Source organism: Cynocephalus volans, chromosome 6 (assembly GCF_027409185.1).
Source record: "Cynocephalus volans isolate mCynVol1 chromosome 6, mCynVol1.pri, whole genome shotgun sequence".
Classification (NCBI taxonomy): domain Eukaryota; kingdom Metazoa; phylum Chordata; class Mammalia; order Dermoptera; family Cynocephalidae; genus Cynocephalus; species Cynocephalus volans.
In genome coordinates this window covers 98,994,889-99,283,246 of record NC_084465.1, presented here as the reverse complement: position 1 = coordinate 99,283,246, position 288,358 = coordinate 98,994,889, and the positions used below count along the sequence as shown (strand labels likewise).

Here is a 288,358-nt window from a genome sequence, read left to right as displayed (position 1 = left end):
TCCTGTGTGCTCAGGGTAAGGACTCTTGGATGGAAGATGGTATCTCCTATTAGACTGTAAGTTCCCTAAGGATTAGGACACAGGGACATTGTCTACTTTGCCACTCTCCCTGCAGGGTCCTGCACAGGGCCTGGCATATAGTAAATGCTTCCTAAATATTGCTGATTAATATATTTTGGGGCTGAACTTTGTTCTCTAATCCTTCACCAATAAACGTCTCCTAGGTTCCCATTCACTCAACAGATACTTATTAAGGTCCTATTATATGTTCATTCAGTATGTTATTATTGAAGGCCTACTGTGTGCATTAAGATACTATTATGTGTTCATTCAACACATTATTATTGAAGGCCTACTGTGTGCACTGAGTTAGGCAACCCCACTCATGCCTTGGAGGAGATCTCTCCATCTAGTGGGGACCCCTCACCTGTCAGAACCCAGAGAAGACTGCAAGGAGGGTGTCCTGCACAATGTAGGAACTCAGTAAATGGCTCTTCAATTAATGCACAATGCTAGGTCCAGCAGGAAATCAGTGGTGTGGGTACAGTCCCTGTCATTTTAGAGCCTGACCTGAGAGTGAATAATACCCAACAACATAAAGAAGTCAGCCCTAAGACCCACCTTGCAGATGTAGGAGAGATGATAAGAACCAGGATGGATAGATGGTGGCATGTCCTGAACTCCAGCCCTTGACCTCTTGGTCAAGCCCTCCAACCTCTCTGAGCCTCGGTTTCCCTCTCTGTGAGATGGCAATCCTCAAGGTTCCTATCACCACAGGGCTGTGTGAGACTCAGGGGAGAGCACCCAGAAAGGCTTCCACAGGCGCCTGGTGGGGAGAAAGAGTTCAACAAATGGAAGCTATTATTGTTATTAATGAAGCCTGCAACCCAGTGTGAGCAGGGCCCTGGCACAAGCAAGGAGTGATGGAGGGAGTGAGATCAGGATGACTTATTAACCTTGAATTGGCGGCCTGGTGAGTGTCTCTCCCCATTGGCGCTGGCTTGCTGAGCCTGCAAGACTGGGGCTGTCTATGGGTGGGGTGTTTATTCTGGGAAGCAGCCCTGGCTGCTCCTCATCGCCTGCTCCAGGAAGAAAGGAGGGCTTCAAGTCACAGCCTGGCATGTGCAACGCAGTGCCACTTGCCTTCAAGGTCCAATGCTAAAAATGCCCAGGAGGCACAGCCCCAGGGTGCCAGCTGGGTCGTGCAGGTTTGGGACACACTCTCCCTGAAGGACTCATCTGAACCCCAAGAAACCTGTCCTGGAGAGCCTGAGATGCTCAGATTTGGAGGTCTGGAAACTGGGCCCTGGGTGTCAGAGCAGAGATGAGGCTCCTGGGCAAAGGGTGAGGGTGGGGAGTGACATCGGAGGTGGGGATATCCACACTGGGTGCGCTGACCCCAGAAGATTCCCTGGGCTCCATCAGGGCTGGCTCCATGGGCACGTGAACTGCGCGGTCGCACAGGGCTGGCTCTTAGAAGAACCCGCGCTTGGTTGAATGTTCTACTGTTACTGTCTTGAAATTCTTATTCATTTTTGAACACGGGGCCCCGCATTTTCATTTCGCATTTTGCAGCCTGTCCTGCCTTCATGCTTTGGTTTCCTCCGGTATGTAGTTTCTTCCTCACATCGGGGCGTTCAGACCCAGACCCAACCCTCAGCCAAGTCCAGCAAGGCAGGAGTGCCTTAGGTAAGCCCCATTTCCTGAAAGGCAGTGAGGGACAAGCACCTGCCCCTCCCACCCCCCACCACCCATCTAAAGGGACAAATCTTCCCCGGAAGAGCCGGTGGCCGGCGGTGCGATCCTGGGCAAGTCACTCCACTGTTCTGAGCTTCTAGGTATAACATTGTACTTCCCTCAGTTGAACTGTTGGGAAGTATAGAAGAGGTGGTTCATATAAAGGACACAGTGCCTGACACAGAATAAGCAGTCATAAAACTAGAGCTATTACTATATTTTTAAAATGAGGATTATTACAGGCGCTAACTTTGAAGGGAGGGGAGGGTCTACCCCGGATCCCTACGGACCCGCCCCAGGAAGGAGAAGCCGCCCCTCCCCTAACCTCTCCCCTCCTGTCTTCAGAGGGAGGAGACCCCCCCGGGGCAGGGACGAGGGGGCGGAGGAGCGGGAGCGACACATTTTTGAGTCGTGACCAAGTGGAAACTCCCTCCCCGAGGCGGAAGCCGGGGGCGCCCCACTGGGGCCCGATCCTCCGCCGGGGCGGGATCCCAGGCCCGGGGGTGGGGCGCCACGGGTGACCTAGGCCCCACCCCTCACCCGCCTCATGAATATTAATGACCGGCTGGGGAACGTGAGGGTGAGCCGGCCCCAGTCTGGTTGGCTCCGCCCCCGCTAAGGGCCCGAGGCCGGAGGGGCGTGGCCCGCCCCGGACGCCCCGCCCCGTGCGGGGCCTACTTCCGGCCTGCGCACCCCGGGTGTGACCTCGCGGGGGCGCGCCGCAGCCGGCCCGCGGGGAGCGCCTGCGGGCCCCGCGCAGGTGGCGCCGTCCTTTGTACCCCTTCCCGGCGGTTCCAGTCCCCGGCAGGCAGGCTTGCAGGCGCGCCTGGAGTCGTTTATTCATTCGGGCGCTGGGGACACAGCGATGAAAAGTAGCACAGGCCTGTCCTCGTGGGGCTTACGTCTAACCTATCAGATGAGTGCGGGGTGACCCGCTGAGAAGGTAACTTGAGGCAAGATCTGAAGCAAGTGAAAGAACAAGCCATGTGGGGAAACTAACGAAAGAACGATCGAGAAAGAAAGCGCATTCCAGGAGAAGGGGACAGGAGGAACAGGTCATTGAGGCTGGTGTGGCTGGAGTGGGGGAGGGGAGGCGATAAAGAAGATGAAATAATGTTAATAATGGCTCCTGTTTTTGAGCAGATGCCAGGCAACATGCTAAGTGCTTTATGCATATTATTTCCTTTCATTCTCAGGACGACCTAGAGGTGGACGCTACCCTTATCCTAGGAATGCAGGCTCAGGGAGGTTAATAATTTGCCCAAGGCCACACAACGTAGAAGTGGCCAGACCACCACTGGAACCCAAGGAGACTGATGACATGGCCTGAAACACACCCGGGAGACCCAGGGTGGGATGACCTTGACCAGAACAGGTCCTCACGCTGTGCCTCGGTTTCCTACCAAAGTGCTAGGAGAGAGGGTGGTGACTGATTTCCTGAAGTGAAGGATGGGCAGGCAGGAGGGTCCTTTTTGCTGCCGGTCAGCCTAAGAGCCGGCCTGCCGTAATGGACAGCAGGAAATAGGGGCCCTGAAACCCAAACTGAAATCAGTGTGTAGAACAAGGGGGTTGCAGAGCCTTCAGGGATGTATGTTCTCCCGGGAGATGCTTTTGTTGTCTGGGAAACACTTGTCACCTCTCCAAGCTCTGGAGCAGGTACAAGTGGCTCCAGGGAGGGAGGGCAGAAGGGTGGGAGCTGGGAAGAGGCCGCTTCTGGTGGCAAGGGAGAGGGAGTGGGTGGGGGGAGGCCGGTATAGCTGAGTGCCCAGGGGCAGTAACAAAGGCAATGTCAGCCAGGCAGACTGCATCTGCCCGCCAGCAACTGCAGAACAAGCAGAATCACCCAGACATCCCTCGGAGCCAGGAGAGATTAAAACACACACACAAAACCCACCCAATGCTGCACCTGCTGCCCAGGTGAGGTTGCCAGGTGAGATTGGCCTCAGGATTGGGCTCTGCTGGCTGTGCTGATAGCTTCTCTGCAGTGAGGAGTGGGGAAAGGTGCTTTCTTGCTCATGTGAAAAGGGGTCTGTTCCTCTGGTCTCAAGGCACCAAAGGTCTGGGGATCTCTAATGGGAACAGGGATGGCGAGTCTTCTAGAATTTGCCCCTTCTCCAGTCTGGCGCAGCTTCCGGTTGTGACCTTCAGGCTTTGATGTGAAATGCGGTTGGGTTAGAAGTGGGACCCAGCCCTCTGTGTCAAAGGAGCTGGGCTGTTACATGAGCCCATGCTTCAGGTCGCCAGTGAATCTGAAGTCCTGGTGGAACAGGACCAAAGTGAAACTTATTGTCAGGCCCATTTTAAGATGGAGGCTCAGCAAAGTTAAGTGGTTCACCTAAGAGCACACAGCTATAATGGAGCAGAGATGGGATTCAAGTCCACCTTGTTTGACTCCAGAGCCCAAGCACTGTCCCTCAGGGGGCTGATTCATCCCAACAGAGAGGAAATACTTTGGCCTCATGCTTGCCAAAGTGGTTCCTTGCTCAGAGACCCACAAACACACACACTCTGATGGTGCATAGGGACAGTGGAGAGGATAATGACCAAAGGGGACAGAAACACTTTCAGCTTTTTTTTCTTCTCAGCCACACAGTCCCTGTACCTTGTCCCCAGGCCTTTGCATCTGGGATGAATCAGTCTCTTCTCAGGTGGGTTTGATACAGATGGTGCCAGAGGCATTTTAGGGGGTGCTGGCAGTATCATCCAGCGAGGGACTTCCTTCTGTGTGGAGTGTGGGACTTTGGTCTTGGATCGGGGCACATTGGGTTTATGTCCCACCCGGGCACCTGGGGACCCCTCTGCACACCCTGGCCTTGAACTGAAGGAGCAGCTGGAGCTATAGCCACTGGGCAGGTGGGCTGTAAGTGCAGGGTGCTGGGGTGGAGGGTGGTTGGTGGGGGCAGGGACTACATGGGTGGCCACAGTGAGGCCTCAGGCCACACAAATGAGTCATGGTGCTCCTATGTAGAGGGAGGGCCAAATGCGATGCAGAGCCTGTGGGAAACAGTCACCCTGTGCATTGTTGCAGACTGAGCTGGGCCCTAGTTCGCTCCAGAGTACACACCTCCCAGGGCTATCAAACTGGACATGCTGGAAGTCCAGGGCAGCATTTTTAACAAGCTCCTCAAGAGATTGCGATGCTTTAACTAAACCTTGAAAACCAGTGTCCTGGACCTCTCAGCTGGGCAGCCACAAGAAACTCCTTCTAGAGCCTTCCAAAGATTGGAGACTGGTCTGCGTAATTGTTTTCCATGACTGGATTTAAACACATTCCAATCTCTGCCAGAGCACTGTCATCTGCTGAGCTTGTCCCCTGTTTAAAATAAATGTAGTCTCAAGCTGTGGCCCTGTCTCCAAACCTCCCCTGCCAAGTTTCTCAAAAGAGTAGGCCACCCCGGGTCACCCCCTCACTCTTGGTCCACACGGGCTTTCTTCCTTGCTCTGTCCTCAACTGTCCCAACAGTGGTAGTTCACACCGAGACCTTTCAGCTGAGACTCCAACAGCGATTGGCTTTTCTTTCATGGTTCTGCCCACCTCCTAAATCCCTCTAAGGTTTGCACCGCCCTCCCCTCTGCCTGTGGCACCCGAAAACTGACTAATCCCTAAGGTTATCTCCTTGGAACTCCTTTTTTTTTTTTTGGCGGCTGGTAGATACAGGGATTGAACCCTGGACTTTGATGTTACCAGCACCACCGTTCTAACCACTGAGCAAACCTGCCAGGCTTCCTTGGACCTCCTTTGCTTGACACCATTCCTCAGTGGAAGACACAAAATGAGTGGAACCCCCATCTCTACTGAAAAGAGTTCCTGCCATTTATTTATTTATTTATTTTTAGGATCCGAACCCGTGGCCTTGGTGTTATGAGCACCACACTCTCCTGAGTGAGACACAGGCCGGCCCAAGTTCCTGCCATTTAAATTTGACCTCTGGGACACAATGGGCCTACATTTTTACGGACTTGCTTGCTATCTCCCCTTGGCTAACCCACTGCAGCTCTTCCAAATAGACTGATTTCAGGAGAATCTGGCTACACCTGTCACCTTGGGGTGGTCCAGCCCATCTGGGTTGTGCATGGGTCCTTCCTGATGCTGCATGCCCTGGCACAGGAAAGAGTGCCATTTTTAAGGGACCCATCTGAGTAGCCAGGCCACCCTGATGGAAGCTTCTGACTTATTTTTGCTTTCCCGGATAAAACCAATAGGGCTGGCTCATTTTCCTGAGCACCCCCTGAGCCCCCAGTGTTCTAGTGTCCTCAAGGGCTCTTTGCACCATTCCCTGTCCCTCCCCCCTCCCCAGGCTGGTTCTGCTTCTGCGTCTGTGGCATCTCTCATGCCTGTCCCTCTTTATGGGTCTCTGAAACTCCACAGTGGCCTGCCCACTCTTCTGGGAGCCCCCACAGTGAGCTGGGCCAAACACTGTGCTCAGGGACATCAGCTGAAAGGGCAGGATGCCTTCTGGACCATCCGTGGGTCACCCACTTAGAGACCTGCTTGGCTTTCCTCCAACTGTGTGAGTGTCCATGCAGTGCTGGGCCAAAGCCCCTGTCCAGAGTCAGGTGTCTTGTTTTGGTTCCTAGTTTTGCCCCCACCAGCCTTATGACCTGACAGATTCCTTGAGCCCTCTGTGTTTTGGTTTCCTGGTCTATAACATCAAGGCTGCTAATAAAAGTCCTATTTCACAAGGCTCTTGTGAGGATTGACATTACATGACCTTGCCTTGAAAAGTCCTTGGCACACTGTGTGTGTGTGTGTGTGTGTGTGTTATTTATTTATTTATTTACTTTTGGGTGGCTAGTCAGTATGGGATCTGAACCCTTGACCTTGGTGTTGTAACACTACACTCTGAATGAGCTAACCAGCCAGCCCCACGTTGGCACACAATATTGCTTGACTGAATTATTGCATTTAATCCTCAAAATCACCGTATCAAGGTAGATCATCACCATCATGCCCATATTGCAGATGACACGAGGGAGGCTCAGAGATGCCAAGAGCCAAGTGGTTTGCCCAAGAGCACACAGCTGTAAAGCAGCAGAGGCGGGATTCAGGTCTGGACTGTCGGTGCACAGCCATGGCTTCTAACCATTCTTCTATCCCAGTCCTGCCATCCTCTCTTGGTTCTCTTGCTTCCTCATCTTCTCATTCATTCATTCAACATATATTTATTGTGTGCCTTCCTGCTCCCAGAGGATGTAGCGGCGAAGGAACAGATGAAGCTCTGTCTTCATACAGCTGACATCTTAGTGGGGACAGATGGGAAGAGATGTACAGGAATATGTCCAAGACCTGTCTTCCTCTCTGTCTGCCACAGACCAAGACTCCCCCACCTGGCTTTCCCACTGCTCCTTGTACACAAAGGCTTTCGGGCAGTAGGCATTGGCCAAATTGGTCTAAATTTGAGTTTGACCCTTGTGAAGTAGGAACTGATTCACAGCGGGACCTAATGTAGGGTTTGAAGGCACTGGGATCCCCAGGGAGCGGGGGCAGATTGGGCATGGAGGGACCGGGGCTGCAGTTGGGCACACGGGCCAGGCCGGCAGCAAGCGGGTCACCTGGAGGAAGCCATTCAATGCTGTCCTCTGCCTGGGTCATCTCTGAGTTCATGCCAGGCTCCCTAGCAGCACCCTCTGATTTACCAAGGTCCACTTTGTGACCCATGATTCTCCCTACCAAGAGGTGTGCCTGGTCCCATTTGGGCTTAGGATGAAAAACACCTCAGAAGAGGATCTGAACAGTGGTTGTTGGGGTCAAAAGATCAAGAGTTTTTTCCATTGACCTCAGCACACCTGGTCTCAGCACTATGTTTACTGAGGCAAATGCTGCATTAAAATTAGCCAGCTTTATCGGTGAGATACCACAGTGAGATGCTCCTGTACACCCCTAGGGTGGCTAGAATAATAATGGAAAACAAGTTTTGCTGAGGAAGCAGAGGAATTGGAACCCTCATGCACTGCTGGTGGGACTGTAAAATGGTGCAGCCACTTTAAAACAGCTTGGCAGTTCCTCAAAGAGTTAAACATAGAGATACTATTTGACCCAGCAATACCACTCCTAGGTATATACTCAAGAGATGTGAAAACATGCCCACAGAAAAACTTGTCCAGGAATGTTCCGCAGCATTATTCTTAATAGCCAAAATATGGAAACAACCCAAATATCCATCAATGGATGGAAGGATAAACAAACTGGGGTCTATCCATATAACGGAATATTATTCAGTCATAAAAAGGAATAAAGCACTGATCCATGCTACAACCCACATGAACTTGGAAAACATTATGCTAAATGAAAGAAATCAGACACAAAAGACTGCATGTGCGCATTGTATGGTTCTGTTTATATGAAATGTCCAGAATAGGTGAATCCATAGAGACAGATAGTAGATTAGCGGTTGCCTGGGGCTGGAGGTGGTGGTGCTGAGACTAGGGAGTGACTGCCAAGCAGGGATTGTTTTTGGGGTGATGAAAATGTTCCAACATTGATTGTGGTGATGGATGCACAATCTTGCCAACATACTGAAAACCACTGAATTGTGTACTATGGTGTAATTTTAAAGTGGTGAATTGTATGGTATGTGAATTATATCTCAATAAAGCTTTTACCAAAAAGCATTAGCCAGACTTCCCTGCTTTAATGCTGGCAGAAGGCACAAGACGAGGACACAAGAACTTGCTGGGTGCTTGGGGTTATACTGCTGTAGTTCTCGTGAAATGGTCACCAAGAAGTGACCAGACGGAGGAGACTTCCGTTCCACCTGAGGCCTCAGCTTACGTGTGACCACCTGAGAGAGGCCTTCCCACCCCAGGACCTTCCCTTTGTCCCTTTGCCATCTGTCTCAGCCCTTGTTTCTTCCTTTTTTTTTTTTTTTTTTTGGTGGCTGGCCAGTATGGGGATCTGAACCCTTGGCCTTGGTGTTAACACTGCGCTGTAACCAACTGAACTAACCAGCCAGCCCCGGTTCTTTTCTAGCTCTCTCCACGCTTGGAATTCTTTCTTTCCTGTCTTTGGACTGATTTTGTCTGGCTCTTGCTTGACAGAGTTCCATGAGTTCCATGAGGTCTGTATCTTGTTCACCACATAGTAGGTGCTCAATAAGTCCCCGCTGAATGAATGAACCCATATCTATTGATAACAGCTGTGAGCATGCTGGGGTTGGTCCAGGCTGGCATCAGTGCTAGGGGCAGGGAGGGAGTGAGCAGGGGGTGTCTCCAGCCCCAGTGGCTTTCTCTCTCTCTCTTTCTCTCTGTTCCAGTTCCAGGAGAATGTCTCTGGAAAGGAAGCCCAAAGCCTGGTCTGGCTGGGGAGAGGCACAGGCAAGAGGGGCGGGCATGTGGCCGGCTGGGGCCCCGGGGAGGAAGTCTGCAGCCCCAGGCTGCCGAGGGCGTGGCGTCTGTTTGCACCTTTGGAATGTGGCTGATTCACTCAGGGGGGGAGCCATGTGCCGCCGCTGCGCCGCCACCACTGCCTTGGATCTGACATCTGGAGGCTGAATTCCAGGAGGAGAGAGATGGATTCCTGTAAGCAGATGCCAACTTTGAAGGTCAAATAGAGAGATGGAACTGCTTCAGGAGGGGGCTGGGAGAGGGTCCAACACCCCCTCCAATGTATGGCAGAGAGGCACCATCCCAGCCTTACCCCGCCCCTGAGCTACCAGAGCCTCAGTGCAGACAGCCTGGAGCAGGGGAAAGAGCTGGACCTCTGCAGTCAGACCTGAGTTCAAAGACCAGCTAGTATAACTGCAAAGGACAAGGGCTGAGCTGGGTTCAGTGCTCAGTGATGTCGCTGGAACTCTGGCTTGCATCTCATGGCCAAGTCGCCTCCGTGTTTGCTTCACTGTCAGGCCTGCGCTGCCCAAAGGGAGACCCTGACATCGCAGGCCTGCAGACTCCCATGGGCTCCAGCAAGACCCTAGGCTTGTCTCTCATTGGCCAGATTTGGGTCCCAACTCATCCCTAAAGGGATCACCATGTCACTGATTGGAAGGATCTGGGCCAGGAGCCCGCCCCAGCACAGGGCTGAAGTCTCCTAGAGCCACATGGAGAAAGTGGAAGTGGATGGTTCCCCAAAGGAGCTCTGCTAAGCTGCCTCCACAGCACTGGCGACCCGGCATTGTGCCAGGGACTGTGCTTGGCTTTACGGGCTTTTACCTACCAGGGCGAACCTTTGGTTAATTTTCTCTTAAGCCCTCAGAAGCTCATTTTCTTCATCGTGAAATCTCTTAGGATTCCTTTAAGGCTTGGATGAGACAGTGCACACAAATCCCCTGGCACATGCCTGGCCAGAGGAGGCGCGGTGATAACTAACGTCTCATTCCCCTTCTCTTCCTACATCTAGGTTCTGTACGATCTGCCTGGGGCTGGAAGGAGGCTGTGTGTGCTCATGTGTGTGCACAGGCATGTGTGTTCATGTGTGTGTGTGTGTGCACAGGCGTGTGTGTGTGTGCATGCATGCAGCAGCAGACCCTTTCTGTTCCCTGAGGAGTCTGTATGGTTTGATTTCTCCCCCAGAGGGTTACACAGGAGACAGTGGAGGCAGGAGGGGTAGGAAAGGGTCAAAGGGAGGAGGACATGCCCAGTGAGTGGGTCTCAGCTGCGGGGCTGCAGGTTCAGGCCTACCCCTGGGAGGCACCTCCCTGTACCCTCAGCTCCACCTGGGGCTGGAGGAGGGTCCCAGGTGTCCTCCCCTCCAAGGAGCTGCTGCCTCTGTCCCTCCCAGACACTCAGGAGTGTGTCTGGTCATCTGACATTGGAGGGTCCCCTAATAAGCCTTGCCGATCACCTGTGTTCTCTCTCCTGGAACCCTGCAACTGGGGGGGTGGGCAGAAGGGGAAGGGGTTTCTCAGAAGAGGAGACCCAGTGCCCACAGTCAGGGCCTCGGGAGAATTCTGGAGCTTCTAGGAGGGTGGAGAGCAAGCTGGCTCGAGGCTTTCTCTTGCTCTACACCAAAGTAAAGCACCTCCTAGAATTTGCATGGGGTAGTGGGGTGTCAGAAAGGTGCACTGCCCCCCTGGGTTCAGCGACCTCCACTCCCGCCACTCCCACCAGCCCTGCTTGGGGTCACACCCCTGAGCCACCACAGGTTTGTGGGGGCAGCCCATTCCCACCTCACCACCCAAGTCCTCCCAACTCAGCTCAATCCCCCCCTCTTCCAAGTCTTTCTGGACTGACTACTGGATCCATGGTTATTCTGGTCTTGATGTCCATGGTTTCAGTGGAGCTTAATGGGGACACTCCATGAGCCAGTGGGGCAATCAGTGGTTCCTGTTTGACCCTATAGCCATTGGTCGCTTGCCTACATCCTGCATGCACCGACAATCACTCTCCTCCATTGTCCTCCCAGGCTCTGCTGGGACCACACTGCTCCGTCTCTTCTGGTGTCAAGCATTTTTTTCAATGCATTTATCTGATCTCTTCCATTATACGACAGACTCCCTGAAGATGAAGGATGTACTAATGAGAGCTACATTTTCTGAGTTGTAAGTGCTTTTTAAAAATTGAGATACAATTCACATACCATCAAGTTCACCCTTTTAAAGTGTACAATCAGTGGTTTTGAGTGTCTTTGCAGAGTAGTGCAACCATCACCACCACCATCTAATTCCAGAACACTTTCATCACCCTAAAAAGAAACCCTGTTTCCATTAAGCAGCTGCTCTCCTTTCTTCCCTCCTCCCAGCCCCTGGCAACCACCAATCCACTTTCTGTCTCTGTGGATTTGCCTATTCTGGACATTTCAAATAAATACGTGGTCTTTTGTAACTGTGTTCTTCCACTTAATGTATGTTATTGAGGTGCATCCATATCTAGTATGGATCAGTACCCGGTTCCCTTTTAAGGCTGACTAATATTCCACTGTATGGATATATCACACTTGGCGGCCACTGATGGCCATTTGGGCTGTTTCCACCTTTTGGCTGTTAGAAATGACACGGCTATGAGCATTTCTATGTGAGTTTCAGTGTGGATGTAGGTTTTCAATCTTAAAAGGCTTTTTGACAAACACCTGGTTTAAATCCTCACAACTGTGTACTGCAGGTACTGGTGTTAGCTCTCTCCTGCATATGAGGAAACCAAGGCACAGAGAGGTGAGTCCAGGTCACACGGCCCGAGGCTCAGGAGCTGTGATTGTGTGGTTTGTAGCCACCAGGCTTCCTGCAATGCCACAGTCAGTGTTACTTACTGACTCTTCAAACGGGGCCACACCAACCTCAAACTTCAGAAACCTCTGCCATCTGTCAAGGTGAGTGCTGGCCACCTGCTCAGTGGTGATTCTGCAGCCCCAAGGAAGGTCCCTCCTGTGGAATCATCGTGCCAGATCTAGGGCCCAGGTTTTCCCCGGCTTTCTGTGGATGCTGTTCTCAGCCTGCCCCACCTCAAGGGGCAGCAAGTCCCAAACATCACTGGCCCTTTTGTTGGTCTGTGACCGCTTCCTTCCTGTTCCAGGGCTGCCTTTCATTTCTTGCCTCTTGCGTTGGGAACACAGACCGGTGCTCACCTGGTAATGAACTTTACTTCTGAGGCCTTTCTGCATGGCGTGGTGGCTGTGAGCCCAGCTGTCGTACAAGCCTGGGTTCAAATCAGCTTTGCCAGTCTCTGGCTGTGTGGCCTTCAGGCAAGTTTCTGAACCTCTCTGAGCCTCTCTTTGCTCATCTGTAAACTAGGGAGGGTCACAATAACAGTTCCTACGCGTGTGGTGGCTGTAGGACTAGGACTGAGCACATGAGGTGCTCACACTGTCTGGGTAGTCCTTACCGCATCCCCGTGGTCCTTTTGCCAAGGTGGGCTGGCACCCAGGCCTGGGAGGGGGCAGGAGCCTTGCCTCTTTCCCTGCCCCCAAGCAGCGGGAGGCTCGTTTGCCTGGGAGGCTTCCCATGACTGAGTCTTGCCCCGGGTGCGGGAAGTCAAGGCTAAGCCTCTGAGGTTGGGACCCGAGGGACCTCTCTGTCCCCCACCCTAGTTCCGCAGGCTTCTCTCTGCTCTGCCTCATCTCCCCACCCAGTGCTTCCTGCAAAGCTGGGCGGGGCCCATTCTCTGCCGGCCACCTGGGCACAGTCCTCTGTCCCTTCCCAGATCTGCAGCACATACCTGCTGCCTGGTGGCCGAAGGGCTTGGACGCTGGCCATGACCATGGACTACCCTGAGTGGGTGCCACAGCCCCTGGCCTGAGACAGGAGGGGCGGCCTTATGGGGACGTGGGCCAAGGAAGGGAGGACCAAGCACTTCTGCGGCTCCTGCCAGGGAAACCCTCTCTGCTCACTGTTCAGCCTTTCCCAGCCCTGCCCTTCTTGTCCTGCTTCTCACATTTCAGCTTCTGAGTTACTGGCACTGCTGGTTGCTGCTACTGCTGCTGAGGCTGCAGCACCAGACATTAACTCCTGATGTGCTGGAGGCAGCAGTGGCGCAAGGCCTGGAGGTCTTGCAGGAGGAGAGAGCCATCCTGCTGAAGCCAGTCTCTCTGTCCCCGCCTGGCTCCCCATGCGACCATGCTTATCTCGCCTCCTTCCTCCCTGTCTGCTGGAACTTGAAGCCAAAGACTTCCCCGACCCCTAGGAATTTTTCCTTCCTCTGGCTTCTGGCTGTCTGGTACTCAGTATGGATTCTGTATCAGTCACCTTTTACTTGACCTTGTCATTTTCTGCATGGCTACGTTTTCTCCCTCCATGTCCCTTACTGCACCCAGCTGGGCTCTCCTGTTGCACCTGGCCTTACCTGCCAGGGCTGGGCCACCAGTACCAGAACTCTTGCATTCTGAGGCCAGTTGGGACGCTGTTCTTCAGGGCAGCCACACAAGTGTCTGGAAGGAGCCTGAAAGGAGTCCAGGCCCTGACACTGACAAACTGATGATCCTGGGCAAGTCTGTTGGACATGATAATGGGACTTGGGTGCTGCAGTGAGGTTGAAACAGGGATTGCAAGTAAGGCCACAGGAGCAGGATCTGGGGCACAGCAGGTGCCTGACTGGTAGTGCCCACATAGACATGTGCTACTTGGACTCACGCTGGGGCTCTGAGCCCTGCCCCTCCCCAGGGATCGTTGATCCCGGTTTTTCATCTGGCAGCCCACCCAGGTCTCATTTCTCATTAGAGCAGGGCTTTGTCACTCCTCTGGCCTGGCCAGTCCCAGCCCTCCCTTTCCAGTCTCATATGAGACTTGACGTCCTCAATCTCTTTCCACTTCATGGGAGGAGAGCCAGCAGCCCAGGGGGACACTGAGACAGAACTTCCTACCTGTCCTCTTTCCCTATTCCTCTGCTCCCTACCTTTCTCCTGAACACCCCCCCAAAACAAACAAACAAACAAAAAACCACTCCTTTTTGTGGGCACCCTCTGACCCTCCCCACTCTCCAGCCACATGCCCTTGGACCCTTGGCTGACTTATTCTCCTTTTATACTAACCAGAGGCCCCGAGGCACCGTCCTCTCCTTCCTTCTCCCTTCTCTCCTGGCAAGAGGGGCCCAGGCTGAGTGGCAGGTGTTTCAGTTCTGGTCCTTTCTTTACTGCTAATTCTTTGAGGGTCTTCAGATGGGACCTCAATGTCAACATACTGCAGGTTCCTGGTCCACCTGGTAGAATTATTACAACTTCCCTGACTGCCGGACAGAGAATCAATTGAGGAAGTGGTTAGACGATGATTTCTGTCTAAAACAGAAATAGTCCAGCCAGGGTGGCTATAAATTGAGTGTTTATAAGGGGAACACACCCAATTGAAGCAGAGGAGGTCCTTGGTTCCTCCTTGCTGACGTGTTGAGAAGGAGAGAAACACTTTCTTAGGGAAAAAGTCCCTCATGGGAGCTGAAATCCACATGGAGTCGAGGAGGAGGAGCAGGAGCTGAGTGCTGGAAGGAAGGTGGGGGCAGGTGTGCTGATGGAGGGGAGAGGAGGTGGCCAGGGCAGGAGCCCACCATGGCAGAGATTGGACCAGGAGAGGGGACAGGGAACCAGACCAAAGTGAATCAGGTCCGGCTGGTTGAAGGAGGTGAGCATCTGGGTCAGGACCCTTGGTGTCCCCTACACAAGCCAGCACCACCCGGATCTGCAGGGCATTGCGGGTGTGGGTGCAGCGGTCAGCCTTGGGTTCCCTGACTGTCCAAGCTAGGCTTGCCCACAAAGTAGTGTGTGTGCCGGGCGCCCCCTAGTGATCGGGGAAACCCCAGCCTTGTGGGCCCAGAGATCTCCCTGTAACTAGAGGGGACCAGAGTTTTGGGTGTACTGAGCTTGGTTCCAAACCTCAACATGGGCATCTGGCCCTGCTTCTGCCTTCATGGGAACATTCTCGGTCCTTTCCAGGGAGGGACTTTTGCTTCTATGGGTCTAGTCCGGGCTCTAAGTGCTGGTATCCATGCCCTACCCCCAACCCCAATTGAGCGCCAGTCCCTTATGCACTGAGGCCAACTGGCCCATCCCTTGCTCCCAGCATATTTGTGTAGAGGGAAAAATATCAAATTAAGGTTGGGGACATAGAGTTTTGAGTAGGTTCCATCTCCAGTCTGTCCTTAGGAAAGTCCCTTGACTTGCCCTATACCGACTCCATGTCCCCCCATGTACGGCCGCAGAACTCTCAAATGACCCCCAATACCCCCCTCACCACTGTGTAATGCCCTCCCGCTGAGTGTGGGTGGAACCTGTGAATAGGTTATATCACCTGGCCCAGGTGATCTTAAGATAGATTATCTGGTGGACCTGACCCAATCACAGGAGCCCTTTAAAAGCAGAGGTTTCTCCAGCTGCTTGTGGAAGGGGAGAGTTGTCCATTGCTCATATGAAGGGGGCCATCGGGTGAAGACCTGAGAACAGGCACTGAGAGTGGTCCCCAGACCACAGTCAGTAAGACAATGGGGACCTCAGCCCTACAGCCAAAGCAGCAGTTCTGCTGACAGTCTGTGAGCTTGGAAGATGACCATGAGCACCAGACGGGACAGCAGCCTTGGCTGACACCTTGGTTTCAGTTGGCAGGACCTTGAGCAGAGGACCCTGCCACACTGCGCCTGGACTTCTAACCTCCTGAACCGTGAGATGATACATGGGTGTCGTTTTAAGCCACTAAATTTGTGGAAATTTGTTATGCGGCAATAGGAAACTAACACATCATCTATTTAAAAAGCAGTATTCTGGACACTTGTCCTGAGAAGGGTCAAGCAGCCGGGAACCCTGGGGCCAGTGAGGAAGGTCGCAATTTGGCTAAGGAAAGGAGCCCACAACCCACTGGTGTAGGGGATCCCTGTGCATTCTGGGGCCCCCTGGACTTCTGGTTATCTTTAGGGTCAACAAAGCCATTTGCTAATAACAGCATTCTTAGATATAATTCACATGCCATATAATTCACCCATTTAAAGTGTACAATTCAGTGACTTTTGAGTATATTCATAGAGTTGTGCAGCCATCACCAAAATTGATTGTAGAACATTTTCATCACCCCAAAAAGAAGTCTGTACCCATTAGCAGTCACTCCCCATTTCCCTCCAGTCCCCCAGCCCCTGGCAACCACTAATCTACTTTCTGTCTCTATAGATTTGCCTACTCTGGATGTTTCATATAAATGGAATGGTACAATATGTGACCTTTTGTGTCTGGCATCATGTTTTTGAGGTTCATCCATGTTGTAGCATGGTCCAGTGCTTCATTCCTTTCTTTTTTCTAAAAAATGTATCTACTTTTTAATTTTTGATTATACATATTTATGGGGTACAGTTAACTGTCAGTATTTGTGTACAGTATGTGATGGTCAGATCGATATTATTAGAATATTCATCATTACAAATCATAATTATTCTTTGTGTCCCTTACCCAATTACTCCCTAACCCCCCCCACCTCTAGGAAATGTAGGTCTGTTCTCTCTGTCTGAAAGTTCAATGTTTTATTGTAGTCTTTCTTTCTTTCTTAGCTCCTACTTACGAGTGAGGACATGTAGTATTTCTCTTTGCTTCATTCCTTTTTATGGCTGTATAATATTCCACTGTATGGACAGACCACAGTTTGTTTATCCATTCATCTGTTGATGGACATTTGGGTTGTTTCCACCTTTTGGCCATTGTGAATAATGCTGCTCTGAACGTGGGTATACAATGACCTGTTTGAGTCCCTGCTTTCATTCTTTTGGATATTTTCCTGGGTGTGGAATTGCTGGGGCATATGAAAACTACTGCCCATTTTTGCATGACCCACAAACGAAGCATGGTGTGAAAGATGGAATAATGGCCCCCCAAGATGTTCGTACCCTAATCCCCAGAACCTGTGAATCAATCACCTTACACAGCAAAAGGGGCTTTGAAGATGTGACTAAATCAAGGCTTTTGAGATGGGGAGATTATTCGGGATTATCTGGGGTGGTCGAAGGTCATTGTAAGAGGGAGTGAGCAGGTGAAGAGTCAGAGGAAATGTAGTGACAGAAGCAGGGGATAGAGTGATGAACATTGAGGAGGGAGGGAGGGGACACCAATCGAGGAACGAGTGGCCTCTAGAAGGTGCAGGAGGCAGGAAGCAGATTCTTCTCTAGAGCTTTTAGGAGGAATGTGGCCCTGCCAACACCTCGACTTTAGCCAAATATAACCCATTTGCACTTCTGACCTCCAGAGAATAAATCTGTGTTATTTCAAGCTATTATGTTTGTGGTAACCGCAACAGTAGCTGTAAGACTATGTTTATTTATTTATTTTTTAAAAGATGACCGGTAAGGGGATCTCAACCCTTGGCTTGGTGTTGTCAGCACCACACTCAGCCAGTGAGCCAACTGGCCATCCCTATATAGGATCTGAACCCGTGGCCTTGGTGTTATCAGCACCGCACTCTCCCAAGTGAGCCATGGGCCAGCCCAGACTTTTATGTTTTTTTTTTTTTTTTTTTTTTAAAGATGACCGGTAAGGGGATCTCAGCCCTTGGCTTGGTGTTGTCAGCACCACGCTCTCCCAAGTGAGCCAACCAACCATCTCTATATAGGATCCAAACTCGTGGCCTTGGTGTTATCAGCACTGCACTCTCGCGAGTGAGCCACAAGCTGGCCCTTTATGTTTTTATGTAGTTGAAAAAAAAATCAAATGAATGATATTTTGTGACACGTAAAAATGGTACAAAGTTCCATTTGTGCCCATAAAGTATTATGGGTACAGAGATGCTCATTCGTTGATGAATCTTCTCTGGCTGCTTTGGCACTATAGTGGCAGGGCTGAGTACTTGTGACAAAGACCATATGTCCCCCAACGCCCAGAATATTTACTATCTGGCCTTTCCTAGAAAAAATTTGCCAACCCCCCAATTTAGAGCAAGAAGGGGAAGGGAAGGGAATAGTTGGAGAAGGGATTGAAGATCTATCGGATTTTGCTGAACACCCTCTGAGGGCTCCAGAGTGCAGCATGGAAGGACTTTAGGAGTTGAGAAGGGATCGGACAACAAGATGTACAGAGCCACATAGGAATGGAGTCTGGGGACTTCTCGCGTTCCTGTCAGAAAAAGGTTTAAGTGATGGGACAGTGCTGGGGTGGGGGAGTGGGGGGTAGTGATGGTATTTCAGGCCTTGGGCAGGAGTGGGCTGAGCGAGATGAGGGGGTCTGGGTTTTTGCATGTGAGACATCGGGGACGCTGGGCTGGCACAGCGATGAGAAAAAGGACCTTTGACAGAAATGGCAAGGCCAGTCTGAGTGACAGCATGCTCACTGGAAGCCAGGCTCAGACAAGGCAGTTCTGTAGGAGAAGAAAAAGCAAGGGGCAGACCTGCTTCTCCTAGCTGTCATTCATTCATTCATTCATTCAGGCACTGAAGAAGTTGCTCAGTGTATAGTTACGTGGCCCTGTATCATACGCTGTCTCCTAAATGTCATCATTTCCTGAGTGTACTCCCTGTCACCACAGTGAAGCTGTGAGCTACGTGAAGGCAGTGTCTGTGCTTTGACCATCTGTATCGCCAACTCAGGACATGTCATCTGTTAAGACAGGGAGAAGCAGCAAAGGGCCATTTGACAAGGGGATACCTTCTGTGGCTGGGGAAGTGTTCCTGATTCCCTCTCCAGGGTTGTGCGAATGATGCCCACGTTACCCCGGGACCCAGAGGGGACCTCCTGCTCTGGGCTACAGAGAGCTACCCTGCAGATGGGGGAATGAGATGCCCTCAGCATTGCAGGGCAGAACTAGGGTGAGACAAGTGAGGCACTGGCCTGGGGGACAAAACTTAAGGGGGGGGGCACCAAAAAACTCAGTAATCAAGATAAACAATTTTTAATGCAATGCTTGAAAAAATCAAAATAATGCAAAACGGGGCCGGCCCGTGGCTCACTCGGGAGAGTGTGGTGCTGATAACACAAAGGCCATGAGTTCGGATCCTGTATAGGGATGGCCGGTTAGCTTACCGGGTGAGCGTGGTGCTGACAACACTAAGTCAAGGGTTAAGATCCCCTTACTGGTCATCTTTAAAAAAAAAAAAAAAAATGCAAAAAACTTACGATGAACAAGGTATCAGAATTTTATCTTATTTTTTAAATTTATTTTTTTTAAAGATGACCGGTAAGGGGATCTTAACCCTTGATTTGGTGTTGTCAGCACCACGCTCACCCAATGAGCTAACCGGCCATCCCTATATGGGATCCGAACCCTCGGCCTTGGTGTTATCAGCACCACACTCTCCCGAGTGAGCCACGGGCTGGCCCCAGAATTTTATTTTTTTATTTATTAAATTTTCACTAGCCAGTCTTTATATTTGGCAGGAAAACATCAGAATTTTTTTTTTTTTTTTTTTTAAAAGATGACCGGTAAGGGGATCTTAACCCTTGACTTGGTGTTGTCAGCACCACGCTCAACCAGTGAGCGAACCGGCCATCCGTATATGGGATCCGAACCCGGGGCCTTGGTGTTATCAACACCGCACTCTACCGAGTGAGCCACGGGCCGGCCCAAAACATCAGAATTTTAAAGACAGGATCAGTAACAGTACTGTGCCAAGCTGCATTGAAACCGAAGGGAAAAGGAAAAAATCAGTAATACTGAGCCTATCATTAAATGTGGATATTATGTTCATCATGGATTTTTGGCAGTGAATTTTATTTATTTTTTATTTTTATTTTTTGGTAGCTGGCCAATACAGGGATCCAAATCCTTGACCTTGGTGTTATAACGCCACACTCTAACCAACTGAGCTAACCGCCAGCCCTGTAATTTTGATTTTTTAAAACGTTAAATTAAGACATAATTTATCTTGAGTGTTGAGTTTTTTGTTGCTCCCTTTAATTTTAAGACCTCAACTCCCTTGTCGCAGAAACCAGGGTCTGCTTGGGCCTGCCTGGAAAGGACTTTCAAGAGAAATGAAAAAGCTGCCCTGGGAAACCCCCTGAGCAGGATCTAAATCAGGATCTAAATGCCACTTCTCTGGGGAGGCTTCCTTGATTGATCAGCAGGGGGTGTTGCTGCCCAGTACCCAGGCAGTGTGGGGGCAGCTCCCAGGGCTCCCCAGTCCTCACTTGTGCTGAGGACCCCCTTTCGTCCTTCCGGTGGAGGCTGTCCCCAGGGACATCAGCTCTGTCAGTGTCACATCCCTTCCTGCAGTGCAGATGTGGGCCCGCTCTGTGCCCACCCCTATGAAAAGATAGAGACGCAAAAGCAGAGTCTCTGTTTTCTGACGAGGGAGACATCTAGAGAGAGAGAGAGAGAGAGAGAGAGAGAGAGAGAGAGAGAGAGAGAGTGTGTGTGTTGTGTGTGTCTGCATAAGAGCGTGTGTGTGTGTGTGTGTGTGTGTGTGTGTGTGTGTGTGTGTGTGTGTGTGTGTGTGTCTGGCTGCATAAGAGCAAAAGTAGAAAGTCACCGAGAGGCTCAGCACTCCCGTGAGCATCCTCATCTGCAGCTTCCCACCTGGGCTCTATGCAAGGTACTTTACCTCCATGAGCCTCAATCCTCTCATCTGTAAAATGGGTTGATAAAGAGATAGCCATGCATCATAATCGCCTGCCCATTAAGGGCAGTTAAAGATGAGCTTCCCAAGCCGCAGCCAAATAATCCTTCCAGGGACTTTGATGTGAAGTGGTCTGGGCTCAGTACTTAGAGAAACTGCCTAAATAGGTCGCTTGGACTGGAAAACGTGTATGCAGAACTGCTCGGCAAACAATAATATTTCCTAATAATAACAGTACCAGTTGTTATTAGTAGGAGTATTTCAACGAGGAAGCGCGATTTGGCGGAACCTGGAAGGCGGATAGGACTGGGAAAAAGTCCTATCTTGGTGGAAAGGAGCAGGAGCGAGGACATTCCAAGGCAGGCGTGGGGCTTCCTGAGCCAGGGGAGGGCCCAGGACCGGAAGGTGGAGGCGTGCAGGAGGAGGGCGGAAGCTCCCCGCCCCAGTGTCCCCCCTCCCCGTCGCAGGCCATCACCCCCTCGTGAAGAGCGCACCCTGGCGGAGGAGCAAGTCTCCGGCTTCCCACACGGGCTTCGCCATGAACGAGAAGCTGCAGCCTTCAGCCCGCGGAGGGGGAAAGTGGGGGGACAGGAAAGCACCTGGCAGCGGCCACCAGACCTCCCGGGGGCCCCCGGGGGCCGCTGCTTTTTTGGCCCGCCTCCACCCTTCCCTCCCCACCGGGGTCCTCCCCGTTTCCTAGGACAGCCTCAGCATCCGAGGCGCCCCGCGCGCCCTCCTTTGCCGTCCCCTCCCCGGCTCTGGGATTCCCAGGCTCCGGAGCCCGGGCCTGGCGGCCAGTGGCGGGCAGCTAGGCAGGGAGAGAGGGAGGAGGCTGGCCGGCCTCCGAAGTCAGCCCCACGTTTCATGTGGGAAGCGGTGGCTGTGACGCAAGTTTCCAGGGGGCCCTGGGCTCGGGTCGGAGGGAACGCGCCAGAGCGCCTCAGCGCCGCGCAGTTGCAAGCGCGAAAAAGCGAAAACCTCAGGCGCTTGCCCCAGGCGCACACCCCAGCCCCAGGCCGCCCGCCCCGCGCGCGCCACCCCTCCCCGGGGCCGCCGTGCGCGCAGACCCCGCACCCGGCAGTCCCCGCCGGACGCCGGGCCGCACAGCCTGGGCTGCCTCGCGGTGGCTGGCCTTTTTTTTTTTTTTTTTTTTGCAACGCTTGCCAACCTGTCAGCTGATGGACCTCATCACCCATAGTGGCGCATGTAGCTCGGCCGCAGCTCACTCCATTCACGCCGCGCCCCCCCCCCCCCGGCCGTTCTGCTGCCCCCAGGCCCCGGCGCCTGCGGGGAGGCCTGCAGACCCCGGCTGCAGCCCGTCCCCGGGGGCCCGCGCCCCTCTGGCCCCGGCCTCGCGCCGCCTGGGGGGCGCTGCAAATAGTCCTTTGTTTACATGCAATTCCTTACTCCGCGGAAGGAGGCCGGGGGAGTGCTGAGTTTTCACCAGCTGTTTCCCGCCTTGAAACAGACATCTGATCAGCTGCAAACACACACACACATACACACGCCCGGGGAGGCAGGCCGGAGAGACCTCCCTCCCGCCCCTCCCGCCCGCCTCCCTCCCCTCGCCGCCGCCGCCGCCGCCGCCGCCGCCAGCATCTGGGACCGGCCGATTCTGCACCTCCGTCCGGCGCTGCCCTTTGATTCGGATTTCCCTCTTGCATTCTCCAGCGGACGGCGGGACCCGGCTCGTGCAGAGGAGTGGGGCCGATCGCTATGGAGTATTTCATGGTGCCCACTCAGAAGGTGCCCTCTTTGCAACATTTCAGGAAAACAGAGAAAGAAGTGATAGGAGGGCTCTGTAGGTGTGTACTCCTCCTCCCCCTCATCCCCTTCCTACCACTGCAGCCTCCGGCCAGCCCGCCCGGCGGGCGCGCGTGTACGCACGCATGGCCCGCGCCGCTGACCCCGCTCCCCTTTCTTAGCTGCCGGGGCGGCTGCAGCCCCGCGCGCCGTGCTCGGGCTGCCCGGGGACCCTCCTCCCTCGGAACGTGGGGGCCCCAAGCGGCCCCGGCCACTTTTGTCCGCTGCAGGCGGGCAAGTAGCGACGTTTGTAAATTGCAAACAGACCCACGTGGTTCTGCAGCAGTCCCGGCCATGCTTGGTGCTGGTGGCCTTCCCCCCCCGCGCTTCCTCCTCCCCCCTCCCGCTGTGGCTTCCTTCCTCTCCTTCCTTCCTCGCGCGCTCTGGGAACCCCCCTCCAAGGGAGTCTGGGCGACCCAGGGCGCGCGTGGGGCCGCGGCGAGGGTGAATACAATGCAGCCATGCCGCGGCTCCGGGCGCGGGGGGGCGGGGAGCCGGGTGGTGTGCGTGTTTGCAGAGAACCGGGCTGCAACGGGGCTGGGGGGCGTGCTCGCGAGGGGGTGCGGGGGTGGGCGGGCCCTGGGGGGCTGGCGCGGCCGGCCGTGGCGCTTCGGCCCGGGGCACGTTGGTTGCGGCTCGCTCGCTCGCTCGCTCGCTCGCCCGCCCGCGCCCGGGCGCTGTTTACTAGCGAGGCCTGGACGTGACTCTGCAGCCCTTTTGGAGTAGGCGGACCTCCGCGCGCGCGGCCTCGCGGGAGCTGTAGTTCTCCGTGCCCGGCGGGTGTGGCATTGTGGGAGTTGTAGGCGCTCCCGGGCCACGCTTTCCCCGCACAAAGCTTGGCCCCCGCGGGCAGGAAGTGGGCAAGGCAGGCCAGGTGGGGAGGCCTTTTGGGGAGGGGGCACCTGAGGCCGTCCCTAGCCTCGTGAGGCCGCTTCCCGCCGCGCGTGGGTCTCCTCTGCAAACTTTCCCATCCCACGCCCCTTTCGCCGGCCATAAACGGAAAGCGTCGGGTCCCCCAGCCGGGTGGTCCGCAGCCCTCGCCAGAAGCCACTTTGCAAGCTTGGCCCTGGGTTGCTCCAGATCCACCCTTTACCAAAGGATGATGGGTTCGCGGACCACCCGCAGCCGAAATCACCCTGGACACTTGTTAAAATGAACGTGCCCGGAACTCCCATCACTAGGGCCGTTCACTGCTTACTGAACACGACCTGTAGGGCGGGGATGTTGGGGGGCGGTGAGGGAGGGCAATCCTCCAGCGTGCACAGGTTTGAGACCTGCGGCCCCTTTCCTGCTCCAGGAGAGAAATGGCTCCCCAGGGTTGGGGCCACGTGCTCCGCCGCTCAAGGCAGGCGGGGCGGGGACTGAGGGAAGAGGAGCCCTTCAGGTGTGGCCCAGGCTGGTGGACACCTGGAGCTGCAGAAACCTCCCTGGGGCTAAGGTTGCTACACGCATACGCACACCCCCCTGCCCCAGGGCTCCCACCTTAAAGCTACTCTCAAGTTCAGAGTCAATACCTAGGGATGGACTGACCAGATAATGGGTTGGGCGGCCCTCCCACAAGGCCCACCTGGAGTGCTCAGGGCAATAAGTAAAAATAAATTCTTGAGCTTTTTATAGGTTCTGGGGACTCACTTTTCTAGACTTTTCTCATTGAATTGTTATAGTCTTCCTAGGGGTCCAATTGCCTTATGATTCCCGTATAAAGACAATGACACAGAGGCTGGGGAAGGGACCACAGCTAAGCAGGTGGTGGGGTTGGGACATGAAACTGCTCTTACCCCTAGCTGCTTGCTGGACGCTCAGAGTGAGGAGGTGGGGTCGAGCTGCTCCACATGCTGCTGAGGATGTTCTGGGCCCCTGATCTTGGGCACACTTGGGGCAGTGGGGCCTTCTGGCTGCCATGCCTGGGCCTTGGTTGAGTCTCTCAGGGCCCTTAGGACTCTGGCTTCACTCTCTTCCTTCCCAAGCACCCCTTTGGAGGAGGCCAAGTGCTTGAGGTGGTCGGATCTCCCTCCAGCGTTGGGTATGGGGACGTCCTCAGCCTGTCCCGCTTCGAGACAGTTGCCAGCTGAACACTGGGGGTGGAGTTGAGGCCTCAGGGGTTATTCATTTTCAGCAGGGGCTGCAGATGGGAGGTCTGTCCAGTTTCGAGTGTGTGGGTTGGGCAGGACCTTCTGGCTGGATGGACTTGCTTCTCTGGGTTGTCTCGGGCTGGCAGACTTTGCTCCGTCCCTCAGTGACTAGCAGGGCTATGCCTGCCTCTCTCTTCTGTCTCCCAACTTACCACAGGGGGTCGGGGGCCGTAGGGCATAGTGCCACCCACACAAGCTGTGAGGTTTTGGACCTATCGCCTAATGGCTTTTGGCATCTGTAAAACTGAGCACCTGTGAAGATTAGTTACAAGTATGGAAAGTGCTTGATAGCTGTTAAAATGATATCCAGAAAATTAAAAGCAAATACATGGTGGTCTTTATCTTTGTCAACTCTTAAAAAAAGCTCCCGTAAGGAGTTAGAGAAAATTGGGTATTTGCAAAGCTCCAGCTTTATGCCAGGACCGAGGCTACAGCAATGAACAAAATCCAGCTCCTGGCCTCAGTAGCTCACAGTCTCCTGGTGTTAAAGGGTCTTGTTAAGACCATGAAATCCATGGTTCACCTGGACACCTCTCCATTTTCCTTGATCTCTTTTAAACTTCACCACAAACCTGTGAAGTGAGGCAGTATATCCTCATTTTACAGATGGGGGAAACTGAGGCTTTGAGAGATGAAGGGGCTAGGCTTGGGGTTCCACGGCTAGTAAGAGGCAAGGCTGGAGTCTGCACTTGAACCCAGTGCAGGGCTGACTCCCTGTGATGGGCTGGAGGAGCTGTGGGGAGAGGGAGGGATGTTTCTGATGGGAACAGCCTGTGCATGAGATGTGGGGGAGAGGTGGCAGGCTGGTGATGACAGTAGGAGTGGAAAGTGTAGCTGTACAGAAGCAGCAGGGATGGACGAGGGCCTCAGACTGACCTGGTGAGAGAGCGCCTTGGGCACCCCTGGTGGGAGGGTCTCCCTTTTTGAGTGTGGGAGAAACCCCATGTGGACTTTCCCACCTTTGTAGATGTGAAGTGACTAGGGGGTGTGAGTGACTTCAGGGCAGTGTGAAATGAGATTTCCCAGTGGCCAGTTTGAGGCTGGAGCTGGGCAAGAGGGTGTCAGGGGATGGTGGAAACTTGGCTTTGGGCTGGGCAGGAGGGACAGGTATGGGTCAGGGATCTAGATTTGAAGAGCGTGCTCTCTGCCCTCGAGCATCTGGTTGGGATGCCAGTGTTATTCCCAGATTTCTGGGGGTACTGTGGTAATAGGGGTGGTAGTTCTGGTCTTGGAACCCAGGGAGGGAGAGAAACAATACCCGGGCTACCCTCACTGCTTACCTGGGGGAGTCTGAAGTTGCTGGGGAGGGGGGAAATGGGATTTTTACCATGTGGTTACTTACCCTAGTGAATTTACTTCTGCAAAACCCAGGAAGAGCTATAAGGAACTTTCAGGCATTTGCAGAAAAATCCACTTTATCTAGTGCAATGTCACTTGGAAATTCCAGAAGCCATCCTTCATCCATAAGAAGCACTGGTTCAGTAATCAGAACCCATGGTTGGTCAGCATTCCACCAATCAGAACTTTGGTTAGCCATGATTCCACCAATCAGAGCCCCTGGTTAGCCTGCATTCCACTAATAAGAATTTCTGGTTAGCTCTCACTCCACCAGTCAGAACCCCTGCTTAGCATGCATTCTATTAAACAGCTCTGTCAGTTGGTACTTCCAGGGCTATTTAGGTAAGTTGTTGTTATTAAAAAAATTTCTTTGGTGGCTGGTACAGGGATCCAAATCTGTGACCTTGGTATTATAAGGCTGCACTCTAACCACCTGGGCTAACTGGCCAACCCATTCTTATGTAAGTTATAACTGAGGATTTTGGCACACCCAAGTTCCCATGAGGAACTGTAGTTTTGGAGGGAAGTCTGTTTTCTTGGATTTAAGTCTAGGTTAAGCACTAGGTTAACCAGCAGCTGGTTCCCGAGGCAGGAGGCTGGGCTGATGGGTTTGGAGGGGCTGGGGTCATGATGGAACATTTGGAGAAGCCAGGCTGGTGGCTTCTGATGCAGAGGAGGAGCTAACAGAGGCCCCTGCTCCCTGCCTGGGCCCGAGGGCCTCTTCCTTTTGGGCACTTTGGGGCTGGGGCTTTCAAGTCTGGGGTCCTGTGGTCTCCTTTGGTCTCCCTAGTTAGTGGGCATCCTGGGAGGAAGGGAGAGGCTGAGGTTCAGCTCTCCAGGGCTGAGGTTTCTTGGGCAGATGAGTTGGTGGCACTTGGCTGCAATGTGCGGGAGGATGCCTTCTCCCCATCTGTGAGGTGTGACCTTGGGCAGGTCACTTCACTTGTGGGCCTGGTCCTTCTCGTGTGTTCAGAGGTGCCAGGCTGCTGCTGCTGTTAGGCAGCGGGCTGTGTGTGAGCCGTTGACAGAGGGTGCCATCAGCAGGTGGGATGGGGAGCTTTGGCATCCATAGGTGCATGCTGTGCCCTGGTCAGGCTGCCTGATCTTGGGCACGTCACTTCCCCTCCCAGGATCCGATGTTCCTCATTGCAAGAGGAGGGTACTGTAGCCACCCACTGGGTTTTCGTGAGAATCAGACAGGAAAAAGTATAAAAGAGGTCTGTGAAAAAGAGTGACACGATGACAGTGCTTACCGAGTGCTTGGTCCTCGCCCATAGGATAACTACAGGGGCGACTGGCTTTGTGGGATGGTGCAGAGCCCATTCTGCCCTGTGTCCTGAGACCTGCCCAGGGGTCAGGGTTTAAGTCCCAGCTCCACTGCTTGCTGTAGATGGTCCTTTTCCTAGCCTCTGTGTCTTTTTCTTTACATGGGAATCATCAGTCCACCTGACTCATAAGATTGTGACAATTAAATGAGAAAATTCTAGCAACACAAATCTTTAGCAAATTATGAGGAATTCAGGTCTTTTGGGGGGGCCAGCTTTCAGGGTGGCACAAGGGTGGATGCGGACTCCTTTTTGACCCCCAGCTCCTGGTCAGCTCTGGCCTTTGGGCATCACCAGGAGGGACCCAGCGACTGGGTGAACGGGCAGCTCTCCCCCCATCTTTGCTAGGGGACGGAGATGTTCCCACACAGACCGCAGTTGCCTGATGGCTTGGTTCCCTGTGGACATCTCTCCTCATCTCTTCCTGTCCCCAAAGACCCCCAGCTTTGACCCATCCACTGCAGAGCAGTCCGTGTTCTCGGCCTGCTGGCTTCTCAGAAGTGTGGTCTGAGGATAGTGCCAAGCCTGGGAGCCTGGACTCCCCTCCAAGGGCAGACCGGCAGCTGTGCATCAGGCCTCTTCCAGCACCGTCTTCTTTCCTCCTTCCAGATGCCCCCGTCACTCCCACTGCAGGGGCAGGGAAACTGGGAGAAGTCAGGTACCCGGCCCCGACACGGGGTGGGGGGTCTGGACATCCAGCTGTCTGACCCTCAAACCATGTCCTTCCCCACCCTGAGCTCTAATGGGTCCTGATGGAGGAGGGGGCTGATGTGGAGCCTACGCTCAGCCCACTCCTAGCTGGCTACCCTCTCTGTTGGCCTAGGAAGGAGCAGGGATGTGTCCAGGGGGAGCTGAGGTGGGACAGATGGGGCAGGCCGGGTGGGGCCAGGAAAGGCCTTGGCTGTCTCCAGCTGTTGGAGATGTGTTACCCTCCTCGGTTTCCATGCAAATTCCTTTCCGCCTGGGGATAGGCACAGAGGTCAGGTCGCATCAAGAGAGTTAGACTGGGCACAATGGAAAAAGAGCTACCTAGAGCAGGGGCGTGAGCTCTCTTGGCCCAGGCCTGGAGCAGGTCACCCCAGGAGGGCCCCTCAGGAAGAAGCTGGGGCTGTGGCTTTGGGTGGGGCCAGCGGCCTCTGCTGGGAAGCATCTGGAAGCCATCAGGCCAGGGTGGGGGGAGTTGCAGGGGAGGGCTGGGAAGGGAGGCATGCCTCCTCCAGGCCACACACAGGCCCACCCCTTGGGAGCAGTGGCGCTGGGCCCACAGACTCCGCTGCCGTCTTTGCCTCCTGCCAACGCCTCTTGGCCCACAGCCTCACCCCCTTTCCCTGGCTGCTTTCTCCCCCAACCCCACTGGCCACTACTGCAACATGCATTGATGGTGTCATGGCATGCTGGGAGCCTGTGGCACAGGTGCGGGTCTGCCTCTTGGAGTGAGTGGGCTTGGGGGAGAACTGTCCCCAGGGGTTGTTGACCTGGTGTCCCTTTTGTGGAGTGAGTGGCACCTGTTTTGTCTTCTGTGAAGTCTTAGCCTAGGGGTGCTGGGGCTGGGAAGGAGAGAGGAACGTCTTCCTCAGTCCTGGGATGGCAAAGCCTGAGACTCTCAAGGAGGTGGCTCAGGTGCACTCCATTGTCATCTGGGATCCACCTGCATCAGAATCACAGGGAATAGCCATGCAGGTTTCTGGGCCCCACCCAGACCTGCTAGCCAGATGCTGGGGCGGCACCCGGCGTCAGCACCGGCGTCAGCATGGCTTTTAAGCTTCTAGGTGTTTCTGATATCCACACATGGCTGGGAACCTCTGTTCTGAAGGAGAGACCTGTCCCCACAAAGGAAGCCAGCGAGGTGCTGGGCTCTGAGCAGGCTGCCCTTGCCCCCAGCCAGTTGGTTCAGTCTACCTGGGAGTCCTAGAGAGCACCCCTCCAACACCATCCAGGGGTGATCTGCCAGTGTAGGCATCTTCTGCAGCGGGGGAGGGATGCAAGTTACACTGGAGGTTCTCTGGAGATGAATTATAAAGACAGGGGCCCAGTGGGAGTGGTGTACAGAGGGCGCCAAGCCTGAGCCTGTCTCTGTCCTTCCTGGCAGCCTTGCCAACATTCCACTGACCCCTGAGACTCAGCGGGACCAGGAGCGGCGAATTCGGAGGGAAATCGCCAACAGCAACGAGCGCAGGCGCATGCAAAGCATCAATGCGGGCTTCCAGTCCCTCAAGACCCTCATCCCCCACACAGATGGAGAGAAGCTCAGCAAGGTGGGTGAGGGCGGGGAGGACTTCCTGCAGGAGGTGGCAGGCTGGGGCAGGAAGAAGGAAGGGAGCTTCCCTAAACCGGGCCAGCCTGACTCTCAGTCCCTCTCGCCCTCAGGCAGCCATTCTCCAGCAGACAGCGGAATACATCTTCTCCCTGGAGCAGGAGAAGACCAGGCTCCTGCAGCAGAACACACAGCTCAAGCGCTTCATCCAGGTACCCCTGGCGGAGGTCTTCCTCACCTGGAGCCCTGCCCTCCTCCTGGCTCCCTCTCTCCCGCATGGAAACGGCCGGGAACCAACCTCTGACCTGGAACTCACATGTGGCTGCAGGTCCCATCTTGCCCACTGACCCGCCTACTTCAGGCACTTGCCTTCCTGCCTGGGCCTCAGTTTCCCAATCCGTCAAGTGTAGTGGAGCGGGCTCCGGAAGGAACCAGGCGACTTCTGGAAAGCAAGTCCATTCTGCTTCCCTTTCTGGCATTTGGTCGGTTTATTGGATTTGCAGAATGGGCTCCCTAGTGCGGGTCCACCCTTGCTGGACAGCTTTGGTGGCTGTGTTTGTTGGAGCGCCCCCGACCTCCGTGGTGGTAGTGGTGGTGGCGGTACGCGGGTGTCAGGCACACTCATCGGCTCCTTGGGGTCTCCAGGAGCTGAGTGGCTCGTCCCCTAAGCGGCGGCGGGCAGAAGACAAGGATGAGGGCATCGGCTCCCCGGACATCTGGGAGGACGAGAAGGCGGAGGACCTGCGGCGGGAGATGATCGAGCTGCGGCAGCAGCTGGACAAGGAGCGCTCGGTGCGCATGATGCTGGAGGAGCAGGTGAGGGGCCCCCTGCCGGCTGGGTGCGCGCTGTGCAGCGGCGCGGAGGGTGGGATGCGGGGGGGTTCCCATCTGCCTTCTGTGTAGCAGGTAGGAGGTGTCTTCATAAAGCTCATGGAAAGATGCATATTATGTTTTAATTTTACCTTTCCGTGAACTTTTTGAAACACAGTCGTATTTACAGGAGCCTCTGCTCTGTGCGAGGCCGAGGAGTGGGGAGCAAGCCAGATGTCCCTGTCCTGCGGGTTACGGTCTGCATGGGGGTGGGGGAGATCAGTCAAGGGATCTCATGGTGTAAAAATGCGACCGTGATTTAAAAAGAAAGCTGTAGGGCCGGCCCGTGGCTCACTTGGGAGAGCGTGGTGGTGCTGACAACACCAAGTCAAGGGTCCCCTTACAGGTCATCGTTTTTTAAAATAAATAAATAAAAAGAAAGCTGTGGCTTCAGGAGGGAATTTGACCCTGTTCTCTAGGGGGCACCCCACGGCTTCTTCGTGGAAGTGGGAGGTCAAGTGTCATAGTTAACAAGGCAAAGAGGGGAGAGGGGTGCTCCAGGCCAAGCATAGACAAAGGCCTGTGGGCGGCTGCTGGGAACATGGCATGTGGGGGGCTCTGGCCGGCTGTGTAAAGACTTTACTGTCTACCCTGAGGGGGACACTCCCTGTGCTAGGGTTTTTAGCTGGAGGGAATGGCCACCTTTGTGACTGATAGAGCGGGGTGTGGTCCTGCCCTGCCCCTGAGCACAACGCTGCTGTGCCTCTAGGTGCGCTCACTGGAGGCCCACATGTACCCGGAAAAGCTCAAGGTGATCGCGCAGCAGGTGCAGTTGCAGCAGCAGCAGGAACAGGTGCGGCTGCTGCACCAAGAGAAGCTGGAGCGGGAACAGCAGCACCTGCGGACTCAGGTGAGCAGGGTGCCAGGGAGTGGCTACCCGAGCTGCCACTGGGGCTCTTCAGGCTCAACATCGTGCCTCTGAATGTCCAGCAGGGGTGACTCAGGGCCTAATTCTGAATGACCCAGGCGTTCCCTGAGCAGTTTCTGGTTTCCACCTTTCCGGCTATCTCGTGCACATTATTGCACTGAGTTCTTGTATCAGCTCTTTGAGTCTTGAGCTGTTACTGCTCCTATTTTACTGATGAGGAAATGAAGGCACAGAAAGGTTAAATAACATGTCCAAGATCCCAGGTGATTTGGGTCAGGGATCTGAATCCTGGCTATCTAAATCTAGAGTCTGTTCTCTTGACGAACTACATTAGATGTTGAACTGCATGCTTGGCACTAGAAATTGAAGGGGCCACGGGATCTTGGGTGGCTGGAAGCCTCTTCCCTGCTGCTTTGTCTTCATTTCTTAATATAAGAGGGGGTGGGGGCATTATAAACTGGCCAGCCCCCATGAGCAGGGGAGGTGGACGGGCCAGGGGAACCCTTGGGTGAAAGACTGAGGGCTTCTGTCTTTCAGCTCCTGCCCACTCCAGCCCCCACCCACCACCCCACGGTGATCGTGCCGGCACCGCCTCCCCCTCCCTCCCACCACATCAACGTTGTCACTATGGGCCCTTCCTCGGTCATAAACTCTGTTTCCACATCCCGGCAAAATCTGGACACCATCGTGCAGGTAGGTACCTGGGCTTGGTGAAGGGGCAGTTTGTGGGGGTCCTCTGGGAACAGGCTCTTTAGAGGAGATTAGAAAACAAGGGACGGAAGGGGAGCAAGCTGCGGTTTGAGTTGGAGAGGGTAGAGGTTTGGAAGTCCGGGTGGGTGGAGAACATGAGGGGACAGAGCTGGGAAGGGCCCACCAGGCCAGTGGGAGGGGATGGCCTGGAAGACCATGATCCTTCCCTGACATGGGGTTTGTGAGGGGCTCTTTTGCTACCTACCCAAGCTCTCTGGTTCCAGAGTTCCTGCATCTAGCTCTTGGGTTGGTCCAGAACTTTCATCTCCATCCTCCAGGACCTGGGATGGGGGCAGAGGTGGCAGTGGCTGGGTGGGTGATAGTGATAGTTATTACTCCCGTGGCCAAGGAAGAAACTAGGTTATCAGTTCTGTGGGTCACGCCTGAAGGTACAGCTATGCCCAGTCTTGGACAAGACCCCTTGGGGGAACCCAACAACATCAAAAATAAATAAATGAATGAATGAATGAATGAATGAATAAACAAACCAAAAAAGCCAAAACAGAAAAAACCCAGCAACCTCCCAGAACTTTAGTTGCACATAAACCCACATGTTTAGTTGCACATAAACACATATTCAAGAAACTGAGTAATACAATTAATAACAAAGGCCTTTAATAAGTGAATAGGCAGATTTTTAAAATGTATGAATATACAAAAGATGCTTATAATTGCTTTTTTGGGGGCAGCTGGGTGGTATGGGAATCTGAACCCTTGACCTTGGTGTTACAAGGCTGTGCTCTAACCAACTGAGCTAGCTGGCCAGTCCTTTTTTTTTTTTTTTCTTGGCAGCTGGCCAGTTCGGGGATCCGAACGCTTGACCTTGGTGTGGATGCTTGTAATTTCTAAGTGGCACTGGGACTGTTGTTTTTCAATTCAGCAGAGGGGTTTTCTGAAATTTGTTTCCTCTGGACTCGGCAGGCCCTTCCTGCTGCCTTGCCATGGCATTTCTGGGGTATACGTTTTGTGGGGAGATAGTGGCTGGCTGGCCTTGTGTCCCTGGCCGAGCCTCCTTAGCGGCCTGTCCTGTCCAGGCAATCCAGCACATTGAGGGCACCCAGGCAAAGCAGGAGCTGGAGGAGGAGCAGCGACGAGCGGTCATCGTGAAGCCTGTCCGCAGCTGCCCTGAGGCCCACACCTCCGACACCGCCTCCGACTCAGAGGCCTCCGACAGCGACGCCATGGACCAGAGCCGGGAGGAGCTGGCGGGGGACGGGGAGCTTCCCTGACCACCCCCCAGCCCTCCTGTCCCTTCTGGGGGCTGGAGGGGGCCGGGGCAGCCACAGGGAGAAACGTGGGTGAATGAGAAATTTTTACAAAATTACGATGTCATTTGGGTCTCTTTTATGACCTCTTTTCAATACTGTAAATCGACCTTTGAACGAAGCCACCCAACCCTAGTTCCCGGGGCTGGGATGGCACAGAGCAGTGTGGGAGCATGGGGACCCCAGGGCTGGGCCTCGGCCTGGGGGGCTGGGGAAGCTGACACTGAGGTGCCTGGCCTCTCTCTGCCAAACAAGCATTTTTTCATTTAAACATGTTTTTAAGAACAGGGAAAATCAAACAACCCCAAGGTATTTCTTTCCTCCCCAGAGCCAGCCCTGCGACTCTAAGTCTTTAATCCCCCTTCCCTGCTCTGTTTGGTTTTCTTCTTTCTCCTTTAAGCACTTACATGGGTTGGGGGTCAGGCTGGGTCGGGGCTTTCTGGGGTCCGGGGGTCTAGTTGCTTCTGGGTTGGGGTTTGCTGCTGCCCTTCTCCCCTCCCCCTCTTCTCAGCACCAGGATCGCCACTCTCCACCAACACCCGGCCCCCACCTCTCCCTCCGGGTTTCCTCGTCTCCAAGCCCCAAAATGTCTTTGTCTCTTTGTTTTGTTTGTTGTTGGTTTTTTTGGTTTTGGTTTTAGTTTTGGTTTCTGTTTTTGTTTTGTTTTTCTTTTCTTTTTTTTTTTTTTTTTTTTACAATTTTGAGGTCTTTGTGTTCAAGGAGAAGCTATTATATTTTGTTAAGAAAGTGGGGGGGAAAAAACCAAGAGGCCACTGTGCCTTTGTAAAGAAACAAAATAAAGTTTGTACTTTGTTTTTTAGATTCTGTGTCTCCTGGGTGTGTGCTCTCCTGAGGACCTGGGCAAGGATACCTGGGCTAGAGTAGGGGGTGCTGGGTATACTGCAAAGATGGGAGATGGTGTTGGGGTGGGGTGGGGAGTGGATCCCAGCTCCTCTTTGGTGTGCAAGGAGAGAATGAACAGCCAAGCTGCAAGTTCCTAACTCCTGGAGAAAGGATACAGGTGTTCATGGGTCCTGGTTGATCCTTGGCTTGTGTAACCCTCTTGAACCTCAGTCCCTTTATCTATTCAAGGGAAGGGGGGGACCCTGTCATGGTGTGGCATTTAAGCGCTCAGGTCCTGGAGTTGGCCAGTTAGTGGTCAGTTCCACCTTAGGCAAGCGACTTCCTCTGAGCCTCAGTTTCCTCTTGTGAAAATTGAAGAGAATCATGACACAAGGGCATTGCATCTTACTGGGGATGGGACTTGTCCTTTTAAGTCCCCTAGTCTTCCACGGCCAGGGATCACTTTACACCGTGGCCCATTCAGCCTGCTTTTCCTCATGAGCCCACTGGCAGGTATATGGGGATGAGGCCAGAGCGAAGAAGAGTCGATTTACATCTTGCCGCACAATACCTCTGGACGTGAACTTGTTGAACAGAAGGACAAGCAGAAGCCTGCGATTTGCTTTAATTTTTTTGAAATGTTTATACTTTTTTTTCCAGGTGAGATTCACATAAAATCTGCCATTTTACAGTGAACAGTTCAATGCTGCTTGGTACATTCACAACGTTGTGCAGCCTACTTAGTTCCAAAACATCTCTATCACTCCAAAATGAGTATCTTAACCATTAGGCAGTCACTCCCTATTCCCCCTTCTCCCAGTTCTTGATAACCAACAATCTGCTTTCTGGTTTTAGTATTTTTAAAAAATTGAAGTGTAATTGTATTTAATAAAATTCACACTTCGTGGTTTTTGGTTGAGTTTTTTTTTTTTTTTTTTTTTGCAGCGGGCTGGTATGGGGGATCTGAACCCTTAGCCCTTGGTGTTATCAGTACCATGCTCTTCCCAGTGAATTAACTGGCCAGCTCTAGTTCTTTGAGTTATGACAAATGCATAATTGCACGACCACCACCACAATCAAAATGTGAACTAGGAGCTGGCGGGTTAACTCAGTTGGTTACAACGAAACCTTATAACACCAAGAGTTTGGATCCCCATGCCGGCCAGCCGCCAAAAAAAATAAAGTGAATTAGTTCATCCCCACGGTTCCCTCATGCCCCTCTGGTCAACCCAGACCTGCGGCCATCACTGATCTGTTCTCTGTTGCTGTAGTTTTGCCTTTCCCAAAATGTCATAAATGGAATCATATAGTATGTATGTAGCCTTTTGAGACTTACTTCTTTCACTTGGCATTACAATTATTTTCTCTTTTTTTTGAGTATACCCAGCTCAATTTACATATAAGTTAAATGCACCTCTGAGGGAAGGGGCTTAGCTAGGATCCGGTCGGGGATGCCCATTCCCAAGGCCCGCAGAGCGACTCCTTTCGTCCAGGTGCGAGGCGGCAGGCCCGACAGCCTCCATACAGCTCCTACTAAGAGGATCAACAGAGGGCGCTGTGGGCCCAGAACTCCGGGTCCCGGCGAGGTCAGAGGCCCCGCCTTTTTCCGGTCCCTGCGGGCTGCTCAGTTCCCATTGGCCAGAGGCGAGGCTCGGGGCGGGGCCAGGGAAATCCCCCTCCTACAACTGCCACCACGCGCCCTGCGATGGTCTCACTCGCAGGCGGCGCGGCTCCTCCCCTTCCCGAACCCGCCCCACCCCGCCGCGCATGCTCTTTGGCGTCCCGGGCCGGCTTGCGCGCGCCCCCGCCAGCGAGCTCGTCTGGCCCCGTCCCCGCTCAAGGACGCTCTTGCGCCGTTACGCACGCCCCGCACGCAAACGTCGCGCTCCCGTGGCCGCCCTGCCTCCGACAGGTGATCTTGGCCTCCGGGCTTGGGGTCCGCTCTGGCAGGCTTGCGACTTAAAATATTCTGGAAGGAGAGAGAGCAGAGCTGTGGTTATTAGAGGCGGCTAACGGGGATAGTGAGAGGTTGGTTAATGGACAGGAAATTACTGCTAGATAGGAAAAATGAGTACAGTGGAGCCAGGCATCTATAATTAACAATAGCTTACCGCATGTTATCACATGGCCAGAAGCGATTACGTTTTGCAGTAATGAATATGCTAATTACTCTGATTTGATCATGACACGTTGTATATGTGTATTGAACTATAACTCTGTACCCCATAAGTATGTATAATCAATACGTCTCAGTAAAAAACAATCTTCAAAAAAAGTTAAATAAAATGTTCTGGAAGTTGCCATAAAAAAGTCAAGAAACAAGTGACACCAATTTTTATAATTCGTTTAATTTTTACCCCAAATATCTGAAACATTGTCACTTAAGCATATATGATGAATATAAGAAATTATGCCTTGTATTAGTATTTTGCTTATAGCAAAATACCTGGAACTTGGTCATTTGTAAGAAAACGAAATTTATTGCTTACAGTTTCTGAGGTTGGGAAGTCCAAAGTCCAGGGAACACATCTTGGTGAAGGTCTTCTTTGGTGGTGGCTTTACAGCGACATAGGATATTATAGTGCCAGATGGTGGAAGGAGAGAGATTCTCACAGGCTCTTCTTTTAAAACCCTCAGAAACATGCCCATGACCACTGTTATTAATCCATGCACTAGGGCATGGTTCTCAGAATCTAATCACCTCTTCAAGGCCCCATCCTTCAATTATCATAATAGGATTTCCCACCCAGTCACAGTGGGGATCAAACTTCTAATACATAAAACTTGGGGGACACATTCAATCTATATCATGCCTGAAATAGTTCCTTTTTTCTTACTAAGTCCTGGAAACCTGGCGTGTATCTCATCCTTACCCCATGCCTCCTCAGGGACTTGGGAGCTGGCTGCTGTGTCCTGTGGGCTATGTGGACGCTGCCCTGGAGCAGAAAAAGGTGGAAACGCTGTGGGTTTCCAAGTTGTGTTGGGAAGTTTGGAGGTGGAGTAATAGTGACATGATCAATGCAACATTTAACAAAAGCTGTTTTTAAAGCGTTTTTTTAATTGCAAAACTGTATAGCATGCACGCAGAAGAGGGTGCATAGCTTAAGCATTTAGCTCTGTGAATTTGCACAAATTGAATGTACACCCTTGTAGCCAGCACCTCCCCAAGCCCCAGAAGCCCCCTCATGCTTTTTTCCTGCCATTATCCCTCAAGTGCTTTTAAGCTTCTTGCATTTTGACATAATTATGGAAATATACAGAAAGATTCTGTGCACCCTTCACCCCAGCCTCCCCCAATGTTAGCATCTCGCATAACAACAGTATAACAAAGAAACCAGGTAACCCATATTACTGCCATCCAGGAAGCTTATTCAAATTTTACATGCTCTCATTGATGTGTGGTGTGTGTGGTTCTGTATCATTTTGCACCAGCAGTTATGAGAGTTCCAGTTGCCCTGCATCCTTGTCAGCCCTTAGTATTGTCAGATTATTATTATTATTTTAGGAATTCTGCTGGATTTATAGTAGAATCTCACCACGGTTTTAGTTTCTATCACTGTATATTAGTTTTGCCTATTTTAGAACTTGGTATAAATCATGTAATATATACTCTTTGTCTGGCTTCTTTTGCTTAACATGATGTCTCTGAGATTTATTTATGGTTTTGTGTATGTTAGTAGTTTGTTCATTGTTATTGCTACGTACTATTCCATGGTAGGAATACACCACAGTTTGCTTATGCTTTCTCCTAGTGATGGACATTTAGGTTCCTTCCATCTTATGGCTATTATGACTAGGTTTTAGTAGATACTGTCTCCCAAATGGGTTATGCTAATTTCTGCTCCTACCAACAGCACGTTAGGTGGTGAGTGGCACTTGAGGAGATTCATCTTAAGCATGTGTCATTGACCCTCTTTGGTGGTGGTTTCTTTGGGAGGGAGGCTGGGCATTTGTGGTTCCTGGTGGCCTCCTTGCTCTATTTTAAGGGTCTCTATTAGGGAAAAACTTCATGGGAAATGTGTTATGTCTGCTCTAAGAATGTCCTCGAGGATCATTACATTACACCATGTCCACTTCACGAGGGTTCTCAGAAGAAATACTTGTAGAGTCTCAGTGGCAGAAATAATTTCACTTCGTCCGAGCAATTGGTTTGTTCTTATTTTAAGGGCACTGTGAATTGGGCAAGTGGTCAAGTTACACACATGGGAGGGACTTAAATATATAGTGTCACTTGTTTTTCTGTTAGCTTTACTAATGACTCCTTTTTGTTTGACTTCCTGTTTTTCTTTTACTGCTACTTCCAGTCTGTGCTTTCTTATTATATTTTATGAATTCTCAGGAGCCATCTTTATACTTTTCTGGTACAAGGAGGGTTATAGTAAATACATGCCCCTTGTGCCATGTTTTGGGGGTGTCTTTGGCCATGCAGCAGAGCAATGCCCCAGCTCTGTTAGATGTTCGAAGGGCCATCTAGTGGAAGGGGGGACCTTCCTGTGACCTTGGCCTCCTTACTGGTTGACTAACTGGCCTTAGACCAGTATGTAAAGCACATGCAAATCCTCAAGCAGCCTCTTGGAGCCGGCTGGCCACACTGTCCTTAGCCTTAGAATTTGCTGGCTCTGCCCAACCCTGTCTGCACCCAAGCCCATTCTACCACCCTTTCTTTGTCGAGCTGCCTCTCTGCGCTTTCCTTGATGCTGTTAGCCTTGTAGCATTTGTCTTTTTCACTTTCTTTTGAGTTTTTCAGCTTGCCCTTGCCCTACAAATCCTGGGGTGGGGGTGGCATTAATATCATCTTCTGCCTTGGTCCCCTCTCTTCTCTTGCCCAGCTGAGTTGCAAGTTTCTTCTGTTGATTGACAAGAACGTGTGCTGACGAGAGGAGGGGGCAGGACTGGCCCTAAATCCCTAAATCTGGCGGCTTTAGAAAGGAATGAGCTCCCCAAACAGGCTCTCCCCACACCACACCCCTGGTGTTGAAAAAGGAGCTAAGAGTGACAGCTGTGAAGTTTCCCGAATTAGGGGGCCCGAGTCAAAGGTTCCCCCAGGGTACAACAGCCTCAGGATTAAATTAAATAGGAAGCAGGCAAGTGATTTGAGAAGGTTGTGGGTGCTGCACACACATTAGAGGTTGTTCTGTTGATACATGCATCTCTCCGATTGCCTCCTGTCCTGTGGGAGATGAAGACAGTGCTCTGAAAATTCTGGCTGTGTAGAGAATTGACAAAAATCTGCTATTCTCTTTTAGCCAGGAAGGCTGGACAGGTACTGAGGGTTAGTGGGGGGCAGCTTGATTGTGATCAGGGGAGATGCAGTGTCCATTCACCTGGGATCCTTGTGGTGTATATCCCTGGTTTTCGGTGACAAGTTGAGATGGCAGATGGGCAGATCGGAGAGCTGTGGCTAATTCTAGGCCCCACATTGTATTCAAAACAGCAGAGCTGTTGCTCTCTGGTTGTCTTTGTTCATTTTGTGCTGCTATAACAGATTAACTGAGGCTAGGTAATTTAGAAAGAACAGAGATTCATTTCTTACAGTTCTGGAGGCTGGGAAGTCCAAGGTCAAGGGGACCGCATCTGGTGAGGACCTTCTTGCGTTGTCATCCCATGGCAGAAAGCAAAAAGGCAAGAGAGCCTGCACATGAAAGAGAAGGAAAGGGGGCTGAACTCATCCTTTTTATCAGGAAACCACTCCCTCAATAACTAACCCACTCCCACAATAACAGCAATAATCCATTCATGAGGGCAGAGCCCTTGTGACCTAATTACCTCTTAAAGGTCCCACCACTGAACACTGTGGGGATTGGGGATTAAGTTTCCAACACATGGACTTTGGAGGACACATTCAAAACCATAGCACTGGTAGCTATGATAGCTCTCCATCACTGGGCATATTCAAATAGTGGCTAGATGAATACCTGTCAAAGTATTTTGGAAGAGATTTCTGTATTGGGTGGGAATTTGGGTCCTTCTAGGATAGATAACCTATAATTTCCAAGATATATGGGAAAATACTTTCAACAAGGGTTACTTGTTGCACTGGGTCAGTATTGAGTGTAGAATGGATCCAAACACACACACCTGAGTTGTCAGGGACTAGCTTGGTTTTCCCAGTCCCTGAGGAACTGTTTAAGGTATTATTATGGATTGAATTGTGTCCCCTGAAGTTTAATGTGTTGGAGGTTTGGTCCCCACCATGACAGTGTTAAGAGGGTAGGAAATCCTATTATGGTAATTGAAAGGTGGGGTTTTGAAGAGGTGATTAGACTGTAGGAACATGCCTAGTGAAAGGATTAATAACAGTGGTCGGGGGTGTGATTCTTTAAAAGATGAGCATGAGAGTCTCTCTCTGCTCTGCCATTCTCCCATGTGAGACCCCTGCATTGCTGTAAAGCCACCACCAAAGAAAAGCCTCACCAGATGTGTTCCCTGGACTTTGGACTTCCCAGCCCCTGAATCAGTAAGCAATACCAGTTCCAGGTATTTTGTTATAAGCAACGGAAATGGACTAATACAGGTGTGGATGATCACAGATGAGTGGCTCTGAGCCCTGCCCCTGGTGTGTTCTCCACCAGAGTAGAGGTAGTGGTTCCTTGATAGCAGCGCTTCAAGAGGAGCAGCCATCTGAACGTGAAGCGGGAAAAAGAGGAGTGAGGAAATCCACCCCAGGCCCTCTCCTGAGACCCTTGCTGAAGTGGCTGGGACAGGATGTGGCAAAAGCCCCCCTTTCCTTTCCAGCCCTGAGTTCCCAAGAGTCCTTCCCCACGCATGGCTTGTTCCCACTGTCAGAAGCAGCTGGATAAATCCCTCGCCACTCGTTGGCCCAACACGTGCAGGGACACTGGACACTGCACATGATTCTGAGACAAGGATGTAGGCCAGGCTGGACGGGGACACTGAGAGGCACAGGAAAGTGCTTCCTGCTCAAACTGCTGGCGTCTGAGCTCAGGAGGAATCAGTGGGGGTGAAGTTGGGGAGGGCCTCCCTGGAAGACATCTGTCTCCAAGTCTTTCCTAGATTCAGACTTTCAGGATAAGGGGGAAAGGAAACCAGTAGTGCAGTGTCCCTCCCTGAACACCTGGTCTCTGCTGGAACCTGGGCAGGGATGGGGTGCCCACTCCCTTATCTGCTGGGCAGCTTAAACCTGAAAGTTCTTTACATTGAGCTAAAATGTGTTTTGTATAGGCGCTCACCCATCAAATCAGATTTTTCCCTCAGGAACCATACAGAACAAGCCTGAATTTTCTTCCATGTGGCAGCACTTTAGCAATTGAGACTTAATTGTCGGGTCCTTCAAATAAACATTAGTGACCATGGTGTTGACTCACCAGTTCTGGGGACCTTTTAAGACTCAGTTGATAGCAGAAACTTTTCCAGGGATATACATACTTCTTTCCCTTTCTAGAATCTCCTCTTTTTCCCATATTTCCCCGAGCATATGGCTCCCAGACTCAGATCCACAGTAGCCTGTGCCACAAACCTGCCATCCCTTTGCCCCAAAGCTCTACCTTCCATCCGTCCAGGCTTTTACCACCCACTTGAAGCAGACAGGCATAGGACTACCTAGATTTGTCAAGCACTGATATGGGTCATCCTTTATTTACCAAAAGGATCTCCTACTTTACAAAGTAATTCACCAAATGATTACTCTAGAGTCTGGGCAGGCATCTGCAAACTATAGCCTGAAACTGGCCCACGGTTTTTATAAATAAAATTTTATTGGGACACATCCTTGTCCATTCATTGTCTATTGTCTATGGCTGCTCTCACACTACTGAGTCAGAGTTGAGGGGTGGCGGATGGCCACAAAACTTAAATTATTTACCACCTGGCCCCTTACAGAAGAAGCTGACTGACCCTAGCTCCAGGGCAGTGGAAGTGGGACCTGAGTGTCCGGAATACATGGTTTTCTCCTAGGTCCTGCCTCTTGTTCTCAGACACATTTCCTCCCTGTTTATCCAAGGCAGCCAGAGGTTCTTAGATTGGGAAGGAGGTGGTGATGGTGGGTGACGTGGGATGAAACCAACATGGAGATTTCATAGATCTGAGTGAGATCTGTTTGAGAATTTGTGACTTGAGAGTTTCTTTTCTTTTTTCTTGGTGGCTGGTGGGTACAGGGGTGGAACCCTGGACCTAGGTGTTATCAGCACCTTGCTATAACCACATGAGCTAACCAGACAGCCCTAGAGTTGATTTTCAATGAAGCCTGTCTTCCTTTTTAATTTATCTTCATTTCCAAGCAGGGTAACTTTTTTTTTATTCAATTAAAAAAAATTGTGGTAAAGTATACATAATATAAAATTTTCCATTTTAATCATTTTTTTCCCCATCAAGTATTTATTGAATTCTACTTTTACTCCAAGGTGTTATGTAATATGAGAACAAGTATAAGACTTGGTCTCTGCCCTGAATAAAACTTTAGCTTCTTGTTATAGAAGCTACATGTACACAAGATTTACACATATTATGCTAATTGAGAATAACTGAATATTAAACTGGTATTAGAACTTTGAAATTATAATATTACTGAATTTAAGAAAGAGCTAAAATAATGTAAGTCTTTCCTGGAAGATGTGGAGAATTGACTATGTCTTTGAACATTACATAGTATTTGGAAAGTTGGTTCAAGTCATTCAAGTTTTGAATGAAGTTTTTTTTTTGATGCTCACATCAGAATAATTATTGTATTCAATAATATACACTATCATTGCTATTTGTGGCCCTTTACCCGTTCCCTCCCCTCTCCCTTCCCACTTCTAGTAACCTCAGTTGTATTTTTGAATGTTGTATCTTTCTTTCTTTTATTTAAATATTAATTATTTTACCTCCCACTTATGAGTGAGAACATATGGTATTTCTCTTCCTGTGCCTGGCTTATTTCACTTAATATAATTTTCTCTGAGTTCATCTGTGTTGCTGAGAATGGCAGTATTTCATTCTTCTTTTTAACCTGAGTAATATTCCATTGTGTATATATACCACATTTTCCTTATCCAGTCATCTGATGATGGACACTTAGGTTGGTTCCAACTTTTGGCTGTTGTAAATAGAGCTGCAATAAACATGGGAGTGCAGGTATCTCTTTGACATGGTGCTTTCCTTTCCTTTAGGTATATACCCAGCAGCAGAATTGCTGGATCTTATGGCAGTTCTATCTGAAGTTGTTTAAAGGAATCTCCATACCGTTTTCCATAATGGCTCCACCAATTTACAGCCCCATCAATAGTGTAGGAGGGTTCCCTTTTCTCCACAGCCTCATCAGCATTTGTCGTTCTCTGTCTTTTTGATAATAGCTAGTCTAAGTGGGGTGAGATGGTATCTTAATTTTTTTTTTTTTTAAAGATGACCAGTAAGGGGATCTTAACCCTTGACTTGGTGTTGTCAGCACCACGCTCTCCCAAGTGAGCTAACTGGCTATCCCTACATAGGGATCCGAACCCATGACCTTGGTGTTATCAGCACCACACTCTCCCAAGTGAGCCATGCGCCGGCCCTTAATATGGTTTTGATTTGCATTTCCCTGATGCTGAGTGATGTTGAACATTTTTTTCATTTGTCTGTGGCCATTTGTGTGTCTTCCTTTGAGAAATGCCTATTCAGCTCCTTTGCCCATTTTTTAACCGGGTCATTTGTTTTTTTACTGTTTAATTGTTTGAGTTCCTTGTATATTCTGGATATTAATCCTTTGTCAGATGCGTAGTTTGCAAATATTTCCTCCCATTCCGTAGGTTGTCTTTTTGCTCTGTTAATTGTTTCCTTTGCTGTGCAGAAGCTTTGATATAATAGTTTACTTTTAGTAAATAGTAATAGTAGTTTTATATAATCCCGTTTACTTTTCCTTTTGTTGCCTGTGCTTTGGTGGTCATATTCATAAAATGTTCGCCCAGTTCTACTTCCTGAAGTGTTTCCCCTGTGTTTTCTTTTAGGAGCTTTATAGTTTCAGGTCTTATATTTAAGTCTTTAATCCATTTTGAGTTCATTTTGGTGTATGGTGAGAGGTACAGGTCTACTTTTGTTCTTCTACATATGGATGTCCAGTTTTCCTAGCACCATTTATTGGAGAGGCAATCTCTTCCCCAGTGTATATTCTTGGTGGCTTTGTTGAAGATCAGTTGACTGTAGGTTTGTGGGTTGATTTCTGGATTCTCTGTTCTGTTTCATTGGTCCAAGTCTGTTTTTATGCCAGTACCATGGTGTTTTGATAATTATAGCTTTGTAGTATAGTTTGAAAACAGGTAGTGTTATGCCTCCAGCTTTATTTTATTTTTTGTTCAAGATTGCTTTTGCTGTTTGGGGTCTTTTGTTGTTCCATATGAACATTAGGATTGTTTTTTCTATTTCTCTGAAGAATGTTGTTGGCATTTAATCATTTTAAATGTACAGTTCAGTGGCATTAAGTACCTTCACAATGTTGCATAATTATCACCACCATCCATCTCCAGAACTTTTTCTTCATCCCAAACAGAAACTGTGTACCCATTAAACACTAACTCTTTGTCCCTCCTTCCCTAGCTCCTGGTAACTGCTATTCTTCTTTCTGTCTCTGTGAATTTGGCTATTCTAGGTAGCTCATATAAATGAAATCATACAATATTTATCTCTTATGGACTGAATTGTGTCCCCCTCAAAATTCTTATGAAACCTAACTCTCAGTGCTCAGAATGTGACTATATTTGGAGACAGGGCCTTTAAAGAGGTAGTTAAAATGAGGTCATTGGGGTAGGCCCTAATCCAATATGATTGGTGTCCTTATAAGAAGGGGAGATTAGGACACAGACAACACACAGAGGGATGACCGTGTGAAGACACAGGGAGAAGACATTGTTTACAGCCAAGGAGAGAGGTCTCAGAAGAAAGCACACCTACTCATACCTTGATCTTGGACTCTGAGCCTCCAGAATTGTGAGAAAACAAATTTCTGTTGTTTAAATCACCCAGTCTGTGGTGTTTTGTTATGGAAGCCCCAGCAAACTCATACATTGTCCTTTTGTGTCTGGCTTTTTTCGCTTAAGCATGACATGTTCAAGGTTCATCCATGTTGTAGCATGTATTAGTTTCATTTCCTTTTATGGTGGACTAATAGTCCATTGTATGCATATATCACATTGTGTTTACCCACTCATCTGCTGGTGGACTCTTGGCTTGCTTCCATCTCTTGGCTGCTGTGGATGGTGCTGCTATGAACATGGATGTGCAAGGATCTATTCGGTACTGCAAATGGGGTGTCTTTCAACCTAAGCAGTGCTGGGTTCACCCTTCCCTGCCCATCTGGGTTTGTCTTCTTGTAGCTTGCTTTGATGCTTCAGCCTCAAAGAGGTAACCGTTGGACATGAGGTCAGCCTTCAGACGCATAGACCTCGGCCCCCTTTTCCTGATGTGGTAATACCTCTCTGACCCTGATGGTGTTAACTTAGGTTGATGGGAAAAGTCATGGGTTTATGAGTTAGACAGATCTGGGCTCAAATCCAGGTAACTCCATTCCTAGTTGAGTGATGTTGAACAATTACTTCACCTCCCTGACCCTTAGTCTCTTCTTTGTGAATGGTGAGAATATGCCCACCACGCATTACACATAAGGCACCTGGCACAGAGTAGATACTTCATTTTCTTTTAGTCCCTTTTCTCTCGGTTGGTGTCCAACTGTTACCTCTTCCCCTACAGCAAGACCCTCCCCAAGCCATGCACATGGATTGGAAGATTCATTACTGGTGTGTTAGGGTTCTCCAGAGAAACAGAGCCAATAAAGCATACATTTAAAGAGAGAAATTGTGGGAGCTGGCAAGTCCACGATTTGCAGGGATGCTGGCAGGCTGGAAGTTCCAGCAAGAGTTGATGTCGTGATGATGAGTCTGATGATGGTCAGTCTGAGGGCAGAATTTCTTCCTCCTCAGGGAGCCTCAGTCTTTTCTCTTAAGGCCTTTGACTGATTGGATGAGGCCCGTGCACGTTATGAAGGGTGATCTGCTTTCCTAAAAGTCTGCTGTTTTACATGTTAAAAATACCTTTGCAGCAACATCCAGATTGGTGTTTGACCATACAAATGGCAGCAAAGCTCAGCCAAGTTGACACATAAAATGAACCATCTCAATTGGTAACATGTTAGTTCTCTTCAAACTGATCCATAGATTCATTGTAATCCCAATTCAAATCCAAGAAGGCTTTTTAAAAAAAATCGACAGACTGATTCTTAAAGTTTATGTGGAGGTGCAGAAGAAGTAGAATTTTGTCTGTCTAGTATTCTGAAAGAGAAAAGCAAAGTTGGAGGATTCGTACTACTTGATTTCTAGACTTATTAGGAGGTCACAGAAAATCAAGCCAGTGTATTAGCAAAAGGATAAACGCATACATCAATAGAACAGATTATAGTCCAGAAATAGATTCACACATGTATGGTCAGTTGATTTTCAAAAAATCGTCTTGTAGACAAATGTTCATAGCAGCTTTATTTGTAATAGCCCAAGCTTGGAAACAACCCACACGTTCAATAGGTGACTGAATAACAAATTGTGGTCTGTCCATACAATGGACCGCTACTTAATAATAAAAAGAAATGCATTATTGATACACACTACAACACTGATAAATCTCAGGATAATTTCACTGAGTGAAAGAAGCAGATAAAAAAGAACATACGGTATGATTCCATGTATAGCAAAATCCAGGGAATGCAAACTGGTGCGTATTGACGGAAAACTGATCAGTGATGGGGGGGAAGGGGTAGGACAGAGGGTCTCTGAAGGGACATGAGGAAAAATTGGGGGGTGAGGAATCTGGTCACTATCTTGACTGTGGTGATGGCTGCACAGTTAAATACCTGTGTCAGATTTATCAAATTGCACCCTTTACCCACGTGTCATTTGTTGTATGTCAACATACCTCCATAGGGCTGTTTAAGAAAATGTCAAGCATCTCACACATAACAGATGTGTAATTTACATTGAGTTCCTTTCCTCCAGGGCCCACTGCTACCTCCTCCCTTCCCATTGTCACTGTTCCTGCTGGCCAGATAAGCCAGAGGCTGCATTCTCCCAGCTTCTCACTCTCGGGGCTGCCACACTCTCCTAGGGAAATTGCATCAAACAGCACTTTGCAGAGGCAACAGAACTTTCTGGAACCCCTACGCCATTGGAAATGGATCTCTATTGCTCCACCCTCTGACTTACATACCAACCCCAGCCCCACTTGGTGTCCCCTTTTCCCTCTGGTCAGCATTCTCTCTCTTCCAGAGGCCAAGGAAGATCAGGCTCCCAGCCTTCAACCTCAAAGAGCAGGGGGCACAGGTTTTCCTGAACTGACCGTCAGCTGGAGCATGTATCAGTGCCTATCAAATAGGACCTCTTATTTGCCCTACAACTCCTTCCTTCCAATGGAGGCATGTCAAGGCCCCTGACCTGCCCTAGACGTTAAGGTCAAGTTAGAGCAACTTCTGGGATGATTCGGGCTCCTATCTCCTAGACCTTAGCCTGGAGGCTGCCTCACTTTACTTCTGTTACCCCAGCCCTGTTATCTGTACCATGTAATCCCCGGGCTGCTAGCGGGGAGAGTCCAGCCCCGGGCCCTGCCTTTCAGGGCCTGGCAGCTGGGACAGTCACAGCAGCCACTGGGACTCTGTGAGCCTGCTGGGGTCTGGGCCTCTTCCCCATCACGTCCGCCCAGTTGCCCTAGTGACTGTGTGACCCTTCTCCCCCCGCGGCTGCCTGCCGCTGCCACCCGCGCCGCCGTATAAATAGAGGCGTGGAGCAGCTGGCCTCTCTTGGCAGTCACCATGAGGGCGCTGGTCCTGCTCTGCTGCTTTGTGGTCTCGCTTCTGCTCTCGGGACAAGCAGGTAGGCCCCCACCCTGGCACTGTCCAGGCCCACACTGTGCCCTCAGCCCTCCCTTGGGCTTTCTGTGTCATGGTGGGTGGATGGCTGGTCTCACCTAATCACCCTTCTCTCCAGGGCCCTGGGCCACAGAGCAAGAGCCAGGTGCCCAGGGGAACTGGGGGACAGTTAGGGACCTGGGGGAAGGCCAGAGGAAGAAGAAGCAGCAACCGAGAGAGCCCTAGGCCAGGGGCCAGAGAGGAGGGTCTGGCCTGTAGATGCTGGGAAAGGGTACCCCAAAAGTCAAGACTGGAGGGGCCTCTGAGACAGACCACAGAACATCATCTTGGAGCTGGAGGTCATTCGAGTGACCCTCCCCCAGTGGGAGGTGGGGCGGAGGCCTTAAGTCCAGCTGGAGACCCGGGCTTGCATGACGCAGGACAGAGGGACACCATGGGCAAAGCTGGGGAGCGTTTTGGGAATAGTGGGATGGTGTGGGAATTGGTGTGGGATAGGACTGGAAATTGAGTCAGTGGTTGGGCTGGAAACAGAACTGGACATGGGGTTTGGAAGGGGACTGGGACCTGTTCTGGCGTGGAGCCTGTGTGGGGCGGGGGCTTTCATCAGAACGGGCTCAGCTTTGTGTGCAGGGCTTTCCTTTGGCGTCTCAGCACTTCGTAGCAGAGCTGGTGGCTTGGGTTGCAGCATGGGGGTTATTTATAGGTTGTGGAGCGGACACCGGATCATTTTGCCACCTCTCTGGTTCCTAAGACTCTTGGAGCTGGGTTTGCCTTGGGGATGCTTCAGGGAAGTGCTCTGAGGATCCCCCTAGGAATCGAGGACTCCCCACTTGGTCTTTTTATGACTCGGCAGCAGTCATTACCTGGCCCAGCCCTGTCTTTGCACATGGGGCTGTGGGGGCCCAGAGTTCAGTCTCTCAAGTCTTTGAGGTTCTGTCCCTTGAGAACAGGGGCTGTGAGGGTACAGTCCCAGCAAGGAGAACAAAAGCCATTCCTCCAGGGGCCAGGCCCATAGGATGGGGGGCTCCGGCCCTCACATGTGCTGCTGGGCCCTGCCCTTGTCTGTCCTTGAGTTAATTTGGGCTCTGCGGGGCTGCTGTGGCTGGAGTAGTGAGTATTCCAAGTGGCTGTCAGGTGGCTAAGTATGGAAACAGCCGTGTAATTGGATCCTGAGCCCCAAGCCACCCTCTCCCTCTCGCAGCCCCTCCTCTGCTGGGCCCAGCCCCAGCTGCCACCTCGAGCAGCTTCCACATAGCAGGGCCCCAGGAATTTTTAGCCTTTTAGGGACATCCTTCATCTTTCCTCCCACGGAGGGAACTGGACATGTGGAATGTTCCACAGGCCTTGCTGGAGGCTCTGTCCCTGGGGAAAGGAGGCAGGCAGGTGCTTTGTGCAAAGGTCCTATCTTGGCACCCTCCCTTCCTGGGCTCTGCAGTGTGCGTCTGCCCAGGACCATCTCCCAGTATGGAAGCTCTCCTGCCCCCTCAATCCTGCTCACACTTGGGCTGTGTGTTTTATCCCCCCTAGTGGGTTTTATCACTGTTCTGCTCCAGTTGTAGATTGTATACCCAAGAGGATGGCTTCCTCCTGCACTAACTGGAAGGTTCCTACCCACAAGGTGGCTTCCCTATACCTCCAAAGTGACAGTCCTTCCTAGTGGCTGGTTTCCCCTCAGAATTGTGCCACTGGTAAATGCCACCCTACCCAAAGGTAGTGTCTTTGCTCCTGAGTTCCACCACCCTATCCTGTTTCCCTCCCCCCTTCCTGCCCACCTCCCAGGATGGGGACCCTGCAGAGCTTCTCTTCTTTCTTCTATCCCCCATGTTGCTCCAGGGTTGCTCTGGACAGGGGTGATGGTTGTGCAGCCTCCGCTCATCTCCCTGTGAGGAGACCAAGTGCCCCCCCACCCCCAGCCATCCATCACCAGCACCTGTGCCAGGCCTCAGATGGAGCAGCCAGGCCCCTGTCACCAGACACCTCCCCAGTCCCCACCTCCAACCTGCTGTCTCCAGTCCTTTGTAATTTGCAGGGTCCTCCTCTGTCTGGGGGACCTGGCTTGGGGATCGGCCTGCTCAAGGACTCGGGGAAAGGATCCTAGAGATGGCTGGCCAGTCTCCTCATTGTCCAGATGAGGGAAGGAGATCTAGAGTTGAGTCAGGCAGGAACGCAGGCCAGCTGTTTTCACCCACCCAAGATTTCCCTTCCTCTACCCACCTGCCTCTCCCAGACAGACCCGGCCCGGACTCTTAGCGCCCTCTGCCTGCCGGGTGAGTGGAAAGGGGAGGGATAAGGGCCGTGCTTCTGGCCCCCTGACTCCCCAGATAGTGGGGTGGGTGCGGGGTGCTGAGGAACCATTTCTTTGGGCGTTTATTGATAAAGGTTGAATTTGGGATATCTTTGCTGGCTGCCTGTGGTCCTTCCTGTTGCTCGATACGGAGACTAGGGACTGGGATTCTGTGGGTGTTCATCATCGTTCCTTCTCCACGTCCAGCCCAGCCCTGGTGTGCAGAACTGCCAATCTGCTCTGTGCACCCGGGCTTGCCCATCTGTGAGCACCCATGAGAGATGAGGGTGCCGGGTGACCATCAGGGAGCACCTTCTCCACCTGCTCCTCACCCACCCCAGGCTGGGAAAGAGGACAGGGCAGCCCTGCTGTCATGATCCACCCTGGGGAGGGCTGCTACAAGAAGGTGGTGAGCTCAGGGGGCTTGGGGAGAGAGCAGACCCCAGAAGCCTTTCCAGCCCCCTGAAGCTGCGTCCCCAGCTCGCCCCCTGACTCCTAGTTTGGCGCGGCTGGACGGGCCCATAGGGAGCTAGTCTGTGAACTATGCATCCCCCCCCCAAAAAGTGACACCTTGCTGGGTAGCCTTTGGAACTGCAGTTTAGGAAGTGCTGGTTTGTCCCACATCCGGGTGTTACAGTGAAGGTCACACGGCTAGTTCATGGTGGGCCAGAGCTGGAATTCAGGTCTCTTCACTCCCTGGCCAGTGCTCTTTCCTTTATTCCCTTGAGAGAGGTCCAGATGAGGCCATTTGGTGCTTACATGGGTATGGTGCACTGGGACACAGACTAATTCCTGTGGACACAGAAGGAAGATGGTGTTTCTGCTCTTTGACCCTGCTGCCTGAGGGGCTGAGGACAGGGCTCGTGCATCCTGGCGGGAAGTGTGGGGTCCGTACTGTGGGCAGCTGGGGTGGGGTACCCAGGCTTAGCTTGCTGTCCTGGGCACATGCCCTCTCCTCCACACCAAATCTAGCCTCCTCATGGCACAACCCCTGATGTGTTAATTTTGCTCAAGTGCGCAAAGCTTTTCAATTCAAGCACGTTGCTGCGTTTTATCATTCGTGAGCTCATCCCATATTTATGGCAACCCTACTACTTGTGAAGTACAGTCCTAGGGGGACTCAGATAGGCACTTTGTCCTGGTGTGCTTGCAGTCCGGAAGGGGACCTCATAGCTGTCCCTGTGCAAATAAGATGCACAGAAGTGTCCTGAGGGAGGTGCAGGAAAAGGGAGGTGGGATTGAGGGAAAATGGAGGTTAACTTGAGCTGAGTGGATCAGGAAATGTTTTACAGATGAGGGAACATTGGAGCTGGGCCTCGAAGAAAGTAGGATTCAGACATGGAAGGATGGCAGGAAGGGAGTTTCAGGGAAAGGGAACAGGATGAGCCCATACATGGAGCCAGAAGAATGGGGTGGTGGGCTGGTCGGTTAGCTCAACTGGTTAGAGTGCAGTGCTGATGACAACAGCAAGGTCAAGGGTTCAGATCCCTGTCCTGCCCAGCCACCAAAAAAAAAAGGGAAGAAGAAGAAGTATGGGGCTCTATCAAGAAGCAGGAGAGGGGACCCTTGCTCTGTCTCAGATAAGGGCGGGCACAGGGAAGTGGGGGCAGAGGGCGTCTGTTTGGGAGGTGAGGCTGGGGCTTGAGTGTTACGTCGTTGAGGAGGAGGGCTGTATTCTGCGGTCCCTGGTAGCCACAAATCCCTCTGGCAGTTGTTGGTGGGAAGGAGGAGGTGGAGGAGAGACTGATTAGTCACTGTGTCAGGAATGCAGGTGAGAGGGCGTGGCCTGGGGGGATGGGAAGGGAGAGAGAGGGCGGACTCCACCAGTAGCTGGAGCCTTCTCAACCTGGCGAGCTAGGCAGGGAGGGAGCTCTTACAGGTTTCGTTTAGGTGACTGGAGGAATGATCTCGCCAGAAAAAGACACCAGGAATATAGGAGAGAATAAGTTTTAAAAGTTCAATTTGGGACATTGTGAACGTCAGGTGCCAGTGGGACGTTCGGATGGAGATATTTAGCAGTCATTACAAAGGTGGGATTGGAGCTCAGGCATCTAGAAACGAGATTCGTGATGTAAAGATGAGGACGATGCTATGAGGACACCAAGGGAGAGAGATGCAGAGAGAGAGAAAGAAGAGATTCAAGGACCGAACCTTGAGGAATGCTGGATTTGGGGAGTAGGAAGAGAAAAAAGATAGTAAATGAATTTCAGAAAGGCAGGAAGGGATCCAAGATGAGACTGTGACCAGGAAGCCAAGGTAAGGGACATCTTCTAAAACAAGGGGCAGCCAATGGGATTAAATATCACAGAGATGCAGAGGAAGACAAGGTGCTGATTTTCACAACCAGGAGGTCACTGATGGATTATGAGGGGTTTAAGAGTATTTAGTGAGGATGTGCAGGCCACATATTTAGACACAGAGACTTTTAAAAGTTAAGTTTGGAGGGATAAAGGCCAGTACCAGTGAGCAGGGGCAGATGCATTCACAGAGGAAGAAAACATCTTTTTCCAACACTAGAGAAGACTGAGTGTGTCTATGAGCCAATGGGGAAGGAGCCTGTGGAGAGAGATTGAAGAATACTGGGCAGAGATGAGATCTCAGCTTTGGGAGGGTAGAGAAGGTCTGAGCGTCTTGTGGGGAGACGTCAGGTAAACACTCAGCAGCCCGGTGCCAGCCAGGGAGCTAAGCCAGGGAATGAGGCTTGTGGATCCTGGTCTACACTGAGGATGCTGCAGAGGGTGTGGAAAGCCACAGAGGAGAAGGAACCAGCATCATCTTCCCAAGAGCCCTGGGAGATGGAACTCGGGGTGCTCTGGGTGTATGGTACCGATGGCAGGGCTGAGACCAGCTCCTGGTCTCCAGTGCTGGAGAATAACTGGGCAGATCTGAGAGAGAGCTGGGAGGGGAAGTTAAGGAAGGATGAATGTTTTCATCACAATAAACTTTGGAGAGCCTGCCCCCTCACGCCAGAGTGCTGTAGAGAGCAAGGGGCAAAATTAGACTCCAAGTGCTACCATCAGAGATGGTGACATTACTCAACAAATGTCTATCACATCTACAGTGGGGAAAGCACCATGTTCTGACTCCATCAGGATTAGTTGTTTTGCAGAAATTGGCGAGGGAGGCACATGGCCCGAGTTACCTGGATGGTGACCTCGGGTCTCATTCTTCCTCATAGAGTGGAGACGGGAGCCCAGCCCCGGTCTCCCCCTTGGTGTGCTCCCGGCTGTGGGGCCTGTACTTTGCTCGTGGCCCATTGGCGGGGCTCCCTTTGGGATGAAGGGGGTGAGTAAGAAGGACGAGCTGACGGGCTCCTGGCCTCACCTGACTTCTCAGGCAAGGTTTAGAGCCAGGAGAAGCCCATCTTCAGTGTCTGCATCCTCTCTGTTTGTCTCCTTTGTTCCCTCTTGGTGTCTCCCTTCCCTGCCACCGCTGTTGGCAACCTGTTCTGTCTCCCACTCCCTGCTGACTCTGAAACTCATTGCAATGGGGAGCTGATGGCCCAACAGCTTGGAAGGCAGCTATGCTCACCACTATACCACCAACGCAGCCCAACAGCTTGGACTGTCACTTTCCCAAGTCACTCTGTTCAAAAGGATCTAGAAGATTTTAGCTCAAGCAATGCATCTCTAAGGTGGAATTTCCCATTGCTTTGGTGGGCAAGGTCTCTGAGGAGCCTGGATTCCCTGTGCAAAGGAGCTGAGATATAGAGTAGGGATTTTTCACCTAGTCCTGAGTGAATGAGTGAGTGAATGAATGAATGGATCAGAGCCATGGTGAATGCAGCTGTAGGGCTGCAAAATTGGGTTGCCCAGTGCTCATCCCAGCCTGGTGTACGCAGCAGGAGGCAGAAGTGGTGGGTACAATTCCACAATGGGACAGGTCAGATTTAGCTGTTTCTGGAGATTGATCTGTTCGCTGGTCTATGTCAGGCTGTGCTGGGACTTCCTCTAGGATCAGGCAGTCCTGTCCCATCTGGTTTCAGCCTCATCCCTCTCCAGCCCAGAAGGTGGTCTTACTCAGAGTCCAGCTCCCAGGCACATCTCCACCTTGGGGACATACCTGCTACTTGTCACCAACTCCTCCCTCACAGAGGACTCCTGGAACTGTCCAATCAGAATGAAAGTGCTAGAATTAAATGTAACCATGTATTAAATTTAATTAATAATCAGAATTAAATCAGAATTTAATAAAAGATTTAATAAACAAGCAGGATTAAATCAGAACTTGATTTAATCAGATTAAAGTGCCTGAGCTATTAGGAGGTCAGCCATTCATACCTCCAGCCCAGGGCCTTACCGTAGCCTGTCTCCCTCCAGTTCTTCTCTGGCTGATGTGCCACCCTGGGGGTGGGGTGAGGCTGTGTGGCCAAAGTCCCAGTTCTAAGGGTGTGACAAGACCACAGTGCCATCCCAGAAGCCTGTTTTTCCTGAGGTCACACATCAGGACCATGGAAACCATAGTCACTGTTGCTGTGCCCAGCTCCAGATCCCAGGCCTGAAAGTGTTCTGGGTGGGACATTGGCCCACCCGGGGTGGGCTCTCCTGGCTCATTGCAAGGGTGCTAACAAATGGGAAGAGGCTTTGCTCCCCCTCCCCCTTCTCTCTTATAACCTTGAGAGCCCTGACACGTCTTCCAATTCCAAGCATTTAAGAGCACAGAATGAATGCGGACCATGTGGCAGCCCTGAGGAGTGAAGAGGGACTCAGCGCAGAGTCTTGAAGAAAGGGGAGATGTGGCCCTCCTTGGGAAGCCCACCCTTAGGTCGGGGAAAGCAGGATGGGCTCGGAGTAAGGGTGGGGGCACGATGTGATCAGAAGGAAGCGGGAGAATGCGACACACATTCAGATTGGGATGCTTCATGAACTTGAGGGGGCAGAGAGTGTGTGGTGTGTAACAAGAGATGGGGGTATATTTGAGGCAGAGGTGGGGTCCCCCCGGTGAGGCCTAGCTCTCAGCCCCTTGTCAGCCCTGTGAGGTCCTGGCTGGCTGCACCATGCAGGCAGGAACGGGCTGTGTCTCTGCTCCCAGGATCTGACCTCCTATTTGGGGAGATGACACACACTGAAAAAAAATGTAACTAACACCCACCCCCAGCAACCTACGCTCTGGTTGGAGTTCAGAAGATGACTGGGAAGGTTGGCCTCTTGGAGGGGCAGGGTTTCAGCCGGACTTGGAGGAAGGGGATGATTGCTGGACTGTCCCAGGACTGTCCCTGAGAGGACAGGCAGCTGTGCTTTGGTTGAATTCTCTCATACCGCAGCATTGACACTCAGTGCAGCGTTGGGCTCGCTGACGGTGTCTGACGACGTCTAATGAATGAGCAGAGGATTTGTGCAGGCAGAGATATCCAAAGATGGTGATCAAAGCCAGGAGGTGGGGAATTGCAGAGCGTGGCCCTGGCAGGGATGGGATGAGACCAGCTCTGGCTAGAATGTGGGGCTCATGATAGGGGGAGATGAGGCTTCCCTGATGGGTTGGGCCAGTGGAGAGGGTCTTGAATGCCAGGCCAAGTGGCTCCCCCAGGCCCTCAGTGGACTCCAGCCTGATCCCCTTCTGGCTAGTCCCTCCCTTTTCTCCTCCCTCTCAGATATTTTTGGATCCTTCTAGAGCAGGGACTGCACTCTGAGCTCAAACAGGTGCAGGCAAAGTCTGACCTGGAGTTCTGGGCTTGCAGGAAGTGGGTTGCACTGGGAGCTCAGCCCAGAACTAAGCCAGGGGAGAGCCCTGGGGTGTGGGAGCCCCTTCCCCTCACCCACCGGGTCACTGCCAAAACAGCGGCCCCTAGTCCTCCTCCAAGCTGCTATTCGGTCAGGACCTAGGCCAGCCCAGTTGCCGCCCATAGAATTTTCCCTAGATGGCAATAGGAAAAGGCTGGACAAGGCCTTTCCCTTGGAAAATACATCTCTGGCATGCATCTGGTTTACACAGCATTTAGTCTGGCAAGGCCTACCTGTACACCTGCTTCTGCCAGAGCAGCCTCGAGCCAATTCGTTGGCTACTTAGTTTTTCCTGCATTCCTTCCTACCCTCATTCCGAGTGTCAGGTGGTAGAAGATTGCTTATTTTTCCAGCACTTACCCAAGGAGTCAAGAGACCAGGAGTGTTCTCTGGGACCTGGGAAGGGGTCTGGAAAAAATCGAGAATGGGTCAAGCACTCACCCTGCCCTGGGGGAAACCATTCCATGCTCAGGCTCCCTGTATAATGAGCTTGGGTACAAGCTGTGACAGTAATAGGAATCTGGTGGCAAACCCACCTCTTTCCCCTGTCTTTTCCTGCCTCGGCTTCCTTTCCGTAGTGGTGGTTAGACTGGTGGGCACTTCCCTGAGTCTCCCTCTCCTGACGCTGCCCACACAGAGGCAGAGCAGTGGAAGCACCAGGATCCAGGGACCGAGCAAGCACTGGCTTTGTCACAAGTGAGCCACCAAGCCCCTTACCTTCCCTGCATCTGTTTCTTCCCCTGTAAAATAGAGACAATAACACTTGCCCTGTTTACAGCATGGGCTGTTACGTGACTAAAGGAAGGAAACATCGATCAGAAAAATATTTTAAGAAAATATTTAAAATATTTTTGATCAGACACTTTTTAAGGTTGAAGGATGATGACTGTAGGTCATCACTGTTGTGTGTATGCTGTGACTTGACTTTTCCCACCAGTTTCCCCAAATATCACAAAACATGAACGACTGGGAACATGCATCGACATTTCTGCTCCTGCTCAGGACTGTTAATATCCTTGGGATTCTCTGTCCTCAAAGAGCTTACAAACTAGGAGGGGGATGGTTCACACTCGTGATATGAATAGAGAACCATATAAGGCAGATGCGATCAGGGGCTAAAAATAAACAGCCTGGGAGTGCAGAGAAAGGGGGAGCAGTTATTGGGGGAGGCTGTGGGGAGGGGGAGCTGGGTTTCGGAGACTGTAGATCCCAGGACGGTAGGGGCAGGGAGACTGGGGTCTTGGGGCTGCTGAAAACACAACCACTTACTGTGGGAAAATTGTTGTGAAGATTTCATAGGGCCAGGCTTAGGTGCCAGTTCCTATATTCCTTTACTGTGACTACTGTCACAAATTACCACAAACTTGGAGGCTTAAAACAACAGAGATATATTCTCTGACAGTCCTAGGGGCCAGAAGTTGGAAATCAAGGTGTGGGCAGAGCCATGTTCCCTCTGAAGGCTCTAGGGGAGGATCCTTCCTTGCCTCTTCCAGCTTCTTGTGGCTGCCAGCAATCCTTGGCTTTCCTTGGCCTGTAGCCTTGTCATTCCAATCTCTGCCTCTGTCATCATGTGGCACTCTCCCCTGATTGTGCATCTCCCTGTGTCCTCTCATCATATAAGGACATTGAGGACTTTGGATTTAGGGACCACCTTAATCCAGTATGACCTCATCTTAACTAACTATGTCTGCAAAGACCTTATTTCCAAATAAGATCATGTTCTGAGGTTCTGGGTGGACATGAATTTGGGGGGACACTATTTGACCTACTACTGTTCTTTAGCCCTGGACCCCAGAATGCTTAGCACTTACAGTCTCTCAGTGGATAATTCTTGTCTTTCTCTTAGGTGATAGTCTTCTACCAGGCAGAGGTGGAACCTGTTTTCTTGGTCCCCTCTGGTCCCACCGTCCACTCGATGACCCATTGGCTAATTTGGAGCTCTGCTGACACAACTAGGGCAAGCGTGTTGAATGAATGGTTGGATGGCTGGCTGGGGGCAGAGAATTCCAGGAGGGAGCCACCCAGCCTAGCCTGTGGGGAGAATTTACCAGCTCCTATGGTATATGCCCGAGATGTGGAGCAAGTTAGAGGGGTCAAGTCCTGGGGACAGGACGTCTGGTTCCTGGATGGTCTGAGAAGCTGGGAGCCCAGCAGCAGCTTGCTCTGAAACCTCAGGCTCAGCTCTCCTCCTGCATGCATGCGCCCCTGCACCTAGCCCCTAAAAGTCTTAGCCCCTGGGCACAGCAGGAGCCAAGCAGAAAGCGGAGACATCTCCTAATCCTGTGCAGAAGCTACTTGGAACAGGAACTTCTGAGTGAATCCTCCGGGAGCATTGCTGAGAGGTTCATATTCTTATGGCCCCTCCTTGCTGGCAGCAGGGCCCCCGCTGGAAGGGCAGGGTAGCAGGGTCTTCTCACTGTGGGTGGCAGGGGTGCCCAGCCCAGAGTCTGCGGTGTCTGCGTAGCACTTGAAGCTGGTTGCTGTGGCTCATCCTGGTTCTGGAGGGGAACAGGGCTGAGGAACCTGGTTTCCACCTCACCCTAGCCCAGGGTCTTCAAGCCTTTTCAGAAGTATTCACCCACCATCAGAGAGGCCTCAGCCAAGGAACCCCATCTGCACTCTTGAGCCTGGCGTTCTGGTGTCTCCTTCATCTGGCTCTGTCCCATCCTCCTAACCACAGCCACTGTTCCCTGTGCACACCCGGCTTGGCTCTTGCAGTGTCTGACCCCACATGACCTGGCCCTTATGAGCCCCTACGCTGAGCCCTCGAGCCCATGTCCCCACTCAGGCACTGGGACTCTGCTGCCGGGCGGTTAGTTCTTTCTTCCTGCCTGCTCACCTCCCCACTCCAACCAGGTCCTAATGTCTTTAAGGGGAGGGTCTTCCATTCAGTTCAGTTCATTCGGTTGTCACATGATCATAGGCTGGGAAGGCAGCTCTTCCTAGGACCCTTTAATCACATGAAAAGTAGGCCTGGAGGTGTTAAGTGACTTGGCCTGAGGACACACTGCTCATTGGCACTTCTGGTTTTGAATCTTGGTCCTCTCCTGTCTTCTGGAACTCTTTCCCACTGAGTTGAGGGAAGGTCTTCCATTTTGCCATATCCATCATCCATCCATCCACCCATCCATCTCCCATCCATCCATCTGTCTCCCATCCATCCATACATCTCGCATCCACCCATCCATCTCCCATCCATCCATCCATCCATCTCCCATCCACCCATCCATCCATCCATCTCCCATCCTTCCATCCATCTCCTATCCATCCATCTACCCATTTCCCATCCACTCATTCATCTATCTCCCATCCATCTATCCATCTCCCATCCATCCATCTGTCTCCCATCCATCCATCAATCTCCCATCCACCCATCTATTTCCCATCCAGCCATCCATCCATCTCCCATCCATCCATCCATCCATTTCCCATCCATCCATCCATCCATCTCACATTCATCCATCCGTCTCCCATCCACCCATCCATCCATCCATCTCACATTCATCCATCCATCCATTCATCCACGGATAGGATCTCCTATCCACTCATTCACCCATGTCCAATCCATCCATTCATCTCCCATCCTTCCATCCATCTCCCAACCATCCATCTGTCCATCTCCCATCCATTCATCCATCTATCTCCTGTCCATCCATCCATCTCCCATCCATCCATCCATTTCCCATCCATCCATCCATCCATCTGTCTCCCATCCATCCATTCATCCATTTCCCATCTGTCCATCCATCCATCTGTCTCCCATCCATCCATTCATCCATTTCCCATCCATTCATCCATCCATTTCCCATCCATCCATCTGTCCATCCATCTCCCATCCATCCATCTGTCCATCCATCTCCCATCCATCCATCTGTCCACTTCCTATCCATGCAGACATCCATCCAACCATCTCCCATCCGTCCATCCATCCATCCAACCAATGGCTGTTTTAGGTACTGGGGATACAAAATCCCTGACATATAGGAAGCCAAGTAAGTAAGTTATATAGTTTATTAAAAGGTGGCAGATGCAATGGAGAAAAATAAACTAGGGAAGACAGATGGGGAAGGCTGATTGGGAGACAGTATTCAATAGGGTGGTCAGGGAAGGCCTTGCAGAGAAGGTGACATGAAATAAAGACTTGTAAGAGGAAGGAGGGAGCCAGGCTGTTGTCCAGGAAGAGCATTATCAGCAGAAAGCACAGTGAGACAAGAGGGAGCCTGGAGTGGTCCAGGAAGAGCAAGTCCAGCTGGACAGGGCAGACGAGATGCATTCTGACTGAAGGAGAAGCAGGGGTCAGAGGGTGTGGCCTCTAGGTCCCCATAGAACTTTGGCTTCACCTTTGTGTGAGATGGGAGCCATTAGAGGGTGTTCACAGAGGAGGAATGTCACGGTGGGTGCAGAGCTCGGGTAGGGGCGATTTCAACAATCCAGGGCCAGAGAGCTAGCAGGGGAGGTGGTATGAAATGGTTAGACTGAGGGTATATTTCAAAGGTAGACAACAGGTTTAATTAAGGTTTTAGAGACAGAAAAGCACTGAACATGCTTTATTTTTTTTAAGCAGCTTTATTGCGATATAATTCACATACATATAATTTTACCGTTTACAATTCGATAGTTTTTTGTATATTCACAGATATATGCAAACATCAGCACAGTCAATTTGAGAACACTTTTCATCACCTCAAAAAGAAACCCTGTACCCCTTAGCATTCCCTATCCCCCCCACCACTCCTACCCTTACCCCAGGCAACCGCCAATCTGCTTTCTGTCTCTATGCATTTGCCTGTCCTGGACTTTCATGTAAATGGAATCACACAGTATGTGACCTTCTGTGTCTGGCTTCTTTCACTTAGCATCTTGTTTTCTAGGTTCATCTATGCAGTAGCATGGATCTGTTCCTTTTATGGCTGAGAAATATCCCATTTGTGGATGGACTACATTCTGTTTTTCCATTCATCTGTTGATGGATATTTGGGTTGTTTCCACGTTTTGGCTATTACAAATCATGCTGCTATACACATCAGTGTACAGTACAGGTTTTTGTGTAGAAGTATGTTTGGGGGACGTTTTAATATTAGGAATATCTCATACATTTCTAGTACTATCTTTCAGTATTCCATCATATGTTGCTTGAGCCTCACACACTCTGGCGTGTAGCAGGTCCGTGATCAATAGTAGTGGAATGAAGGCATGACAAGCCCGTGTGGGTGTTTTTCTTCTCCATTTTAATCTGATGTGACAAGCCTTGCTCGAGGTCCCACTGCTGATCACAGAGCAAACCCAGGCTCCCGACTCTTTTCTTCCCATGGCTCCCTTCCTTCTCTCCTCTTCTTCCTGCAGTGACACTGGGGTCCCCAGGGCCCCTGCCCCACTGGGCAGCTCAGCCTGACCACAAGGGTTCTTCTGTCTGTGGGCAGGTTCTGGGAGGGTCGCCCCCTGATGCCCCTGTCTCTTTGTGCTCTCCTGGGAGTGTCCCTGGCAGGGAAGTGAGGCCAGCTGTACCCCAGACTTGTGATGGACCCCAGAGCTGAGGGGCCTCAGCCACTGTTGGCTGCCTGTGGCCTTGGAGGTGGATCATAGCTCAGAATGGGGTCCCAGGGGAAGGGCTGGTGCAGCCTCATGCAGGTGGGTTCCACCCTTTGCAACCCGTGGGTCTCTTGGAAAACGGACATAGGTTGACTCCCCCTCCCCAATATGAAGGTGTCCTTATGGGAAAAGAAAAGACACGGACAGAGAGGAGAAGGCCTCGTGAAGACAGAGATGGGAGGATGTGGCCACAGGCCGAGGAGTGCTGGCAACACCAGAAGCTAGAGAGGTAGGAAAGACCCTCTCCTACAGATTGCAGGGGCAGTGGGGCCCTGCTGACACCTGGATTTCAGACTCTGGCCTCCAGCACTGTGAGACTTAAAACATTTCCATTGTTTTAAGTCACTGAGTTTGTGACTAAGAACTGATCTCATGAGCTCTTGTGCAATCAACTATCCTTTGTCTCTTGGGGATAATGACAGCAAGACCCTCCCTGCATTCTGGAGACACCGGGAATACTGCAGACCTAATGGTGAATGAAGGGAGCTTAAACCTCATCCTGAGTCCTTCCTAAAATCCCCACATAGAGCTGTGCTCAGGGGGCCAGCCTGACATCAGATCCATGGTGGGCATCCTTGATACAGCCCTCAGCTTTGGGAGCAGATGAGCTCCTGTCCCAGGAGCACCCGGACCCAGGGACAGGGCTAGATGTGAGCATGAAAAGGTTAGAGATGTCAGGGAGAAAAGGAAGCCATATTTGTCTGAAAACCCCCGTGTGGAGACCACAGGTGAGGAACAGGAGACGTTGGTTTAGTCCCACCTTTGCCCCAATCTCTTGGTGACTTGTGGGAGGTTCTCTTTCTTCTCTGGGCCTTGGTTTTCTCATCTGTGAAATGAAAGTGTTGGGCTAGTTAATTTCTACATTTCTTTTCAGTTCTAGAAGCTTCTAATGTAAAAATGAGCATAAGGATGAATAATAACACGAGTTTTGGGGCCATGAATGTAAGGACTCAGAAGCAGAGCCCATCTGTTGTGGATTTGGTGACACAGGCTGGGAAAGAAGGTGGAAAAATCTGGGCTCTTGATGCCCGAAGAGCAGTTTTTCCAGAACGTTTTATGGGCCAGGGCAACCAGGGCAGAATATTTGTGTATTGTCACTGCCCTGGCTTGTGACCTTCCTCCTTAACCAACTCTTAGACCAGGGAATGGGCGGCTTCTCTGCTCTTCTTGGCAGTTGGGGACGAGAGCTGCTCAGGACGCCTCACCACTGAGCAGGTGGCCGGGCTGGTACCAGTCACCTGGCATTCTGGGCTCAGCACGTTCTCTCACCTGGCTCTGCTGCCTGGGGGCAGAGCTGCCGGTGGTGAGAGAGAAGAAGGGGCCGCATAGGCTCTTCCAAGCCACAAACACATGAGCTCTAATTTCGTTTGAGCGGGATAAGCAAAGCGCCAGTTGAGTGGGGCTAGAACTTCTGTGCGGCTCAGTCCCAGCCTGGTTCCCAAGGCCGAGTCTTTCCAAAGGGCTTATTTTGCTCTCTGTGTTCACTTATGACGAGGATGATGAGGTCACGCAGCACTGCCTCCGATTGTAGGGCCCTTTTGGAGCATCTTGAAGGGCCCTTACTGGTTCTCTGCCTGTAGACAGGGCCTTTCGCCCATTCTCAGAAGGATGTGGTCCTTGTGACCAGATCTGTTGAACCACCCCCCCGAGCGTGCATTTGTGTTGGGGGTGAAGTGCGGGGTCACCTTCCTTCAGAGGCTGGATGGAAGGGAAGTTTCTGGGTGAGCCAGGGCTGACGGCAGCCGGAGGCAGGGACTGCAGGAGTTAACACTGGGCTCAGCAGGACAAGCTCTTGGCCCTGGGAGTGTTGACAGCTCAGGCCCATTCCTGTTTCCAGACCAGCTGGAGCCTCAGAAAGGGAGCTGGGTTACCCCCAGGGCCTGAGCTGCTGGTGGCTGGCCACAGGGGAGAAAGAGCCTAGGCGGAAAGACCCTCTTGGCCCCTAATGGAGCCCCCAGACCCAGAAGGTCAAAAGGAGCAGAGGGAAGGGGGAGCCAGCGGGGCTCTTGTCTGAAGCTGGTACTGTTTTGGCCCACTTGGTGAATTGGGATTTGGCTTGGCGTCTTTGTGCTTCTAGGAAATAATGATTGTTATACTTGACATTTGCTGAATGCTTTTAAACATCCCCTGATGTTTAATACACTCTGAGGGGGTTGACAAAGCGGCTACAGTTATCTGCATTTTATGGGCAAATAAAGTTGGGTGCAGGGAGGGTAACAACAGCCCAAGGTCAAATAGCTGGTTAGTAAAACTGCAAGGGCCACAGCCCAGTGCTTCTGACTTCCCAGTGCATCCAGAGGGATCAGCTCTCTCCCGAGGGCCAGAGCCTTCTCAGTCCACCACACGGGCAAAGGAAGGCACAGACATGGTCCCAACCCAGGCTAGAGAAGGTGTCAGATCCATTTCCCAAGCTCCAGCCTCCCTGGGGTGGGAATGGGGTGGATCTGTCATTATTCCTTTTACCTGCCAAGCTTGAGATAGCTCTAATGGGGGACCTAGAGGGAGCCACACTCCTCGGTTTCCTAGTGGGTCCCTCCCTGCCTGGTTCCCAGAAGTTTAACCACCAGCCCTCCCCAGCAGCTCCTCCCCCCAGATCCCAGGGAGATTCGGTTTCTTCTTTGGGCTGGGAGGTGGGACAGCGGGAAAGCCAGCCACCTGCCTCAGCCTGTCTCAGAATCCAGCCTGCATCCCTTTCCTTCTCCTGCCGTGCTCAGCCCCTTTGGAGGGAGGAAGTATCACCTGACTCCTCCTTTAAGGATTTCTGCCCACTTCCTGCACGCTGATCTCTGGAGAAACTGGGTGCTCAACAGAGCATCCCTTGTAAAAATCAATTCACATGCAGGGGTTGGGACTTTATGTTTTGCTTCTTCCAAAGGGGTGTATCTTTCAAAAGCAAATGATCCAAGCATTAGGGACAAGCGTGTACATATACGAAGGTCATGGGATTTCCAGCAGTCTCTCTCTGTACCTCCCAAATCAAAAATTCCTAGGAATTGGGGGTTGTGGGGAGGGGAGAGTGAAGTTATTTTGTTGATTCTCTGGACTTGATGGGTTAAAAACAATTGTGTTGAAATCTCAAGCCATCTTTTTTAAAAGGAGGAAGAAGAGCATGGACTGAGCAGTTGCTTTCCTAAGGCAGACTTAGCCCCTCTCATTGGCTGAGCCTGAGTGGGGGGTGGGGGGAGGAAGAGGACATAGCCCAGTACCGGGAAAGCTCGTGAGATGTGGCGTCGGTGGGGAGCTGGGTTCAAGAAGCAGCCACTACCAACCAGCCTTGCTAGCCCTGTGGCCTTGGGATAAGCACTTGTTGGGGTTTTAAGATTTTGCCCATTAGTGAAATCAAACTAGTTGGTCTGTGACAGGGTCCCTTTTGACCCCCAAATTGCAAGATTCTCTTTCATTGCTACCTTTGTCATTGTATCCTGTCCCCTAGGTGAATCATCTGGGGGCTAGAGTCCAGCCAGGGACAAGCTGTCCTGGTGGGATTAGCCTTGACTTTAGGAGCTTGTCCAGATAGCCAAAGAAACCTTCCAAGAGTGGCTGCTTTGGTCACTGCACCCTTGTCTGGGGGAAGAGGTAAAGACCAAGAGGATGGTGAGGGAGGGTCTCAGGGGTCATGGGAGGATAGACAAACCTTCCTCTGGCAAGCACTTCCTTCCAGGTCCTCATGGGTCTCGGCCTTCTGCAGAGTTGTCTGAAGCTTCATCCAAGAAGTGGGAATGGGGGGTCCCAAGTGGTGAATATTTACTCTGTAGAATAAGGTGAAGATAAAATGTGAGGCTAGAAGAGCCACTGACTCACATTTGCCCATCCAGGAGTGTTCAGAGACAAGGACTAGAACAAGGAAGGGCCAGGCTGCCTGCCCCGGCTGCACTTGAGACACAGCCTGCGAGAAGCCGGAATATGGGGGGCTCCTCTGCATGCCAAGACTGGTATTCCTGACTCTCTTGGACTGATGTATCCAGGTGCAGAATTGTAAAGTGATTCCCCACTCCCTCAGGACTTTATTACTGGTGACTCATTTGCATAACCATGTCTGAGTAATGGACAAAGGTATTTTACTTACTGTGACTTTGGACTCCATAGTTTCAGTGCAAATGGATGAGAAGTCATGTGGAAAAACAATCTCGGCAAGTCCTTGTTACAAACGTCTGTGAAGGAGACTTGGACGGATTGGAATACAGTTTGCATTCTGTTCCGTGAAGGCACTGAATTTATTCAGTGGGCTCAAAACAGATCAACAAAACAAAAGATCTTGAGTTCTGACCTCTATTCTCCTGATCTCCAGTTTCAGCTTCCAGACAGAGGACGCCCTGGCACTTGGCACTGAGGCTGGCTTAGTGTGCTGGTTCTCAAACATTAGTGTTCTTTAGACTCACCTGTGAAACACACAAGTCCATACTGACCAGCCCCAGAGACTGGACATCTGCGCTTGAAAAGCTCTGCAGGTCACACATGCCACTCCACTCGGGCCAGGGAGTGTTGCTGCATTTCTCGGCCTGAGTTCTATCCCATCTCTGGAATGACCTGTTGAGCAAACAACTTATCTTTCCTGTGTCTGTTGCCTCATTCCAAGAGAGGTTCATCATCCCAGCGTTTTCTGCCTCAGAGGGCTGCTAGGAGGATCAAAGAAGAATCAGAGCATGAAACTACCTTGGAAACATGGAGTACTACATGAGGGCAAGATATCATCTAGCTCAGAGCCTGGTATAGTGGATCACAGAGCAAAAAGATGCTGGAAGGGGGGCTTCTTGAGATGTTGGTGAAAATGGTCAAGAGGGGGCTAGAAAAAGATACTTTTACAGAGGAGCAGGGGGAGGACAGAAGCAGGGCTTGTCAATCTCCCTCCATCCCTTCCTCTTCAAACAGTAGGGCAGACAGATCCCAGGATGGCAGGAGGTATAGAGGCGGTGGCTAAATCCCAGCTGTTTCATCTTCCCCCACCCCCTTAGCCACTGCTATTAGACCCTAGAGCTTCACAGGACATGGTTTGTAAACTACTGGGGAGCAGAAAGACCTCTAGAGCGAGGGCCATGGACTTGGGCTCTACCCCAACCCTACCTCAACCTTGGACAAGTCTCTGAATCTCCCTGGCCAGAGCTTCCTCCTTTACAGTTGGATTCCCCAAAGCCCTTGGCAACTCCACAACTCCCTGAGTCCATGTGAAAGTGCTTTGGAATGAGTTAGGAGCTGAAGAAAAAAATCAGGGTGTTTGGTTGGTGGTGGAGAGAGGAGAGGGGAACCAAGACATCTTGGAGGATGTGGGGCTGGCAGGAGCCCCTGAAAGGCTGGCTCCCAAAGAAAGGTGTTGGGAGAGACGCAGGGCTGGTTTGCGCTGTGCTCTGCCTGGGGTACAGCCTGCTGGGGCACTCAGGCCTTCCTGTGGTCTCCGGGGCTGAGCTGAGGACCTGTTATTCATGTGCCCTGATGTCAGCGCCTAGGCCTGTCCAGGGCCGAGGCAGCTGCTTGGCAGCAGCACATACAGTATGGTACATCATGTCCTGGGATAGACCAGGACTCATCTTCCCAGGACTCAACCCATCCAGGGTGTCCAGGGTCCTCTGCACCCTCCCCACACTTCCTGCTCCAGGGGCCAAAGGGGGCTTTGGCAAGAAGCCAGGGGAGGGGGGGTGAGGAGGGAGGGGAAGGCACCAGCCTTCGATTTCACAGAATTGAACTGAGTGTAATCAGAGGCTCCCGAAGCCTCTGATTGTTCCCCCTAGAGGAGGAAGAGGCCCAATGGCACAGCTGCTTCCTGGGGATGGAGCACTGGGCCCAATGAGACAGCTTGTTTCATTGAGACACTTTCTGTCAGAGAAGTTATTTTTAGCCTGGGAAGAAAGGTCACTGGGCATGCAACCATCACCCTCAGTCTTTTTCACTCCAAATTGTTTAGCAGGAGGTCAGGGGCAGCTTGACACTAAGTTGTAAAAAGCAGGGAGAGGTATCAATGTAAATGTGTATACACACATGCATGCACCTTACTTCCTGTCCAGGGACCAGGAATGGAAATACGTGTCAGCATGAAGGTCATGGTAAACCCCCAACATCTGAGATCCTCACCCCCCTAGGGACTATGCAGCCCTCTCACTCCAACCAGGGACAGAGGGTCTTTTGAGACTATCAGAAATGTTACAGGATTTTGGGGCCGGCCCGTGGCTCACTCGGGAGAGTGCGGTGCTGATAACACCAAGGCCCCGGGTTCGGATCCCATATACGGATGGCCGGTTCGCTAACTGGCTGAGCGTGGTGCTGACAACACCAAGTCAAGGGTTAAGATCCCCTTACCGGTCATCTTTTAAAAAAAAAAAAAAAAGAAATGTTACAGGATTTTAGACCTCGAGTCTGATCACCACCATCACCATCGTCATCATCAACAATATCATCAACAGTATCATCATCATCATCACCACCACCATCACAATCATCATCATCATCTTCATCATTATTGTCAGACTGCAACAGGGGCTGGTGGATAGGGCTGGATTCCCCAGAGGAGAGGCCTGTTCTGAGGGCAAATGCCAGGGCCTGGGAGACCCACCCCAACTTGAGAGCCCCCAGTGGGCACCCTCCCAGTGGGGAGGGGCTGGGAGCAGAAGCCTTGGAGTCAGGATTACATAGTTTAGCAGTTGCAGTGGTTTGCAATGTTGTGCATTAGAATTACCTAAGAATTTTTTAAAAGTCCTGATGCTGAGGCTACACCCCAGGCTATTTGAATCAGAACCACTGAAGAAGGGGAGGAACTATGGGACCAAGAACCAGGTGATTCCAATATGCAGCCAGTGTCAAGGATCACTGATTGAGAGGCAGTTTTCTGAGGTTTTATGGAGCAGCGCCTTTCAAACTATGAGTGTCTGTTAAAATGCAGATTCAGACTCAGTGGATCTGGACTTTTTCACAAGCTCCCAGTGATAACTGAGGCAGCTGGTGCTCAAGCCGTGCTTTGGGAGGTAAGGGCGTAGACCCCTGCTCAAAGATCAGGCAATCTCCTTTGCAGCTCTGAAGTCGAATGGCCTAAGCCAGTTACTGGCTATGTGACATTGGGTAAGGCCCTCAATGCCTCTTCTCATCTGTAAAACGGGGATATGAGTAATGCTTGTTTTACAGAAGCAAGTAAGATTAAGCAAATTCAGCAAGATTAAGGGGGTTAATATTTTGTGTATAAAGCACTTAAGCATTGCCTGGCACACTTAATAATTATACAAATGTATCTCATATAATACACATTATACATATCTTGCTGCTCACAGGATATCAATCTCAGTGGGTTAAACCAACTTCCTGCCATAGATTTTCCTCGTGGGGTGGGGGGCAGGGAGACAGAGATGCAGATAAGGGAATCAGGGCTTATGGGTGTGTGGGTGGTAATGGAAGAAAATTTAAATGGATAGCATCCAGCTCCCTGACCTGCCCCCCACTAAGGGACCAGGAATTCTTATTGGTACTCAAATCTAACTGTGGACTTCTAGTACTTTCTTTGGGTCAGGCAGGGCCCCAGGGCCTAGGAACCCAGAATTAAGACTTGGTACCCGCAATCCAGGAGCCAGAACAGTGTAGGGCATAAGCCTGAAGAGCAGGCACCTGCAGGCAGAGGCTGAGGTACCAATAGGAAAGGGGTCCCCTGTACCCCTAAACACATCATTGTGTGGAAAGCCTGGGCAGCTCTGGGTTCCAGTCACCTACTGGGCACCTGGTGGCCACGTATCTGGGGCAGGTCAGAGACCTTCTCCAGACCTTCACTAATTCAGCTCTAAAATCTGCCGACAGTTTAATAAAGGAGCTTAAATGCCATAAAGTGTGTGGAAGTTCTTGGGAAAAGTTTTATACGTCAGTACACGAGCTCCTTTATTAGAAAAGGCACCAAAGCTTCCCATCCTTCTGAATTGGACAGCAGCTGGGCTGTCTGTGGGGACTAAAGAGATAGTACCTGTTCCTGCTCCCTGGAGGCTGCCCCAGAGGGGTGGGTACCCCAAGGCAGAAGGGGTGCCCCAAGAAGTAGCTTTTCTTTGTGGGAGGCAGAGATGGGACCTGCAGGCTGTGTCCTGAGAGAGGGATGTCTATAGAGAGTGAGGCGCTGCTTCCTCGGAGAGAGGCCCTGGGAGTCAAGGGGATCCTCTTGGAAGGGGTTGGCTAAGGCCACAGGGAAGCCCAGGCCCTGCCCGTTTTGGGTATCTCCTCCTCAGGCCATGTCCCCTCTAATCTAAGGCAGCGAGGCCAGCAAATGCCTGCCCTTAAGGGGCCAGGGTTGGATGTGTGACTTAATAAGGTTGAGAGCCACAAGTAATCCCCTAAGTACTTTGCCTGTAACCTAAGATTATCTGGCCTGCAAACACCTGTTTTCACTCCTTTGCTGATAGCGGTATAAAAAGCATGCTAGTTAATGACTCTAGGAACTGACCAGGGGTGGAATGTACCAACATTTGTCCTATCTTGGAAGTACCTCCTGGGGAACCAGGCTGCACGTGCCCATTGGCAAGTTTAGAGGAACTGGAAGGGCTCACCCGAGTTTCCATCCATATGCAGTCATAGGGACCTAGTGGGAGACTTGAAGGTCAGGGTCAGAATTGCAGGGTCTCAGGTTAGTGCAGCCGCTAGGTCCCTTGTTGATGGGCAGTGGTCAGTCCTTCAGCCTCCTGAGCCACCGTTTCCATGCCTTGAAAGGGAGGCAGTGTCACACCTACTCTGCTTGCTACAGACAAGGTAGTCACGAGGAGCGGGGGAGGCAGGTGTAATCTGCACGCTGGGCCGACACCTCACATCCCTAGATGGGATCTAGGTAGATGTAGACTCTTTTGAGAAGCAGAGCAAGTGCCAGCCCTGTGAAACTGACCAATCATGTTCTAACCATTTAGAACTGCAAGTCTCTGCTTCGGGTGGCACGGAAGATGTTGGCAATTTGTTGGAGAATCATTTCTCTGCTGGAGACGCAAGTCTAGAGGAGAAAGAAAGGGCACTTTATGCAGACGCGGCCCCTCAGGACAAGAAACTGCTCCTTCACTACCCGGATGGCAGGGAGGCTGAGAGCTCGGAGAAGATTGCAGCCGCTGGGGCTCCTCCAGCTGCTGCCAGCCCGGGCTCCGACCCCGAAGCCAGCCTCTCTAATGCCTCAGCTGCAGAGTCAGCTCTGCCTGGGGACACTGTGGGGCCTAGGGAGGATGGGGAAGGCCCATCGGCAGGAGGGGTCGAGGGGCCCGTGGAAGAGGAGAGGCCAGGGCTCAGTTTGGGACGAGGAGAGGAGGGAGCTGCCGGTGGGGAGGCAGAAGGACAGGCTGGGAGTGGCGAGGTCCCTGAGGAGGCCAGGGAGGTCCAAGGGGACAGTCCCATGCAGGCAGCAGCTGTGGGGACAGCTGAGCCTGAAGCTGCAGAGGCCCCTCCTAGCTTAGAAGGTGAGGAGTTTCATGCCCAGGAGACGGAAGGCAAGGGCACCCCGGGGCCTGGACAAGAGCCGGCAGTGCTGGATGGAGCCCCTGATGTCGCATCTGTGGGAGAAGAGCCAGAGGCCGATGATGACACAGGAGCCAGGGAGGGGGTTGAGGACCAGGGGGAGTCCAGTCCCCGCCTGGAGGCTGGCCGAGCCACAGAGACCAGCGCAGAGTCTGGGGGTGCCCAGAGCTCCGGGGCAGGAGGAACTGAGGAGGAACAACCCCCAGAGGGCCAGGCACAAGGAATGCCCTCAGAGGATGAGACCTCGGAGGAAGAAGAGGGCGGTGACAACAGTGGAAGTGAGGAGGCGGGAGGAGATGCATCTGAGTCGGAAGAAGACAGCGGTGATGGTGACGGGGCGAGTTCTGAGGAAGAAGGGAGCGCCTCTGACGAGGCTGGGGAGCGCCAGGAGGAGCCCCAGAAAGCAGCAGGAGACAACAGCCGTGTGGATGAAGGGGCCCAGCTCGGCCTGGAGGAACTGAATGCAGGGTCTGAGGGCGGTGAGGCCCAGGATGCTGAGGCAGAGGAGCCCGAAGAGGGACGTCAAGGGAGGGGGATTCCTGCAGTTGCTCCCCAGGGTAGGAATTAAATCCTTAAATGCATCCCCGGCACCTTGGGCAGCTGCATTCTTCCTGGAAATCTCATATATAGTGGGTCAGGGAGGGGCAGGCAGGGCAGGAGGGCCCCCAGTGAACCCCGGGTCTGCCAGGCAGAGTCCCCATCGAGGGCACTGGCCCAGGGAGGTACCTTGGGCTGCTCATGAGCCATGTGTCTCCAGTTTGGAGGGACCAAGAGGGTCCAGAGGGATCTGGGCACTTCTGAGTCAGGCCCCCTGGAGCCACCCATTTGGGGTCTCTAGATGCTTCTTAACATGAACCAGCACCTTCACCTGAAGGACCAGGGGACAAATGACAAGGCCTGAGGCCCCAGGGCTGGCCAGTGGCGGGATGTGCAGGGAGGTGGTTGCTGGGGGTAGGTTGAGACCCATCTGAGGGATCACCTTGGTGGGCCAGAACTTTGGGTCTCCCCTTGATGACTAGGCCATAGGAGGCTTGGAGAACTGGGACCGAGGGGTTGTGATGTGACTCAAGAACTCTGACTGTGATCACCAATGTCCCTCAAATGTCCACCTCGGGCAGCAGCCACTGCCCTCGAAAGGTTGGGAACAGGAGTTGGGAGGAGAGGGCAGGGAGAAGTTATGGGGTAACATCGGAGATGGATCTGGTGCTAGGGATGGCCAGGACCCTTTGTGGCTTCATTGTCTGAGATGTGGACGTAGAGCAGGCGCTGGGCTTTCAGGGAGAGTGGTTGGATCAGGTCCCCCACGGTCGCCTTACATAATTTAATTTACATACCATTTGTCAGGTACTGTATTCTTCATAAACAGGGAGGGTGGGATGGGTGGTGCTGCCTTCAGTAAGCTCCTCCTTTTTGCCTGTCTCCCCATTCTGGGTCTGAGGTCTCCATGTTGGTGGTCCTTCGCTTTCCACCCCTAGTGGGACTGGCCTCTGTCTGCCCACAGGCCCACGTCCGCTCCCCTCCTAATCACTTGCAGTTCCCTGTGCAGGCAGCCTGCATAGACATGACTGTGACACTGAAGGCCCAGACCTAAGGCCAGCTCGGGCATCTGGACACGCTGCAGCGGCTCCCCCTACTCCCATTCTCCACACACAGCCAGAGTGATCCTGATAACATGCTCATCTGATCACGGCAGCTGTCTGCTTAGAATCTTTCCCCCCACCCTCCACCTTCTGGTGCCCTTAGGATGAAATCAATCTCCTCTGGTGGCCTTCAGGGATCTGCAGACCTCTTCACGCACTGCCACAGCCATTGCCTTCTTCCTGCTTCCTGCTGGACAGCTCCTGTCTGGGCTTTCCTAGAAAACTCTCTCTCCTTCACCTAATTCCCTCCTCCTCACCCTAGACCTGGAGACCTTTTCTCCAACTCCCCCTGCCAAGACTACCTGGGCATGCTTCTTAGACACTCAGAGCTTCTGGAATTTTCCCTTCCATTGCCACCCACCGTTTGCAATTATATTATTGTACAGGCCTTTTATCATCTCTCTCCCCACTAGGCTGCAGGGAACCTCTCTAAGGGCAGGGGCTGTGCCTGTTTTGGCGTCATTCCCAGCATGACATTCAGAGCTCAGCGTGTAGTAGGTGCTCAATAAATATTTGTTGACATAATAAGATGGATCATGGAGCTTTAAGGTTGAGACTGATTTTTTTGGGGGGGCAGCTGGCTGGTAAGGGGAACTGAACCCTTGGCCTTGGTATTACAAGGCTGTGCTCTAACCAACTGGGCTAACCAGCCAGCTCCTAAGATTGGGTTTTCAAATTCCATTGTAAAGGCAGAACTCAGTTCAGTTCAACTGGAGGCCCAGCCTTCCCCCACCGTCTTTCCAAGCAGCCTAGCGCTTGGCTGGCTCTGAGTCTGCTCTAACCCTGTGTCTGCTTCTCTCCCCAGAGGAGATGGAGGATGTGAGTGAGGAAGCCCCTCCGAGGGACCGCTCCCACATCGAGAAAACCCTGATGCTGGATGAGGACAAGCCAGCCGACGATTACTCTGGTAACCAGAGGAAGGGGACCCAGGCTGGGCTGGCAGAGCATCGGGGGCTGCTGGGGGCCAGGGTGCAGGGGGCTGCAGATCTGATGCCAGAGGGGACCACAGGGAAAAGGAGAGCCCTGGAGGTGGGGAGCTTTGTGGAGGAGGCGCCATGAGCACGGTCCAAAGCCGTGGGGCTCCAGATCTGCAGAGAGGGGGAAAGGAGACCCACATGGAGAGACCAGAAAGAAAAATTCCAGAAAGGAGTGAAAGGACAGAGGGTGAATCCCAGGGCTGCCTCCGTGCTGTGGCAGGGGAGGATGGTTAGTAAGAATTCATCATGTTTGCTTTGATTTTTAGCTTATAAAGCTCTTTCGTGTCTGGTGTTTCATCCCATCCTTGTAATAACCCCAGGATTTCAGTGGGCCTTGCCGTCTCCTCTTGTCGATGAGTTGTCTGGAGCTCAGAGCTCAGGGTGCGCAGCTTGAGAGTGGCGGGGCGAGGGGTAGAGTCTGGCCAGCCCGCCCCTTGTCTCTGTGCCTTCCTCTTTGTGCCTCAGCCTTGCCTTGGAGCTGGGCTCTTCCCACAGGACGCCTGGGATGTGTGAATCCCCCAGGAGCACCTGGAGGTGTGGTGGTGGGTGAGGCCCCAGGGGCGTCCTGTGGGAAGGCTCAGTGCCGTGGTCCTTGTGTCCAAACTGAGGGCAGCACACGCAGAGGTGGGCAACAGAGAGAGGCCTTCTGTTCGGCTGCAGGTGGAGGCAGCATTTCCAGATGCACTACTGAGGAGGGGAGGGGGGAGTGACTTAGGTGTAAAAAAATATACAGCCCAGGAGGCTTTGCGGGGTGGGTGGGAGAAAGCCTTTTGGTTTGAAGATGTCTGAGGGTTGGAATGTGGACCAGCTCCCTTCACACTCGCTACTGTATGGCACAGTCGCTGCGCTGCAAACGGCCCCTGCCCCTGACAGGTGTGGGTGGGGCTGCCCTGGGGTGTGAGCCCCCTTGGCGGTGGAGGAGCCACCTGGAACCCACCCTGCCTGATGCTTGCCTCTCACCCCTCTCTGTCCCCAGTGGTGCTGCAGCGGCTTCGAAAGATCTACCATTCGTCCATCAAGCCCCTAGAGCAGTCCTACAAATACAATGAGCTTCGGCAGCATGAGATCACAGGTACAGCATGGGCTGCACCTCTGCCCCACCCAGACTCCCCTGGTGCCCACTTGGGTTCCCAAGCTCTGTGGGTAGTGTGCGCGAGAATGCACAGGGAGAGGATGGAGACCTCTGTCCTGTCAGCCAGCCCTTCCACTGGAGGAGTGCCCCTTGCTCTCCAAGGGCTTTGCAGAGAGCACTTCATTTTCAAACATTTATGCTGCAGCAGTGCATGTGTTGCTTTCCATCCCTCCTGTGCTCAAGCACCCAGGGGGCTCCCTACTCACAGATGGGTCACATCTGAGTCCTCTGAGTGGCCTGGGCTGCTCCCCTCCTCCTTGTCAGTCCCCTCCCCCTGCTGTCACCTTCCCTTGGGCCTGGATTCTTTTAAAAATTGGTTTTCAAAGTAGTAAAAATAAGACATACTTTTGCAAAAAACATTTCAAATAGTGCAGAATAGTATAAATAGAAAAATAAAAATTCCTTTCTTGATCTCCAACTTCTCTAATTCCATTCCCAGAGGCACCCACTGTTATAGTTTCTCATGAATACTTCCAGACATTTCCTCTGCCTATGTGAGCATATAAAAGTATGTCTTTTAAACATTTTTTTTTTTTACAAAAATGGGATCATATTATGCAGACCGTGTGCATGTGTGTAGATGCACCTTGTTCTTTCTGACGGCTGCCTGGTCTTCCCTTACGTGAATGCTGCCTGCTCTGCTTAACCAGCACCTTACGGATGGACAATGGGGTGCTTGCCAGTTTCCATTTTTAAAAGTGTTCCAAACACTACTGTAATCTTTACATATTTCATGCAAGCGTATTTGTAGAAGTTCTAAAAAGTGAAGCACTGAAATTAAACATTTTGATAGTTGTTGCCAAATTGCCTTCGATTATACCAGTTTGTACTCATAATAACAGCAGATGAGAGTTCTTGTTCCCATGGCAATGCCATTTTAAGTGTTATTCACCTTTTAAAGCTTTAGCAATGGTATCTTGTTTTTTTTTTCATTATGAGTGATATTACAGATCTCCTGTGTTTATTGGCTATTTCTAGATCATCTTGTTTGATTCTCTTAATGGCTATAAAGTGGGTAGGAATGTTAGAGGATATATATTATTCCTGGAGGGAATTCCTGTCCACAACTACCTATACTGATTCTTGCCAGCCTAAAAGTCAGTATCATGGAGGATGTACAGACATTGGTGTGAGGTTACAAAGTCACCCAGTGGCTTTCCTCTGTCTCCCACAACTGCCTTCTCTTCTAGCTCTAAGACCAAGTGGCCTGGCCCTACTGGGAAACTCCAGTCTTAACAGCAGCAGAGGCCAGGAGACTGCTGGTGCCCCAGGGAGTGGCGCTGGGGAGGGAGTATAAGGTTCTTGGCTCTTGATCTCACTTTCTGGACTTGGTCCTTCTTCCAAGTCTGCCGCCAGCTTCCCGCATTCTCTGACCTCCTGCGTGTGCCAGCGATGCCCCCTGCTGTAGAGAGCTGAAACAGCAGCCCCCGGAGGAGCCCTTTCTGTGCTCTGCCCTGGAGAACGGGAAGGTTCAGCATCATCCTTGGTGTCCTCTGGGCCGGTGTAAAGAGACTTTTTGTGAAACCTCTGTGGCTATACCTGGGGACTCCAACCACCCTCTCAGCCTGCCTATTCCTTCCTGTTCCCAAACCAGGAATTGACACCCATAGAGATGTGAGCATCTCCTTGTATTTACAGGCAGGGAGGGATGGGGTAGGACCATGGTAAGCACTTTCAGGCAATATATATTTGCCCACCATTTATAAACATCATCTTGGCCTTTCGGGACTTAGTTTCACCTCAGAAAAAGAAAACCAGTGCATCAAAAAGCAAGGTGCATGGGCCGAGCCCGTGGCGCACTCGGGAGAGTGTGGCGCTGGGAGCGCAGCGACGCTCCCGCCGCGGGTTCGGATCCTATATGGGAATGGCCGGTGCGCTCACTGGTTGAGTGCCGGTCATGAAAAAGACAAAAAAAAAAAAAAAAAAAGCAAGGTGCAGAGGGGGGCTGGCTGGTTAGCTCAGCTGGTTAGAGCGCAATGTTATAACACCAAGACAACGCGTTCAGATCCCTGTACAAGCCAGCAGCCAAACAAAAAAAAAAGCAAGGTGCAGAGAAGAAATATACCATACTATTCTCTGTATAAAAAAGACGAGGAATATGATATCTACTAATTCTGCTTAAATATGCATTAAAATATTTAAAAGAATATGTAAGAAATTAGCAGTGGTTACGTATTAGAGGGGGTGTTTTGGCCAAGGCACACTGGGCACATGCACAGGAGACTTTTCACTGTATACTTTTTTATACTTCTGGATTTGAACAAAGAAATTTAAAAAATTAAAATGGTAAGAAATGAATGAAAACAACAGCAACAACAAAAAGATGGAGTGCCTACCGTTTTGGGGACTATCTGCCAGACTTCAGGAGATGGGTCTGGAGAACTTTAGGTGCTAAATTGCGCAGGCTGGCTGTATGTGCTGTAGTTCCGAGAAGTGCAGAAAGAGCGGAGGCCTGCCCATCAGCAACTACACTGACCACATCATTGTCAAAAGCCTCTCAGCCTCCCTTCCCCATCCCCTGGTTTTGAAAGCACTAGAGAATTCTGCTTTTCTTCTTAGGGATCACAACTGAAGTGGCCCATGCAGGGTGTTCTCCCCCACAAGGCTCCTGGAAGGACACTGGACATAGGGCCCAAGAGTCCAAGAATTGTCAGTCCAGTGTTTGGTTTTGGACACTGGCACATTTGTCACGGACCTTGGAGGCTAATATTTGAGACTGGCCCAACAGTCCAGGGTTGGGCTGAGTTGGGGGTTTGAGGAGTCACCAGCTAAGAGGTGGGAGAGCTGCAGGGGCTGGAAACAAGTAGCACCTGAGTCCAGACTCCCTCCCCTCCCCAGACTGCATCAGCTTCTTCCACGTCCTTCTCTTCTGTTATCAATCCAGGTGGCAGAGTTTCAACTTCTGTCCATGTGAAGTTCTGCACTCCCTTTTTTGGGAACTACTCTCCAGATTGAACCAAGAGACACTCACCCAAAGTGAGCTCCAATTCAGTGTGTGTCGAAGTCACTTACAGCCTGCCTCTGGTGCAGGCAGCTGGGCAAGGCTAATACAATGACTTCGGGTGTCTTTTAACTGGGTGAGCATCCCTGGAGAAGTGCCACTGATTGCTAGGCACTGTCTGATCCACATAGAATTCCCCAACCTAATGGACGGTCTGGGACGTAGAGTGCTTTGGAGAATGGTACCACCCCCGTAGTAAGAACTTTTGTTTGTTTACTTCCGTTTTTAATTTCTGTTGCCCACAGATGGGGAGATTACTTCCAAGCCAATGGTGCTCTTTCTGGGACCGTGGAGTGTTGGTAAATCCACCATGATAAACTACCTCCTTGGGTTGGAAAACACTCGCTACCAGCTCTACACAGGTAGTAGATTTTCTTATGTGGTTGTGGGTATTTGAATGTCATATGTAAAAGCACTATGACAAATTAAATCATTTTTATGTATCTTCAATATGGTAATAAAAAGTATTGGGCTGGCCCGTGGCTCACTTAGGAGAGTGTGGTGCTGATAACACCAAGGCCAAGGGTTCGAATCCTATATAGGGATGGCCAGTTAGCTCACTCAGGAGAGCGTGGTGCTGACAACACCAAGTCAAGGGCTAAGATCCCCTTACCGGTCATCTTTTTAGAAAAAAAAAAAAAAGTATTCACGAGGCAGCCACCCCCATGTTCATAGCAGCATTATTCGTGATAGCCAGAAAGGAGAAACAAACCAAATGTCCATCAATGGATGAAAGGGTAACCGGGCTGGTTGGTTAGAGCACTGCCTTGCAATACCAAGGTCAAGGGTTTGGATCCCTGTGCCAGCCAGCTGCCAAAAAAAAAAAAAGGATATCCAAAATTTGGTGATATGTTTATGATGGAGTATTATTCAACCTTAAAAAGGAATGAAATTCTTACATACACTGCAACATGGATAAACTTTGAAGACATTATGCTAAGAAAAATAAGCCATACACAAAGGAGTAGGCATATTCACAGAGACAGAAAGTAGAATGGTGGGTGCCAGGGGCTGGGGAGACAGGTGGGAAGTTGCTGCTTAATGGGGACAGAGTTACAGTTTGGGAAGATGGATGGTGGTGGTGATGGTTGCATAACAGTGTGAATGTACTTAATGCCACTGAACTGTGCGCTTAAAGTGGTCACAATAGTAAATTTTATGTTATATATATTTACCACAAGTAAAAAAGGACACCACTAGCTTAGCAAATGTATCCTATTCTTGTGGCAAAACCCTCTGAGACATCCCACTCAGCCGCACACTTTGCAGTAGGACTGATTCCCAGAGGTCATCGCGTTCCTTCTAATTTCACCTGGTGCCTGCAGGTGCCGAGCCCACCACGTCCGAGTTCACGGTCCTCATGCACGGGCCCAAGCTGAAAACCATTGAGGGTATTGTCATGGCTGCGGACAGTGCCCGCTCCTTTTCACCCCTGGAGAAATTTGGCCAGAATTTCCTGGAGAAGCTGATTGGCATCGAGGTTCCCCACAAACTCCTGGAGAGGGTCACTTTTGTGGATACTCCAGGCATCATTGAGAACCGCAAGCAGCAAGAAAGAGGTAACTGGGCACTCATTTCCGAACGGCGTGAGATCTCAAAATAGAAAACTATTTTTGACAGAGGGTAGGAGGCGGAGAGGGGAGAGGAAATGTGGCCAGTGTTGTCCAGGCCCAGGAGACGCATTCTCTCCTTCCACTCCTCTTGTTGTCACTGAGCTGCCACTTAGGTTTTGTAGTACCTTGTCCTCCGCTTCCCCAGGGACTATATTCTCCCAAGGAGAGGACGAGTCTTCCCTGCAAGTAGACACTAGAGGTCCAAGCCGGGGCTGCATTGTCTTTGGGAGGCCCAGTCTGTCCAGGATACTCAAGGGCCTGGACTAATTGGATCCCAGTCCAGATATGTTTGACATCAGGCTAAATTGGGTCTTTGGCTCCTGAGTTTGCTCTGGATTGAACTTGACCTTCAGCTCTTCCTATTCCATTTCTGTTCTACCAGGCCTGCTTGAACATAAGTCATTATCAGTTTTCCAAAGCCCCACTTGCCTTCAGGTGGCTAGGGAATGCCACTTTAGTCCTCGCAGGTGCAAGGCTGTGACATGGACCACTGAGCACTGCCATGATGCGAGATTGTCTGCAGGGATGAGTCCTAAACAGGGCAGTTGTGGGAACATGTGACCAGATGGTGGATCTCAGTTTATGGTTATAACCAGACCCTGTTTTATTAGTAGTGATAATACCACTAATAATTATAATATTAAAGGAAACCTATCGTACCCCTATTATGCATCGGATAATTTTATGCTTTATTGGCTGATCATTGTGAAATAAGATTTCAATGTTTTCAAGATCAGGTATTCCTTGTCTGCTCATTTTGTAAATAAGAAAACTGAGGAAATAAGATGTTAAAGGAATTAAAATATATTGGCACTTGCTATATGACTGGCAGTTTTAGATAGGTGCTTTCCTATATTTTATAGCAATGTAGTAATCTTTATATCAACTTAGATATTATTGTTCTTCTTGTTGTTTTGTAGCTAAAAATCTAGAGCTTAGAAGCATTTGATATTCAGCTGGCCAGTGGCAAAGCCCAAATTCTAGTCCGTCTTGACACCAGGTCCCCGTGTCTTTCCCCTAAACAGTGTATCCTGTCTTTTCCGTTTTCCCAATTCCTTGGCTTCTCTCCTCCAACGTCTTTGTCATTACCCCAGATCTTTTTAGACAGTAGGAAAATCTCCATTTAGAACAAGTACTTCACTTCTGTGCAGACTTGGATTTCACTGTAGATTAAAACAAGGACCAGGCTATTTTTGGCAGGAGGTTGGCCAGGAGCAGGAGCAATGCAATTAATTCTGGATAGTTTAGAAACCCAGAAGATCCCTCATACTGCAGCTGCTTCTAGCCCACAGTGAGGTTTGGTTCTGAAAGCAGGAGCCAGGGCTTTGAGGAAGGCCTGCTCAGCCTGACATCTCGCTCCCATCTCCCGCAGGCTACCCCTTCAATGACGTGTGCCAGTGGTTCATCGACAGAGCTGACCTCATTTTTGTTGTTTTTGACCCAACCAAGCTGGATGTGGGTCTGGAGCTGGAGATGCTTTTCCGCCAGCTGAAGGGACGAGAATCCCAGATAAGGATCATTCTGAACAAGGCTGACAACCTGGCCACGCAGATGCTCATGCGGGTGTACGGGGCCCTCTTCTGGAGCTTGGCCCCTCTCATCAATGTCACGGAGCCCCCAAGGGTTTACGTCAGCTCCTTCTGGCCATATGACTATAGGCCCGACACCCACCGGGACCTGTTCCTCAAGGAAGAGATCTCCCTCCTGGAAGACCTGAATCAGGTTATCGAGAACAGGTTGGAGAACAAGATAGCCTTCATCCGCCAGCATGCCATCCGGGTCCGCATTCACGCCCTCCTGGTGGACCGCTATCTGCAGACGTATAAGGACAAAATGACCTTCTTCAGTGATGGAGAGCTGGTGTTCAAGGACATTGTGGAAGATCCTGATAAATTCTACATCTTCAAGACCATCCTGGCAAAGACCAATGTTAGCAAATTTGACCTTCCCAACCGCGAGGCCTACAAGGACTTTTTTGGCATCAATCCCATTTCTGGTTTCAAACTCCTGTCGCAACAGTGCTCCTACATGGGAGGATGCTTTCTGGAGAAGATCGAGCGGGCCATCACCCAGGAGCTTCCTGGCCTTCTGGGGAGCCTTGGGCTCGGGAAGAATCCAGGTGCTCTCAACTGTGACAAAACAGGGTGTGGAGAAACTCCAAAGAACCGCTATAGGAAGCATTAGATTGCCATGTAGCCGTCCTCGGGTTCCTGTTGGTGAATGAGCGTGTGTCCTAACTGTCTGGGAAGTCCTGGTTTATTAACCCTCTGAGCCACCCTGGCACAAATTATTACACATCAGAGATTTGGAGGTTCTTTGAAGCCCATGGTGCTGGGAGGTGCATGGGTCTGGGGAGGAGCGTGGAAACTGTGAATTATAGTGTGTGCTTGTCCTTTTGCTTCAATTAGGAGGCCTGATGGAGGCAAGTCAGGCTCCACCTGCTTTTCCTGGGCCCTATCTTGGAGGGACAGAGAGCAGCTCAGTTCTAGTGTATGCTAAATCAACAAGGGTCAAATAAGCTAAAAGCAGACAAAATTCCCTTTTCCCCTCTAAGCTGGGAAAATTGTGACAACCTGAGTCATAGAGGGCCTCACAGGTCTGTTCTGGCTTTTTTCCACGCACAGTCTTCTGTTTGCTCCCCAGACCCTGGCTGCCTCCTGAGCTTGGGTTGACTTTCAACAGTGGACAGTCTGTTGGATCTGAATCTACTTGGGTTTTGAGCCTCTCCCCTGGCCCTCTTCCCTGTTTCTTCAAGGGTTGGGGTGGTGGTTTAGGACACCAGAACACTAAGAGAGAAGAGTTCCCAGCTTAGGATCCAGATCTGCCTCCCCTGTTGCCATTTCTCTGAATTTGTCTTCTAAGCCAGCCGGGGAGCTGGGTCCCTTCATTGGCCCCAAGAGGAGGGTGCATGGTCCGTGTATTCAGGTAATTTACCTCTTGGAGGTGATTTAAGGGAAGATACTGGAATGGCTCAGAGGGTTAATTGGTTTGCAGTGTGTCTTTGTCTATTGCATGTCTTGGAAAACTCAGATCCCAAAGGCATTGGGTTTCAGAAAGGACAATGGAGACCTTGCTCCTTTTCATTAGGGACTTCTCCAGGCAGCCAGGCTCTCCAAATTTAAGAGAGAGGCTGTTTCTGCAACTTCTCTGTGGGAACACTTGGCAGAGGAGTTGTTCCTTCCCGGTTTCCATTGCCATGGCTTTTCCTTTCTTTTCTTCTCCATTCCCTGATGCACCAACACTTCAAACTTGGAGTAATTTCCTACGAGTTGGAACCAGCACCAGCCACGTGGTGTCAGTGGCAACCATGGCTTAACAGTCAGCTTCTCACCTGAATCCATGGAACACACCGCAGGAAAGCCAGGGCCTTCACGTACCAATGGGTGTGCATCTGCGTGTGGGTAGACGAGAGAGAGCTTAGGGAGCTGACATACACTTGAGGGCAGAGAGAAGGAACTCGTTGAGAGAGTCCTGTTCGGAGACAGGCGTTGCCATCTGGGAGGGTGGGGAAGGAAGGGCCTGGGGGCACGAGGCAGCCTTTGACAAAGTGTGCAGTCCGGGAGACCTGGCCCAGGGCTGCCTCGAGGGCCTTTCAGCCCACTGGCCGCTTCTCTTGAGAGCAAACTGTCCTGGGGGCCTCAACCACAGGGCATGAGTCAGGAGCCACCAGCACCAGGAAGGCATCCTGAACCCGAGGAAAGTGGAGATGAAGACAGAGCGAGAGGCACTCTGAGGACTAGGCAGTGTAGGCAGATTGGAAATCGGATTAGGTCCACACAGAGAACTGCCATTTAGGAATTCCGGTTTCCCCGAATTATTAGCAGTCTGGTGCATGCTGCAATAGAGGCTGCTGCTTTTGGCTTTTGGGGTGCCTAGAACCTCTCAAAGAAAACCCGAGGCTCCAAAGCCTCTAGGACATTGTTTCAAAGGAGCGAGCCAACCAGAAGAGGAATGTGAGTTCCATAAGGGCCATCCACGGAGCCTGGTGACAAGGGGCTTATGAGCTGGAATCTGTCCTGGATTTTTCTTCTCATTAAAAACAAACAACCCCCCCCTCGCCTCCTGTCTGCAGCATTAGCCCTCTTGGGGGGACCCCCTTGCCCCCGCCCTGCCTTTCTCCTTAACACTCCTTAACGTCCAGGTCTGCATTTGGCAGATCTGATTTTCTCGGTGCAGTCAGGGAAATAAAAATGCCGAACTGTCTGGGCATTGTCATAGATGTTGATAGTGCCACTGCTTTGGGAAATGAGGCTAATAAATTCATACAGTATTTATATTTTCAGGGGGGCCACATTATCAGTGTGTTATGTTCTCCCCCTTATGGACTTTTCCTCTCTCCATCTATTTTCCTTTTCTTGATCCTTCTCTGCCTCAATCCTCTTCCTCTTCTCACCCTTTCACTTCCCTTTTCTCTACTGCCCACCGGCCTGTCAATCAACCAGCACAGGTGTTAAACGCCTGTTTTTCGCCCTTCTCTGTGGAGGTGGATTTCAAGCAGAATTCTGACTCTTTGGGGGGAGGGGGTTGGGAACTGGGGGAAATTTAGGATCCAGAGATTTCCTCCAAGAAGAATATCTGTAAATATCTGTGCCTGAACAGTTGCTGGACCTTTCTAGCATTGTTTCAGTTCTGATTTCATTAGGGAGAAAGTCTCAATAAAGTTCCAATCTCTCTTTATCACCTTGTACTTTCTGATGTTCTCCAACAAGGTTAGTCTCTTTCTCTTCCTTTTATCCAGTAGAATGTGCTAATTTTTGTTCTTGGGGATAGACTGGAAGTGTATTTACTCCCAGGTGCTGAAGATGAGCCACTCCTCAACTGGCCATGAAACCAAGGCCCCCAGTGGTACAATCTGAAACTTAAGGAACATCTTTCCTCAGCACCTCAGTTCATCATTCTCCCTGTTTCCATGGCAGCAGCCCCCCTCCTTTTTTTCTGGCGACTGGCTGGTATGGGGATCCGAACCCTTGACCTTGATGTTAAAACGCTCTAACCAGGGGAGCTAACTGGCCAGCCCTGGAAGCAGCCCTTTTAATAGGGGCTACTTGAAGTTTCTATCCCCAGATCTCTTGCAGAGGCAGCTCAGGCTCAGTTTCCCCACTGGGTTCACATGCTCAACTGTGCAGCACCTTGCTGACACCTAACGGCTCTGGCGGGGGAAGCCAGACACGTTTGCCTGACTGGTGGAGTCGGCTGTCCCCTTGGGCTGTTCCACACGTGTGGACTGGGGCCTCCTGCTTGTACCTGTCTTTCAAGACACTAGAACACATCCTTGACTCCCTGAGCCCTGTCCACCACGTTTGCTGTCTCTGGTGTCACCTTCAGAGCAGAGCTCCTTTCATTTTGAAGTTTTACCTTTGGGATCCTTGAAGGAGTTTCACACCCTTGCTGGAGAGCAGGTGTTTTTTTTATTTGTTTGTTTTTGTGCCTTGCCAGTAAAGGATCCAAGCCCTTGACCATGGTAAGGACAGCAGGTTTTGAAAGGGGAACAACTGGGCCCTGAGGAGGAGGTAGGAGGTTGGAAATAACCTAAAGGGGAGAGTGGGACCAACAAACCCAGGCTACCACTGATGCAGCCACACCAGAGAGGATGCCAGACTGAGCGGCTTTGGCCATCGTCTCTGGCTTGTCCTAGTTCGGGAGGGGCTGATTTAGGGCGGCATGAACAGCCCAGCGCTTCCTCTTGTTTGTCTTCTGATCGGGGGGTTGACAGTTCATGGTCTCTGAGCCCCTGAGCACCCACCTCACCTGGGTCCCCTCTCCTATCCATTCCTGGGAGAAATATGGAGCTTTTCCCTGGAAGACAGAAGGTAGGTGAGGTCTGTTTTGAAGACAAATATAAGCAATATGCTAGAACCTGCCTCAAAGTTGTGCTATTTCACAAGCCTCATGACCCACCACCTTCATGTTGTCTGCCATTAAGATAATAGAGAAACAGAAACAGAAAATGGAGAAAACAACATCAGAGACCATTCTAAACAGAGCCAGAAAATGTGAGGGATGGGAATGGAGAGGGTGTCTAAGGGTGTGAGTATGTATCATCTGAATATGTGGGGTCACATGTGGTTATGTGTATAAGGGGCATGCAAAAACATGCACGTGAAGTCTGCATGTGTGCTGAAACAGATGCGCGTGTGAGTTTTGTGGCCAAGTGATGCATGAGTACCTGGCACACTGCCTGGCACATAGGTACTTACCACCCATGTGCCATCAGAATGATTAAGTGGGTTTGGGGGAATAGAGGAGGTGTCTGTGCGTTTTATGTTGGGTGTGGAGGGTCCGGGGGAGGCATAGGTATGTCTGGGTGGGTGTGAGGGAGTAATCGTATGTGAGTGCGGATCACAGATTATGGGAGCGTGTGTGTGGGCAGATGTGTGCGTGGGGTGGACCTGGATGGTCAACCCAGGGTGGAGACATGGAAGATTCAGCCCCAGGAAGACATCCTTGCCTCCCTGGACTTTGCAGTTGTATCCTACTCCAGTGAACTGAGGTGAAAGTCAGAGCCTTAGAAAATGTACGAGTTCTGGCAACATTTCATGGCAATTCCACTTTCTGTGACATTAGGCTCAAGCTTTTCCCAGTACAGGCAAACCTTAATTTTTCTTTAGAAGACTAGAAAGGCAATAAAAAGGAAGCATTAGAAAAATGGAAACAAGAGTAGTGACATGTGGTTGTCTGTAGCAAAGGTGTATTCAACAGGTTCTGTGCCAACCTCTTATCCTAAGGATAAACTAACACGCACAAATGACCATTTTCTGCCTCTGCTCGTACTGTGGAATATGCTGTTTTCCCACGCCAATGGGGAAGGGAACCAATTTCTAGAGTACCTCCTTTGTGTCAGGAACTGGGCTTTTGACCTATAGGCATTACCACACTTACGCTTTACGATGATGCAATAATCACAACAGCTGTGCACCAGGCGCTATGCTGAGTGCTTTATATGCATTATTTCATTTAATCCTCATTATAACCTCATCCAGAGGTAGCTGTCTAGCATGGTTAAGAGCACAGACTCTGGAGTTAGGTTGCTTGGGATTGATCCTGGACTCCACTACTTGCCAGCTGGGTGGCCTTAGGCAAATGACTTAACTTCTCTGCGCTTCAGTCTTCTTACTCATAAAACAGAGATACTGATAGTCTCTCCCTCATGAGGTTTTTGTGAGGATTAAATGACTTAATACCTGCAGTGTGCTTGAAATAGTACACAGCCCACAGAAAGCACATAGTAAATGTTAGTTGCTATTACTATTACTGTTCATATTTTACCAATAAGGAGACCAATGGTCAGAGTGGTTGAGATGATGGCAAGTGTAAGTGGGAAGGCCGGAATTCTGACACCCGACTCCCCTTACAGGTCATGCTAGGTTACTTACCCAGGGTCACATTAGGTGATACTGTACTTTCTGATCCCAAGGCCTTTTCCTCTTGAAAAACTGGCAAAGAATCAGAATTGCTTTTTTTCTTTTTAATGGTCAGTCAGCATCCAGAAACTTGTTAGTAACGAACTTTAAAGCATTCAAATGTAGGGGCCGGCCCATGGCTCACTTGGGAGAGTGTGGTGCTAATAACACCAAGGCCACGGGTTCGGATCCCATATAGGGATGGCCAGTGCACTCACTGGCTGAGCGTGGCACAGAGAGGGTTGTGACCCCCTTACAGGAAAACCAAACAAAACAGTCAAATGCAATTTTCATTAAAAAATATTTATTAGGGATTATTTCCTGAACATAAATATACTTAAAAGGAAAAAAAAATTTTAACTCCATTTCACGTTCAAACTTCACCATGACCTTGTAAAGTAAATGAGGACAGGGATATTTATTATGCCTAAACCCAAATCCAACGTGGGGAAGCTGCACCTCCAGAGAAGTCTGGAGAGTTCTGCTCAAGTTCACTCACTTAATACAAGACAAACCAAACCAAGAGGCCAATTTTCTACCTATTCTCATGTTCTTTGTACTACATTTCATCACACTGATTTGTGTTAATCTGGAGCCCAAATCAAGTTGCACACAGTATATTTTTTCTGACACACTAAAAAAAGTGATTTTTCTATTTGTGAAGATTGCAAAAATATTTGTTGGTTATATTTTCATTTTCTCCAAACTTCTGGGTTTATACCACCACAATTTCAGAAGATTTGGAAATTCTGCCTATTTATCAAGGCATAATCTCTGCCTTGGGGTGGAGGTAGCACGCTAGTAAGGGATCTAGGTACAGGAACTGGAGTGATCAGGAAGTCCACAGAGATCAAGTGACCATATTTTCCATATCATCAATCGGGATACCTTGTCTGGCAAAGATTTTCTGTTTCATTTGCAAACGTAATTATTTTAAAAAGCCTGACCAATGTATATAAATTGTTACATTTATTCAAATGTGTAATGGATTACTTTTGCTGAGGAGAATCAATTTACACAAATCAGGACTCTTCTGGGAATACTGAGACACACAGGGCGTTATCAAGCTTGGGGAGGGAATGGAATTGTATCTACACTTTGATCGATTGGCAGGTTGGGCAGGTCAGAGATTAGGGGGGTGGACCTGGGGAAAGACTTCGGGTTGTGGCTGCGTTGAGGGGGGTAAGAGAGAAATCGAGGTGAGTTAGGGAAAGCTGGGCCTTACATGGAATCCCAGGGAGTCTGAGCTTGAGGCCACTGTAAGTTTCCGAGCAGGAGAAGGCCACGAAGAAGCTGCGAAGATCCAGGCGGCAGCTGAACTGGTGCTGATTGGGGAGGCCATAGCTTGGCACCCAGGAGCCTACAGCCTGCCCCTGGGCCTGTGGGTCGAGGAGGACTGGGATCTCTGTCTTCCCCGACTCTGCTCCACTCCTAAGAGCTAGGAACCGGCTGATGGACCCCATAAGGAGGCTGCAAGCAGACAGCCATCAGCATAGCACTGCGTGGGAACCCCTGTGGGCCCTGGACCCCTGCTCGCCCTAGGCAGACCCCAACCTGTATCCCTTCTCCGGATCCTTGTGATATTTTGGGTCATTCCATCCTTATGGAGCCAGTTAAGACAGCAGATGACAGGGCCTGCTTAGACGAAGACACGCTGGCCTGTGTGCCTTGGAGGCCGCCTGAGGCCACGGGCTGCTCCTGGCCGCCGATCTCCCCATCCGGCGTGGATGGGCTCTAGGCGGGGGCGGGGCAGGAGCGGCATCCTGCACGGGGACAGGGCGGAAGGAAGGCGGACTCCTGGGTCGCTGGGACTGCAGACCCGCGTCCCCACTGCGGCCAGATCCGGCCACTCCTACCTCGTGCGAGGGGAAATGTCGCGGCTGGAAGGAGTTTAGCCTTCCCCACCGCACCTCCTCTCCTTGGAGGGGAAACTGAGGCCCGAAGCAGGGCAGTTCTGGAATGGGGTCGTGAGAGCAGGAGCAGCGGGCACCTGGCTGAGCTTGGCCCGGCTCCTTACGCGGAAATCCCTGAGGGGGGCTCATCACCCGACCCGGAGGACAGGGATGGACCTTGCCGCTGCTCAGCAGTACCACGTCACGGCACTCACCGCAGACGGCCCGCGGGGCCGGGTCTCCGCGGAGCTTAGCCCCAGGCAGCCCGCAGGGCTGAACATCCGGCTGGCTCCGCGCATGCGCGCGCCGTCGGACTTGGCCCCGCCTCCTCCCAGGGCGCGCGCTCGGCCGAGTCACGCGCCGGGGCCAGCGCAGGGGCAGAAGTAGACGCGGAGCGGCTACGCTTCCTGGACTCGGGGCCTCGCCGAGCCTCGCGGTGGGTGGTGACACGACACGGCGGCCGGGACTCGCCCGACGGCGTGGGCCGAACGGCCCCTCCGCACGCCGGACCTTGTCCTTGGGCTCCGTGCCGAGCGGGGCGCGAGGTCCTTGGGCTCCGGCCCTGTACCTCGGCTGAGGTTCGCTGTTCGCGGCCCGGGGTCCCCTCACGCCGCCACTTCACGCTGCCGGGCATGGCGGACGGCGACCTTCCGCCCCTTCAGGCCTTCCCTGACGGAGGATCTCACATGGTTTCGATTTGTGACCGGCCTTGAACTTACTCAGAGTACCGTGTGGCGGATTGAGGCCACGGGTCTGGAGACAAATGGGGGCCGGGAAGAACTTAAGAGACAATTTGGTGTTTGCAGTGACTAGAGTGAGGTTGTCACCTGGGCCGCTCCCAGGTGAAACAGCAACTGAGAACTTTTGGAGGTTATCCAAGCGAGGGACTCCCTTACCTCGCCAGAAAGGGAGAGAAAATTGGAGTCCGATGCCAAGTCAAGGGTTCGGATCCTCGTGCCGGCCAGCCGCCAAAAAAACCAAAAAAACCCCCCAAAACCAAAAAGATTGGAATCCAAACTACCCGCTCATCCTGCCGTTGGAAACAAACCCTGCTCTCCCCTGCCCACTTTGTCCTGCTGCTGGGTGAGGGTTGGTAGGTGGGCAAGCCTTAGGGCAGATGGAAACAAAAGAGACGGGGTGTGGGGGGACAGGGAGGGTGATGCTCTGATTAGAATGTCTCTCTTGTGGCTCCTGGGGTCCCAGAGTCACTCATTTCGGGAACTGGGGTTTCTTGGCTGTTGCTTTGGAGTGGAGATCGTTTAGGCATCTGGTACGCTGATGGCCTGAGAGGAAAAGGCAAGTACTTGGAAAGGTGTTAGGTGACTACTGGGTAAGAATAAGGTGATACGCGGGTGGAAAGTGGGGAGCGCTGCTTAGCTAGCTAACCATGCCATCATTTCCTTCTTTACTAGGGTGCTTTATTCTCTTATGTGCATACCTTTCCCAGATTCAACTTCACAGAATACCCAGTAGCAGCGGGGAATTGGAGCACAAAAGACCCATATAGTACAACACACTCATTTTACAGGCTAGGAATCTGAGGCTTAGAAAAGAGAAAAGGCTGGCCTAGGGTCAAAGAGCAAGCTAACGACAGAGATGAGACTTGAATTCAGGTCTCCCAGTTACCAGACCTGTTCTTGTTTTCCTACGCCATGTATATTAGGCTCCAGCAGAAAACAGGTGACATAGAGGCAGGGTGTAGGGAAACAACTACGGATAGTGGAATATGCTAGGGCTAGCAACTGTGGGATCTTATTACCTGTACAACTAGGGACAGACAGGCTGCGTAGAGAGCCATCTTACTAAAGCAGGGACTTTGGGTCAAGGGGCTAAGGAAGGGAGTTGTGGAAATAAAAACCCTGTTCTCACTTGCTCTCTCCCTCTGGTCTCCTGTTAAAGCTCCCCATGGACCAAACCCAACTGGCAGTCAGAGTTCAAGACAGTCTTGTAGTCGGTGCAGATCAATTCAAGAGCATAGGACAGGGTGGAAATGGAGGAAGAATGTATATGGAGGGGCAAATGAAATATATGAAGTATAACCTGCAGTCTTTTAATATGATAATAGTTTACATCTCTTAAGCACTTACTCTGTGCTAGGCATGTCCATTATCTCATCGTGTTTTCCCATAAACCCGGTTTTCTCCATCTGACAGGTAAGGAAACTGACTAGTGAAGCAACTTAAGGGAGAGAGGAAGCTGACATCTTCCTGTCCAGAATCTTATCTGTGTATAGTAGTTCCTCTTTGAATGTTTGTGGAATGAATGAATGAGGAGCAAACATAGATAAGGTTAAAGAAGAGCCTTAGCTCTGCCTGTTCTCCAAGGGACTTGTAGACTTTAGGGACTGGCCCCATGCCTTTTGATATCTCTCTGCTGATTTGTCATAGGCCAGCTTCTTCAGTTTAAAAGAGGAGGAATGTTAAGTCTGAAAAAAACAATCTTGGACTACTGCTCGACTTTCCTAGTGGAGGATAGCTTTTGGAATTAGAAAATTTCTCTCTCTGAAGCCATCTTTACGCACCCCTGATTCCTGATACTCCCACGATCTGGGCAGGGGCCCAGGGTGCTGCCCCTCTTTCCTGCTCCACTCCTACTCACTATTCCACCCACGAGCTCAGTTCTGCTAATTACATTGCTGTTGTTGCTTTTGGAACACACTGTTCTTAAGGAATGAACCAACGACTAGTTTGGTGGGGAGAGTTTCATCAGCACCCCTAAAAATGGCCTGCTATTGAGCAGAAACCTCCGCTTGGAAACACTGGACCGTCTGCTCCATGTTTCCTCTTCCCTTGCCATCTCCTCTCTTTTTCCCTTTTTATTGACCTCTTCTTTCCTAGAGGGTCCCATAAAGCCTTTCATTTGTTGTTCATAATCTAAGCCCCTCAAGTCAGGAAAAGGAACCTAATATATATTGATCGTGTACCATGTGCCTGACACTCTGTGCCAGATGCTTCATATCCATTATTGCATTTACTTTAATTTCATAGCAATATATTAGGTAGAAAGCATTAGGTAGGGACCTTGCAGATGAGAAAACCAAGATTTTGGTAGGTAACTTGTCAAAGATCACACAGTTATTAAGGTAGAACTCTGGTCTAATCCCAAGGTCCATCCTGATGCACTTCTCACCTGGGATAAAGCTTACTGCTGCAGTATTTCGGTTCAACTTGTACTTTTTGCTATTCAGAGCCTTTCCCTTGTGCCATTGCCTGTGTCCTTGGGGCTTGGGCAGGCCGAATATACTATTTCAGCCCACCCTTGTGAGATTCCATGTGGACTGGCCTAACATTTGATTCCATCCGTAGTCCATATGTCCTCCTTTAATCCTTTGCTGGTGATGTCTTCTCTATCTGGGAGGTCATTTCATCAATTTCTGAATGGCAACATCCAATCCATTCTCCAAAGCCCAGCTCAAATGCCACTTCCCCCATGATGTCCTTCCAATCTCATTTGCCTCCAGATTCCCAAACTCACTTTTGTGAGCCTTCCCTGAAGGATTTATTATGTTATTCCCTGTGTTGCAGTAATTTGGGTATCTAATTTATCTTCTTCGTTGGGAAGCAGAGATTATACTGCATTAGTATTTGGATCTTTCTAGTTGCTAGCAGAGGACCTTACACTTGGTAAGCCACCAGTGAATGAGCGCATCAGGGGAGCTCTTTATGGCACAAAGAGTTGGTAGAGTGAAGATTCCCTCAACTTTACATGTTGACTTTGCTTAGAATGAGATTCAACTGTAAGGTAAGTGTCCCGTGAGTCTAGGGTGGTGGTAGGGCCCTCCTGTGTTTTTCTTGAGAGCTTCGAATTTGGGGAAATATAGACCAGTGATGGCCGGCAGTGGAGAACAGGCTGCTTGGGTTGAAGGCCCCCAGGCTCCACACATCTTCCTTGCCAGATGGGGCCCAACGGAGTGGTGAGCTCTGCCTCTCAAACTTTACCACTTGCTGCAGCTTTTCTGAGGCTATCCCCTGTGCTCCTTGAGTCCCTTTGTTTGTTCTGATAGACACCCCTCTTGCTTCCACCACTGGGGATGGGGGAGACCTTGGCCATAGCCGCAGTCTTCCCTCCCTAGGACCTGAGTTGACTACCATATCACCCAAGACAGACAGATGCTGGGCCCTTCAGTAGAGAACGGGTGTGGGCTGGGATGACTCACCTGCTCTGTTGCCACCTACAGCTTGGCACAAAGCCCTTGGGAATCAAAACACTTCCCTAGGAAAGGCACAGAAGGCTCTCCTTAGAGATAGCAGCTTGGTTCCTGCTTCTGCAAATGTCTTTCACTGTCCCGATATTTCAAAGTCCAGGTCAGCAAGGAGCCATCCAACTGGATGGTCATGGACAACAGGTAGAAACAGCAACCTTAGAAAGTAGTGCCCTGAGACAAAATAAACCCCCCCCAAAAAAAGTGAAAAAAAAAAAAAAAAAAAAAAAGAAAAGAAAAAGGGAGTGCCCTGATCTGGGCATCGGATGACCTAGATTTTAGTCAGAATCTGCCAGAATCTCACTGTGTGTCTGTAAAGGAAGGGCATTAAGTATTTTTTTTTTTTTTTTTTTGACTTCCGACTCTCACTGTGCTAAGGGCAGGAGGGTTATAAGAAACCAAAACCTATTCCTAACCATGATGGTCTCTTAGTCTTTGTAAATAAATACAAATCAGGGTAATAAATGTTTTGGGAGCATGGAAAAGAAACTAACATCTTTCCTACAGCAAATGAGTGAGTGAGGTTGGATTTAACTGAGCAGGTGACACAAACTAGGCCTCGAAATTGGAATTGTTTTGGCAAATGGGAGTAAGTCTGTTGCATCTTTGGGGAATATTGTGCAGTATCTTGTTGATGGAATGCAGAAGGGGGTGAGGGTGAAGAGAGGTTAGATTTGAAGGTCTATCTGGGTCTAGAAGTGAAGGGCCTTCATAGGCCATGCAAACTTTGGTTCTTATCTTGAGAGCAGAGAGGAGACATTGAACTGTTTTAACATTTAAGACAAGACATGATCAGATCTATGTTGTAGAAAGATCACTCTGGCAGCAAGATGGAGGATGGATTGGAAGAGTCACAAATGAAGAGAGAGACACCGGTTAGGAGAGGGTTAGAATATCACAGAAAAGTAAGTTTGAGGACGGGATTATAGAAGAGGGTTCAACTAGATAATCCCTCAAATGAAACTTCTGTGCTCCTGAACCCACCTGTGCTTTGGTGCTTTTTGTACCTGCCCCCTCCCCACCCCTAGCTGATTACCTTGTTTGCTTGCTCATGATCCATCCCTGGGGGACTGTGACCTGTTTGGATATTGACCCTATCTGATTATCCAGTTTGTCTCTTCTGTTAACCCAACACTTCAGATGAGACTCAGCTCGTCGGAGACCAACTAGTAGGAAGCTATTCTCTGTCTTGGAGTCCTCGCTCTCTCTGACCCTAGCTCTGCTCTCTCCTCTGGCATTGGACCTAAGGTCTCCAGACTGGCAGTGGCATCTACGCCATCCTTCCTGTTACTCTTTCCATGAAGAAGGATGAGACACCATGTCTCATTGTAAGATGCTGACAAGCAGGAACTAGAGAAATGGCTTAAAGACCAAGTTTAGGACCTCGGTCTAAGAGCAGAAGATGAAATACAGCGCAGTTCCACATGGTGACTGAGCAAGTCTGAGCACCTTGATTTGAATTTCGATCAGTTCAATAAAATGTAATCCAAAAACAAAAAATACATGCCTTCTCCTAATTCCTTCACTGTTCCTATCCCAGGCTAGAGTTACAAGTTCTGCCTCTTCTTGCTCTACTTGTTTGTAAAACTGTCATCTCATGATTCTTGGGCATACAGACTTTAGCAGTCAGTCAACAAATAGGTTCTTGGTACCTGTGGTGTGCCCAGCCTAATAGAAGCTGGGGTAGGATATAATCCCCCCTAGCTATGTTTTCAAAGAATCAGGACGCCGGTATTTTAGTCTAGTTGGGGCAGCAAAACCGTGAGAACCAATTAGAGAACAGGAAAGATGAGTAGTTAAGACAGCGGTTAGGGTTTGGTGGTATACAGGCCAAGTACCATGAACCTGAGAAAGGAAGCAAGTACCAGAGGTCTCTTGGGTTGCCTCAAGTTGGGGGGTCAGATCCAGCCTAGATCTAGCCCATGGGTCTAAACTGGATACCAGCCAGCCCTCATATGGGACTATGTCTCTATCATCCAAATGTTCATGCTGTTCCTTCAGTCCATATCTCCCCACTAGCCAACATTCTCCATTCATCCTTCCAACCCCAGCCCAGATGCCTCTTTTTTTTTTCACAAAGACTCTTCCTTCCCACCAGTCAGAATTGTTGCTGTCTTCTGTTCCCCTGTAGCCCTTCGCTTATAATTCTGTTGTGACATTTATTTCATCTTGTCATGTGTTTGTCAGTATTTTCATCAGTTCTACTAGACTGTGAGCTTGTTAGCAGGGACTATATTGGATTCATTTCTCTAACTCCCAGTGACTAGCCAAGAGTGGTACCCTGTTCAGAAATGTTTGTTAAATGGTTAAACAACAATTTAACAGATTTTGTTCTCCCTGTTATTTCAGGGAGCTATATAAAATCATGTAAGCTATATATAAAATCATAGTTATATAAAATCAGTTCTATAAAAGTAATCCTGGGCTGGCCAGTTAACTCACTTGGTTAGAGCATGGTGCTGATAACACCAAGGTCAAGGGTTTGGATCCCCGTACTGCCAGCCACAAAAAAAAAAAAAAAAAAGTAATATTAAAACCAGAAGGGGGAGGGCTTGCTTTCCAGGGCCAGTTTCTGGCAGGGGAAGATAGTGAATTTAAAGGCATTTCTGGGGCCGGCTGGTTAGCTCAGTTGGTTAGAGCGTTGTGCCGACAACACCAAAGTCCAGGGTTCAATCCCTGTATCGGCCAGCCACAAAAAACTCAAAACAAAACAGAGTCGTTTTGTGTAGGGCTTGTTTGGACACATTAAAAAAGGGTGTCAGTCTTCTCTTGGTCTTGACCCTTCAGGATCAAAGGGGCAAAAGTGGGGTACAAGAAGCAAGAAGGCTCTTCCCTAGCTTATGGAATCAGAAGAGTTGGGACTTGTTCTGATCCAATCTGGTGACATTATACTCACCTTGTTAACCTTATGGGATTATTCTGTGAACCAGGTGAGATAATGTGAGTTCTTTGGAAAGTACAAAGTGTTACTTGAGTATTAGGCACCCTTATAGTTTCCCTCTTGCCTTTTGGTCCCTACTTCCCTTTCATTGTTTCTATAAGGAGAATTCTCAAATCATCGGCCACGAAGGTGAGCTTGAACATGCTTAGCCCATCTTCATTTGAGTTTCCATTTAGGCCGAAAGACTAGGTCCAAAATGGTAGAGAGAAGAACATGAGTTTTTGGCTTCTAAGCCAAGTGACCTTGAGTAAATTACTTCAACTCTCTGAGCCTCAGTTTCTTCATCTGTAAAATGGAGATGATAAATCTCTACCCCACCTAACTCCTAGGGCTACTGGGAGGATCAGATGAGACAATGTATGTGCCAGTGCCTTGTAAAATATAAAGGTTTGCACAAATACTGTGGGTTTATTTTTTAATCTGTGCTTGAGGGCTCCAGATGAAATTTGCCAAAGCTGTTGCACATCTAGACGGTGACATCATATGCATGTTATTGGAGTCCAGGGTGGGGCACAGAAGACAGGCTCAGAGTCGTGGAGGTGGGGTTAAATACAGAAGGGGACCCCACCCACTGCCTGCCTGTTGTCACTCATTTTTCTGACTTGACATTCGGTCTCCTGGTTTTAAACTGTCAAAGTCTCTGCCATGATCTCTGTGCTCAGAGGCTACTTTGATTAAAGCTCAAGAGTAAGGGCTACTGATTTATTTCTCTGTCTCCAGGGTTGGGCTTTGTGCCTGGACATGGCAGGCTTTCAGGATAAGTTTAGGGTTGAACAAAATACAGGTAGTGCATTTTGTGAGACCCCTTCATCCTCCTCATTCTTACGTCCTTTGTGCTTGCAAATTCCAGTTGTAGATAAACATGAAAAACCAGGACATGATTCAGAGAAATGGTGGCTGACTCGTACTTGAAAACATGACCGGCCAGTGTTAATAAAGACCGAGCTTCAGAAATAGGTTATTACCATCTAGATGCTCTGTTAATCCCAGCAGGTTGTGAAGCCAGAGTCTGATGGCAAAGGCTCTCTGTCTGCCTGTTGCCAGGTAGTTTTTGAACCCCTTCAGTGGTTTAGCTGATCACTGGAGCAGAAAGAAAATGGCTTAATCAACAAATATTTGTGAATATTTACTCTGTGCTTGGCCCCGTGCTGGGTGCTTTGGGGACTATAAAGAAGATCAAGTTGTAGCTTCTGTGTTGGAAGTACTTATACTACAGTTGAGAAGAAGAGATGACTGTAGAGGAGCAGAGAATTCACACTTGCAGGCAGTGCTTGCACTGGGCCAAGGGAGTGGTAGATAATTACTGACATAGGAAGGCAGAGGCGGGAGCCTCCTCCAAGACTCTAGGGCTGAGAAGGCTTTCTAGAGGAGGTGGAAATCTGTGAAAAAGAGAGTCAACCATGGTGACTCATCTCTCCCCGCAAAATGTCTTCTTCCCTTTCTGGCCTGAATCAGGAGGTTATATTGGTTGCTGATAGCTGCATAACAAATTGCCACAAATTTAGCAGCTTAGAACAACATCCAAGGACTGCACTGTGGCTCACTTGGGAGAGTGTGGTGCTGATAACACCAAGGCCACGGGTTCAGATCCCTATATAGGGATGGCCGGTTAGCTCACTTTGGAGAGCGTGGTGCTGACAACACCAAGTCAAGGGTTAAGATCCCCATACTGATCATCTTTAAGAAAACCAAACAACATCGCATCCAGGCTGATCCAAAGGTAGTGAGTTCTCTCAGTTGATCAGTCACAGTCAGTTACTGTAGCGGATTGAATTATGTACCCCCAAAACTCCCTGAAGCTTGAATTGCATCCCCCAAGTTTTATGTATTAGAAACTTAGCCCCCACTGTGACTGTAAAGAGGGTGGGAAATCCTATTATGGTAGTTGAAAGGTGGAGCCTTGAAGAGGTGATTGGATTGTAGGACCATGCTGTAGTGAATGGATTAAAAATGGTGGTCAGGGGTGTGGTTCTGAGGGCTTTGAGAAGAGAAAGACTGTCTCTCTCTGCTTTCTCTCTCTTGCTCTCTCTTCTTCCACCATCTTGCAATGTGAGACCCCTGGGTCACTGTCGCCACCGCCAGATGGACTTTGGACTTCCCAGCCTCAGAAACTGTAAGCAACAAATTTCATTTTCTTTATAAATCACCCAGTCTCAGGTATTCTGTTATAGCAACACAAAAAGGACTAATACAGTTACAGATCAAACTCCCTTTTCTACTCTTTTCCCCCTTCTCATTACTGCACTTAACTAATTAAAAAAAAAAATTGTGTTCATTTATCATCTTACGGTTCTGTAGACCAGAAGTCCAGGCAGGCTTGAGTGGATTCTCTGCTCAGGGCCTCACAAGACCAAAATCAAGGTGTGAGCTGGCTAGGCACTTATCTGGAGGTTCTGGGAAAGAACCTACTTCCAAGCTCATTGAGGCTGTGGTGGAATGGAGTTTTTTTTGCAGATGTAGGACTGAGGCCCCTGTTTCCCCTCCGGCTGGCAGCTGGGGGTTGCCATCAGCTCCTAGGGGCCACTCTCAAGTCCTTTCCATGTGGCCCCCTCCATCTTCAATCCAGCAATGGTGCATCAAAACCTCCTTGTGTTTTGAATCTCTGACTTCCTCTTTTGTTTCTGGCTGGAGAAAATACTCTGCTTTTAAAGGGCTCATGTGAATAGCTCAGACCCACCTGGATAGTCTCCTTTGGATTAGCTCAGAGTCAACTGATTAGTAACCTTAACTGCATCCACAAAATCGCCTTTGCCAGGTAACCTAACATAATCACAGTCCTGGGGGTGAGGGTGGGAAATCTTGGTGGGGGGCACTTTGAGATTTTTGCTTTACCAGAGGTACATTAGTAGAAAGGAAGTAATGAGGGGCTAAACTCAGGCATTGGCAGTAGGGATGGGAGAGAGGAAGGAGGCTAAGGTATGGCAAGCACATGTCACGTGGCAAGCACTGTACCTGGCATTTTCACAAATAGCGTCTCCACCCTCACAGCAGGACTGGAACGTAGGTATCATTACCATCCTCCTCATTTTATTCAGGAGAAAACTGAGGCTCAAAGGAAAAGAACAGCACAGTTACTAAATGGTAGCTCTAATTCCAAAGCTTTGGGGAGATAAAGTGCATAGGCCTCAGCTGACTTGTTATGGGGCAGAGAAGGGAGAGGAATCCAAGATGAGCTAAAGCACCGAGTCTAGAGGATGGGGAAGATGGTGGGTTCACGAATAGAAATGTACCCAAGGACTAATCCAGCCACACACAAGAACAATTCCAAGCTTCCGTGTGGATTTCAAATACTCAATACCCCCAGGCTCTGTTAATCTGTGCCTTTTAGCTGGTTCTCCCACCAAGGAGAGGTCAGGGCCATCCAGCTTTATGTCTTGACTCCTGGTAACTGTTTTAAGGCCTAGGAATAGCAGAGAACCCAGCAGATGATAGATCAAAGCAGGGTGAGGGTAAAGAGGGTTGGAATCCCCACCATCTGGAGCCGAGTACAGAAACCCCTGTTTGCCAAGTGTTCTGGGAAGCACTCAGTGTTCAGGCTGGTTTGACTTTTTTGGACATTGATGCAGAGATCTGCACAGATGGTCACACTGATTTCAGTACACAGCTTGTGAGAAGCCCTGGTCTTCCCTGTACTCCTCTAGGACGATCATTTTTGGACCTACCTACTGATAAGTTAGATCATTGGCAACTCACATTTCCCCTTTCCTGTTTCTCTCTACTCATTCTGTTTCCAGCAGGTGAGGACTACCAAGGCACTTTGATGGAAAATACGGGATCTCTGTAAAAATCAGATCCCTTCCTGCTGGTGTGGCTTGCTGGGTTAGGTAATTTGTGTGCGGGCATGCTTCTGAATTGCGTCTTCACCTCAGTTCCTCCATATTGCTGGGACTTGATCACTCTCAGGAGGACGGAACTTATTTTTTTGGTTCTGTCCTTGTCCTGTTTTGAAGACTTAGAATCTCAACAGTACTAACACCCTTGAAAAAGTGGTTAGCGTCAGATATGTTGTAATTAAGAGCTCTCGTGGGAGGCACGACTAAGTTAGATGTTTTCTCCAAGGGCCATTCCAACTGGTATCCTCTGTGCTTTGGGAGTTTAGTTGAGAGGGACACTGGGGAGGACTCACACGGACAAGGCAGATGACGGGGAGGAGGGGGGTCCTTCCACTGGTCATGAAAGGATGGCTGGGGTTGGGTTACATAGGCAAGAGAAGGGAAGAACTTCCAGGCAGGGAAGCTGAGCGAAGACATGCAGGTTTGAATGAGCATAGTGTATTTGTGGGATGTGAGGTTACTGGTATGAACTGGGGGAGGTAGTGCTACCTTAACCTGACATATGGACTCTCTGTCCGCTTACTTCTCCTTTACGTTAAGGTTTAGGACTTCTTAGCTCGCCTCCCCGCCTCCTTCCTTACGTGTAAAGAGAAATTTGTAGGAAGCCATTCTCTCTGGCCTACCCTCAAGGGCACATTTGTGGGATACTGTTTCTCCTTTAGGTTTACTCCCTGCCTCCTAGTCAGTATCCTTTCACCTGCCTCACCCTAAATGTTCTTTAAAAAGTACTGTTTCAGCCAGGGAACTGTACTTGCTTCCTTTTCATTTCTGCAGGCAAATGCAGTATTAAAGTTGAATGCATTTAAATGTCATTATATAGTTCATCTAACATTTGACCTCTCTTTGGCAACCAGACTATATTTTAAATATTTTGTTGTACATTTTCTGGAGGAGCATAAGAGATTTGTGGGGCCGGGGCGGTGTGCTATTTTTTGGTTCTCGTGGCTTGGAGAGCTTTCCTCTTCAGGCAGGAGGGTGACACTTGGCTGGTAATCTCTTTCTCTTCTGTGAATCTCACTCACTGTGATAGGAAAAAATAACTTCAGTGATCATACAAATCATGAAGAAATGAGTTAATACTGTAGTTAGGATTCTGTTATTACATGTACAGAAATCATCTGGAATTAGTTTAATCCAAAGAGAATTTATTTAAAAGATTCAGAGATATATCATGAGATCTAAAGTCAGGAATAACACTGGGTCTCAGGAAGCAGGAACTGGAAGGTCACCAGGAAGCTAGGCAACTTCTCCCTGTGGTTGCTTCAGTGTGTGCCCTCAGAGACTGGCTGTGCCTGCTTCTAGTTCATGCATAAGGCAGGGAAGGGCAATCCTGAGCCCCCCAAATTATAATTCCCTTCATTTAAGAGACGAGCCAAGACTCAGTGAGAATTTGTTAGTCCTGTTTCCAAATATGTTCTGGAGAACCAACCTTAGTCCAATCAACAGTGCCCAGTGTGGGGTCACGGAACACAGACCCTGACTGTTGGAGGCCTGGCCCACAGGCAGCAGGGGACTACTTCATCAGAAGGGGCCAATTTCAAGTATCCCTCCTGCTACACCAGACTGATCACCAGCAACTCATTGTTGGAATTATTTTCATATTTCACAATAAATATATGGCTAGCTTATTTCTGGTGAATTTACAGGTTGTCCAATTTTACAGTAAAGGCCTTGAAAGATGTGAGACTGGGCTAAGAACTTATCCTCTGCCTCTGCTCCCAAACAACATTCTATTTTTTTTTTTAAGTGCTTAGCTGAATTGTTTGAAGGTTTTTTGTTGTAAGTGATGCAGGATTTAAAAAAATTCTTGGAAGACAATTTATAAGCTATTGGTAAGAAATGCCAAGAAAAAGGATTTTTTGGGGGGGCCTGGCTGGTACAGGATTGAACAACAGATCTTGGTGTTATCAGCACCATGTTCTAACCAACTGAGTTAACTGGCCAGCCCCTTTCCGTGTTTCTTAAGAACCATAGTTCTTCAACAGGAGTAGCACCCATCCTGGAATCAGAAGACTGAATTAGGTCTCAACACTGAGACCAGCTTGTGACTTTGGGCAAATTACTTAATATTTCTGAGCCTCAGCTCTCCTTCTGTGAAATGGGATAAGTATTAAAATTCACTTTCCAGGGTCAGGAAGAGTACATGAATTAACGCACGTTATGTGCTTGGCATTCTTCTTTGCAATTAAGCATTCAATAAATGCAGTCTTACAAAAATTATTGATTAAGCCTCTTTGCTGACAGGTGAGGGGTAATGAGAAAAGAACAAATTGTGCTTAAGTGTTTATTTTTTTAAAAATTTTATTTATTTATTTATTTATTTATTTAAAAGATGACTGGTAAGGGGATCTTAACCCTTGACTTGGTGTTGTCAGCACCACGCTCACCCAGTGAGCAAACCGGCCATCCCTATATGGGATCTGAACCCGTGGCCTTGGTGTTCTCAGCACCGCACTCTCCCGAGTGAGCCACAGGCTGGCCCAAGTGTTTATTTTTTAAAAATAATACTCTGTGAATAATTTTTTTTAAAAAGCATTTGCAAATGTTGTCTATGTTTAGCTGTTTAATAAAGAGTTATGTTTTTCTTTTTCTTTTCTTTTTTTCTTTATTAAAATTTATTTTATTTATTGAATCAAAATCGATTATACATATTATGGGGGTTGAACATTGAGATATGTTGATTAAATCAATATTACTAGTATATATATTGTTACAAATTGTAATTATTCTTTATGCCCCTTGTCCAATCTCTCCCCCTCCCCCCCAATTGCCCTAGATTTCTTCTCTCCTTCTGAAAGAATAATGGTTACTCTATTAACTTGTTGCCTAGATGATCTGTCCAATGCTGAGAGATGTGATCAGGTCCCCCAATATTATCATAGAGCAGATGCTTCTTCTGTCACTCTGAAATGGGTTTTGTGGAAAGAGACATCCTCTTCTTTTCTTTGTCTCTGCTGGTGACTTTTCTTGTGTGAATGCACTCCAGTGGTTGGCGGACCATCTGCGTGGTGGCTGTGGTGTCTAGCCACTTTTGCAGCAGCCATGGTTATTGTGGTGGCTGTGGTGGACCACCCATGTGGAGGTGCTGTTTTTGGCATGCTCCTTGGCACTGGCAGTATGCCTGGTTGTGGGGTGTGTTTGGTCCTCTTCTCCATGCCTCTGGTCCCTGGGCAGGCCCCAAGGTGCTGGCACCATGTGCCTGGCTGTGGGAGAGGGTTCCAGTCCCCTTCTCCATGTCCCAGGTCCCTGGGTGGGCCCTGAGGTACTGGCGCAGTGTGCCTGGTTGTGGGAGGAGGATCTGGTCCCCTTCTCCATGTCTCAGGTACCCAGGTAGGCCCCGAGGTGCTGGCATTTTGTGCCTGGTGTGGGAGGAGGGTCCAGTCCTTTTCTGCATGCCTCTGAGCCGGGCGGGCCTCGAGGTGCTGGCATGGTATCCCTGGTTGTGGGAGAGAGGTCCAGTCCCCTTCTCCTTTCCTCGGGTCCCTGGGTGGGTCCCAAGGTACTGGTGTGGTGTGCCTTGTTGTGAGAGGACGGTCTGGCTCCTGGTTCTATGCCTCAGGTCACTGGGTGGGACCCAAGGCACTGGCTTGGTGGGCCTGATTGTGGAAGAGAGGACCATTCCCTTTCTCCTTTCCCCAGGTCCCTGGGTGGGCTCCAAGTTGCTGGCATATTGTGCCTGGTTGTGGGAGAGAGGTCCGGTCCCCGACTCCATACCCTGGGTCCCTGGGTGGAACCCAAGGTGCTGGCGTGGTGTACCTGGTTGTGGGAGAGAGGTCTGGTCCCCTTCTCCATACCCTGGGTCCCTGGGTGGACTCTGAGGGGCTGGCTTGGTGTGCCTGGTTGTGGGAGGATGGTCTGGTCCCCAACTCCATATCCTGGGTCCATGGGTGGGCCCCAATGCACTGGCTCAGTGTACCTGGTTGTCGGAGAGAGGTCCAGTCCCCTTCTCCATGCCTCAGGTCCCTGGGGGGGCCCTGAAGAACTGGCATGGTGTGCCTAGTTGTGGGAGGGAGGTCCGGTCCCCTTCTCCATGCCCTAGATCCTTGGGTGGGGCCCAAGGTGCTGGCGCGGTATGCCTGGTTGTGGGAGAGAGGTCCAGTCCCCTTCTCCATGCCTCAGGTCCATGGGTGGGCCCTGAAGCGCTGGCTGAGTGTGCCTGGTTGTGGGAGAGAGGTCCATTCCTTCTCCTTGCCTCGGGTCCCTGGGCAGGCCCCAAGGTGCTGGCATAGTGTGCCTGGTTATGGGAGGTTGGTCCGGTCCCCTTCTCCATGCCCCAGGACCATGGGTGGGCCCCGAGGCGCCGGCTTGTTGTGCCTGGTTGTGGGAGAGAGAACCATTCCTCTTCTCCTTGCCCTGGGTCCCTGGGTGGGCTCTGAGTTGCTGGCATGTTGCGCCTGGTTGTGGGAGAGAGGTCCGGTCCCCTTCTCCATGCCTCGGTTCCCCGGGCAGGCCCTGAAGTGCTGGCTCAGTGTGCCTCGTTGTGGGAGAGAGATCTGTTCTCCTTCTCCTTGCCTCAGGTTCCCGGGCAGGCCCCAAGGTGCTGGCATAGTGTGCCTGGTTGTCGGAGGGGGGTCCAGTCCCCTTCTCCATGCCTCGGGTCCCTGGGTGGGCCCTGAAGATCTGGAGCGGTGTGCCTGGTTGTGGGAGAGAGGACCATTCCCCTTTTTCTTGCCCCAGGTCCCTGGGTGGGCTCCGAGGTGCTGGCATGTTGTGCCTGGTTGTGGGAGGGTGGTCTGGTCCCCCACTCCATACCCCGGGTCCCTGGGTGAGACCCAAGGTGCTGGCTCAGTGTGGCTGGTTGTGGGAGGGGGGTCCAGTCCTCTTTTCCATGCTTCAGGTCCCCAGGCTGGCCCCGAGGCACTGGCGCAGTTTGCCTGGAAGTGGAAGTGGGGTCGAGTCCCCAGATCCAAGCCTCCAGTTCCCAGGCAGGCCCCGAGGTGCTGGTGGTGTGCCTGGGCCGGAACTAATTTTTTGTCCTTTGCTTCTAACACAGGGGAACTTCCTATGGGAACCAGTACTTGAGCTGTGTGGTTGTTTAAATTGCTACTTTGCTGCTGTTTCCCTAGGGAAGGCTTTTTGTGCAGCTCAGGGTTTAATGGTTGACCTTATAGGTACTTCCAGCTCTCCAGAGACCAGGCGGATCTGTGTTCTGTAGAATCTCTGATCTGGGCCTGAGTTTTTTCATCAAACTGCCCCCCATGCAATTCTGCATTCCTGACCAGTCTCCTCTGAGTGGTCCTGTGCTGATTGGGGGGCAGATTGGCTGTCCTTGCTGTGTCCCAGTGTTCCCCTGGTGGGCATGTCTCCCCCACCGCCCGAGCTCCAAACACTTCCCATGGGACAGGCCCTGCGCTGGTCCCCTGTGATGACTCACCAGCCTCTGAGTGGCTCCCCTTCTTCAGTTGTTCTGGCTCCTCGCTCCTGCATGGGCCCATGGGAAACCTATTAGCGGTTTTGCTGTCCTGGGGGCCACCAAGGCGGTCTTCTCTCCTGCTGCCCCCAAGCAACTCCGTCTGAAGGGCACAGCTGCAGCTTCTGCTGGCTCCTGCTCCAAGCGCTTATCAGCCCGAGCCTTAAAGCAGCCGCGGCCCGAAATGCTCAGAGCAGCTTTGTCTTTCTCCCATCGTAGTTTCTCCCACCTTCACGAACTCCATAGGTCTCTCCCCCTCTTCCCCTGAGCTCTAGCGGCCCTGGCTTGGCTGATATTACATTTTTATAGTTGTAAATTTGGTTGATTTGTGGGAGAGAGTGACGCTGCGGACCATCTATTCCACCATCTTGACTGGATCTCTATGTGTTTTTATTTTTAAAAGAAGAAAAGTAGGGTTTCTGTGTGTTGTGAGATGGGCACCCCTGGCCTAAGCTTTTCAGTGTGGGTCATGAGATCTTTTTTTAAATTGTGGCAAAATGCACATAATATAAAACTTACTGTCTTAAACATTTTTAAGTGTATAGTGAAGTGGTATTAAGCGTATTCTCATTGCTGTGCAAGCATCATTTATGTCTGCAACTCTTTTCATACTATAAAACTGAAACTCTGTACCCACTAAACACTAACTCCCCCTCCCCCGTCCCCCTAGGCCGTGGCAACCATCATTCCACTTTGAATGAATTTGAGTACTCTGTGAATTTGTACTACTCTCTCCATGAATTTGACTACTCTAGAGACCTCGTCTAAGTGGAATCATACAGTATTTGTCTTTTTGTGACTGGCTTACTCACTTAACATAATGTCCTCAAAGTTTATCCATATCGAAGCATATGTCAGAATTTCTTTCCTTTTTAAAGTTGAATAATATTGTATGTATATACCATATTTTGTTTATCCATTCATCTGTGAATGGACACTTGGGTTGCTTCCACCTGTTGGCTATGATGTTGCTGTGAACGTGGGTATACAAATATCTCTCAGAGGCTCTGCTTTCAATTCATTTGGGCATATACTCAGAAATGAAATGAATTTGCTGGATCATGTGGTAGTTCTATTTTTAGTTTTTTGAGGAACTGCTGTCCCGTTTTCCACAGCAGCTGTACCATTTTACATTCCCACCAGCAGTGTGCAAGGGTTCCAATTTCTCCACATCCTGGCTAACACATGTTGTTTTCTGTTTTTTTGATAGTAGCCATCCTAATGGGTGTAAGGTGGGTATCTCCTTGTGGTTTTGATTTGCATTTCCTTAATGGTTAGTTATATTGAGCATCTTTTTGTGTGCTTGTTGGCCGTTTGTATACGGGTCATAGTAATTAAGACATCACCGCCATATGATGATGGTATACTCTGATTGTAAGAAAAATACCTAAGGGGGAAAAATGCTATGTTTTAAATCTACAGAGTCGGAAAGTAGATTAGTGGTTGCCTAGGGCTAGGAGGTGAGCAGGAGTAGAATGGGAAGTGACAGCTCACGGATAGGCATTTCTTTTGGGGGGGTAATGAAATTTTTAAAAATTAGATAGTGGCTCTGATCCCCATACCGGCCAGCTGCCAAAAAAAAAAAAAAATTAGATAGTGGTGATGATTACACAACTCTGTGAACATACTAAAAACCACTGAATTGTATACTTTAAATGGGTGCATTTTATGTTATGGGAAGTATATCTCAGTAAAGATGTTTAAAAATGCTGCTTTAAAAATGCTACTTTTTAGTAGAACTCAAATAGCAAATGTTGACACCTCATTAACGAGCTCTATCCAGTAGGAATGAACATTACACATTTTTTGGTGAATTTACATTCCTGCCCAGAATTTCAGTCTCTCTTTCTCCCTCTAGTTTCCCCAATCAATCCTTATTCCTTTAGGCTGAATCTGTCTTATTTGAATTTCTTAGTTTCTTCTGATCTAGGAAACCTCTTTACTTCATCTGAGGGGATGAGCATATCTCTGTGGGCATTTAAAAATAGAAAGTTAGACTGGGAAGAATGAGCCAGCTTGTGGTATCTCTGGGCCTCACACCCCAACTCCACCCCCAGATTTGCAGAGGCTGACTGGAGGGGAAGATGTCATTGTTGGCAGGTCTAATCAGGAATGGGGTAAGTAGTTGCCTAAGCTGTGTTACATGGGCCTTAAAAAATGCCCTCCCAACTCCCACCCCTACACTATTCCCCCTTCATCTCTGTGGTGCCTGAAGTTCCATCATTAGGTCTTCTTATGGGCTAGCAATACACCGGCTGCCCACCCCTTAGCCCTTCATGAGTTTGTGATACCAGTTGAACTGAGCAAGGTTTTGAGGGTATAATAGTCAAAGAAGGTTTTGATGAGTTGGGGAAGTAGAATACTTAAGTGGCAGGACAGCCCTGGACATGTCACCGTGTTTCTAGTGGGTCCCTAACCAACCAGGAAAACCCACCAAGTCCCTGGGCTTTCTCAGACTTAGACCTTTTGGGCTCAAGTAACAGACTTGTATGTGTACAAGGAGCTTTCTCGATGCTTTGTTCTGCATGTGTCCAACTTAGATCTCTCCTTGGAAAAGCTGGAGTGGTGCCCCCTCACAAGCTCCCTTCCTGGTGTAGCAAGAAAAATAAGTGCCTAAGCAAGCTAGAGAAAAGATGACAAGTATTTTAAAGTTAGAAGTGCTAGAAACATATTTTGGTGGAGTTTGGGGTAGGGGTTCCTACTGTTCCAGCAATGGTATATCTGTAGGTCCCAGATATGACCAAAGAGAATGTTGACCCTCCACCGTCCTCATCAAAATGAGGAAATGGATCCAGAGAAAGGAAATGACTGGCCTAAGGTTGCATGGCTGGTTAGTAGTAGAGCCAGAGCTTCTAGCTTTCTTGCCTGTGAGTGTTCCGTTCAAGATCCACACACCTCGGCTAGCACAGCTGACAGCCCCTATTTCTGGAGCATCCCTTGCTGAGGAGGAGCGAGGATGATGGACCTGACCGCAGGCCTCCCCAGAGGGCTCTGTCCATCTGAGCCCCAAATGTCTAACTCTCCACACATGTTGCTCCTGTGGTTTTCCTTGGCACAATTTTCTCTCCTGTTTGTGTCCTCTGCCACAGCCCCCCATGCCTGCACCATCTGGGACTTGGCTAAGGCTCCCCATCACTTTGTCCACCCCCTCTGGCATGTTCTGCTAATCATGGGCCCACACCAACGCAGATTTACTAAGTACAGAGAGTTCTCCTTTCATTTATTTCTGATTGCTCAGGGAGGAAAAAATGTTGCTTCTCAGGCTTACGAGTGTTAGCACTCAAGTAGTGACAATTAAAAAAAATGATTTGCAAAATCTTCCACTTGGTATTTACTACAGTTCCTCACGTGCCTCTTGTATCAGTCCGTTTCTGTTGCTTATATCAGAAATACCTGGTACCGGGTCATGTATAAAGAAATAGAACATTTATTGCTTACAGTTTCAGAGGCTGGGAAGTCCGAAGTCCAAGGAAAACATCTGGTGAGGGTCTTCCTTGGTGGTGACGCAGGGTATCACATTGGGAATGGTGGAGCTGAGAGAAATCTAATTCCTCCTCCTTTTAAAGCCCTCAGAACCATGCCCATTCACTTGGGCATGGTCCTCACAATCTAATCACCTCTTCAAGGCTCTACCTTTCAATTACATAATAGGATTTGCCACCCTCTTAACACTGTCACAGTGGGGGTTAAGTTTCTAATACATAGACTTTGGGGTACACAATTCAATTCAAGGCACCCCCTTTCTACCAACACAGTCCCTGGCCCAGATTCACATCATGGACAAGGTCAGTGGTTTAAAGGGGTTAGATACCTGAGCCATGAGGGGCTATTCTGTCCCCTTGGCTTCATAGCCTGCTCCTCCCTGATCTTATTCTCTGAGGTCAGGAGTCCCAGAAACTCTCCGCAGTCTCAGAAAGTCTGATCTACACTCACTCCTTGTGCAAAGGGGAGATGTTCCATCTCTCCTCCTCTCCAACTCCATCTGTAGTGGATTTAGTTATGCCCCTCCCAAACTCACTGAAGCGTGAATTGTGTCCCCCAAGTTTTGTGTATTAGAAACTTAGCCCCCACTGTGTTAAGAGGGTGGGAAATCCTATTATGCTAATTGAAATGTGAAATTTTGAGGAGGTGATTGGATTGTAGGACCATGCAGTAGTGAATGGACTAATAATGGTGGTCAGGGGCGTGGTTCTGAGGACTTTAAAAAGACAATGAATGAGGAGGTTGCTCTCTCTGCTCTCTCTCTCTGCTCTCTTTGCTCCACCATTTCACAATGTGATTCCCTGCATCACTAAAGTCACCACCAACACCCTCACCAGATATGTTCCCTGGACTTTGGACATCCCGGCCTCTGAAACTGTAAGCAATAAATTTTGTTTTCTTATAAATTAGCCAGTTCCAGGCATTTTGTTATAAGCAACAGAAATGGACTAATGCATCATCTTCGCTTCCTCTCTTTCTTCCCTCCTCCGTCTTGCTCTCCTTCCCTTCCTCTCTTTTTTCTCACCCTTGTGACCAAATGTCATCCAGCTACTACCCAAGTGTAATGCTGGATCAAAGAAGTGGCTATTTTCTGCATGCGGATATGATAATCTGGTTGACTCATCCATTATCATTTGGGATATCAACCCTCTGGAAATGTCTCAGATTGGAATCCAGCCCAAGAAGTCGGGCTATTTCCAGGGTGAAGGTAGCAGTGGGAAGGTTGATTGCCTCTTGACACAGAGTGTAACAGCTGAGCAATACACACTGAGGTCTGCGTGGAAGTGGCAGTGGCATTCAAGTGAGAGAAATGAAAGGCAAAGGTGTCACTCAGGAGAAACAGGGTCAGAGTTGCTCCCCCCAATGGTTTTCTCATCTGGAGCTTCTCTTTGTGATGCTGAGCTGAGGTTCAGATTATGTCCCCACCGGGGATGGTGTCCCTAGGCCCTCACTCATCTTTGTCATAAACCTGCAGCCACTGGCCCTTTTATTTGACCAAGAAAAGGCCCAGAAAACAGCTATAAGGCAACTGTCTTCACATGGGAATCAAGAACCACCTATCCTAGTCTCTCATCTCTGTTCTGGCCATGCCCAGTTAGTCTGTGGTTCCCCATATCTCCTCCTGCCACCATGTTGGTAAGTGCGATTCTGTCTGTTTGGATTCCTCTTCCTCCCACCTCTTTGCCTAGCTAAGACCTGCTGTGCTGGAACCTTCTGTTCTCCGGGAAGCTGGATTAGTCAGCTCTCCTCTGTGCTCCTACGTTCTCCTCCATCAAAGCATTTATCTCCTTGTGTTGCGATTGCCTGTTGACATGTTCATATCCCTCTCTAGAGTCTGGGCTCACTGAGGGCAGGGGTGTTGATATGAATCACTGTCCGAGCTCCATCTCTGTCACTTGCTAAGTGAATGAACAAATGAAGTAGCAGCTAATGCAATCACATTTGCCAAACACGTATACACACTCTAACTCTATTTGATGGCATGAAATCTCCAGAGGGAAATGTATGGACTATGGAGGGTGTGGAGAGGGCGATTATATGGGGGTGATGGGTGGGCTGCATTTTCACTGATTCTGCAGTGTGCTGGCTTCCGATTGCAGTTGTGACAAGTCATCACAGATTTAGTGGCTTAAAACAACACACATTTATTCTCTTGCAGTTCTGAAGGTTAAAAGTCTGAAATGAGTTTATGGGGCTAAAGTCAAGGTGTCTGCTGGTCTGTTCCTTCTGGAAGCTTCAGGAGGGAATGTCCTTGCCTTTTTAGCTTGTAGAGTCTGCCTGTGTTCCTTGGCTTGTGGCCTGCTTCTGCACACCCCTCCAACCTCTTGCTGCCATTATCATTTCTTTTTTTTTTTTTAAAGATGACTGGTAAGGGGATCTTAACCCTTGTCTCGGTGTTGTCAGCACCACACTCTCCCAAGTGAGCCATGGACCAGCCCCATTATCACTTCTTCTAGTACTTTCTCTGGTCTCCTGCCTCTCTCTTATCCTTTCGATTGCATTGGGCCCACACGAATCACTCAGGATAGTCTCTTATCTCAAGAACCTTAACCTAATTACATCAGCAAAATCCCTTTTACCATATAATGAAACTTCTATGGGTCAAATGTGCCCCCCAAAAGTTCATGTATTCGAAACTTGACCCCCACTGTAACAGTGTTAAGAGGGTGGGAAATCCAATTATGTTATTTGGAAGGTGGGGCCTTTGAGAGGTGATTGGATCTTGAGGACTGTGCCTTCATGAATGGATCCATTCATGGAGTTGATGGTTTAATGGGTTGTCATGGGCGTGTTTCTGATGGCTTTATAAGGACAGCAAGTGAGAAGCTTAGCATTCTTGCTCAGCCCATTATTGCCATGTGATACCCTGGTCACCACAGGACCCTGTAGAAAGTCCTATCAGGAAGAAGTTCCTCACCAAATATGTTCTCTGGACCATGGACTTCCCAGCCTCTAAAACTGTAAGAAATAAATTTCCTTTCTTTATAAATTACCTAGTTTCATGTATTCTGCTATAAGCAACAGAAAACAGACTAATATAGTGACATATTCACAGGTTCAGGGATTAGGACTTGGGCATCTTTGGTGAGGCCATTGGTCATTCTACCACATGCAGAACACTGCTTCTGTGCCTTCTTACCTGTCTACATTCTTCTCATCATTCAGCACAGCCTCCTCCAGGAAGTCCCCTTTCCTTCCAGCTAGACTCTCCTCAGCTTTGCTTCCTGCTGCTGCTGTTGACCGTGAACACTTCTCTGATCAAACCAAGCCCCTCCATGGTCTGTGCATGTTCCCACATCTGCACTTTGCTCCACGAGCCTTCCTTCTCTCCGGAGCATCCGCAGTTTGACACTGGCCTGTCTTCTGTCTTCCACAAAGCTCCCCGTGGCCCCCTTGATATCAGGCAGAGCCCCAGATTGGCAGAACTTGGCCATTGCTCCGTTTTCACGATGACCACAGCGCATTCCAATTTTTTGCACATTAGTCCAGAGCCGTAGACAATGGGCGAGCCTCCCAGAGCAGGGGCTGCCTCTGACGAATGCTGCACTGTCAGAGCTCAGCGCACAGCACGTGTGGACAGGATGGTGTGGAATGGCCTCTCTGCTGTTTGAACTTCACGTGTTTGTGAGCTGCAGCCCTCCCTGGTACACACGGCATGTGTGCACTCATGTTATCAGCTGTCTTGTGCACGTGCCTGCTGCCCGCCCCCACCCCCAACACATCAGGCCCCAGACCTCCAGTGCTGCACATGAGGTCTTGCAACCACTAGATGGGCTGCTGGGTCAAACCAGATGAAAATGCCACCATTTGAATTGTTTTTAACCTGCATAATCCTAAATGTCTTTTGATAAGGAGACAAGGTATTCATTGCTCAGGTGGTATTCATTGATGCACCCGGTGGCCACATCCTAAGGCCTCCTTCCCAGCACTGGTGGCTCTTGGCTCTTCCCTACTGTGAATTTCCTCACCACTCCCTGGCATGGCCTCCCTTTGGACTTAAAACAAATCATTTTTTAAATGTGAAATTAGATGTCAATTTATCGATTTACATTGAGAGATAGAACTGCCAGGCTAACCAGATATTATCTCTCTCTTGCAGCAGGAAAATCTACTCTCCAGGACAACTTGGCATTACAAAGTTGCTCGGTAAGCAGAGGACCAGATGATCTCAAAGGTAGTGTCCTCAGACTTAGGGGCCTGTGTAGGGACAGGCCAGCCCAGAGCAAACAGGCCACAGCCCAGCAGGCCTCCTTCTTCAAGAAGGACCACAGAATGGCTGGGTTGTCTCTGCAGGACAGAATGTGCTGTGCTGCAGATGATGAGTATCGATCAGGGAGCAGCTCAGATAATTGCAGGGTCCTTGGGTATTCCTAAACACAGCTTGCTCCCTGTTGAGAGTGGTTTGCTACAGCCCACTGGGGACACCAGTGATGTTTGACTCAGGTGATTTTTCCAACCCTGATAATGGTCCTCCCTCCCTCCCTCCTTTCCTTTCTTCCTTCCTTCCTGTATTCTGTTTTTCTTTACTTTCTTTCTGGGGCTTCTTTTATTTATTTGTTTTAATTGTAGTTTACTTACAATAAAATGCACTTATTTAAACGTATGGCTAGGTAAGCTTTGACAAATATACACACCCATGTAACTCCCATGTCAACCAAGATATAGAACATTTTCATCACCCCGGAAAGTTCCCTTGGGTCTTGCCTAGTCAAGCCCCTCCCCAAATGTTCATCAACTGAAGTGATAAATGAATGGATAAACAAAACATGGTCTATCCATATAACAAAGTATTATTCAGCCATAAAAAGGAAGGATGTACAGTACTGACACAGGTAACAACATGGATGAATCTGGAAAACAATGTGAAAGAAGCTGATACCAAAGAACCACATGTATGATTCCATTTAAATAAGATGTCCAGAATAGGCAAATCCATAGAGACAGAAAGCAGATTAGAAGTGGCTTAGGGCTGGGTGCTGGGAGGCTGAGCGCTGATGGGTATCAGGTCTTCCAGAATTAGGTAGTGGTGATAGTTGTATAACTCTAAATATTCTGACTTCATGAATACGACCCCAAAAGCACGGGCAACCAAAGGAAAAATAAACAAATGGGATTATATCAAACTAAAAAGCTTCTGCACAGCAAAAGAAACAATTAACAGAGTTAAAAGACAACCAACAGAGTGGGAGAAAATATTTGCAAAATATACATCTGACAAAGGATTAATATCCAGAATATATAAGGAACTCAAACAACTTTACAAGAAGAAAACAAGCAACCCAATTAAAAAATGGGCAAAAGAGCTAAGTAGGCATTTCTCTAAGGAACATATACAAATGGCCAACAGACATATGAAAAAATGCTCAACATTACTCAGCATCTGGGAAATGCAAATCAAAACCACACTGAGGTACCATCTCACCCCAGTTAGGATGGCTAAAATCCAAAAGACCCTGAACGATAAATACTGGCGAGGTTGCAGAGAAAAAGGAACTCTCATACATTGTTGGTGGGACTGCAAAATGGTGCAGCCTCTATGGAAAATGGTATGGAGGTTCCTCAAACAATTGCAGATAGATCTACCATACGACCCAGCTATCCCACTGTTGGGAATATACCCAGAGGAATGGAAATCATCAAATCGAAGGTATACCTGTTCCCCAATGTTCATCGCAGCACTCTTTACAATAGCCAAGAGTTGGAACCAGCCCAAATGTCCATCATCAGATGAGTGGATACGGAAAATGTGGTACATCTACACAATGGAATACTACTCAGCTATAAAAACGAATGAAATACTGCCATTTGCAACAACATGGATGGACCTTGAGAGAATTATATTAAGTGAAACGAGTCAGGCACAGAAAGAGAAATACCACATGTTCTCACTTATTGGTGGGAGCTAAAAATTAATATATAAATTCACACACACACACACACACACACACACACACACAAAAAAAAAAAAAAAAAAAAAACCTGGGGTGGGGAAGAAGATATAACAACCACAATTACTTGAAGTTGATACGACAAGCAAACAGAAAGGACATTGTTGGGGGGGAGGGGGGGAGGGAGGAGGAAGGGAGGTTTTGGTGATGGGGAGCAATAATCAGCCACAATGTATATCGACAAAATAAAATTAAAACAAAACAAAACAAAATAAAACAAACAAAGAAAAAAACCACCAAGGTAAAGGGTTCAGATCCCTGTACCGGCCAACAAAAAAAAAAAAAAAAAAGAAAAAATTCTACAAACCACTTCATTGTACACTTTATTTTTTTTTTTTATTATTTTTTTTTTTTAAAAGATGACCGGTAAGGGGATCTTAACCCTTGACTTGGTGTTGTCAGCACCACGCTCAGCCAGTGAGCGAACCGGCCATCCGTATATGGGATCCGAACCCGGGGCCTTGGTGTTATCAGCACCGCACTCTACCGAGTGAGCCACGGGGCCGGCCCTCATTGTACACTTTAAAAGTGTGAACTGTGGTATATGAAATGTATCTCAATAAAGCTGTTATTTTATAAAAAGGAATACAACATAATCATCACCCCAGAAAGTGCCTTCATGCTGCGTCCCAGGAGAGGAGGAGATACAAAGAGATAGACGTGAAGAAGCAGAGCATGAGAGTGGAGCTGAGTGACTTTATTTTTTTTCTATTATTTTTTCTTTTGGCTGCCTGGTTAGGGGATCTGAACCCTTGACCTTAGCGTTACAAGGACATGCTGTAACTAACCAAGTTAACTGGCCAGCTCCTGAGTGACTTTAACGGCAGATCAGCAGATAACTGGAGTAAGGGGCCCAGAAATGCCTACTGCCTGCAGGTCTACCAGATGGCCTGCTCTCAGAGCTGCCTTGGATTTCCAATGGTCTTCCAGTTCCAGTGCCTGGGAGGTCTTGCTCTCCTGGGATTCCTGCTTTTCCTACAAGGCTCAGGTGTTTGACGTTCCCAAAGCTCCTTTGAGGGCTGGCCCCGTGGCTAAGATTCCTCTGTTCCTTGCTTCCCCAAGTGTCCTAACAGTACTGCCCATGTGCTTGCATGAACTCACCAGAAGGAATCACTGCTTCTTGCATCCAAGAGTGCTGAACTAGCACATCTGTGTCTCCCCTTGGGTCTATCGTGCTCCCTCAGTTTGAAGCCTTTTGTTTCTCCCTGGGTTACTAGGTCGTGTAAACGTGTGTGTGTGTGTGTGTGTGTGTGTGTGTGTGTGTGTGTGTGTGTGTGTGTGTACACAACTGGGACTCGGTGCTTTGACTTTGCAGTTTTGTTACACACAGACAGAAGCCTTATTGATAATTTGGAGTGGGCCTATCGGAGGCATCCCAAACAGAGGGGAGTCTGAAAGGCACAAGGAAGGCCTGAGAGGACTGGGGTTCTCATGAAAGATGCTTAGAGGGTGGGGCTTGCCACACCTCTTCAAAACAGGAGCACATTGGTCCCCAGGGACATAAGCAGAGGGAGGAAGCTGTAGAAAAACTGTTTTGGCTTAATGTAAAGAACTTTGTAGGAGCTGTACAAGCACCCAACAGGCTTCCTTGTGATTGTGATTTCAGTACCCCTGAAATATTCAGGCAGATGCTGCCAGAGAGTCCCACATTGGGCAGGATAATGAGACCTTCAAGATCCATTTGATTCTGTTTCTGTGTGGTATCATGAGTCAATTAATGCTGTCTTTCCAAGACGTCCTCTCCTGGGGAAAGAAACCCAAGAAAGGAACTTCCGAAGGTGAAATTTCAGGAGCAGTGACATCAATATGGAGAGGTGTTTCTGGCCAAGGACTTAGCATTGCCCTTCAAATTGTGCTGCAGCTGTAGTCCATTCTGCTGTGTGGAAATGCCTTCCCCATCAGCATCCTCACCAATCATTTGTTTGGCCAAAGCAAACTCTCCCAAACTAGGCAGGCTAGGCCTCCTGCCTCTGTGCAGCCTCCATCCATGAGAAAGTGCCAGAAGGGGTGGCATCAGTGCTGGCGGGGAGAGCAGAGGCTGCAGGCTACAGGAGACGCCCACTCCAGCACTTCAAGGAGAGCACCCTTCTCTCAGCATCAGCTTGGAGCCCACTTTTCTTTCCTTTGGTGACTCAGCCATCATTCATTAGAAAATCTGCCTGAACATTCTTCATTTCTATCTGAAGCTCTGCCATGCTCAAGCTGTAGATGCTGTAGGACTTTGCTGCTTTCTCATTTAAGGTCTCAGAGAACACTTGTGCTTTGCAGAGGGCCCTCTGTGGAGGGACCCCACCCCACTGCGTGGTTTTTGCAGGGTGGAGTACAACACCCTTTCTTTGTGCTTTCTACTGGTCCCACCATTGATGAATCTTCCCAAGATGCATGTCTGGGGTCTCAAGTGAGGAGCAGTGCAGGAGACCAGAAGTGAGGAATACATCACTCTCTATCATGGAATAAGAGGCATCATGGGGTAAAGAAAAGAACCTTGAGGTTGGACAAGCCCGAATTTGTCAGTTCCAACACTAATCAGCTGTGTGACCTTGGGTAGTTTATTAACTCATCTGAACCTCAATTTCTGCATCTCTAAACATGAAGTGATGACAACTCTTGTACTTCGTTGTTGAGATTATTCAATGGATGCTGTAGGTGCAAGCACTGAGTGTGGTGCTTGGCTTTGGGTTGGACTCAATGAGTGTTTCCTCCCTCCCTCCCTTCCCACTCCTCCTTGGGAACTCTGATCATCATTCCATCCAAGGCCTTCTTGGCCGTCCAGCAGGTGCACTTGTGGTGATGGGCACTGAAGGAGCAGTCGAGCAGTTTTGATGTTGGAGGCAGGGTCTGGGGGACCCGATAGTTGAACTCAACCCACTTACCAGGTTCTTGACTCCGCCACAGGGAAGAATTCAAGGGCAGAGTCACAGTAGAAAGTGAGAACAAGTTTAATATAACAGATAAGAAATACAGGTTCCACAGAGTGAGTGTGGCATGCTCTAGAGATTAAGCAGGGCTCACACCAAGTTTAACACAAAAGGTCGGTACAGACATCAAGTCTAACACAAAAGCAAGAAAAACATACTTCAAGTTCAGTACAAAGTACAGGCTGGCTCAAGACAGTGAGCAGCTGCTTGCTGAATGTAAGTTAGATACAAAGTAAAGTACACATGCCTCAGCCAGCAAACTGCAGGACACTTCAAGGAAAGTGAGGAACAACCCCGCTTTCTGCTGGGATTTGGCTTTCATAGTCTATCTAATGAATATTCAGTTAAGGAGGTGGTCCCCAGTTGTATGCATCAGAATGTTCTGTGCTCTCTATTGAGCATGCCCAGCCACTGGATTGCATAAGCCAGCCCCCTGTGATCTCATTTTCCCCATGTTGGTGCTAAAAATAGGTCTAACTGGCAACACTAACTTTCCTCCAGGGGAGAGCAGGGAGGAGGGGGCCTGAGACCTCGGAGAGTGGCTGGAAACCCAGAGGCATGTCCTGAAACCTGAGCACAGGGAAACTACACCACTTGTATCTGTCTATTGGATGGAAAACCTTGGTGTCCTTTAGAAGTTCCAGAGAGGTCCATAAACAGAGTAAGTAGTCACCATCTGCTCTTCCAGGGGATGACTTGAGAAGTAGAGACTGAACTACATCTGTTACTGGTGTACCCACTACCTTGATATGGCCTGAATTTCCTGCCATTAGTCATTTTCATTTTTTTATGGTGTTCTGGAACCAATAGGTTCACCTGGAGAAACAGTCTACTTGATAGGCCAGGGTATAGAAAGCCATTTTCAAGGGTGGAGAAGAAGGCCTGGTATGTTGGTTGCCTCTCACCCTGTAGCACACTGAACCCTTTAGTCCTTTTTTTTTTTTTGGTGGTTGGCCAATAAAGGGATTCAAACCCTTGACCTTGGTATTACAAGGCTGTGATCTAACCAGCTGAGCTAACTGGCCATTTCCAAAAGTGAAATTAGGTGTTACAACCACCACTCTTTTCTAAGGCCAGTGCCGTCTCTACCTTGCTAAGCTCCAGCCAAAGGGAAAGCGGGTAAGTAGGGAGGTCTCTATACCATGGCTCGCAGAAAGCAGACTGCCTGCAACTGGACCAGTGTGGTAAAGCACCCAAGAAACAATCGGCTGCAAGAGCCACCCGTGAGAGTGCAGTCTGTACTGGAGGGGTGGAGAAACCTCATCGTCACAGGCTGGGGTACTGCTGCACTCCGTGAAATTAAACGTTATCATAAGTCTCCCGAACTTGTGAGTCACGTACTCCCCTTCCAGCATCTGGTGCAAGAAATTGCTCAGGACTTTAAAACAGATCAGCTGTTCCAGAGTGCAGCTATTGGTGCTTTGCAGGAGGCAAGTGAGGCCCATCTGTTTGGCCTTTTTGAACACACCAACCTGTGTGTTATCCAAACCAAACATATAACAATTATGCCAAAAGACATCCAGCAAGCATGCCGCATACGTGGAGAATGAAGAATCTACTACAGTGGGGAACATTTCATTCTCAAAAAAAAAAAAAAAAATTCTCTTGTCTGTTATTGGTAGTTCTGAATGTTAGATGTTTTTTTCCTGTGGGGTAAAAGGTACCTAAGTATATGATTACAAGTGGAAAAATAGGGGACAGAAATCAAGTACTGGCAGATTTTCCATTTTCGTTTGTGTGTGAATTTTTAATATAAAGGCAGGGATTAAAATATTTTTTTTTCTTAATTTTATTTTGTCGATATACAATGTGGTTGATTATTGTGGCCCATTACTGAAACCTCCCTCCCTCCTCCCTCTCCCCCCTCCCACCCAACAATGTCCCCTCTGTTTGCTTGTCGTATCAACTTCAAGGAATTGTAGTTATGTCTTCTTCCCCGCCCCCCCCAGTTCTTGCATGTGTGTGTGTGAATTTATTTATTTATTTTTAGCTCCCACCAATAAGTGAGAACATGTGTTATTTCTCTTTCTGTGCCTGACTTGTTTCACTTAATATAATTCTCTCAAGGTCCATCCATGTTGTTGCAAATGGCAGTATTTCATTCGTTTTTATAGCTGAGTAGTATTCCATGGTGTGGATATACCACATTTTCCGTATCCACTCATCCGATGATGGACATTTGGGCTGGTTCCAACTCTTGGCTATTGTAAAGAGTGCTGCGATGAACATTGGGGAACAGGTATACCTTCGACTTGATGATTTCCATTCCTCTGGGTATATTCCCAGCAGTGGGATAGCTGGGTCGTATGGTAGATCTATCTGCAATTGTTTGAGGAACCTCCATACCATTTTCCATAGAGGCTGCACCATTTTGCAGTCCCACCAACAGTGTATGAGTGTTCCTTTTTCTCCGCAACCTCGCCAGCATTTATCGTTCAGAGTCTTTTGGATTTTAGCCATCCTAACTGGGGTGAGATGGTATCTCAGTGTGGTTTTGATTTGCATTTCCCAGATGCTGAGTGATGTTGAGCATTTTTTCATATGTCTGTTGGCCATTTGTATATGTTCCTTAGAGAAATGCCTACTTAGCTCTTTTGCCCATTTTTTAATTGGGTTGCTTGTTTTCTTCTTGTAAAGTTGTTTGAGTTCCTTAAATATTCTGGATATTAATCCTTTGTCAGATGTATATTTTGCAAATATTTTCTCCCACTCTGTTGGTTGTCTTTTAACTCTGTTAATTGTTTCTTTTGCTGTGCAGAAGCTTTTTAGTTTGATATAATCCCATTTGTTTATTTTTCCTTTGGTTGCCCGTGCTTTTGGGGTCGTATTCATGAAGTCTGTGTCCAGTCCTATTTCCTGAAGTGTCTCTCCTATGTTTTCTTTAAGAAGTTTTACTGTTTCAGGGTGTATATTTAATTCTTTAATCTATTTTGAGTTGACTTTAGTGTATGGTGAAAGGTGTGGGTCTAGTTTCATTCTCCTGCATATTGATATCCAGTTCTCCCAGCACCATTTGCTAAAGAGGCAGTCTCTTCCCCAGTGTATAGGCTTGGTGCCTTTGTCAAAGATCAGATGGCTGTAGGTGTGTGGGTTGATTTCTGGATTCTCTATTCTATTCCATTGATCAGTGTGTCTGTTTTTATGCCAGTACCATACTGTTTTGGTTATTATAGCTTTGTAGTATAGTTTAAAGTCAGGTAGTGTTATGCCTCCAGCTTTATTTTTTTTTGCTCAGTGTTGCTTTGGCTATGCATGGTCTTTTGTTATTCCATATAAATGTCTGGATAGTTCTTTCCATTTCTGAGAAAAATGTCATTGGAATTTTGATGGGGATTGCATTAAATTTGTATATCACTTTGGGGAGTATGGACATTTTCACTATGTCGATTCTTCCAATCCAAGGGCATGGGATATCTTTCCATCTTCTTGTATCCTCTCTAATTTCTCTCAGCAGTGGTTTGTAGTTCTCATTATAGAGATTTTTCACATCCTTGGTTAACTCAATTCCTAAGTATTTTATTTTTTTGGTGGCTATTGTAAATGGGCAGGCTTTCTTGATTTCTCTTTCTGCATGTTCACTATTGGAGAAAAGAAATGCTACTGATTTTTGTGTGTTGATTTTGTGCTGAAATCATTTATCAACTCCAAGAGTTTTTTTGTAGAGGCTTTGGGCTGTTTGATATATAGGATTATGTCATCTGCAAACAGGGACAGTTTAACTTCATCTTTTCCAATCTGGATGCCCTTTATTTCCTTCTCTTCTCTGATTGCTCTGGCTAGTACTTCCAACACTATGTTCAATAGGAGTGGTGAGAGTGGGCATCCTTGTCTAGTTCCTGTTCTTAAAGGAAAAGCTTTCAGCTTTTCCCCATTCAGGATGATATTGGCAGTGGGTTTATCATATATGGCTTTAATTATGTTGAGATACTTTCCATCTATACCTAACTTATAGAGGGTCTTTGTCATGAATGAGTGTTGAATTTTATCAAGTGCTTTTTCAGCATGTATATAGATGATCATATGGTCCTTGTGTTTGATTTTATTAATATGATGTATCACATTTATTGATTTGCGTATGTTGAACCAACCTTGCTTCCCTGGGATGAATCCCACTTGATCGTGGTGAATAATTTTTCGTATGTGTTGCTGTATTCTGTTTGCTAGTATTTTAGTTAGGATTTTTGCATCTATATTCATCAAGGATATCGGCCTGTAGTTTTCTTTTTTGGTGATATCTTTACCTGGTTTTGGTATCAGGATGATGTTTGCTTCATAGAAAGAGTTCAGGAGATTTGCATCCGTTTCAATCTTTTGGAATAGTTTGTAAAGAATTGGTGTCAATTCCTCTTTGAATGTTTGGTAAAATTCTGCTGTGAATCCATCTGGTCCTGGGCTTTTCTTTGTTGGGAGCCTTCTGATAACAGCTTCAATCTCCTTTATTGTTATTGGTCTGTTCAGATTTTCTACATCTTCATGGCTCAGTTTTGGGAGCTTGTGTGTGTCCAGAAATTTATCCATTTCCTCCAGATTTTCAAACTTGTTGGCGTATAGTTGTTTATAGTAGTCTCGAATGATTCCTTGTATTTCAGATGAATCAGTTGTAATATCACCTTTTTCATTTCTAATTTTTGTTATTTGAATCTTCTCTCTTCTTTTTTTTGTTAGCCATGCTAATGGTTTGTCAATTTTATTTATCTTTTCAAAAAACCAACTTTTTGATTCATTGATCTTTTGTATTGTTTTTTGGGTTTCAATTTCATTAAGTTCTGCTCTGATCTTAATGATTTCTTTCCGTCTGCTAACTTTAGGTTTGGATTGTTCTTGCTTTTCTAGATCTTTAAGGTGAAATGTTAGGTTGTTCACTTGCCATCTTTCCATTCTTCTGAGGTGAGCATTTAATGCAATAAATCTCCCCCTTAATACTGCTTTTGCAGTATCCCACAGGTTTTGGTATGATGTATCATTATTTTCATTAGTTTCAATAAATTTTTTGATTTCCTGCTTGATTTCTTCTTGGACCCATATGTCATTAAGTAGAATGCTGTTTAATTTCCATGTGTTTGTATAGTTTCCAGAATTTCGTTTGTTATTGATTTCTAGTTTTAGCAGGGATTAAAATATTAATGCAAGTCAAAATGTTTCAGTGAACAAGTTTCAGCAGTCAACTTTAAAACAATTATAAGTAGGGCCGGCCCGTGGCTCACTCGGGAGAGTGCGGTGCGGATAACACCAAGGCCCCGGGTTCGGATCCCATATAGGGATGGCCGGTTAGCTCATTGGGTGAGCATGGTGCTGACAACACCAAGTCAAGGGTTAAGATCCCCTTACCGGTCATCTTTAAAAAAAAAAAAAAATAGAACAATTATAAATAAACCTATTAAATTTTTCTGGACCGTGTGTTTGGATCTTTTCTAAAAGAAGTAAATTTCTTATTGACAGCAAAAAACAAAAAACAAAGGAAAAGAAAAGTGAGATTAGTTGGCTGACACCTCGGAGCAGAGACTCTGTCATTTGCCTCTTTTTAGTTGGAGTATAAGCCCTGCCCACAGCAGGAGCTCATCCTCATCTTTTGATGATCCAGTGAATGTTTTTTAAAAATTTCAAGATTCTGACCCATGCTATAACATGAATGAACCCTGAGGACATTATGCTAAATGAAATAAGCCAGATATAAAAAGGACAACATTGTACAATTCCACTTATATGAGGTAGCCAGAATAGTCAAATTCACAGAGACAGAAAATGGAATGATGGTGGCCAGGGGCTGGGGAAGGGGAATGCAGCGTTAGTGTTTAAAAGGGACAGAGTTTCAGTTTGGGAAGATGAGAAAGTTCTGGAGATGGATGGTGGTGAGGGTCGCACAACAATGCGAATATATTTAATGCCTCTGGATTGTATACTTACAATGGTTAAAATGGTAAATTTTATGTATTGTATATTTTACCACAATAAAAAAATGCATGTATGCATGTAATCTGATCAGTGTCCTAAAATTTTCAGATTATGATATGATCAATTGTTTCTCAAAGGCAGTGCTGTCAATCAACATTTGTGACCTGTAGAATTGTTTCTGGTTCATTTATTTAGTAAACGCTTCCGGCTGCCAGCTCAGTCTGGGCTCTGAGCTCAGCTGGAGAATATGGAGTCAGTCACACACCTGCTCTTCCAGAGCTGGGGTATGGGGGTGAGGGTGGAGGCCAGGCCCATGAACTTGATTCAGCGAGGGGAGCTTGTGCTCTGGCAGAAGAAAGGCAGCGACCGAGGGAGAGCCGATTTGTTCCGCCTGGTGTTTGGGGCGGGCTTGCGGGGAGCCTGTTGTATGAGGAGGGCCTCAAGAGAAGAGACAGCGCACGATGGTGGGACACAGATGCAGAGTTGCGGCAGTGTCTGGCCAGTCTGACAAATGGCAGGAAACCTGGCTTGGCTCAGGATGGGAATCCAGGTGCCTGATGCAAATAAGAGGGAAGGCGGACGGCCTGGTGACTTCAGAGTCCTCGAGGCTGGGGCCAGCCTCACCTTACTCTCCTGTCAGCCGGTGCCCTTGGCTAAGGTAAAAAAACCTCCCTAAGTCTGTTTTCTTATCAACAGAATGGAGACAATAATTCTTCTCAGGTTGACAGGATTAAATCAGAAAATTTGTGTAAAGTGTATAACTGGGGTATATATCTCTACCTCTGTCTATCTATTTCTATATCTATAACTATATCTGCCTACAACTATATGTCTATAACTATATATCTCTATATAACTATATATCTATATTTATATATCTATATAACTATATATCTGTAGCTATATCTATATCTAACTATTTCTATAACGATAGAACTATATCTGTACTCATAATTTTATCTATATCTATATTTATATATAGCTATATCTATAACTATGTCTATATCTACAACTATATATCTATGACTGTATCCATATCTATATCCATAACTATATCTATATCTATAACTAGGTCTATATCATCTGTGTCTATGTCCGTACCTACACACACACGTGTGCACACACAAAGTAGGCCAGGGCAGGGGAAACCTTTGAAACAGGCCTTTGGAAACAAGCCTTGATTATTTATAGTTTCACTTCTGTTTTTTGGCCAAGGTGGCTTGGCTCTGGGAAGTGGCGAGAACATTCTGGGTGTGTCCAGTGCCCTAGGTCCCCCCAGCTCAGCCTCTTTGATCAAGTGTAGCTGGGAGTTTGAGGCCCCGGGAGGAGGATCTGAGTGGGGCCAGGGGTGCTGGCAAGGGTGGCCATTGAGGCTGAGAAGTCTGAGTCTGGTTCTTTGAATGGTTACTGTGCTGGGGCCTAGGGCAGAAGTCCCACCCTGTGGGTGGCCCAGTTTGCTTTGTTGCCATGGAGACCAAACTGCCTCAGCACAGACCTATCCTCCTACTTCCTGGAGAGACAGTTTGAGAGGAAATGAGGTCCTTTTGGTCAATGAAAGATGGTGCATTCTTACACCCACATGGGTGTCAAGTTGCATGACTTAGATGTGACAGAGCCTAAAGAAATGATTTACTCAAGAACAGACAGTTGAGGACAGGAAAAGGGAGGGGACATGATCGTGTTCCATTAGCTGTTACCCATTGATACCTTGGCCTGAGTCAGCTTGTCAGATTTTACAGTCACCCATCAGGGCTGCAGGGAGGTGGAAGAGAGGAAGTAAAATTGAGGCTGGACAAGCCTGACTTTCTAACACTAGTCAGCCGTGTGGCATCAGGTCTTCAACACAGAAAGAGTAATGGCGGGCCTTTGAATTCTATACACATTTACTTGCCGTCCGCCAATACTTACAATAGCTAGTATTTATTGAGCACTTACTGTACTCCAGGAAGTGTTTAAAGTATTTTATATCTACCCATCTTTATATTTTTAGGATGGAAAAAATTACATCTTTATTTTTATTAACTCCCAGTAGATGATATTTACCATGTCCTTCAATTATGAGTATGGCATCAGACCACAATGTTGTTATTCACAGGGCTGTGGGTTTGTCACCTTGGATATCACATTTACTGAAGCAAAGAGGACTGATGTGAAAATTGACAGAAGGATCTAGGCTATTTCCTATTTATTTCTTGGTTTTCGCAAGATATGAGGACACAAGTGGCATTTTTTGCCATTACTTTATGAGCCATTAACTTCTGAGGGAAGATGCCTGGCATGCTGCGGAAGAGGCGATATGATCAACATTTTCAGGTTATCATTGGTGGAAATTTCCACAATGTGTCTTCTGGCTAAGAGGTCAATTTATTGGACTCATGTGGAAGTCTGAAAAGGGCTCTGCTTGACTGCTTAATCTCATTTCCTTTTCCGTTTGTTTTGGTTTTTTTCCCCCTTCATTCACCCCTTTCTTATTGAGGTATAATTCACAACCCATGAAATTCACCCTTGTGAAGTGTGTAATTTGATGGGTTTTCGTACATTTGCAACCATCAATCACGACTACCTAATTCCAGAACACTTCCATTATCCTAAAAAGAAACCCCCTACCCCTACCCCTTAGCATAAACTCCCTACCCCACCTCACCCCCCAACCCTGGCACCTACTAATCTACTTTCCAGTTCACGATGTTTTGTAATTTTTAGCTATACGTCTTCCACTTCTTTTGTGATATTCATTTACTTTTAAGGAAAGTATTTGCCAAAGGGCATTTTCTACTGAGGAGCATATTGACTGACAACATTCTCAGTTTTAAGATAAACACTAATTTTCATCAACGAAGAAATGAATGAGGATTTTGAAATCACTTGTGATTTCCATGATTAACACTTTCCATCCAATTTTTAAACTTTAATTTCACTTTAGCAATCTTGTCCAGCTCTGTAAAAGGTATATACCTGGGCCATGTCCCTTAGTTGTGCTCTCTGGGTACCAGAATTAACATAAGTTAAGACTGTATCAGTTTGGAATGTGTATGTTTGGAAGTAACAGAAAGCCCTACTTTCAAGGCTGTTGTTCATAAAGAATTCCTTTTTTCCATGTAGCAAAAAAGCTCATGGGCAGGCACTTGGGGCTGGTATCGGTGACCACAGATGCCCTCAGTAACCCAGGCTCTTTCCATTTTTCTGTTCCTCTGTCCTTAGCACAGACTTTCCATTCTCAAGCCTCTTGTCTTATGGTTGCAGAATGGCTGCTGAGCCTCCAGGCCTCACATTTATGCTCCAGGCAGGAAGAAGGAAGAAAAGTGGAAGGATGAAGACTTTTCCTTAGCAAGTCCTTACCTTCTTATTCAGGAAGGGGAAATCCTCCCTCCCCAGGGCTTGGATAAACCAACCAACAGTGTCTGCTTTATATTAACTATCCTATTTAATCCCTATTTTAACCCTTTGAGGTAGGTAATCTTTTCTCTGTTTTATAGATAAGGAAACCTACATTTAAAGAACTGCTGGAATTTGCCTGAGGTCACACTATAAGGTGCAGAGCTAAAACTAACAATAAGAGCAAATTGCATTTTTCTAGGGCTGGCTGGTTAGCTCAGTTGATTAGAGTGTAGCCTTATAACCTCAAGGTCATGGGTTCGGATCCCTGTACAGGCCAGCTAAAAAAAACCCCAAAACGAAAACATGTTTCTAGCCTATGTTTCATCATTATACACAAAGCACTTTCTCATTCACTTTTTACATTTGGGTCTCACAAAACTCAGTGAGATGGACAAGGCAGGTATTAGAATATTCTTATTTTCCAGAAGAGGAATTGGAGACCCAGAGTGGTAAATCATGACTTGCCTGTGGCACCCTATGGTGACTTTCAGAGCTGGGGTTCAATCTCAGGTCTGTGTCTTACCTTCCACACCCCACTGGCTGGGTGTGGTCAAGGAGCAACCAATTCATTGAGGGAGACAGACACAAAGAAAGAAAAGATACGGATGGACTTTACATGCCTCAGTTTTGCATAGGCCCAGTTTTTTTGTGGCTTTTCTGTTTTTTCCCTTGTGTGCATGGAAAGGTGTATCTGGGACTCCTAGATGAGAAGCCAACACTGTCTTGGACTAAACCTGGCACAGAGGAGGTCTGCTTTGCCTTTTTCTGCCAGCTAGTCTCACTCCTTTTTTGTGTGTGTCTTTTCAGATATTGCTTCCAGACAAGTATCTGCTGCCTAAAGGGGAATTTTGTAGATCAAAAAGACTTTATTTCAGCTGTTATCTTCCTCTCCTTGAACACAGGTAGAACAGAGGAATGGATGTTTTTTGACAACCCAGTCTAATTATATAGCAAGAGAAAAGAAAACAAAGCAGAACCACGTCCAAGTGAGTTTTTGGTTGGCCTTGATGGAATTAAATATGGTTAGAAAACAAAGAAAACCCCCAAAAATCAGTTCATTCGTTTTCTTAAAGCCTGTGTGTATTATGATGAATGTGGATCTGATCTTTGACCTCGGTGCCTGGGTAACAGGGGTCATTGAGAAAAATCTGTGATTGATTTATTACAGGGCGGACATGAGGGAGGCTCCAGATACAGCTAATAGGTGCTCACAGTGGATATAAATATGTCCATTTAAAAACAAAAGTATGATTTTTTCAAATGCGGTGTTAAGAAAATGTTGCTAATCACACAATGAAAAACTCACGATCACCAGGCTTAACCTCTGTCCTCGGTATTGAGGCACATAGTAGGTACTTGTCTTAGCCCAGCTGGCTGCTATAACAAAATATCATAGATGGGTGGCTTATAACAACAGAAGTTTATTTCTCACGGTTCTGGAGGCTGGGAAGTCCATGATGAAGGCATCAGCAGATTCAGTATCTGGTGAGGGCCTGCTTCCTGGTTCATAGACAGTGACTTTTTGCTGTGTCCTCATATGGTGGAAGGGGCAAGGCCTCTTTTATAAGGGCATTAATCCTATTTTTTTAATCCCATTGACTAATCTCATTTTGGGGGGGCCTAAGGGCACTAACCTCCCAACGGCCCCCACCTCATATTACCACTACCTTGGGGGTTAGGATTTCAACATATGAGTTTTGGTGGGCATGAACATTCAGACAATAGCAATACTCCATAAAATATTTATCGAATAATTCTAGGAGTCAAGCTGACTTGATGAATCGATCACTGAAATTCTGACACCACAGTTAGGTAAACAATTGAAAAATATGCTGTGTAGTCTATTATTCCATGACTCAAAATGATGTTTTAAAATAAATCATGGTCAAAGTAGTGTTGAAAATTAGGGGATGTAGGCCTGAATTGGAATCTGCTTTCATCAAGGAAACCTTATATGGTAATAGTTTCTTTCCCACTTTTACTAATGGTCTGGAATGTAGACAGCACTTGCTGCTGACCTAATAAGCAGGCTGCCTGCTGGGTCACAGTCAGCTTTTGATCTTGCAAACAAGGGGCTACCCCAGGTCTTGTACTTTTTTTAGCAGTGTCTCCCCCATCCTTCCCTCCTTTCAGTTGCTCAGGCCAATGACTTTGGAGTCACCTCGACTCCTCTCTCTTTCCCATTCCCTTTCAGATCCATCCATGAATGCTGTTGGCTCTACTTTGAGAATACGTGTGTAATCTGATAATGTTTAACCACCTGCCCTAGCACATGGTAGAAGACCATCCTTTCACACTGGGCTACTGAAACAGCCTCCTGGCTGATTTTCATGTTTCTGCCTTTGGGCTCTGAGAATCTATGCTCAACCCAGGAAGTAGACATTTATAACTTTTTAAAAATTTAAGACAAATCGTGTAACTTCTCTGCTCAGAATTCTCCAGATCTCCATCCTGCTCAAGAGTAGAAGCTCAAGTCCTTATGATGGCTTATAACCCCCATGGCCCCTTTCCCTGGCTTACTCCACTCCAGCCACGCTGGCCTCCCCTCTGTTTCTGGAACACAGCAGGTGGGCTCCTGCTCAGCCCTGACTCTTCCCTCTACCTAGAACATTGTTTCCGCAGTGTTCACATGGTTCACTCTCTCATGTCCTTCAAGTCTTTCCCTAAATGTTTCCTTCTAAGTGAGACCCAGCCTGATCACCCTATTTAAAATGGAGACAGCCCTTGGGTCCCTTGGCCAGAACTCCCTGTTTACAATTTAATGGTTGCCATTCCCATAAATTAGGAAAGTGAATGGTGTTTCCTGAGCTCGTATAGCTCATGGCCCTGCTATTCCACTTCTGGCTTTATTTATCTACATACCACTTTGAAAAGGCTATGCAGTTTTCTTTGTTGTTTATTGTCTGTCCCTTTCCCACCTGTGACTTGAATGTAAGCTCCATAAGGGTAGGAATTGTATCTTTTTTTTTCATGACCATATCACCAGTGTCTAGAATGGTGCCTAGCACATAGTAGGTGCTTAATGCAGACTTGTGAATGAATAACTAACAATTTTGTTTCCTCCTTCTCAACTTTATACTTTTTGTTTTTCTTATAGTATTACACTGACTGGAACATCCTAAATAATGTTGAACAGAAGCAATGAAAGCTGCTATCCTCTTCCTGTTCAGGAACTTCCAAGGGACTGCTTTTAACATTTTGCTATTATGTATTAGGTTCACTATACATAAGGTTTTCTGGGTACTTTTTATTAGATTAAAGAAGTCCTTTTCTATTCCCAGTTTGCAGAACATTTAAAAAATATTATCGAAGGGCTGGCCCATGACTTACTTGGGAAAATGCAGTGCTGATAACACCAAGGCCATAGGTTCGGATCCCTATATAGGGATGGCCAGTTAGCTCACTTGGGAGAGCATGGTGCTGACAACACCAAGTCAAGGGTTAAGATCCCCTTACTGATCATCTTTAAAAAAAAAAAATTATTGATAGTTGTCAAATTTTATCAAATGATTTTTCTGCATCTGTTTACTGAGATTATCGTATGCATCTTCTTTAATATGTTGATGTGGTTAATTACATTAATAGATGTTCTAGGATTAAAGTGACCTTGTGTTTCCAGAACACCCAAGCTGGTCATGAGGGGAAACATATGTTGAACATGGAAATTTCCTGAGTTGAAGGGACAGAGATAGAAATTCAGGGAGGCTGAGCAGTTGGAATTTGCAGAGCAGAGTCCTAGGGAGGAAGATATGCAGAGAAAGAGTTACAGAAATCTGCAGACTGTTATGGAACACTGACCCACGTATACATAGGGTGAAATTCCATGAGGCGGGTCAAAGGACAACTGGAGAACTGTAAACTGAGCAATTCCTAGAGCTCACACAGGGCTGGGAAACATCTGAGTTCCAACCAACTAGAGTGGAAAGTCCTTGTTGAATATGTAGGGCATCCAGCAGAGACCTCAGAAGAGTCAGGATACTCCTAGAATAAAGGCCAAAGACCTGTCCAAACAGAACTTAAAAACACACCTTGAAAGAATCAACCTAATCTAACTAACTGTTGGAACAAAGTCTAGTACTCTTAAAAAGAAGACAACAAAATCTAACACTCAGCAATGCACAATTCACAATATCCAGCATCCAGTAAAAAATACTGGACAGGAGAATAGGCAGTAAAATGCAATCCCTAATCAGGAACAAAATCAGTTGATAGAAACAGACTCAGAAATGACAGAGATGATGTGATTAATAGACAAGGACTTAAAAACACCTACTATAAATATGCTGAAGATTTAAAGGAAATCACTTATAGGGCCAGCCTGTGGCTCACTTGGGAGAGTGTGGTGCTGATAACATCAAGGCACAGGTTCAGATCCCTATATAGGGATGGCTGGTTAGCTCACTTGCGAGACAGTGGTGCTGACAACACCAAGTCAAGGGTTAAGATTGCCTTACCGGTCATCTTTTAAAAAACTAAATAAATAAAATAAAGGAAATTACTTATATATGCAAAGAGAAGTGGAGCAAATGGAGCTGCAAAATTCAATATATGAAATGCACATTTCACCAGATGGGATTAATAGCAGATTACACACTACAGAAAAACAGACAGTAACATTGTAAGCAAAAAGTAATGGATACTATCCACACTAAAGCACAAAAAGAAAGAAACCCCCACCAGATCCTCTCTGACAAATGGGACAATATCAAGCATTATGTGTGTGTATAATTATGTACAATTGAAGTCTGAGAAGGAGGAGGGTCAGGACAAAAATATATTTGAAGAGCTAATGGCCAGATTTTTTTCAAATCTGGTAAAAATTCTAAACCCACAGATCCAAGACACTCAAAAAACCCTAAGCAGAATAAACATAAAGAAAACTACACCAACACACATCATAACCAAATTGCTGAAAGCTAGTGATAAAGAGAAAAAGCTTTACAAATTTTAGAGAAAAAAAATACATACAGAGGAACAAAGATTAGAATTACTACAGATTTATTGTCAGAAACAATACAAGCCAGAAGACATTGGAACATCTTTAGAGTGCAAAAAGAAAAAAAAAAAAAACAAAACTATCGATCTAGAATCCTATATCTAAGGAGAATATTCTCCCAAAAAACACTTTTGAATAAATAAAAGCTGAAAGAATTTGTTTCCTTCAGACATACACTATAAGAAATATTAGAGAATGTTCTTCAGATGGAAGGAGAATGATACTGGATGGAAACTTGGATATCCACATAGGAATGAAGTTCACTGGAAAGGGGGAAATAAATATAAAAGTCTTTTTCTTTCTTAAAAACTTTCTTTAAAAGATAATTACTATTTAAAGCAAAATAAACATTGTATCATGAAGTTTATAACATATGTATAAGTGAGATATATGACAGCCTAGCACAAAGATGGGAAAACGACAAACCAACATTTTCTCAGCTCCTTTGCGAGTTGACATGGCCATAGGACTAGTTTCTGGCCAGTGGAATATGCACAGACGTGGTGAGACAGGTACCTCTCTTCTCTCCCTCCTCCCTCCTGCCTGGGATTCTAGCTGGAGCTCCAGCAGCTATCTTGGACAAAAGGGTGACATTTGGACCTTGAACCATGACTCTTCCTTCCTTGGATGATGAAAGAGCAACAAGATCTAAGGAACCTGGTTCCCTGACACCATGGATCACCAGCCCAGCCCTGGAGGGGATTTTTTGGACATTCTGACAATGAGAAAAAGAATGTATCTTGTGAAGCCACTGTTATTTGGAGGTTTTCTCTAGCTCAGAGCTGAACCTAATTCTGACTAAGATGGTTAGCTGTTTGAAAGAGTAATGCAGCTGGTAAAATTCTGACAAGATGATCTAGAAACAAGAAGGGAAGACACAAAAAATATGAAGATTTATAAAGGGAATGGAACCATACATGCAGCAGAGATTATAAAGATAAGAGAATATGGAAAACCTTATATCAATAACTTTCACATTCATAAAAAAATGAATACGTTTCTAGAAAAAAAATCACCAATACTAAGACAAGAAAAAGCAGAGCATTGAAACAGTTAGTTGTACACCCATGTTTATAGCAGCATTATTCACAACAGCCAGAAAGGGGAAACAATCCAAATGCCCACTGATGAATGAATGGATAAACAAATGTGGCAGATATATACATACAAATAAATATTATTCAGCTTTAAAAAGGGATAAATTTCTGACACATTCTACAGCATGGATACATTGAAGACATTATGCTTAGTGAAATAAGCCACATGCAAAAGGACAAATGCGCACGATTCACTTCTAGGAGGTCTCTAGAATGGTCAGATTTGTAGAGACAGAAAGCAGATGGTGGTTGCCAGGGATTGGGGAGAGGATAGGAAATTAGTTAGTGTTAGGGCTGGTCGGTTAGCTCAGTTGGTTAGAGCACAGCTTTATAACACCAAGATCATGGGTTCAGATCCCTGTACCAGCCAGCGACCAGGAAAAAAAAAGGAATTAGTGTTTAATGGGTGCACACTTTCAATCTGGGAAGATGAAAAAGTTCTGGAGATGGATAGTGGCGATGGCTACATAACAATGTGAATGTACTTAATGCCACTGATTGTGTACTTAAAAGTGGATAAAATGATACATTTTATGTTATGTATATTTTACCACTGTAAATTTTTTTTTTCCTTTTTAGATGTTTTGAGCGGGAGGATTTTCAGTTTAGCCAGGCCCCCCTGTTACCAGAAATGGGATGCTGACACTGACATTATAAAACATCTTGGTTGATGACTTCTGTCCTTGTCTATCTCTGCATTTATGTTATTGGAAGAAAGAATGGGGGCAAATGGACGATATTAGAGCAGTTGGCCGCTAGAAAGGACGGGCACCGTTTCTGCTCCCTGCACAATGCCTGTCGATAAAGAAGAAAGAAGCCTCTAGCACTGAATGACTCCACCTTGTCTCCAGGAGGGAGGCCCTGGACATTTCCTCCTGTGAACCAGCTGCTCGGTGTGAGCCAGGCTTGCTAACCAAGGTCAGCTCTTAGAGCTTCTGTGGGGACTTAGCTATGAGTGGGGCCCTGGATGAAGCCGGCTCCCACTGCCCACTCTGCAGAACCTTCCATCTGCAGGATGCTCTCCTCTCATGACAGCCCTACCTTCAGAATCACCCGATCCTCAAAAATGCATCAGGAATTCACTGCAGCACAGCCCATTCCAGATCACTGTGAGGAGGGCCGCACCCAGATTCCAAAAGAGAACCTGGGCAGACCCGGCTCCTCCTTCAGGCCTTCCTCACCTTCTCAGGTGTTTCTGCCTCGTGACTTTGTGCTTCGGTGCTGTCAGGCAGCTGTGCAGTCGCTCCTGTGTTTGTGAGTGACATCATGTGTCCTGGTGGAGAGGGAGGTTTCTTCTTTGTCCAAAGTACATTTCTGCAACCGTTCTGGTTCCACTTGGGAAGCAGATGCCACTTGGGGAGTCTGCACCATGTGCCTTATGCAGTGCTTTGCCTGTGAGGACATCTCCAGGCACCCATGCTCTGCCTCACAGATCTTCCAGAGGCTTCCGTCTGGATTCTGAGCCTCCAACCTGCCTGTCCTGCTTAATTTCTTGATATTTCCTCCTGAGCCCTGTGTTCTGTGGCTTTTTGCTGGACTGTTCATCCTCTACAGCACAGACCATGCTCTATGACCTCTGCCTGGGACATTTGTCCTGTGACTTCTGGCCACTAATCCTACTGTATGAGAGTTGTCCAGAGAAACAGAACCAATAGGATGTGTAGATAGATAGATAAATCAATCTATATTCATCCATCCATCTATCTATCCATCCATTCATCCATCTATCCATTCATCCATTCACCCCCATCATCAATCCATCTATCTATCTATCTATCTATCTATCTATCTATCTATCTATCTATCTATCTATCTATCTATCTATCTATTATCTATTGATCTATCATCTATCTATCTATTATCTATTATCTATCTATCTATCTATCATCTATCTGTTATCTATCACCTATCTATCTATCTATCATCTATCTATCTATCTATCTATCTATCTATCATCTATCTATCATCTATCTATCTATCTGTCTGTCTGTCTGTCTGTCTATCTATCTATCTAGTAATTGGCTCACATGATTCTGGGGGCTGGCAAGTTCAAAATCTATTGGGCAGCCCAGCAAGCTGGAGATTCAGGGAATAGCTGATGTTGCAGTATGGAGTCCAAAGGCCTTCTGCAGGCAGAATTCCTACCTCCTTAGGGGACCTCAGTCTTTTCTCTTATGGCCTTCAACTGATTGGATGAGGCCCACCCACTTTATGGAGGGTGATCTCCATGACTCATCTACTAATTTAAATGTTAATCATATGTAAAAAATACCTTCACAGCAGCATCTAGACTGGTTTTTGATCAAACAACTGGGTACCATAGTCTGGCCAAGTTGACCCATAAAATTAACCATCACACCCTCCTTCAAGGTTTACCTCTAATCTGGCTGGTTTATACTAGCTAGCATTGGTTGAGTGTTTACTACATACCAGGCACTGGGTTAAGTGCTTTCTTTGGCTTGTTTGACTTAATCCTCATAATAGTCCTATGATGTAGGTTCTATTTTGAGTCTCAGTTTAGAGAGAAGAGAGCTGAGGTTGAGAGAATTAAGTAACCAGCCCAAGGTTGCACAGCAGGTTGCAGAGCTGGGGCTTGAAGCCAGGCAGTCCCACTGCAGAGCCCACTGCTTTATCTGCACACAGTCCTGCTGGCTCTTCCAGAACCCCCTGAGACTCCTCCCCCTTCACCGAACCCCTGACTCACAGTACACTTGTAACTTGTGGGTCTCAGAGGCATTTTCCTGCATCTGCCATGTCTTATCCCATTTCCTACTTCTTGGGAGCAGATAGTGGGTTTGTTGAATTTAAGTGAAATTCAGGATTGCCTGTGGCCAGGCATCTCTGACCTCTCCTGCCATGTCCCTATTCCTGCAGCCAGGGTACTCTTGCATGGCCACTGTCCCTGGTGGGGCACTGTGACCACAGTCTCCCGACCCCTCACAGCCTTGGCAGATACAAATCAGGAGGAAGGCCAGCTTTGCTCTAAGGAGTCAAATGAGGTTAGCCCCCAGCAGGGCATGGTGGCCTGGCTGCAGCAGAGGCGATTAACACAATTTTCACCTTCTGGGAATGCTTAAGTAGCCCAGGAATGTGATTTTAGTACTGTCCTAGCAACACTTCCCTGAGCTCTTGAGTCTTAGCTTTCTTCTCTGATCTCCCTAAACCTCATAAACCATGATTTCTGCCCTGTGGGGCCCTGTGTTTTACTCTCTCGCTGTCTTGGGAACCAGCACGCTGGCCCTGTTCCTGATTCTTGGATGGACAGGTTGCCTGAGCTTTGCCCTGCTGACTGCCCAAGGCCTGGCCCTTCCTGGGGCGGTGGCAGGAGCAGCTGCCACTGAGGAATGGGGTGACGCTGTAGGCTGCCTCTTCCTGTAGCAGGTTGAACTGTGTCCCCCCAAAAGATATGTCCAACTTCTAACCCCTGGTGTCTATGAATTGGACCTTATTTGGAAAAGGGGTCTTTGTGGATATAATTAACCTAAGGATCTTGAGATGAGATTACCTTGGTGGACCCTAAATCCAGTGACAGGTGTCCTTTTAAGAGTGAGATAGAGGGAGATAAGAGATCCCGAGCAGAGGAGGCTGTGGGAAGACTGAGGCAGAGACTGGAGTCATGCAGCCTCATGTCAAGGAATGGTGGAAGTCCCCAGAAGCTGGACAAAGCAAAGAAGCATCCTTCCATAGGCCCTCTGGAGGGAGCACTTCTCTGGAGAAAGAAGGATTCTACCCCAGAGCCTGCTGACACCTTGATCTCAGACTTCTGGCCCCCAGAACTGTGAGAGAATAATACATTTCTGTTGTTGTAAGCCACCAAATTTGTGCTAATTTGTTACGGCAGCCCTAAGGAATAAACACATCCTCCAATCATGGACCTGGGGCCCAGGAAACAAGACCTGTCCAGTTCTGTCCTGTCCTGGGGAGCCTGAGCCCAGCTGGCCTGTTGCCTGGCTATGCAGCACCTTGTCTGTACCGGGTACCCGGTAAAAACGAGTGGAACTGAGCTGGACAGAACAGAAGTAAATTGATTGCAGCTGAATTAGAAGGCGGCCTTCAAAGACACATCTGGGTTCAAATCCTCCCTCCAGCATTTGCTGGATAAAACTTGGTTTTCTCAAAGGATGCTTGAGGATGGAAGGAAATAATGAATGAAAAATGCCCAGCACAGAGAAAGCAGCCACAGATGGTAGTTATTCTTCTCAGGGTAGAGCAGAGAAGCACAATGGGCTGGGAAATCTGGGATTCTGGACCCACCTCTGCCATGGAATGGCCAGGACCTTCAGGGAGGCATTTACACTGGCCTGAGTTTTGGTGCCTGCTTCAGGGAGGCATTTACATTGGCCTGAGTTTTGGTGCCTGCATCTGTCCATCTGAGGGGGCCAGTTTGTCCTGACTTCCCACTCACAGGACTACTGTGAGACTCAAGGTGTACAGCTATAAGCTTCTTGCAAACCATATTTCATAAAGAATGATGTTTGCATTACAGTTTACACGGTGATTATCTGTGTCCTGAAGCATTGGACTCTAGTATCTGCGAATGAGCCTTTGTATAACTCAAGAGGGGGGAAAAAGTGGTTTCCAAGCTCTTAATATTACCTGATTTGAATTGTGCTTATTAAAGAAATTTGGTGCCCAGACAGGGAGAATTAAACTGCAAACACATGTTCCCTGTTCAGCAGCCCACAGTTTCGTAGCTGAGTTCTTGCTTGCCATGGCCTTCCCTCTGTCCTACTGTGATCATCACCAAGTGGCTTCCAGCAGCAGGTGTGAGGAGAGGGCAGACAGTCTGTACCAGAGCCCCCAGGCCCAGGGGACAGGCTGCCCCAGTCCCAGCTCTTCCCACACCCTAAACTCTGAGCCCAGAGGTCCTGCTTACTGAGGATTATTCCCTTGGGTGGGATAAATGTGACCTGATCACCACAGTCTAGCTCTCTAGAGCCTTAGGAGAGCCACAAACACCCGATTTTAAATTACATTATTGTAAATAACAGAAGCAGGTCCAAGTTGCTATGCTTCTTCGCCTTGGGGAAGTGGATGAAGGAAAGCTTCACGTGGCAGATTTTTCTGGGGCTGTTGCTGCCATAAATCCCATCTCAAGAACTTGATATTCCTGTCCCTGAAGATTCTTGGCTAGAGAGGTACAAAAGGGACATTTGTACAGGACAAAGGGTGGGATGAGGAGAGCCAAAAAATGGCTGGGCAGAGGAAGTGGAAATTTTAAAATAGTTTTTCTTGCATGATGGGACAGAATTTGGAAGGACTTTTGTCCTGTCCTTTGAGTATGGCCCTACCTACCCCCTTGCCTGCTGATCTAGCACCGCGGCTCCTTGCCCGGCTGCTTATCTGCCCTGGTGACCCCTTGTGCGGTTTCTCACAACATGCTCTGCTCTCTGGCCTGGCACCTTTCTTTCAGCCTGGGACACCCATGTCTGCCTGGCAGGGTCCCGCCACTTCCTTCAAGATGCCGTTCCCACCCTACCTGTACCAAAGATGCTTTTGCAAATCTTCTCTGTCCAAATGAACCTCCTGCCCTTTCCCCACCCTGCTGGGCTCCTTTCTTACGGCGCTTACACGGCCTGCTTTGTTCTGAGCTCTGGAGGCTGCACACTCTAGGGAAGCAGGTCACTGCTGCCCTCCACTTGAATCTTCATCAGATTATAACTTAATTATTATTATTAATTGTGGTAAAATACATGTAACAGAAAATTTACCATTTGTTTGTTAGGGCTGCCATAACAAAGTACCACAGACTGGACAGCTTAAGCCAAGAAATTAATTTTCTCACAGTTCTGGGGCTTGGCCAGGTATGGCAGGGTTGGTTCCTTCTGAGGCCTCTCTCCTTGGCTTGCAGATGGCTACCTTCTCCTGTGACGTCTTCCTTTGTCTTCCCTTTGTACCTGTCTATATCCAAATTCTTATAAGGACACCAGTCATATTGAATTAGGGCCCACACTTATAACCTCAGATTACTTCAATCACCTCTTCAAAGATCCTGTCTCCAAATATGGTTATATTCTGAGGTACTGGGGTTTAGGACTTCAACATGTGCACTTTGGGGGGACACAATTCAGCCTGCAACACCATCATAACCATTTTTAAGTGTATAGTTCAGTGGTATTAAGCACATCCACACTGGTGTGCAGCCATCACCACCGACCATCTCCAGAACTCTTTTCACCTTGCAAAACTAAAACTCTAGACCCATTAAACAATAATATCCCATTGCTCCTCCTCCAGTCCCTGGCAACCACCACTCTACCTTCCGTCTATGAATTTTACTACTCTAGGTACCTCACGTAAGAGGAATCACACAGTATTTGTCTTTCTGTGTCTGGCTTACTTCACTTAGCATGATGTCCTTAAGGTTTATGCACGATGTAGCATGTGTCAGAATTTTATTCCTTTTTAAGCCTAAATAATATTCCACTGTATGTAGAAAAGCAGATTAGTTTAAATTTATCTTTAGTATTCAGCAACCACATTGCTTTGTACATAGTAAGTCCAATGAAAATATTTGTTTAATTAAATTGGCTTAATCTACCTGAATGGCTGGCGGGGGGAGGGGGGTCTGGGAAGAATTCTGCAGGTACTCAGGTGTCATTCGTAGAAACTAGACTTTCTTTTTCAATATCAATACCAAACTATTTTGATAGTCTCTAAAGTATTTTACATACAGCCTAAAAGTAGAGATACAGTTTTTATTGGGAAATTAAGTCCCAAAGACTATTAGGTTGACTACAAAAAGCTTACAGACATTCCAAGCCCTAGTCAATCCTTTTTGGTCCAAGGAGAAACTTCTGAATATCTCCTAGGAATAGGAAGGGATTGTCTCAGCCCAGTGGGACCAGAGACCCACATCTCTATTCTCACGGTTCTCACGACCTAAGCCAGAAGGAGCTACAGGGAAGGAAGCATTCAGTCTCTGGGAAGTGGTGGTACTATGTAGAAGGCATTGATTTTCTAGCCGCCTTTGGAGAAGCAAAATGGGGCTTGAACTTGAGACTATTAATAGAGACTCTTGATTCTGTTTTCAGTTGTTAACTGCCTAAGTTTGTTCTCTCCAAATGGGAAGATGACTGACTGCCCTAGGTCATGGACAGCAAAAGGTTCCAATTGTGCCTTGGTAGAAAGCTGGCAGGTCACCCCCTGTCTACTCTACACTTGGCTTATGGATGTGATTTTTTACTTACATTTAAGCACGAATGTGTCAGATGTTCTTGGAATCCACTTCACACAAGGTAGTGAAGCCACGCTAATGAAGACCTGGCTCAGGAGAAGCTGGGAAGTTATCCAGTTTCCACCTCCTGTCCCCTTGCTCAACTCTCTGGAACCCATTCCATGCTGGGAAGAGCGAACTCCTTTCTCAGACTGATTCAGAGCCCTGAAGCAAGGTCCAGTGAGCACAAGCACCTCTGTGCTGAGTTCATAGCACAGACGCCTGGTGATTTATTCTACAGATGTGTGTCTCTCTCAGCAACACTCTAAACTGCCAAAGAAGACCTGCACATAATCGTTACTAAGCCGGGGAAGGACCCAGAGGGAAAACAAGGTACACAGACCCGCTGGCTCTTCCTTCCAGGCTAGCTGTCTCATGGCTGTATCTGAGAGAGTGTGTGGGTGCTGCTCCCAAGGATAACACTGTTCCTTGACAACTGCAAGCATATGGCCCCCGAGAACAAGAAGACTTTTAGAACCAAAGGCCTCCTTAAGTGGTGACAAGAGCTGGCAGTTAGTCAAGAGCACTCTTCGGAGATATCTTGGAGTCTTACATAGACCTCTGCTGCTCACCTCACATGAGAAAAGCTTGTCTCACTCAAACAGTCCCTCCACATTATTGTAATGGTGGGTTTTCATCACGACTTGTGTAAGGATCTTGTCAGAGAACATCAGAACACGATGAATAAAGTGGAACATCAGAGAGATCCAGAGAGAACTGCCAGTTGTGTGCAGCCTGGACAAGGTCACACTTTAGACCTTCTTAGATATTGTTTATTGTGGATGGTGCTGGACACTTTGTCCTGGGGTTTTCCTATGTTTGAAAAAATTATGATTTATTGGCTTTGTGGTCATATTTGTACAGTTCACAAACTTCTTTTTCAGTAATGTTAATAATTTGATACCACCATGTGCCTAAAATAGACGCACATCCTCATAACAAGTATACAGGGTTTTGCTATGGTGGATCCAGTTGAATGCTTCCAGGGATGTGCAGATTCACCGTGGCAGGTACAGCAACATCTGCAAGTGACTGTCACAGGAGGGCCCCAGGGTAAAAGTCACATCACTCTAACAGGATTGAAGCTGTCCCTGAGAATGGTTTGCTAAGCGAAGGTTTAGATACTGGAGGTCGAGACTTCCAGTCTTCTGCCCTTTTCAGCCGAGTGTCAGCAGCCTGGAAGAGTCTTCTCTGGGAAACCTGACAAATCCAAGGAGAAATACCTGCAGATATTGACAAGGGAGGGAGCTCCCCTGCAAAATTATCTGGCTGGAACACTCTAAAGCAATAAATGATCATTAGAATCACCTGGGGAGGTTTAGCTGTCTGTCTGTGTCCTTCCCCCACCCCCAAATGGTCACATCGGAATTGCTCAGGATGGGATCAGGTCATTAGTATTAAAAGGCATTCCAAGCGATTGCCATGTGTGAACCACAAGGAGGCCTGTAGTTGACAAGTCCTGTCACTGGCTCTAATCGCCTCTTAACTGTGAATGGTCAGTCCAGGTTCACTGGATATGTAAGAAAAGCTTCTAACCTGAAAAAGCCAACAGAACCAGAAAAAATGGAGACTATGCAAAAAGATATGAAAACATCTATCTTCAGTATCTTCCGAGAGATAGTAAGTTATTCCATCAGTGAAATGAGAAAAAGATGTGATTAAAAATACAGAAGCCAGAAAAATCTCTTAGATATTAAGATATGATAGTAGAGGCCTGGTCAGGTAGCTCAGTTGGTTAGAGCGTGGTGTTATAACACCAATGTCAAGGGTTCAGAGCCCCATACTGGCCAGCCACCAAAAAAAATAAAAATAAAAATAAAAAAATATATATATATGATAGCAGAGTTATTAACATCGTACGAATTTTTTTTAAAAGGAAAAGGAAAAAAGGATAGAAAAATCTCAATAAAAGGTAAAGTCGAGGAAATCTCCTAGAACGTTGAGCAAAAAGTCAAAGAGAAAAATTAGAAAGTCAGAGAGATGGAAAATAGAGACAAGAAAATAAGAATAGCCCAGAAAGTCCAGCATCCAAATAATAAGGAATTTCAGAAAGAGAACAGAGAAAAGAGAGGAGAGAAATCATCAAAGAAACAATTCAAGAAAAATTCCCAGAGGCCTGGCTGTTAGCTCAGTTGGTTAGACAACGAAGTCGAGGATTTGGATCCCTGTACTGGCCAGCTGCCCCCCCAAAACAACCAAAGTTTCCAGAAGTGAAGAATATGATTGGAAGGGACCAACAAATGCCCAACACAGTGGATGAAGATAGACCCACACCAAGATACAGCATGGGAGAGAGAATGTCCAGAGAGGAAAAGCAGGTTTCATACAGATCCTCAAGGATGAGAACAGCATCTGAGCTCTCAGCACCAACACTGGGAGCTACAAGACACCAGACAACTGAATGGCCATGGGCAAGTTATTTTATTTCTCATGGCTCAAGTTTCTTGTCTGTGGAATGGGCACAGTGTTGTGTAGTCTGAGTTTCCTCAGGTCCCTCTACAACCTTCTTAAACAAAAGTGAAGGATTCCCTTTCTCTCCCACCCCCTCTGGCCAAGGCTGATCTTTAGTCCCCCAAAGTGTCCTTGGGGATCTCGAGCAGCTCTTGCACTCTTTTTTTTTTTTTTTAAAGATGACCGGTAAGGGGATCTTAACCCTTGACTTGGTGTTGTCAGCACCACACTCAACCAGTGAGCGAACCGGCCATCTGTATATGGGATCCGAACCCAGGGCCTTGGTGTTATCAGCACCGCACTCTCCCGAGTGAGCCACGGGCCGGCCCGAGCTCTTGCACTCTTAAGGTGCTACAGGTTTGCTCCAGTCTGCTGTGAAGTAGAGGAGAGCCCTCCTCTCTTTTTCTCCTATGTCCACACAGTTAGAGGGGTTGCTCAGCGGTGCTAATTACACAACGACATCTTGAAGAGTTTGTAATGGAACAGCTTGTATTAGTTTCCTGGGGCAGCCATAACAAATGATCACAAACTGAGAGGCTTAAAACAACAGAAATGTATTCTCACACAGTTCTAGAGGCCAGAGGTCTGAAATCAAGATGTCAGGAGGGCCACGTTCCTTCTGAAGGCTCTAGGGAGATTCTTTCATTGCCTCTCACAGCTTCTGGCGGCTCCCAGCAGCGCTTGGAATGCCTTGGCTGGTAGCTGCATCACTCCGGTCTCTGCATCTGTCTTCACATGGCCTTTTCCCTTTGTGTCTTTGTGTCCTCTCCTCTTCTTTTTTTCCCCTCCCCCTCTCCTCTTCTTATAAGAACACCAGTTATTGGATTTAGGGCCACCCTAATCCAGTATGACCTCTTCTTAACTAATTACATGTGCAAAGACCCTATTTCCATATAAGACACCTTCTGAGGTTCCAGATTGACATGAACTTTTTTTTTTTTTTTGGTGGCTGGCTGGTACAGGGATCAGAACCCCTGACCTTTGTGTTATCAGCACCATGCTCTAATGAGTGGGCCAAACATCCTGTCCTGAGTGGACATGAATTTTGAGCAGATGCTATTCAACCCAGCACATAGCTCTTGCACAGTTTTTCTTCTTTTTCTTTCTTTCTTTTTTTTGGTTCTTTATTTTTTATCTATTTTTTGCACAGTTTTTCTTACACCTACTCCATGGTTCTTCACCATTACCCACAGGATGGGGCAGGAGCAATGAACAGTCCAGCAGGAGCTGGGCCAGGTGACAAATCTGAGTGACAGACACCTCCCTTTACTCAGAAACTCCCACCCTCTCTCAACTAAGCTGATCTTGCTGGGGCCACCAAACAGCTCCTCCTTACTTCAAAATGTGATTGCTCCCTGGAGGCTTGTCCTCCCTGCTCCCATGAGGTCATATATACGCCCGTTTCATATTTTAGGTTTAGGTTCAAACCAGAGCCTCTTATAGGTGTAGGTAGAGAAGAGCTGTAAACTCAAATGCATTATATAAAATGGTACTTATTCTGCCTAATAAAAGCAGTTGAGAACTTAACTACTTCACATACATCTTACCTCTTTTATTTCCCATATGCATCCATTTAATGATATTTATCAGGCTATGCACCAGGAACAGCAGGATTTAGAACCTATATATATGGCTGGATTGAATACTCCTGGATTATGTAGGAGCCTGCAAGAGATTTTGGTCATCTTCACTAACCAGTCTTCTTTTGCTTTGCCAGGATACCTGATCCTCTGTCGCTGTGAGAGGAAGTGTGACCAACCATCGAGATCAAGGAAGTCAATGGTAAGAAAAAAATGTGGGTAGATTCCTACAAACTCAAACTAATCAGTTGAAAGAAGAAAGGACTCAAAGCTTGCAAGTGCACCTTTGTTTTTTTTGTTTTTTGTTTTTTTTTTAAAAGATGACCGGTAAGGGGATCTTAACCCTTGACTTGGCGTTGTGAGCACCACGCTCAGCCAGTGAGCGAACCGGCCATCCGTATATGGGATCCGAACCCGGGGCCTTGGTGTTCTCAGCACCACACTCTCCCGAGTGAGCCACGGGCCGGCCCTGCAAGTGCACCTTTGGACACATGATCCGACAACAGCAGGAATCTCATTTTCCAGAGGTGATTCTCTAAGATAATTGCCCACCTGACAACTAAAACTAATGTGGGCACAGCCAAGGCCTCAGGTAACAACAGTCTGATGAGAATGGCCAGAGCTCAATCAATATGTATCTATCTCAAAGCTGGTCATGGCTGACACCCTGTGACTCCTGATAGCTTGTAGCCAAGGTCCTCACCAATCAGGTGAACTTGCATGTGAGGGAGGGTGCGGATGAGATGCTGGGGCAGGCGAGGCTCTCTGTAAGCTTTTGTGGAGCTTGTGTGGGCATGTTCTCCTTCAATCTGCAATCTCCTTCAATCAAGATGCATCTGGGTGGGAGTTCTGTGTACATCACAAATAGAGAAAAACCCTGCAGATTTGGCAGCAAGCTGGATTGGACGGTTGGGGAAAGACACTGCATCGGTCCTGTATCTTCTGGGTATCAGGCATCTTAATGCTTTCTGGGGGTCAAGGAGAAGGACCCAGAACCCTCTGTGACTTTCCTCTGGGTCTTGGCATTATGAAAACATGGTTAGCCTCATTTGTAGGATCTGCCCTCACATCCAATCTGTTGCCAAGCCTAACCGATCCCATCTTCTTAATCCAATGCTTTCCCAGGGCATCTTTTACAAGCCCCTGAAAGATAGAGATGGCATATCATTGGACCCCAGGGCCTGAAACACAGTGCCAGGCACAACCTCCTCAGCCGCCGAGGGTTGATGGAATGACTCACCCCCTACCCTGGAGCTCATGGAGGCTCTGGCAGCTTAGAGGCTTCAACAGCAGTTTCAGCAGCAGGGAATGCAGCCAAACTGCTTCCAGTGCACATGCAAGAGAGAAATAGGAAGGCTGGTATGATCATTACCTGTGTCTAAGAACCCAACATGGCTAATTTACAAATGCAGAAGTTACCGCAAATGGTGGGGGTCTGAAATGATTTGAGGAGGGGAGGAAAAGTACAGACAGGTCACCTTTCAGATTGTTTAGGAAAATCAGGATCAGCATTGCATTAAATGGGGGAAATGGAAGTTGTGAGGCCTGTCTCCAAGGGCTTCCTGTCCAGCTGGGTTGATGGAGGAGACAGGTAGGGTCTGTGTTGAGGGTCACAGAGGGTAGTGCCAGGGCCATTCATGGCCTCGGAAGTCTGAGATCTGGTTTCGAATCTGAGCTCGTCATTTGCCCTTTGTGGGACTTCGGGCACATTTCTCTTCAATCCCTGGTTTCACATCTCTAAATGAGGGACAATAATATCTACCTCAGAGGGTTGTGGTAAGACCAAATAGGTCACAAGTGAAAGTGTCCAGTAGTTTCTGGCACTTACAACATTTGGTCGATGTTAGATTACTATTATCCCATTTACTAGCTTGTGCAATGCTATATACTTTTCTGAATCTCAGATACCTGAGTGCCTGGCACATAGTTGATTCTCAATAAAATTTTATTTTTCACTTAAAAAATTTTTTTACTTTGAAAAAATTCTATACTTGAAAAGTTGCAGAAATACTAGGGAGATCCTCTACACTCTACACCTGGCTTCCACTAACGTTAATATCTTACATAACCATAGCACAGTCATCCCTTGGTATCTGTGAGGGATTGAGTCTAGGACCCCTGTGGATACCAGAATCTTGGATGCTCAAGTCTCTCATGTAAAATGGGTTGGTATTTACATATAACCTTTGCACATCCTCCCATATACTTTAAATCATCTCTAGATTACTTATAATAACAAATGCAATGTAAACGCCATGTACATAGTTGTTATACTGTATTGTCTAGGGAATAATGACAAGAAAAAAAAGTTTGTATATGGTCAGTACAGGTACAATTGTTTTTTTGAATATTTTCAATCCGAGGTTGGTTGAATCCATGGATCTGGAATTCATGGATCTGGAGGGCCAACTGTACAGGATCAAAACCAGGAAATTAACAACCTTATGATGCTATTAACTAAACTGCAGGCCTTATGCAGATTTCACCAGCTCTCCCTTTAAAGTCCTTTTCCATTCCATCTTCCAAACCAGGATCCCATGTTCCTTTTAGTTGTATCTCCTCAGTGACCATTCCTAATTTGTGACAGTTCCTCCTCTTTCATACCTTGACACTTTTAATGAGTACTCGTTAATTATCTTGCAGAATATTTCTCAGTTTGGGTTCTTCTGATGTTTTCTCATGATTAGATTGAGATTAAGCACAGCAGTGATGTGTTACTTTTAGTCCCCCCCCCTTTGTGGTCAAATAACACAACATAACATTTACCATTTAAACCATTTCAAAGTGTTTAATTCAATGGCATTAAGTACATTCATAACGTTGTGCAACCTCTATCTAGTTCCAGACTTTTTCATCACGCCAAAAGGAAACCTCAAACCCAGTTTTTCCTCCCCCAGCCCCTTGCAACCACCAATCTGTGTTCTGTCTCTATGGATTTACAGGTTCTGGACATTTAATATAAATGAAATCATTCAATATGTGGTCTTTTGTGACAGGTCTCTTATAGTGTTTTCAAGGTTCATCCACGTTGGTATTTCATTCCTTTTTTTTCTTTTCTATTATTCTTCTTGCGAATCATTCCTTTTTATGGCTGGATAATATTCCATTGTATGGATAGCACACATTTTACTTTATTTTCTAATTCAACAGTTGAGACCTGGTGTGGGCAGGCGGGGGGCAGGGCCTGGGAAATGTGGGACGGTAAGGAAGACCCCTGTGACAGGCAGGAGGCATTGTGATGGGGGGCAGGGGGAGGCGAACAGGTCAGGGCTGGCACGCTGGGGAGCATAGGATTGTATTTACACGTGGCAGACAATGTTTACGGAGGCCAGTGTAGAACTGCATTAATGGGGAGCAGACTCCTCTGAAAGTTCCATTTGTGGAAAGGGGAAAACAGTTGCTCATGAGGAGGGGGCAAGGGGCCCATGGACGGAAGGCAAGCTCCCTCTGGGGCTGGAGTAGGTGGCCCTCGGCGGCACCCAGTTTTCGAGGCCACCAGAGGCCGGGGCTAGGCCTGCGGCGGTCGCCCCGGGAGCAGGTTCAGGGAGGGCTAGTGCCACGGGGGTGTACAGGGGGTGGGAAGGAGAACGTTCCGATTTCCCAGCTTCTAAACAACAGGCGCCTTAGGGCGGGCGGCGGGGCAGGTGGTCTCCGGCCGCGCGGGACGGCGGGGGCAGGCCGGCGCCGCGGCGCGGCCGGGGGCGGAGGGTGGAGCTGAGCGCGCACCCGCTCCGCAGCCCCGAGCCCGGCGCGCGCACCGAGGCGAGGCGGGCGCGCGCGGCCCGTGCGCGTGGTCGGGGCCTGGCGGCGGCGGGCGCGGGCCGCGCGTGCGCGCTACGGCGGGGCGAGGGGCGGTGCGGGCGCGCGTCTGTCAGTGACAGCGGGAGGGGGAGGAGGCCGGAGATGGTGGCGGCGGTGGCGACGGCTCTTCCGACATGAGGCAGCGGCCGCGGGGCGGACGGCGGCGGGCGCGGCCGCGGCGGCACCTCTAGCTCGGGAGGCGGCCCGGGGCGTGGGCGGGCGGCGGCCCGGGGCGTCGCGGGAGCCCGGCTCTGTGGCAGCGCCCGCACCGCCGCCCGCGGAAGGGCCCGGCCCGCGGCGCCCGCGCTTGGCCGTGCATCGTCGGCCCCGGGCGGCGGCGGCGGCGCGCACGGCGGGGTAAGCAGGCCCCGCTAGACGGGCCGCGCCGACGGGGTGGCCGCCCGCCCGTCCGCCCGGGGGCGCCGCCGACTCGCGGGCCGAGGCGCACCGCCGCCGCGGGCAGGGCCTGCCCGGGGCGCGGGGGCGGGCGCCGGGGGCGCGGGCCGGGGTCGTCCGCCGGGGCCGCTGCGGGTCTGGCCTCGCGTGGCCGCTGAAGCACCGGAGCGCCGCTTTCTGCGGGATGAAGGGCTGCCCGCCGCCGCCGCCCGGTTGTTTATGCGCAGGCGGCTCGCCGCGCCGGGCGCTCAAGGTCTGAACTTCCCTTCGGAGCCGCGGCGGGAGCCGGCGGCGGCCGAGGCAGAACCGACCGCGGGCGGCCGCGCTCGCAGGACCGGGGGCGCTCCAGGTCCGTCCGCAGGGGTCCGGGGGCGCCGCGGAGGTGGGAACGGGGGACGTCGACCGCCTGTATTGGCAGTCTTCGCGAGCATACGGTGCCTCTGGCAGCCGCTTGCCGGAGCCACCTCCTAGCACAGCCACACTCCTCGCAGACACACCGAGTAACTCCGCTTGTCTCCCGGCAGGTACGAGGGAGCGGCCCGAGAGGGCTCAGAGAGCGCGGCAACATGGCTTCCCCTCCCCACCAGCAGCTGCTGCAGCACCACAGCACCGAGGTGAGCTGCGACTCCAGCGGAGACAGCAACAGCGTGAGAGTCAAGATCAACCCCAAGCAGCTGTCCTCCAACAGCCACCCCAAGCACTGCAAGTACAGTATCTCCTCCAGCTGCAGCAGTTCGGGGGACTCCGGGGGCGTTCCCCGGAGAGTGGTCGGCGGAGGCCGCCTGCGCAGGCAGAAGAAGCTGCCGCAGCTGTTCGAGAGGGCCTCCAGCCGCTGGTGGGACCCCAAGTTCGACTCGGTAAACCTGGAGGAGGCCTGCCTGGAGCGCTGCTTCCCGCAGACCCAGCGCCGGTTCCGCTACGCGCTCTTCTACATCGGCTTCGCCTGCCTCCTCTGGAGCATCTATTTTGCTGTGCACATGAGATCCAAGCTGATTGTCATGGTCGCCCCCGCCCTGTGCTTCCTCCTAGTGTGTGGGGGCTTTTTTCTGTTTACCTTTACCAAGCTGTACGCCCGGCATTACGCGTGGACCTCGCTGGCTCTCACCCTGCTGGTGTTCGCCCTGACCCTGGCTGCGCAGTTTCAGGTTTTGACGCCTTTCTCAGGACGCGTTGACAGCTCCAATCAGACTCCCGCAGCCAGGCCCACAGACACTTGCTTATCTCAAGTGGGGAGCTTTTCCATGTGCATCGAAGTGCTCTTTTTGCTTTACACCGTCATGCACTTACCTTTGTACTTGAGCTTATGTTTGGGGGTGGCCTATTCTGTTCTTTTTGAGACCTTTGGCTATCACTTCCGGGACGAAGACTGCTTCCCGTCTCCTGGAGCCGGCGCCCTGCACTGGGAGCTGCTGAGCAGGGCCCTGCTCCACGTCTGCATTCACGCCATCGGGATCCACCTCTTCATCATGTCTCAGGTGAGGTCCAGGAGCACCTTCCTCAAGGTGGGGCAGTCCATTATGCACGGAAAAGACCTGGAAGTAGAAAAAGCCCTTAAAGAGAGGATGATTCATTCTGTGATGCCGAGAATCATTGCTGATGACTTAATGAAACAGGGGGATGAAGAGAGCGAGAATTCTGTCAAGAGGCATGCCACCTCGAGCCCCAAGAGCAGGAAGAAAAAGTCTTCCATACAGAAAGCTCCCATAGCATTCCGCCCCTTTAAGATGCAGCAGATCGAAGAAGTCAGTATCTTATTTGCAGACATCGTGGGCTTCACCAAGATGAGCGCCAACAAGTCCGCTCATGCCCTGGTGGGTCTCCTGAACGATCTGTTTGGTCGCTTTGACCGGCTTTGCGAGGAGACCAAGTGTGAGAAAATCAGCACTCTGGGAGACTGTTACTACTGTGTGGCAGGGTGTCCTGAGCCCCGAGCAGACCATGCCTACTGCTGCATTGAAATGGGCTTGGGCATGATAAAAGCCATCGAGCAGTTCTGCCAGGAGAAGAAAGAAATGGTGAACATGCGTGTCGGGGTGCACACGGGGACTGTTTTGTGTGGCATTTTGGGCATGAGGAGGTTTAAATTCGACGTGTGGTCCAATGATGTGAACTTGGCCAATCTCATGGAGCAGCTGGGAGTGGCCGGCAAAGTTCACATTTCCGAGGCTACTGCAAAATATTTAGATGACCGGTACGAAATGGAAGATGGGAAAGTCATTGAGCGCCTTGGCCAGAGCATGGTTGCTGACCAGTTGAAAGGTATGTGCATTTCTTTGCCTCGTCATCTTCCTCTCTGATCCTGTTTGTATTAAACAACAATGACAGAAGATCTCTTTCCAGCACCAGTGTCTGGAGGCAGCTCAGTTATCTCGGGATACCTTACTGAGGGGGAATCTCAGGATCAGTGTGACTTTTTGTCCAGTGGTCAAATATCTCAGATCTATTCACACTGCAGAAAGGGACACTGGAGTGGTGCTGACCCGTGTGAGACCTTTAGAAGGAAAGAGAACTTTGAAAATGCATGCATAACCAGTCAGCTGTCCACATTTCTGAAATTCTGAGGCCATGTCCCATGAATGTAAGGGTCTCCCAGCGCTTCAGAAGGCAGAATTTTTGAGCACTTAAAGAAATTGCCTTTGTATTTCATTTGGCCACCCTTACGTCCCACCCAAACATTTCTCTATGCCTTTTTACAAAAATGTGAAGAATAAAACCTTTCTCCTCTCTAGGCCACACTTTGCTTATCGTCAACATAGGGGAAGTCAGCCCTGCCCTGCAGGACTCTTGAGGATTAGATGGAATTATATGCCTCCAAGTGCACACTGCCTTTTGCCTGGGTCTCATTTTTAAAAATGTTTGCATTTTCAGCTTTCAACTTTCATTTATGTGGAGATCCTTTATTATCATGGTATTTTTCTTACCACATATGCTGAACACTGAATACATTTTAGAACACTGAACCTAAGCCACCGGGTGATTTGAAAGTGAGAAATGCACCCAGAGGAGTGTTTATATTCCCCTCCCCATGTCCTTGGGTTTAAACTCCTTACTGCTATTCTTGATGTTTTTACTGGGCTGCTGCTTATTTTATTTCCTTATTTTGATATAGGACAAAAGTCTTTGAGGTCTGGGAATTGATGTATATATAAATGGGACCAAATATAAGGATTCTGAGTAATCTGCTACATTTCTCACCCACTCCCCTTAGTCTTTTTAACCGTCCTTATGTTTTAGTAAAATCTTCCAGATTAAGGGGAACATCTACTTTGGAAGTATGTAAAGAAAATAACATTGATTTTTAAAGACCTACATTTATAAAGCTGTATTGTATTTTGTGTGCCCACACACTGCATAATTACATACTTAAAAGCTCCAGGAAAGGGAATCCTCAGAAGGAAAAGTAGTAGATTAAATCAGAGGTGGAGTGGTTGAGTTTTAGGACTTGCATAGGTTGTCGGCCTTGAAATAATCCTATATGCTCAAGTGGCATTTTCTCTCTCTGGCTTGCGATGTGAGTTCCCCACGTTATTTATTTATTTGTTATCTGGCAAGGGTGCTTTATCCTTCTTCTGATTCTTCTTTATTATATTCATTTTGTGAATTGAAGAACTTGTGGATGTAGTAGAAAAATATTTTCACCTGAGAATTGCCTTGACCTAGAGAGCTTTAAATGCAACATTGACAAGGTTGAAACTACACTTCGCAGTTCACTTGAACGATCTGCCCTGACAAGTGACTTTCTGTTTAGGAGGATGGCGTCTGCTTTTGAGCCTGAAGATGTCAGTGAAGTGGGGTGTGGATGTAACCCCTGCTTAATGTTTTGGCATTTTTAGGACTCTGTCCTCAGGGATTATGAGACAGATTCCAGAGAATGGAGCTGAGCGCACTGTTAAATTAAATATGATGGGCCAAAGGACAATGATAGTAGCAATTTTGTAAGTTGTACCTTGTATGGTGTATTACTTGCATTTTAAAAATAAAAAATAAAACTGTATTTAGGAAGTAGGTTTGGAAATCGCCAAGTCACTGAATCTTTGGCAATACCCATTTTTGTTAATTCATTGGTAATTTAATTTTCAATTTATAGGTCAAGGATCTCAAAGACACTGACAAAAAAAAAAGCTAGAGTGGGTTTGTTGATTTTTTTTTAAACCTCAAATAGTGTAAATTTGTTAGATAAACTTTTTCTTTAAATTTGTTTGCAGTGTATAACGGAAAAGTTTTGGTAGTGCATGTAGGGAAAGATAGGTTTAGCTAAACCGATGAACCGCTAGACCCAAGGGCGTCCTGGCTGTTCTGTTCTGCCTTGGACCACAAGGAAAAAAGGTCAGGAGTATTATCTAGAGCTGTTGGTTTTTCCTATCACAGATATAGGATCACAAAGACAGAAAGTGAAACTGTTAGAAAACAGCTACAGGCACCTTCTTTTCCCCTCGTAAATATTAGGAAGACAGAACAAAGATGCTCCGTCACTCCAAATCAACACCAGCAATTATGTCTTTGTAGAAAGGAATATCTTGTAGCTATCACATTATTAGATGCAGAAATTTTAAAAAAGTAAAAGACTTTCCCCTAGCCAGACTTTAGGCTTGTGCAGCAACTGAGGTAAAGACTCCCTGCTGTGCAGTGGGGCAGACCATCACTCACAAGCTACTTTGGTCAACAAAACCTTAGCCTTTTTTTTTTTTTTTCCTTTTCTAATAGGTGGCACTACTGGCCATCTGGGGCCATTCTCCTAACTGACGGTGGGCTGAAGCACTCTTTATGTTTTAGTCTTTGCCAACAGCTGGCCCATGCTGGAAGTCTGGGCTCCCTTTTCCCCACAGCACGGGCCTGTCACCTGACAGCTAAGAACCCTAGCCAAGTGCCAGTTTTGGGTGCAGTGGCATGATCAGGTGCTTCCCTTCCCCTGGTAGCTTGGATAATTTGTCCCCACCTAAGCATGTAATCCTCATCACTGTGGTGCTAACCTGTCACTGACAGCTCGGTCTCCCCTCTTGGAGATTCCCTGTTTACTTGCATTCTTGGGGTGTCTTGTGCATGTGGAAATGCAACCTCTCGGGGAGCAATTGGCAGAGAAACTATGAAGCAGAAAATTTGGCTAGAAAGCTGGGATAAGAGACCACAGATAGCTGCGGAATTGATGCTCAGGCAGCCCTCAGTGACGATTTTTTTCAGGCTCTTTGGGACCAAGTTGCATGGCTTCCAGTATGGAGCACCCAGCTGTTAATTCTGAAGACAAGCTTTTGAGTAGAATTGATGTTTGGCAAAGGAAGTGAAGGATGAGATTCGCTGCATCACTGGTGGAATGAAGGAGGAAGGAAGGTAGTCTTTTCAGGTAAAATGACAAGAAAGGGAAAAATTAAAAAGGAGCAAGTGAGTAAAGAAGTTTCAGGGTTTTTGTCTACTAGCCAGCTTGGTTCAAATAATAACTGTTTGTACCTGCTAGTCAGTGTCGCCCATGTACTTTGCTGTGGAATAATAATCTTGAAAAAAGAAGCAACATTGAATGTTCTGTGTTCGGGCAAGTGGGTGTCCACAAGCCTGTGTGTGCCTAAGCCTGTGTGTGCCTAAATGCTCCTCCCCATGTTGGCTGGTGATTTCAGTGCTGGTGTTTCTGTTGGCATTTGCATCCTGTGAGATTATGCCCATTCCTCATTGGGGTTCTGCAGGTCCACTCTCCTGGTGGAGGGAGGGGGCTGCTGACCACTGGGAGAGCTCAGCACATTGTCTGTTTGGCTCTGGGCATCATTTGTACTTTGCATATGAGACACCTAAAGACCCTTCCCAACAAGAACTTGCCTTACTGCAGAGAGTTATAAAACAGGATGAGAGTTTTTGGTTTTTTTTTCTTTAAAGATGACCGGTAAGGGGATCTCAACCCTTGGCTTGGTGTTGTCAGCACCACGCTCAACCAGTGAGCTAACCGGCCATCCCTATATAGGATCCGAACCCGGGGCCTTGGTGTTCTCAGCACCACACTCTCCCGAGTGAGCCATGGGCCGGCCCTAGGATGAGAGTTTTTGAAACAGGAAGGGAACTGACATGTGAACACTAGACCGGCCAGGCTCAGGGGTCACTGCAGAACAGAAATGAAGGAGCCGGCTTCGTCAGAGGGAGCGTTGGCCTCAGTAGGTGGCTGGGGCTGCCCAGTCTTCTTGATGTCCCTGGGAGCTGTGCCAGCAGAGCCAACCTGTGGCTAAACTTGAGTCAGGTTTGGGGAAGAATACAGTGCTTTATAAAACATGCTTGCTCTTGGAAATCAAGTTTTTGTTGCATTTTCCCCACCATTTGCTAGCATCATACCTGTAAAAAATGCCCAGCATCTTCTCTACGGAGTTGAGGGAAAAGGCTCAGCCAGTCCTTTAGAATAGGCGGGAACATCAAACCCCGCAGAGGCTGATGATGGCAGTGGAGGCAGAGCAGTTGTGGTGGCAGTCCGTAGTGGCAGTTGTAGTGGCAGTTGTGGTGGCAGTTGTGGCAGTAGCATTGACCCAGCAGAAATCTGGGGAACAGGAACAGAGTTGAGAATGGAGTGGAATTCTGGGACTGGAATGATCAGGGATAGCCTTCCCATAAACCAGTAGTTCTCAAACTTTTTGGTCTCAGGACCTCTTTACATTCCTAAAAGTTATCTAGAAGCTAAAGAGTTTTTGTTTATGTCAGTTATCTATTGATACTTACCATATTAGAAATTGAAACAAACTGAGTTTAAAAAATATCTCTTTAATTCACTTCAAAGTAATAATAAACCCATTGTGCCCACTGCATGTGAACATAAATACCATATTTTTATAAAAATAACCATATTTTAAAAAATAACTTTTCAAAAGTAAAAAGAAATTTGGTGAAAAGAGGGGCACCATTTTACATTTTTGCAAATCTCTTTAATATCTACAGCAATCAGAAACTGAACTTTTTTTTTTTGGCAGTTGACTAGTACGGGGATCAAAAACTGAACTATTAAAAAGTTGTGGTAACAAATTTAACCGTTTTTAAACATGTCAGCTGGATTTTCTTAAGTGTCTTGGCATTTAGTCTCTTACAATATAAGGAAGAATGTGTAGAAAATCTGGCTTTATAGAGATATGTAGTCGGAAAATGGAGGAGCATTTTAATAGCCTTTTTAGATAATTGTGGATCGTTTTCTTTGATACTGGACCAACACTCAACAAATGGTGGTTTCTTAAAGGTTAGTTGCAATATGGAACCTGAAATTCTATTATCATTTTTTTTTTTTGGTATGCTGTTATAGTAAACCGCATGGGATTTTTGAATGAATCTTTTACCCAGGTGTGATTTTGTAACATCATGCATTGGTCATATGGAAAATATGGGTTTCTTGAAATATGCACATCAGTAAAGTCTTATAGTGGGACGATGACAACTTCACAGTGGCTGATATAAGTTTTCCAAAATTCTAGTTTTACTTGAAAGTTTAGATTTTGTCATTGGCAGTAAATGCTGTCAGTTGTTTTCCTTGAAGCGACAGGCTCATTTCATCCATTTTCCAGGAATGATCTATCAGTGCTTAAGTCTGAATGACCACAGTTGGTCTGTAGGTCAAGTATGTGACGTTCCATCAGAAGAGCGGCTAGTTTGGCTTGCAGCCTGCACCAGTGTGTGCTGGTGAAGAACACACTGACGACTAGACTGGTTTGGTGCTACCCCTTTGATGCATACTCAGACCCTGGCATTTCTACCCACCGTGGCTTTTGCTTCATCACTGCAAATGCCAACACCGAAAAAGGCAAATCACGACTTAGTGTTATTATGAAAGTAGTTTTGACCTCAGAGATGCCCTGCAAAGGTCTCAGGGTCCCCTCTTTGAGAACCGCTTCCCTAAGCTGTGAGACAGGAAGACTGAGAGTTTTATATACACCCCGCCAACATGCGTTCTCAGGTATATGAAATAACTCAAACTGGAATTAAGACAGACGTTTTGCATTCACTGTACAAGTAGCAAGTGACTTTAGTTCATACATTTACTTTATCTTACACAATCCTTAAAAATCCTTTGCGATTCTGCCACATACGTACTGCTGATGTTCAAAGTTCATGATGAAGACCATCAACTTTGTTTTTCTAGATTTTTTTTGAAGGGTTTACTCTTTGATAGTGTAATTTAGTGGTTAGGTTTATGGGTTTTATTTCTGATACATTTTGATTCACTTCTCAGTTCTCTAATTTCTAAACTGTGGGACCTTGGGCAAACTACTTAGGGACTCTACAATTTATAGGAATGATAGTACCTCTTTCAGAAGGGTGTTGGGAGAATCAAACTAGATCATTCAAGCAAAGCACTTATTAGCATAGAAACTCGATCACAACAACCATTCAGTCAATAATGACTACTCTTCCACTGGGTTAGTCACGTTTTATGTCTCACTAAAGATTGTTTTTTTCCCCCACACTCTGTTTGGTGCACATCTTGTACAATTTGGTACTGAAACTGAGAACACACCAGGGACTGTGATTGTGTCAGTTTCTCAAATTAAAAAGGGCAAGTGTCCAAAATACACAACACTGATAGCTTGCCCTGGTTAAACTGTAGCTGCCAAGTTCGGCAGCTTCTTTACTGGAAACCCTCAGGGGGGCCAGGCAGTAGTGTTCTTGGGCTGCTTCAGGTCTCCAGAGCTTTGAGATGATGTGGCCGTTGATAGGTGAGGAATTATGGGAAAAATCTTTAGTTTTGCAAGTCTGGACCTCTTTTTTTTGAGGAGATGGTGGTGGAGAGAGCTGGCCAGTGCACAGTGCCTGGAGATAATGGCTGAAGTTTGAACAAGAGCAGTTATTCAACTCCACCATATCCTACCATAAACTCAGTTATTTATTCATTAAATATTAAATGAGTTATTACCATTTGCAAGGCCTGGAGTAGGTGTTGTAGATAGAGCCACGGCTCCTGCCCTCTTGGGGACATTTCAAATTTATTGTGGAAGTAGCAAGTGACTTTAGTTCATACATTTACTTTTTCTTACACAGTTCATAAAAATCTTTCAGCATAGAAGGGGAAGTAGACACTAATTAAATAATCACTGAAACAAATATGCGTTAGACTTACTGATCGTATTACAAATAGGGCTGGGAGGTAGGGACTCTTATTATCTCCATTTTATAGGTGACGGGACTGAAGCACAGAGAGGTTAAGTAACTTGTGATGGTCACATAGCCAGAAAGAGCTACTAAGTGGTGGAGCCAGTATTTAAACCCAAAGGACTGTGTTAGAAAACACAGTACCCACCTCATAGAATTGTTGTAAGGATTAAGTGAGAAAATACACATTAAGTATTTAGGAAAGTACATAGTAACTCTCAGTAGAGAATAGATTCACTACTAGCTAGTGTTATTGAAAGTGGGGACAATTTTCTTAGCACCAGCAATGGCTGAACTATACCTTTCTTTAAAGGTATTTAAAAAACTACAACTTTCTTTAATTGTCATGAAATCTTAGGATCATGGGAACCGTGTATGTTTAGAGGTTTTTATTTGCCTGGGTCTTTCCCTTCATATACCAGTTTTCAGACTGACTTGGTTCCTTAACATCCTCCAAAGTTGCCCAATGCCTTTTCTCAAGAATCAGTATAAATGCTTAGATTTAGCTTGTTAGATGCATTTCATTCCATGACAGAATCCTATTTTTGATGTTCAGATTATCCCATCTTGGGGCTGTGGGAGCTCCTTCCAGTTGGCCCCTGAGTCCTTTTCATACAACTCCAGTGTTTCTGATAGCTTTCATCCTCATTTAGCAACATTTTTAACGAGTAGAGAAATTATAGGTATTAAAATCTCATTAATTCAGTTTTTCTGATATGTTTATTCGAAGAGACTGAGTTAAAGTTTATCCTCTCCTTTTTTGAAAAGAAAATTGATAGTATATGCATATTTACATGAAGAATAATGTCATAGAAGAAGTGGATTGTGCATCTTCAAGCTCTTTGGGAGCTTTAATTTGCATCCTTCCCATCAACAGTTACAGAGCAATGCAGTGTTTCTTTCTACAGTATCTTCCCACTAATGCCTGTTGAGGGACAGGTGCCTGTGAATGCAGGTACATAGTGATAAAGAATTATAAAAAGAAAGAAATTCTAAACCAAAATGTAGATTACCTGTTTGCACACTGAGGAGGGTCCCCAGCCCAGCAAGCCCCATCCCCCAGGATAGCTGTGGAAGGTTCCAGAAGGCCCGACTCCAGACATTCCCTTCATAAGCACCTTGCTCAGAACAGTGCCTCCTAGAACGACAGTTCGGCCACTCTTCCTTCCATCTCACATCATGTGTATTTGACTTACTTATTTTGTTTATGATCTGTCTCTACCCCAGTGGAATGTAAGTGTCTTGAGGGCAGGAATTCTCACGTTTTATTTACTGCTGTATTCCTAGCACTGGGAATATAGCCAGGCATATAATACACACTTAGTAATATTTGTCAAATGAATGAGTGAGTGAATATTGTAACTACTCATGCTCCACACGTGAGCACTTTGGTATGTGCAAAACCACACCCCAAACATCTACACAGAGCAGACCAGAAGGTTGAGGAAAGGCCACAACTGCTTTGCCAGGAGTGGTTGAGTGGCTCATTAAAAAGAGGCCACAGTAGGGTCTGGACCTTTTTTTTTTTTGAGGAGGCGGTGGTAAAGAGAGCTGGCCAATGCACAGTGCCTGAGAATGTGAACTAGGCCCATGGTGGCCAGACAGTGGACACATGGGACCGTGGGCTCCGAGGCGCTGCAGTGGGAGGCTGGGACCTGGGGCTGCACAGGCTGGAGGGCAGTAGCCCTGAGGATGGAAAACTCGAGTGCTTATTTAGGGCCCCCAAAATGTAGGATTAAATGGCTTAGTTTAGGCAATTATTTTTAAGCTTTTTAAAATGGTGATTTCAAGAAGTATATTTATTTTTAATAATATCGTAGCTCCTGATAATTCTTATTTGATTATCATTTATGCACATGAAAAACCAGCTTGCCCCCCCCTTTTTTTGGCAAAACACCCGTATAGTCTTTGTGCATAATTTCCAGGATTTTTATGTAATGCTATTAAATTCTGTTCTTTTTTTTTTTCTCTTCCAAAGAAAAATGTACTACTTAAAGAAGCTTTTGAATCATTTAATTTTGTGAAATATTAACTTCATCTTTTAACAATCTAGTTTGGAGAGAGGAAGAAAACCCACGTGCATGTGATTTATTTTCTTGTATATGGATATTAATATACAACGTGTCATTAATGCTATGACATTTTAAGTAAAAGGGCTTATTGCATATTGATTCAGTTAGTTTTACCCTATTAAGTGTTACTATTTAAAGTGTGGTTTATATTGTGTTCTGTAACTTCATAAGTGAGTTCTCTTCCCTATGAGGAAATGCTGCTGCTTCTTATGGTCATTAACATTAATTTTCATTTTGTGAATGAGCTGTCTAAAAACTATGGGGCAGGGAGAGAAAAAGAAAAGCACTTTTATCTCATTTGTAAAAATGAATTTGTTCTAGTAGACTAGCTTTCCATCTTAAGATGTTTTTTCCATTAACAAGTTAAGCTCTTTTGGGCAAATAATTTAATCTCTCTGGTTCTCAGTTTTCTCATATTCGTAAACTGTAGAGTTTGAACTAGATGTGCTTTAAGATTCCATCCATTGTCTAAGAATAGCTGAGATTCTCATACGATTGGGAAATAGTGCTCGTTCTTAATAAGAAGAAGTGGTTTCTCCTTTGTCCGTTTGTTTAAACTATGAACACTCATTTAGACAGATTTAGCACAGGAGAACTCAGATTTACAAAACCACTAAATTGCAGGGTGTGTGTGAGATTCTTAACTTTCTAAAGGATTCTTTACTTCCTTAAATATAAATAAATAGGATTGAGTTCTAGAAGTATAATTGCACATGGTTTTTTAAGATCACATTTGTTGTCTATATCAGGATATCATTAGAGGAACCCATTTGATTTTGAAAGTTTGAGAAACACTTTTGAAATGGCTTAGAGAAAATGTGAATACACTTTTTAAAAATGTGCTTTAATTGCCATTTGAACATTATTTTGGAGAGAGATTGGAAGGTTAGTTGCCAATGAAATGAATTTCACTGTGTTGGCAAGTTTTTCACTAGTAAAACAGAGCAAATAGTGGACTAATAATGTTCTTACTGATGATTCCAATAATAAAGGCCTTGGTTGCTCCTGATAGTGAGTTCCAGAATCTGCTCACCATATATCTGGTGTGCCAGGGAACGCGTTAGTCCTCTAGCAGTCCCCAAATTAATGCACCTGGAAAGTGTCTCCCTTAGATCTTGTAACTAGAAATGAGAGGTTACCATGTTGAAAGGAAACTCTTGGTTTTTATAAAGGATTTATAAAAGGTTTTGAATGGTTTTTTCTTTTTTTTCCCTCTCAGAAGCATTTTTTTTTTTTTTTTAATTAAAATTGCTGGTGCAGAACATTTGATTTGGTGTCTGGATCTCTTGAGTTTTTCTTTTCTGACTCTCCTGAACTTCTCTATATGCACTCCCTTTTTGCTCAGACGATGAACAGATGTTAAAGCTTTTCCTCCTTTGACAGCCTGTGGCCAGGTGGAGAAGGTATTCCAGGCATAGTCCGGAGTCTTTGATTAAATAGCTCCTCCATTTATTCTCTGGCTCACTTACATCTTTCCATTTCTTTAGTGATTTGAACATGGTATTTTTTCCCTCAATGGTTTTCTTATCCTTTCCTAACAAACAGCAAAGAAGCTCACAGAAAGTAATGCAGCATTAGCTGTGATTTGCACAGCTGTTGAAATGAAGTTGAAAGGGCAGAACTCGATTTGGTTCCAAAAGATAGTGTTGTCACTAGGCATGTGTGTCATTTGACCTGATAGAGAATTTCACCTCAGTAATACCCCGGTTGTGACACTGTAGCTTGCATGAGAGGAACTGTTATTCACAGCCTGCCAGAGTCATGTTTGCAAAGGACTAAAGTGGCTTGTTCAGTGTGCAACTAATTGCAGAAGGTTAAAAACTTTTGAAAGTACCATGCAAATAAGCAATTTCAAAGGACTTTTCTTGTCTCTAACACATTTCACAGTGAATTTCTCAGCTGGAACAACTTAATTAACACTGGGTTCCTTCTGGCTCCCCAAAGAAACTGATTACGAACACTTTCAAAGCTGATGATTCTGAGACAGCAACCTTGTCCCTCTGCCATTTGAGGTTCAAATGGAAATATTTGCTTTCATAGCTCTGGTCATGATGTTACTTTATTTAGTAGCTATTAAATTTCCAATTCCATATATTTCCCTGGAGATATTCCAGTTTTTGCAGTAAGGTTTCTATTCTTTCAACAGCATTGCTTATGGTGTGTGGAGCTTTCTTGAACAAGGAATATCAACAAGGTTCTTAGCCTGGATGATAACTTAAAGCTATTCTTTGATTTATTTTTGGTAAAGCTTTTATTGAGATAGAATTCATGTACTATGCAATTTACAAAGTATACAATTCAATTCGATCATCGTCATGATCAATTTTAGAACATTTCCATCACCCTAAAAAGAAACCCTGTACTGTTAAGATAAAAAGTATTTTATTTTAACATAATATTCCTTGATTAAAATTCAGCCATTTTATTTTCACTAGCATTTAGAAGTTTTCCTGAAAGACATGATTAAATGAGATTTAATATTGAATTATAATTTGATGTAAAGGTTCCATCTAATCAGTTTAGTTTAAAAATTTTTTTTAAACAGCTAGCCTCTTTTCTAGGCTTGCTCCAGGTTGACTAAATATTAAATTCTTGGATCCTTTCTCTTTCCCCCATCCAGTTCCTTAATAGAGGGCTTTAGGGTTGAATGTGAAGCCAACTTCATCTGATATGTTGTTAGATATAAATACCATTTATAGTCTTTTTGGATGGTTGAGTTTTGAAGAGCTGAGGATTTTCTGCTTTAGTCAATCAGATGTTTTCCTGTTTTAGGCAGTCTAAGCATTTGGTTTTACATTTCTGAAATGTATAAAACACTTACTTTCATAAAAATGAAATATGCCAGATAAAATTTAGTTTTTTTGAATACTTGGTTGTTTTTACTACTTGTCATTTGGCTTTTACTAATACAGCAATTTCCCTGTAAAAATAGGAATTTTTGCTTAATTAAAATAAACTGAGATTGCTCTGTTTTTCCAGTTCTTATGTTTTAAAAGGTAATTTTTCTGCTTGCTCTCTTGCTGTCAGCTTATGTAGCTGTTAGTATGCTTTCCTGTAACAAATTTGGTCCTGGCTAAAAAACCCACAAATAAGCTTGTTAAACCTGCAGATATAGTTTGATTTCAAGGACTAAAAATTCAGTCTTTGTGCAGTTTTTTTGGTTGTCAGCTATATTCTGAATAAGTGAGGTTGCTAGATACTTGAGTTCAGGATGACTAAGATGATATTACAGTTATTTTTAGTATATTTTTAAAGGGGAGGAGGAGAAAGAAATTTGAATCAAATTTTGTCTCAGTAGATGGAGCATGTTTTCCACCAAAAGTAGATTTCTTTTGCATATGTAGAAATAGAAAATGGGAATTATACATTAGATTCAATAATTTATAATTATTTCATTATAGTTAATAATTCATTTAATAACTATATATATAACTATATATAACTATATATAACTATATATAACTATATATAACTATATATAACTATATATAACTATATATAACTATATATAACTATATATAACTATATATAACTATATATAACTATATATAACTATATATAACTATATATAACTATATATAACTATATATAACTATATATAACTATATATAACTATATAACTATATAACTATATATATATATATATTTGTGTGTGTGTGTGTGTGACTGGCTGGTATGGGGATCCGAAACCTTGACCTTGGTGTTACAATACTGTGCTCTAGCCAACTGAAGTAACCAGCCAACCCTATAACCAGTTATATTGTAAAGCTAAAATGTGAATGTTAAATTAGGGAAGTATTGGTTTTTATTAAAATTCACTAGAATTTTGGGTAAGTATTTTGTAGACTTTCCAAGAAACATCTGGTAAGAATAACTGTATAGAAATTTTGTGTGTTCTCTAACACACTGCCAGGGAAGAGTTGGCCAGGTATTGTCCTCTTTGACTTAAACTGAAGCTGTGTGTGTGGATTTTCATCCCAAGAATCCAGTGACCTGACATTCGGGAGCACTGTAGCTGCATGAGTTTGTCATCGTTTGTTTCGGGAAGGTTTGCCCTTGCTGCAGGGCCTGGTCAGCAGCCTGCCTAGCATGGATTGTCAGCATCTTAATTTTCAAAGTGGTCCATATGTAGTTACTTTAAAATGGTGTGTGGTTTACTTAAAAAATGGCAGTCTGAGCATCTGTTTTCTCTTGGGGAAGCAAGACTTCCAAGCTAAGGGTTTGAGTTAGGATTAAATGAGATGATGCACATACAAGCATCTGGCACTAGGGAGGTGTCTATTGAATGTTGGTTTCCACCCTACTAACCTCTCCCCAAAACCCGTTGTCACCAGTGCTGAAGCCCATGCATCTGATGTGACCCCACAGGCAGTCTGTAAGGAAGGGGGTGCTCTATAAATGCTGAAACCTCACGCCAGACATGTGCTTGTGGTAGGAATCTCAGCAGCTCCCACTTTGCCTTGAAGGAAGGAGTCGGAGGCAGCCTCCCTCATATCCAGTGGAACTTGCTGTTGATCTTGGGTGCTCACTTTGCCCTTCATGAGAGCTTCCTGGAGCCCTGACCTCAGAGGGTCACAGTGTCTAGGGCCACCCCCAGGCTGTGACCCTGAGGTACAGGGGTGCTTGTTGTGACTGTGGTTCAGGGTAGGCACCCAGCAAGTGCTGCTGGATTCAGGCTTTTGCTCATCTGCAAAACACAGACCAGGCTCCATTCTCGGTCCTGGGACACATGGTGATGAAAGCCCCTGCCCCAGGGAACTTGCAATGCAGTAAGAGAGACCGACAGAAAGCAGGTACACAAGAAGCTGGACACAGTGTCCCACAGTGATGTGGCTGTGCAGAAAAATAAAGCAGGGTGAGGACGTAGACGCACATTAGTTATTCTATGTCTGGTGGGCAAAATGTGCACTCACCTCTCAGAATAGATGTTAATGAATGTGATGGCTGATTTCAAACCATGAGTGCAGCACTCTCACGCCTATCTTCCCCTTTTAACAGATTAAAAATGCATTTGCGCCTGTCAGGGGCTCAGTGAAGCCTTTCCCACCATGTGCTGCTCATACAGTGCCCAGACACAGGAGACCGGCGTTTCTTGTAATGGTCTCTGTAATGTTGTCTCAGGTAGGGATTTCTTAGGATTTCTCTTGACCCACTTTGCCTCCCAGCCTAAATGGCAGGACTGATCCTGCCTTTTTTTTAGCTGTTCCTGATTGCTTTTAGAAACTTTCTCTGATGCTGGCCTGCTGAAGTCGGACTTCTTGTGCTCTACCTAGGAATTTTTTGTTTGTTTATTCTTTTTTTTTTTTTTACCTAGGAACTTTTTAAGGGTTCATATTCTGCTACTTCCCCCCCCCCACTAAGATCCTACAGTTTCCTGTTGCTCTGTTGACTTTAAAAAAAAAAATTGAAGCGAAGTTCATATAACATAAAATTACTGATTTTAAAGTGACTAAGTGGCATTTAGTGTATTCACAATGTTGTACAGCCATCACACCTGTCTAGTTCCAAGACATTTCCATCATCCCAAAGTGAAACCCCATACTCGTTAAGCAATTGTTTTACATTCTCACAAACCCCAGCACCCAGCAACCTCTAGTCTGCTTTCTATCTCTAGGATTTACCTCCTTAGGACATTTTATGTAAGTGGAATCGTACAATATATGGCCTTTTATGTCTGGCTTAGCATAATGTTTTCAAGGTTCATCCAGGTTGTAGCATGGATCACTACTTCATTCCTTTTCAAGGCTGCCTGATTTTCCTCTGTACAGATAGACCTCGTTTTTTCATTCATCTGTTGATGGAATTTGGGTTTGTAGAGCTAGTCGGAATCCTGCCGACTATGCTAATTGTTGAGATATTTTACCTGCCTGTAATCCTGCTGACTGGGCCAATTGTAGAGCTAGGGCTGGGTCTGGAGCTCACAGACCCCTCAAGCTTGTTGTCCAGACTGGGTCACAAACCCTTCACTTGCCGGGCTGGGCCCCCAGACCCCTCACACGCCAGGCTGGGTCACCAGACCCCTCACACGCAGGTGTATGAGCTAGGTAACTGGCAAAAAGATCCTTGGAAGCCGTAGGTTGGAGAGCAAGGCCACGTGTGGTGCAGATGCCTGAGGCAGATGACAGCCAAGCTGCAGTGCCACGCATGCACACTACACACACACACACACACACACAAACACACACACACAAAATTTGCTTACAAAGAGTGCACCGGGCGGCACCATCCCCAACCTGACCTAAGGCAAGGAGGCCTGATTAAATTATTCTATTTTCCCAACAGGGTTAGTTACATCATTTGGCTGTTGTGAATAGTGTTGCTATGAACATTTGTGTACAAGTCTTTGAGTACATATTTTTAGTTCTTTTCAGTATGTACTTAGGAGTGGACTTGCTGGGTCTTATTGTAACTCTGTATTTAATATTTTTGGCAAGCTTCTGCCTCTTTTAAAATGAGAAATTTGTAAGGAGGATCCTGTATAAAGTCAAGTCAGGCAGTCGGATATTTCAGAAAACACCCTACAAGTTTAGAGTCAAGCTGATAATAGATAATGCTATGAATTATGCTTTTTTTTTTTGGCACTGTCTGGTACGGGAATCCAAACTCTTGACCTTGGTGTTATAACACCATGCTCTAATCAACTGAGCTAACCAGCCTGTCCTTTCTTTCTTTCTTTATGTTTTTTTTTTTGAATTATGCTATCTTGATCGAAATAATTACTTTGTTCACTATAAATTGGAATAGCGTTGTGATTAGGATAAAATTATAATGTAGATTTAATAGTTTAGAGACTTTTCTTTGATAAGCATTTGAGTTTTGGCTGTTCCCTTCAAACTTGCGTTGGATTTGGCAACTTTGGAATTGTGTGTTAGATAAACAGTCAGTATCTAGGGCAAGTTTTAAAAACAAGTACTATTTAAATACCGAGCAAAGAAAAAAAAATTCCCAAACAACTCTAGGAACTTTCTTGTTCACATAAATTTAAACTGTCTAAATACAGTGTGGTAAAATTAGGTTTCCCCTCTGGTTTCCGTGGGGTTGAGTGAACCCACGGGCCTCCTGTGCCTGCTGGGGACACTCTCTGCCTGTCAGCTGTCCTTAGAGCACAGGGCTGTGGGATACTTTCCATCGCCAGCCATGTTCCCACACCATGTCCTTAATATAGAACGCTTTGAAAGGAAACATTGGCTACCAAAAGAGCCCAACTCCCAAACATGGTCATTGGTTCATAGTTCATTTTCATTTTGTTTTTATGTAGTTATAAGAAGAAATAGTATGTAAACGTGTTTGTGTTCTCAAGCGCCAGTGTTGTTTAGGTTAGAAGAGGAGAAAACTAAGTTTCAAATCAGAAGAAAACCAGTACATCCTTGAGAGCAAAGGAAGAGACAGGGTCCCTCTGTGGCTAAATGGGGGAGGGTCGGCAAGGTCTCCAGCCTTTGTTTGCTGAGACATTGGGGTGGAAATGGCCAGAGGGTGGGAGTGGTGAGCCCCAGTGCTGATCCTGGGCAGATTCCCCACCCGGGAGGTAGCACTGCTCCCCACCTGTGTGTAATGGTCCCCGTGAAAAGGTGCCCTTGTGGGGCAGCTTGGATGGCCCAGGGGCAGCCAGGTTGCATGATGACCCACATGTGACTGCCAAGGCTGTTAGACAGCCTTTGGACCTGAAGGGTCCCAGCAGATTCCATTGGCTGTTTGTTAGAATGTTGTCTGAGCCTGTAGGAAGGTAGGTAAAAATATTCAGGTAGGGCTGGCCAGTTAGCTCAGTTGGTTAGATAATAGCCTTGCCACACCAAGGTCATGGGTTTGGATCCCTGTACCTTTCAGCTGCCAAAAAAAACCCCCAAAACACAAAAAAACCAAAAACAACTCAGGGCAAGTGGGGGCAGCTTCTCCAGGGGACAAAAGGAGCCCATGGTGGACGTCAGGATCCCATCAGGGGAAGACTGTTCTGGAAAGTGCTCTCTAACTCTGCAGTCAGGCTTCACTTGCTTTCTCTTTTAAAGCCGTGTTTGTACATGTTCATCGTTGAGTACGAGGATGAATAAATTGTAGTCCTTGTCTTAGAAACCTCCTGGACTATCCCCATTACTGCTGGTGGGAATGTAGAATGTAGACTGTAGAATGCGGGAACAGTTTGGCAGCTCCTCGAAAGTTTAAACGCAGAGTGACTGTAGGACCCAGCAATTCCACTTCTAGGTACAAAACCAAGAGGAATGAAACCACGTTCATGGAAAACCTTGTATATGAATGTTCGCAGCAGCATTATTCACAACAGCCCCCAAATGGAAACAACCCACATGTCTATCCACTGATGAATGGATAAGCAAAATGCAATATGTTCATATAATAGAATATTATTCAGCCATAAAAAGGAATGAAGCACTGACGCGTACTACAGCATGGATGAACCTTGAAAACATCCTGCTCAGTGAAAGAAGCCAGATGCAAAAGGCTACATACATATTGTATGATTCCACTAAAATAAAATGTCCAGAACAGGCAAATCCACAGAGACAGGAAATAGATTAGTGATTGCCAGGGGCTGGAGAAACTGAGGGGAAATAGGGAGTGACAGCTGATGGGTACAGGGTTTCTTTTGGGGTGATGAAAATGTTCTGAAATTGGTTATGGTGATGGTTGCACAACTCTGTGAACATACTAAAAACCATTGAATTGTATACTTTAAATGAGTGAATTGCATGGTATGTGAATTATACCTCAATGAAGATGTTATAAAAACTAAAGCCTACCAGACTAACATTAACAATGAAATAGAATATATTGTAGTTACAAGGCGATTGTAGATTAGAAAGATAAGATTGGAAGTAGAGATTTTGTGATTTTGGAGCAGAGTGGGATGAGGTGCACGGTGCTGTTGCATCCTCTTGAGTGGCACAGAGGTCCTTGGGGGAACACCAAAGTTCAGGGATCAGAGGCACAATTTTGGACATTCAGAATCTTCATCTCTGTCAGTGTTTAGAGTTGTGCAAATTTAGGAAGACTGATTCATGCTAACCATGAGACTGATACATAAACCAGGTGCCATTGTATTAGATTGCTTTGGGGAACATGGTATACTTTTCCAGGGGCTAGAATATTCATATCTAATGCCCAGGGCACTTCCTCCATGATACCAAGATATCTGGGAAGCCTAATTAGCAGTAACAAGATTGTGCGAGGAGTGTAGTATTTGAGCAAAGGGTCTTGAGGAAATCATAGTTGGCGCATCTCCTCAGGGACTGAGGACTTATGCCCACCAGATCAAGTGTCTCCCGGCACTGCGGAGAGTAAACACCACCAAGCTCTTCCCTGTCACTGTCCTTAAAGAAGAGAAGATATTGTGAAACAAACAAATCTGCATACTAAACAAAACCTCACCATAACAAAGAAAAATCCCCCCACTTCATAAGGGATGAAAATATATGTGGAAATACTTACAAATAAAGTCAAAATGGTTTCAAATTAATCATGTCCAGGTAAAGGCTATACATTGGTGGAACGTGAGGCACAGACAGAATTAGAATAAGGCTGATCAGGCAAACTCTCAGGAATTGGAAGGAGGGGAAATTCATCAGGGGCAAATAAGGAAGCATTGAGAGGACCCCTTCAGGAATGGTCACACAGATTATGGTAAATCGATCTTGTATTAATGTTATATGGACAGACAGTCATCTAGGGTTAGAGAAAGAACCGGGAGAATATCTCAATGTGGAATCAACGTGGCTATGGTGAGGAGGTGGTAGGCAGCGATATCCATCTCAGAGGTACAGAATAGTAAAAATAAGGATGAGTCTCCAAGTTTGGTTAGTAGCCCCTAAGGGAGAGATTTGGGTAGAGCAGTCAGGAGATCAGGCAGATTACAGAGAGCAGGATGAGGAGGAAAAGCAACAGTGGTTATTAAAATTCATTTGAGAAAGGCAGGGCAAGTGCAGGGTGGGATAGCGTGGCCTTGAGCGTGTTTGTCCTGGTGCTCCACTTTTATGAACCGACACCTTCAGTGAGCTGCTGCGTGTGGACATGGAATAATCACCTTCTCAGAGCTCTTGCAGCCTACCTGGTTGGGTCTTGAGTCTTAGATTTCCCTCTCTCACTTCCTGGCCACATTTGTAAACACGGCTGATCACCAGAATCTAACAGATTAAAAACACCTCGATGGTATGCAGAATTATTGCTCACTTATTTTTGATGGGCTCTTTTTGGATACTAATTTCTCTTCACATTCATGATCCTTCTGGGTCTGTGTCATCTGCACATGTCATCTGAGATGTGCGTGACCTTTTTCATTAAAATCCTGGGCAACTTGTGGACTCCCAACCTGGAGGGCTTCACTGCAGGTTGTCATGTGTCACATTTGACAGGCTCTCTGACCTCAGGGCTTAAGGTCTCATTCCCTCAGCCACTCGCTCCTTGTCTTGTAGCACACAGGATGCAGCTGATTCTGCACACAGTTTCTGTTGATCCTTGTGGAAAGCACTAGAGGGGCAATTTCTCTTCCTCTCTTTCTTTTGTGTCACGTCTTCTGTCTTGATAGGTTTGGCTTTCATTCCAACTTCGGGTCAGAATCTGGAGGCACCTGCTGCTGTTCCCCTCCTCCTTCATCTTTTCTTGTTGCATTTTTACCCTCCCCACTCCCAGTGGCAACCCTGTACCCCTGGCAGTCCCAGCGCAGCAATCATCAGAGTACACTTCCCTGCACTGCAGGACTATGTATAGCACACTTCTTCAGGCTGCTCACAGAGTCTTTTTAACTTTTTAGGGTACAGTAAGTACTCCGTGCATTTAAAAAAAAAATGTTTGGAATAGATGAAAGGATGTCAGGACATCACCATAGCACTGGCACCCGCTGGTCATCCCTGGACGTTGACAAGTGGAAGGACTGCATGGCTTGTCCCCAGGCAAGTGCTTTTCATGCTTGAGTCTGCATCACCATCGTCTGATCCAAAACAGGGCTGTCTCGGCCCCACCTCAGAGGGTCTGATCCTGCGAGATGTGAAAGGATGTCTCCTTCTTGGACAGAGTCCTGTTTGCTTCCGTGTGACTGAGTTAGGGTTGGAATCCCACATGGAATACTCATCTGCTGATTCACTGCGGGAGCTCGTGGCCAACTCCTGCTGCAAGTGGGTTCCTCCTGCCCTGACCACGAATTGCTTTCTCTGCCTGTCCTTGGCTGGTGTTGCTCCCATATGTATGCATTTAACACACATTTGCTGAGTGCCTGCTGGGTGCTAGGAATCTTGTACCTTCTCTTTTGACTCCAGGAGCCAGACAGCCTTTGGGCATTACCAGCAGATTGTCACCACTTGGCGCCAGTTCGCACCTAATGAACCAGTTGGCAAATGGACAAACATCTAAAGATTTTTAAAAATGTGTGTTTTATTTGGCTACAGCTAAACCGGTTTGAAAGCTGAGAGTAGGCGTGAGTATTGTAAAGATCTGAGTTCAGTGGCTACTTAGGTCAAAGGAGCATCCTTGGTGGGGTCCTGCAAACTGTACGTGTCTTTGTCTGGCTGTGTTTGGAACACGATGACTACTAACCCATGACAACACTTATGTTTTTTAAAAAACGGCTTTATTGAGATATAATTAACATACCTACCATACAGTCCATCAGTTTAAAAGTACAATTCACTCAGCTTTGCGTCCATCATCTCAATTTTAGAACATTTCCATCACTCCAAAAAGAAACACCGCACCAGTTAGCTGTCACTTGCCCCTCCCCACAAGACCCCCCAGCCCCTGGCAACCACTAATCTACTTTCTGTCTCTGTATTTTGTTTATCTGTTTTGATTACCCATTCATCAGTTGATGGACATTTGAGTTGTTTCTGCTTTTTGACTGTTAGGAATAATGCTTCTATAAGCATTAGTGTACAAGTTTTTGTGTGGACATATGTTTTTATTTCTCTTAGGTATGTATCTAGGAGTGGAATTGCTGGCTTATATGGTATTTCCATGTTTAATTTCTTGAGGAACTTTCAGGTTGCTTTCCAAAGGGGCTGTACCATTTTATATTCCCACCAGCCATGTATGATGGTTCCATTTTTCTCCGTATCTTCACCAACACTTGTTATTATCTGTCTTTTTGATGATAGTCATACCAGTGGGAAGACATTTACTTTTGTATCAAACACAAATAGCAAACTTATGTATTGGTGATTTCTCTCCAGATTTTAAGCTTTAACAAAATAAGCACTTTATATAGATTAGTATGCTTTTGGCTGTGAGGGAATGAAGACCTAACAAAAATTAGCTAAACATTAAAAAAAAAGAAATTTATTATCTCATCCCACAAGAAGTATGGCAGTTCCAGGATTGATTGATTCAGAGGTTTGATCGCATTTTCAAGGACCCAGGGACTTTCTGTCTTTATTCTCTGCCACCTTTGCCATGTGGGAGATGTCTTCCCTCATGGCACAAGGTGGCTGCAGCCATTCCAGGTGACACAATGACATCCAGTAAAGAAGAGAGCCTTTTCCTCCAATGTAAGTCTTATTTTATTAGCAGATGTTCCCAAGCTCCCTTTAGCTGGGGTTGGGCATGTGCCCTGCCCTCACCTGTCAGTGGGAAAAGGAGTGGAGTCCATTGACCTGGACTTACCCTATTCTATCTACTGGGGCTGGGTGTGTGTGTGTGTGTCCTTTCTGAGCCAGTGGGAAGGTGTGTGTGTGACTGAGAGAGATCCCCCAAACAGAAGCAGGCTTCTGTTAGTGAGGAAAGGGGGCATGAAAAAAGAAAATGGTTCTTAGGGATGCAAAGCATGAGTGGCTGTGACTTTAGTTAAAACATGCAGTGTTTTTAAAACTAAAATTTAGGTGCTTGTTCTAGGAGAAACCTGTGACATTGGACCCTCAACCAACTCAGCTTTTTCATGTGTCCCCCCCCAGTTCTCCACTTCCCCCAACCTCATGCAGATGATGTGCCTGGAACTCACATCCCCACCCACGAAGGCCAAGGGTAGTCCTCCCTGAATCCCTTGACCTGACGCCCTTCCCCCTGTGTGACGTGGCCTCCCCTCCCTGTGCTCTCTAGGCCCCTCTTTCAGCCCTTACCCAAACCACCTCTGTACTCTCAGTGCCCTTGCACCCCCCAGCCCCCCGTGGTGGCTACCTGCATGGGCTGTGATGGTGAGCGTGTGGGTGGGAGTGAATGAAAGCAGAGATTTAGGCTTGATGTGGTGGCAGGTAAAGTACTCCTGCAGGTTTCTGAGCAGGGCTATGAATGTCAAGATGGATGTGGTTTTATCACGTTGCAGAGATTTATTCCTTTAATAGGCACCTGTTAAGTGGCTTAGGTGTCACTGATGTGTCTTTTTTTTGACTTTTAAGGTGATCGCAACCCTCAGCACGGTGTGGTCCGCACCACGCTCAGCCAGTGAGTGCACCGGCCATCCATATATAGCATCCGAACCTGTGGCCTTGGCGCTACCAACGCCACACTCCCCCGATTGAGCCACAGGGCCAGCCCGATGTGTCTTTAAAAAAAAAAAAAAAAATCTTATAACAAACATATTTCTTAAACTTTTGTCTGGAGCCTTGAAAAGTGTTAGTTGTTCTGCAAGAATGATGAAGTGTCTAGTGTGTGGATGGCTCTCCTGGAATTAGGAGCCACTCCTGGTTCTCAGGAGGCGACAGAAGGAGGTGGCTTTGTGGTCTGGTGTGAGCAGCATACAACTTTTTCTTTAATATTAAGTGGACTTCTCAGGTGCTCTATAATTATTAGTTCTAATTTGTACTGCATGAGAGAAGATACATGTGAGGTGCCAGCAGTTCAGGGAACATACGTGTGCCCTGAGATCATTTTCTCCTCCTGCCTCCCTGGTCCCCAGCCGGGTTACGCCATTGACATACATTAGCACGCCTTTCTTCCTTTTTCATAAAGCACAGCCCTATAAATATTTCTCAGTTTAAAAATAATGTTTTCCCTACCGTGAGTCAAGGTTCAGTTCTCGTCTCTCTAATTTTAGTTTCTTGTTTTTATGAACTTGGAAATGTTTTTCCTTAACCAGAAGACACACACAAAAAAACACACATGGAGATGAAGGAAACTTCTTGCTCCATTTCCCCATAATATGGGCATTTCCACGTGAGATTTTCTTTTTAGTTGAGCAGGTAATAGAAACCCAAAATTGTGAATTAAGGCAGGAGTTTAGAAAAGACGCAAGGGGGAAAAGTGCTCTCTTCTGGCCATTTGTTGCCTTGTGGAATGTTTTTGGAGTGTAAAATTGGTGTGTAAACATGCCAGAAAAGTTTATGTTAGAGGCCTACCAAACACTGCAGTGGTTCTGAAAGTGAGGTTTTTTTTTTTATTGCCTCTATTAAACTAATTTTGTACAAAAAAATGAAAAGGCAAAACACATAATTCTATCAAATCTATTGCCATAAATGACCCGTTTGTCAGACTTTGTAACTTCTTCATATTCTTGGATACAGATGGTAAAATTTCTTGGTTAAAGTTGATGTCGAATAATTTGTGTTTTAATTTTCTGTTATTGTTTTATTTAGATTTTCCTACGCATCTGCATAATTCACATATTTTTATTTGTAAGGAGAATATAATATTCCTTTGAATTAATGTACCATTGTTGGTTTAACCATTTCCTATTTGAGATTTTAGATTGTTTCAAGGTTTTTGTCTCTTTGCAAATATTGCAGCTGTAGGAATGAGTGATTTTTGAAGCCCTATGTTTAGGCACATGGCAAGAGGGTGAACATCTTATTTCTTTTCTTTTCTTTTCTTTTTTTTTTTATTATAAAAGAGAAACATGTATGTGGTCTAACTTTTAGAAAAGAGAGATAAGCAAAAAGAAGATAAATATTTACCACCTAAAGATAGCCATTTTGGACGTTTTGGTGTAAGGTTTTTACACTTTTTCAATGCAGGGATATATCAATAATTATCTTTTGACAAAATGGTGTCATATTAAGTATTCCTTCTTATAATCTCCTTTTTTACTGAATAGGTCATGAATATCTTTCCATTGTTAATCTATACCTACATCTATATTATCATTTTAAATGACTAATGTTTAATTATGGAGGTGTACTATAATTTATTGAAGAAATATCCCTTGTTGGAGGTTTAGATTGTTTCCAATTTTGTATTTCTTTATGTCATGATACTAAGATGTTTCCAGTCATCCCTCAAATCAGGACGCATTTTATAATTTAATGGTATGTCATAGTTTAATTGACAACACTTTATTTTATTTCTTAATAGAAGAAAAAGGTAGTAACACATTGTACAATAACTGGCATCTTAGATTCAATGAAATATAATATTGTAAATTATAATGATGTGATGAACATCCTTATTGATAATTGTCTTTGCCCAAATTAATTAGTAGTGAGGCCAAACCCTTTTTTCATATGTGTATTACCCTCTTGTATTTCTTTTTTTATGAGTTACCTGTGAAGTAGGGTTTTTTTTAAATTGATTTTTGAAAGCTCTTTATTTATATAAGTACCTAGGATCTTTGTCTTCCACGTATGTTGTAAAATTTCCCCCAGTTTGTCATTTGGCTTTCAATCATATTTTTTGATGTGTGGATTTAAAATTTTTGTATTGGTCTTATCTATCATTGTTCTTTTATGATTCCTACTTTTGATAGTATGATTAGAAAAGGCTTCCTCACTCCAGGATTATGTAAAATATTAATCTGTACTTTCTTCTAACGGTTTTATGTTTTTCTTTTGTTATATAGTTATAGCTTTAATCCATCTAACATTCATTTTAGCGTGGGGTATGGGTAGTCCAGGTGGTTAGTTAGTTCTTAACCATTTATTGATATATACAGTTTCATATCTACCATTTATGAATTATGTAAATATATTGATATATGGTATTTATGAATATATAGAATTTTGATTTATATGTGAGTCTTTTCTGGCAGGTCTTTTTTTCTTTCTGTTTTTTTGTATTCATTCTTCCAGACAAAAATTAAGCTTCTTGTTTTCTCACAGACTCCCATTGGCATTTTGATTCAAGTTCTTTCAGGTTATAGGTTAGTTTGACATCTCAGCAATTTTGAGTCTTTTTATCCAGGAAGCTGGTATATTTCTCCGTTGATACTAGTCTCTTTTATGTTTCTCTGTAAAGTTTTGTCATTTTTTTGTGCACTTTTATATATTTTTAAAATTTATTCTTGTTTTACTATTTTCATTGCAACTAGGAATAAGCTCTTTTTTCCATTTTGTTTTCTGGCTAGCTACTGTTGGTATTTAGAAAAGTTGCCAGTTTTTATAATTTGCTTCCAATGAAATTTACCCATAAGTGTACAGTTCGATGAGTTTTAATGGATGCCTGCAGTTGTGTAACCGCTAGCACACTCCAGGTATAGCTCATTTCCATCCCCCCTAAGCTTCTCTCGTGCCCTGCTATAGTCAATGCCTTCCCTACCCCCAGCCCTTGGTGACCACTGCTCTGCTTCCCATCTCTGTAGTTTTATCTTTTGCAGAATGTCATAGAAATACAGTTACACAGTATGTGGCCTTTGATGACTAGTTTCTTTTGCTTAGAATAATGTATATGGGATGTGTCTGTTTGTTGCAGGTATTGATAGTTCATTCCTTTCTATGGCTGAACAGTATTCCTTTATATGGCTATATTGTGATTTTTATAGAAATTCAAGTATCAGCTGATGGATGTTTGGGTTGTTTCCAGTTCATGGCTATTATAAATAAAGCTGCTATGTACATTCACAAGTCTTTTATGGGCATATGTTTTCATTTCTCTTGGCTAAATATGTAGGGTTGGAATGACTGGGTTATATGGTGAGTGTAACTTTGTAAGAAACCATAAGCTAAACTTGTTATTTTTCTTGAAACTGGCCTCTTACAAGGGCACTTCAAAAAGTTCACGGAAAGATTCATATTGTTTCAATTCTGTTTTCCATGAAGTTTTTGAAGTACCCTGGTAATTGAATGCTTATTGGGTCTGATTTTTAAAAACCAGATAGTCTTAGATTTTCTTGGTAGAAAATCATATAAATTTAAGATTCCTTTATTTTCAGTTTTTGTGGCTGATTTCTTTTTTTGAACTGAAAATACAAAGGCCAAAAATATGCCTTTTCTTTGCTTAGAGGTATGGTAACATTTGACTTTTGCGTGTGTGTGCGTGTGTACGCGTGTATGTTTTCCTTCCCTAAGAAAAGAAAGGGTGATATAAAGTGCAGGAAATAATCATAATAAAGGAAATGCTGGCCTATTTCTTAAGTGCTTATTGCCACTAAACTGGTCATTTATCTCCTAAAGGACTTTAGGGAAGGGCGTTTGATCTCTCCATAGCCAAAAGACCACAAGAAAAAGCCCCTGGCCTTGTGAATGTGTTCTTTCTCCTAGGAGTGGTACTTGGATGGAATGAGGATGTGCTATTTTGTGATCTCGACATGAGTGAGTTTTTTTTTTTTTTTTTCTTTTAAAGATGACCGGTAAGGGGATCTTAACCCTTGACTTGGTGTTGTCAGCACTATGCTCACCCAATGAGCGAACCGGCCATCCCTATATAGGTTCCGAACCCGGGGCCTTGGTATTATCAGCACCGCACTCTCCCGAGTGAGCCACGGGCCGGCCCTCGACGTGAGTGAGTTTTGAAGAAAACTAACTTCCCTGACTAAGGCTTAGATTTTGGCCTCATTTTACACCCCATAATCCAACCAGTTGAAGTAGCTTGTCTGCACTCTAGGGATGAAATCATATATAGAGAGGAGGCTTTTTCTTTTTTTAATTTGAATTTATATATATATTTAAAAAAATTTTTTTTAAATTTTATCTTGTCAATATACAATGTGGTTGATTATTGTGGCCCATTACCAAAACCTCCCTCCCTCCTCCCTCTCCCCTCTCCCACCTAACAATGTCTTTTCTGTTTGCTTGTCATGTCAACTTCAAGGAATTATAGTTGTTACGTCTTCTTCCCCCTGCTGGGTTTTTGTGTGTGTGTGTGTGTGTGTGTGTGTGTGTGTGTGTGTGTGTGTGTGTGTGTGTGTGTGTGTGTGAATTTATTTATTTATTTTTAGCTCCCACCCATAAGTGAGAACATCTGATATTTCTCTTTCTGTGCCTGACTTGTTTCACTTAATATAATTCTCTCAATGTCCATCCATGTTGCTGCAAATGGCAGTATTTCATTCTTTTTTATAGCTGAGTAGTATTCCATTGTGTAGATATACCACATTTTCCATATCCACTCATCCAATGATGGACATTTGGGCTGGTTCCATCTCTTGGCTATTGTAAAGAGTGCTGCGATGAACATTGGGGAACAGGTATACCTTCGACTTGATGATTTCTATTCCACTGGGTATATTCCCAGCAGTGGGATAGCTGGGTCATATGGTAGATCTATCTGCAATTGTTTGAGGAACCTCCATACCATTTTCCATAGAGGCTGCACCATTTTGCAGTCCCACCAACACTGTATGAGAGTTCCTTTTTCTCCACAACCTCCCAGCATTTATCGTTCAGTCTTTTGGATTTCAGCCATCCTAACTGGGGTGAGATGGTATCTCAGTGTAGTTTTGATTTGCATTTCCCGGATGCTGAGTGATGTTGAGCATTTTTTCATATGTCTGTTGGCCTTTTATATATCTTCCTTAGAGAAATGCCTACTTAGCTCTTTTGCCCATTTTTTAATTGGGTTGCTTGTTTTTTTCTTGTAAAGTTGTTTGAGTTCCTTGTATATTCTGGATATTAATCCTTTGTCAGATATATATTTTGCAAATATTTTCTCCCACTCTGTTGGTTGTCTTTTAACTCTGTTAATTGTTTCTTTTGCTGTGCAGAAGCTCTTTAGTTTGATATAATCCCATTTGTTTATTTTTCCTTTGGTTGCCCGTGCTTTTGGGGTCGTATTCATGAAGTCTGTGTGCAGTCCTATTTCCTGAAGTGTCTCTCCTATGTTTTCTTTAAGAAGTTTTACTGTTTCAGGGTGTATATTTAATTCTTTAATCTATTTTGAGTTGACTTTAGTGTATGGTGAAAGGTATGGGTCTAGTTTCATTCTCCTGCATATTGATATCCAGTTCTCCCAGCACCTTTGCGAAAGAGGCAGTCTCTTCCCCAGTGTATAGGCTTGGTGCCTTTGTCAAAGATCAGATGGCTGTAGGTGTGTGGGTTGATTTCTGGATTCTCTATTCTATTCCATTGATCAGTGTGTCTGTTTTTATGCCAGTACCATACTGCTTGGGTTATTATAGCTTTGTAGTATAGTTTAAAGTCAGGTAGTGTTATGCCTCCAGGTTTATGTTTTTTGCTCAGCGTTGCTTTGGCTATGCGTGGTCTTTTGTTACTCCATATAAATGTCTGGATAGTTCTTTCCATTTCTGAGAAAAATGTCTTTGGAATTTTGATGGGGATTGCATTGAATTTGTATATCACTTTGGGTAGTATGGACATTTTCACTATGTTGATTCTTCCAATCCAAGAGCATGGGATATCCTTCCATCTTCTTGTATCCTCTAATTTCTCTCAGCAGTGGTTTGTAGTTCTCATTGTAGAGATTTTTCACATCCTTGGTTAACTCAATTCCTAAGTATTTTATTTTTTTGGTGGCTATTGTAAGTGGGCAGGCTTTCTTGATTTCTCTTTCTGCATGTTCACTATTGGAGAAAAGAAATGCTACTGATTTTTGTGTGTTGATTTTGTATCCTGCTACTGTGCTGAAGTCATTTATCACCTCCAAGAGTTTTTTTGTAGAGGTTTTAGGCTGTTCGATATATAGGATCATGTCATCTGTTTTTCTAGATCTTTAAGGTGAAGTGTTAGGTTGTTCACTTGCCATCTTTCCATTCTTCTGAGGTGAGCATTTGATGCAATAAATTTCCCCCATAATACTGCTTTTGCATCCCACAGGTTTTGGTATGATGTATCATTATTTTCATTAGTTTCAATAAATTTTTTGATTTCCTGCTTGATTTCTTATTGGACCCTGTGGAGTTCCCGCCTCCTGTGCCGGACGTCTCCCCACTCTGTGTGCACTGGGCTGGGCTGGGATTGAAGCTGGGTGGTGGCAGTGAAGCCTACCTGTTGGATCACGCAGTGGTGGCCCCACAGGGCGTGTGGTCTCCGTGGAGCTTCTGCCTCTCCCACTGGACGTCTCCCTGTCTCGGCTGCAGGTTGATTCGCTTCCAGCTCCAGGGCTGGGCTGGTGGGGGTGGGGGGTCAGAAGCCATGGTCACAGCTGCAGCCCGGGGTGACACACGCCGGCTCAGGCCTCCATGTTTCCATGTCTGCGGCTGCGGCTGCGGCTGCGAAGCGGGCTGTGGCGCACTGGCGGGTCGCGCGCCCGGGTTGGGGGAAGATTCCCGGTTCTCGGCAGAGTAAGGACACCCTTTAGAAGCCGTTCCTTTGCACCGATTCTGCTACAGCTGCATCTGGCGCGGGCCTCAGGCTGCTTCTACTCGTGGTGGAAAAGCGGCAGGCAGCTCTCCTCTTCCGCCATCTTGACCTTCACCAAGTTTTTTAATAAATGTTTCATTTGTGATGTTGTCAAATCGTTGTTTGGTTACTCAGTTGTCCTTCACAGCAGGATAGGAGGGAACACCGGTATTATATTATCCCCTCCAGATTTTCAAATTTGTTGGCGTATAGTTGTTTATAGTAGTCTTGAATGATTCCTTGTATTTCAGATGAATCAGTTGTAATATCACCTTTTTCATTTCTAATTTTTGTTATTTGAATCTTCTCTCTTCTTTTTTTTGTTAGCCATGCTAATGGTTTGTCAATTTTATTTATCTTTTCAAAAAACCAACTTTTTGAATCATTGATCGGAGATTTTAACCAGCAGGCTTGCGGAAGTTGAAAAGAGAACCTCTGAACTTGAAGATGGGCTGTTTGAAATAACACAAGCAGCCAAAAAAAAAAAAAAAAGAAAGAAAAAAAAATCAAAGACATTGAAGAAAATCTGAGAGAGATATCAGACAACCTTAAGCGCTTAAATATCCGAGTCATGGGTATTCCAGAAGGTGAGGAAAAAGGAGATTGCATTGAAAACATATTCAACAAAATAGTGGCAGAAAACTTCCCAGGTGTAGGAAAAATCACAGATCTTCAGATTCAGGAAGCTCAATGATCTCCAAATGTATATAACGCAAAAAGGTCTTTTCCAAGACATGTTATAGTCAAATTGGCAAAACTCAAAGACAAAGAGAGAATCTTTTTTTTTTTTTTTTTTTTAGGTCAATGATTACTTTCTTTTTTTTTTTTTTTTAAATTTTATTTTGTCGACATACATTGTGGCTGATTATTGCTCCCCATCACCAAAACCTCCCCCCCTTCTCCCTCCCCCCTTCCCCACAACAATGTCCTTTCTGTTTGCTTGTCGTATCAACTTCAAGTAATTGTGGTTGTTATATCTTCTTCCCCCCCGCCCCCGGTTTTGTGTGTGTGTGTGTGTGAATTTATATATTAATTTTTAGCTCCCACCAATAAGTGAGAACATGTGGTATTTCTCTTTCTGTGCCTCACTTGTTTCACTTAATATAATTCTCTCGAGGTCCATCCATGTTGTTGCAAATGGCAGTATTTCATTCGTTTTGATAGCTGAGTAGTATTCCATTGTGTAGATATACCACATTTTCCGTATCCACTCATCCGATGATGGACATTTGTGCTGGTTCCAACTCTTGGCTATTGTAAAGAGTGCTGCGATGAACATTGGGGAACAGGTATACCTTCGACTTGATGATTTCCATTCCTCTGGGTATATTCCCAACAGTGAGATAGCTGGGTCGTATGGTAGATCTATCTGCAATTGTTTGAGGAACCTCCATACCATTTTCCATAGAGGCTGCACCATTTTGCAGTCCCACCAACAATGTATGAGAGTTCCTTTTTCTCCGCAACCTCGCCAGCATTTATCGTTCAGAGTCTTTTGGATTTTAGCCATCCTAACTGGGGTTAGATGGTATAAAGAGAGAATCTTAAAAGTTGCAAGAGAGAAGCGTCAAATCACCTATAAGGGAGTCCCAATCAGGTTAACATTGGACTTTTCATCACAAACCCTAAAAGCCAGAAAGGAATGGGATGATATATTCAAAATACTAAAAGACAGAGATTGTCAGCCAAGAATACTCTACCCTGCAAGGCTATCCTTCCAAAATGAAGGGCAAATAGTATATTTCTCAGACAAACAAAAACTGCGGGAGTTCACCACCACACAACCATCCTTACAAGAAATTCTCAAGGGAGTACTGGGTTTGGTTCCTGAAAAGTAACTACCACTGCCATAGAAACTCATGAAAAATGAAAACCCACTAGTATAATAAAAATGACATTCATGAAGAGAAAACAAACAAACAAAAAGGCTATCTACAACCTAAGGAACCAACAAACACAGAAAACAAACAGTAAATCAGAAAGCAAGGAACATAAGACACCTAAGACAAGCAAACAATAATCAATAAAATGCTAGGAATAAATCAACACTTTTCAATAACAACTCTTAATATAAAAGGCTTAAATTCCCCAATCAAAAGACACAGACTGGCTGACTGGATTAAAAAGGAGGACCCAACTATATGCTGCCTTCAAGAGACCCACCTCACCCATAAAGACTCACATAGACTAAGAGTGAAAGGATGGAAAAAGATTTACCATGCAAACGGAAAAGAAAAACGAGCTGGAGTAGCTATTCTTATATCTGACAAAATAGACTTTAAACTAAAAACAATAAAAAGAGACAATGAGGGACACTACGTAATGATAAAAGGACTGATCCATCAAGAAGACATAACAATCATAAATATGTACGCACCCAAAGTTGGAGCAGCCAGATTTATAAAACAAACTCTATTAGACCTAAAGAAGGAAATAGACACTAATACCATAATAGCAGGGGACCTGAACACCCCACTGTCAATATTAGACAGATCATCTAGGCAAAGAATCAGCAGAGAAACACAAGATCTAAACAATACTCCAGACCAGTTGGACTTGGCAGATATCTACAGAACATTCCATCCAACAACCTCAGAATATTCATTCTTCTCATCAGCACATGGATCATTCTCCAGGATAGATCATATATTAGGGCACAAATCAAGTCTCAACAAATTTTTAAAAAATTGGAATTATCCCATGTATTTTCTCAGACCACAATGGATTAAAATTAGAAATCAATAACAAATGAAATTCTGGAAACTGTACAAACACATGGAAATTAAACAGCATTCTACTTAATGACATATGGGTCCAAGAAGAAATCAAGCAGGAAATCAAAAAATTTATTGAAACTAATGATACATCATACCAAAAGCAGTATTAAGGGGGAAATTTATTGCATTAAATGCTCACCTCAGAAGAATGGAAAGATGGCAAGTGAACAACCTAACACTTCACCTTAAAGAACTAGAAAAACAAGAACAATCCAAACCTAAAGTTAGCAGACAGAAAGAAATCATTAAGATCAGAGCAGAACTCAATGAAATTAAAATATTTTAACATTTACCTGTACATAATTTTGGGGTACAGTATGTTGTTTCAATAATGCATATGCTGCCCAATGATTCACTTAGGGTAGATAAGTTTTGTATCCATTAGTGTAACATAGTTTTGTACCCATTAGTTCAGGAGGCTTATTCTTAATTACTGATGTCATTTGGATATCTTTGAAGCTAATAAACTAATAAATAGCTCCCTTTGGCAACTGCAACAGCTAATTGGGTGCATTTTTCATTTTCTTGTAACTATTTCTGGTATTTTCTTCTTAAATCCCCAGGTACCTCACCTGGTGCGTATCATCATGAGATCCACTTAGACCATAGAGGTGAAAGCTTGAGAATGTCTCATCTGCAAGGGAAAATTGTCATCCCTCTTTGTGTGGGATGAATTAGATGATGTAAGATGGAATGGGAGGTAGAAAACTGGAGCTTTTGTCTTCGGACACAAAAGACGCAAAATGTAAATCTCTTGTTGGATTTTGAAATGGAAGGATTTATAGATGTACTACCATAAATCCTGGACTTGACTTGAATTTTTCTTCTTAGCTCTGGTTAGCTTTTCTAGCAGAGATGTCATAGATTATCAACTAAGCATAAACCTGAGAAACTGGGCTGTATCTAATACTTTTTTTCCAGTATCAAAAAATTGTTTTGATTTGTTTCTTATACCCATAAAACAGTATGCTATGAACATGCTTCTGAAGCAGTGAATATATGAGCATCATACTTGTTATCAGCTCACAATTATTTTGTTTTCAACATTTTATGAAATAAATTTTCCATATTTAAAACATTGTAGAAATGCAAATTTATAAAATGAGAGTATCACCTGTCACCAACATGTGTACTTTTATTACTAATAAAGAAATCTTTTTAATTTCCTATTTTTACACAACAGTATATGAACATGTTTCTAAGTCAATAAACTGTTTCTATAAACAATAAACATGTTTCTACACTATCATTTTGTGACTTGGTTAATGGATTTTCCTGTTTGACAAAATTTTATTTCAATAACTTTTTCAGATTACCAGTTAATACTTTTTGTTGTTTAACAAGTATCAAACCATATAGAAATGTATATTTAGAAGCTGAAATTATTTTCTCCTTTTTTTGCCCCCACCTTCTGCCCGTCTTAATACAAAGATCCTCTCTGTTAATTTATTAATGCCTGTTCACCAGGTTCTTCTCTGTATGTAACATAATAACTTGTATTTGATGATGTGCACATATCAATTCATCCATGTTGATGTGTATTCTTTTGCAGAAATGGGATTATGTTTTACATTGTATTTTAAAACTTTTCTATTTCACATAATATGATTGATTTTCATTTTGTCTGTCTAATTCTATTTTGAATTTGTCATCACTTAGTGCTTTTGTGCCTTCCTTTTCTCCTCATGAACTGGGTATCTGTCACTTAAAGATACATTTCAGAATTATAGAACCCCAACCAACTTTTCTAGACTTAGAATTTATCACTTTCTCCAAACAACTCTATACATTTCTCCCAAAGATGAATTTGAAAGTGTTTTTATAGGGGTGATAATATATGCGCTGAAAGAGACACACAAATCTGTACTCACATATGGTGAGGATTAGAAGGACCTCCACTCTATTTTTAAATTTTTGTTGTTTCAGGTTTTTTCTACAATAGACATGATTACTTTTATTAGCAGAAAAACAGTATTTTTTAAAAAGTCATTATATGAATTATTCTAATTGGTGGAAATGCATGTTTAAGGCACTTAAGTGAGGAAAACTGATGCAGAGTAAACCATGGCTATGCCCTGGGTACAGATGGGACGTGAACTTGTCCTGCTCTGAGAGTGTAATGTGCTGTGCATTCCATATTTCCTAAGCTGCTTAAATTATAAATCATCATATTAAAAGACTTTCTTTCCCCCGCAAGTGGAAAAAGTCTTTTTATTTAAAGAGCTTCAGATACCAAAAGTGAAAGAAGAAAAAAAAAAATGTTCCTGCTGCATTTTTCCCCTAGCTTATTTAAGAATGAATCAGTTTTCACCAAAGTGCAACTGCAGTTAGTTCAATTACCAAGAAAAGGTTCAGAGCTTTGATTCTGCTGACTTAGCGAGAAGATACACAAATTTACAAAGTAAATATTTGCTTAAATTCGCTCACCATGAGGAAGTGTGTTTGGGTAGGTGGCATCTCACCTCACAGTGAGGGAGATCTGTCCTCTTGGTCTGTGAAGGCCCTGAGTTAACCGCTTCCCAGGGTTGCTGGGCTGTGATGGTTTCGGATCTTCACTTGGGTCTAGTTCTGTTTAGGGCAGACCATAAACTACATCTGGCATGCACAGCATTACCCCACAGCAGGCATTTAGCCTTGACACTGACTCAGCAGCCTGTGCAGGAAGGCTCAGTTGAGCCAGAACTATCTTAATTTTATAACTGTCCTAATTTGAACCAGAAGTCTTGGGTTTGACCCAGAGACATCTTGGTCTGCAGTGGAGTTGTGGCATGCCTGATGCTGTCAGATCAAGTTCATTGTTAGAAGCCTGGGGAAGGGTAGTGACTTGTGTGGCCAACACAGAAACAGCAGTAGCGCAAGAGGAAGGGTTTTAAGACTTAGAATTTTACTATGCTTGTGAAGTAAGGTTGGTTACGAATATTACCTCAATCTGTTTTACAAATTCAATTTTTTTTAAACCTGCATTTTGGTCAGGGATTCATATTTCTAATTTGCAATGGATTTTTTCTTGTCTCCTGCTCTCCTCCCCCCCACCTTATTCTGATGGTTTTTTAAAGTTGTCATTTCAGTTCTTAAAACTGTCTTTCATGAGAACTGGCCATCAGCATCACTTTTCCCTAAATCTGTCGTAGATGAAGAGTTGCAGTTGAAATACATAAGAGATGAGGACATTGATTGGTACAGCTGCATTTGCCTTGATGTCATGAAGAATGTTTCCTTGATCTAAAGAACATTTGAAAGTTATGGAAAAGTAAATCCTTTCTTTGAATTATATGTATATGAGAATGTTGGGATGGACAAGATTATATTTAACTCGGCATTTTTGAAATTCTGGTAGTTCCTGCAAGTGGAAATCTTTTAAAGCTAAGTTTTGTTTTGTTTTGTTTTTTTGTTTCTATATGAATTACTTACTATTCTAAAGAGCTCCATGGATCTCATAGAAATGTTATTGGCCAATATAAGCTGTCTTGTTAAAAAGTAAAATTGTTGCTGTGGACTAGGGAGTGGCAAGAAATAAGTTAATATTGTCAAGGAGTAGAAAGAGGTTTGAAGGGGTAGATCAAAATGAGAAACTAGGTGTGTTTTTTTACAGAGTAAAGATTTATGGGGGATTCTATATTAGAACTATTTAATACTAGGGCCAGCCCATGGCTCACTTGGGAGAGTGTGGTGCTGATAACACCAAGGCCATGGGTTCAAATCCCTACATAGGGATGGCTGGTTAGCTCACCTAGGAGAGCATGGTGCTGACAATACCAAGTCAAGGGTTAAGATCCCCTTACCGGTCATCTTTAAAAAAGAAAAAGAACTATTTAATACTTACTAAAACTTCAGGATTATATTGTTTTATACGGTGTTTTTTTTTTTTTTAGGTTCCATGAGATGTAGATGGAATTTCCCAGTTGCCCATCACCGACTCCTAAGGCAGATTCATACCCATTCTGAGAGTAGGGTCCCTTTCTCTGTTGCAGGGAAGTCCCTGTGCCTTAAAGGCAGCAGCAGGAAGAGGAAAAACACATGCCACTTGTTAAAGTCATGGACCTGGATGAGAAGCTGGATGCTGCTGTGTGACATTGGACTTGTACCATTATTTAGAATTAGATTTAACACCTGCCCTACCTATGTCATGGTGTTGCTGTGAGGATCTTGAGAGGAAATGAATGATGCTTTACAAATGTAAAGTATTATTCCATTAGGGAAGAAAAGAATAAAATTGGAAAGCACCAAATATTTGGAAGGAAACAAAAACAGGTCTTACTTTCCCTTTTTGCCCGGGCTCTTGAGTATGCACTTGGGAGCTGAAAGTGAAAGGAATATGCAGGTGTTCTGGACAGGATGGAGTGGGGGTGAAGATGACAATTTTAAAGACCGGGGGTGCCTTGATCTTAGAGCACTGCTAATTTGTACGTAGCTCAGGTCTAAGTAAATTACTGTGAAAGGACATAACAACAGAGGGGTATTTTCTTTCTTTCTTTTTTGTCGTTTTGTGACCGGTAAGGGGATTGCAACCCTTGGCTTGGTGTCGCCCTCACCGCGCTCAGCCAATGAGTGCACTGGCCATTCCTATATAGGATCTGAACCCGCGGCGGGAGGGCCACCGCGCTCCCAAGCGCTGCACTCTCCCGAGTGCGCCACGGGGTCGGCCCAGAGGGGTATTTTCTAACAGTTCTCTGGTAGCTTCCAGTCTGGCATGTGGGTCAGTTAGAGATAGTCACATGTTGTGGGGTTGCTGTAAGCTGCCACACATTTAAGCCAGGCGTTGGACTGTGCTACAGTAATGGCTATAGCTAATTCTTATGATCTTTCACATGCTTGCTTTGTCATCCTGTGTATCTGCTGTCTTAATTTTCCCTGCCCACCCATTCACTGGCCATGTGTGCTGTAGGTAAGTGGCGCAGGCTAAGGATGAAGAGTGAGGAATATTAAGGCAGCCCTTGAGTTAGTTGCTATTTTTTCTTTCCTCTAGTCTTTTTTTTTAAAGCAAACAAACAAAACACTTTATTATAATCAGCTGTCAAGTTGCTATAACCCAGCTTCAACCAATTATCTACTCAGGGCCATTCTTGTTAATTTCTGTACAAAGCTTGCTGGATTGTGTTGAATCTGTAGATAGATATGAGAAGAAATACTCTCTTAACAATATTGAGTCCTTCAATCCAAGAACACACTGTCTCCTTGCATTTATTTAGATACTATTTAATATCTCAACAATATTTTATGATTTTCAGTTCATAGTTCTGTACTTTTGTTAAATTTGTTCCTAAGGAGTTATTTATTTTCATGCTATTTTAAGTGGAATTATTTCTTAATTTCATTTTTGGATCGTTCATTGCTGATGTGTAGAAATGGTTAATTTTCTGATATTGATCCTGTATCTTTTGAACACACTGAACTTGCTTATTAATTATAGTAGTTCTTTGTAGACTCCTTAGGATTATCTTTGGAAAATCTGTTTGTCTAGATATCCTTAAGTATATAAGGTCAGTCACATCACCTGTGAAAATGAACAGTTTTTCTTCTTTCTTTCCAATCTGTGTATTTTTAATTTCCTTTTTCTGCCTTATTGCACTGGCTAGAACCTCCAGTACAGTGTTTGGTGAAAGTAGTAAGAGTGGGCATCCTTGCCTTGCTCTTGATCAGAAAACCAACTTTTGGTTTCATTGATTTTTCTCTTTTTTTTTTTTTCCAAATTCATCAATTTCTATTCTGGTATTTATTTTTGCCTTCCTTCCGCTTGTTTTCGGTTTAGTATATACTCTCCTTTTTCTAGTTTTTTTAAGGTAGAAGCTTAGGTTATTGACTTGAGACTTCTCTTTTTTTTCTAGTACAGGCATTTGATGTTATAAATTTCTAAGTACTTCCCATAGCTGTCTCCATAAACTTTGATCTACTGTGTTTTTATTTTTTTCCAGTTTGAAGTATTTGCTAACTTATCTTGTGATTTCTTCTTTGACCCTTGAGTTTTTTAGATGTGTTTTCCAATTGCCAAGTATTTGGGGATTCCCCAAATTTCTTTCTGTTTTTGATATCCAATTTAACTTCATTGTGATAGAGAACATACTTTATATGATTTTGATCCTTTTACATTTATTAACACTTGTGTTATGGCCTAGGCTTTGATTTATCCTGGAGAATGTTACATGTGTGCTTGCAAAGAATGTGTATTCTATTGCTGTTGCTCGAAGTGGTCTATAGATGTCATTTATAACAAGTTGGATGACAGTGCTCCTCAAATCTTATATATCTGTACTGATTTTCTGTTTAGTTGTTATATCAATTATTGAGAGTGGGATATTGGAGTCTTCAAATATTATTTTAAATCGTTTATTTCTCTCTTCACTTCTGTCAGTTTTTGTTTCATTGTATTTTGGGGCTCTGTTGTTAAGTGTTTATGCATTTATAATTTTTATATCTTCCTGATAAATTGACCTTTTTATCATTATAAAAATTTCCTCTCTTTATCTAGTAACATTTTTTGTCTTAAAGTTTATTTTGTCTTATATTAGTATAGCCACTACAGATTTCTTATGGTTCTGTTTGCACAGTACATCTTTCTCTATCCTTTCAACCTATTTGTGTCTCTTGTAGACATCATATATTGGATCTTGCTTTTATTTTTATCCAGTCTGACAGTCTTTGCCTTTTATTGAAGTGTTTAATCCATTACATTTAATGTAATTATTGATATGGTTGGATTCCATGTACCATTTTGCTATCCCACCCCCTTTTTTTTTCTTTGGTGACTAGCTGGTATGGGGATCCAAACTCTTGACCTTGGTGTTATAACACTGTGCTACAACCAATTGAGCTAACTGGCCAGCCCTAGTTTTTTTTCTGTCTTATGTCTTTTTATTTCTCTGTTCCTCCTTACTGTGTTTTTTTGTGTTAAATAGATATTTTCTAGTGTTCTATTTTGATCCATTTGGTGAGTTTTTGAAACTACTTTTCTTGAGTTATTTTTTTAGTGGTTACTCTAGGGATTGCAATATGCATCTCATCACAGTCTACTTTAGATTAATATTAACTCATTTCCAATAAAATATAAAAACTTTAGTCCATCACGTATTTATGTCTACCTCTATCCTTTGTGGTATTATGTCATCTTTATATGTTATAAGCCCAATAATAAATATCTGTACTTTTGTTTTATTTACTTGCCTTTTAAATCAGTTAAGTGTAAAAAAGAGAAGAAAATATTTGTAACTCTCTTTTATGTTTATCTATGTAATTACTGTTACTAGTCTTCTTTATTTCTTCAAGTGGGTGCAAGTTACCATTTGATGTTCTATCCTTTCAGCCTGAAGGACTACCTTTAGTATTTCTTGTAAGGCGGGCCTGCTAGCAACAAATTATCTCATCCTTGTTTATTAAGGGATGTCTTTGTTTCTACCTAATCTTTGAAGTATAGTTTTGTTGGATATAAAATTCTTGATGGGCAGTTTTTTCTTTCAGCATGTTGAATACGTCATTTCACTGCTTTTTGGTCTCCATTGTTTCTAAAGTAAAGTTATCTGTTAATCTTACTATGGTACCCCATTACCTGAAGAGTTATTTTCTCTTGATGCATCCAAGATTTTTTCTTTAGTTTTGGCTTTCAACTGTTTAACTACGATGTGTCACAGTTGATTTCCGTGTTCATCTTACTTAATAAAAAAAACTTGGAGTTTTTTTAGCTTATTTTGAGTTTGTTGTATATAAAGGTTAATTATTTAAAAACAAATTTGGGAAGTTTTGGCCATTATTTTTTCAAATATTTTTCCTGCTCCCTTTTATTTCTTCTCCTTTTGGGACTTCCTTTACATGTACATTGCTTGATGATATCCCTCATGCCTCACAGAACATGTGAGGTTCTGTTCATTTTTCTTTATTCTTATTTATTTATTTTAAAGATTGGATAATTTTAAGCTTACTGATTCTTTCTTCTGCTATCTCAGATCTGCTGTTAAGACCCTGTAGTGAATTTTTCCTTATGGTTATTATACTTCTGAACTCCAGAATTTCTATTTTGTTCTTTTTTATAATTTCTGTCTCTTTATTGGCATTCTGTATTTGATGAGTCATTGTCCTCATACTTTCCTTTAATTTTTTATCAGCACCACACTCTCCCGAGTGAGCCACGGGCCAGTCCCTTCCTTTAATTTTTTAAACATCAATTCCTTCAGTTCTTTGAACATATTTATAACAGCTACTTTGAAATCTTTGTTTACTCCAGCATCTGGCCTCCCTCAGAGATTCTGGTGATGGCTCTTTTCCTTGGGTATAGTTCACAATACTTTATATTTCTTTGTATATCTCATATTTCATTTTTTAAACTGGATATTTTAGTTAATATATTGTAGCCACTCTAGATTGTGATCACCCTTGGCAAAATCCAGATTTGCTGTTGCTTTTGTGTATGACTTGCCTGGATTAATTCTGTAGAGTCTGTCCCCCAAGCAGTATGCAGAGCTGCTGATGACGCTGCTCATTTTTTTCTTGTTTTTATATTTAAGGCTGGCTTCTCAAGGGTTACCCTGGGTAAGTATAGCTCAGTGGGCAGCCAGTGATTGTTCAGAGGTGTGCCTAAACACCTTAAGCCACTAAGGCTTCTCATAATTTGCAGTGGATCCGGGTGTGGATTGAGTACACATTCAAAGTTCTGGCATTTAGAAGTCTGCCTTGGCTTTTACTTCCTGCCAGGCCTTTTCCTGCCTCCTCCTAGGCCTCACTTTAGCCAGGGAGGAGTAGATAGCCAGGGCCCTCTGCAGTTTCTCCTGCATGTGTACAACCTTCCAGAACATGAGGGATATGTTTTACTGTTGATCTATCACCACGATGGAGCTGGGGTGAGGGATGAAGGCATCTTAGGCTAAAATACCACAGACTGCCATTGTTCTAAATCAGGGATTAGTAGTTTTTCTTGAATAAACACTTCTCCATTTGTTGTATGCCTTTGGTTGATTTCCAGCCCTGAAATGGTTCTTTTTGACAACTTGTCCAGTTTTATCATTACTTTTTGTGGAGAGGTTTGCCAAGCTTCTCACTCCATTATTCCAGAAGTTCTGCCCCTCTCTCCAAGCCTTCTTTTTATATCTTTGGTTTTGTATTGTTTTGTTTTAACTTCTAAGTAGTATAAGCTCATTGTAAAAACTCAGCAGTATAGAAAGCTATAAAATGGAAATGAAAAGTCTTTGCTAATCCTGTTCCTTAAAGATACTCCCTGTTAATAAGTTAGTGAATTGCTTTCCAGATTAATGTAAAGTCTTCCATTAATCATTGTATTTTTGGTTGTGTCCCTTATCACAATATCCCCTAACCCCTATCCCAAAGATTTCTAATTCAGAGAATTCTTTTAGTTCCACTGATTTAAGGAGAAAAACTTAATTAGCAATAATTAGTTTGAATAAAAGGAGACTAGGAACCTCTCCTGACAACAATAGATCACTACGGCTGGTGCAATTTTTATATTCCACGGAGATGTGGTTCTGCCTGCACATTTCACAACCTCAGGCCTGTCTGGTCTCCTCTCTATGGTTTTTTCCTTCCCTGTCCCTTCATCTTGCTGATCGCTCATCCCTTCCCAGGTTCTCCAGGGAAGTCCCTGATCAGTTATTTCCTCTGTGATGTCATTCTAGGCACAATTAATCTTAGAGAGTCTCTTGAGGAAGAATCAGAGTAGTGTAGGATTCCGGGCCTGAGCTCCGGTGTCACGTTGCTTGGAGTTTGAATTTCAACCCTCTTTCTTACAAGCCATTGTGACCTGGGTTTCTCTGGACCTTGGTTTACTCATCTCTAAAATGGGGCTAGCTGTAGTGCTTGCTGTACTGAGTTGTTATAAGGATTTAACAGATACTCTGTGGAATGTGCTCGACAACGGTGCTGGTATGTTGGGAGCACACTGTACGTGCTCCCTGGCCTGTTCCTCCTGTTGTCATTGCTGTTATCTTTATTATTTATTACTACAGTTGTCCCCCCTTGTCTGCATGGGATATGTTCTAAGACCCGCAGTGGATGCCCGAAACCGTGGACAGCACCAATCCTGTATGTTTTATGTTTTTTCCCATACATACATACTTATGATAAAGTTTAATTTATAAATTAGGCACCGAAAGAGATTAACAGCAATAACTAATAGCAAAATAGAATAATTATAACAGTATGCCCGCATCATTACTCTAGTGCTTCGGGGCCATTAAGTAAAATAAGGGTTCCTTGAACACAAGCACTGTGATATCGCGACGTTTGATTGATAACCAGGAAAGCTGAGGGACTAACAAGCAGGTAGCATATGCAGCGTGGGTACACTGGGCAAAGGGACAGTTCATGTCCCAAGTGGGATGGAGCTGGATGGTGTAACATTTCATTGCTCTGCTCAGAATGGTGTGCAATTTAAAACTTATTAATTGTTTATTTTCTGGATCTTACCATTTAATATTTTTAGACTGCAGGTGACCACAGTTAACTGAAACCACAGTAAGTGAAACCGTAGGTTAGGGGGGACCGTCGTAAAGAGGAATCACTCGTTAGTGGTGACATTTCAGGTAGGAGAGACAATTTTGAGTGGGCCCACTCATGTGCTCACAGAAGCTTTGGTATCAGTCAAACCACTGAGCAGAGTCAGGGCGTGGGAAGCTGCTGGTGAGTTGGGAAGAGGGGCTGGTGTCGGGAGGAAACAGAACAGGACAGCAGCCGGGCAGACCCAGAAGATAAGCCAGGATGATGGAGTGACTGCTGCAGGGTGTGGAGTTTCTTTTAGTGTGATGATAGTGTTTTAAATGGATTGTGGTGATGGCTGCATAACTCTGTGAATGTACTAAACACCAATGAATTGTCCCTTTTAAACGGGTGGACTTGTGTGGGATGTACATTATGTCTCATAAAGCTGTTATTAAAAGAGATAGAAAAGAAATAAAGAAGTTAAAGTGGTTGATCTCTCCAGCTGGGGTTACTGATCATCTTTATCTTTTCCTTATACTGTACTTTTGGCTGTTTTAGATATTTCCAGCAAAAAATATTTATTGCCTTTATAATGCAAAAACAAACATTGTTTTTAAAAAAGAATGTTATTTTATCCTCCAAAACCCACTAGAGACATAAAGTAACCAAAGAATAGGATTGGGGCAGGGTGCTTTAGGCAGGTTACCTAAAAGAGCTGAGTTCTTAGCTGGACCCCTGCCAGGGCTAGCCACAGTCAGGCTCGCCGGGTCCCGGGGCCTGAGGTTGGCAGCGGTAGCTGTCATGAGGCAGCTTTGAAAGGCAGTGGTGGGGACAGGCAGGCTAGGTGTGACCACCTTGTGGATGGGAGATGAGACAAATGCATGTGGGAAGCCCTGCACACCTATGGCCATTCTCACACTCAACTGTAGCCACTGTGTATGTGTTGAAGTCCTACTATGCACCAGGCAGGGTGCTGAGTGCCGTTGATGCAGAGGTGACTTGGGCATCAGTCACAATTCCACTTTTTACAATGAGGTCTGATTCTGACTCCTGGGAGGACTACAGCCCCGTTTAAATTTGCTTTGAAGCCACAGATATTTTGTACAGGTAAGAAGACTGCTGGGCACCTCGCAGACATTTTGGAAATGTTTTGAGGTTTGATGTTTAGGAAATGAGTAAGAATCTAGGAAGCTGCAGATTTTTCTGAAGACACCCTCTGAGGGGGAAGAAGAGGCGGCGGTGAACTTGACCTGCTCCCTCCAAGTTGCGGGCTTTTGTATTGCGCATCCTGCAGCTTCCTGCCATGCGTGTTTCAAACGCTGCTTGGCCGGGGACGCGAAGGAAGTAGCTTCAAAGCCACTTTGTGAGTTGGCTCACTCAGGCCTCTTTGATAAGGAGTTCCTCGTATTAAGGAAGTGGCACCTTTATTCTGCTGGTGAGTTGTTCCCAAAAAGCATCTCAGAAGACCTCTTCACTTGGAAATTCTATTGAACAGAACCAGCTTTTGGAGACCCAGCTGTCCCTTTACTGTGTGGAAGGTTGGCTCTGCAGAGTGGGTATGACTGTCCCCTGAACCCCTGCTTACTTGCTCAGGCCTCTCTCTGCTCTGTAGCCATTCCCTTCCATCAATCAGGCTCCCTCTTTTTGCCTCTTCCTGACCTTCCAGAGTTTTTGAAGTGTGGGTGTATCATTGAGTTTCATGTACCAAAGATAGTTAGGGTTCTGTGATATACTGATGTAAAACCCTGAAAAAACCTAAAATCTCAAGAGTTGTGTACAACACAGGATTCTCTTGCATAACTTGATGATTTTTAAAATATTTGTGTAAGTTGAACCATACTTTTTCATTAGCACGGGGGCTTCCTGTGTCTGATATCTCCAGCAAGATGGTTTGTCAAGGGCCGGCCCATGGCTCACTTGGGGGAGTGTGGTGCTGATAACACCAAGGCCATGGGTTTGGATCCCTATATAGGGATGGCCGGTTAGCTCACTTGAGAGAGCGTGGTGCTGACCAAGTCAACGGTTTAGATCCCCTTACTGGTCATCTTTAAAAAAAAAAAAAGATGGCTTGTCAAATGGGCAAACGATAATCTTAAAGAGTTTTAGGGATACATTTTGAATGGATATTATTTCAGAACTAAGTCCCGTGAGGTCTTAGTTTTTGCATTCTACAGCACTTTGAGAAAACCAGGTATGTTTTTAGTCCATTTCTATTCTTCACACCATAAGTATAGAAACAAAGCTTGCATCTTTGTTGGGGGTTGGGAGGAAAGTGACTTAGAATTCTGGAATCTAAGAGTGGTCATCAGTATTTCCATGTGTTTCCTGATATCATTGTCTCTGCTTTTCAAATGAATTAATGCCACAAGTATGTTGCTCAATAAATATCATGGGCCAGTCACTATTCTTGGCTCTGTAGATACATCAATGAACAAAACAGACTAAGCCCTGCTTTGTGAACCATGCAACATAGAACGGGGGAGTCAAAAATTGACACATATTTTAGAAAAATATGTAGTATGTCAGTGGCAGGTGCTTTGGGAAAATTAAGCAGGGTAGGTCAGGGGATGGTGGGGAGGTGGTGAGGGTTGTGGGAGGGGTGGAGCGAGGATTGCCAGAGGCCTGGAGCTGACGGTTACAGTTGTCACTGGAGTGGCCAGGGACTCCATGCTTCTTTGGGTATCCCCTATCCAGGAGACCCTGTCAAATGTATAAAACAACGTTTTATTCTTGGGAAAAAGTTGCTTGTGAGCTCTCTGAAGCAAGTTAACTTTTGAAGTTGACATTGGCAGGACGTTGCACAATCAGGCTTGCCGGCTGCATCCCATAGCTCCGTGTCGGATGCGAACCACAGCTTTGCAATCATTCCCCGTGCCATCCAAAAATATTTTGTGACCTTGCCTGTTGGCAGTTTTTAAAATGTTATTTTCAGTCTCCAAAAAAGGGAAACATCAAAGCTCAGGCTGTCCAGTCCTGCCCTTCTTGATGCACACAAGCAGCTGCACAGTACAGTCAACCATTGTGGTGACATGTGCTGGCTTGCTATACATAGACACCCGGCCTGCACGTGGAGCGCTCCAGAAGAAGGCAAGTGCACTGGGGGGTCCAGCTGCTGCTTCCGTCCAAAGCCCTTCTTAAAGATCAATATTATTTTATGTTTCCCTGACTGAATTTTAAAAAACCCCAGCAACTGTAAAAGCACTGCATAACTTATTTCCAGTATCCTCATCTAAATGCATTTTCTGTTAATCATAGATACATCTCGTGCTTATTTAGCAATAATTGCCTGAAGGCCCACTTCACTGCATTTAACAATTTTGTATGGCCCACTTTTATATGATCGATTTATGGATAACTGTGCTCACATCTGTGGTATGATTCCCGGCTGGAAGTACATGCCTGTTAAGTACCACATTCATTCCATACTTTAGCCCCTGTTCCATGCAAGAAATTTTTATTGTAGTTTATGTGTGACATGTCAAAACATATTACAACTATGCCATTCATATAGGAGGTTCCCAGTAATTTAAAGATCAGTTTGTCTCTTAAGAAAAAAGAATACAGGCTCTCGTTAGTCTCTCATAAAGCCTCCATTGTTCTCGTGCAGTTGAAGAGCAGCTTAATGTGAAAAAGAAACTATGATTATATAGTGTGCGACATAAGATGCTAAGTCAGATTCGTTTAGCTGAAATGGGAATAAGTTAAAGTGGTTTACCTTATTAAGTTAACATGTTAGCTGAGATTTTAGTATTGTGGAAAAGCCATGTTAAGTATTCTCTGAGTCATGTATCAGTTTCCTGGGGCTGCTGTAACAAAGTACCTCAAACTGGGTGGCTTAAAACATTAGAAATGTATTTTCTCACAGTTTAGGACGCCATGAGTCTGAAATCAAGGTGTGGGCAGGGTTGGGTACCTCTGGAGCCTCTGAGGGATAACCTGCCCCATGTCTTCTCGTAACTTCTGGCGTTTTCTGGCTGTCCTTGCTGCTCATTCCTTGCTCTGCAGACGCCTTGTTCTGCATTCTGCTGTATCAGTTGTTCAGCCTCTACCTCCCTCTGCATGTCACCTCTTCTTTATGTCTCTGTGCCCTTTTCTGTCTCTTTCAAGGACATTCTCACTGGATTTAGGGCCCACTCTAATCCAGTATGATCTCATCTCTGTCCTTAATTAATTACATCTGCAAAGACTCTATTTCCAGTTAAGGTCACATTTTGAGGTTCTGGGTGGATGTGAACTTTGAGGGGATTCAGCCTACTGCAGGTAGCTTGTATTCACCACCTGTGTGTTGAGCACGCACTACTTGTGTGTTTATAAGACAGTAAATGTGCGCTGGGGGTGAGGGCTTCTGAGATGAATGACATGGTCCTTCCCTCCAGGAGTTTGTGGTGTTCTGTGCTTTGCTCTTGGCATTGATGATCAAACGCCATTTAGTATTTAGAGAGGAGCCACTAACCCGCACCTCTGTCTGGTTGTCCTGCCCCAGCAGATTGTCTTAAGCCTTAACCAGAAGTGTGTGTTGGGGTGTCTGGGGTACCCAACAGTCCTGTGCTGACCCCTGGGGAAGTGGGCAGGAGCAAGTCTAAGTCCCTGCTCTCCACTGGCTGCACCAGCTCTGGGCCCAGTATTTTCTCTCTCACCTCCCAGGGCCAGGTTCATAGCAGTGATTGTGGGCTGTAGGTAGGAAAGGATGCCCTTAGAGAATTAAAATTGTAATTTTCACATGCCTCCTTAGAGTCACACCAGTTGTGGGAAATGAGGAGAACTACATTGGTTAGTGTGCTTGGTGGAAAATGAGCTACGGGGGTGGAGTGGCCCTGGGAACCATGCTATGTCAGTTGTCCTTGACTGGGTTTGGGACCTGGGCCTGCTCTTGTCTGAGTGTGACCTTGGGAAAGGTGCTCCGTGAGCCTTGCTTGTGTTTTCTGTGCAATGGAGAGGGCTATACTAACTGCAGGCTGTGGGAGGCGTGGTGATAGCTTCACGTAGGCATATAGTAGATGCTCAATAAATATCAAGTCCTCGCTGCATGAACCTGAATGAGCTGAATGAGCAAATGGTATGGGGTTTTTTGGTGTTATTTTCCAATTGTGAAATAATTCCAGATTTACAGAAAAGTTCCAGAATAGTGCAAAGAATTCCCAAATGTCCTTCACCCATATTCCCTAAATTAACATTCTACCACATTTGTCTGTCTGTCTCTACACACATGCACACATCCTTTTTTTTTCTGAACTATTTGAGAGTGGATTGCAGACAGTGCCCCTAACTACTGTGTGTATTTTCTGAAAACAACAATGCTCTCCGATATAGTCACCCGGATCAGGAAGTTAACTTTGTTACAATACACTGCCTAGTCCCCAGGCCCCCTTCACGTTTTTGCCAGTTGTCCAGTCCAGGATCACACGCCCCATTAGTTGTCATGGCTCTTTAGTCTCCTTCAGTCTGGGACATTTCCTAGGTCTCTGTCTTTCATGACCTTGACATTTTTGAAGAGCACAGGCTAGTTACTTTGTAAAACATCTGTCAGCTTGGGTTTGTCTCGTATGCCCTCCTGATTAGATTTGGGTTGTACGTTTTTGGCAGGGGGGCTGCAGAAAGGGAGCTGCATCCTTCCAGGTGCATTTGCAGGCAGGTGCACAGTTTTGATTTGTCCCTTCCTAAAGTTGTTAACTTTTATCATTTGGTTGAGGTGGCGTCAACCGGGTTTCTTCATTGTAAAGTTAATTAGTTAGCTTTTCGTAATTATTAGTTTAAAAGTATTAAATATTTTGTGGGTAGATAATTTGAGACTATGTAAATATGCTGTTTCTCGTTAAACTTTCACCTGCTAGTTTTAAGTTCTTTGATGATTCGTGCCCAATCCAATTAATACAATGGTTGCCAAATGGTGATTTTCTGATTGCATTGTTTATTAGTTGGGCCCCTCTGTGAGGTAGAGCTTTCCTTTCTCCCTTCTTATCAATAGACTCATAGGTTCCTATTTCATTCACTGAGCAATAATCCATCTCTGTCATCATTTGCTTGGATGCTCATATTGTCCCGGATTTGGCCAGTGGAGGCCCCTTCACGCTGGCTCCTGTGTGCTTTTGATGTGTCCACGTCATTCCTTTGCCACTCCTTTACTTTGGACACACGTTCCAGGCTCATCTTGAACTTTCCTCACCTGACCCTGGAATCAGCCATTTCTCCAATAAGCTGTGGTTCCTTTGAGTGGGGAATGGTTTTTAGAAACCAAGATCTGAGCACCAGGTATGTTCATTGCTCCTGGGGTATCATGGCTGCTAGGCCTTCTTCATGGACATAGCCAAGAAATTACATATATGTGTGTACTTCCCCCCACACTCACATGCACATGTTTGTACATAAATGCATGTGTGCGCACATACATTTCTAGCTCTGTATCATGTATCTATCCATGCACACATACATTTGTAGCTCTGTATCATCTATCTATCCATCTGTCCATCCATCTATCTATAAAAATCATCATGCAGCCCAGGTCATGTGGTTCATTTTAGCTTCCCCCTTTCCCTGGTCGTTCCTCTCTTTTCCAACAATAAGATAAAGAGGTGGCTCCTGTCATCTTCATTATCTTTATTTGGCCAGTTCCCTTGTATGTAACCAGTCTTCTGACCCCTGGGTCATCTAGGCCTGGCACTTTTCCCCTTCCCCAGGAGCATGGCAGCCAAGAGTCCCCTACCCCTGTCTCTGCCCCCCAGCATTGGGTAGACTCACACCAGCCTGTACCGGTGAGCAATACAAGGATTTTTAAATCTACGCTTTTGCCTTAGAAATGGATTCAGTTATTCTAGTGATAGTTCTTTACAGCAATAGGCTAAATGGAACAACATATCCAACATAAGCTGAGAAAAAGATCTTTCTTATCAATATTACTAAGTCAAACAAAGATTTGGACATGTTGAAGAATCAGCTAGCTCTGTGGGTGAAGGGACTGTGTAGATGAGATATTTGGATGAGCTGGTCTGGCAGAGTGGGGTGAGTTTACTGAAGTGTCTTTTACTCAGAGGATCACTTTTATTGTTCTGCTTTGTAACCAGAAGAAAAATCTGTTTTCACCCAGTTTGGGCTAAGAAGCGGTTTTAGAGAGTGACTGTAGAGATTGATGGTGACATCCCAGTGACTGTTTTTGAGGACAGTTTGGCAGAAGGTGTCCAGTATTTTGTTGGCCAGAATCCTAGGGCTTGGCTTGGGTCTGATCTGGCCCAAGAATGTAGGGGGAATGCACTCAGATCAGCGGTGGGCACCTGGATCTGGTGGTCTGTGGCCGGCTGGGCTTGGGTGCTGCCCCTCCCGACTCTCTCTTCATCACAGGGCAAGAGCCTGCAGCTGAGTTGCCCAGAACCTGGGTTAGGGTTTGCATAACTCGGGAGGCTTGCCCTTGTCCTTCATGGCCATTTGGAGCAGACTTGTGGGCAGGTGGCAGATGGGAGGCTCTCCACAGCTCCTGGGTGAGTTCAGCAAGCAGCTCTTTCTGACATTCCCATTTGTAACACCTTCCGAGTGAGCTGCTGTAAGTCACTTGCTTCTACTAGTGACTTCCTTCCCCCAGCCCTCTGCTTCCCCGTGTCTAACACCTTTCTGATCTGGGATTATGGTTTCCTTATTGAAGGAAGCCCTTAGTCATTTCAAATCCTGATGTCTCCAGGAACTTTCTGTTCGCTTGCTTGGGTTTTGAGTTGTGATCCGGAGACCAGGGGTTTCGTTTGATGGGAATATTTGGGTCTTCACCAGTGAGTGACCAGAGGTCCTGCCCAGGTGGTTCCATGAACCCTCAGGATCGTGAGAGGCCAAGGGAATAGAGCAGCCCTGCTAGAGTGCCGTCAGTGGGCACTCACCTGTTGCATCGGCCAAGCCAACGTCTGTTAAACACTCTGTGAGAGGGAGAGGTGAATATCAGTGTGCACTTCCTAACTTTGAGGAGTTTCCACTTTGTCTAGTAAGGGCAGATGCGGGCACCTTTCGGGGAAGCTGGGTGTTGCTGGCTGTGCTGGCCTCACTGTTGGTGTGGACGAGGTGCCCTGATGCTCCCTCCACCTCCTCTATGCCCTGTTCAAGTGCAGGAGTCAGAGAGTGGTGTTCTTCCTAGGCAGGTTTTCACAGTAAACTCCATCTTGACATTGTGTTGCCATTTGCTGAACAAAGAGAAGTTATGTAAACTTCAGAAGGGGAAAAACATGCAAAGGAATAGACTGTTGCGTTTCACAGTAAGTGTATGGAACTAATTAAGGTTGATTTTTTTGTCAGACAAAGAACTCATTGAAATTGGAACAATACGTTTTAACAGAGATTTCACTTTAATGTTACTAGTGATTTCTGATTTTAAAATGGTAGTACAAATACAACTTTAAAATAGTATTCATGATTAATTAATTTTTTTATGTCTGTCTGACAATTTCTGATTATTGGGTATTTCCATTCTCTCCTTCCCCAAAATGACAGAGAGTAGAAACCAGTGAAAACATTTCTCGGGCGCCCTTTCTAGACTCAGACCTGTTTTGTCCAGGATGAGTGCAGTGGAGGACCGCGTCCTCTTGTCAGACCAGAGGGGGATGGCATTACAAGTCCCAAGTGGGGCAGGGTGGGGCCAGCTGGAGTAGCAAGTGCACGCTCCAGAGCCATAGTTCCCAGAGGCTTCAGTGCTACCTGGGGAAGAGAGGATTTAGGGCAAGTTAGGGGGATGTCTGTGATTAAAACAACAACGAACATTTGAAGGCATGAGAATTCATCCCCAAACAAAGATCTTTTCCCTTGCTGCATTCCCAGGACTCACTCTGCAGTTTTCAGGGCCTGTAAGCGAAGTCTGTATGTGACCTTGGGAGCAGCTTCCCGCCTGCTGCGGCAGCTCACCTGTCTCTGCTCGGCTGCAAGATTTCCCCTGAATTCCCTGACCTCGCATGTCACCACAGCTCAGCCCTGGTCCTCTGCTTCCATCTGCACCAGCAACTGATGTTCTGCATTCCAGTGTTTTTGGAGAAGAAACATGTTTCCTCTAGTCCGCCCCACTAAGAAAACTAACCACTGGGGAATGCCCATCCTCACTGTTGAGGAAGACCATGCTCTCTGCAGGTACCTCCTTAAGTGAAAGACGTGCAAAATTCTATATATTAAAAAAAGAGTGGGCAGGAGCAGGGAGGACTGTGAATATCTGTCTGACAGCTTTTGCAGCAAAATGCTTCAACCAGAAGGAGCCTCTTGGTTATGTGCAGGTGGGGCTTGAAGACTGTCATCATGGGTGTCACTGTCATTTTGCTTTTCATATTGAACAAATGCCAGTATGTGTCTCGAGGTCCACACATAAGCCAATTGGTTACAAAGGATGCCTCTTTGTCAGTCCAGTTGCCTCCCAACAAGAATTGAAGATTTTTTACATGATGACTTTGTAACAGATACGTAAATCCCCTGATCATTAACTGGAGAGAAATGTTACCCTGATACATGAGATCTGTGGAAAATCTTGGTTTACAATGATCTGCTTTGATTGGTAGCCTAAATTATTTAGAGAATCTTGCTTTCTTCAGAGCTCTAATAGAAAGGCACAAATACTAGATTTAACTGAAAGAGCCATAAAACAGCCTCAATCCGTTTTCGTGAAGTATGCCCACTGCTTTGGAATTTTCATTTAGAATTCGTGGTTCCTTCCGGATGAGTGGAAATGTTGTTGTTCTTCATTTGTATCGTTAGTGCTTAGAATACACACACAAGCAGCATCATTTGCTGGCTGATACAGTTTTTTCCTTATTTACAAGGCTGGGCTGGCCAGTTAGCTCAGTTGATTAGAGCATGGTGTTATAACACCAAGGTCAAGGGTTCAGATCCCTGTACTGGCCAGCTGCCAACCGCCCCCGCCCCCCAAAACAAACAGAAAGCTAATATGAGAGGTGTGGGAATACTCACACACGAATCTGCACAAAATATATCAATTAGGATAAATTTGGAGATGTGGGGGAAATACACATGTGCTGTGGTTCAGTGCTAAGCGTGGCTACTGGTTACCTCTGTGACCCTGGATGGATGCTTAAAGCCTGGCTTCTGGTTCTTCCTCATTAATACAAATTGCAAATTCATAAGGATTTTCAAAGCAAGTTGTTATCTGAAATCTTTTTCTCCTCTTGGAAGTGTCAAGAAAATTGGAGGCAAAATTGTTTGGCTTCTCTTTAACAGAGCTCAAACTGCTTATTCTTACCTAGATGTTAGTTTTTTCTTCGTAGCCACTTTATTTTAGTTTTATAATCCTCAGTGTCCCTCCAAATATTTTCAGAGCATCTAAAAATAGCACTAGGCTCTTCCATTCAGGATTTTGTCCAAAGAGTCATTTATAATGCTTTTGTAAATTGTAGGTATCCCCATAAACTCAGAAGATTATATTAATTTATATGAGTTTATGTTAGTAAATATTTATCGCACACTCTGCTTCACAGAGCCAGCACAGCCTCATCTCTCAAAGAATTTACAATCTGACGGGGGAGCCAGAAGCCAGTCCCTGCAATGCTGGGAAGTGGAATGTTTCTCTGGGAAAGGATTTATTGTTCTGGGGGCAACACAATCGGAGTAGAGAGAAACCATCCACCTGTCCCAAGTACTGGTGTGGCTTCAGAACTAGCTCCTGAAAAATTAGTAGGATTTCAATGTAAGCTCTCAATCTAGAGACATTACTTAAATGCATTAATGGTTTAAAAGTGACACTCCTACTGTGTTTCCCTTAAAATAGATGAGCCTTCCATACTGGGATTTATGAGGATCCAGAGACAAAACTTATTTATATTTAAGTAGCCGTAGACCTCTGTTTTCAAGATTAAATGTAACATGTTTATTAATATAAACTGATTTTCCTGGTAACTACACTTAAAATGATTTGATTCCATAGGTTTATAACTAAGAAGTTGAGATGTCTAAAATGTAAGGCTTACTATTCAAGAACCTCTTTTGGGATTTCCTTTGCTGTGTATTCCTAAATATCTTGGACAAAAATGGCTCCATCAAATCATAGAATTTTATTTATTTTATAAATCCTAATATTTTAGAATTAATAAAAGACACTTTGTAGTTTAAGTGATTCTAGTTAAGCTACTTCATTTTCAAAACACGAAGAAACTGAGGTCTATGGAACTTAAGTGTCTGCCCAAAGTCACAAAGATATTTAGTGACATTCTTGTTTCTTAATGTACTCTTTTTTGTGTGTGGGGCTGGCTGGTACGGATGTGCTTTTCTTAAGAAATTCTTAATGCACCCATTCCTGCAAAAAATTCTAGGGAAAGAATAAAAGACTCCAAATTATTAGAAAATAAGGAAATCTTTTTAAAATTTTGTTCCAGTGTTACACTCCTTTGTCTTATAACAATGCTTTATGTTTATATATAACAAGTTATATGGTTCTCCAAGCAACCTTGCAGGGTAGAGTTTTAATATTTTTGGTCGTGTTTTTCAAAAGAGGGAAATGAAGTACAGAGAAATTAAGTAACTTGCCAAAGTCATACAGTTGGTAAGTTAGCAGAACAAAAGTAGAATTGTCTAAGTTGAATTGTATCCAGAAAGCCAGGGAAAAGCATGTACTGTAAAAGGCCACTGGAGCACCGAGTTTACCAGGTGTCTGCTGGGCTTTGTTCTAAGCCCGGGTCTAGTCCAGTTTTCCAGGGTTCTTTGGGCATCACTGTACACTCTAAAAAAAAAACCTATGTATTCATTCTGACTCTTTCAGATAATTAATAATTACAGAACCTGGTAAACTAGGAAATTCAGTCTAACCAACAATTGAATGCAGGTCCTCTGGGAACTTAAATTAAATCCTATTTTAACAGAATTAGCTAGGTTAAGGTCACCATATAAAAATAGATTTCTCAGAAAGAAAAAGGCAGAGTACCCTCGGAATTCTATTTATAAATAATCTAATCAAACAATAATGGGGGAGGAGTCATATATATTTTTCCTTCTTTTTAAAATGAATTCAGAAAAAAAAAGAAATTTTTGTTTTAAACTTATGAATCATCAACTTTTTCTTTACATGCCACTTATTTTTTTTTTTAGTACTAGCATTGATATTAAAATAGTAGCATATAAAGATGAAATTTGCTAGTACTTTGTGATTCCAGTGTTATAGCTATTGTAATCAAGTATTCCTTGAGTTTGGCAGTAGATCTAAAAATTTGGAAAATAGTCTGCCTTTCTAGAAGGAAAAAGTAACGATAGAAACACACAGGATCATGAGTGAGGGGTGCTTCCTTACTGAGAATGAACTACCAAAATTTAACATTTTTCTAGAACCTGCTGTTCCTTGAGAAGTCTTATGACGCTGCTGGTCTTTAATGCTCCCTATTTGATTTTGCTCTCTGAGCTTTGATTTTCTGCCTTCTTGTTTGGTCTTTTCCATCCCTAAGTTTTGGGTGGATGTTTACCTCCTACGTAAAACTGAGTGCTGTGGTTAAGCTGCCATATCCACACACTCTTCTCTACTGGAGGCAAAATTATTTCACCTGTCATGTCAGAAAGTCACATGAGGTCATGGAGATGAAAAGTATTCCACAAGCACAATTATTAAAGACGGTCAATCAACAGGCAAAAAGGCTTGTTGTAATACTTTATTTAACCTGGAATCAATATCTTACACTCAGTAGACACTCCTTAAATGCTTGTTTAATCGAATGTCATGTTAATGAGCAATTCCTTTTTAAGTAAAGAAACCAGGAAATATGATAGTGCTCAGCAACCTCACCAAGTGTTTGTCTTCAAAGCAGCAATACCCAGAGCAAAAAAGAGCTCCAAAAAGTAATACTTCACAGCTTTCTTCCTTCTACAGAGGCTTTCTTAATTAAGTAAAAAGGAAAAAAGAAAAAAAAAGACCTCAACACTAACACAGCACCCGCACCCCCGCCATAGTTCAAGGTAATTGTATAGCTTAATGTCCTAAAACCTAGATTCTTCAAACGCTGCAGATTCAGGAGCTCAATCTGTCTTAGAGCATCAATGACTATCAGATTATCAGTAAAATGCTGTGATCACAGAAACCAAAATGTTAGACTGGGTAAAAGCCATCATTGGAGTTATTTGTATGAGAGAGCATGTTAAGCTCAGTTGTTTCTTTTACCAAAAGTACAATTCTAATTTTCAAGTGTGAAATCCTGTACTGAAAGCAATTTGGGGGGGGGGCGGTGGGGGGAGTGGATGCCAGCCGGTATGGGGATCTCAACCCTCGACCTTGGTGTTATAACACCACGCTCTAACCAACTGAGTAACCAGCCAGCCCTGAAAGCAATTTTTAAGTGTAATTGGAACACTAGTGGAACACCTAAAAAAGCAAGGAGAGAGCACAAGGACATGTAAATGTGCACATGTGTGGAGTGTTTGAGGAACAGCAGCACTTCAGTACCTATGGGAGCTGCAAAGGTAGTGGATGTGGGAGATGGGATTGGAAAGGTGGCTTGGGGCCAGGTGCTGAGTGACTTTGCGTGCCATGTTAGAGCTTATGCTTTATTCTGATAGCAGGAATTTGCAATCGTCCCTGTTCCCAGCACAGGTGTGGGTAAAATACAGTAATAATGCATGTAGGTGCTTAGCGTGGTAAGTCAATGTTAACTGCAGTAGTCGTAGTTGCTATTACTATTTTTATAAGAGGGCAGACATTATGGGTTTTAGAGCAAGAAATATCAGGTGACAGTGCAGAGAGTGAAGTGGAAGAGGAGAGGGCTGGCCGGTCAGCTCAGTTGGTTAGAACATGGTGCTGATAACACCAAGGTCCAGGGTCCAGATCCCCACAATGGCCACTTGCCAAAAAAAGAAAAGGAAGAGGGGAAACCAGCATCCAGTAGACTGGTTAGGAAGCTATTTGCCAGGACCCCAGAGAAATTAAGGTTCTGGCAGTGGGAGTGGAGAGAAGAGAATTCATCAGGGGGGGCTCAGTGGGGCTTGATGGGAAGGGAGAGGAAGGAGGTGAGCCGGACTGGGGGGCTTCTGGTCTGGATGTGTGGGGAATGATGATGTCCAAGCGAAGAGAGGAGAAAAACAGGTCTGTGGGATAAAACTTAACTATTCTGTTCATCCTTTCCCAAATGCGACTATGAAGACTTCATGCTGTGAAGAGTGCACAGTTACGTAGGTTTCAAAAATGAGTGAAAACCTTAGACTGGTTGTCTGTTTTCTAGCACCAGTGGTCATCTGCACGTCCTTTCTGTTGCGTTCTGACACTTCTCAGTACTGTGTAGTCCTCTGTAGTGCAGGTCTCTGCTCAAAGGCTGGTGTAAACATGGCCTCGGTCATTCTAAAGCATTATGCACAAAACTCATAAGGATGTGTGGGACACGTGTGAGTCCTAAAAGTAGGTGGAGGGGACCAGAGTTTACTATGACATGATCATGAGACACACCATCTCCTGGATTGTGTTCCAATGTGTCTGGCCTCTAGAGGGTAAGAATGAACTCACCATGAGATATGGAAGATATGAGGTGCTCCTCCTATATGCTGAGAGATCAGAGCTCCAGTCCTGACGTCACAGATTTTGAGGAGCTGGCTTGTATTTAGTGAAAACAGAGGGGCTGGGGTCCCCTGGAACCTTTAAGGCCAAGACCTAGGAAGTGAGAGATCTTGAAATGCGGTCATGGAACAAAGCCAGAAGGAAACCAGAAAAAGAGAACGTCTCCCTGTGAAGGAAGAAAGAAAAGAGGATTCCCTGAGACATCCAGCTGCATGTTTCTTTTTTTCCTTGTGCTTATGACCGGCTTTGCAGGGCAGTCTGAGAACATGTGCATCTGTGTTTTGTGTTTTTGTGTGAAGTATGAGTATGGCAAACTTTTGAGTGAGCACGCGTGATCACTCAACATGTCAACAACACATTAACTTTCCTCGATTTTTGAATGATCACTAATATGTAATAGCCATATGTGATTGTATGTTATATATTAAGTAATTATTGAAATATATTAACCTATCCTGTGGTTTTTTTCTCCAATTCTGGAATGCATAACTGAAAAATACACATACTCAGCTACTGGCAGAATTGTGACATTGGTTCACTGGAGAAAGGGCTGTTACGGTAGGAAAGACCAAGTGGAAACCACTAGAATGCCTCCACCTTCCAAAATAGTAGACCAAAAGCAACATCACATACCTGGAAGGATGGCAGAGACGAGTGCCACCATCAAGGACGTGAATGATGTGGGGGTGGCGGCTTGGACCACGTCTCCATCAACCCACCTGTATGGCTTGTGTGGCAGATGGGTGGATCTCAGAGAATGACTATGGGTTATGGTAAACTGGTCTAGGTGGGGATTCCAGTTGCAGCTGCTGTGCCAGGTGTGGTTTGTTGCTGGAACAGATCCACATATTTCCTGGCACCTGGCGTGCTGGTGAGTGCTTTTTTCTTCTGTACCTGTGAGTGGACTCCCAACTTGCTTCCAGCAACTTGCTTCCAGCAGGCCGGGTCAACCTCGCCCTTCCCAGTTACACTTCAGGGTGCTTTCGACTCTCACCTCAACTGCCCTCTTCATTCCATGAGATGTCAAAGGGGAGATGACTCAGGGAGAAGGGAAATGAATATCAAGGTACTTCAGACTCTCTTTTGGAGAGAAGGTTAGCATGGTTTTGGTTGTGAGGGACGGTAGCATTATATGAGGTATAGGCCCAGTTACTACCGACTTTATTTGGAGTTAAGTATGGCTGAAAAGAGGTTTATGTGAGGATGCGCAGTTGATGAGGGGTGGACAGTAGTGAAGTCATGTTGTGTCCTGTGGCTAAGTTGGAACTCTGTAGCTTGAGCCACAAGAGGCAATTTGCACCAGATCTAGAAGGCAGAAGGGAAGCAGCAGATTGGTGCAGGTACAGCGGGAGCTACTGTGCCTCCTGCACATAGTCGCAGGTCTGCTGGCTCACCTTGCTGGCACAGGGCAGCCATCAGGCCTGTCGCTCCTCGCACACCCACAAATTGCAGGTTATTCCTCCTATCTGCATGTGTGACAAACAGCATTTTTATGTCGTTGGCCAACCTGTTGACCAAATAATAATAACATTTTCGAACAGGCCAGAGTCAATGCTAATTTGTGCCAGGCACAGTTCTTAGCAGTTTACAAGTATCTACTCATTTAATCTCAACAACCTTGTAAGGTAAGTGAGGTTATCATATCCTGTCAGACTGGGGACTGAGGCACAAAGAGATTAAGTCATTTCTTAAGGCTGCAGAGGCTACTGGTAGAGGAATTGGAGCGTGAACCCAGGCAGTGTGGCTCCGGAGTACAGGAGCTGAAACATAACACGGATACCATTGTCAGCCTGTCAAGAATGACTTCAGTGAGAGGCCGGCAAGGCCTCCTCTGGGCTGTATGTGGACAGAATTTGTACACAGCTTGGAATCTTGAACATTTAGTTCTGTAATAAAGGAATCTACTGACCAACTCATTTGGAATTAAATTCCAAGCAGCTGTAAATAATAAATATTTTTGTCTCTGTTAACTTTGTAGCAATAGCAGGAGAAAGGAATTAAGGACCAAAACCTATTGGAGTTTTAAATATTTTTTGGTAAGTGTTTATATGTGATTTATGGGAAAGTAACTTTCTAGAAAACAACTTTGTTTTCATAAAGAATGACCAGCAGTTGGTTAGAATGTGGTGTTATAAGGCCAAGGTCAGGGGTTCGGATCCCTGTACCACCAAAAAAGAAAGAGTGCCCGTCTTGCAATACCTTTAATTAATCATTCTGAAGTATAAGCTAGGTGTGTTTTCATAGCAACCAAATTGTGAGAGCATTTAGCAGCTAAGTGACAGTAGCATTACTGCAACTGTGTAAGCACACAGTGGGGCTGGCCAGGTCCTTGGTAGCAAAGAGCTGAAGGGCTGAGCTGCTCACTCTTCTTCCAGAGTTGAATTATAACTTGCTTCCCATGTACCAGGCATGCAATTCTGGTTGTCCTTTTGCAAAGTCTTTTTTAAAACTTGTGAAATATGATACCGATGCAGAATACTACATAAAATAAATGTACAGTCTGATTATTAGAATGTGACCACCCTTGTGTCTACCAGCTAGTTACAAGAGAGAATAGCCTGCCATCCTCCCTGCCAAAGGTAAGCATGGTCTTGCTGTTCCCAGGGCCACTTCCTTGTTCTTCCTTCTGGTTTTCTCACCCGAGTGTGTATCCTTAAACACTTGGCTGGGAGTGTTTGGCTTTGCCTGCTTTTTGATTTGTGTTTGCTTTTTTCTCCAGCTTTTTATTTTGATAAATTTCAAACCTACAGAAAAGTTGAAAGAATAGTGTAATGAACATAATTTGCCCTTCACCTAGATTTACCAATTATTGACATTTTGCTAAATTTGTTTTCTTTCTTTTTTTCTCTCTCTCTATACAGTTATACACACATACATATATATATTATAGCCTTATGTATGTATGTGTATATATGTTCTTTATATATGTATGTTTGTGTATATATGTATATGTGCAGGTCTGTGTGTGTGTGTGTATTATCTCTGTCTCTATATCCATATCTGTCCTCTTTTTTCTTTAGTGAGCCATTGAACCATTACAGAGTAAATTGTAGGCATCATGGCTCTGTGCCCATAAATTCTTCAGCATGTGTCTCCTAAGAACAAGGACATTCTCCTGTATAGACAAAATAAACTATCAAACTCCAGAAATTTAACATTGACAAAAAATTCTTATCAAATATATAGTTCATATTAAAATTTCCCTAGTTGTCCAGTAGTATCCTTTAGAGTTTTTATTATTTTCATCCAGGATCCAGTCATGGATAATCTATTGTATTTTTATCACATCTGTTCAGTCTCCTTTGATCTAGAACAGTTTCTAAGCCTTTTTTTTTTCCTTTAATGATATTGGCATTTTTGAAGAGTTTGGATACCTGTTTTTGAAGATAAATTTTTGCATTGTAGTATAGTATGCATACCTAAAAATGCATAATTTATAAGTGCAAAGTTTGAAGAAATATCACAAAATTAACACATCCACACAACCAGCACCCAGATGAAATGGAACATCCCAGAAGCCCCCCCTCATACTACTCTCTATACTACCCCTCTCTCCTCCTAAAGGTAACTACTGTCCCGACTTCTGGCAACATAAATTACTTTTGCTGTGTTTGAATTTCATATACAGGGATTCTGCAGTATGTATCCTTTTCTGGCTCCCCTGTCACTCGATATGTTTCTGCCACTCATTGCCGTTGCTGTGGCTGCAATGTGTTCATTTTCATTGCTATGACATATTCTTTGTATCACGATGTATCCATCCACCCTGCTCTTGATGTACATTTGGGTTGTTTCCATCTTTGGTTGTTATACTTGTGTGCATTTCTTTTGGGCAGATAAATGTCTAGGAATCGATCTGGCAGGCCATGAAGTACGAGTGTCTTTGTCTTTAATATCAAGTCGTTCTACAAGTGGCTTCACCAATTTGTACACCCCCCAGTGATGTACGAGAAAGTTCCTCTGGCTCCACATCCTCACCAGTGCTTGTCAGTCTGTTTAATTTAATTTAATTTAATTTAATTTAATTATTTAATTATTTATTTATTTATTTTAATTTTCTTTTGTCGATATACATTGTGGCTGATTATTGCTCCCCATCACCAAAACCTCCCCCCCCCCAACAATGTCCTTTCTGTTTGCTTGTCGTATCAACTTCAAGTAATTGTGGTTGTTATATCTTCTTCCCCTGCCCGGTTTTTTTTTTTTTTTTTTTGTGAGTGTGTGTGTGTGTGTGTGTGTGTGAATTTATATATTAATTTTTAGCTCCCACCAATAAGTGAGAACATGTGGTATTTCTCTTTCTGTGCCTGACTTGTTTCACTTAATATAATTCTCTCAAGGTCCATCCATGTTGTTGCAAATGGCAGTATTTCATTCGTTTTTATAGCTGAGTAGTATTCCATTGTGTAGATGTACCACATTTTCCGTATCCACTCATCCGATGATGGACATTTGGGCTGGTTCCAACTCTTGGCTATTGTAAAGAGTGCTGCGATGAACATTGGGGAACAGGTATACCTTCAACTTGATGATTTCCATTCCTCTGGGTATATTCCCAACAGTGGGATAGCTGGGTCTTATGGTAGATCTATCTGCAATTGTTTGAGGAACCTCCATACCATTTTCCATAGAGGCTGCACCATTTTGCAGTTCCACCAACAATGTATGAGAGTTCCTTTTTCTCCGCAGCCTCGCCAGCATTTATTGTTCAGGGTCTTTTGGATTTTAGCCATCCTAATTGGGGTTAGATGGTATCTCAGTGTGGTTTTGATTTGCATTTCCCGGATGCTGAGTGATGTTGAGCATTTTTTCATATGTCTGTTGGCCATTTGTATATGTTCCTTAGAGAAATGCCTACTTAGCTCTTTTGCCCATTTTTTAATTGGGTTGCTTGTTTTCTTCTTGTAAAGTTGTTTGAGTTCCTTATATATTCTGGATATTAATCCTTTGTCAGATGTATATTTTGCAAATATTTTCTCCCACTCTGTTGGTTGTCTTTTAACTCTGTTAATTGTTTCTTTTGCTGTGCAGAAGCTTTTTAGTTTGATATAATCCCATTTGTTTATTTTTCCTTTGGTTGCCCGTGCTTTTGGGGTCGTATTCATGAAGTCTGTGTCCAGTCCTATTTCCTGGAGTGTTTCTCCTATGTTTTCTTAAAGAAGTTTTATTGTTTCAGGGTGAGTCTGTTTAATTTTAGCCACCCTGGTGGGAGGGTGGTTTCTTTTGGTGGTTTTATCTAATTTGCACTTGGCTGCTTGAGTGCCTCTTCACATGTCTGCTGGCAGTTTGGGTTGCTCTTTGTGAAGTGCCTGTTCAAGTTTCTTATGCAGTTTTTCACTGAGTGGTCTGGCTTTATTTTATTATGTTATCGATTTTTAGGAGTTCTTTATATTCAGGACACCACCCCTTTGTCGTTGTATGTGTGGCAAATGCCTTCTTTCCCTCTGGTCTTGCCTTTTTGCTATGAAATTCCATTTTTTATAGATAGATCAAAATGATCAAATATTGGCAATTGGCATATGGTTCAACCTAGTATAAGGCTTATTAGTCTTTTCCTTTCTTAGGTTAGTGCTTTATGTGTCCTATTTCTCTACCTCTGAAGTCATGAAATTATTCTCTTATATTATTTCCTAAATACTCTATTGTTTAGCTTTTTAGATTTATGTCTATAACCCATGTGAAATTAATTTTTTTTATATATTAGAAACTTGCCTCCCATTGTGACTGTTAAGAGGGTGGGAAATCCTATTATGGTAACTGAAATGTGGAGCCTTGAGGAGGTGATTGGATTGCAGGACCTTGCAGTAGTGAATGGATTAAAATGGTGGTCGGGGGTGTGCTTCTGAGGGCTTTAAAAGAAGAGAAGGAAACTCTCTCTCTCTCTTGATCTGCTTCTACCTGCCAGCTGCCTACTGCTTTCTGCCATGAATAGAAGAAGCCTGAGGCCCGTGCCAGATGCAGCTGTCCCAGAATCATATGCCAAATAAACCTCTCTTCTTTAAAAATTACCGAGTCTCGGGTGTTGTTATAGCAACTGAAAATGGACTAATATATATACCATAAAACTCAACTCTTAAAAGTGCACAACTCATTTATTTTTAGAAAACTTAGAGAATCGTATAAGCATCAACATCATTTGGTTTTAGAATATTTCCATCACCCCACAAGGTCCATCATGCTCATTTTCAGGCAATACCTGCTCCCAGCCTCAAACAACAGATCTACTTTTTGTCTCTAAAGATTTGCCTTTTCTAAGCATTTCATATAATTGGAATTATGCAACATGTGGTCTTTTGTGTCTGACTTCTTTCACTTAGTATGTTGTTTTTGAGGTTCATCCATATGGTAGCATGGATCAAGTATTTAGTTCCTTTTTAGGGAGTTGAATTTCGTGGTCTGGCAGGGCTGGCAGTTAGCTCAGTTGGTTAGAGCGTGGTGCTGATAACACTGATGTCTGGGGTTCCATCCCAGTACTGGCCAGCTGCCAAGAAAGAAAAAGAGATAAATACTGAATTCCATGGTATGGATATACTGCAGCTTGTTTATCCATTCACCAGCTGCTGTACATTTGGATTATTTCCACATCTTGACTATAATAAATAGAGCTTCTCTGAACATTGCATACAAGTCTTAGTGTAGATAGATGTCTTAAATTCTCATGACTAGAGACTTAGATTGGGGTTGCAAGATTGTATGGTAATGCTTGTGTAATTTTATTTTGTTAATTATCTTTTGTAAATTGGCTTTTTTCTCTTGGTTTGCAGTCCTGTGGATTTTAACACATGCATAGATTTTGTAGCCACCAGTGCAATCAGGATACAGAACAGTTCCATCCCCCTCAGAAAATCTTTTCCTTGTGTTGACTTGTTATTGGCCCACCTTTGGACCCTCCCTAACCCTGGCAACAACTAATCTGTTATCTGTCCCCATCATTTTGCCTTTGGGAGCATGTCATTAACATAGAACTGTACAGTGTGTAACCTTTTAAGATCAGTTTCTTTCACTTAGTAAAATACTTTCGAGATTCATCCTGGTTGTTCGTACAGCTGTAGTTCATTCCTTGTCAGGCCAAATAGGATTCCAGTGTATGGATGGATCATGGTGGGTGTTATCCACTCACCTGCTGGAGGACATTTAGGTTCGTTTCCAGGTTTTGGCACTTATGGAGAGTTGCTGTGAACATTTGCGTACAGCATTTCGTGTGAATGTGAGGCTTAATTTCTCTGGGTAAATATCCAGTATTGAGGTTGCTGGGGCATGTGGTCAGCACACGTATTTAGATTTATAAGTAACTGCAGAAGGGTTTTCACAGCGGTTGTACATTTGGCGTTGCCACCAGCCACATGTGATGAGAGCTGCTGTTACTCCATGTCCCCGTCGGCACTTGAGGTTGAATTTTTCATTTTAGTAGAATTAGTAGATGTGTGGGGACATCTTCCTGTGGTTTTAATTTGCATTTCCCAAATGGCTAACGATGTTGAACATTTTTTCATGTGCATACTTACTGGCTTCTGAGGTAGCAGCAAAGGAAACAACAGGTATCTACCCTGAGCTGAACACTATTTATTGAAAGGCCATCCTCTTCTCATGTTCTGTAGTGGCTCTTTTATGATAAATCAAGCGTCCGTATGTGTGAGAGTCTGTTTCTAATCACTGTTTGTCTGTACTTGTGTGGATATCCCACTGTCTTAACCATGATAGCTTTGTGAGAGGTATTGAATCCTGTAAAACAAGTCTTTGCACTGTTTTTCTTTAGGACCTTTATAGAAATGGAACCATACCATATGTGATCTTCTGTGTCTGGCTTCTCACTCAGCATAATGTCTCCAAAGTTCATCTGTGTGTGGCATGTGCCAGTGCTTCGGTCCTTATCATGGCTGCTATGAATCTTAGCACACAGCTTTTTGTGTTGATGAACATTTTCATTTCTCTTGGGTATATACCTCAAAGTATGTTGCTGGGCATATGGTGACTCTATGTTGGACACTGTGAGGAACTGTCAGGCTGTTTTGAAAGAGCTAGCTCCTGCTGTCATTTGTCCAGCTGGAAGCACTCTTATTTGGAAGATCCTAGGTGCTTTTTCTCGAGGACACCTACACCACTCTGAACCTCACATCACCTGATGTCATGTCCTCTCAGCCGTGGCCATACCTTTAAGAGCCCTGCTTTCCTGTCCCTGCTCCCACCAACCCAAATGCACCTCCCTCCATGAAAGTCTATAGATAGGGTCTAGTTTCCCTTCTTTTTCCTCTACTAGACGTAAGTTGCCTCATGCTGGTGATACCCAGTCCTTTCACATGTGCGATGTGTTCTCTCTCCTCTCCCCTTTCCAGCAGCTTTGCTCCCTGAGCTGCCTTCCTTGTCCTGCATCTCTAATCTCTCCCCTCTGTTGGATACACAATGTCTCTAGCTCCTTCGCCTGCACCAATGCTCCCTGGCTGCCATGTCACCCCGTTTCTCTGCCGCACTTCATGGCCACACATCTCTCAAGGACTGACCACACCTGCCTCCTCCACTTTCTCACTTCCATGCACACGTCCACCCCTGTCTGGCCTGTGCCCTTCACACTTGGGTGCACCTGCCACTGGCATGGTCACAGGCAGTCATGGCATTGCCAAACCTGGCTCACTTTCCCATTTCTTGACACACTCTTCTGTCTTGGCTTCCCAGAGTCCTGCCCTCTGCCTGTCCTCTGACCCCTCCTGTCCCTCCTGAGACGTCTTTGCTGGCTCCCCTCCCTTACCATGTCTGATGCCGCCCTTCCTCAGGCCTTCATCGTGGGCCCTCTCCCCTCGTGTCGTCCTCACCTCGGGATGAGGTCTCCTGCCCAGACCTCCCCTCTGCTTTTGATGTTGTAGCCGCGTCCTTGACACCCTCACTCGGGTGCATCACAGACATATTCAGTGTAAGGCATCCAGACTGCACTTCTGATTTTGCCTCCAAAGCTTTGCCTCCCCTGGTCTTTCTCATCTCAGTAAACGTGTCTTCATCCATCCACATACTGAAGGCTGAACCCAGGAGGTGTCCTTGTTCCCTTTCCACACATCCTGCTGGCCCCTCGGCCGGGCCACTCTACCTTTGACCTGGATCACAGCAGCAACCTCAGAATGAGGCCCCACTGCTATTCTTGACACCTTGAAGCCATTCGACCTCTACAGCTGAGAGGTTTTTAAAATGAGCAAGCCAGCACTGGGGGATCCTGGGTAGGATGCCAGAATGGAAATCAGACAAAAAAATTGATGAAATTTGAATAAGTTCTATAGTCTAGTCAATAATGATATACCGATGTTAATCTCCTGTTCTGGTTTATTGTACTGTGCTTGACGTGGTACAAGACGACATTCAGATTAGGAGAAGTGGGGTGAGGGGTATAATGGAACTCCTTGGACTATATTTATAGCTTTTCTGTATGTCTAAAGTTAGTTCAAATTAAAAAATTTAAAAAGGTGAAAATGAGGGCTGGCCTGTTAGCTCAGTGGGTTAGAGCATGGCACTGATAACACCAAGGTCTAGGATTCAATCCCCGTACTGGCCAGCTGTCAAAAATAAATAAATTTAAAAAATAAAATTTAAAAATGAAAATGCAAAAAAAAGAAAAAATTGGATGGTGTGCTCCCTTACTTAAAATTCTGCAGAGTCTAGCGTATAACTAGGGTCTAGCATATACTATACACATAGTATATAACTATAACTGGGCCTAGTGTTTAACTCAGACTCCTCTTAGAGGCTCCTGGGGGCCCTGCTCATCTCTCCAGCCTCATGTAATACCACCCTCTCTCCGCTCACTCTGCTTCAGCCCCAGCGTCTTCTTCCAGCCACAAGAACTCACAACAATCTTTTCCATTCTGATCGCTCCGCCCGCATGGTCTTTCCCCTGCCATGATTGTCTCCTTCTCACCGCGAGCCCTCCACCTCAGTGTCATTCCTTCAGAGAGGCCCTTTCCGATGCCCGTGCAAACCGGTCATCTGCTTGCTTGCTGCCGTTCTCCATGGCAGGGACCTTCTGTTTTCTTTATAGCTCTGTAGACAGCTGGCGACTCTCCCTGTGCTGGTTACATGGAGTCAGGGACGATGGGTATGATGCTCACAGCTGTATCACTGGTGTCTAGCCTGGCATCTGGTGGGTACACAGATAGATCCAATAGACAGATAACCTCTTGTTCATTACTATGTGAGTAAGTTGGTCTGTGTGATTCAGTCTCCAGAGAAATTACAAGTACATTCAGTATTTTGTTCTGTCCTTCCTTGATTTTCATGCTATCTACAAATGGACCACTGCTGCGGAGATGTGATTCAGTTCTTTACATATTTGAATGTCCATTGTGCTAGGCCTTCAGCAAGGTGCTGTAGGCACTAAGATTAGTAAGACCGTCAGTGTAAGATATCATTAGGATTTATAGCAGGCCTAACTCCATTCTTGACGTGTTTCAGGAGCTTATTATTTGTTAAAAGAATGAATAAGATAAAAGTTATTAAGAAATTTTCCTCTTTTTAAATTGCTGCAGGTACATGTATACACATATACACATACGTGCATGTACTCATAAATGTATAGGTTATACATACATTTCTATAATAGATACACACATACACAGAATTGTGGAATTTGTAGCCTATAGACTGTCCTCAAGGTGGTTTTCCTGGCAGGGGGAAGGATAGAAAGAGATGTGGCTCTTTGGCCTTGTTTGAAGCATGACGGCTTAGGCGCCTTTGCTCAGTACCTGCCACCTATCCAGGGGCCGCTGGTGAAGGGCTCCTCAGCCGGGTGTTTGGGAAATTTGCTAGAGGTGCTTTCGATGGTCTCAATGATTGAAGTTCATATTGTCCATGGGTTTTATTTCATTTCAAGGAAATGAAAAGAGGAAAGAGGACATTACAAGATCAAAGTGTATTAAATGTAATGCAGAGGAGCTGTTGGGTCTGATGGGGTTGGGGACCAGAAAGTGTTATTATGGATCCACAGGGGAATTTAATGTATTTCCCACAACCTAACAGGAGTGTTATGATGAGCCCCAGATAGGGCAGAATTTGACACTGGAACCTGGCCTTGATCCTGGTGGGCTGCTGCTGGACATTCAGACAGTAGGTTGGCAGAGGGTAGGGGCACCCCGGAGGCACTGGGGTCCTGGAGAAGGCAGGTGGCCAATGTGACCTGAGTTAGATTCTATCTGCCTCACAAATTTGCCCGGGGCTAAATCCTTGGCACAAGGGACAGTCAGTGGTCACCTTTCCTGAAACACCCACTCCCGGCTTGGCTTAGTGAGTTCTTGCCAAATGCTATTAATATTGTGGCCATGTGCCTAGTTAAACATTCATGCCTTGCGGAATCAGAGAGAACTCTCTCCACGACATGGTCATTTGTGTGTTTTAATACACATGTTGCATTTAATAGATGTGAAAGATCAGAGTGCTTGGGTATTTGTTTTACAGGCTGTTTTTAGGAATCACGTGGTATAATTTTGAGTGTAAAAAAAGTGGAAACTATGATATATTTTGTAAATATTCACATTAAAAACATTTTTAGGAATAATATATGTCAGGCAAGATGGAGCTATATACATATAGGCTCTGAATTAGATTTTTGAACCAATTTTTGACTTATTTTAACGTTTTTTGAAAATATTCATGTCTTTCCAAGCTCTCCTGTTTGCATATTCTTAGAGATTAGCATTTTGTTTGGTAGAATATCTATTTCTCTTCCTGCTATTAGTGTATAGGGTGATCCCCTCCTTGTATTTGCTACTGAATGTCATCTATAATAAGAGTTAATCCTGATTGGTTTCACATTTCCTTTTCCTTTTTATCCTACTCATTCTTCTTTTTTTACCACCTCATCTCTATTTCATAAAGATAAGAAAAAGCTTTTCATTCTTAATCCATTCCTTTCCACCAGTAAGGAAGGATGTAGATCTTTGATGTTCAGTATGGTAGCTGCCAGCCACATGTAGCTGTTTAAAATTTAAATTACGATTAAACGATACAAAAATTCAGTTCCTCATTCATACTAGCCACATCCCGAGTGCTCAGTAGCCACATGTGGCTGGTGGCCACTGAACTGGACAGCTGGAGGATGTTTCCATCATCATAGAAAGTTCTGTTGAAAAGTTCAGTAGAGGGGCTGGCTGGTTAGCCCACTTGGTTAGAGAGTGGTGCTGATAACACTAAGGTCAAGGATTTGGATCTCTTTACCGGCCAGCTGCCAAAAAAAATGCAAAAACAAAAAACAAACAATTAATTAAAAAAAAAAAAGTTCAGTAGAAAGCTCTGTTGGACAGCAGGGGTTGTGACTCTTCATCATCCCTCACCCAATCCCTGGCTGTCCCCTGGAAGTCCCTCCTTGGCTCCATCCTCTCACACCCCTCTGAGCCCAGCTCTGTGGCTGAAATATCGGGGCTCTTTTCCTCAGCTGCATTGCTAGGCCCTTGATCCAGCTGGGCAGATATTTACCCCTGACCACAGGTCAGCCTGCCTTGGTTTATTTCCTGGGACCCCCTCCATGTCCTGCCTACAGCAGTGGCAGGCTTATTGTCCCCATGCTGCAGCAGTCATGAGGACTGCCACGCTGGGCTTATAGGATCGTCCCCTTCAACCTAGTTAATTTACAGTTTGAAGAGAGTTCTGTGTCCTTTTATTTTATTACTCTGTTTTGATTTTTTTCCATCTTAACATGATTTTGTGGTCCCTCACCTGGCCCTGCCACCCTCTCCAAGTTTGATTTCTTTAACTTTTTTTTTCCCACAACTTTTCTTTCATCCTTGCTCTTCTCCTGATTTTTTAAAAACTGATCTCCACAAGTTCCATTTCTTCCTTAAATTTATATTTATGATGTATTCTTCCAGTCAGTGGTATTTTTGTGTTAAATATATCTTATATCTTACTCTATTTATCATGTTTCTCATTTTTAACAGAATACTGCATTTATAGTCGGTGTTAATTAGTTTTAATATTTTCAGTTTTTCTTTTTAAAATTGTGGTACATTTATTCACTGGGAAACTTCATAATATTGGAAATAAATGAACAAGAGTCACACATATCAACATGGATGAATCTCAAACATAACACTGAAGGGCCGGCCTGTGGCTCACTTGGGAGAGTGTGGTGCTGACAACACCAAGTCAAGGGTTAAGATCCCCTTACTGGTCATCTTTAAAAAAAAAACAAAAACGTAACACTGAACAAAAAACACAACTTTCAGAAGACTACTTGTAAAATGTCATTTATGTAAATTAAAAAAACATTAATGCTGTATTGTTTAGCATTACATATACATGTAGTGGAAGTCTAAAGAACATGGGGAACTTGAACAGTGCAGGTGACGTTTTATTGCTTAGACTGGTGGGACCAAGAGACTTCAGCATATTCTTCCTTACATGTTTCCGTGTCTAAAATATTTTGTAATAAATTCAAAAATTCATGCTTATTTTAAACATGTGGTAAATAAGAAAAATATTTAATAATATGGAAAATGAATGTTTTCCACAATCCTATTATCCTGTTATATTTTGGTGTGTTTCTGTGTTTTTTAACATAGTCCGTGTTGTTCAGAATAGCACTTTGTTTCTTACCCATGATGTGATGGTCTTTACTGCTCCACATACTCAGCTGTTTTGTCTTGGGCCAGCACCTCTCATGGTCTGGAACCTTCCTTCCTGGGCCTTCTGCGCATTTCCATCTCTTCATTAACACAATGGTTCTTCCAGGGTGTGTAGTGGTCAACTGTCTACTCTAAGACAAGGAAACCCCTGAAGACTCATCCAACCCCTTTGTGGAAATGAGGCCTGTAGACTGCAGCTCCAGGTCACATTTTTGCATAAGCCATATCTCTGTGCATCGATGGCCTGGGGACTCATCATTTGTCCTCTCCTCTGTGCGTGGGTACTCACTACTCTCTGCCTTGGTTTCGGTTTCAGTTTTGATCATGTGTGAGTCTACAACGCAGTTGTGATTTTCCTGAGGCTAAAATGATACTCCCTTGCCATGCCATGGGAGAGCAAATCATCCAGCTCGTGACATCCCCAAGTGGCAGGGTGGCCTTGCTCTTGACTTCTTGTCAAACACACAGCAACACTTTGGAGGTTGTTAAAGACGTCCCACATAAACACAACTCTGACTCTTCTGAAAAAGACTGAAAAAAGAAAAGCTGCCACTAGTGCTGCAGTGAAATTGCAGACATTGGAGATAGCAAAGAAGGAGATGGAGGTTTAGGATTTCTCAGTGAGGTGGTCTGAGCAAGGCTACCACGTGCTCGCCGCACAAGAAAATGCAGCCAGGGAAACTGCTGCCGTCACTGCTGCAGACAGTGTATGAAATACTCATCCAAAGAGAAAACCTCTTGCAAGTTGAAAACTGGATACTTTGCAAAGTGTGGAAATTGATAGCAAGCATGTGCCTGTGCTGGAAGTGGGATTTAGGAGAAAGCCAGAGGCTGGGATAAGCATTTTCACGTAGTAACAGGTGGTGCTAGCGCTGGCATGGCTACTCCACGGAAGGTTAGTCAGGAATGTACATCGTCGTGTCTTTCTCTTTGCATAAGATGGAGTTTTCGAGAGAGGTGGCACCATGGTCTTGGTTGCCTTTCTTCCCAGCACGAGATGCTCAGAGGGGATGTCCAATGCATATAAAACGGCCCACGGGTCAGAAGAAAATGCCTTTGCAAATAAATATACTCCTGGATAAAAAGGAAGCCTCAGTGCTTGGAGCAGTCAGGCCAGCTCCCCTGCTGCTCTTTTGTGGCCTAAGAAGACAGCTTGGGTATCAGCCAGACTGCAGTAGTGAGAGCTGCAAATTTGGTGATTCTTGGTGATATCTTGTGAAGGTCAAAATTTTGTTTTGTTTTGTTTTGTTTGTTTTGTTTAATCTCTCCTAGACTTCTGAACTCTTGCCATTTTGAATTTTTAGTTCTTCAAGGTTATTTAGCCTTATTTCTCAGTTGCATGTTTTTCCATCCTAGCTCTACTACATTATCTGTTTCTAAGCCTTTAGTCTTAATTTTTCTTTCTTTCTTTATTTTTTAACCTGCCATTGCCCACTCCTTTACCTTGAATTCTCAGGGAGAGAGTAGTTCTTCCCGGCTTTATTTTATTTCTTCTCAAATCTCAGAACTGTTCCATCTTGTTGAACTTCATGTAGCTTTATTTCTTTCTTTTTAAAAAACAGCTTTACATGGGCCGGCCCGTGGCTCACTCGGGAGAGTGCGGTGCTGATGACACCAAGGCCCCGGGTTCGGATCCCATATACGGATGGCCGGTTTGCTCACTGGCTGAGCGTGGTGCTGACAACACCAAGTCAAGGGTTAAGATCCCCTTACCGGTCATCTTTAAAAAAAAATAATAAATAAAAATTAAATAAATAAATAAATAAATAAAAGCTTTACTGAGGTATAATTCACAGACTATACAGTTCATCCCTCTCAAGTATCCAATTCAGTGGTTTTTGGTGTATTCATAGAGTTGTAAAACCATCACCACAATCTAATTTTACATTTTCTTCACCCCGAAAACTAACCCTGTACCCATTAGTACTTGCTCCCTATCCCCCCTAAGCCCCTGGCGATCACTAGTCTGCTTTCTGTCTACCGATTTCCCTCTTCTGGACATTTCATGTAAACAGAATCGTGTAGTATGTGGCCTTTTGTGACTGGCTTCTTTTACTGAGCGTCATACAGCTTTATTTCTATTTTCAATATATTCCCTTTTTTTGTTTTTTGGGTTTTTTTTTTTTCAATTACTTAGCTGCCACCTATTCTCAGATTTTAAATTTGGTTTTTTGTTTCTCTTCTTTCTAGAGTCTGTTTTTCACTGTCTGTCACCTCTTAAAAACCTTCACATGAGTTGTTATTTCTTAGTTCTCTAGGGAAAAGAACATGGAGTGTGACCCCTCTTGTGCCCACTGCAGATGTAAGCTGACATTCTCTGTCATGCCGGTGGCATTCGGTGCCATCACTTGGTGGATAACAGTTGATTAGTTGGTAGTCTGTTTCAGTTCTTGACATCTTTCCTCCGAGCTCTCTTATTTCATAGCCTCTCCCGATTATTTAAACTCTGTACGTAACAGTGTTCTGAAATAGTTACTGCAGACTTTTGCTTCCCTTTTGCTGTCCACAGCTCATTGTAAACACGCCTTCTGTCCCTTTTGTACATCCTGTCAGCTCCCAGACTTGAATTCCTGCAGTTCTCCCTTTCCATGGATTTGGGCCATCCCTTACTCATGGTTCACGTCCACTGCCATCCTTCAACTCTCCCATTTAATTTTTTTTTTTTTTTTGGCAGCTGACTGGTACAGGGATTGAATGTTGGACCTTGGTGTCATTGGCACCATGCTCTAATGATGCCAATTAGAGCTAACTGCCAGCCCCTTATTTACTTTTTTATGAGCATTATTTCATGCCTTTCTTCAGTTTACTCCAAGTTACTCCTGAGTATTCCCGGAGACTTTCTCAGGTAAAGCATTGTTGTTCCCTTTTGCATTTCCCTTTTTATGTGTATTAACTCACTTAATCCTCACAACAGTCCTGTGACGTGGCCTTATTATCATGTTGTTGTATTTCTATCTTACACACAAGAGAACTGAGATCGGGCGTTCAAGTACAAGTTTTCATCTGCACTCGGTTTCCACAACCAGGGTGCTGTTTTCCCCTAGCCAGGTCCTAACTCTCAGTAAGTACTGAGTAAATACTCAACTTGTTGGGTGAGTAAATGAATGAATGAGCAGATGAATGAATGAGGTAGTGCCGGGCAGGCTGCTTACAGGTTTGCCAAATGTCATCTTTCTGAGAACTCGTTTCTAGAGCCTTTGTGAAGGCTCGTGATATCCAACCATAGTTGGAGAGGTTTTTAGAGGCGGGAGGTGTGGGTCTCTGGAGCTTGTTACCATGGACTCCCCCATTGTTAGCAATTGAGCAGTTAGTGGTGGAGCACTGAATACCAAATGAAGACGTTAAGGAGGAGACAGTACGCAGTTATGCGGTCACTAAGTGGGTACCTATTCACCTGCGTTTGGCCATGAGGGCAGCACGCTTTCTTATTACTGGTGCACACACGTGTTTTCTTCCAAAACTTTATTTTGTTAGGATGAAATTGTAATCAGGATCAAGTTGAACAGGCACGGTGCCCACCTTTGGTTTCTTTCTCCTTCTTTGGTAAATCTGTCTTGTATTTTATTGTTTGGGACTTCATTTTGTAAAAAGAGGTTAAGTTTTACCAACAGCCACTTGCTGTAGGAATTTAGGATTTATCAACAAATATCAGAACAAATCGGTCCTTCTGATTCCTTGTTTTACATAGGAGTGAAAAAAACAACTCCTTTTGAAAGTTCAGCAAATCGTTGTGATTGTTGTATCTTTATTTCATTCTTTTTTGTTGTTGTTTGTTTCTTTTTAAGGACTTAGACCCGCCTAGAGCACCTTAATGTTAATAGGTGAAAAATGTTTATTTTTTTGTTTCGTTAAAACTTTTGCTCTTCTTAAGCAGAAGCAACAGATAATTATAAAATCTCGTTATCTATAACTTTATAGGCCTTGGTTATTTGGTAGATTGAGTGCTTTTAATCTTTATTTTTCACGTTGACTGAGTATATTTTAGTTTAAATAATTCTCATGCTACTCGGCCATTTCAGACCTACTTGTGAGGAAAAATGCAGTGCAAAGTAAAAAGACATTTTTAAAGTGTTTACGAACCATCCCAAGCCGATCGCCTGTCTCTTGTTTATCATTTTAAATCATTAGTGATGGAAGCTTCCAGGTGTTTGTTATGTTATGCTGTTAACTCCCAGAGTCGTGTCATAAAACATTCTTTCCTTCTTAGTTATTCTTCTCTTTCCATTGATTCTTGGGATTGAGGATATTTCACTCCCAAGCAAGAGCCCCGAAGAACAAGACCACGACAAAAGAGACTGGAATCGTCTTTCTTGTCCAAAATGGACTTTATCACTCACTCCGGTTACACTCATTTCACCAAAACTGATCACCAGTGGGTGTACAGCATGGTATTTGTCCTCAAAGAACTGATGACATACTCAAGAATACTCAAGAACATTAACCACGTTGATCTCCTCATCACACGCAGCCGCAGACAAATGCCTCCATCAATGGGAGCACGTTAGGAAACACCTTCCTCTCTCTGTAGCCTTTGTAAAATCAAGCTGATAAAAGGCATCAGTACTGATGAGGTTTAAAATCAATTACTAGTTTAATAAAAGGGAATGTTATAGTAATAAGTAAAGTGCAGTTTAACCCCCCCCCAAAAAACAAATGAAATCAATTACCAGGAAAGAGTATAAGAAATCTTATTATTCTCCTTCTTACATTGTACTTAACTAAATAAATCATTTAGCTGCCTTAGTTTGACCTTCTGCTCCAAAAGAGCCATTCTAATGAAGTTGGACCCCAGGTCCATGTGTGGAGTTATTCATAAAATCCTTGTCTTCTGTAAACTCTCTTGTCTTAAGACTTTGACTAGGCTTGAACTCAGAAACGCATCCTGATACATTGCTCAGGGTATTTCCTATTGTTGTTAAACTCTGCCTTACTTTAGTATTTTTTTTATTTGTATTTATTTTTTTTTATCATTATATTTATAATTACACAACGTAGTCATATTTTGTGACTCATTACCAATTTCTCGCTAACCCCCCTCCTACTCCCCTTTTCCCACTTCTGGTGGCCTCAGTTTCCTTCTCTCCTTTTGAAAGTTCAACAAATTGTTGCAATTGTTGTATCTTTATTCCATTCTTTGTTGTTGTTTCTTTGTTTTTAGCTCCCACTTATGTATGAGGACATGCGATATTTCTCTTTCTGTGCCTGGCTTGTTTCACTAAACATAATTTTCTCTAAGTACATCCATGTTGCTGTGAATGGCAGAATTTCATTCCTTTTTCATGGCAGAGTAGTATTCCACTGTGTACGTATACCACATTTTCCTTATCCAGTCATCTTCAGTGGACATTCAGGTTTCACTTTAAACTTAGCTTTCTGTATTGAAGCATACATAAAAAGATACTTAACTGATTTACTGATTTTGCTTGCTATGGATGCATAGGTACATTTGACCTTTGTAGCACTAGCAGTAGTTATCACACAAGTTGGGAATCCATAGCTCCCTAAAGAAAAATCCAAGTTAGAAACAAGTTTGGAGCAATTATTGATTTAACAGTTCCACAAATGCTTTGGTATATAGAAGAAGCATGAAAAGTAGGTCAGACACCCACATTGATGACAACACTCACGTGGCTGAGTCTGACTGTGTGCTGGGTACTTCTGGGAATGCCGTGTGTGCGCATGCATGTGTTCATCTGTGTGTGTGGGTGTGTGTGTGTGTGTGTGTGTGTGAACACTGAGGCCTCACGTGAGTCCTGCAGGGCAAGTCCTACTCTTTTCCTTACCTTGCATGGGTGAGAATCGAGGTGCCAAGATACCAAGCAGCTTATTTAGGTTACACAGTTAGGTGGTGGAGCCAGAGCCTGTCTCTGAGAGCTCCTCCCCAGAAGCCATGCCCTTGCTCACCACTTTCAATCAACTATAACAGAAACATTGCCTGTTGCCACCAGATTCAGGGGAGCAGGTTCCTTGTTTCCACCATTGTTTCCTGACTTTCATGCCCCCAATACCCCCACACACACCCCCACACACACATTGTGACTGTGGCTGGCATTTGCACCAGCTCCCTGGCCTGTCCCAAGCCTTGTTCCTGCTCATTGCTCTTTCTCCCTACTCCGGCTTCCCCCCCCCCCCAGAAAGAAGACCCCTGGCGATCGCCCAGGCAGTGCCCTGCACGGACTCACTTCTGGCCAGTCTCCCACATGCATCCCACGTTCCAGCCACACTAAGCTCAGCGCCACCTCACAGCTATGCCTGCCCAGGCCTCCCTTTTTGGAGGCCTTTCACAGACTGTTCTAGTAACACCGCCAGCTGGTGACAGCCGCCCCAGCCCTTGGACCTGTTTGCTGTCCCCGGGCTGACCTTGCTTCATCTTTTGGTTCTCGGCTTGGAGGGTGCTTTATCCAGCAAGGCTCTGTCTTATTCCATTTGTGGTGCTAGAACTGAACGCCACAGACTGGGGAATTTGTAAAGACCAGAATTTGTTTTTCACAATTCTAGAGGCTGGGAAGTCCAAGGTCAAGGTGCCAGCAGGTTTGGTCATCTGGTGAGGGCTGCAGCCTCTGGAAAGGAGGGACACCTGTCTTCTTGTGGTGGAAGAGGGAGCGACAGAACCAATCCCCTCATTCCAGAGCCTTTATAAGGGCACTAATCCCATTCCCAAGGGAGGAGCCCTCACAGCCTAGACACCTCCTAAAGGCCTCGCCTCTTAATACTGTCATGATGGCAACACCTGAATTTCAGAGGGGGCACATTCAAACTGCAGTACCTTCCTTCCTAGTCTCCTGTGCTCCCTGGAGCTCCCCATGCCTCCTCGTCCTGGGACTTGGCGCACCTGGCTGTAGTGACACCTGCCTGTTGTCTGCTCCCCTCAGCAGGTGATGGCTTCACACAGGTCACCATCGTGGCTGACACGTTCTCTCTCATCCTCCCTGCACCCCTCACAGTGTAGGCTAAACAGGAAGTGCTTAATGAATGTTTGATGAGTGAACTGTGACTCAGCAATCCCAGTTCAGAATAGCAACCACAAACCTCAGGGACTCGTGCAACGTGGCACACCTGGGGCTGGGGACTGAAGAGGCAAGCAGCTGCCATCCTGCTCCCTGAGGAGGGCTGGGCTCAATGGTGTGAATGTGCTGGCCACCCTCTTAGACCTTCTCCCTGCTTTAGATCTCACACACCTCCAGGAAAGGCCATCTTCCTTTCTTTTGCAGTTTTGGAGCTGCATGGGGAGCAGATGAATGGTTACCTTGGGTGATGACCCTTCCTGGATGTGAGAGGTGGCCCATTTTGAGCTCCCAGGGCAGCCCTCGTTTATGGGGAGCAGCATCCTTGGGGAGGGGTGCCCCATGCTGCTGGCATCTCATGGGATCGTCATTCTGTGGTCAGGGCCAGCTTCAGATAAAGGATTATTGATGAAGTGGTCCCTAGGTTATTTGATTAATTAATGTTAAAGTACTTATTAAATATGTACCAACTACAAGAAACTGTCCTGGAAACAGTGGTGTAGACACATCACCTCTTGACTGACTCTTCCCATGATACCCCCTCCAATGACTTTTCATTGTAACCTGCTAGAACGTAAGCTCTGCATGGTGGGGACCCAGTTTCGTTCTGGATTTTATCCTGAGTGTGTGGCATACACCAGGCCTGAAATAAACATTTATTGAATAAAGAGCACATCACTCCCTCCAATACATTTGCTGTCTGGCTAAATTCCAATAAAGAATCTAAATATGTAAATAGGGTACATTTAAATATGTGAAAAAGGATTCACATATGTAAATAAAGTTTGCTCCTTTTTCAAAAATTCCTTGAGTTCTTCCTGGAAAACCTGCTCCTTCTTACTTTCCCAACAGATAGTTCTAAATACCTGGAGCAGGGAGCTCCCTACCTGTTGTAGCTACCTAACGGTGTCACATGTATTAGTGTGTCTTTTTCAGCCTTCAGTGAGAATTGTAAAAACGTAGGTTAACTGCCCATTTGACCAACCGTTTTTTCCAATGGGGATTGTCTGAGAGAATAAAACATATGTAGACCTCAGCCTGACAGAAGCAGAATGTTGCTGGGGTGCATGTTTGGATCCAGCAGAAAGTAGATCCTTGACAAAGCAGAATCAAGGGAGGTTTTAATCAGCCCTGTTGGTACGAGCGAGGGTCTCACAGCTCATGGCAGCTTTGCCGTCTCTGACGCAGGTAAGGTGGTCGGTGCTCTAGGTTGCTCCGACAGCTAGAATAAATGACTGGTATAAATGTCAGGGACTGGTATTCACAGATTGAAATAAACCCTGGCAGTGCCCAGAGTCGACCTTCAAGCTTCAGTGCTGCCTCCATGAAGAGGTCAGGTGACCCTTTCATGGAGGAACTTTTAATGCTTATTTTAGCCCCCAAAGGTACAACGAACACACAGCCATTAGCTAGAGAAAATGCAGCGTGAGTCAGAGGTGTGTCTTGCAGGCAGATGTCTCCCTGAGGCTGCGCCTCACTGAGAAGATAGTGGAGTTGGTCATAAAATGTGACACATTCACGTTTTCACTTTACTCTCAACTTTTCAGGACCGTGTCCCCGTAGAGAGCAAGACCGAGCTGTATTTCAAGAAATGGTGGTTTCCTTCTGTGCTGATTGTAATTTTTATCCATCATAGGTTTGAAGACATACCTGATATCGGGTCAGAGAGCCAAGGAGTCTCCCTGCAGCTGTGCAGAGGCCTTGCTTTCTGGCTTCGAGGCCATTGACGGCTCACGGGTGTCCTCAGGCCCTAGGGGACAGGGGACAGCATCAGCAGGGAGCGTCAGTGACTTGGCGCAGACTGTCAAAACCTTTGATAACCTTAAGGTTAGTTTTTTTTTTTTTTCCCTACTTCTAAAACTTTATATTAACTCTGCAGTAGAACATGTGCAGTAAATGGCCTTTAGGTCTGTGATGAGTGACTTGGAATGCCCTTTGATTTGGTTTTCATGATTTTTAAATTTAGTATAAAGCTAGCAGCATTTTGCATTTTTAATATCCTTGCTTTTTGACATACTACGCATCTCCATTTCACTTCTGTATTGCAAGAAGATGCTTCTCACTGTAGTTATTATTTTCTTTTTCTGTAACCTATGGTGTCTTTTGGGATTTCTATAAGCTAAAGATAAATGACAGTGAAGGAGATTCTCCTTGCATCTTGCTTGAAGAGCTAGTTTGTATCTTATTTCAGAGACCACTTTCTCAAATATTTCTGAATCTCTTGAAATCCACTATTCATGATTATTTTAAATTTTGTTGGTGTGGGTGAATCTTGTAACATAGCTTGCTGAAAGACTACAGGTTGCCAAGAACATTATGGTATTCACTTATTGGAACAGAGACCTCCTGCCAGCAGTCTAGAAGTGCCCATTTCTGGATTAACATTATGTCGTAATAAACTACCAAGGAATTAATATGATCGACCTGGGCATATGAAGTCATTCAAGTTTATGGACTGTTCCTCAGATTTCACATGTGATTTAGTTCCCCCACTTGTACCTTCTGTTTATTTTTACTGTTTAAATTATTTCCATTTTTAAAAAGAGAGAGTTATAGCAGTTCTGCCTTACTGTTTTGTGCTCTCAGATAACAAAATGATGTATTAATCAGGATGATGGCCTATTTTATGGCTTTACTCCAATGTGTTCCAACGTATCCACATTCATTAACAGATGTGAAAGCTCGCTATTGGCATTTAAGCTTACCAGGGTTCGTAATGTGGCCATCAGCGGGCATATCCAGATCATTTTACTATGTCGGAATCCATAGTGCCTATCATCCAGTTGCTTTTTGTAAGTATTGTCTTTAGGTTTATTGACAGCTGTCATATATCATTTTCATTGTGCATTTTGTTAGTTTCATGTAGGATTTCTCAACCTTGGCATTATTGACATTTGGACCAGATAATCCTGTGTTGTGGGGGCTGTCTAGTGCATTGTCAGCTGGTTAGCAGCATCCCTATTTACTAGATATCAGTAACACCCCCTCCCCCTAGTTGTGCCAATCAAAAATGTCTTCAGACGTTGCCACGGGGTGGGGGTTGGGGGGGGTGCGGGGCAGAATCTCCCCTGAATGAGAACCACCAGGCTTGTGGTGTCAGACCCTCTGTTTCCCCAACTGTGTCTGGCACATGCGTACCAGTTAACATAGTTGAGCTTCACTGCGTGCCTGCAAACTTTAGAGACAGCTCCTTGCTTGGGCTGGTGTTTTGCAGCATTAGGAAGAGTAGCTCTCGGCTCGCAGACTGCTACTACACATGGGCAGAGAAGAATTGGTGTGGGCGAGGTATTAAAAAACGTCGCTTTCAATATGGTTTTATTACTCGGGGAGAAATCGTCCTGCAGGCTTCACACTGAGCTGTATTTAAGCAGAGAATAGAGCTCAAAGCCAAAAATAACTGATTTGTTGTGCTTGTGTGCTATTTTAGATTATGTATATGTTTCTGGCTGGTAAGGGATGCAGTTGCTGAGTTTACCATATAACATACTTGCAATTTTAGTAACAGACTCTGTGCTAAATTGCCTTAAGAAGGTTTTCTCTCAAACCAAAAGAACATTTCTTATTCTAGTTATATATTTACTTTGATCTGGATGGTCAAAAACTGTTGAGCATATACTATTGCCATGTATAGACTCTACAAGTAATAAATGAAAAGGTTCTGAAAACCCTGTGATCTATTAGGTTGGCTATGTTTATCGAAAGGAATTTGAGTCAAAAAAAAAAAGATTTTAGTGCCCCTTCCAGGAGGGAATGATCACGAAGTTGGATCACAAAGTATGATTTCTGGTACATTTTGATGGTTTGGGGAGGACACTAGGATATCTGAGACGAGGCCTGTCCCAGAAAGTTAGAATCATTTGGATTCCACAATTGGAGTGGAAAGAGCAGGAAGAGATGGAAGACCTGGTCTCCACCAGGCTTTGCCATCGTCAGGAGCCCTCCTTGGTATCTGTGAGTGAAGTGTTATGAACCAAAATGCTAAACTTGAAAAGCAGAAAACTGAGATCTGCTTTAAAAATTATATAGATTATAATCTGACATGTACTCTTAGTCTCACACAAGAGTTTTCAAACAATAGAAATGTGAAACGCCTGTTGCTTGCTCCTACAGTCTTTGGGTGGGTTTATTTTACAAACTTCTCAGTGCCCCACACATACGTCGTTGGCCCATCCTCTTAGTAACATTATCTGCACTGGGGTTAGCTTTTCTAAGAAAACAAGCTGGAATCGCCGACTGCTTCCTCCTGATCCTTTAGCAGGGTCTGTCGACTCTTCTGTCAACGGGCTGCTCTTCCTCTGTCACTGCGGCCACCTCATTCAGCGGGAGTCTGTTCTCGTGTGGGTTTCTGTCACCGCCCCACAGTCCGTCCTCCCTGCCTAGCTGATGAGGCCTGGAGAAAGGCAGTGTCTCTCAAAGTATGTTTCCTCAGGTGGTAGAAATAGGTGTCAAGTACGAGAAAAGACTCTGTCGTCAAGTAAATTTGGGAAATTCTGGATTAAACAACACAGAAAGGGTTTCTTTACTGTAGGACTTCCCAGAGCCTTTAATATGCTAATTGGCACTGCCAGGTCTCCAAAGGGAGCCGTGGTAGGCAGCATCTGCAGGCCTCTTTGAGCAGATGTCTGCTTTCAAGCTACACCTTACAGGGTGAGTGCTGTGGGTTATATCTTTTGGGGGTATGCTGGTGGAGGGGAAACTTTCATGCCAAGGACCAAGAAATTAGAGAAACAGTGTTCAGTAAATATCCATCAAGTGAGTGACCACATGTCTTGCTCCTGCTGTTCCTCTTGCCCGCTATACTCATCGCTCTCCTCCCTCCAAACCTATCTTTACACATCACTGTTTGGCTTCATGACCATTTCCTGTGCCTCCTCTTGCTGATACCGCTGTCTCCTAAATCTTAGTCCCACCACTTGGCTATAACATACACGATCTCAATCTCTGTTTCCTTCTGTGGGCACTTTGGATGCAGAGACCACGTGTGAAATAATTGACATTTCCAAATGAGCAGCACGGTGCCTGACATGTAGTAGATAATTTCAACTTCTTTTTAGCTGAAGTTTTTAATTCTTTAATGACACACAGAGAGATAGACTCTGCAGAGCCAGATTAAGAAGGACCAAATTCGGGCCGGCCCGTGGCTCACTCGGTAGAGCGCGGTGCTGATAACACCAAGGCCCCGGGTTCGGATCCCATATACTGATGGCCGGTTCGCTCACTGGCTGAGTGTGGTGCTGACAACACCAAGTCAAGGGTTAAGATCCCCTTACCGGTCATCTTTTAAAAAAAAAAAAAAAAAGAAGGACCAAATTCAGAAGCCTGGGCAGAACTATTTAGAACCAAGATAATGTCCATGAAAGATTTATTTTCCACCCCTAGTGTATGCGTACTGTATGTCTTTAAGTTATCTCCCAATTCATAGCTGGAAAATTCTTACCTAATACATCATAAAATGATCTGAGTACTTTCAATGACCTACCGGGAAATGGTTCTGATGTCAAAGGTCAGGGGTTTTGGCTCTGAGTTCACAGGTCAAAGGGAACCCTCTCCACATCCAAGTCTTGGCTTCTTGAAGTGACCAGCAGTGAGTATCTCATTATGAGGGCCCTGGCATTGCCGATGGGGGCTGGAGCGGCAGATACCGCCAGAACCATGGTGCTCTGCTCTCTGAGCCTGAGCGTGCAGAGACTCTAGAGTTTAGGGTGAGGGTATGAGTCAAGAAAGAGGCCAAGGAATGAGCCGTTAGGGATGAGGACTCCACACACCAGCTTCACAGAAGGCAGCTTGGGTGCTGTGGAAAGGACCACGACTTAAAATGGAAGATCCTTCTCAGAGCCTTGGCTTTGGAACTGTGAAGATGTCACTTCGTTTCTCTAAGTGTTCCTCAGTGGGGGCTGTGAGGAGGAGAAAATCTCAGCATTGTTTGAAGATTAACCGAAGTGATGCTTGTGAGTGCTGGATCTGGGGTAGAGGCTCAGTCCGCACTGGGCCATGTGTTCGTTCCACCCACGCAGAGCTGTGGACTTTGACTGTGGGAGGAGTCGATAGGGACCAGGAGGAGGCAGACACGCTGGGCGGATTTGCCCTCCAGAAGTCACTGGCTCTTGGGAAGGTCTCAGCTTGGCCATTTGTGCTGATTTGAGGGAGATTCTTCCAATTACTGCAATTGATCATTGCTGTAGGGTACGGGTGCTCTCTAATGTGAGCAAGTCACAAACATGACATAGGATTGTGGGTACCTGTGCCTGTTTTCTGTGACATCAGCTCTGTAGCAGAGGTTAGGTGCCCATTTATGGTGAGCACTGTAAGTGCTGGACAGATCGAGAATCCATATGTCAGTAAAATTAGCTTCTCTAACTTCTTTGTGAAGAACAAGGAAGATGAAAAAGAAAGATTGGATGGGTGTTTTTTTAATCCCGTTCATTTAATCCCATCAGTGAACCATTTGAGCTGGAAAAGCACCTTGATTCGTCTCTGAAGGACCTCACTGAGAACGCACCTGCATGGCAGGTCTTTGTGATTGACCCTCGTCAGTTATCCACGTGTTTATAGTCAGGAATGAAGCTGATGGGGTGGATTTGCCCTCAGGGGGATGACTCGGAGAAGACCTGTCCTGTTTTTAGGGGTTTGTACCTCCCCTTTGAGGCCACAGACCCTGGGAACCATCCTTTTATGACAGTTGCCATGACTTCTTTAGTGATACTAAATAAATGACCCCTTCTTCTACCCTTGTTATCTGTATGTAAAATCATTATGAATAGTTCATTTGGCTCAGTTGGAGGAAGTGGATGGCCTTTTAGTTCATTATTGAAAAGATAATAGGTTTATATTTTATACACACACACACATATGTATAAAATTTAGAAATTAAATAAATATTTATCATAAACTGTAGTCTGAATTGTTGGTGGTGATGGTTGCACAATCCTGTGAATATAATAAAAATACATTGAATTATACATTTTAAATGGGTGAATTGTGTGGTGTGTGAATTATATCTTGATAGAACTGTTAGAAAAATAAATAAGCAGATCTAGCTGGTTAGCTGAATTGGTTAGAGTGTGATGCTGATAACTACAACGTCTAGGGTTCAATCCCTGTACAGGCCAGCTGCCAAAAACATTTTTTTAAAATAAATAAGCAGTAGTCTCACTATTAGCTCTGAAAGGTGGATGTAAAGGAAGTTTATTTTAAAAGGACTTTTCAAGTTTTATCTATAGTTTTAGTCATGTGTGTATTTCCTTCAAAGAACAGCTCTTCCTTACAGAGGAATTCCAGGTAATAGAAGTAGGAGGAATGAGAGGAGTGGAAAATCACCAGTAGGACACTATAGTCATCAGTGCTGCAGGCAAGATCCATCCAGGAATTCTGAAATCAGTGTGTAAAAGTTTTTTTTTTTTTTTTTTTTTTTTTTTTTTTTTTTTAAAAAAGATGACCGGTAAGGGGATCTTAACCCTTGACTTGGTATTGTCAGCACCAAACTCTCCCAAGTGAGCCATGGGCCGGCCCCTAAGTGGGTAAAAGTTTTAGGAGAAACAGGATATTTGCACAGCCTCAAAGCATCTCTCCCTCACATATTTATTAACTAAACGGGGAAGAATAGTAACTTTGCTATGGACAAGCATGGCAGACCCCACCTGTATCTGCTCAAGGTGAGCATCACCACTAATAAGACATAGCGATGTCGTGGACCCCTGCTGTGTGGTACTGAGAAGGGCATATTTCCAATGCGACATCTTCTTCCAAGTCCCAAAGCTCCATCTGCTTGTGAGAAAGCATCAGACAGATCCCCATCCAAGGACATTCTACAAAACTCCTGACCAGGACACTTGAAAAGTGTCAAGGTCATGAAAGACAAGCAAAGACTGTGGAACTGCCGCAGACTGGAGGGGATCAAGGAGACATGAGAACTAAATGCAGCGTGGGATCCTGGATGAGATCTGGGAACAGAAAAGCGGCATTAGGGGGAAACTGGGACATCTGCATAAAATCTGTAGTTTAGTTAATAGAGTTGTGCTGGTGTTAATTTTTCAGTTCTGATAAGTGTACTGTGGTCACACATGGTGGAGGATGTATGCAAACTTTACTGTCTTTCCCACTCTCTGTAAGTCTAAAGTTATTCCAGAAACTGTTTATATGGACTGAAATGGGAGCTATGTCCAGCGTCTTGTAACTGGCATCATCAGGAGGTGAATGAACACCTAAATGAAACTTCCCCAAATACCAAATGCTTTCTTATTGTGACTCTCTGATGGGATATTTCCACAATCTTCTTCTAGTCTGCTGGATATAATTTAACCTGCTCTTCACTCAGATGATCATTACCAGCCTTGGTTATTAAGTAAGCCCAGTGGTTGTGAGGGATCAAATGGGAAGTCCAGGGTTCTTTGCTTCTATACTATGTGGCTTTGAGATCTCAGGTCTGAGTTTTACAGGTATTCATCTGCTTGTTTGTTTGTTGTTTTGCCTCCAGTATTTGTAGGCTGTCTGCTTTCTGTTCTTACAGCATCTGGGATGCCTTTCTTTTTCTGTGATAACTACTGATTCTGTTTTCCTCTAATAATCTGCTTCTATTTTCCTCTAGTATTTTGTTAGCAGAAGTCACTCATTTTGAAGTGTTCATGCCTGTACCTAATCCATTAGCTTAAACAGCAAGGCCCTGGCCCACCCATGGATGTGGTTAGCCTGGTGACTTCTGCCCCCTGTCATAAGCAGTCCTTGTTCCCTTGGAAATGCTGCATGCGCAGTGGTTATGGTCGAGGACTCTGCTGCCTGCGCATGAACTCCCCTCTACCATTTTCCAGCTGTGTGACTCTGGGCTAGTCCTCTTCTCTGCCTCAGTTTCCTCATATGTAAAATGGGACTAATCATAGTACCTGCATCATTTGTGCTATGAGGAGTAAATAAATTGATACACGCAAAGAGCTTAGGGTGTCATCTTAGTAAGTCATTTTTGTTATTATTGTTCTTGCAATGTCATTACGATTCTGGCCCTCCGTGTTCAACCTGAGTTTCGAGTTTGGGAGCAGAGGCTGCTGCTTCTAGTAATACGACATCTTGCTAAATATTCATTTCAGCAGACTAAACAAGCAAAGCCAGGACTTTGCTGATGTTATTTCCTCCTCATTTCTTAGAAAAGAGGTTTCCCTGCTCCCTCCCTTGACAGTTATGAAAAGGGACAGCTGTTGGCTTAGAAGTGACTTATCTTGTGATGAGAAGTACCCTTGAAGAAAAAACTATTTCATAGCTCTGTGCCATGCATTTTGACCGGAATGTAGGATACATGTATTGAGATGCGTTAGAAACAATGCAAATGTGGCTGCTGTGTTAGAGAAATAGTTTGTCTTCTCGCCAAAGCCCACAGGGGGGAGGAGCAGACATAATCTGGGGAAATGCAGACTGCTCTTAGGACGTCTCCACAGGATCTCAGATTACTGAGGCAACAGCCAGTGAACCCCTTGGCTCGTGGAGAATGCCGTTGGGAGGACCGTGAAAGTGGTGTTGAAGCTTCCCTTGGTGCTGATGTGCCAACAGTGCCATTGGAAGGAGTCACAGCCTTGTAGGTCACTTCAGGAAAACGAGGCCCAGGAAATCAGAGTGCCGGGTTATTCCTGGGTCCTTCTGTGGCAGGCAAGGCCAGCTCGGTGTCACATGGTGTTCTGTGGCCAGGAGCCTTAGAGGCTGACAACCCCCATTGTGAGCCTTTGTGTCCACAGAGTGGTCGTTTCTGCCTCACATGCTATTATGAGGATTAACTGAGATCAAAACATGAGACTGCAAGCTGTGTGGACCAGGACCTGACTGTTGTTCACTGGCAGGTCCTTAGCATGGAGGCAGTTCTAAATCATAGCAGCTGCTGTCTTTAGGACGATGATTTTTATCTAACGTGCCTGCCAGTGTAGCTCCCCTGTGAGCTTGCTGCTTAGGCATGCCTCCCCAGGTTGCCTTGGGACACCCCCCCATACACACACCCATGGTTCCTGATGTCTGAAATGCTCTTCCCACAGAGGGCTTCTCAGCAAGGGTGGAGATGCCTGCAGCAGTGCAGGGGGACACAGGTGTCTAGTGGGTTAGGGAACATCTCACAGGGTTATCAGTGCTTGGCAAAAACCAGGTTGTAAAATATTTAATACAGATTAAAATTAAGCTGGCAGGGCTAGCTGGTTATCTCAGCTGATTAGAGCACAGTGTTATGACACCAAGATCAAGGGTTCAGATCTTTGTACTGGCCAGCCGCCAAAAGAATAAAATGAATTTAAGCTGGCGAATACTTAAAGGAAAATTGCTGTGGGGGGTGGGGAGAGGGAAACAAACACCTCCTGTTGCATGGTGGATCCCTTCTGGTACAGAAGGGGCCTCTAACTACAGATCAGAAGGGAATGTTGAGATATAAGAATGTCTCTGTCAGGGTTGACAGACTTCTCTAAGATTTTTTTTTTTTCATTTGTTTTAAAGTTTTAGCCAAGCAAATTTCCTCCCCAAAAGGAAAGTAAGCTGAGGAACAAATAGAATGAAAAAGAGCCCAACTTTCAAAGCGCAGTGAGGCTGCCAGACCTGGGTGATGCAGGTTCCTGCCCGGGGCAGCCCTGCCCAGGAGGGCCTGAGGTCCACAGCTGCTTCTCCTGCTATACCCATGTGCTTCCCATGTCCCCACTCCCTGGACAAAGTTGCTGTGGGAGTGCAGAGTGGACAGGGAACATGGTTCAGGCCATTAGGGTCCTGACCATGGCCTCCCCAGCTTGCCATGTGACCCAGACAAGCCCCTAACCTGCCCGAGCACAGCCCCTTAGATCATCAAGGAGCATGTCAGCTCTAACAGCAAAAGCCTGTGCCTCAACTCCTGAGTTTCTTTTGTGGGCAGCTCTATAAGACCCCACCCCTCCATTAGGACATTTTATCACAACAGGGTCCAGGCCACGTAGTCTCTGTTTGTCACAGGGATTGCCCACCTGTGAGTACCACTTCCCCAGCCTCTCCGGACCACTCCCAGTCTCCACTGACCTTCCAGCTCCTTTGCAGCCGAGACCTCCAGAGAGAAGGTGCAGTATCTGAGGTCGTGTGGCCTCGACTCTTACCTAAGGCAGCCTGTGTGGAGCATGCAGGGCCCCCCAACTGTCTTCAGTGTGTCTTCTGGGCCCAGTAGGTCTGATTGTCAGTTTTGCATATTTGGGGCTCTAAATGCACAGAATCTGCGTTAAAGACAGTGTGCCATGGGCATTACCTAAGGAGCAGATGGCCTCCTCTTGAAATATGTCAGGTGGACTTGAGGAGAGAAAAATGCTTACAAACCGATGCCCAGAGATACCTTTAGAGCGCATGGCTACAGAAGAGCAGCTTCCAAGGACGACTGTCCTGTCTGTGATCAGGGACATTAGATCACCAGATGAACTATTTAATAACCAGAGAGAATAGCTAACAAAAGTTTTAATACTAAGTGCCAACACTTACTGAGCACTCACTAACACTTCAGGCTTTGTGCTGAGCCAGCACTTCCACCCATCCCGCCCTTCACCCTTGGCAGACATTACCAGTCAGTCAGTTCTCCTCCACACGGGACCAGGATGAAGCTCATAGTCCTTCCCATTTCAGCATTCTGGGAAGTTGGAATACATGATTAGAGTTGGTGCCCCAAGTAGAGCCGATTTAAAATACCTCTGACATCCTTTACATGTATTTTCTCATTTTGCGCTTATAATAATTCTCTAAGGTAGACATAACCCAATTTTATAAAGGAGGAAACTGAGGCCCAGAGAGATCCCATACCTGTGAAGTGGTAGAGAACCAGGATTTGGTCCCTGACAGTTGATTTCCAAAACCAGTGCAGTGTGCACATTTAAAAGCTGCCAGAGAAATAGCTGTTTACTATTTCACTCTGTCTTTACAAGATTGTAAAAGTCCCTGGATCTTAAGCATTTGACTGGGATTAGAGTCTCTCAAACCGTGTCAGCCTGTCCCCACATACTCTACCAGTTGGTCCCCAAAATGGCCAGTGTGCCCCCTAGAGGAGCCATCCCCCCACTGCTGCCAACATCAAAGCCAGTGGCTCCCAGCCCTGCTGGAAAGCTCCCTCAGGAGTCTGTGGGGTGCGTCCGCTGGCATATTTACTTTCCTCCTCCACTGGGGGCTTGGAGGGTCATTCTGTGTGCTTGGTATTGGATGTTTTTTCATTTGAGATTAGTGGCCCCAGTAGCAAATGTTTTGAAATTTAACTCAGCACCAAGAGGTGCTTTAAAATAATTTTATTGTATGTTATTGACAACTAGAACATTTTACTCCTGTTAATAATGTCTGTTTTTAAAGAGCTATAAGCAGATTTTACCTAGGTGCTACTGTTTGCTCAGATATGTAAGTTAATGACTCCACCAGATATTTTGGCATGTACGAGGGGTCTTCAAAAAGCTCGTGGAAAGATTCATGTTATCTTTTAATTCTATCTTTCCACGAACTTTTTGAAGTGCCCTCGTATATTTTCATTTTTTGAACAAATACCAATGTATGAATACAAACTTAGCTTGTGCGTTACATCAGATGCACAAACTACACAACCCTTTAGAATCCTTATTTCTTTTTCTTACTACATCACAGGCCTACGATCTAACTTGGGATGTGATCTGAGTCATATCCTTACCCTTAGGCAGTAAATGAAACTTATTTTAAATTTCCAGAATAATATCTAGCCTCCTATAATTTATTCCAATGTTTAATAATCCTTACCGCAAGAAAACGGTTTCTGAGTCCTAAAAAAATCTCTCCTGCTGCAGTTTATCTTCTTGAAAACTGTTAGTTGCTATCTCAGTGAGAGTTTCTAGGTTACCAATGACATTAATAATAATAAGAAGAAATTTATTAAGGGTTAGAGCGTGGTGCTGGTAACACCAATGTGTAGGGTTCAGATCCCTATACTGGCCAGCTGCCTAAATAAATAAATAAACGTATGTTTTGTTGCATGCATGAGACTTGAGAACATTATTTAAAAAAAAGTTATTAAGGATATGTATACTGTGTGCCAGGAATTGTGCTAGACTATAAACATACTTATTTCATTTAGTTCTTAAAACGTGTCTTCAAGAAAAGTGCCATCACTCTCATTTTACAAGATGAGGGAACTGAGGTAAAGGAATCTGAAGAAAGTAATTGAGCTGGGGTTGAGCCTCAGTTTGTGAGAACTGAAAGATTAGCTCTTCTATACCTGTCAGTACTGAGTCCTGTCTTCTCTTTTCTAGGTCAGCTAACTCCTACAAACTTTTAAGAATTCCTAGGCCTGTGAACATGTACCTCTGATTATTCAGCCGGTTTTGTGCAAGTAGCTACCATCTCAGCAAGCTCAGGAACCTTGGCATAGTGTTCTAGGATAGGTGGTGGCTAGTTTATTTACTTAGTAACAGTTTTATTGAAATGTAATTCACATACCATAACATGTATGCTGTCAAAGCATATAATTCTGTGGTTTCTAGTATATTCGCGAAGTTGTGCAACCATCACCAAAGTCAATGTTAGAACATTTTCATCACCCCCGAAAGAAACCGTGTGTTAGTCCATTTTGGCTACGTAAACCATAGACCAGGTGGCTCATAAGTAACAGAAATTAGTTGCTCATGCGTCTGGAGGCTAAGAAGTCCAAGATCAAGGTGCTGGCAGGTTCAGTGTCCAGTGAGGTCCTGAATCCTGGCTCATAGGTGGTCCCTTCTCACAGGGTGGAAGGGACAGGAATCTCTCTGGGGTCCCTTTCATAAAGGCACTAATCATATTCATGAGGGCTCCGTCCTCATGACATAATCACCTCCCAAAGATCTCACCTCCTAATCCTATCATTTGAGGGCTTAGGATTTCAACACATGAATTTTTGGGAATACCAGCATTCAGACCATAGCTAACCCCATTTCCCTCAGCAGTCCCTGTGCATTCCCCCAACTCACTCCTAGCAACCATTAATCTGCTTTCTGTCTCTATAATTCTCCCTTTCTGGACAGTTCATATGGAGGGATCCATGCAGTCTAACTTCTCTTACTTAGTGTAACGTTTCCAAGGTTCCTCCCTGTTGTAGTATGTATCAGTGTTTCATTCTTTTATGTGGCTGCACAGTACCCCATGGTGTGGATAGACCACAGTCTGCTGATCCACTGCACTTTGGGGCTATTGTGGATCATGCTGCTGTGCACGTTCATGTACAGGCTTTTGTGTATCTCTGTTTTCACTTTGCCAGTTTATTTTTGGCTTATCCTTAGGGGTTCCATACACCTTCTATCTGCTTACAACCATCTACACAGCAGCAACTCACGACAGTGGGCTTGTTTGAATTATGCGTTGTGGTCGTGCTTTCTGGGTGTGTTCCCATGCTCTGCATTTTTCTTGCAGACCTGCTTTTCATGTGGAATCACATTTGCTCCCAAATCTGAAGATGGTGCAGAGGGAGGAGCTGTCCAAAACGGCTGTCAAGACGAGCATAGAAGTAGCACCAAGGTAACAAGCTCATGGCTGTTGTTCCCGTCAGTTCCTCTCCTGGCGCATCCACCTAAGGTGACATTCCTGTTTTGTCGACTTAATAGTTTTGAGAATAACTGCTTTTAGGTAACGCCGTTCCATACCTCTAGTCCCCTGGGTTTTGAAGAGATCCATAAAGAATGGGATGGAGGGTCACGAGTAACCCGTATGAGGGAGAACAGTCATGAGCTAAGCTGGGTGGACCCTCTTGATAGACAAAAAGAGATTTAAAGCATGTGGACTGCAGTGGTTAGGGGAGCATTTGTGGGGCAGGAAGCTGGATTTGATGTGGCAGAATATAGACATGCAAAGGGAGGAAGGGTCCTCCAGGCGCACCACAGAGAGGAGCCTGGCAGGAGGGAGGCCACCAGGGGCTTTGAGACCAGGCTAGAACGGGGGCGGGAAGCAGATGAAGCCAAACCCCAGAGCCAGCAAGAAGGCTAGGGAAAGCTTTCTTCCCCAGGGAGCCCCACATCTGTCACCTACCACCCTCCATCATCTGCCATGGGTCAGTCCGTGTCTTACAACCACAGTTAGCACCAACACGAAGCCCCTCGAGTCATCCATCTTTTCCTAAGCCACAGCCCAGCCAGCTGTGGGTCCTTTCCCTGGACCCATCCTTCTAGCTTCCCTGAGTCCCCCCAGGCCTCCCCTGAACCCTACATCTGTGGTTAGCAAACTCCTATAACCTCGACTCTTCACTTGACTTTCTCTCCACCTCCTCACTGGCCCAACCTGTGATCTCATTTTCCTGGTTGCCTGACTCCTGGAGATGCCATTTGGGGAAATAGGGTAACAGGGGGCAGCAGGTTGGTAGAGAGGTTGAGTGCTCAGATTACGGTAGATTTGCAGACCTGATGCACAGAACACAGTACAGTGGGGCTCCGGCATGGCAGAAGGGTCCAGGTGGGACCAGCATGTGTCTCCTGCCACCACGTCACTTTCTGTGTTTGCATCCTCTTTTGTCTCGAGGCAGGCTTCTGGAGGACCTAATTCCAAAACTCAAAATGGACTTCTGAGCCCTCCCAAAGAGGAGAAGCTCACCAACAGTCAGACCTCTCTGTGTGAGATCTTACAGGAAAAGGGAAGGTGGGCCGGGGTGAGCTTGGACCAGTCGGCCCTCCTGCCGCTGAGATTCAAAAACATCCGGGAGAAAACAGATGCTCACTTTGTGGACGTCATCAAAGAAGACAGGTAAGATCAGAGCCAGCTCATGGAAAGCAAAGTTTTGCAGGGGAAGAATCCCCCTTTTTCTGGATTGCCTTATCACCCATGTGTTTGTCTTCCGATGTCAGCATATCACTTTGTTTTATTTTGAAATAACTCGAAACTTACAGAAACGTTGCACAGATAGTACATAGAATTTCCTTCATAGCCTTTGCCTGATTTAGCAACTTGTAACATTCTGTTATGTTTTTTTTTTTTTTTTTTTGTTATGTTTGTTTTATCATTCTCTCTTTATCTCTCCCCCTTTCTCTCTGTGAAATATTTTTTTAAATCTTTTCTAAACCATTTGACACTGGGTTGGACACATCATGCTCTTTACACCTTCATACTGTTTTTCTTAAATACAAGGATGTTGTCTTTTTTATATAACCATAGTTATCAAATACAGGAAGTTTAACACTGATGCAATATTTTATCCAATCTACAGTCCACATTCCATTTTTGCCAGTTAATCCAATATGTTCTTGATAGCACTTTTCCCCTCCAGTCCAGGATCCAGTCTGGGATCACATATTGCATTATTTAGTTGTCATGACTTTTTAAAAAGTATTTTGAAATCTGAGACAGTTCCTCAACCATGCTTTGTCTTTCATGATATTAACATTTTTGAAAAACACAAACCCAGCTCTTTTATAAAATATTCCTGAAGTTGGATTTGTGGGATATTTTCTCATGATTAGATTCGGGTTCTGTATCTCTGGCCAGATACTACAGAAGTGAAGCTGTGTCCTTCCCAGGGTTTCATATCCAGAGGCACATGATTCCCATTTGTTCATCACTAGTGATATTTATTTGATTAACCAGGCAAGGTGTTGCTGGCTTCTCCAGTCTTTAGTTATTATTTTCTCCTTATGACAATAAGCCACCAATGAGAAGATACTTTAAGTCTTGTAAATATCCTAGTCCTCATCAGACCTCCCTAGATGTACTATCCATTGATGATTCTTGCCCAAAATCTTTACTGTGATTATTCAACATGGCGCTTTTCCAACTCCAGTGCTCCCTGCATATTTATCGGTGGTGCTCGGCATTCTGCTGTAAAGAGCCCTCCCAATACAATGGATATTATTATTATTATTATTATTTTTAAATTTTATTTTGTCGATATACATTGTAGCTGATTATTGCTCCCCATCACCAAGACCTCCCTCCCTTCTCCCTCCCCCCTCCCCCCCAACAATGTCCTTTCTGTTTGCTTGTCGTATCAACTTCAAATAATTGTGGTTGTTATATCTTCTTATATCTTCTTCCCCCACCCCCCCGGTTTTGTGTGTGTGTGTGTGTGTGTGTGTGTGTGTGTGTGTGTGTGTGTGTGTGTGTGAATTTATATATTAATTTTTAGCTCCCACCAATAAGTGAGAACATGTGGTATTTCTCTTTCTGTGCCTCACTTGTTTCACTTAATATAATTCTCTCAAGGTCCATCCATGTTGTTGCAAATGGCAGTATTTCATTCGTTTTTATAGCTGAGTAGTATTCCATTGTGTAGATGTACCACATTTTCCGTATCCACTCATCTGATGATGGGCATTTGGGCTGGTTCCAACTCTTGGCTATTGTAAAGAGTGCTGCGATAAACATTGGGGAACAGGTATACCTTCGACTTGATGATTTCCATTCCTCTGGGTATATTCCCAACAGTGGGATAGCTGGGTCGTATGGTAGATCTATCTGCAATTGTTTGAGGAACCTCCATACCATTTTCCATAGAGGCTGCACCATTTTGCAGTCCCACCAACACTGTATGAGAGTTCCTTTTTCTCCGCAGCCTCGCCAGCATTTATCGTTCAGAGTCTTTTGGATTTTAGCCATCCTAACTGGGGTGAGATGGTATCTCAATGTGGTTTTGATTTGCATTTCCCGGATGCTGAGTGATGTTGAGCATTTTTTCATATGTCTGTTGGCCATTTGTATATCTTCCTTAGAGAAATGCCTACTTAGCTCTTTTGCTCATTTTTTAATTGGGTTGCTTGTTTTCTTCTTGTTGAGTTGTTTGAGTTCCTTATATATTCTGGATATTAATCCTTTGTCAGATGTATATTTTGCAAATATTTTCTCCCACTCTGTTGGTTGTCTTTTAACTCTTTTAATTGTTTCTTTTGCTGTGCAGAAGCTTTTTAGTTTGATATAATCCCATTTGTTTATTTTTCCTTTGGTTGCCCGTGCTTTTGGTGTCGTATTCATGAAGTCTGTGCCCAGTCCTATTTCCTGAAGTGTTTCTCCTATGTTTTCTTTAAGAAGTTTTATTGTTTCAGGGTGTATATTTAAATCCTTAATCCATTTTGAGTTGATTTTAGTATACGGTGAGAGGTATGGATCTAGTTTCATTCTCCTGCATATGGATATCCAGTTCTCCCAGCACCATTTGCTGAAGAGGCAGTCCCTTCCCCAGTGAATAGGCTTGGTGCCTTTGTCAAAGATCAGATGGCAGTAAGTGTGTGGGTTGATTTCTGGATTCTCTATTCTATTCCATTGGTCAGTGTGTCTGTTTTTATGCCAGTACCATACTGTTTTGGTTATTATAGCTTTGTAGTATAGCTTAAAGTCAGGTAGTGTTATGCCTCCAGCTTTATTTTTTTTGCTCAGCATTGCTTTGGCTATGCGTGGTCTTTTATTGTTCCATATAAATGTCTGAATAGTTTTTTCCATTTCTGAGAAAAATGTCTTTGGAATTTTGATGGGGATTGCATTGAATTTGTATATCACTTTGGGTAGTATGGACATTTTCACTATGTTGATTCTTCCAATCCATGAGCATGGAATATCTTTCCATCTTCTTGTATCCTTTCTAATTTCTCTCAGCAGTGGTTTGTAGTTCTCATGATAGAGATTTTTCACCTCCTTGGTTAACTCAATTCCTAAGTATTTTATTTTTTTGGTGGCTATTGTAAATGGGCAGGCTTTCTTGATTTCTCCTTCTGCATGTTCACTATTGGAGAAAAGAAATGCTACTGATTTTTGTGTGTTGATTTTGTATCCTGCTACTGTGCTGAAATCATTTATCAATTCCAACAGTTTTTTTGTAGAGGTTTTAGGCTCTTCGATATATAGGATCATGTCATCTGCAAACAGGGACAGTTTGACTTCATCTTTTCCGATCTGGATGCCCTTTATTTCCTTCTCTTCTCTGATTGCTCTGGCTAGTACTTCCAACACTATGTTGAATAGGAGTGGTGAGAGTGGGCATCCTTGTCTAGTTCCTGTTCTTAAAGGAAAAGCTTTCAGCTTTTCCCCATTCAGGATGATATTGGCAGTGGGTTTGGCATATATGGATTTAATTATGTTGAGATACTTTCCCTCTATACCTAACTTATAGAGGGTCTTTGTCATGAATGAGTGCTGAACTTTATCAAATGCTTTTTCAGCATCTATAGAGATGATCATATGGTCCTTGTGTTTGAGTTTATTAATATGGTGTATCACATTTATTGATTTGCATATGTTGAACCAACCTTGCATCCCTGGGATGAATCCCACTTGATCGTGCTCAATAATTTTTCGTATGTGTTGCTGTATTCTGTTTGCTAGTATTTTAGTGAGGATTTTTGCATCTATATTCATCAAGGATATCGGCCTGTAGTTTTCTTTTTTGGTTATATCTTTACCTGGTTTTGGTATCAGGATGATATTTGCTTCATAGAATGAGTTTGGGAGATTTGCGTCCGTTTCAATCTTTTGGAATAGTTTGTAAAGAATCGGTGTCAATTCCTCTTTGAATGTTTGGTAAAATTCTGCTGTGAATCCATCTGGTCCTGGGCTTTTCTTTGTTGGGAGCCTTCTGATAACAGCTTCAATCTCCTTTATTGTTATTGGTCTGTTCAAATTTTCTACGTCTTCACGGTTCAGTTTTGGGAGCTTGTGTGTGTCCAGAAATTTATCCATTTCCTCCAGATTTTCAAATTTGTTGGCGTATAGTTGTTTATAGTAGTCTCGAATGATTCCTTGTATTTCAGATGAATCAGTTGTAATATCACCTTTTTCATTTCTAATTTTTGTTATTTGAGTCTTCTCTCTTCTTTCTTTTGTTAGCCATGCTAATGGTTTGTCAATTTTATTTATCTTTTCAAAAAACCAACTTTTTGATTCGTTGATCTTTTGAATTGTTTTTTGGTTTTCAATTTCATTCAGTTCTGCTCTGATCTTAATGATTTCTTTCCGTCTGCTAACTTTAGGTTTGGATTGTTCTTGTTTTTCTAGTTCTTTAAGGTGAAGTGTTAGGTTGTTCACTTGCCATCTTTCTATTCTTCTGAAGTGAGCATTTAATGCAATAAATTTTCCCCTCAATACTGCTTTTGCAGTATCCCACAGGTTTTGGTATGATGTATCATTGTTTTCATTAGATTCAATAAATTTTTTGATTTCCTGCTTGATTTCTTCTTGGACCCATATGTCATTAAGTAGAATGCTGTTTAATTTCCATGTGTTTGTATAGTTTCCAGAGTTTCGTTTGTTATTAATTTCTAGTTTTAATCCATTGTGGTCTGAGAAGATACATGGGATAATTCCAATTTTTTTGAATTTATTGAGACTTGATTTGTGACCTAATATGTGATCTATCCTGGAGAATGATCCATGTGCTGATGAGAAGAATGAATATTCTGAGGTTGTTGGGTGGAATGTTCTGTAGATATCTGCCAATTCCAATGGGTCTAGAGTCTTGTTTAGATCTTGTGTTTCTCTACTGATTCTTTGCCTAGATGATCTGTCTAATATTGACAGTGGGGTGTTCAGGTCCCCTGCTATTATGGTATTAGTGTCTATTTCCTTCTTTAGGTCTAATAGAGTTCGTTTTATAAATCTGGCTGCTCCAACATTGGGTGCGTACATATTTATGATTGTTATGTCTTCTTGATGGATCAGACCTTTTTTTTTTTTTTTTTTCCGTTTTTTTTTTTTTTCGTGACCGGCACTCAGCCAGTGAGTGCACTGGTCATCCTTATATAGGATCCGAACCCGCGGCGGGAGCGTTGCCGCGCTCCCAGCGCAGCACTCTACCGAGTGCGCCACGGGCTCGGCCCATGGATCAGACCTTTTATCATTAAGTAGTGTCCCTCATTGTCTCTTTTTATGGTTTTTAGTTTAAAGTCTATTTTGTCAGATATAAGAATAGCTACTCCAGCTCGTTTTTCTTTTCTGTTTGCATGGTAAATCTTTTTCCATCCTTTCACTCTTAGTCTGTGTGAATCTTTATGGGTGAGGTGGGTCTCTTGTAGGCAGCATATAGTTGGGTCCTGCTTTTTGATCCAGTCAGCCAGTCTGTGTCTTTTAATTGGGGAATTTAAGCCTTTTACATTAAGAGTTGTTATTGAAAGGTGTTGATTTATTCCTAGCATTTTATTGGTTGTTTGGTTGTCTTAGGTTTCTTTTGTTCCTTGCTTTCTGATTTACTGTTTGCTTTCTTTGTTTGGTGGTTCCTTAGGTTGTAGATAGTGTTTTTGTTAGCTTGTTTTCTCTTCATGAATGCCATTTTTATTATACTAGCGGGTTTAGATTTTTCTTGGGTTTTTATGGCAGTGGTAGTTATTTTTCAGGAACCAAACCCAGTACTCCCTTGAGGATTTCTTGTAAGGGTGGTCGTGTGGTAGTGAACTCCTGCAGTTTTTGTTTGTCTGTGAAATATACTATTTGCCCCTCATTTCGGAAGGATAGCCTTGCAGGGTAGAGTATTCTTGGCTGGCAATCTTTGTCTTTTAGTATTTTGAAAATATCATCCCATTCCTTTCTAGCTTTTAGGGTTTGTGATGAAAAGTCTGATGTTAATCTGATTGGGGCTCCCTTATAGGTGATTTGACGCTTCTCTCTTGCAGCTTTTAAGATTCTCTCTTTGTCTCTGAGTTTTGCCAATTTGACTATGACATGTCTTGGAGAAGGCCTTTTTGGGTTGAATACGTTTGGAGATCGTTGAGCTTCCTGGATCTGAAGATCTGTGATTTTTCTTATACCTGGGAAGTTTTCTGCCACTATTTTGTTTAATATGTTTTCAATGGAATCTCCATTTTCCTCCCCTTCTGGAATACCCATGACTCGGATATTTGAGCGCTTGAGGTTGTCTGATATCTCTCTCAGATTTTCTTCCATGTCCTTGATTCTTTTTTCTTTCTTTTTGTCTGCTTGTGTTATTTCAAACAGTCCATCTTCAAGTTCAGAGGTTCTCTCTTCAACTTCGACAAGCCTGCTGGTTAAACTCTCCGTTGTGTTTTTTATTTCGCTGAATAACTTCTTCAGTTCAGCAAGTTCTGCTACATTTTTTTTCAGGACATTGATTTCCTTGTACATTTCCTCTTTCAGATCCTGTATACTTTTCCTCATTTCATCATGATGTCTAGCTGAGTTTTCTTATATCTCATTCAGTTTCCTTAGAATTATCACTCGAAATTCCTTGTCAGTCATTTCAATGGCTTCTTGTTCTATAGGATCTAGAGTTTGAGATTTATTAACTTTTGGTGGTGTACTTTCTTGATTTTTTGTATTTCTGGTATCTTTTTTTTGGTGTTTATTCATTGTGGCAGGGGGTTGCACAGACCACCGGTTTGAGACTAATGACTAACTAGGATGTTGCTGTGGTTGCCAATTTGGTATGGCTCCCTCCGTGACTGCTCAGTTGGCCTCTAGTGCCTTGTGTGTGTGGTTGCCTCGGGTCTTGGGCTTCTCCGGGGATCCACCTTTCTGGTCGGCTTGGACTCTGCTGGGCTGGTGGATCACGTACCACAGGGTGTGTGATCTCTGTTGAGCTTTCACTTCCTGTGCAGGACTTCTCCCCGTTCCGTGTGCTCTGGCCCAGGCTGTTAGATCGTGCAGTGGCGACCCCACCAGGTGTGTGGTTTCTGTCGAGTCTCCGCCTCCCTGGCCGCACGTCTCCCCCCTCTGTGTGCACTGTGCTGGGCTGGGGCGTGTCTTCTGCACCCCTCGTCTATCAGCTGGGCCTTCAAGACCCTGCTCGGCACCGCCTCGCCCAGGAAGTCTACCAGGTTTCTGCTAGGCACAGACGACCGGTCGCTCTGGGTGCCTTTGTAGCACTGTGTAGATCTTTCTCGGGTCTTGTTCACCTTTGTATCCCCCCGGTATAAACCGAGCCTAGCGCCCGCCTGCAGCCTGCTCTCCGGCAGGTTCAAGCGGACCTGGGAACTCTCCTACCACACTATTCCCAACCAGAAATTCGTTAGGCTTTTTTCCAAACTGGTGGCCGCAGAGATGGTATCTGCCTCCCAGTAACAGGAAGCTTACCGGGGCCGGAGTCCAGGGTGTGGTGGAGTGACAGTCGGCCCGCCCGTACTTCCTTGCCCTCCCGACACTGGCCGGGGATGCCCCACGCCACCAGCCCCACCAGAGATCTGGGGAGGGAGTGGGAGAGGAGGCCGGTCCGCAGGCTCCGGAAAGTCCTGCGCCAGGCCAAGCAAGTGGGAGGGCTCAGTGATGGCCGAGCAGGGCGGAGCTGCCCGCACCTGGGAAAATGGAGGCAGCACCGGGGCGGTGAGTGGCCTGGTGGTGCAGGCGGGAGCCAGGTGGGCATCCACCCCCCCGAACAGAGCTGGACCAGGGGGTCACTCACAGTGCTGTGCCAGGTCGGGTGCTCGCTCTCTGTCTCTGGTTTGTCGCCTTCCGTGTTCTTGGCTGCTGCCGCCTTGGGCTGTTCAGTCGCGGCGTGGCTCGGGCGCTCCCAGGAATCTTCTTTAATGCCGGCCTGAAACCTTGAATCCTGAATAGAGCAGCTGGCCGCCTTCAGCGCGGCCCCGGCCTCCGGGATCCTGGCTGCATCCACAGCAGCCCTGGCGCCGTGTTCCCTGTTTCGAGACTCGCTTTTGCAGCTAAGAAACAGTTCTTTTCCTGCTCCACACTTCAAAGCTGTTGCCTGTAAATGAGGCAGCCTCTCCTGCCGGGGGCAAAGTGGCAGTCACCCCCCACGACCGGCCAGCAGCAGCGGTCCTCCCTTAAGAGATGGCAAGAGGAAGGTCCACAAGTTTCCCGGCTGCCTGAGGCCCAGTGGCCACCTTTTCCACCTCAGCTACTCCGAGCCGCTGCAGCCGCCGCCATCTTGAAACTCCCAATGGATATTATTGTATCCATTTATCCACCTGTTATCAACCTGAACTTGTGCTTCCCTGTTTTGTATCATGGGCTATAATCCACCATTGACTGTCCTCACTATAATTGGATGCTCTAATTGTCCCAAATCTTGCCAATGGGAGCCCCTTTAGGCTGTTTCTGTGGCCTTCTGACACGGCCCCCTCATTTGTTCTGGGCAACGTCTTATTTTCTAGCATAACAAGATGTTCCAGGCTCATCGATACCTTCCTTGCCCAGCTGAGGAATCAGCCGGTTCTCCAAAGAGTCTTGGCTCCTTATAGTGAGGAATGGCATTTAAATACATTCATTAGCTGTTGATGTCTAATTTTATGTAGTTGTAGTCCAAGAGCATACTCTGCGTGGTTCCAGTCCTTTTACATTAATTGAGGCTTGTTTTGTGTTTTCGCATGGAGTCCATTTTGGTAAACATACATGTGCACTTGAAAAGAATGAATATTCTGCATTTGTAGTATATGTGATTCTTAAACATCATTTAGGTCCACATGTTTGGTAGTATTGTTCAGATCATCTGTCTCTTTACTAGTTTTTTTGTCTATTCTGTCAATTATTGAGAGAAGTGTGTTAAAATCTTCAGCTATAATTGTAGAATTTTCTTTCTTTCTTTTTTTTTTTTTAAAAGATGACCGGTAATGGGATCTCAACCCTTGGCTTGGTGTTGTCAGCACCACGCTCAGCCAGTGAGCAAACCAGCCATCCCTATATAGGATCCGAACCCGTGGCCTTGGTGTTATCAGCACTGCACTCTACCAAGTGAGCCACGGGCCGGCCCTAATTGTAGAATTTTCTATGGCTCAAGTATTTTGAAGTTCTCTGTTGGCTGCATATACATTTATGAGTGTTACATATTCCTGATGAATTGATCCTTTTTATCATTTTGAAGTGTCCCTCTTTATCCCTGGTAATGCTCTTTGCCTTGAAGACTGCTTTATCTGATATTGATATAGTCATTCTAGCTTTCTTATGCTTACTATTTGCATTATATACCATTTTGCTTTTTTTTTTTTCTTTACTTTCAACCTATCTTTGTGTTTGTATTTGAAATGTGTCTTGAGTGGGCTTTTTTAATACACTTTAACAATCTCTGCTTTTTAGTTGCATTTTAATATATACATTGGCTTTTTGGCCATACCTCTCTGCATTATTTTTCTTTTAGTGGTTGCATGGTTGGTTGCTCTAGTAGTTACAGACATACATCCTTAAATTTGTATGGTCTTCTTAGAGTTAATATTGCATCCCTTCACTTTAAGTGAAGAAATCTTGCAACTGCATAGATCCATTTCTTTCTCATTTCTTATGTTGTCCTCTCATTTCCACTTCTTGATAATCTCAGGTTAGTCTCTTGATTGCTTTTCTGTTGAGTATGATCATGTTTCCCTGTTTCTTTGTATGTCTAGTAATTTTGGTTTGTGTTATGGAGATCATGTATGGTGTTTAGAAACTCTGGATTTTGTCCTGTTCCTGTGAAGAGTATCAGTTTTTTGTTGGTGTGTTTCAGCAGACAGTTGATATATCTGAATTCAGACTCCAAACTCTATGTCCCCTGAGGTAGGCAGCAGCTGTTCTTTTAGCTTTAACTGGGCTAATTGGAGTCTGCAATACACATGCACACTTGAAGGGTCAGCCAGAGATTTGAGCAGAGATATACATGCAGAATTTCAGGCTTCTCTTCTCTGGTACTCTCCCTTCTGGAATTAACAACCTAATTTTCCATCTGTGGTCACTCCAAAGTCTGTTTTCTAGTTTTTAAAGCCATTGAAAAAGTATCTTTTCTGAGTTTTAGCCACTCTGCACATGGGACTGACTAATGACTGTCTTCAGGACAAAAAAAAAAAAAAGGTAAAAAACATGAAATTCACCTATTGCTGTTCTCTTCTTCCAAGTGTGACTTCCCTCCATTCTCTACCTGCCCTGGTTTCTCTCCAGTACCTTCCAGGAGTTGCTTTTATATTTTGTCCAGCGTTATAGTTGTTTTCTGTGAGAGGAGTGGTCTTCCACTCCCAGAAGTGGAACCTCCCACAGTTTATTTAAAAGGAGCAGCACAGCTCACGGCAGTGTTGAGTCTGCCTCTTGACTGCTAAGACATGGCTTTTGCACATCCTCCTTACTGCTGTTTTGTTGTTTTTCCCTCTGTCCACACTTCCTCAGTAGAAGGGAGGAGGGAGGGTCAACATCAGGGGACAGAATTTTCTGTCTCCTGAGTCTAAGAATAAAGAAGTTACTGCACACTTGTCACAGAAAATAGAGAGTCATCCACTATGCTGCAAGAAAAGGAAAGCGTATACATGTGGTGATCCCTACTTGTGTTAGGCACACACTAGGCACTTCATGTATTTTGTCTGATTTAATTTTAATAGTTACTGTACACGAAAGAGAGCCTACACCCCACAGCTATATTTACCTTCTAAAATCATGTTAACATTTCCTGAAATTTATAGTAATTTTCCACAGTATAAAAAAGGATATCACTATTTGCTGGCAATTCATAAAAGAATGAGTGAGTCATGTAAAGTAGCTTTGATTTCTCTGCTATTAAAATCATTGAGCTTTATCATTTTTCAGGTTTCACACGCAATCTGCATATGTGACAATAGCACCAAAATTACACTAAACTATAAACACAATTTTGTGATAACAACCTGTCGACTTTTATGTGGTAATTACTGTCAGTTCTCTGAATGACAGGAGAGCTGGTTCTGAGTTATGTTTTCATCTGAAGCCTCCAAATCAATATAAATACTCTCAGTTCAGGGATCTGCTGGTTCTTCAGAAAAGATCATTTCACAGAGTAAAAAAGGTGCTTTCATCTTCTTCCTATCCTGGATGCTAGGAACATGTTTTCAAAAGCAAGGCTCTAACGATGTGTGTTATAATCATGGTGAATGGTCATTCTTTACTGGAAGTGAGAACATTAAATGTGATTATGTTTAGAAACACAAAGGACTTTCCAGAGATATGCTTTAAAAAGGGGCCATTGAGTGACATCTATTACATAGTGACTTTTAGGTGAAGATTTTGTGATGTGCTTAATGAATGGTGTCTTGATAGCTAATTGCAGTCTTCTTATAAAATAAATACCGTGATTGTGCTGTATGTTGATCAATTGCATTTGTTGTGTCTTCTAGCCTGATGAAAGATTATTTTTTTAAGCCGCCCATTAATCAGTTCAGCCTGAATTTCCTGGATCAGGAGCTGGAGCGATCCTACAGGGTCAGCTATCAAGAAGAGGTATGTTTTTCCTTGTAATTTTACTAAAGAAATTTGTTCTCACTGAGCCATTCATGATTAGTTTTGAACTTTAGCAAGTGACAGGATAATGAAGGCTGATATTGACTTCTGACAATCTGTAAACCCTAAGTTGTAACTATACAGGAATCTATCTTCACAAGGGAGAAAAACCAGGCTGGCCGGTTAGCTCTGTTGGTTAGAGCGCTGCCTTGTAACACCAAGGTCAAGGGTTTGAATCCCTGTACTGACCAGCCGCCAAAAACAAACAAACAAACAAAAAAGGGATAAAACCAAACCTTCCTGTGGTCCTCTGTTTGAAAGCACTGCCTCATTGCCAGACCCTTCCTCTGTAGCTGGTGTCCCCCAGCCCTGGCTGCCCCCGCCACACCTGCCCTGGTCTCTTGAGTGAGACTTCACCACGACCTGTCGTCTGTCTGCTTTCTTCTCTCTGCCTCTCTACTACCTCAACTCTCAGCTCAACCATCATTTACCCTGAGAAACCTTTCCTGACCCCCAGGCTGGATTTTGCTCTCCCGTTATACTTCTTTGCACAAATCCCATTTTGGAGTTTTTGCTTGTGTGGTTTTTGAGTCATGTGTCCCCATCCCTGGACTCTCAACTCCACAAGGCAGGACCCCATCTCTTGTTCTTACCCCACCCCAGCAGCCAGCCCCATCCCTACACCCACAAGGGCTCGGGAGGAGTTTGTTGAAAGAAAGAAACACAAGGACTTGGAGGCTGGTTTGAATTCTAAGCAGCCAGATCCCTGTATTCTTTCTTCTGGGTCCAAACGCAACCTCTCTGAGTACTTCAGAGTCAAAATTGCATCATGCCCTCCCCACCCCAGAGCCAAGAGGAGTTTTCATTCAAATTCCATCACCTGGCTAGATGACCTTCAGTCACCTCCTAACCCTGGCCTCCTGGTGTGCACACCAAGATTGGTAGCACCTTCTTTCCACGGGCTGCTGTGAGCACTGATGATCTGGCCACAAAGGGGCCCAGCGGGGCTGGGAACTAGTCCTGGACATGTTAGGGTCATTATTTTCTCCCTCCTAATTCCCTAGCAGTGTGGGCATGCCTCTTCATTATACCTAACATGCACCCTGTGAGTCCTCTGCTGCCCTTCCTGCCAGTGGGCGCAAGCTCCCGAGGGTGCTGCTGCCCGTCTGCCCCCAGCACCGGCTCCCAAGGGAGGCCTCTCTCATGAACCACCATGTGCACTCATCTGACAGGCGCCAACTTTCGTCCGCTGCTGCCCATATCCCCGCCTGTGACTTCTGTCGTGAAGCCAGCTTTCATACCACTGAACCTGGAACCCAGCTGTTCAGTGGAAGCTTCCAGCACGTGGCTCCATGGGACCGCCTTCACAGAGGCAGAGTCCTTAACTTTGCCAGCCCATAACTCATCTTTCAAGCTAAACGTATAACATGTCTGCAAGAACGTACTGGTTTGTAATGGGTTGCTGTGTGACTGAGCAAGTTTCTTAACTTCTCTGGGCCTTAGTTTCCTCACTGTTAAATGGGGCAAAAGCAGGGAGATGGCCCAGCTACAGCACTTGTCACCCCATACCTGGTCCTGGCAGGTGAGCGCTCAGTGCATGTGCATGTTGTTTCCAGCTCAGTTACACACCACACCCCCTGCAGCCGCTTCTGTTCAGCCCGTCCCCTCCCTCTCCGAACAGGTCATAAAGAATTCCCCCGTGAAGACTTTCGCCAGTGCCACCTTCAGCTCCCTGCTGGACGTGTTTCTGTCCACAACCGTGTTTCTCATCCTCTCCGTCACCTGCTTCCTGAGGTACGGGGCCGCCGCCGTGCCTCCCCCACCCGCTGCCTTGGCGGTCCTCGGTGCGGCCCTGCTGCTGGAGGTGCTGTCTCTCGTGGTGTCCGTCAGGTAAAGCTGCAGGGGATGGGGCTCCAGCTTTAGCCTTTAGCTCCCTCTTCTGGCTCCACAGTTTGCGGCTGAGCAGTCTGACTGCAGCAAGAAGGAGAGTGGCCCTAAGCCAGCCATCCCTCCACACTGACTTCTGGTGATAAGCCCTCATTCCCTCCCCCCTCCCCCACTGCACAGCGTCCTCCCTCCCCAACGCTGGCCCTTGCACAGGTGGGGACCTGCTTTACTGTGGAGGACCAGTGCCCTCTGCAGCCCTGACTGCCACCAGCACGTCCCTGGATCTCCTAAAGCAGACACTTAAAAGGGGAGAGTGGGAAGATAGGAAATGACAACAGGAGGGAGAAAAGGAATGAAGTGTATAGGGAGCAAGTAACAGGCGCCGCTTCTGAGTCTCAGAGCCAAGTATGAAGCCTCAGGAGGGACCGTAGCATTAGGCAGTGGCTTCTTAGATCTGACACCAAATGTACTCCACCAAAGGAAAAAATAAATACGTTCAACTTCATCAAAATTGAAAACTCAGTGCTGCAAAGAACACCATTAAGAAAGTGAGAGAGGGCTGGCGGTTAGCTCAGCTGGTTAGAGCGCAGTATTGTAACATCAAGGTCATGAGTCTGGATCCCTGTACCAGCCAGCCACAAAAAAAAAAAAAAAAAAAAAAAAGCAAAAAAGAACCCATGGAATGGGAGGGAATATTTTCAGGTCACATCTGTGACAATGGTCTGATATCTAGACTGTGTAAAGAACTCATACAGCTCAATGATAGGAAGACGAGCCACTTTAAAAAGAATGAAGGTTTTGACTAGACCACGGGTGTTGTCAGGGCGGCTAGGCCCTCCAGACCAGCCCAGCATGAGGCTCACAGCTGCCCCAATGTTTCTGACCCGGTGCAGATGCACAGGGCATTCTGCTTATGTGCACACAGATCACCCTGTGTCATCTGCCTCCTGGGCACCATGACATCAGGTGCTCACACCACACCACCTTATCCAGCTCTGTCACTCAACAGGACAGCTGTTGGCCTAGCAGAGTTCCACTGGCAATTGCCCCCAAGAGCTGGGGGTAAAAGAGAAATTGGCAGAAGGACCCCGACCTTGAGTTTCTGCGACTCTTAAACCAACATCCGAGTGCAGAAGAAAATAGCTTCACATCTAGCCCTGAGGCTTCCAGATGCTAGTTCCCTTTGGAATAGACAGGCTGGAGTACCTGCCCCTCCCTCCCACACCCACTGTCCCGTCGCCCCTCAGCCCGTCACCGAGGCCTTTCTCTGGCCAAGCCCTCCTCCCTTGGTTGAGATGACACTAAGGTGTGTTCTCCACCATCTCCCAAACTCCCATCACCCACAGCCAGCAACCCTCTCTACAGCATGGCCCTTCCTGCCAGCCTCTCCTCCACATCAGACCCACCCACCCCCTGCGCTTCTAGGGACCCACTACCAAAGAAACTGCTCACACTCAATCCCTTGCCAGGGTCTGCTCTGTGGAGCCCAAAAGAGGCATCCATAAGCCCCTAGTTTGTTTGGGTTTTTTAACTCTTTTTTAAAAATCAGCTTTATTGTGATATAATTCACATATAATAAACTCACTCATTAAGTTTACAGTTCAGTAGTTTTTAGTAAATTTACAGAGTTGTACAAACACCACCACAATATAATTTTAGGGCATTTCTGTCACCTCAAAAAGAAACTCCATACCCATTTACAGTCACTCCCTTGACATCCACCCTCCCTCCCCCCACCGTGGAGGTCTCTGTCCACCAGAGGTCTACAGCCTCTCTCAGAGGCTTGCATGGTCTCTATACCTTTTTTTTTTTTAACCCTCTAATCATTGTTCCAGTGTTCCCTGTTCCTTCAGACCCAATTCCAAAGAACACGGGCTAACCCAGGTTTGGGGACTGCAGAGGGCTGGAGGATGGGCTGGGCTGGGCCCATCTGTGCTCACGCACCCTGCGCACACCTTGTTAGTGAGGCGACCCCTGTACTCCTGAATGGGCATTTGGTCTGATTTTGTTCCTTTTGCCAAAATCATCAAAGTGTGGAAGAGGTCGGGACCTTGAAAGGTTTCCTCTGGACCCACTGAAGGCCATAGTTAGGGCCCCAGATCAACAAGAGCCTGTGCTGCGGAATGTGTGGGAGCCCCAGGGAAGCCAGTTCTGCAGCTTCCTTGGTGACAGGCCTGGGGTCTCCCCCTGGTCTAGAAGGCTTCCCGCATTTTGACTCAGAGCATCATTCCTCCACTGAAGTCCCACACAAGTGTGAGAACAGCTGGTCTGGTCCTGGGAACTCTATGGTTCCGGGGACTGTTGTGAAGCACCCCTAATCCCCCTTCTCCTGGCTGGGAACTCGGTTCCCTCTGTCCTTCCTCACAGGGCCTGTGTATTCTGCCTTCAAGCATATTTGTGGTTATTCTCAGAAATATTACAAGGCCTCCATTACCCTTTAAATATCAGGAAGCCAGAGCTGTCCAGGACCTAAAAGGGTCAGACTGTGCCTGAGTCCATGTGGGAAGTGGCTGGAGAATTGGGACTTCCCCGTTGAGGCCAAGCTCAGCCAGCGGTCAGTGCCCTGCAGGTGTCAGGGCCCAGGGCTCGGACGCCTGGGTGTGTGCGGGAGGCTTTCATGCTGTTGGATCAGAATAGCGGTTCCTGCCCTCTCCAGAGGGCAGCCCCTGTCCCAGCCCCACCCTCCAGACTGCCCTCCTCAGCACACCCCTAGACCTCCACCCTCAAGACCTCCTGCCCCAGAGGCAGGTGGGAACAGTGAGCGCAGAGTGGTTGCCCCACGATAGACTTCATTTGGGGCCTGTTGATATTACCATTAGATGTGCTCCGTTAGACCAGCTGAGGCGGATGCTTGGCCTTCCACAAGCATGTTTTCTCAGAATACAACAAGCACCCTGAAAATGGGGTCCACTGAGCTGAGTGAGTCCAGTTTACTTACCTCCCACCAAGGGTGAGGGACTGGGGGGCTCTGCCTACCCCCACACCCACCCCAGAGGCCGCAGCGCTGGCTGGCGTCCCCAATCTTCCTGGCAGGCTGACCCACCCGGCCCCCGTTTGCTCCCGCTGATGGTCCTCCCTGTCACAGGATGGTGTTTTTCCTGGAGGACGTCATGGCCTGCACAAAGCACCTGCTGGAGTGGATTGCTGGCTGGCTCCCACGCCACTGCATCGGGGCCATCCTGGTGTCACTCCCTGCTCTCGCTGTCTACTCCCATGTCACCTCCGAATTTGAGACAAATATCCATGTGAGTACAGGCTCCGTGACTTTGTCTCCATGCTCTTCTGGACTCCCTGCTCTCCTTCTCTTGCTTTTTAAATAGGCACGATTACTTGGGATGGCAATTTAAATATAGGCCCTTAACAAGGTGGACACTCTGTACCCACCATGAGCCTGCCCATTTTTTTTTTTTGTTTGTTTTTTACGTGACCGGCACTCAGCCAGTGAGCGCACCGGCCATTCCTATACAGGATCCGAACCCGCGGCGGGAGAGTCGCCGCGCTCCCAGCGCAGCACTCTCCCGAGTGCCCCACGGGCTCGGCCTGAGCCTGCCCATTTTAAAAGACAACTTGGCTCAAGCTCTGTCGTGACTCATGTTGGGAGGATCTTCAGGGGGCACGAATCCTCCCACCTTCACTTGGTCTTCACCAAGTTTCAAATCACTTATTTCCATCATGCTTTACAAAGAAGCACCTGTCCCATGTTTCCAAACAACACGGGATAAGGTGCCTCTCCCCAGAACTGGCACAAGTAATTGACCTGCACCTGCATTGGCTGCTGCTGATCAGGGACAGAGCTTCTGCGTTCAGCTCTACAGAGTGAGCTAATGCCTTGTAACAGGTTATATTTTTGGTGCAACTGAGTGTACCACGAGCTACTGGGTGGGCCGGTTGCATTTGGTCCTTTAGCACCAACTTATATGTCATTGGGCACGTGGCAGGTGCCTGGGGAAAAGTTTCTCAAAGGTAACACTTCACGGGCAGTGGGTGTCAAATGCGGTGTCCTTTCCCCCAAAATATGTGCCATTTCCACACCCCTTGGAGAATAGCTCTAGTACCAGCATGACACTGTAACCTAAAGCACTGGGTAATGAACCCAAAGATGTGTGATCTGTCCTGGAAACTGCTGGCTAACCAGGAGTAACGATGACTGCAGATAAAGAAGGAATTTGGTGCAATTGGCAATATTTTTATAAGAAACGGAAGTGTAAGTGAGGGAGCATGTGCTTTAGGATGGGCAGGCTCAGGTAGAGCCCAGGGAGCCCCATAGGTTGGGGGGCTGGGAGGCTGGGGAAGTGGGGGAAGTGGTTGGGGGGGTGGGGCATGGGAGCCACTGCTGATGCCTGCACTTCTTGCAGTTCTCCATGTTCACGGGCTCGGCCGTGCTGGTGGCCATTGTGCACTACTGTAACTTCTGCCAGCTCAGCTCCTGGATGAGGTCCTCGCTCGCCACCGTTGTGGGGGCCGGGCCGCTGCTGCTGCTCTACATCTCCCTGTGCCCAGAAAGGTATGTGACCAGTGTTATGCATCTGGGACCCTCGACATAGGACCACACTGCCCGAGTCACTTAGGGCTGGGCTGTGCCAGTGCATTAGCACTGATGCCCTCCTCAGTGAGACATTTACCACACGAGCCAAAAGAACCTCCAACGCACACGATATCAGAAAGTTAATAAAAGTCTCTAAGAGTGGTATGCAAAGGAAAGAAAAAGAAAATCATTTAACCACATTCTTCATATTTGAATATAGACATCCTGGGGTGACTGTCCCCGGGAGACATAATGCAGGAGTCACATGCTGAACTTCTGATGAATGAATAAGACCCGAAGGCATTTACTACACGATGATCAAGAAGATGCAAGAACAGAGGTGCAGGTAGACCCGAAAGTGGAGAGGGAGCTGGCTGTAACCTTACTTGAAGTGGGGTCCATGGACCAAGACGGGTTACAGATTGTTAAAGTGGAGGAACAAGAGGTATACAGTGATTGTACAAGTGACCTGGTCCTTATTTATAAATGCTGTGTCAAGACAGTTATTCATATTAGGGCATGATTGACCAGCACTGGACATACATCTTCTGTTGTGAAAGCCTCCACATACCGAGGAGCGTGTTCAGTCTCTGGGATTCAGACTGGCCTTCATGCCCGTGTCCCTGATAAGTGCCGAGGAGCAGAGAGGGTGGTGTGGACAAAAAACAGGAGTCGGTAAGGCCGGCCCGTGGCTCACTCGGGAGAGTGCGGTGCTGATAACACGAAGGCCACGGGTTCGGATCCTATATAGGGATGGCCGGTTTGCTCACTGGCTGAGCGTGGTGCTGACAACACCAAGCCAAGGGTTGAGATCCCCTTACTGGTCATCTTTTAAAAAAAAAAAAAAAAAAAAAAAACAGGAGTCGGTAGTAGACCTCTGGGGACAGGATCCATTCTCACCATTGTGCTACAAAAATTAAAAATTAAAAATATAAAGGATGATAATGATAGGTGTTGTATTTAAAATATCCTATATTAGTGAAATCCAGTACAATCCTATCTTTCATGTGTTCTAATTGAATAATGTGTGGTTCTTAGTTTGTTCAGAAGAGTCTCCAATTGCCTGTTGCATATGTGCCACTGGCTTTGTGGCTTTTTTAACCTTTTTCAACTAAATATGTATTTTGGAAATATGTAATACCTTGGATAGCAGAGCCACACGGTGAGCAGTTTATTCAAATATTTTATGTCCTAAACCCATTAAGCTTTCATCTGTGTAACAAACGTCTAAATATTGGGCTTTTTCTATAACTACTTATAAAAATGTTTCACTATTATCGTGTATTGAAGAACCATCTATTTATAATTGCAGAAGGTTTAGGCAAGCAGGATATTTTAAAGTTACATGAGACATCTCTTCATTGTGCTTTGCAGGAAATATAACATTTGGGCTCCCTAAATTATTATGACAACTGGGGGGACCCCCAGTGTTTCCAAAATGCCCCATAGGAGTGGCATTGCTGTTGCTGAGGACCACTGCTTTAGTAATGCAGAAGCACAAAGTGATCCAGCTTATCACAATCTCAGCAGTCTCAAATGTAATAGTCATGGTGCAGCACAGGGTAGTAACAAAGCAGCGGTCAATTTTCTTAATAAAATAATAACAATATGAAAGATACCCAAATATCTGCAAGTTAAGATAACAAAGGAAATTTAAAGTAGAGCTGTCATTCAGTATTTGAAAGGAAACTTTGATGAATAGTTAGGTTACTTTAAGCAAAATGAAGCATAGTTTTACCTTTCCAAAGGTGGCATTATGGCCATTATAAAGCTCTTTACTGAGAGCATGGAATTCCACAATCTGCCTTTTAGCCTTTGAGATCCATCACGAATACCTACCTCAGCAGCCATTCACAGTGACATCTAGTCACGGCTGTGGGGCTTTTCCACATGGACCTAGAGAGCCAGAGTGGAGGGGGACAACTGCCGTGCCTGTGCCCACAGTTCGGAGAACAGATCTCAGTGGAGCTGGCGGTTGAAGCTCCCTTGTAAGATCCCTGAGCCCACCCACCCCTGTCATTGTGAAGCCTGACCAGGGTGGGGAAGATGTGTGGAGGGAAACAGAAACATAAACTGAACTTTGTGAAAGGGGAGGGGACTTGAGAGGACTGTCCCCAGCGCTGGGAGGATGTAGACGTGAAAGAAAGGTGGATTTCCACAATGTTGTAGTCATGTCTGAGAAAAGGAAAGTTGTTTAAACTCTCCTAAGATTGCTTTCTATAATGCCTTCTTTGCTTTTTAAAATATTTTTCTGCATTTTAATTTCAGTTCCATAGTGATTTCACCCCTCGATGCAGTACAGAATTTCAGGTAAGCTTTTAATATTGAGCCTGCATCTGAATAAATGAGAGTGACTATATTACTACTGCTTGTGTCTGAGGTTCCCAAAAACAGTTGTTATCTTGAATAAAATGAATGATATATGCATTCTTAAAAGAGAAACTGGAAAATATCTACTTATTGAAATATCAGATCATAGTTGTATCTCTTTGGGGAAATAAAATGATTATTATGACATATATTAGAGTTGGTGTAATTTTATGTAAGACTTTAGCATGTTACTAAAGGAAATCTCATAAATCAAAGAAAAAGTTATTTTATTCCCTGAAATAATTTGAAATAACTGACTAGAAGTTTGAAATAATAAATGTTAGACTCTTGCTTTACTATAAACATCAAAATAAATTCTAAATAAATTGAGGAGTCAATTGAGGAGTTTATATTAAACTCTATGAAATCTGGGAAAATAAAATTAAATAGTTTTCAAGTCTCTAAAACAAAGATAACTTTCCAGTCTTATAAATAATACATAGAACCACAAAGAAGAGACTACAAATTCGAAAGGAAGGGAAAGAAAATCAAAGCAGACCGAAAAATCTTTATGGAGCTATTATATAAAGAACTAATTAAGATCTGAATAAAAAAAAATACCAAAAACTTCACAGTAGAGGAAATGTGGGTAGAAGGTGAGTATGGGAGTGCAGTCAATACTGTGGCTACTGAAGTCATTGCACATTTAAATAACTACAAAATTTCTTTTGGTATTTTCTTTTAATTGATAAATAATAATTTCTTTTGGTATTCTAAATTGGACTTTCAAAAAGTTGTAACGTGAATACCCAGAGCAGGCAGTGGTGTGGTACATTCATAAGTTGGTGGCTAATTTTTTTTAGTTACCAAGCATTTAAAATATGTTTATTTAATCCTCACAATAACCTGACACATTAGGTGACTTTGTCCCCATTTTCAGATGAGGAAACTGAAGCTCAGAGAAGTTCAGGAACCTGCCTGCAGGCATACAGCTAGTGACTGGCAGTGTTTAAACCCCAGCCTCCCTCACTCCCAGGCCAGGCCCTTTCTGCCATGCCTCATCACTGCTCAGAATGCTACAATCATTTTGGAAAGTAATTTGACAGTCTATAAAAAACAATCATAAAAATGTTCATAGCTTTAACCTAATAATTCCATTTTTGCTTATGTGCCGAGGAAATAATTCAGCATACAGTAAAGGCTGCATGCCTAAAAATATTGATCACAATGATTGATAATGTTGAAAATTTATCAGTTGTCAGTAATAAAGAAATGAATTAAATTATGATACATACACTCAAATACTGTAACTTAAAATACAGCAAGTATAGAAAATATTTATGATTTTCACTTTTTATTTGTTATGTGAAATTGTGTATGTACTATAGCTACAGCTAGGTATTTTATTATGTATATTAAAAAATTGGTCTTGCTCCTGCCTTTCCTTGCCATGTGACACTGTGTGGCTGTAGGGTAACTACCAAGTAGAAGGCCCCCACCAGATGTGTTCTCTAGACTTTGGACTTCCCAGCCTCCAAACTAATAAAAAATAAAAATAAAAAATAAATTTTATTTCTTTATAAGTAAAGAAATAAAATAAAAAACTATCAGCCTTGGGCTGGCTGGTTAGCTCAGTTGGTTGGAGTATAGCCTTATAACACCAAGGTCATGGGTTTGGATCCCCATACCAGCCAGCTGCAACAAACAAACAAACAAATTGTAAGAGGTGTTATACTTGTGATATAATAATGAATGATGATTACAACTATAATATTTAAAATCAAAACACCTAACATCTTTTTTTAAGTTAACTTTTATTAATGCGTAACATATGCACAGAAAAGTTCACAAGTGAACATACCATTTAACTACCTCCACACCAAGAAATAGAACATTACAGTACCCCAGAAGCCTCCCTCATGTCCGTTCCTGGTGACCCCCCATCCACATCCCTAGACATAAATTTTAAATGGCACTGAAATACACCAAAATGTTAACAAATGCCATATTTAGCTTGGATAGGACTGTGAGTGATCTTTCTTTTCTATTTTTCTCTATTTTTAGATCCCTCTTCTCCATGATAATAGATTATGCTATATTTTACTCTTCCATTATGACTTAATGTCCAACTATTAAGTCACAAACTGACACTTGCATTTAGTCATATAAAATTCCTCTTTTTGAAACGGACCTTTGCTATTTGAATTTAGGAACAGGATCAACACCTTTGCTCCTTCTGTATTAGAATAACAAATACAAGTTACAGAGTGGAAGTAATTCCCTCACCTGCTTGTTACAGGTATCTTCTTGCAGGGCAGCCCCCTTGGGCACTGCATGTAAGTGCTGTGTACAAATCTTTCTTCCTTTTAAGCACAGGTGAAAAGCAAAATGTTGTAGTCTGTTTCCCTTTTCCTTCTCAGCCTAGCCCACGTTTTGCCATCCCCTCCCCCACCCAGAGGGGACTGTCCTGTGCCCGTCTTTGGAGTCTGGCCACCCTGCTGGCTTTGGCTACAGCACAAATGTGCTGTGATAGCCATAGAAAGAGACAAGAGCAACAGACCAGTTCAGGAAACCCAGGTACTGTCACCCGTTCCTACCATGGAGATCTAAAATACCTCGTTATAACATTAAGACGATGTTAAACCTTGGTGACATGTACTCATAAAGAGGTCTGCTCCTTGGTGCCACCACTCTGGAGAAAGCAAAAGTCACCTCCTAACCCAATGATATGGGCTCACAAAAGAGAAAACTTACCTTCTCCTTGTCCAGATTCTCTTCCTATTCTACTTGAAAGCCAACAAGAGGACTGATGTGGCTGGACATAAATAAGTGTTAGTCATCTAAAATAAATAGTTACTTTGCTTAGTTCTTGAGATTCACAGTATGCACTGTCATTTGTTTCAATGACAGCACGATAAGTAAGGGAAGCATGGGGTGTCTCACCATAGAGGAACTTTTTGGTTCCTGGCTCATGGGACCTGTGTTGGGATCCCCAAGACCACTTCAGCTGGATTTACAGGACTCGGTGCACCATTGTAGTCATGGCTGTCATAGCAGCAGAAGGACACAAAGCAAAGTCAACAAAAGGAAAAGGTACCTGAGGTGAAGGCTGGAGGAAACCAGACACCAGCTTCGAAGATTTCTTTTTCAGTGGAGTCACACAGGGCACACCTGATCCCTCCAGCCATGAGCTGTGACAGCACGTGTGAAGTGTTGTCCACCATGGAAGCTCAGTAGAGACTCCTTGCCCAGGCTTGCTTTTTGTTTTTTGTGGGGTTTTTTGGCAGCTGGCTGGTATGGGGATCTGAACCCTTGACCTTGGCATTACCAACACCACGCTCTAACCAAGTGAGCTAACCGGCCATCCATCCAGGGTTTTCATTAGGGGCTGGTAATGTAGGCAGCCTCTGCCTGGCATGTGCCAGAATTCCAGGCTTCCAGAAGGAAAGCAAGCATTCAGCAGAAGCTTCATTGTTTGTACAATCAGTCTAGGAACCCTGAGCTGCAGCTCATCTTCACGGTTTACATCTGCGGGGATTGATACCCAGAAGAAGTCGTGGCTTGCCAAGGGCCCCAGAACTCCTCAGGGGTCCAACCAGGACAGAGCCAAGTGTTCTATCCCTAGGCCAGGGCTCTTGTGACTACTGCACTGAGGGTCATGATGGTCACATTGGTCACGTTCATAATTTTTTAATATCTGTAAGTCGCAGTTAACAGTAGAACGTGTCAAACACTTTGATTACAGAACTGAGCTTTTAAACTGAGGACCCATCCATTTGATATATGGTATAATTACATTTCTATAGGGACCAAGTCCATTATTACATAAAATCCAGTAACCCACTCTGTGCACTTCAGAAATGCATCAGGGTACAAAATGTTTATGAACAGAATAATCACAGTGCTGTGCAAATATAGGAAAAGACTAGAAGGAAATTCAACAAATGTTAACAGTGATTGCCTCAGGAGGATAGGACAATGCCGAATCATTTTTTTCTTTCTACTTTTTCCCTTATTTCCCTAATTTTCTATAAGTATGTAGTATTTTTAAATGGGAAAAACTTGTATTTAAAACACAATTTAAAAGAGATCGTGCTAGTTACTGCTCATCTTCAGTTTTCTGACCACAGTGTCTCCCGTCAGGACCATCAAGGTGGAGACGAGCCCTACCCAAAGTATCGAAGGGAACGGAAATTGGTTTGGCCTCTTAGAAGGGCCATTTGGAAATTTCTAATGACATTCTAAATATGTGATACAGTCATGTGTCACTTAATGACAGGGATACGTTCTGAGAAATGCATTGTTAGCGATTTCATGGTGATGTGAACATCACAGAGTGCACTTACACATACCCGGATGGTGTAGCCTGTATGGTATAGCCTGTTGTTCTGACCACAGTCATGTATGCGGTCCCCTGTTGACCAAAATGTCATTATGTGGTGCGTGACTGTACTTAAAATGACAATTCCATGTGCATAAAGATAGGGGTGGAGAAATATTCAATGCAACATTGTAGTAGTAAAAGATGGACATGCTCAGTGTCTGTCAGGAGGAATCTGGTTAAATTATAGTATGTCCATATATTAGAATACAATGCAACTAGAAGAAATTATAGCATTGGTTACCTTAAAGGAAAGGTACTTATTTCTCATTGTTTATACTGTTTGAGTACAGTGTGTGTACAGGTTGAGTATGCTTAATCTGAAAATCCAAAATCTAAAATGCTCCAAAATCTGAAACTTTTTGAGTGCTAACATGACACTCAAAGCAAATGTTCGTTGAAGCATTTCAGAATTTGGATTTTCAGATTAGGGATGCTGTACTGGTGAGTATAATGCAAATATTCCAAAATCCGAAAAAATTCAAAATCTGAAACACTTCTAGTCACAAGCGTTTCGGAGGTGGGTACTCAACCTGTATTACTCTTAAAAGTGCACATTGTATATATATTTTTAAAACAACATTGTCTTAAACAACTTTAGTGAAACAGAACTAATGCAGAGTGGGAGGAAACAGTATTTTATCAAAACTTTATACGAGTAGAGAACTTATTTTATTTTACATTTTTTGAGCAGCTGGCCGGTACAGGGATCTGAACCCTCGACCTTGGTGATATAACACCGTGTTCTAACGAACTGAGCTAATCAGTCAGCCCACAGAGTAGCGAACTTATAAAAGTTCTTTGTAAAATTATAAGTCTAAGTCTGTTGGATTAGAAATTTGAGAAGCAAATATATCAGAGAATGTTAAATTTCTTGGGTCTGATAATATTGTGATTACCTAGGGAAATGTCCTCATTCTTAGGAGTTATGTAGTGAAATGTTAGGACTGAAGCATCATGGTGTCAGCAAATTACTTTCAAAATATTCTACAGAAAGTGTGTGTGTGTGTGTGTGTGTGTGTGTGTGTGTGTGTGTGTGTGTGTGTGTGTGTCTGCTGAGAGAGAAAAAGCAAGCAGCAAAATATTAACAATTGTTGAATCTGGGGATAGGCTTATGAGTGTTTGTTTTACTGGTCTTTTAACTTTTCTATAAGGTTAATATTTTTCAAAATAAAACGGGGAAAAAATGTTTGAAAGAAGCTAAAGACTTCTGGGAGGGGGGAAGCAATTACAAAGCACATGTTAGGGCCAAGCCCGTGGCGCACTTGGGAGAGTGTGGCGCTGGGAGCGCGACGACACTCCCGCCGCGGGTTCGGATCCTATATAGGAATGGCCGGTGCACTCACTGGCTGAGCACCGGTCACGAAAAAGACAAAAATAAATAAATAAATAAATAAATAAAAACAAAGCACATGTTAAAGAAATCCATTACAAAAGTCAGTCTTTATCTCTCCATCTCTTCTGCCTGCCAAATAAACAGAAACAGGCTGCTTAAGTTGTTGAAGGTTTAGACTCCACAGAACTGTGGGTTGCCTGCTGGCTAGCCAGGCTGTTTAGAACTTGGGAGTGCTGAGTAGTAACCTTGTCCTTAAAAGATACACTGAGGCGGCGTGTCCTTTCTCATCTTTTTGCTCTCCAGCTCCCAGCGGAGTCCTTGCAATAGCTCACTGCCGCAGGACAGCAGGAGGCTGGCCAGCCTCATTGGCCAGGAGGTGATCCTCGTCTTCTTCCTCCTGCTTTTGCTGGTCTGGTTCCTGAACCGGGAGTTCGAGGTCAGCTACCGCCTCCACTACCATGGCGACGTGGAGGCAGATCTCCACCGCACCAAGATCCAGAGCATGCGGGACCAAGCCGACTGGCTGCTGCGGAACATCATCCCCTACCACGTGGCCGAGCAGCTGAAGGTGTCCCAGACCTACTCCAAGAACCACGACAGCGGAGGAGTGATCTTTGCCAGCATTGTCAACTTCAGCGAGTTCTACGAGGAGAACTATGAAGGGGGCAAGGAGTGCTACCGGGTCCTCAACGAACTGATTGGGGACTTTGATGAGCTCCTGAGCAAGCCGGACTACAGCAGCATTGAGAAGATCAAGACCATTGGGGCCACGTACATGGCGGCATCAGGGCTGAACACCACCCAGTGCCAGGATGGCAGCCACCCACAGGAGCACCTGCAGATCCTGTTCGAGTTCGCCAAGGAGATGATGCGCGTGGTGGATGACTTCAACAACAACATGCTGTGGTTCAACTTCAAGCTCAGAATCGGCTTCAACCATGGGCCACTCACAGCCGGCGTCATCGGCACCACCAAGCTGCTATATGACATCTGGGGGGACACCGTCAACATCGCCAGCAGGATGGACACCACTGGCGTCGAGTGCCGCATCCAGGTGAGTGAAGAGAGCTACCGCGTCCTGAGCAAGATGGGCTACGACTTTGACTACCGAGGGACAGTGAACGTCAAGGGCAAAGGTCAGATGAAGACCTACCTTTACCCCAAGTGCACAGACAATGGGGTCGTGCCGCAGCACCAGCTGTCCATCTCCCCAGACATCCGCGTGCAGGTGGATGGCAGCATCGGCCGGTCTCCCACAGACGAGATTGCCAACCTGGTGCCTTCTGTCCAGTATTCGGACAAGACATCTCTGGTCTCTGATAACAACATGCAGGCCAAGGACGCCCACCCATCCTCAAAGAGAGCCTGGAAAGAGCCCGGCAAAGCCGAAGAAAGGTGTCGAATTGGCAAAGCCATAGAGAAAAATGACTGTGAAGAGCTGGGAATGGAAGAAGCTGACGAACTCACCAAGCTCAGCGTTTGAGAGCGGGAAGCAGCGGCCCAGGCCGCCCTGGTGCTCTGCGCGCCCATCAGGCTTTCTCAGGTGCCGCAGTTTCTGTCCCTGGACGTGGTGTTATGTGGTCATTTCAGCCCCAACTTCTGTGTTATCACAGTCATTCAGGTTCATTTCCACCTGTTTCTTCTTTCCTTTGCTCCCTTCTTGGGGTGATCAGTCCCGCCACATTGAGGAGAGCAAGTGCCTTCAGGGCTTGGCCTTGGCCTTGGCCTCAAGTCTAGGGACTGAGGCCGCTGGTGGAAGTCATGGCTTTGCAGATTGTCTGAATTTTAAAACAAAAGCTATGGTTAAGATGTCATTTTTATTGCTTTTTCTCACAGGACACTTTTTTTTTTTTGGCCAATACAATGTTTTTGAATTTATTTTTTCTGCATACATCATAGTGTTTCCCAGTTCCCTGACCTCTCTCTGTAAGCACAGACACGCACGCACACTTGCATTTATCGACCTGACATCAAGTGCCAGTAATTCACCCAGAGGGGACATGCCAGCAGCGCGTGGGAAGAGCGCTCTGCCCCGCAGGCCCTGGCTCACCCGCATGGTCCCAAGCAGTCCAGCCCTCAGAGGCTGGCAGGGACTGTGCCCCTGACAGTGAGTGGTATCAGGGGCTCCTTCATGTGCAGGCCCAGATCGCAAATGCCCCCTGCGCACAAAGCTTGGGAACCCAGCCTCAGGTCTCTCGAAGCCGTTTTTCACCCTGACCCTCTGCCTAGGAGTTCTTCCATGCTGGAGCGAAGGTGTTTGTCTTGGAAGCTGACCCGTCTGAGGGGGAAATGCCAAATAAACGTCTGAGGGTCGCATTTATTTATTTATTTATTTATCATGAGATGTGTGCATTTCAGGGAGGGGGTGCTGGGTTATTCTAGTGGAGGGAAATAGGCTATGGGGGGTGGTTTCCAGAATGATGACAAGATGTCCCTCAGTGTTTCGGCCACCTGGGGCCACTCCCCCCATAAGGGCCCTGAGCAGGATCTGGAGCCATGTCCAGTGCACTTTGGAGGTCGGGGAAGCTCTCCAGCTGCTCCTGCCTGCGGGGATCTGGATGGAATTCCGGCCATGCACCAAGCAGGTCTGGGCAGGCATTGCCAGTGCTGTCTCGGCTTCCACAAATTCCAGAAGTTTCTCCATCCTTCCCACTCTCGGACTGCAGAAGGCCTATTTGTGGCGGGATTGAATCTTGTCAGCTAATTCCAGCCTCTTGAGGCGGAATCCTTACACTGTATTTAGAGACAGAATCATATGCATGTGAATGAGGTATGGAGCTGGGGGAGATGTAGGAAACCTAAGGAAAAGTGCTCTGTCCTCGTGGTCACTAATCCTGTTTGTGATGATGTTTTCCCGCATCGAGTCTGAAGTTCACGTCAAATTGAGCTCAGGCGAAAGTTGCCCGGTCACAGCCACAGTCATTTTCTCAGGCGACGATCGGCGAGGCAGGCTTCTTGTCTGTTGAAGGTCTTCACTGCATGCCCCACACGTCTTCCTTCCACTGGTAAATCTCACTGTGTAATGTTCCCATCCCCATTAAGTCCCTTGTCACTTCTCCCCAAAGACGTGCAGAGCCTGCGTTTTGGCGCAAGAAATATCCATTCTGATCAGCCACCTGTCCAGGGGACGCGCCTGGGATGGCTACCCATGTGCAGCTGGTCTCGGGGTGGGGGCAAGAACATTCTCAGTAGCTGTAAGATTGTACTTCAGGTGTTACTGTCAGTTTGTCAGTCTTCCAATACCTAAGAAAGGCTGGTTGTGCCAATACCTCTTGCTTCTAAAGAATGTATTCTTATAAAATACCGCAGATTTTTTTTCCTTAAAAAACACTACCTGATGCTTTCCTTGCACTTAGGGGGTGTGGACATGTTAGGGTTTCTTTCCCATCAGTATTAAGGTGTGCATCCAAGCGTCCTCCTGTCCTCTGCCCTCTGCCTGCAGGCTGTGTAGCTCCGAGGGGCTGGGTGGTTGTGATGTCTTTGCTGTCTCGCTCCAGATGTGCTCCATGAAGTTCATCTCGCACACACTTCTTCCCTACCAGAAGCTCTCCTTCCCCTACAACAGAGGTGTGTTCGTTCCTCACCCTGGGAGCCCACAGAGCTGCACACCCAAGGGAGAAGTCCTTCACCTCGGGGGGTTGGGCTATTGCTGGGCAGACAGGAGCCTATGAGGAAGGGAGCTCACCCAGAGTGTGAAACCATCTTTAAAAACATCCTGAGCCTTCCTAGATAACCAATCCAGATGTCCTATCTGGACCACGAGGCCCCTGGGGCCCTTCCCAGCCCCTGCCTTGAAGCGCACCTCAATGCAGAACCACTGTGCGGCCCAACCTGTTGGCGCTGAATAAATGCTTGCTGGGGACAGATAGGTTTCTAAGCAGCAGGCTCGAGAGCCATCAGTGGGAGGGACGCGTTCCTCAGGGTGGCAGCACCTCCTAGGAACTTAGGGCAGGAAGCAATACTTCAGAATTGAATGTGTGTAAATAGTTGCTTCGAGTTGCATCTGCTATTTTCTTATCTCCAGCTCAGATCAAATTATATATATATATATGATAAACAAGCACATGTAATTCTATCTAGTGCAGACCAGTGTAGCGTGTCGGCTTTGAAACCCTTCAATAGCTCGAGAGTCCCACAGATGGTGACACATCTGCACCCGACTGTCACCACCAACATCCCTCCTGAGGACGACACCTGCACATTTGTACCTGACACACAGAGCCAAAGGCCACGTGCTTCCCGCCACCAAGGCCATAATCATTTGTAGTTTTCAAAGACACGTATGCATTTGAATTTCTAGATTTTGGAGGTAAGCATTTGTTGATTGGTTGTTTTGAAAATCATATCATGCCGAGCACCTGGAATTAAATGAGCAAGAACCAGCTATTTGCATTTTCCATCTTTCCGTCGTCCTGCTCTTTCTAAATTGTTATTTCTAATAATTTCAAAATGCATTCACTGAAGAAATGGACATTAAAATATTCTAAAAATCTCTTTGATGCCTGGTATTTCCTCACTGAAAAGATTTAGGACAGTTCTTCCTGTGCTCCTACTGATTCCCACAATTTGTGGCTGAAATAGGAAGTTCACTTTTCCTTCACATCATGACTTTGAAACCAGGGTGACTAAAAGAACCCCGTTTGTATGTGTGTGTTTTTTTTTTAATTGACATATTTTCTACAGTTAACTTTGGTTAAGAAGTATTTATTTTTACATGGAATTAAAAAAAAAATAAAAAGGTTGCAGGACAAATTTTGCTTGTGACAATTTCCGTTTTATCAGGCCTTCTAAATAGATTTTCCTGCAACATCTTAAGAGAAGGTAAGAAAATGAAATAGGTTTTCCGAAAAGATATGCCCAAGCAGTCTCTCCCTGCCAGAGTGACTGTGGATACCTGTATCATGATGGTCCCTGATGTCTGGGGAAGTCAGGTCGCACAGACCCATCTCAGAATCTGTTCAAAGTCACAGAGCCTCTGTGTTCCCAGAAGAATGCACAAGTCATTTTGTCCATATCTTAGGGGTTCACTGCACCTCAAACCTGAGGCCAGAGTGTGGGTCTTCTCAGGTTTAAAGCCTCTTCCCCTGAAGGGTGTTTCCTGGTGAGTCAGGGGTTTCTTTTTTTTTTTTTTTTTTTTTTTTTTTAAAGATGACCGGTAAGGGGATCTTAACCCTTGACTTGGTGTTGTCAGCACCACGCTCAGCCAGTGAGCGAACCGGCCATCCGTATATGGGATCCGAACCCGAGGCCTTGGTGTTCTTAGCACCGCACTCTCCCGAGTGAGCCACGGGCCGGCCCGAGTCAGGGGTTTCTGAGCAACTTCAGGGCACAGGGATTCTCTTGTAGGCTCTGGGAAAGGAGATGAGGACAAGGCTCTGGTCCCTTCCATCACCTTGTGGGGTCCATTTTCTAGGTGATTCTCTGTGGAACCCAATGCCAGCAGGGTCACTGCTTGCTGACGAGGGTCTCCTCCTGAGACTGTGTCATGGGCGTCCCAGGAACTTTCCGAGGTTAGGGAAGAGCAGGCTTCGCTGCATTGAAGTTCCCATAAGAACGCAGGTCTTTCTATTAGAAAGGGCACCCAGGGCCTTAGAGGATTTCTCAAGCAGTCAAGAAAAGCAGCCTCTAATTTTTTTCAGTAAACCCCAGAACTTGTCATTTGTGGTTTTTCTTTCATCTAAAACCTTTTTCACACATGGTTGCTTTTCCCTGCTGGGGGAATCTGTCATTGAGGCCACCTGGAATAGATCCCAAGTGCCAGGAAAAGAAAGCTAACTGGTGACAGAGCCAAGTGAGAGGAAGTGCTTAAGAAAAGGTACGTACTTGCACACTATATACGTGTACATTTAAAATCTTTCCAAGTATCTATTTTTATACAGTTCCTTTGTAAATAAATAAATAACATGACTCCGAAGAGTTGTTACCAAGTATTAGAGTAATTTAAGCTTGGGGAGTTCTGATATTCCTGCTAGGCCTGAAAGTCCAAGGGAGATGAGAATCAAACAAACCAAGTGTCTGCTGGGGTCTCATCCAGCAGCAGCAGTGATTCTTAACCTTTTCTTTTTGGCTCACAAAGTCTTTGATAATTTGATGAAAGTTGTGGCTCCTTTCTCCAGAAAAGCTGCACGTAAAAATCAACCCTCTTAATGTTGCATGTGATTTCAGGAGTTCATGAATCCAAGTAAAGTACCCCTGATCCACAATCACCAGAGGAATGATGACTCTCTGTAGAGGAGGTTTCCAACAGTTTCCCTTGGAAACTCAATTCAACGTGTTAATGCAGTTCATTTACATATGCATTTGTAATCAAAATTATATTTTGGAATTTTATGTCTGAGTTACCTAAACATATTTCAAGAGCCACTCAAAGAGCTTTTTGTTTTAACTTTTCAAAGAACTTTTTAATGAATAAATACAATGTTGGTCAAATCATTTCCAAGAGATAAGTAACATTCAGCCAGTATTTATTGAGTGCCTACTATGTGCCAAATAATGTCAAATATTTCCTTTAGGTTGTTAAATTTTCTGCGATACTTGAGAATGTTTTAGGAACAGCTGTGATCAGAAACTGCTTTTCATGAGGGCTTTACCACTTTTAATTCCACTAGTAAAGTGAAGAGAATTTCAAAATATCTGGAGTCACATGGTGACATCCTTCTCCTGATTGACATTTTTAAACAGTGGCTCCTTAGTGTCATCTGTTACCCATTAGAGATTATTTTCTTGTCCATGGTTTTATGGAGTGCTCAATCTCTGAAGAAAGAGCAACAGACAAGAAATGTTCACAGAAAACAACTGCGCAGATGTTGTGTTGGTCCCTCAATGAAAAAGGAGCCCATTCCACATGGTACCCATAAGATCATACATTTCATTTTTGAAACAACCCTCTCCTGACAGTGATTGGGGTCTTGGCATTAGGGTCTCAGAGCTGGGCAGAACAAAGGCTTTGCATTGATTTGGCTGGTGAGAGCCTTTCGGGAATAATGTAAAACCCAGAAAGGGGTTTCCCTCTCCTCTTTGAGAAAAGAGCTGATGGTTGGAAGACCAGATGTCCCTGCCAATCCCATCTCAGCTCTGTGCAGTAAGGAGGCAGCCCCGCCTGTAGCAGTCTTCCCAATGAGTTGCTCTGTCTGTATCTTCCTCTGACTTCTTTATCTTCTCATCAAACAAAATTCTTGCTCTCCAGGTTGAGAGGGAGATGAATGGGATGAGAAAGGAGGGATTGTTTGGACTTGTCCATGTGGTTCTGGGAAAAAGAAAGCAGAATCAGGAAGGATGTTGGGTGCTCAAAGAGGGGATCAAATAGACCCCCACGCTCTGGGGGCACTCACAGGAGCATAGATGTTCTTGTGTCCAAAACAAAGCTGAACAGTTCACCACACCCTTCCTTCTTAGGACACCGTCGCACTCTCCACAGCTCCCCAGCCTTTTATGTCTCCTCCAGAACTGGCCAATGGGACTCTGGATCTCGAGCCAGTCCACTCTAGCTCTGATTCTCTGTGTCTCAAGGGCACACTTGCCTTCACTGAGCCCCAGCATGTGTCCTGTTCTCCAACTCTCCCTAGGGCCCCCACCGCCATTCCTCCATCATCCTCGACCTCCCACACCACCTCACTCCCTAACTTGAGGAATATGGACAAACCTACAGCAACACAATGATCAGACACTTAACTGACTTAAAGCAAGTGACTTTGTAGCCAGTAAATTCAGTTCTCACTTAGGCAGATACGCCTCTGCCCATAAGGTAGTCTCCTCTTATGTGAAAATTTTCTGCCAGGGAACTCAGAACACCTTGAACCTCATCTGGCCTCATGATGCCCCGTTGTAGCCAGGTGGCATACACATTGGAAGGCTCAGGTCAGAGCAGCTGACGGCTCGACCCGCTTCAGCCCATTGCTGGCCACGATCTCCAGCTACACAGTCCTTCTCCCGTAGCAATAGCCAGAAAAGGGATCCCACCACCGGGTCCAAATGATTTCATTTCTTTCCTCCCTCTTTCTTTCAAGGACAGAACAAAGGATCCAGGTGGTAGAGAGGACCTTGTACATTTAAATAGCAAGACCAGACAGTAGTTTAGCAAGTGACCAACAAGGACAAATCCATCTCCCCTCTCCCTTGTTCTCTCTTTCTGTGAGACTGATGGCCTAAATGATGTGTGGAAGATGTAAGTTATTACCTAGTTTACAAATAGAATGGAGAAGTTTTTTAATTATTTAATTGATTCTCTGAATACCCCAAACTTGGTGTCCATATGAAAACCAAATTATCCAAACCATCACAGAAGACGGGCAAAGTCTGCCACACGCCAGTCCCATCAAAAGATCAGTGTAAAACACGGGTTATGTTGATGGCTTGTACTCCCTGCTAACTTAACAGAACTGGAATGTGTACCTTTAACACAAAATTGGGGTTTTTTTCGTAACTAACGATTACACAATAAATTATTGTGTATAATGTTAGGCAGTTCTTACAAAGCTCTTATCATATATCTGTACATCTCCAGTATTTCAGAGGCTTATTACAGAGAAAGAGCAGAAATATTACTTGGCCATTTTAATTGAATTATCATAGAGCATAATTTGAAGTTTTCATGACATTTTGGAAATCTTGGGTAAAAAAATCTGACTCTGCTGACTAATTACAAAGGACTGGGGAAGCTAGCAGTTTACATTTGAGAAGTGAGTCTTACAACATGGTGGGTCTTGAGTTGGTGGGACTTTTCTGTGGTAATTTTGATGTACCAAAATGATATTTATTCTTCCCCAAGAGTAAAGACTTCTGGATGGCATCACAGATATTTTCAGAATGTTTATTTGTCCCAGAAGAATGCAGCTGAGCATTGTCCCTGCTCTCCTGTTTGCATCATTATTGCATGATGAGTTGTACTTTTCAAAAATTTTAGTCAAGGACTTCCATAGACTTCTATAGACCTGAATCTATCACGACAGCTGGAGAGTGTTTGGGTTTTGTTTTTAAAATTGAAGAATGTCATTTATATGTACTTTCAAGACACTAATTAAAACTGAAGAAGATAAGGTGCAGCTATTTTTTTAAATGAAAGGGATTTGAAGCAATTATCCAGATAATTTAAAAAGCATCCTTTTTCTTAAATTATTTCAAACGAGACGAATTTATTGGATGAATCACATGGATAGTGACCCAAGTCTTCAATTCACTTTTCTCATATAGCCAATGCCAGGGTCACTTTCTGTCCTTTTCAGTTCTCGTTCCCAAATTCCCTCATTTCCTTATTAACCTGTCCCTTTTGTTGGCAGAATTGCAGCAGCTCAGGCCTGCATGCTTTGAGAGAAAACCTAGTGTGTTGTAGTGAACAAGCATGTGGTAAGACAAGTGTACATGTCACACGTGGCCTCTACCTTGGGATAGTTACCGCAACTCCAGAAGAGTTGCCTGTGCTCCCAACCGGCAGCTTCTGTCACTGCAAACACAGGACCTGCCACCCGTGTCCCTAGCACTAGTACCCGGGGGTGACTTCTAGGGAAAGCGTTCTACGGTGCGCAGAGACAGTCTGGCAGCGAGGAGGCGTCTCTTCTGCTAGTTCCTCTGAAGTGCGAGAAAGCAGCCTCCCGGCACCACACACAGGGCCACCCCTCCGCTGTCCTTTTGGCTTCTTGGTGAACTTCATGTTCTATTTGTGACACTTTCCTGGTCTGGACCTCATGCACTGGCCCAGCTGGAAACACTCAAAGCCCCTCGCCATAAGCTGCCACCAGGCTCTGGGCAAGCCTGTGACACCCACTGCTCTTCAGAAAATCATCTGCCAGTCCCTTCTGGTTTAGCCCCAGGAAGTTGCAAGCTGGACCTGATCCTGGCTCAGGAAGAGGAACTTCATCCTCCACTCCTGGGCTGGCCCCAGCAGTGGCCGGCCAGACTCTCAGGCCAGCATGGGACCCAAACACCAATGGTGTGTGTCCGGGGGGCCCCAAAGTTGTCCTTGGAACTGGGGGAGGGCAGGGACAGAGCAGAGGGCCGGGCCGGGAATGCCCGGAAGCATGGACATCAACGAAGTGCAGTTCACCAGCGTCCAGCGACAACCCCCTGCCCGCCAGTGCTGCATCTCCAGGCGTGTAACAAGCCATCGGACGGGTGTGCCCAGCGGGCTCCGCATGCATCCTCCCCACGCTTCAGCATTAAACCGAATAAATAACAACACACGCTGAGCACCAAGTGAAAAAAACCAAAGCCTTAACGTCCTCTTTGAAATGGCGTGTCAATTTCATGATTTGTAAACATTGTAGGATTTAGCCAACCCTGTTATTAACATCAAATTCCACTTTCTCAATCCATGCAGCTATCCTCACACCAAAAACAACTCGGCGAGGCACACAAGTTGTGATGTAGTGCATAGCGCAGCGACATCAGTCGGTCTAGTTTTGTCCCGACGGGCTGCAATTGCATGATGTTTCCACTGTTGGTGTCCTCTCCCTGTGAAAGGGGTGACAGTTGTTCCGACAGCCTTTTGTGGATGGTTGTATGTGATGTCCTAAAACTGGCATATTTCACACACGCTGACTGAGAGTCCTACCTATGGCCGTTGTCTTGCTTGTAATGAAATAAATCACAGAAGATTGTAAAGAATCTTTCCGTTCCTAAAGCATGGATAGTTTTCTTCTTTAATCATCATATTTCGTAGAAATTGCTAGTTTTTCTTTCTTTCATCCCTTCCAAACTTCTTCTCATCAATACTTTCCCATCTTCTCTTTTCCAGAAGACAAAAACACTGCTGAGAGGGAAACTCAAAGTTTCATTTCGGTTAAAGGGCAGAGAGTTCAGGAGCCTAATTGTAAATCCAAAAAAATTAACTGCTTTTGCTCTGTCAACAACCAAAACCAGGAAGAACTGTATCTGCGAAATATTAAGCTATATCTGTACATAGATAAAAGTACATTCATGTTTAATTCATTGCTACAGGCTTTGTAATCTATTGTATATTCAAATGTTTTACTGTATCAGAGAAAATTTCACACTATAGATCAAGAAAAGTTGGGAAAATCATTCAAAATACAGTATAATTAACTCAGATTTTTTTGTTTGTTTATTCTGGGGTTGGCCCAATTTCAATGTGCATGATAGAACTTATTGATCAGAAAATTAATTTATCTGCAAGGCTCCTGAGGCCTCTTTTGTTTGTTTTTTGTTTTTTTCTTGGTGGCTGGCTGGTATGGGGATTTGAACCCTTGGCCTTAGTCTGAGGGCTCTTTTGAACACAACACCAGTTCACAGAGATTACCCATCCATGTACGCACGGTGCAACCGAAGTGGGGCGCAGGCTGGCCGTTGCAATTTTGCATTTTAATCCAGCCAGCCAAAGCGCCAGGGCTCGGGGAGGCCACTGCTGCCAGGTAGCCTGTCCTTGGCCCCGACGCTGGCATTTCCAGGAAGAATGTGCTGCAGCCCTTCATCCAGCCTGCCTTCCTCAGCTCCCTTCGCTCGAATAGGTTGTCTGGAACACACAATGTGGCTATGAGCTTCTAGGGCCTTGACTGCTGCTCTTGGGTTGGGAGGTCCAGTAGCCCTTTTCCAAACAGGAACCTGTGCAGAGAGACAAATACAGAAAAAGAGCAAAGACTCTCCTCCCTGTGGTGGTCTCTCTCCCTGGCTCCAAAATGGAAGGGGAAGCCTCCTAGATTAAGAAACATGTACGAGACACACTGTTAATGTTTCTGGTTCCAGCTTTCTCTGTGACTGCTGGATTTTGTTCAACACTGAGCTCACAGACAGGAGTGAACCAAACCTTGTTTTCTTTGGACTGCTTTGAGCAAAAATAGAAGAAAAGAGCTCATTTTTTCCAGTGATTTTTTGTTTTTCGTCAATAGTACAAATCCAAAGTAAGTATGTATTCACTGGCCCAATTTCCCAATCTTTTAACTTAGAAGTGTGACTGCCAGTTTCCTGGGTCTTAAGAACATGCTGAAAACGAGCAGCCAGGTTTAGGCACCCAGGACTCATAGAAACTTCTTTCCATGTGTGGTTGGATCATTTCCAGAAGTTCTGTTACACATATAGCTCTTAACTCTGAGTTTGACTTTTTTAGCTGTTGTTGGGTAAACAGGTATGTGGAGCTGATTAGCAAACATGATACACAGAGAAACTGTGTTCTCCCTGGGAGGATACTGGACAGTTTTGGGTTTTGTTATAGTGTTTTTTAATTCAGCTCCACTATTTAGAAAGAGAAAATTCTCCCAACTATTTAGAAAGAGAAAATTCTTTGCATTGTGCAGGGAAGAACAACAGTTAGATGTGCATATTTTTTGTTTGTTCTTTGGTTTTTTTGGCAGCTGGCTGGTTCCGGGATCCGAACCCCCTGACCTTGGTGTTGCCAGCACCGTCCTCCCTCAAGTGAGCAATCAGCCAGCCAGATGTGCATATTAACAAATACCTTAATGGCTTCATTTTTTTGGTCCACGCAGGAAAATTATTCAAGCTCTTTTATCAAGCTTGTGCAAAAATAAGAAAGTATCTCTTGCCCTGATTCCACCTCACCTGGCTCAGACTCTGGCACTGCCCAGGCTGCCCTACCACTGCCTCCACTGCTGGGGCCTGGACAGCCTGGCTAGGAGGGACCCCCCCCGCATTACTTCCCCCTACTCGCAGGCCCCTCCACAGCTGCCACAGGCAGGTGAGGGGCCATTAAGAAGATCCCAGGACCCACAGTGCCCCGCTCAGGACATGGACACTATGTAGGTGGCAGGAACAGGGGGACAGGATGTTACCTCCTCCCCAATAAAGCCATTTCATCCTTTCCAGTTTGGGAGGAAGTGAGGCCTGCTCTTCTTGCATATACCCCCCCCCCCCTCCTGAGCCAGGCACTGAAGCAGGGACACCGGCTCCCTCCACCGAGCCCCTGTGCATGACCTGGAGGATGTGACCTTCAGAACTATTTGCACGTACCTTCTGCAAAAAGGGTCCCTTGAGGACTGCATGCTGGAGGGCAGTGTGCGCCACAGGGAGGTGCCTGTGGAGTAGGGGGTTCCTGTACCCCTTTTGTCCCCAGAGGGACTAGACTCAGGTTAGTTTGGGGGTGGGGGCCCCTGTACTTTGCCACAGGCGTGGGGAGAGTTCTCTCCCCATCCCTCTGTCTCCTAACTTGGGTCGTACTTTCTAAGAAGGTGATTCCCCCACCCTTCCCCCCATCCCCAGAACAGAACATGCTGATCACTTGCAATATTTCTTACTGTGCTGAGAAGCCACAATGTCCAGGGTTAAAGCTGTTTCACGCAAACACACACACACACACACACACACACACACACACACACACACACACACACACACACACACACACACACACACACACGAAAATTTCTCTTTAATAGTGTCATGCCCTGGAAGGAACCACTTTTCAGCCAGGTGACTCTCCTGAGATTGAAATAGCCATCCAGGGGACCCCCTCAGACCTTCTTCCCATGTGGCTGGGTGTTTCTTGTCCATTACCATCTGGAGAGAAGCTCCAGTTGAACAGCCGAGATACCAATGCTATAGCATTCTTTCAAAAAATAAAGTATCTTGTATAACAAACTCTTATCACCAAAGAGGTCTATGAGCAAACGCTAAACCTTAGGGATATCATTCTCAATTATTTTTAAGGGTTTTTCAGTTTTGATTTACCAATTATTTTTCTGGAAGACTTTTTTTTTTTCAATTAAATAAGTCACTTTTGTACTATTGTACAAAAATAGTATTCATTTTAGTTTCGTGGCTTTCAAAAGTTTATAGGAACATAAAATTTGATGCCAATGAAATTCATTCATTATCTCGTGAATTGAGGGCCCATCTGTCCTGCATATGTTTCCAGTGGTGGCTTACACGGCCTTGCCATGTATTGGACATATGCATATTTACTGTGCACACAGATAAACACACATGCATCAAGACACAAGATGGGTCATAAAGTAAGGCCGATCTGACTTGGACTAAAATCCCCAAGGAGATCCCAGTGTCACCCCAAAAAGTGCACACACAAGGGTACTTCAAAAATTTGTGGGAAAATAAAAGCAAATAAAAATATTTCCATGAACTTTTTGAAGTTCCCCCACATACTGGTTTGCTCTCGGGAATAGACTTAGAAAACAGTCCTTCCAGCTCAACCAATGTCATTGGTTTCTGTCTGCTTACCACCTTTCATTTGCAATAAACCTGACAAAAACTTCCAGCATGAAAATAGGAGTGTTCGTATTTGAGGGAAATCTTGGCAGACAGCCACAGACTGTCTAATTCTGCTCTTGTCTTTCTGCCAATAACTCCTTGGCCTCTGCACACTCCACACAGGCAGAGCCTGAGGATGGATTCTAGTTGCGTCCATTGCACACAGGCCCACAAACACCCTCGGCGAGGTAGAGCGGGCGACGCGTCCTGGCAAAGTGCGATGCATCGGTTCCAGAATGAGCTGTTTCTCCCCATGGTCCCACTCTCAGCCCCGGAGGAGGGACAGCACCGCAGTCAAGTTCATTTGAATCTGGTTTGGACTGGCCGGTTAGCGTAGTGCTGATAACACTAAGGTCAAGAGTTCGGATCCCCCTACCAACCAGCCTCCAGTAAATAAGTAAATCTGGTTTACTTGTCCTTCCTCCCCAATTAGAGGTGATGCTTGACTTCACCAAGGAGGGAGGGAGAGAAAAGAAAAGGAAGAAGGAGGAAAATGCCTTTACTGCTTTTTAAATGGATTTGGTTTTTTAAATACACTTTCTAGATCTCATTTTCAGAATACATCTCCTGCATTACGTATCCTGCCTTCTGATAGAAGAACTTAAGTTTGACACCTTGTTCCCAAGGAGAAGCCTTACCTGTGAGGTTTCAAGCTAAACAATCAGAAGTGTCAGGGTTTGGTCAGTTTCCCCCACAGCCAGCAAGGTGTCCAGCCAACCAGTTAGCCATAGTGTGCTGGAGTGGAGGTGGGCATCCTGGTTTTCTGAAACAAGGAACAAAAGACTGTCTTGGGGCCAAATGGAGCTTGGAGAAAAGATTCAAGTTTCCTGAAGCATGCACCCTTGGCCTCACGGAAGCGGGGCGTGGAGGATGAGAGGATAGAGTATAGCCCTTTTCCCCTAGCCAGAGGGGTCGGCCTCAGAGCCAGGATCTCCCGCAGGGTGGGGCAGTGCAGAGAGCATCTTGGGGGACCTGTGTGCTTCCGTGGACAAGGGCGGGCCTCTCTAACCAGAAGGCGCAGGAAACCCTAACGAGGAGAGGCTGGAACCATCATCCTGTTCCCAACAAGAGACTGAACCTCCTCGTGGGCCTCCCAGGGAGCTGTCATTCCACCCAAAGAGAAGGCACAGAACCCAGCACCCGAGGGACCCTGGGCCTGGGCTTAGAGTCTGATGAGGAAGAAGTTTGTTCCACCTAGTCCAAAAGCCATTTAGAGAGTTGAGGTCATGTCAGGAGAATCCTAGAAGTCAGCTCCAGGGATCAGCTTCTGCAGGGACAGGGCATGGGTCCTGGAATGTTCCAGAAACATTAAAAAAAAATTGTGTCTGTGAGCTCAGCCTCCACCATCCCCACTCTTCTCCTAGTTGGCCAGACACCCCCAGACTCTCAGGAAGCGAGGGTGGGGTGGGGGAGGAGGGTCTCGGGAGCAGGGTGGAAGGCGGGGGAGGGGCTGATGAAGGAAGCTGTAAACAACCAGGCAGCTGCTCAGCAGCTGGCACAGGGCACAGTCCAGGCGAGGACAGCCGTGGGGCAGAAGGAGACAGAGGAAGGAGGAGGCGACATGAAGGGCACAGACAGACCTGTTCCAGTCCTTCCTCCCGTGCACTCTGCCACCTTTGAGACTGCAGGGGGATCCCAGACAGCCCTAGTGTGACTTCCTTAAGCCTAGAACCCACCTCTGGCTTGAGACTGGACAAGAGAGAGACAGACTCTGTCATCTGACCTTTTATAGCTAAGGAGAGCCTGCTGTGGTGGCCATAGCATGGTGTTTGCAAAGCGGTGTTGGCTTTTTTTTTTTTTTTTTTTTTTAGCATTTTTACTTTTAATTGAGGTATAATTTTCATCAGTGAAGCTCACATAGCTCGAAGAATTTTTACACACTGATACACCTGTATAAGACACTTCTAGAATCTCATAAGACTCCATCACACCAGCTAGTCAACACCACCACCACCCAAGGGCAAGCACTGTGTCGATCTTTGTTGTCACAAACCACTACTTCCTTTTAACTCCATGACTGATTCAGGTCACTGAAATCCTGCAGTAAGTACTGTTTTGTGTCTGGCTTTTCTCACTCATCAATATGCCTGTGAGGTACCTCCATGTTTGTGCAGCAGAATCTTGTTCCTTTTCATTGCTGTGTAGTATTCCATTGTATGACGAGTCCATGATTCATTTATCCACCCTGTTGAGATCACTTGAGTCATTTCCAGTGTGGAGCTATTATGAATAATGCTGCAAGGAGCGTTCTTGTTAGTGTTGGTGTATCTCATGCATGTTCAACCGTCTCGAGGTTACGTGGGAATGTCAGACCTCAGGGAGAAAGGGGCCCAGCCCAGCCCCGCACGAAGTTCTCCAGAAACTGCCTGCTTTGGTCATTCCTTCATTCGTCCATTTATTCGTTCATCTACTCACCCTTCAAAGAGTTGCAGGGGCCCTATGACTGCTGGGCATTCTCCCACATGAGCAAGTCGTGGGACATCAGGAAGATGTTGGTCGCAGCGAAGGTGGAAGCCACAAGAGGCAGATGGAGGTGCGGTGGCTGTGGGCTCTGGAGCCTCCTCGGCAGTCACCTCTGGAGGTTTCTGCATGCTGATGTAGGGCTTCGGGGACCTGAGGCTGGGGTTGCCTTGGCCTGTGTTGAGCCTCCAAAGGCTTCCAGTGGGGGCTGCTCCCTGAGTTGGGACTGCAGCCAGCTTCCCTGCACCTGCACTGCCTTCCCCGCTGTGGGGGTGTCTCCCCAGGCCCAGGCCGTGCTTGTCATAGGCAGCACATCCTCATGACGTCTTCTCCATCTAGAGCCACAAATCACGCCTACGACTCTAGCATCACACCTAGTGCCACACACCAATCAAAACCCATTAAGCCAAAATGTGCTACGACAGCAAAGAATAAATCTCTCAAATGATGGATTCCTGGTATTCCAACAACTCTCCTCCCCAGCGACCAATATATTAATTCTAATAAAATGTTTTCTAATGCAGTAAAATGCCAGGGATCCCATTTTACAGGAAGTTACATAAAGGGTCAGACATCTGTAAGGCACATGGGAGCCAAGGCCAGCCTGGGAATTAAACCAAGGATTAATGGAGGATCCAACTCTGTTCCAGAGCTTGGAGCAGGAACAGGGTCCTCGGCTTCTTCAGCACGGCATGGATCCCACACCCCACTTCTTGGGAATGGCTCAAGCTAAATCTGCCCCTGGAAGCAGATATTCCCGACTACTATGGATCCTTGGAAGGAAGCCAGGAATAAGGCTGTGGCTTAAATTCCTCAATGTTCAGGCGCATTCCTTCATGTTCAAGTGTACGTGGCTGGCTCAAGTACTAAAGCTTAGAGCTGAGCAAAATATTCTGTGGCTTTTTCAGAGAAAGCTGGCTGGGGCTGGGGGATGTGCTTGTCCCTTCCTCCATCCCCAACATTCTTTAAATTAGGGTGAAATTCACATAACATAAAATTTATCACTTTAGAATGAAAGATTCAGTGGCATTTAGTATGTTCACAATGTTGTGCAACCATCACCGCTAGCCTGAAACATTTTTATTACCCCCAGAGGTCGCCCCTCATTCCTCCTCCCCGCAGCCCTGGCAGCCACCAATCCACTTTCTGTCTCTGTGGATTTTCTTATTGTGGATATTTCATTTAAATGAAATCATATGACATATGACCTTTTGTGGCTTCTTTTGATTGGCATGTTTTTAAGGTTCATCCACGTGAAAGTATATATCAGTGCTTCATTCCTTTTTATGGCTGAATAACGTTCCTATGTATGTACATACCACAACTTGTTTATCCATTCATCCCTTGATAGACATTTGGACTGTTTCTACCTTTTGGCTATTGTGAGTAGTGCTGCCATGAACTTGTGTTTACATTTTTTTAATATATGTTTTCAATTCTTCAGGGCATATAGGAGTAGAATTGCTAGGTCTTACGGTAATTCTATGTTTATCTTTTAGAGGAACCACCAAACTGTTTTCCACACGGCGGCACCATTTTACATCCCTACCAGCAATGTATGAGGGCTCCAATTTTTCCACATTCTCTCCAACACTTGTTATTTTCCATCTTTTTGATAGTTGCCATTGTAATGGGTGTGAAATGTTATCTCATTATGGGCTTGATTTGCATTTCCCTAATGACTAATGATGCTGAGCATCTTTTCATGTGCTTCTTGGCCATTTTTATATGTTCTTTGGAGAAATGTCTATTTACATCCCCTTTGTCTGCTTTTTGTGTTTTTTTTTTCCAATTTATTTATTTATTTTTTTGGCAGCTGGCTGGCACAGAAATCTGAACGCTTGACCTTGGTATTATAACACCACACTCTGACCAGGTGAGCTAACCAGCCATCCCCTGAGTGGTGTCCCTATAAGAAGAGGAAATTAAGACACACACACACACACACACACACACAGAGGGAAGACCACATGAAGACACAGAGAGAAGATGCCATCTACAAGCCAAGGGGAGAGCCCTCAGAAGCAACCAACCCTGCCAACACCCTGAGGTTGGACTTCCAGCCTCTAGAACACCCAGTCTATAGTGTTATTATGGCAGCCCAGTACTTTATCTCAGAAGTCTTCCTCTCAAAAATCTATAACCCCATTCAAATAATGAGAAAAACATCAGACAAATCCCAGTTAAGGGACACTGTACAAAATACTTGACCCATATTCAAAACTGGTATGGTCATCAAAGGTCAGGATAAATAAATAAATAAATTTTTAAAAAGTCCAAGACACTGTCACAGCCAAGAGGAGCCTAAGGAGACATGATGACTACATGTCATGTGGGATCCTGGATGGGATCCTGGG

The 288,358-nt window shown here is 45.8% G+C and overlaps 3 protein-coding genes across 8 annotated transcripts; all 3 read left to right on the top strand.

Moving 5' to 3' along the window:
* The first annotated feature begins 22,116 nt into the window (after positions 1 to 22,116).
* TFAP4 (transcription factor AP-4) lies at positions 22,117 to 33,613 on the top strand. Of its 2 annotated transcripts, none has more exons than XM_063100490.1 (7): positions 22,117 to 22,409; positions 29,292 to 29,457; positions 29,570 to 29,668; positions 30,102 to 30,272; positions 31,036 to 31,176; positions 31,732 to 31,887; positions 32,979 to 33,613. In XM_063100490.1, the coding sequence occupies exons 1-7, from the start codon at positions 22,321 to 22,323 to the stop codon at positions 33,171 to 33,173; spliced, it is 1,017 nt and encodes a 338-aa protein (XP_062956560.1). In that variant the 5' UTR covers positions 22,117 to 22,320; the 3' UTR covers positions 33,174 to 33,613. The 2 variants fall into 2 exon arrangements, with proteins under 2 accessions (XP_062956560.1, XP_062956561.1); XM_063100491.1 differs by lacking the exon at positions 32,979 to 33,613 and adding an exon at positions 32,737 to 32,800.
* A 14,183-nt stretch (positions 33,614 to 47,796) lies between these two features.
* Positions 47,797 to 83,948, top strand: SRL (sarcalumenin). Of its 3 annotated transcripts, none has more exons than XM_063101190.1 (7): positions 47,797 to 47,875; positions 70,317 to 71,465; positions 73,354 to 73,455; positions 74,502 to 74,597; positions 77,904 to 78,020; positions 78,984 to 79,217; positions 80,644 to 83,948. In XM_063101190.1, exons 1-7 carry the CDS (start codon positions 47,815 to 47,817, stop codon positions 81,453 to 81,455), a joined length of 2,571 nt encoding a protein of 856 aa, XP_062957260.1. In that variant the 5' UTR covers positions 47,797 to 47,814; the 3' UTR covers positions 81,456 to 83,948. The 3 variants fall into 3 exon arrangements, with proteins under 3 accessions (XP_062957260.1, XP_062957261.1, XP_062957259.1); XM_063101189.1 differs by lacking the exon at positions 47,797 to 47,875 and adding an exon at positions 65,620 to 66,171; XM_063101191.1 differs by lacking the exon at positions 70,317 to 71,465 and having other exon boundaries at positions 47,813 to 47,875.
* A 64,059-nt stretch (positions 83,949 to 148,007) lies between these two features.
* On the top strand, positions 148,008 to 273,869 carry ADCY9 (adenylate cyclase 9). Of its 3 annotated transcripts, none has more exons than XM_063098753.1 (11): positions 148,008 to 148,065; positions 148,629 to 150,363; positions 229,555 to 229,745; positions 242,274 to 242,435; positions 243,376 to 243,593; positions 254,834 to 254,936; positions 256,618 to 256,826; positions 259,909 to 260,068; positions 261,179 to 261,327; positions 263,617 to 263,658; positions 269,679 to 273,869. In XM_063098753.1, exons 2-11 carry the CDS (start codon positions 148,671 to 148,673, stop codon positions 270,856 to 270,858), a joined length of 4,107 nt encoding a protein of 1,368 aa, XP_062954823.1. In that variant the 5' UTR covers positions 148,008 to 148,065; positions 148,629 to 148,670; the 3' UTR covers positions 270,859 to 273,869. The 3 variants fall into 3 exon arrangements, with proteins under 3 accessions (XP_062954823.1, XP_062954824.1, XP_062954822.1); XM_063098754.1 differs by lacking the exon at positions 148,008 to 148,065 and adding an exon at positions 148,206 to 148,453 and having other exon boundaries at positions 242,274 to 242,378; XM_063098752.1 differs by lacking the exon at positions 148,008 to 148,065 and adding an exon at positions 148,206 to 148,453.
* The last annotated feature ends 14,489 nt before the right edge of the window (positions 273,870 to 288,358 follow it).

What these genes read in the sequence shown, in the direction of transcription:
- TFAP4 (XM_063100490.1), top strand. Translation starts at nt 22,321, where the DNA reads ATGGAGTATTTCATGGTGCCCACTCAGAAGGTGCCCTCTTTGCAACAT. An exon ending in AGCTCAAGCGCTTCATCCAG is followed by an intron (nt 29,669 to 30,101) that starts GTACCCCTGGCG and finishes TGGGGTCTCCAG; the next exon opens with GAGCTGAGTGGCTCGTCCCC. An exon ending in GCATGATGCTGGAGGAGCAG is followed by an intron (nt 30,273 to 31,035) that starts GTGAGGGGCCCC and finishes CTGTGCCTCTAG; the next exon opens with GTGCGCTCACTGGAGGCCCA.
- ADCY9 (XM_063098753.1), top strand. Translation starts at nt 148,671, where the DNA reads ATGGCTTCCCCTCCCCACCAGCAGCTGCTGCAGCACCACAGCACCGAG. An exon ending in ATCTCCCTGTGCCCAGAAAG is followed by an intron (nt 261,328 to 263,616) that starts GTATGTGACCAG and finishes TTTTAATTTCAG; the next exon opens with TTCCATAGTGATTTCACCCC. An exon ending in GATGCAGTACAGAATTTCAG is followed by an intron (nt 263,659 to 269,678) that starts GTAAGCTTTTAA and finishes TTTGCTCTCCAG; the next exon opens with CTCCCAGCGGAGTCCTTGCA.
- SRL (XM_063101189.1), top strand. Translation starts at nt 66,108, where the DNA reads ATGAAACTACCTTGGAAACATGGAGTACTACATGAGGGCAAGATATCA. An exon ending in GCCAGCCGACGATTACTCTG is followed by an intron (nt 73,456 to 74,501) that starts GTAACCAGAGGA and finishes CTCTGTCCCCAG; the next exon opens with TGGTGCTGCAGCGGCTTCGA. An exon ending in TCGCTACCAGCTCTACACAG is followed by an intron (nt 78,021 to 78,983) that starts GTAGTAGATTTT and finishes TGGTGCCTGCAG; the next exon opens with GTGCCGAGCCCACCACGTCC.